The 288,358-nt window shown below is 39.2% G+C and overlaps 4 protein-coding genes and 2 long non-coding RNA genes across 16 annotated transcripts in view; 5 read left to right on the top strand and 1 right to left on the bottom strand.

Moving 5' to 3' along the window:
* The window catches only part of CTBP1 (C-terminal binding protein 1), a 219,911-nt gene extending 205,273 nt beyond the window's left edge, over window positions 1–14,638 (top strand). For 5 of the 6 annotated variants that reach the window (XM_048942487.1, XM_048942486.1, XM_048942492.1 and 2 more), the window contains 5 exons: window positions 311–525; window positions 4,246–4,376; window positions 6,515–6,642; window positions 9,037–9,154; window positions 13,166–14,638. In XM_048942487.1, the coding sequence (XP_048798444.1) occupies window positions 311–525; window positions 4,246–4,376; window positions 6,515–6,642; window positions 9,037–9,154; window positions 13,166–13,352 (779 nt within the window). In that variant the 3' untranslated portion in view covers window positions 13,353–14,638. The remainder of the gene's footprint in view (window positions 1–310; window positions 526–4,245; window positions 4,377–6,514; window positions 6,643–9,036; window positions 9,155–13,165) is intronic. The other variant, XM_048942488.1, reaches the window with a different exon arrangement.
* An 84,786-nt stretch (window positions 14,639–99,424) lies between these two features.
* Window positions 99,425–156,446, top strand: LOC125692128 (spondin-2-like). Of its 5 annotated transcripts, none has more exons than XM_048942249.1 (8): window positions 99,425–99,623; window positions 103,893–104,022; window positions 146,670–146,733; window positions 147,528–147,753; window positions 148,142–148,365; window positions 148,646–148,837; window positions 149,925–150,099; window positions 152,204–156,445. In XM_048942249.1, the coding sequence occupies exons 2-8, from the start codon at window positions 104,003–104,005 to the stop codon at window positions 152,380–152,382; spliced, it is 1,080 nt and encodes a 359-aa protein (XP_048798206.1). In that variant the 5' UTR covers window positions 99,425–99,623; window positions 103,893–104,002; the 3' UTR covers window positions 152,383–156,445. The 5 variants fall into 5 exon arrangements, with proteins under 5 accessions (XP_048798206.1, XP_048798205.1, XP_048798207.1 ...); XM_048942248.1 differs by lacking the exons at window positions 99,425–99,623; window positions 103,893–104,022 and adding exons at window positions 110,501–110,543; window positions 111,634–111,694 and having other exon boundaries at window positions 152,204–156,446; XM_048942250.1 differs by lacking the exons at window positions 99,425–99,623; window positions 103,893–104,022 and adding exons at window positions 134,588–134,672; window positions 135,418–135,497.
* A 27-nt stretch (window positions 156,447–156,473) lies between these two features.
* LOC125692129 (transmembrane emp24 domain-containing protein 11-like) lies at window positions 156,474–162,362 on the top strand. The gene is made up of 5 exons (XM_048942252.1): window positions 156,474–157,390; window positions 158,174–158,274; window positions 158,951–159,076; window positions 159,805–159,951; window positions 160,856–162,362. The coding sequence occupies exons 1-5, from the start codon at window positions 157,261–157,263 to the stop codon at window positions 161,003–161,005; spliced, it is 654 nt and encodes a 217-aa protein (XP_048798209.1). The 5' UTR covers window positions 156,474–157,260; the 3' UTR covers window positions 161,006–162,362.
* Window positions 162,363–162,954: 592 nt separating this feature from the next.
* Window positions 162,955–180,969, top strand: RNF212 (ring finger protein 212). Its single transcript, XM_048942253.1, has 12 exons — window positions 162,955–163,446; window positions 164,998–165,059; window positions 168,342–168,416; window positions 171,620–171,676; window positions 174,038–174,096; window positions 175,344–175,408; window positions 175,507–175,573; window positions 176,284–176,329; window positions 176,868–176,931; window positions 178,284–178,353; window positions 179,151–179,347; window positions 180,592–180,969. The coding sequence occupies exons 1-12, from the start codon at window positions 163,335–163,337 to the stop codon at window positions 180,627–180,629; spliced, it is 912 nt and encodes a 303-aa protein (XP_048798210.1). The 5' UTR covers window positions 162,955–163,334; the 3' UTR covers window positions 180,630–180,969.
* Window positions 180,970–205,417: 24,448 nt separating this feature from the next.
* On the top strand, window positions 205,418–222,962 carry LOC125692190 (uncharacterized). Its single transcript, XR_007376516.1, has 4 exons — window positions 205,418–205,513; window positions 219,758–219,842; window positions 220,834–220,983; window positions 221,973–222,962. It is a non-coding gene; the product is annotated as an uncharacterized LOC125692190 (long non-coding RNA).
* A 27,421-nt stretch (window positions 222,963–250,383) lies between these two features.
* LOC125692421 (uncharacterized) lies at window positions 250,384–277,000 on the bottom strand. 2 transcript variants are annotated; one of them, XR_007376649.1, is made up of 5 exons: window positions 276,953–277,000; window positions 264,154–264,213; window positions 259,801–259,864; window positions 257,667–257,776; window positions 250,384–250,799 (listed from the first exon to the last, which is right to left on the bottom strand). It is a non-coding gene; the product is annotated as an uncharacterized LOC125692421 (long non-coding RNA). The 2 variants fall into 2 exon arrangements; XR_007376650.1 differs by lacking the exon at window positions 276,953–277,000 and adding an exon at window positions 272,084–272,240.
* Window positions 277,001–288,358: the final 11,358 nt, after the last annotated feature.

Raw genomic sequence — 288,358 nt, forward strand, 5'->3', positions numbered from 1 at the left:
CAGGCCCAGCAGGCAAGCCCTTGTATGACAGATTATGGCAGATTACGTGGCATTTTCTGTCACTCCATGTCTCTGTCTGCAAAAGGTGCAAACCTGCTTTCTTTCAAGCAAGGCTATGTGAAACAACCCAGACATGATGTTACTCATCTAAACGAGGATTGCAAGTGGGAGGGGCGACTCTTCCTTTTTATCCTCTTCCTCTTGCTGTACAAAACGATAGCATCTGATACAAGTGCTGGCAGTGGAATGGAGGAGGTTACCTTACGCCAGCAGCTTCACATCTGTTCTCATCACATTTGTCTTGTTGCAGGGCGTGTTGGGCAAGCAGTAGCACTACGTGCCAAAGCCTTTGGCTTCAGTGTGATTTTTTATGACCCATACCTCTCAGATGGCATGGAGCGTGCTCTGGGACTGCAGCGGGTGAGCACTTTGCAGGACCTGCTGTTCCACAGTGACTGTGTTACCCTGCACTGCAACTTGAATGAACACAATCATCATCTTATTAACGACTTCACCATAAAGCAGGTAATCATCTCTGTGAGTGCCCTCTGCACAGGGGCTGTTGACTTACTCTGTTGTATATCTGTGTTATATAAAGGTGCAGATTCTCGTTCGAAAGGAATTTTTCACTTTTGCTGCTTTGAAATGAAATAGGTTTATAACTAATAGGAAAGTAGCTGATGCCTTACCTATCATTGCTTTTCTTGTCAGTTTTCTTCAGTAACATTGCACTTGTGGAAATAATGTGCTCTTCTCCATGTTGCTCAGATCTGATTAAGTTGTGCTTACGCACTTTTTCTGTGTCTTCTGGTAGCTGCCTCCTGTACCTACTTGCAGGTAGCAGTTCTGCCTTTCCTTCTTGTCCCTCGGGTTCTGATCTTCAGCATCACCGAGGGATTGTGACTAAATGCCGCCCCCCAGTGCTCAGCACTGAGGCTTGCAGGGTGCTTCTCAGGTGGATCACGTTGCCAGCATCGCATTCTTTGGGGAAATCACGCTTGTTTGAATAAAAACGAACCTCTCCCTGAAGTTTAGATAATATGAAAATCACTTTGGAATCTAGGCGTGTAATAATTAATTCAGCAGTAAGCTTTTTTATTAAACGTCTGGATTCTAACTCAGGCCTCAGTGTAGGTAACAGCAGGAAATAAAACACTGAGATTTGAGAATGTAGAAAGCATACAGGAAGACATTCTAACAATGTTGTAATCGATTCTGTATACTTATGTTTATTATACATGCATATATCTACGTATTGGTTACAGTGACAGTAGCACTCTTGCAGAAAAATTCCTGCTTGTTTTCTGAGAAATACTTTGTACCTGTTGCTCTTGAACTTCAGGCAAACCAAAACAATTACTCAACATGTTACACGTACATCTGATGATACAATGTACATCTTGATTTGAGAGCTGTGAGATTTTTGCAGATCCAACCCAGTGTAAAACCCAGGATTGGGGTTCAAAACTTTAGAAATTAATGAATTTCAGATTGGTAAGAGAACTGAGCTCACCCTGTTCTGGCCATTCTCTTTTGTTCTGTGCGCAGACACAACATTTTTATGTGGATAGATGTCCAGACATCTGAACCCAAACGAAACCACATTGAGTTCACTGGGGCTATGTGGAGACTTAGCAGTGGTCACTCATACAGTGGCCTCTGAAGCTTTGACCATTCTAACAATCTAGGAGATTTTAAGCAGAAGTGGATAAATGGGATGAGCTCTGGAGAGTGCCTTAATGAGAGAAGCAAATGAAAGAGTGAGTGATGCCATGTGGAATTAAATGCATGTAAGAAAACCAGAACTGGAAAGGATATTGTAGGTACTTACCTTGATATCTTTATTTAGGAACAAAGTGAAAGCATTACAAGTGTTATAAGGCAATTTTTGCTTTGGGTAAAAGTTTGGATGAGGTAGTCAGTAACAGCTGATGTGAATGTCACCCATATTTGAAAACTGGAAAACCTTAATATATCCAGTCATTACTTCGGTAGACCTCAGATCTTCTGAATGGCAAGAACAGAACAGCATTTTCAGTCTGCCAGTTGCTAGAGTTGCCCTAAAAAATCTCTAGAGCCCATTGCATGCCTTTTTTTTGTCCAATATTGCACATTCATGTAATAACCAGTTTTTAAACAATGTGGAGAAGTATGGTGAATCTTCGTGAAGTCCCACCCTGAATCTTGTTTAGAATCTGAAATTACATAATCCTAAAATGTCTTTGAAAATTTGGTGTCACTTCTCTTTCAGAGGCTTTTCCTTTTAATTAGTCAGCATTCTGCCTAGCCATCTCACTTGGCCTTCTAGTCCTAAATTAGCTCAGAGAAGTGTTTCATGCTGTGTTTTTGGGCCCATGGTAATCTCTTAGGAGAAACTGAGGTCATCTTCAGTTGTAGAGGTGTGAGGTGTTTCTGCAATTGTATGAATACACTTCTAAAGCAGCTGTGCAGGTTTAATGTGGGTGAACACTAACAGCTGTCAGCAGTTCTTGCTGTGGCTCTCTTTCAAGCTTCCACCCATTGCATGGGGTCATCTCCAGCTGCATCCACCCGTGTAGTTTATCATGAGTCGCAGAACTGTTCTCCATTGGAATGCATTTATGTGTCCATGTTCTGTTTGACTGGGGCTTGTCTTAGTGCTAGCTTGAAAGTTCTGCAAATAATCCTGAAGGTAAAAGAAATAAGGAAGTTTATTATGGACAGACAGAAGATTTTGGTAAGGTTTGCTGAAAGTTTTCAAGATACATCCTTGGAAGAAAAATGCACTAGGCTATACTTAAACATCAAGTTGTCTCTTACATTTGCAAGAACGCAGAAATAGGAAGTCTAAAGGCCCTCGTAAGCCCATATGACATGGTTGTGATTGCTGCTTGGGTGAGCCCTACTGTTTAATTTGCTTCTATTGCATAGTGGAGATGCAGCAAATGAATGTATCCCTTAGTTCCACAGTAAATGGACTTCAGTTTTGCTATATGGTCCAATAAATGTAAGCCCTTCAAATGGCCTGAGGCAGGAACAATTCAAGCTAGTGAGTTGGCCAGAAAAATGTTTTCTTTCTTACTGCTTTACTGCAAGCATGTACATGTAAATTGTTGAATATATCCAGTGATCTCTTGTAAAACAAACAAAAAAAACAACATAATAGTAGTAATTATTATTGTAGCTGACTTTCATCCAAACCTCCTTGTTGTTTGTGCATTTGGTGCTTTGAATCACTTTCTGAGGATGGATCCATTTCTGTAAGCATTAGTTTGTTGTGTAGGCTTCAAGTAGGTGATGTGGTGTCAAAATGTTGGGTTTTTCTTCTTATGGGGAGAGATGGAACCAGTTCAAAACGGGTTTTTTATCACTGATCTTCACCATGGTTCCTGCTCTTCACATGTTTCATGCTTTGAAACGCTTCTGAGATCAGAAGCTGTGTTGGAGATGACTGATAAAAGATGAAGTATTAGGGTGGCTGGAAGCAGGATGTAAGTTTTTTTCTTTTCTGTACCATCTCTCTTATTTAAACTTCCACTTTGTTTTCATGTTGTGGATACTGTGGTGTAAACACTTGTAGTTCTCCCCCCATAGTGTCATCTGCAATGCTAATCTGCACAATGCACAGCACAGCTTCTCTCCTAAGCACTCAGCATTCTCAACCAAATTCATTTTCATGCCTTTTAATTGAATAATATAAGAATTCTCTAGACTTTGTTTGAAAAAACGAGGAGGAGAAAGCTGAAGTAACAACAATAAATAAAACATAGGTCTACTGTGTTTTGGCAACTAAAGGGAAATGTGTTTGAAAATCCAAAAGCATTGATTTCTTTTCTGAAAAATTCATGCAGGCTTTTATTTGTGTGAAAGTTTAAAACCACAAAATATGAATTTGTTTAAGAATGTTCTGTAGTTTCTGTCTCATGCAATTTCACAGTGAAATAAAAAGGCATAAAATGATCTGTCAGTTTCATATGCACAGTTATATCTTTTGATCATGTTACTGCACAATATGTGAAAGAACACTTCTGTGAAAAGACACTACTTAAAAGAAACAAGATTATTAAATGCTGTGAAATAGCATTTTATGTTAGAAGCATCGCATTTTGTGGTACTTTCCAGTGGAAAGGGAAGACAAATGTTACAGGTTAAATCAGCTGAATAGCCTTTGTTGTAATGGATGCTTCTTTTGAGTAAAAAATAATGCCACAACGATTTTATTTCATTTATTTTTATTTCATCATTCTTGTTTTTAACTTTCCCTAGATGAGACAAGGGGCTTTCCTGGTCAACACAGCTCGAGGTGGGTTAGTAGACGAAAAAGCACTTGCACAGGCCCTGAAGGAAGGAAGGATACGAGGGGCAGCCTTAGATGTACATGAGTCAGAACCATTCAGGTGCTTTTCCTTTTCTTTTCTTTTTATTTTGTTCACTTTCTTATTTTTAAGTCGTAGTGCATGATACAATCAACAGCAATAAGTAAATGAGTTTTCCCTTCATTTGGTAGCTAAATACTCCTTAGTAAAGCAACATGAATCTGTGCAGCACTGGACTAATGCAAAAGTAGATGGAGCTTGTGTATGTGGTCGGAAGTGGGGGAAAAAAATGTCATCCAAGACTTTAATGCCTTTAGAAGAAGGAATTAAAAATCTAATGTGTTTATTCAGTACAAATGTCAGAGACTAGACTGAAGTTCTAGTGCTGGGCATGGCTTTGTGTCATGGCTTTGAGAGGAGTTTTCCTTCGTCACTGACTAAAAGCTGGAGGCAACTGACGTGGTCTGAACAAGCTTTCAGAAGGCAAAGGATTGAGCTTTGGTCTGAGAAACAACTGCTTTGACACTGCTCTGGTAGAAAAGGCAGACTTTCTGTCCAGATTCCCTCACAAGAAAGCCACAAACATGCCAGGTCACAAAAAATGAAAGATAAGGAAACTGTCTAAAGTTCAGATTTGAATTTCTTTTACCATTTCTCTTCAGCAGGAGAGAAGTAACTCTACTGCCATGAGCAGAGCTCTAGCATTAGCCTTACTTTTCTGAATGCCACCGAGCATCTCCAATGGTTTATGCCAAGATGTGCCACTCCCCAAGGTGGCATTGGTGTTGTGGTACCAGCACTGCTAATGAGAAACGAGCCCTGTTGTCCTGGAGTCTTGAGCCTGACTTCTGAATTATGAGAAGGCTGCAGTACCTTAGTGCTTGCATGTGACGAGCCTTTTCCACTTGCTCAGTCTGGGCAGGGAGAAATGTTAATTTTAACAGGAACCATCCACATAGGTTTTTGAACAGGAACAGATTCAGGACTTGAGGGCAGGTTGTGAAGAATGGAGAGAGGACAGTCTCTGTTGTATCAGCTTGCAGGAGACAACAGAAGTTTTAAAAATAGAGTGTTGGGGTCCTTAGAGGTAGAATTTTAGTATCTGCTGAGACACAGTGTGATATCACAAATACTTTTATTTATACCCTGCATTCATTTACTTCTAAATGTAGACATTACAATGCAGTAGTGCTGTGCAAAGCTAGAATCTAAACAGCTCAAGGGACTTCCAGCTGTATATATTCTTCCCAATTCAGATCTCGGATCTGCACAGGCAGACCTTTGCACCTATAGGAAGCCCCATTTACTGCATGGAGATGCCATCTGCAGAGATTCAGTTGCAGGATTACAGCCACAATTTCCTTTGGCTTCAATGCTGCATGTCTATCTGATCGCAGCGTGCAACCCTTTATTTGAGAGCTTTGCCAGATATTCTGATGTTTATTAAACTGCTGATGAAATCTATAATTTTATGAATTATTACCAACTCTGAAAGCACACTTTTGTCTTAAAATATGAGCTCTACCAGTGTTGCACTTGACTGAGGATTATTAAAACTGAAAATAGGTAGGAGGAGCAAGCTCCCACTGTTTTCAGTTTTCTTACTCTGTATTTCTGAAAGCACATTATATAGATTAATTGCTTTCCCTGAAAATCGATCCGTCAAGTAAATTTCCTTCTTTCTGTGTAGTATTTATGCAAAACATGAAAGAAGAAGTAGTTTAAAATAATAGAAAAAGTGAATTAGTTATCAAAAAGCTGGGGATGCTGATTGACAAGCCTGTGTCAATAATCAATTTGCAAATAACAGTTATTTTTTTAATGACTAAGTGCCAGACAGTGATTCTTGAGAGAGAAAGCTTTGTTAGCTAATGTAATAAAACTGTGATGGATGGGCAGAGTGGCATCCTGAATTAATCTGGGTCTTGCTTAATGCATCTCTGCATGAATACTGGAACGACAGTGGCTGTAGTTAACAATAAGTGCATTGAACGGAAGCTAATGTTGCTACTAGTGCTACTTTACTTAAGTTGTACTCTTTGAGTCTATGAGATGTTTTATGTAGTGATGGAGTTAAAAACAAACCAACAAGGAATATAAAAGCAATTATTTTCTATTGTAGAATTTAGTAGAATGTATATACAAATCCCTCTGGATTTCCCTATTCCCCCACCCCCAATTTGTTTTGTCATTTGATCTTGTTTTAAATCTTCATTTAGCTTTAGTCAGGGCCCCTTGAAGGATGCACCAAACCTGATCTGTACCCCACATGCAGCCTGGTATAGTGAACAAGCCTCAATTGAGATGCGGGAGGAAGCAGCGCGAGAGATCCGAAGGGCGATCACAGGTATTAACTCACCTTGTCATGTCCTTTACTGTGTATTTCTTTTTAATGGTCCTGAAGGATGCTGGAAAGAACCAAACTTAGTCTTTGCTTACTGCTTCTAATGTTTGGAACATAGAAACCAGTAAATACCAACTAAGCGTTCTCAGCATGAGCAGATTGTGTTGGATCATAATTACAATTACAAAGAGAAGGCAGGAAGTGAAAATGTAGTTTTTCATCTCTGTTGCTTGTAAGTACTAGCCACGTGATGGATTTGACTGCAAGTCGTCCTGATATTGCTGATATTGTATATCATAGCATCTTTTGAGTTGGAAGGGACCCTTAAAGGCCATCTGTCCAACTCCCCTGCAATGAACAGGAACACCTACAGCTCCATCAGGTGCTCAGAGCCCTGTCCAGCCTGATCTTGAATTACTCCAAGGATGGGGCTTCTACAACGTCTGTGGGCAACCTGGGCCAGTGCCTCATCACTTTTATTGTAAAAAACTTCTTCTTTATGTCCAATCTAATAATCTCCCCTCTTCTAGTCTGAAACCATTTTCCCTTGTCTATCACAACAAATCCTGCAAGAGAAGCCATCCCTTCCTTCTTACAGCCTTGCTTTAGATACTGCAAGTCTACTGTCATGTCTTCCTCACCTTCTCTTCTCCAGGCTGAAAAGCCTTGGCTCTCTCAGCCTGTGGTCTATCTGTGGATTCTGTTAGATGTCCCCAAAAATTTCCTTTATTCATTTTTCTTTGTATTTTCCAAAATCTGTCTAAATTTGTCTTAGCCTGGAATTTCAGTGTCTTTAAGCTGTAATACTCGGAGATAAAGCATGTAGAGTTTCATGCTGTTCCAAGCCATGCTTGTATTACAACTCATGTAAAAACAAAGCTTTCAGTATGTGTTAGTTGGTACTCCTTTTTAAATGTTTCTCTTTTTAAAGCATTCCACAGGAAGTCTGTTGTTTTTAAGGGCAAGGTCTCTTTGTTGAATAACTACCATGTAATTGTAAACTATTCACATTAAAAAAAAAAAAATAGTTATGTCCTGAATATGCACTGCTAATAAATAAAATGAGAAGAGTAAGCCATTTGGCTTGAGTTTGAATCCCTTGTAGCCTGAAATAAAAGGAAGGTTTTTCATGCTGGAAAATGATTCATTAAGCACTAATGTTCTCTCTTTAGTAGGACTTTGCTGTTTTCCCCTTGGCAATATAGGCTGAATGCTCTACAGACATGAAGGGCTGTCTGTGTCACCTTGAGAGTGGTTCATTGCCAACGCATTTCTCTGCTGTACAAAGAAGCGCTGGCAGTAGCCTGTCCTGTATCTTGTGCTTAGGGAGGATAGATGACTCAGTTTCATTGATATTTGGTGCAGAAAGGATTCTCTGGATGGTGATTAAAGGCACCTCTGAAACTCCTGACCCAAATCGCCCTGTACAGGCCTGTTTCTCTCTGAGAAGTAACCTAAAGAATCTGATCATGCCTTTGCTGGAATTAGTCTTTGTGCTTATAGTCCCGAAGGACTCAAATATTGCATTCATCAGGTTGTTGTATATCTGTTAGATACTTCCAAACAGCTTTGGGAAAGATTGCACAAACCAGCATACCATACCTGCTTGGGGAATGATCGATGTGTAAATAAATGTTAATGGACTAAGATATGAAAACTGAGCAGAAGTCAGCTACACGAAGATAGTTCTATGTTACACGTTGTGCAGTAACCCAGCTATATGTGCCTCAGAAGGCAGGCCTGTGTTTTATTAAAGGGTGTGATTGTGCTATCGGTGATCTAAATCACTGAGTTACAGTGAAGCTGTCATCACTTCGGTGTTTGAACATGGTTGGGTGCTAAAATCAAACAAAGGCCAAAGTTAGGCAGGTGAGAAAGACAATGAATTGCAGAGAAACAAATATAGGAAAAGTACAGGAAGTGTAGGATGAAGCTGAATATGTGAATGACATGGGGGAATACGATGGGGAAAAGGTGTCAAGGGAGAAGCTGTTTGGAAAATGCAGTAAATGATTGCACACATCATCTACCATCTGAAGATAAATGATAAATAAAAACCCATAACAGAGCACGTACCTTGTCTTACACTGAACTAAGACTGACTTTATTCAGGTTTTAGCTCATTGGGAAGTGTACATCTTGGGGATTATGGATTTATTGAGACTTTGTGTATAAGAGACTATTAAAGAAAAACAGATAAAAAAATTATGCAGTGCTTTTGTAATTAAGTCCCCACCCAAAAAAAGAGGAACAGCAAAGATCAAAAATGGAGCTCATAGTGTGGTTTTATGTATTTTATATACACAAAACTTTATGGCTCTGTTTTTAACATAGGTAAATTTCTAAATTACAGAAATATATTTTTAAATTTGCTTCTCTTCCCTTACTTTATCCTAGGTCGTATTCCAGACAGTCTGAAAAACTGTGTTAACAAAGATCATTTGACTGCAGCTACACATTGGGCCAGCATGGATCCCGGAGTTGTTCATCCAGAGCTTAATGGTGCTGCATACAGGTAAGTGTGCTGCAAGCATAAAAGAAATACTTGCTTAATGGAGAGGTAAAAAGAAGGGACCTTCCTATTAATAAATGAAGTGTTTCTGAATTAGGCTTCAGCTATGTCGTTTTTGTAGTTGTTGCATTCAGGAGAATGATAGTGTTTTGCTAGCTGCTAAAATCAGACATGCAGTGCTTAGGTATGTTTCCCTTTCTTATCTTTCTCTTATGTGTGCGTAGTTAATAATATCTGAACAATATACATGCTTTTGTATGTTCCACAGAAACAGTTTTGGTCCTCTCTAATAAGGTCAGTGGAAGTTGGTGTTCATTTGCTAAGGGTGATGCAGCAGTTTGTTACAGAAAGATTTTTGATAATAAAATATTGTTATGTGCTCCAGACAGAAGAGCATAAATAATTCAATAGTAAGTACAGTGGAATAGCCTGCAGGGTTTATGAAAACATGCTTAAAGCAGTGTTTTGTAAATTTTGTGATTTTTTTTATTAAGATATTCCTTACAGACATTTGGGAGATTCGATCAGTGCAATCTCAATCAACTCTGAAAAGCAGTTTTTAATAATAAATAGAAGGGCCATTTTTTTTTAACATTGAGTATTCCTCAGTTACTTTGGTTGCTTGATGGTCTTTCTCTGTCCCTTTACCCCTAGCAGCTGTCCCAGCAGCAGATTTTATCTAGTAGCAAGCTTCATGCAATTTTTATATATAAAAAAGTCTGTAATTTTATTTTATTCTTGTTATTTTCTAGTATGGTATTTACTTATAAGTAGGATAGAAGTGGCTGAGAAGGCTACAAACAGCTGCTGGAAGGCAGTGTCTTGAGGGATGGGACTTTCAATACTTCCATTACTTTTTTTCTAGTTCTTTCTCCTAATCTTTCTGCTCTCAGTCTTTGAACATCTTTCTTATTGTTGTCTGTCTTCAGGACTTTCTCTTACTTTTAAGGGGTGTAGGAATTCTTTTTGGATGATCCTGTCTGAGAACCCAGCTGTGCAATACTGAGAAGTGTGGTATAGCTCTTAAGTCTACAGAGTTCTAGCAGTTTCTTCAGGAAGTGATGGAGAGATAACAGAGAGAAAATCACTGTCCTCTGCCATAATCTCCTTACCAGTAGCTGTAAGCACATCAGAAGAAAAGAATAATTTTGGTGTGATCAACATGCACATCCGTCAGATCACATCAAGGTGTATAATTTTGGATAAAGTACCCCCATAGCTCTAAATATCTGAAGAAATCTGGTTTTATTTTTAGTTGGTTTTATTTGAAATGTGTTCAAGCATGCAGCATTTGGTTTCGTTGCTTTAAATTTGGATGACTTGGGGCACATCTGAATGCAGCTGAGGCTTAAGGGCAGGTGTTCCAGAGCTGGGGGTGGTAACTCCAGCTGTGTCATGGCACTTAAGCAGCAGGTTTTGTATCCAAATAAAACACAGTTGGTTGTTCTCTCCTAGGAATCAAAAGACCAGCAGAAGCAGGCTGTACAATTAGCAGTGGGTTTTAACTTAGGAGCGTTTGTGAAGATAATGATGTACAAGATCCTTGTGTATTTAATGTAAACAGGATAAGCACAGAACTAAATGCTTTTTTTAGACATTGCTTCAGTTGTTTTTTTTTTTCAATGAAGAAAATAATAAGTAAACTGTTACTTTGCAATTGCTTTTAAATGCAAAGTAGATCTCACTTGGAACATTTTGAACAAGATGAGTTGTACAGCAAATACCTAGAGGCTTCTATTTGAAGGGCTGATAAAGTAGGCTTTGAATGTGAATGAAAGCAATTGTTATTTTTTGCAGTGTAAAATAAGTGAAACTTGAAGTGCAAGCTTTGTGAAGAAGTTGGTTTTAGTAGTGGTATTTGGTGGTGCTTAATTCCTAGCTTTATTAAATACAGAATTAGAAAAAACTGTATTGAATGATCAGTTCACTCTTCTCTCTGCAATACAACGTTGTCATCACAGCTGAGTTCTGGAGTCTGTCACGGGCAGTGTAATGTAATAACAGTGTAATAACTGTATCATAGTCATGTAGTTGCATTAAAAGATAAGACCTGGGATAATAATTTGTATGTTAAAAAATGCAAATAGCTTTTTCAGTAAACTTAAACTAGGAAGGCTATTTAATTCTGAATATGTCACTTACTGGAGTTTTGATAAAGGATGAAGCTCTTAAAGTATCAGGTATTATCACTAACAAGGAACGTGGAGCATTCATCAGCAGAATATAATCTAGATCTTCTGAATACTGTCCCATTCTGGGGAAAACAAAGCGTTTTTCCTGTCAACACAAAAGGTTCAGCAAACAGGACCTGTCCCATGAGAAAAGTTGATGATATTTCTGAGAAGGATCTATTGATAATAGTTTTGGTGAAGCAGCATCATATGCACTGCTTTTATGTTACTACTGGGTACTTACTAAGCTACTAACTACTAAGCAGTAGTTGTGCAATTTATGGGCACGTTGACATATTTTTCAGCCTTCTAACATGTAGAAAATGAAAATATCTTCATCCTTAAGAGGCACTTGGATGAGAGTTAGCTGATGGTAAAACATTCAGGAGTTGTTTCACACTGAGGTATTTCACTACCCATTTTCAGTCTGTGTGTGTCATAAGATAGAATAGTGCACCTGGAGTAACGGGTAAGCTGTTTCAAAATGAAATTTGAATAAACAAAATAATAATTTAAATAACAGTCAGTATTCCTAGGAATTGAAGCAAATTTGACTAGTGAGATTCAAATGGAAATACTGAAACAAGCAACTAATTTAATTAGCAACAACTAATTAATTCTAAGGAAACTGTCTGGAGAAGGAAAGAGCATAGGAAGATTGGGAATATGTGTGCAAGTGGGAACAAATTTCTCTGGCCTGCAGGTGGTGCAGTCTTTCACACCCTGGTTATCCATCCCAGGTAACAGTCAGCGTTCCATCTGTAGCAGTTTTTCTTAGGATGACCAAGCGTGTGTACAGTGACCCCATCATTGTGCTGAGCTCCTCTGGCAAAGTATCTGTAAAGAGCTGTTCCTGCAATGTTTCAGTGTTGGGTTAAAAAGAAGGCAGTCAGCCTAAAGCTCTTGGCCTCTGTTGTAGCTGAATTTCGGACAAAAAGCATGGCAAGTTTGGTGCTAAAAAAAAAAAAGTCTGGTGTAATAGACATGAAATTGTCATCTTAAGAGTGTGAATGTGATAGCTCTTTTAGGGGACTGTTAGAAAGCTCTGATTGCAAGGTAAGTTTAAAGAAATAGTTTTTCACCTAAGTCTGGGATTGTTTGGTCTGGAGAAGAAGAGGCTCACAGGAGCTCTCAACAACTCCCTGAAAGGAGGTTGTGGCAAGGTGGGGGTTGTCCCAAATAAGAGCCATAGGTTAAGAGGAAATGGCCCCAGGTTGTACCAGAGGAGGTTCAGGTTGGATATTAGGAAGAATTTCTCAGGAAGAGTGGTGTGGCATTTGAACAGGCTGCCCAGGGAGGTGGTGGAGGCTCCATCCCTGCACGTGTTCCAGGAAAGGGTAGATGTAGCACTGAGGGACGTGGTTTAGTGGGCAATGTTGGCGGTAGGTGAATGGTTGGACTAGGTGATCATAGAAGTCTTTTCCAACCTTAATGATTCTATTATTCAAGCTGCAACAGTGAAATGTCAAAATTTGTGTATGAGAATGAGAAAAATGTCTCCAAAGATCACGCTGATAAGAATTCAGAGGACAGGTACGTTTGTGTGTGCAGGTCTAGCCTGAGTTGCTTCTTGCTGAGATATACTTTGTGAAGGATGCTTGCTATTAAAATCTGAAATTGTAAAGAAAAAAAAAACCCTAGCAAATCTTACTTCTCATTTGAGTAACATACAGCATGTTTTGACAGGATCCACATATGGCATCTTATCTTCAGCTTAACCAACTGTGTTTCTCACCGGTCTGAAAGTAAAATAAACATCTCTGTACCTTTTTGAGGAGGCAAGGTGGGCTTTGCTTTCCGCCATCACTTGGTTGTAACGTATGTTCTCATTTTCTCTTCTCAGCAGGTATCCCCCAGGTGTTGTAAGTGTGGCTCCGACTGGCATACCTACAGCAGTAGAAGGAATTGTCCCCAACCCTATGTCTTTATCACACGGCCTCCCTGCTGTAGCCCACCCGCCCCATGCTCCTTCTCCCGGCCAAACTGTCAAACCAGAAGCTGATAGAGACCACCCAAGCGACCAATTGTAGCCTATGAAAACAGCATTCCCAACATCGGAGATTTCAACTTCAGCGTATGGAAAAGAAAACAACAAAACAAACACAAAACCCTGGATTTTGATCAAGGCAAAACCATGAACTTAAAGGAGGAGACGATCATTGGTTTAGAAACTGGTCCAATATACAGTATAAAAGGAAAAGGTGGGAGACAAAAAGAAGATTTGGAAACATTTTTTCCTCCGTATAAATTGTAGTTTGTCCCTGTCCAGTGAACTGATTCACTGTTTCTGTGTCCTATGGGTTCTTTGTTAAGCAAGAGAAGTTAGTAGTTAATTATATCATGAATGTACTTGTCTGTGTACAGTTTTTAGAACATTAAAAAGGGTTTGTTTGCTTAGCTGTCAACAAGGAAAAACGTAAGGGAGGCATTCAGCAAACCAATTTTGAGATTAAAAATCCTTTCTTTTATATTTTAAAACATGCCCCAAAATGAGGCAGTTGGCAAACTTCTCAGGACAATGAATTTTTCCCATTTTTCTTTCTACGCCACACAGTGCATTGTTTTTTCTACCTGCTTGTCTTATTTTTTAGAATAATTAAGTAAACAACAGAAAAACCATTTCTCCTGATTTTGGCATGAATTCCCTTGTTTCAAAATGAAGACAACCTTGCAAAGAGATTTTGAGGAAAAAAAAAAAAAAAGGTTTTGTATAAACGAGCATTGTGCTTTTTGTCACCAGTTAAAGTATATATTATTGGTGGTATGAGAAAAAGGCACTAGACTACTGAAAAGTAGCAGCATTTCATTGCCTACATTGATTCCTTCCTGGTAATGTGGTAGGCTAGCAATATTTTGGTTAAAATCATGTTTGTGACTGTAACCATTTGTATGAATTATTTTAAAGAAATAAAAATCCCAGACAAATACCATATGTGTAAAAATTTTTATTTCTAGTAACTGTTTATTCAACTTTTATTAGGTTTCTTAGCTGTAATTTTTAAACAGATGCTGTCAAGTATTTCATTTCTAGCTTTACTTTGCTCTCTGTTGTTTGTAATACCGTCTTGGAAGCTTGAAAAATAAAAGAAAAAAAATTTCTTTCCATGCCATTTTTTCCCTTTACATTTCGTAAATGTCGATCTTCTTTCCTGTGTTTCTAATGGAGTTTGAAATTAAGATGGATTTTGATTTGTACGTCGGCATCATCAGCTACAATATGGTAACAGCGTTTGTGCCACCACTGTGGGCAGAGCAGAGCAGGTACAACAGCACCACGACAATAATAATAATAAACGTCTTTTGCCGAAGTCCAACATGAGAAGTGTGCATTGTTTTATTTATGTTGGGATGATGGAGGCGTGCGGCAGAACGGGATTGCATTTGTCGTGTGGAAGGAGTCTGTTTCACAGGCGGTGTTTTTCAGGCGGGTTTTCAGCTGGAAGCCTTCACCTCTTTGAGATGGCCTTCATCCCTGTGTGGTGTAAAGAGCAAATTGAGCTGCTGCGAGAGAAGTACTGACTGGAGAGACGTGAATCTGGAGACAAGCCTCCTAGGTTGTCTCTTGTTAGTTCATTAATCGGAGCATAGCTGCCCACTTACGGTTGCTGAGCTATTCTGAAGACAGTTCCTGTCCAAAACGGCCTCCAATTCTGTTAGGAAGATGTCAGCAGATTGCAAATCAAGAAAGGTGGATAATTAATTGTGGGTCTGTTTTCAAGGAACAGGTAAGTGAAATTTTGTCTCCGTGATGAGTGGAAGGAGGCTGCTAGTCAGCTGTGTGGCAAAAAAACAAACAAACAAACCAAAAAATCAAATGCAGTCTCCTGCAGTTGAAGTGCATTGTCGTATTTCATTGGTAATTCACATCTTAAGATGACTCTTTGCAGGACTGAAGAACCTTCTTGAACGAACGTAAACAAACATTTAACATCTGGTTGCCAAGGATTGCTGACTGTTTAATTTGTTAGCAAAGGAACCAGATTTCTGGAGGAAAACCAAGACAGTTGTTTTCTTCCTCCAGCATCAGTTTTGACAGAGCTTATATAAGTAAGCTTTGTTTCCAGTGAATCAATAAATGAAAAAAAGAACGGAAGACATCACTATTTACAGCATGTAGCTCTGAAGTGTTCTGCACAGTGTTGGGGTCATCATCTATGCTTGCTCAGGCAGAGCTTTTTTCAGGATTTGAGCCTGAAATACTGCAGTGATGGGTGTAATAGGGCTTTGCTGCTGTGGTGATGCATGTTCAATAGTTCTGTGCTAGTACTTGAGATATATTTGTCCGTCTTACTGCCGAAGGGTAATCCAGTTTCCTGCTTTTATTGGAGCAGAAGGGAAAAGTCATCCAGGCAGTACAAAAGACCAATGTGTACTGACTTCTGGGTTATCATCTGAGAAGCTTTAGAGCAAATTTGAAAGTGAAAAATAAAAATAACCAAGTAAATGACTAATTGGAAAAGTGTGCCACAATAAACAAAAAAGCCCCGTTCTCTCATACTAACATATCTTTTACAGCTGATTTTGCTAGGTTGTAGAAACATGATTTCCTCCATCTGGTAATGTATGTGCTGGAAAGAATTTGTGCACAAGTCAGTGGGAAAATAGCAACTGAATAGGCAATGGCAGAGGAGGGCAAGGGGAGATGGCCTGAGGTGGTACTGGAAGATAAAATGAAGGGTGGCAGGGGAGGTGATTGAAGGCACTCTGATTTTTTGTGTTGCCTAAATTAAGGATTGTGGCCAAGAGACGTGGAGAGGCTCTGGGGACTGCACAAGAGCTGGGTGCTGCCAGTAGTGGGAAGATGCCAGCTGTACACATGCAGTCAGAACAAAGACTTGTCAGGAGTTATAAGCATTTCCCATGCTGGGGCTGATGGCTGATTCATTGCTGCTGTGGGGCAGCTGTGGGGAGAAAAAAAAAAAAAAAAAAGAAAAAAAAAAAAGTGATTGCAGATACAACAGGTGAATTATTTTTTGTAGCGATTGAGCAAATCAGTGATGCTACACAGGACATAGAGCATTTGGTAGGCAGTTTTGCCCACGCACCTTCAAAGGGAGGAGCTCTGGCTGAAGTAGCAGATTCCAAATGGCTGAAGAGGTGGGGGCTTATCAGGTGAGAAGAAATTGGAGTAACTTGGCTTTTTGAAGATTAAAGCAGAGGCTCAGTAGGGAAAATGACTTGTATAAATAATGAGATGCTGAGGAGGAAGAAGAAATGCAAAAGAAACACTGATGTGGACAAGCATAAATGGAGATTGGGAAAAGATGTCTTATCAGCAGAGAGACTCTGGAAAAGGTTTCTAATAGTGTATCGGATGTAATCCTGAAATTCCATCCACTTGTTTTTGTTAGATTTCGTAACTTTTTTCCTAATCCATAATGTAAGAACGCTGTTCAAGGGTCATAACAGGTCTGCTACCATACTACGAGATAAGGAGAAAGTGCTCTGTTTTCTTATGCAGCTCTCCACCTCAAGCCAGTTAAGGCTGGCTCTCCAAATGAGTGAGATTGCTGTTACCCACTCACTTCTTGCCTCAGACCAAAGAATTTTCTTCCCCTGTTAATCTCAGTGGACCCTTGGATAAGGTCCTTTGTTCTCACTGAAGGAGAGGGCAGCACTGCTGGTGTTTCCTTTATTCACTCCAACTTTTCTACCTTTTGTGAGTTGGAGAGGAAAAAGCCAAAAATCAAACATACAGGCAAAAAGCAGGGAAGAAGCAGTCATTGGACTTAAGGGCGGAGAATGCTGGCAGAGAATACTGGATCATTTGTCTGTCTACTCTGTTAAGCCACTGAATGTCTTGTGATTCTTTGTTAAACCTGGTATCTTGTTTTGAATTAAGTAAACCTTTCGGAAAGATTTCTTGTCCCTTTAATTAAAATGTCAAGTGACTTTGTTATTTTTTTGCTGTTTCCTTTGATAGTTTGCTGAAATGCAAAATTACCCTGGCTGCAATTTTTAAGCCACTTTATTTAATTTGGCTTTCCCTGGCTCTGAATTCTAGTTATTGTTTCATGTTGAACATGAGGTCATGTGGGCTGACCTGTGTTGGTGAGCATGTTATATTTTAGCCAATCCTCCTTTATACTGAGGTCAGTGACACATCTTCCAGGAAGACCAAGCTGCATTATTCATCTGCTTACTTTTCCAGTTTCTGTCATTACCAGATACACCATATTGTACATCATTTCCTTTGTGGCCCTCTATTTTTGTCATTTAGAATGGCATAGTTCTTAGTTTTCTTCTGCAGATGGAATGGCAGGATTTTTCATCTCTGAGGCTGCTAGCTCTTCTTGCCTCTGTTGGCTTTCCAGTTTCCTTGGAAAATTTATTCCTGTGAAGTCATAAAGTGCTTGAAGAACTTAATTCATTGTCCTCTCAGTCTGCAAATTGTATTGGCTGCAGTAGAACTGAGCAGTGGTGGAAGCTCTAAGTTGTGCACGTGCCCAAGTGTTTGAGGCAGTCCTGCTCTCGCAGATAAGTCTTTCTTTTCTTATCATCTCACAGATCTGCTCTGTTTGTGTATCTGCCTCTTACAGAACACGGCCTGTTTGTGTTCTGGGAACACAAAATGTATTTGTGAAATTCTGTCCTGTTTTAGAAAAAGATGGCCTTTGGTCAATTGTACTTTTTCTCTTCTGCAAATTCCAGCTCAAATCAGACCAGTCATTTTTTAGCTCTGTTGTGCACTGACTGTCATGCACAGTTCCCAAACTCAATATTCTCTCCTTTCTATCTGCTTTTGAGCTTGAGATCTCTCAATTGGTATTTCTATATGTGTTTCCTCATCTGGAGTTTCCATTTGCTGTTAATTTATGTCTATTCAGATCCACTCTCAGCAGTTTGGGGTTTTTTTTGCCTTCACATTTCTGCTGAGAATTTTAATGGAGTGTTTTCTCAAAGTAGTATTGTTTGTTTTGGCAGAGGGAGTTGTGTTGTTTTATGCCAAGGCCACCTTAAACAGGCTGAAATGTGTCCTTGGGGTGACAAGAGGCGTTTGAGACATTTCTAAGATGATGTACATAACTCTCTCAGCATGACAATCAATTGAAGACATTTGTTATTTGCAGTCTTTGACTACGTCTTTCATGTGCTGCCTGAATCTGATAAGCTCCGCCAGTTGGGAGTAGTGACTCAGCTCAAGAAATAAAGTAAGAAAGTGTTTTTAAAAATGTGTCTAAATGAATACATCTATTTAACTGCAAAGGTTTAAAGTAATCTAAAGGAACAAGGTTATTAAATTGTCCCCAGAGCCCTTTTAATGTGTTAAATATGATGTATTGGAAGTAGACAATGACGATAATAAGATTTCTTCTTTGTATGTTCAGTGACACCTTACATTATTTGGGAAAATGGGATGGAGCTGTTCCTCCCTGGACAAACCCTGGGATTTAGGGCAGCAAATCAATATCCCAAAATAGATCTACAGAGGATGGACATCTGAGCTGCATGGTTCCAAATTCCTCCATCTCTTTTCAGGAAGTCCCACCAGGTGCCATTGGTTGAGTTGAGCTCAGGTGCCTCCCACACAGCTGCCAGCTTTGCAGCGTTTTCCCTTCTCCAGAAGGGAACAAGGAGCAGGGTTGGCTCTTAAGCACCCTTAAAAGCATCACAGGAAATCCTCGTTGCTATTGAGTAGAATTTTGGTTGAGCCCTGATTTAAAGGCTAGTCCTTGCTATATTTCATTGCTCTTAAAACACAAGAGGAAAAAAATAATCTACTTTTAGTATTTTCTGGTATTTTGCTATTATCAGTAGCTTTTGTATTAAAATCTTGATTTGTGTGGACTTCAAGGGATCTCCAAGTTCTTTTAAGAATGGGATTCAGTCAACTTGGTGTTTGATTTGTCATGTTTTATAGCTCTACTACATGTGAAATGAGTTCCTCGTGTTCTGAAGTTACAGTGATGCATTTATCTTTAAATGACAGCAAAACGTAATTAACTGCAAGGCCACGACTTTCCATTCCAAGCACGAAGTTGAAAGGCCTATCCTTCAAAATGGCTTGTTGAAATTGCAGATTTCCAAGAATTCATGTTCTGAACAACTTTATTTTTTTCTCTTCCTCTCACAGACCAGCTATTGCAATCACAGGATACAGCCTTTGTGCTGTGAGAAGTGCAGGTAAGAGATGAAAAAATCTCAACTATGAGTCAAAGCTTGTTTTCAGCCTTTGCAAATTCAAAGTATGAAGGCACTGTTCTGCATCATGTAACTAGTAGCTAGATCCGGTCCCATTTTCCAGAGGAAATAAAATCCTATGCCTGTTGAAAGACCAATATTCAATAGGGACCTCTTTCATTGCTTCAGACACCCTACTTGAATTTTCATGCACATCTGGGATCATAGAACCATAGAATGGCTTAGGTTGGAAAGGATCTTAAACCCCCTCCATTTCAACCCTGTCTGTGGTTTCCCCCCCTCAGGCTCCATCCAACCTGGCCTTGAGCATCCCCAGGGATGGGGCACCCACAGCTGGCTGGGCAGCAGTGCCAGGGCCTCATCACTCATGCTTTGTTTAAAGGTGTTTTGGTTTCTCATTACAATTTCAGGTTGGATATTAGGTAGAATTTCTTCTCAGAAGGAGTGATGAGACATTGGAACAGGTGCCCAGAGAGTCTGCCATCCCTAGAGATGTTTAAGGAAAGGGTAGAAGCAGTACTCAGGGGCATGGTTCAGTGGGCAGTATTGGTGGTAGGTGGCTGCTGGACTAGATATCTTAGAGGTCTTTTCCAACTCTAATGATTCTATGATCCAGGTTGTGAAAGTAACCATGAGCCACTCTGCTCTTGCACAGCCCTGCTGTTTCTATTAGGACATCTCTAAGTGACAGATTTATTTTCAAAATTCATTTTTAATAATGTTCATTCCAGAAGTCTGGACCTGCAGACATGCAGTGTCTGCTCAGTCTGGCGAGGAACAGCATGCCTGCTGCTGGCTGAATGCATCAGAGGACACAAACTGTGGTCTGACCCTTGCTTATATATATTGTTAAATATATTGGAATGCGTGAGAAGAATGCAGTGTAACACTGAGTGTGAGCTGCTGGAGGTGGGGGATGGCACCTGGGTTGGATTAACCTTTGGTTTAGGTGACATAAGTGGCCTAAGGTTGCACCTCACCAACCACTAACAGGAGCAAAACCAGAGTGCTGCTCCAATCTGCTCTAATTCCTGTCTCAGAAACCTTTTGCTGTTCTTTGTTTCATGCAGGACTACATCCTGGCTCTGTAGAACCGGGGTGATGTTCTACATGGACTTTCCTACTGAATTTTCTGCAAATTCAACACCTGCATGTTCTGTGTTTGTCTGTTCTGTACACTGCATTTTTACTGCCTTTCTTCCTCTCCCTCACAGGCCATAAAGCTGCTGGACATGCTGAGGGCATGGCCACAGGCCACGGGGGCACGCTGCTGGGTAGCAAAGTATCTGTCGTGTCTGCCTTGGCCTTTCCTAGCCTTCCTTCCTTGGCCTGTCCTGGCCTTCTCCAGCCATTGCTGGCTTTCCTACTCTGACTTCTCCGACTTTGCTTCCCCAGCCAGCTCCAAGTAAGCATGCCTCCTCTGCCCGTAGTACATGAGGACTACCAGCTCCAAGGCTGGCCAGTGATCTTATTCCTCATTATGACCTTACAATATTTAAAGGGAGATTATAAAGAGGAGTGAAACCAACTTTTTACATGGGTTGTTAGTGATAGGACAAGGGGAAATGGTTTTAAACTAAAGGAGGGGAGATTTAGATTAGGTGTCAGGGGGAAGTTTATTACTCGGATGGTTGCAAGGCTGTGGCACTGCTGCCCAGAGAGCTGTGGATGCCCCATCCCTGGAGGTGCTCAAGGCTGGGTTGGAGGGGCCCTGGGCAGCCTGGGCTGGTGGGGGGGCACCCAGCCCACAGCAGGGGATTGGGGCTGGGAGGGCCTTAAGTTCCCATCAAACCCAAACCATTCTGTGATTCTATGACCCTCGCTATACATATTGCGTGGGGTCAAACCCTGCTGGCGGCCCTTCAACAGCAGAATTTGCCATTGTATCTCAGAGCTGGAAGAGGATGAGAATTAAGCAGCCCAGTGAGGCAGGGTATAAAGGAGTGTCAGCTCCTCTGGTAATTGCAGCCCAGAATGCAGTTAATCTTTCTGAATTAGAGGGCTTAAAGACCTTGCACCTGTTCAGTAAAGAGGCTCTATAAATGCATTTTTGTCTTTATGAATATGTAAATAGATATTTGGAAGTAGTTCCTGCTCCAAATGTTTTCCAACGGAGGCAAGTTAGAAAGCAGCAGGGCAGCAGTGGCACACTCGGTACATTTCAAAGCCAATGCATGGGTTATGCTGTTTGTTTCTCTGACAGTCTGATTTTCGTGGGATAGGCCGTGGTGCTTTTGCCTACTGGAGATGTCTCAAATTGCAGTTTTCCTTCCTGAGCTGTTTTCCTTTTTTTTTTATATATATTTTTTATTTTATTTTATTTTATTTTATTTTATTTTATTTTATTTTATTTTATTTCTCAGTAGCTTTGAGGGGCCCTCAGAGGGAAGTTTCCAGTTCCCTCTCTTCCTCTCTATGGTGACAGCAGTACTCTTGGCTGGCTCTGCTCAGATACTTTTATGCATGTCCTGCCCTCCTTGCCCTATTTCAGAGGGCTGCAGCACCACTCCTATGAGGAAATGTTGAGGGAACTGGGATTGTTTATCTTGGAAAAGAGAAGGCTCCAGGGAGACTTCACTGTGGCCTTCCAGTACTTGAAGGGAGCTTATAAACAGGAGGGGGAACGGCTGTTTACGAGGGTGGATAGTGATAGGACAAGGGGGAATGGTTTTAAACTGAGACAGGGAGGTTTAAGTCAGATATTAGGAGGAAGTTTTTCACACAGAGGGTGGTGATGCACTGGAACAGGTTGCCCAAGGAGGCTGTGGATGCCCCATCCCTGGAGGCATCCAAGGCCAGGCTGGATGTGGCTCTGGGCAGCCTGGTCTGCTGGTTGGTGACCCTGCACATAGCAGGGGGTTGGAACTGGATGAGCATTGTGGTCCTTTTCAGCCCAGGCCATTCTATGATTCCTTAACAACACTACTTGTGGCCATGCAGCTCACTGCTTTGCTTACTGTGCCTATTTGGGTGGGTGTTGTACCTCTTTCTTAGAGCTGCTGGGACATGGAGCTTCCGTGGTGCCCATCCGTGTTGTTTCCCTCCCTCTCCATTGGCTTTCACCTGAAAGAGCAGAGAATTCGTTTTGCCATGTTTTAGAATGTGGTGGAGATTTCCCCGTCTAGAACAGTGAGAAACATAGGCAGAAGTGGAATTACTCTTCTTCTCCCTGTCTTTGGCAAAGCAATCATTACAATGTGTCTGCAGGCTAAAATTAGGTGTGTTTGCAATGGTTATTTGCCACACAGTAATACCAGCTCTAGGCAAAAGTGGTGAACACAGTGCAAATTTTTGATCAGCTTCTCATGAGTGGAGCACTGGTCTCCTGGAGGAAAGGCAGTGCATGATGCTGTGCCCAATGCTTGTTGTTTCAGGGTCACACCATTCATGCTCATGCTGCCCTGAGGTTTCACAAAATACCTGAAGTCTGGATTTTAATAGCTTTTGATTACGTGACTTCTTAATCTTGATGCTGATGTTCTAATATCTGTGTTGATCGTTCTGTTTTTACTTCTTGTGGCCTAGAGGAATTCTGGCTGTCTCAGCTGTGCGATGGATCTGGAAAAGGTGAGTTGTGAGTCTCCCATTGGCACAGTCTGGAAGCAAGAGACTTCATGGTAGGTAGGAGGCCAGCTGGAGGTCTGAAAAGTGCTGCTGGTCCCTACCCTGACAATAGGTAATTGTAGTATAACTCAGTGCATGAGAAGATAAAACAGATATCCCCAGGCCTTCTTTGTGCCATGACAGTTTTCAGCTGTAAAGCTGACTTCCTAGGATGTCCTTCAGTTTGCAGTACCTTGCTATGAGTCAAAAGCAGAAACAGAACCTACTGTCTAAAAAAGTTAAATATATAAAAATGGTACCAAAATCACAATAAATTGACAACAAATATTCTTCTTGGATAGGCATGGGAAGCATGTATAGCAATGCAATATAGCCTGGTGGTCCCATTTTACAGCAAGGGGAATGTATTTGTTATTTGTAACAGGTTGATCAATGATTAACAGACATTACAATTAATGGTTAATTGATTGTTTTAGACTTGGTTCACACATGGCTGGCAGCAATCAGTAACACTGCATTCAAACTGTAGTGTATTTATGGCAGTTATTAATCACACAGTAGTGTTTAAATGTTCCCATTTTATTAGGTGTAACTGAATTTTCAATAGCACGTCAGCAAATGTGAGCTCTGCCTTCACATTAGCAAAAGGAAAGAAATAACAAACCAGGGAATTTGGCCTCGCTTTCTTCAATGTCAGAAAACCATAAGCTGCATAAATTGGAGGCACTGCCAGATTATGAGAGCAATTTTAAGAAAAATGTGCCATTTATGGATGAAGCACACTTAAGGATTTTTATAATTACAAATATTTGTACTGTTAAGTGAATTGCATTAAATTATTTGTTGTTGTTGCTTTATTTCCCTGGAGGACTCTCATGTAGTGCAAGCTTTGTTATACTGATAAATGTGCCTGAAAGCTTTATAATGTAGTGATGCATTGTAATGATAAATAGATCTGGTTAAGTAGTAAAGATCAAATACACAATTAAGCATCTTGCTGAGCAAGGGAAAACAATAGTGAAATCAGTAAAGATGAATACAAACGGTTGTATTGAACCAAGCAAAAAATATTTTCTTGTGTCTACAAAATGAGGAAATCTGGCCGGATCCTTGCATAAACAGATTTATAAAGTGCTGAAATGTATAAATTATCTTTAAATGTTCAGCATCTATAGCCAAGGACAGGGCTTTCTCTGACCACACAGAGTAATAGAGATGTGCAGAAACAGGGGCAGAGCAGACCGGCGCAGCTCGGAGGAGGGCGCCATGGGCAGAACTCGCAGGTCTCACGCAGTGGTGAGGCAAACAAAAACCCGTTGCACTTGACAGAAATATTAGAGCTGAATATTGGCAGCACCTGCTTCCATTGTCCTGAATTTCCTTCCCTAGAACCTTTCCCAGCAGGGAGGCTGGTTCACAGTTGGCAAGGTCACAGAGGCTTCACGCGTCTCATTGCCATTTGTTTTTCCAAACATCAGGAGAAATTGTGACTCAAAAGGAGAATGCTGGAAGGGGGAAATATAGCATGAGGCACTGAGAAGGACTTTCATTTAGAGCTCAGCACAGAGTCAGTGTGATCTGCTTGCAGGTTATCCATGTCCTTTCCAACTCTGAAGGGTGTTTAAGTGGATTTCCTTTGCAGGGGTACCCATGGCCAAGTCAGCACAGGAGGAATTTCATAGCTCATTGTACAGATGCTATGGTGAAATAACTCCTGGAGGATTTGGAATTAGGCAGGACAGAGCAGCCAGAAGAAACAGCTAATTCTCCTGGATTGACTTAATGTGAGCTCTTACCCTTCACAGTGCTTTGCCCACCTGGAATAGCGTAAGTAGTTTACTTTCCTTTGCAGTATTTGGGTATTAGCAAGGCTCAGGGGAAAGACCAAATCCTGCTTCATGGATGCCAACAGCCAAACCCCTAAGTTGTGTGCACACTGGCCAACTGTTGTGTAAACCCCACCAGTGCTTACCGAGCCCTGCCATCCCACCAGCACCATCCTAGGAGACAAAACCTATCCACTCATGGCAGGCACTGCTGAAAACATGTTTGCCAAGGATGTACAATGCTATATGTCCCAGACAGCAAACCTGTTATTTCTCATTACCATGCATTGCTAACTATCCAAAGTTTTGCACAGCCTCCAAGTTGTTATTTAATGAGAAGCATTATTTAATGAGGAGCAGGGGAGTAGTAAATACACCCAACTTCTGGAGTTTAAGGGGAAAAGGAATGGCCAGAGCAGGCGGTGTGCTCCCTGCATCTGGCTTCTCGCACCTTCAGCTGCAGGTGTTCATCACAAAGAGCCCTGCAAGAGTTTGCAGGGATATGCACTACCAGGAGCTTTGTGTCACTCCACAGTAACACCTTGCTGCCACTCATGCATTCAACAGACTCATAGAATTGCTTGAGTTGGAATGGAGCCATAGAGGCCGTCCAGTCCAACTCCCCTGCAACGAACACTCTTTTCAGTGGTGAGTGGAGACAGGACAAGGGGAAACGGCCAGAAACTGGAGCATAGGAAGTTCCGCACAAACATGCGCAAGAACTTCTTTACAGTGAGGGTGACGGAGCACTGGAACAGGCTGCCCAGGGAGGTGGTGGAGTCTCCTTCTCTGGAGATGTTCAAGACCTGCCTGGATGCCGACCTGTGCTACCTGGTGTAGGGAACCTGCTTTGGCAGGGGGTTGGACTCGATGATCTCTGGAGGTCCCTTCCAACCCCTACAATTCTGTGATTCTGTGATTCTGTGATTCTGTGATTCTGTGAACAGGGGCACCTACATCTCCTCAGGTGCTCAGAGTCTTGTCCAGCCTGACCTTGAGTGTCTCCAGGGATGGGGTTCCATCTACAGACCTGGCTGTGGTCTTCAACGTGTTCCTGCAGTCCAGGATTGTGCTGTTTGGCATCAACTTGGAAGAGAGAGGTCCAGCCCTGTAGCTACCAGGTTTGGCTTAACCATGTCAAGCTTGTTCATCCCTCCACCACAAATGTAGTTTATTCCTCCTTGTGAAAAATGTTTCTGCCTAGGCTGGAGAGGACATGGGAGATGTCTGGAGTGATTGCAGAGTGGAGGGGATGACCCTGTTTGATGGAAAGTGGCCACCAAAGGATTTTGTGCCTGTCAGTTTGTGCCATTTCTTGGTCAGGGAATTTGCAGCCCAAAGGTTGTTTTGGATGCCTGCCTGCTCCCAGAAGCTCTGCATGCTCAGAACAATTTCAACTCTGTGTTAAGACAATAATTGTAATCAAATCTCACGCTCTGCTGCCTCAGCCAGTCCCCTCCATGGAGCAGATGGGAAGGGGGCTCAAGCCAGCAAGGGCTTTCCCTCCCACCCAAGCACACAACTGGCCCAATATGTGCTGAGAGTACTTCTTTGTCTTTCCTATTGGCTTCTCTCTGCTTCTTCCCAGGTGTCAGTGACAGGCTGCAGCTGGAAAATGTTGGGCAGGGGGTTGAAGTGTGGGCAGGGAGGAGATTTTTTTTTCTCTGCTGCCTTCTGCCTTCCGTTGGTCACACATCTATGCTGCAGAGAAAGTTTGGCTGAGAGCAGACACAGACATTTTTTGCTATCTGTCGATCTGCAGGATCAGATCTGAGCCCTGCTTGCGGGGTAAGTTGGTTACACTGGGTGATCCTACATCCTGTAGGACCCACATGAGGTGGGAGAAGAGCAGCTACCAAATTGCAAGCCTGTAATATGGCAGGTGTGGCTGTGAACGTGTGTGGAAGTTGCTGCTGGTTTTGATGGTGTTGACAGTGATGTGCTGGAGTCACTAATTGCCTCGTACAGCAATTAGTGCACAGGCACAGGGCAGACACTGCTCGTGAGTGCACCATTTTGGAAGGCCATCCCTGAGCACATGCATCGTTCCAGCAGTCTGGGGTTGAGGCAAGACCTGGTTTTGTTGGATGGTCCCTTGGTGCCTCCTTGTGTCATCTCCTTGCATCACCTCTATCAAGAAAGCAGAATGGCACCTACTGGACTCGTGCATCCCATTGAAACACTCTGTTGAAGGCAAGTCCCAGGGATTTGATGTTTTATTTTATTTTCAGCAATGGCTGATAATGCCTTGTTAGTATAGTAGTTCTATATTTTCTTCTATGTTTTCTTCCCATTTTGGCTTATTAGAACAGGAAATGACATTGTTCAGATTGAATATTAGGAAAAAAAATGTGGAAAAAGAAGTTGTAACGTAATGGAACAGATTGCCCAGGGAACAGAGTGCTCAGGAGGTGGAATCACTGTCCCGGGAGGTGGATTTGTGGAGATATGGTGCTGAGGGTCATGGTTAGGGCGCATGGAGGGGATGGGATGGGATTGGACTAGATGATCTTAGAGGTCTTTTTCAACTTTAATGATTCTATCATTCTGTGAAATGTATTCTGGATTAGCTGTCGAGTGTTTTAATTTTCACTTCTGTCTCATGCTGCATTCTTACTATCCTATCCCCCCACCACCCCTTTTTTTTTTTTTTTTTATAAGGCCACTGAGGTTGATTGTGGCTTTTACATTGCCTGCAGAATTTGTTTTCTGAATCTGATTGGAACTGGGTGACTGAGATTAATGAGATATTTGTTCTCTTTAAGGTGATGGCAATGTTTATTGCTAAAGTATAAGAGAAAACAAGCTATGTGCAGACTCTTTCCAGATTTAGGGACCTTCAGGATTGAAATCAGTCCCTCCAATATTACGATGTTGCCTTCAGTCTGGATCCTTTTCATATTCACATGACTGAGTGATTTGCCAAAGCACCTCAGGGGGGTGTTTGAGAAATCTGCTGTGCTTGCTGGAAGGGGGCAGGCAGCACCCACATGACTGCAGAGCACTGCACTTATCTGTGAATCAAAGGCCTTGGCTTGGCAGAGCATCTGCAGAGCTTGCAGGGCCCTCAGCTTTGAGCTCCCTTTGTACAGAACCAAGCCATGAAAATGAGCTCTTTACTCCCACTTCTTTTGATGTTGCTGGGCTATCCACCACCATGCCATCTCTGCTCTTAAATCCTCCTTTTTCTCTTCCATATCCTCCTCCTCCTTTTCCACAGACCCACAGACTTCCCCCACACATTTTGGGTGCTGGCATGATGGTGCAAGGAGAGGGCTGCTGCTGCTGCTGGAGCTGTTGGCTTCAAGGAGATCAGCAATTTCTTGTGCTTTTCTTAAAAGGCGTGCAGCAGTCTCACATCCTCTCTCACAGAAGCAGCTGTCTTGATGAATATTTGCCCAAATCATTACGCTATCTAGCAGTTAGCCTGCAAAAAGGCCCAGCACCATTTGTATGGTAATGGAAGGCTTTCTCAGAAATGTTTTGGAAGCAATCAGCTAAGCTAATAGGATTTTATGTAAACCAATCTCTTTCTTTAGATCGGGATTTTTTTTTCCTGGAGAGGAGGGTAAGGGCTTTTTTAATAAATGCAAATTGATATTCCAATGAAAATGGAAATGAGAGAAGTTCATTGCCAGGGTAAAAAGCTGCGACTTTGCTCCTGCAGTAGCCTGGCTCATGATGCTCTACACATCCCCCCACAGCCACAACACATTGCTCAGGTGCTGAGGCGATGAGCCTTCCTCCCTCTCGGCCCATGCAGACAGACATGGGCCAGGCTAGGCTACTCTTCAGCCACCAAAGCAGGGTTCTTCCAGTCCTGGACCTCTGCAGAGGGTCACAGCAGTTGGTCCCAGTGAAGATGAATGGCGTGGGTTCATTGATTACTCATTTCTATTGTGAATCAGCACCTCTGGTACAGTGTAACATGAATGTCCTGTGCCTCTCCAGCTGAGAAGGGGATGAGAAACACTCAGAAAGCTGACTAATGTTGTGCGTTCTGCTCTCCGCTTCTAAGATAAGTGCTCTGCTCTGGGAATTTGCTTAGTGCTGAAATCACCTGCTGCAAAAGGCTTCTGCTGCAAACCTTCAGCGCTTCCCCACTGAGCTGAGGCAACTTTCCTGGCCCTGGTCCCGATGGCCTCACTGCAAATGGGGCCTGGCCTGTGTGAGCATGGGCGGCTGCAGTCAGACTGCTAGCTGGGTTATTTTTCATATGGAAAGAATACAATAATCCAAATACAGTAATAAACATAATAATAAAACCCCTCCCACATGGTGGTGCTCCTGGAAGCACTCTGTGAAGAAGTGCAGGCCAGCGAGGGCTGGGCATCCCAAAGAGTTTTAGGGGAGAGGCTGTGAGGCTGATGCTGATTTGGGCAGCAGGGTTTGGAGCTTCTCTGCCTTCTGTAGCGTGGGGCAGCTACTGCTGGTGGCAGAGAGGTGCAATGTGTCCCTGAGGCCTCAGAGTGTTGCAGCCTGGCCAGGACAAGCACTAGGCCAGGAGTAGCCATGATGGGGTCATACATCCATAAAAGTTGTTGTATTGTTTGAACTTGTGAGCAGTGTAAATGTTTCTCTAACAAAAAATCTGCAGGAGGTTTGGCAGCAAATTCTTGTTTTCATTGTTTGCTGTTAAGTTGTACCAGCAAGGCTGCAAAGAGGAAAGGTAACCTTGTCAATGGAGCATGCAGTCCCTTGGAAAGTCCCTTCTGAATGTCGTGGATGGGAAATGGAGAGCTGAAGTGGTTTCCTACCAAGCTGAATGTGATTTTGTGCTATGCTGTGTTGTAAGGCAGCAGCCATGGAACATGGAAGATGTCTGCTTTCAAGAGGGCTGTGCTTTGGCACGACAGAGGTGGCTAGGGAGATCAAGCCATGGTCAGTTCTGTGTCACACCAGTGCTGATCTGGAGATACAGCGCTGACTGACAAGTGTCCTTATAATAGAACTCATGCCCTGCATGCTCTTTGCTGGATGCTCTGTGAATTAATAATGAATTGTGTCTGGAGTGGGGAACTGAGGTTCGTTTGGACTCCTGCTGCCCCTGGACTTCTCCAGGGGAGCATTTGTCTGTGGTGCACTGGCTTGGTTGTCAAAACTGGTTTGAGAAACACCTTCTTACTCCAGCACTATCTTGTGAGCTTTGATTTATGCCAAGACAGCTGTCAGTGGTGCCTTGTTGTAACTGTATTGCCGAAATGACTTGGGGTAAAAATTCCTTGAAACAGTAATTTTTTGGGGGTGTTATTTTTAGCATTAGGCCTTCCTGTACATTTAATGCTCAGGGTTTATTCTAACAGCACAGTCCAGATTTGGATCTAGGAGAGTCAAAACTAGCTTATTTAATATGCTAGTTACTCACATTATTCAAATGTGTTTTCAGATTTGAAACCACATTTAATTGTATGAACAGCACTGGAAGAAAGAATATGTTTTCACTGTATGATCTTTTTCTAACCTTCCGAATATGAAGGCTGTCCCGAAAGAGCAGGAGGAGAGCAGGGCAATTTGTTTTTCCCATTCCTAGTGAGATGCTTTCCATATACGTTTCTGCACTTCCAGGTAACACAAATAACACTCGATTATTAAACTGGATATTTAGACTGTTACATGGTTTAAATACTTAGTGTGTTTGTCTGGACAACAGTAAGTTTATATGAATAAAAATTCTAAGAAATCCTTCTTGAACCACGAAATCGAGTAACTTGTTTGCCCAATATCTCAATGCAGCCCTGGAGATATCATTAGAGAGGTCTTGGGAAGTTTGTTTAAACAATTTGGTCTCTGGCAGATCTATTATCACAATATTCAATAAAAATACTACTGAAGTTTCAAACTGCATCAGATTTTATATCTTCTTAGAGAGAAATTAAAATGAAAAGAGTATATCCAGAAACCAATCCTGTTACTGACAGGTAATGTTAAAAACAGCCTTAAAATTTAAGTTGATCAGAAGTAGTCAGTTGAAAATGTCTTTGATGGAAAATGCAGTTTCTGCAAAAAATAATACTCAACTTTGATTGGTAAAATTGAAACAAAACCTTTCACTGCAGTTTGGATCTGGCAGAGTGAAAAAAAATGAATATCTCTTAAAAATGAATCCAAAATCTTTCAGGAGAAAATTCCTCCAGTTTTGTCATTCTGTTGGCTTCTGTAAACTGTGGATCAGTGCCTCCACTAAATGGGATATGCCAGCAAGGTGGATGGACATCCATTTTCAAGAAGGAACATGAAAGACACATCTGGAAACTGCGAGTTTTGCAATGCTGAATGTCTTTAAAGGTAAACTTACTTCATTTCTTTCAGGTATGACATAGTTGGTATGCAGTAGATGCCTTGCCTGGTGTTTGTCACTCCTGGTGGTGTGTGTTGATGTGTTTTTGTCTCATGTATAGGTTGCACGATGCAGCTGAGGTGCTTCACATTCCTGGTTTTCTCTGCTGGCCATGTTCTTCATGTGGGCTGTGCAACAGATGCAGATGATAGAGAAGATGGAGGAATAACTTTAGGATATCCGTATGGGTGTCCTGCAGCCATTAAGCACAAGAAGAGATGACTTTCATCAAGAGAGGTAGCCAAACTAGTCAAGGAGATACTGTGTCACCCTGGTGATTCAAGGGGAAAAAGAATAATCTTGACTTTCTATAGAAGTTTAAATGAAAACTTAAAGGTGCCAGCCATTTCTACAGGGTGGAGAGGCTGCTCTTTAATGAAGGAATGACACAAATCCTTTTGCTAACCACAGCACAAGATTCTCTGTTTTGTTATCTTCATGGAATATATTGCAAAGCTTACGGTTGTAAAGTCTTTGAATCTAATTATGCCCTACCTATCTTTCTTCTACCAAAGTCTAAAGTTGCTTACAGCTCAACAGCTCTAGTTCCAAGCCACCAACTTCCTCCTACCATCAATGGAGATAAAAGCATGTCATCTCACAGCACTTTGTTCTATTCTTAGAGGGTACCTAACAAGTGTCCTATTTGACCAGACACCTTCATTACCAATGTTGGTTTCAGGTGAGGTGAAGCCATTCTGTTCCATGGCTGTCTTTTTACCTCAACTACAGCTAATCAGAAGAGGATCAAACAGATCTCTGAAAATGCCCACACAGAAATTACTCAGTAAACTGAAAGATTTTGTAACACTTTCTTGCCTTTTTCTCTCCTGAAGCAATGATTATCATCTCTTAATTGAGTTGTCACAGATTCCAAGGTGTGTTGGTAACAGCTTTACAGGTTGTCATTTGTGCACTAATCATGTCTCAATAACTTAAAATGTTTTGGAGTCCATCCACTTTGGCTTTTCTCTAGATTTTTCATGGCATCGAAAAATGCAGTTGGACATTTATCCTACTCATTGGAGTCCTCAATTTTATTTCCATCTGGAATCGCACACCAGTATTTGTGGGGCAGTTAACTTGGCTGAGGAAAGTGGTACGTAATTGGTCCTTTGAACTTAGTATCTACTTAATAGATAAGTTCCATTTGATCACACTTTCAAAATCTCTATTCTTTTAGGAACTCCACATTTTACTTAAACAGTTATTTACAATATTTATTATGCACATGGGTCTTATTCTGCCAGTCTCAAAGTGCTTCTCAAAAAGCAAGCAGATATAATTCAATAGCACAGTAGACAGTGACTTGATCCTGATGCCAGAAATCAGTGAATTATGTTGGACATCTGCCACATGGATGGTTGTTATCCAGTCTGCAAGGGTCACCACAAATGCCTTTCAGAATTCTGTGTTTCTTGCAGGATTGTCCAACTGGCTAGGAAGAGTAGATGTATTTAGGGCGATTTCAGACTGGTTGATAAGGATTGGGCTGGAAACTCCCCAGTGGGTCCTTATTTCCATTATGTCTCCCATGTGACTGGATCTGCTCAGAAGTTTTTAGGATGCTCCAGATGATGATGTTTCATGAATCAGCACCAGGAGAAAAAGCCCATCCTTGTCTGCTCTGCAGGCCACAAAGACCAGCAGGATATGAAACAACACTTCCACTATCTTTCCTCCAAGCCACTACATCAGAAATATTAATGAAGGTAAGCATTAAGTGCCAGTACACGTGTTGCTTTCCCACTAGTGCTTTATTCTTTTAATGTCTTTTATTTTACTGATATTGATAGCAGTGCTTCCAGGCAGTGGGACTGGGGATTTTTTTTAGTGTCTCTAATTGAACTAAGACTAATATGCAGATTGCTGGTAAAATAAGCTGCCTGTAAGTGGGTGAAACTGTGATGTATGCCTACTCTCAAGTGCTTTTATGGCCATTAACACCAGAGGCTATGAGTAATTACTATTTTAACCACAGGTCAGAACTCAGAACTCCTGGTGCTCAGGAGCTGTAGGCAGCAGGGGCAGATACTTCAGTCCAGACTGTCTCTTCATGTTGCTCAAATGTGTGTCTACTTAAAGAGCAGAAAAAGGCAAGGGCCTGATGCAAGTTGACTGTTCTACGTATCCTGTGGTGTCAAAACTGCACAGTTTTATCTCCTTCCTAAACCTAACTCTCAAAGTCTTATCTCCTCCCTAAAGGCACAGAGAACAGGGAACTTATGGGATATCTCTGCATTGGATCAATAGGTGTCTCAGGGGTACTGGGCTATAGAGGCAGAGAGTGTCTCTCACTGTCTGTGAGCTTAGATGCTGCTAAATTGTAGAAATGGACCCAAAGTGGCTGACAAACTAATAACTGCTGATCCTACAGCACCTTTGGGTGTCAGAATTGCTGCTCCCCAAATGACTGTAAATGACTTTCTGCAGGGTCATGTAGAATTGCCTATTGCTAAGTAGAAATGTGAATTCTGTTTTCTCAAGTCATCAGTATCACTGGAACCCCAGGACTGTTTGACCTCACTCAGTACACATAACACATTAGGCCATGATCTATATTAGGCCCCAGGGAATGGCAGGAGAGCACCGTATTGGCAGGTGCATTGTCACAGTCCATGAGAGCTAAGTCAAATTTGGGAGGCTTTATAGAAAATGTGTCTACTGTGGCTTTTTTTTTGCCTTTGATGCATTCATCCACCCCATCTGTTCTTTCCCTGAGGAAGAAACTTGCATGAATCATCTGATGACCATTTTTGCAAGAATCATTGGTGAGGCTGATACTCCAGTTTGCTGAGCAGTGCTGGTGCTGCAGGGATATATCATTTCAGAGTGCTGTCAGTGTATCATACGGCCACAGCTCTCTCTGCTGACAGGGAGTTATAGGAGTAATGAAGCACTATAACGTTTCCAAGCACTTCCAGACTGACTCAGAAACCATAAACACTAAAATCCACCCTTTGTGCTATTGACATGTAAAGTGCAATCACCCCTCCAGCTTAAAATGGAAGCCTACATTTCAGAGTGGTTACTCAAACAGGTCTTCAGAGGCAGAGTATATTGAGGAGTCAGAAGTAGAAGTGGTCTGAAGTTTTGTAAACTGTCCACAGAGGTCCCTTATGTGTGGAATTGTCCCTTCTGCAGCCTGCTGTGCTCAATGAGAGCAGCTCCAGCTGCCCAGCAGGTGTGTGGCAGCGGTGACCTGGTTTGGGAGTGACCTCTGCTGACCCCCTTGGTGTGCCAAGATAAAGATGGGCATATGTTCCAATGCACACTTGTGTACTGAAAGGTCATCTTCCAAGTGGGTCCTGGAGACAAGCTGTGCTCCTATGGTAAAAATGTCTTAAGATAACCCAGGAAAAGGGAAAACTGTTGCTTGAACACTTTTTTGCATGGATGTTGTTAAATAAAGGTGCTGAAATATCAGGGGTAGTTCTGTGGTGTTTCCCTTTTAGCTTAGTCATTAATATTCTCAGCTTTTATCATTTGCCCAGAGAAGTGGTGGAGTCACTGTCCCTGGAGGTGTTCCAGACCTGTGAAGATGTGGCACTGAGGGACATGGTTAGTGGCATGGTGGGGGTGGGTTGGTGGTTGGACTGGATGATCTTAGAGCTCTTTTCCAACCTTAATGATTCTGTGATTATTTGTCCCTGTTGAGGGACATGGTTTAGTAGGAGCTATTGGGAATAGGTGAACGGTTGGTCTGGGTGATCTTTTAGGTCTTTTCCAACCTTAGTGATTCTATGATTCTATGATTCTATTCTATGTGATTGTATAATAAGAATTTGGGTGCTAAGGATGGCAAATGAAGCATAGAGCTGCAGGTCCCATATTGATGATAGCCCAGGGTAAGCCAAGAGTTAAGTCTTGTGTTGTGCAGCCCAGCTTGAGGCAGTGTTGGGCTGTAGGCACCAAGATGCTGGTCCTGAGAGACTGTTAAAAAGTCCTGGGTGCTGTAGTAGAAGTGAGAATGTCTGTCTGTAGATCTCTCTGTGATGCTTTGCAGTTCAGTTTTTGGCAATTAGTTTTGGCTTTTTGTAGCACTTTTTAAGTTGAAGAGCGTGGGGACTGGGACTCCTAAAATCCAGATACAGAAAGATTCTGGATATGCTTTTCCTATTTAATTATCCAATTTTGTTAGTTTTCTCTAACAGTGAAAGCTGAATGCCTTACCAGGAGTTAACTGCCTAAATATCCATCAGATTGAGATCCAAGTCATCTGAAGAGGAAAACTTTCCTACCTGACTTATGTGTCATTGAAAGTGTTAACTTCTGTCTGTAGCAATAACATGTCCTATGGGCACTTGAAAATTCTACATGGAAGTGATCTTTTATTGTATCTGTCCCTATTTCCATGTAGCTGAGAGACACTGTATGATGCCTTACTGCAGCTAGGAAAAAGAATGCTGTATGATTACAAAGCCAGCTGAACAGTCTTTTCTGTTCACTCTTTGAAAGTGGGACCATCATTTCAGTGCTGACATTCACTCTCGCTTATCACATTTCCATCAATAAACCTCTCAGTCAATTTGTTATCTGCAGCACATAAAACACAGCTCTCTGCCTCACCTTTCCTGTGTGAGAAATCTGTGAGCGTGAGTGAACAAAAGCACTCTGCCAAGGCATCACTGAAAAGAATTTATGGGCTGCCTGCATATTCATTTAGTTACTCACACAACCTTAAACAAACATGTTTGTCTGTATCTGTTCTGCTTTTTGTGCTTGCAGAGTTGAGGCTCTGTACACACGTTTGCTGTGATGCATCAGTGTAGGGTGCAGAGCATCCTGTAGTTCTCTTCTATGGGAACAGTGCCTGCCCCAGTTCTAGGGGTTCAGGGTACATTGCTGGCCTCGGTGTACGTTTCCTACTACCCAATCTGGAGGAAAATTGCTCTGACAGTTAATTTTTCCCATGGTCATTTTTTCCTACTAGATCTAGTCATCCCAAAATAGTACTGTTTTCAAGCCTCTGCACTTGCATTACCTGTGTAGAGTCAATGGGGAGCAGGGGAAATCCACCTTCTTTGCCTCCCTCTCCCCTGGTAGAAGGAGGATGTGTGTGGGCTGGAAAATAGGACAGGGTAACTGTGTTGTCTCTTGTGCCTTGGTGGCTCCTTTTGGACTTTTCTGCTGCTTGCAATGCCAGAGGGGAAATGGAGGTCTGCTGTGGAGCAAGAAGAGGCACTGCTGGCCAATGCATCCTCTTGTCAGCCATCAGGCCTGTTGCAAAAAGTGTGAAGGATATTTCTGAGACGTGTGATTCTCTGTCAGTGGAACAACTGAGTATGTTATTCTTGTGGTATAAATTAAAGCTGCACTTTGTGGCTTTAACTTGTAGCAAAGCCAGGCAGAGAGGTTTAAGTGCTCAGATCAGTCATGTTGTAAAACCTCAGAACTGAGTCAAATGGCCACCTCGGCTTAAGCTCTGGAGGTTGAACAGGAGTGGTCATCATCTGTGGTCTGTCTTTGCTGGCCCCAGCATTTCATTCATGTGCTTTGAACACATCAATGCATGACAATCCCACCACCACCAGATAGCTCTAATGCTTGTTTGGCCCAAAGTGCAGTGCTGTGTTGAACTGAGACACAGCCAGGAAAAGCAGTGGGAAGCACATGCACGCTGACGTATTGAGTGTGCTTTTAAGTTTTAGGATTGTTTCCCTCTTGGCTTCCACGCTTCTAGCTGCAGTGAAGAACTGCAGTCTTGTTTTCTGGAAGTCCATTTGGCTTTCACATCTGCAGACTCATCTCTGGTCTCGAGTACTTGGTGCGAAGGTACTTGCAAGTGCTCCTGAATGCCTTGTGAGGGCAATGTGAATGGCCCTCTTCTGGTTGTTTTACAGATATGCGTTATGCTCTCAGAAGCACAAAGTAGAACAGGGAAAAGTCCAAGGAGTGGGAAGAGCTATGGATGGATGAGGTCCTTTGGAGGAGGCCATCTCCAGGGTTTGGGCTTCTTGGCTGAGGGTGAGGATCTCAACCCATTGAGACTCCACACAAAGCAAGAACACCAAACCAGTCTGAGGTACTGTACTGAGGTACATTTTCCCCAGAAAATAACTGATGTCATGCACCTTCTTGGCACGAGCTGTAGGGGTACCCTCAGGGCTGTGAGAAATCACCAGAAGGCCAGCCCATGGAGACAGCTCTGGGCCAAGATGCAGCCTCCTGCTCGAATTATTGCTAAATGCTTGTTGCCAAAAGCTTGGGAGTTAGGCCAAGAGTTACATCCTCTCCTTCCTTCTGCAAGTCATAAGACACCAGCCTTAGGATTGACCTTTGCTCTGATGAACACTCAGGCCCCAACATTTGGGTTTACCTGGCAGCAAGTCCCAGTGATGCAAGCAAAAACTGTGAGGGATGTGACATTTGTTTGGATTGCCTTGGTTTGTGTCATTTTTCTTCTCTATATTAAGTTATACACCCTAGTATTGTTCCTGCACTAGAACAGTCACACCCTGCTAGCATTTTTGTGGCCTGCAGATCTGTTTCCTTGATTCTTGCTCATATATGGTCATGAGACTGAGCAGCGACAGCTGGGGTTTGAGCAAAGCAAAGGAGTGATTTTCTGTATGCGCAGGAAGGTACCTTCAGAGGAGTTTCAATTTCACAAAGTGCTGACCTCCAAAGCACGTCTGAGATGAGGTCGGAATGGACTGCTCAAACCAGAGGTGTCCAAAATCACCAATCACTTGGAAAGCTGGCGCTGAGGCCATCAGCTATAAACCACCGCTCGCATAAATGCTGCAGATAATTATTACCTGCATAAAATATGATTTGTGAGTTTGCTTTAATCATTATGCAAATGAAAGCTAAGCCCTCACTTATGGTGTGATAGACTCGGTGTCATTTATCCCTCATAACAGAGCTGATCCATTAAAGTTTCCTGGCGTTTTGCAATTGGTAAAGCCTGATTTTGCCTCTGTGATGAAACAAGTCATGGAGTAAATGCAATGTTTCTTGGTGTGCGCGATAGTGCTGGTGCAGTGTTTGTGCTTTTGAAGTTCTTTTAATTGAAGAGAAGTGAAACTCAGCCCAGAGGAGCTGAGGGGAAGCATAATGGTGGCTACAGCTCCACAGGGGGAGCTCTGCTCATGACAGCGACCGGGCCCAAGGGAATGGCATGGAGCTGCGTCAGGGGACAGGTAGCTGGAGGTTAGGGAAAGGATCTGCACCAGAGAGTGGTGGTCATGGAACGGGCTGCCCAGGGCAATGAGCACAGTCCTGAGCTGCCAGAGATCAAGGAGTGTTTGGACAGCACTGTCAGACATATGGTCTGATTTTTAGATGGTCCTGTGTGCAGCCAGGAGTTGGACTCAATGATCTGTATGGTTCCCTTCCAATTTGAGACATTCTATGATTCTATCTGTTCTGTGATTCACAGTGCTGTTAACCTGCAGCACTGTGGAGGAGAGTACACCATCTGCAAACGAAAGTACCCCCAGGTACCATCTGCTGCCACTCTGTAAGCAGCAAGCTTAGTGTCCTCTGGGATTCTTCTTGCTGGTCGCTGCATGCACAGCGCTGGAGAAATCAGAAGGAACATCTGTCAGACACTCTGCTCTATGGATTACAGTATGCAAAGGAAGGATATGAGAAAGAAGGAGGCAGGCTCTTTAGCAGAGTCTGTTGCAACAGGACAAGGGGTAATGGTTTCAAACTAAAAGAGGTTTAGGTTGTATATAAAGATAAAAGCTTTTTTATGATAAGGGTATTGAGGCACTGGCACAGGTTGCCCAGAGAGGTGGTGGATGTCCCATCCCTGGAGACACTCAATGTCAAGCTGGAGGGGCTCTGAGCACCTGATGGAACTGTAGGTGTCTTTGCTTATTGCTGGGGGATTGGACCAGGTGGCCTTTACTGGTTCCTTCCAACTCTAACGGTTCTATGATTCGGTGTCACATCACTGAGCATACATCACACACCTGATGTGGATTTCTTAGAGAAAAGCTTGATTTCCCAGTGGGAAGGGTGGGGCCTTCAAGGCATACAGTGTGTGTGTGCTTCCATCACAGGGCAGATTTTCCCTTCCTGTCCATCCATTGCTCATCTCTTGGAACAGCATCCCATCCTTCTGAATACACACTTGGATGCCCACTCTGACCACATACATCTGAGAGCCCAAGAAGCGTAGGATCACCCAAGGGAGGTGCAGGTGCTGTAGTAGTATTCACTATTTGTAGTGGAAATTACCATTCCCAACCGCAAGTTGGTGCAGCTCTGCTCTGCCAGCATTTGCAACACTCCAGTCAATTCACTGGTGCTGTTTGTTTGAACGAGGAGCTCTTTTGTAGCTCTATCAAAGTCTCGCTGACATAGCCTGCAGCTATGAACAAATGTTGTGTGGCTGCAAGCTGGAGCATCGAAGAGGCAGGAAGCGTGTTCAATATTGATAAAGAGCAGAACAGGGGCTTGTTTAAATTGTGCACAGACAACTTTTCCATAATTACGGGAGCAACAGACACGGTCTCTTGCCTACAAATGAAATGACTAACAAAAGCAGGAGACGCAGATGATGTGTAGCATCATGAAGGGGATGGGAGATAGACTCCTGAGCACGGGCTCTGCGTGCCACTCATCCCCACATCCTGCTGGCAGCTCAGAAGTGGAAGTCTCGTGCAAAGTCCTCAGTCATTAAGCAGTAAATGCCTTGAGCACTAATTGTATGTGCCCCTGTATGGGGCCCTGCACAGCCCTGAGGGCTCTTGTTTGTGCTGGGATGATTCAGCCTGCAGTTGGTGCAGGTGGAGTAAGGCACCACATCAGCCTTTGTACATGTCCTGTGTTTCTTCCTGGGAAATGTGTGATGCTGTGAATTAGTACTTAATAAGCATTATGGGTAGTGAAAAATGGGGCCAGGGAACTGTTGGGACAGGTAGCTTGTTGCTTGCTGGGTGGCATTTACTTGGTGTATTTCTGTGTGCCCAAAGCACGCAGGTCTCTATCACAGCGTTAGGAATGTGCCTGCTTGCTATCGGGCTCCTCCAGATTCCACTTAGAAACAGGAAGCTGTTACTTTCTTCTTTCTAAGTTTTGGGTGCTTTTCACCAAGCAGAAACTTCAAAAAATTCTTGCACAACGTAAACGCTTCTTGCTACACCGGATCTCTTGAAGCTGTGATCCCACTGTACAGACCATATACAGACCATACAGGTACATTTCTTACCCTCAAGTTCCCCTAAAGTTGTGCGGTTTTGTTTCCATGTTCTTCTGGTCTCAGGGGATTTGAGCACATGGATCTGCTCAGAGGACGGGGCCAACCTTCTCTCCATGTAGATCTCATCTCTTAAAATGGGCACTCGCGCCCAGGTCTGTGCCAAGGTTGTAATTTAGCAGCTGGCATCTTTAAATGCTTGCAAGTGGGATCAATTTTTTTAAGATCATTTATGTTTAATTATTCTTTTCAGCAAACTCTCTCATGTTTTATTGCTAGCAAGTTTCTAAAGAACATTTTTAAGCTTGAACAAAAAAGCATGATGTCATCCAGCAAAAAAGAGCTTAGAACAATTGATCAGTAGACTTCTCCAATGCTTGGAGCTCTTCGACATGCTTAGGGTTGGATTAAGGGAATTATTTCAAGGAAGCATCAGTTTGTATTGCTTGACCCTGCCCTGAAAGAAAAGGGGTCTAGGCGGTAATGAGTTTGGCTCTGGCCAGAAGCTCAGGTTGCCACATGTCTCTGGGTATAAGGCATGAGTTGCTTTTCTCTTGTCCTGGAAGAAGTGCATTCGACAGGATTGCTGTTGTGTGTGGAGAAGGCAAACCACAGGCTTGCAGATATTGTTGGCACCCCTTTAATTTCTCATTTCGTAATTAACATCTAATTGTTGTTGCTCAATATGGTCACCTTTTCTGAACTCTCCATTTACCTGGTGTACGGAGAGAAAGACATTAAAGACCCAGCTGATTTCAACTGCCTGATAGAAGCCATTCCTTTCCATTTTTTGAGGTTTTTCAGGTTGGAGGTCTCTAGTCCCACCTCCTGCTCAAAACAAGGTCAGCTCCGAGATCAGAGCGTATGTGCTATGTTAAAGAATGTGTTTTTGTCACAAATGTTTTCTTTCATCCTGACACAAACCTGTTCGTTTTTTTCATGCCTCCCCATGCACTCCCATATACAGGAATGGAAAGATAGAGCAAGCTCCTTGTTTTCATTGTACCATCCCCATAGATCGTGCATTACGGCATTTTGCTTATGAATGACTGGATATCAATGGGCTCAGTTGCAACAGGCATGACTGTATCAGCCTCCATGCATTGAGACATGAAAAATGACGGATGCCAACCCCTCCTTCACCATTCAAAATGTGAAGGAAGATGATGCTGGTAATTAATAATAATGGGTGTTTGCTGTCTGAAGGAGGAAGTTTGTAATTCATTGCTGTTGCTGACATGATGCCTCTGTAAACCTCAAGCCATGATTTATCTCAGCCATTTAATATCTGTGTGAAGGGACAGAATGGCATATTCAGGATGAGCCATTATGATCTGTCGCTTCAGGAATACAGAGCATTTTATAACACTGCGTGAATGTTTTTTACTTCAAATGAAGGAAATTAATGACTAAGTTCTGCACAGAAATAATGTTGCATGCCTGATGTGGAACACTGAAGGACAGTGCTGCATGAAAGCTAAAATTGTCTTTCTGTTTCAGCATGGTATCTGTTTTCTCTTAATCACAGGAATGAAGGACTAGAGTTTCAGCCTTAACTGTTAATTTCCTGTCTATTGTCTATTCAAACAAGATCCTGCTGTATCTGTTATAATAAACACATTTAGAGACAGGGCTGAAACCCGGGCCTGTCCTCTACCCTTTTCCAAGGGCAGCTAAGACCTGCAATCTGGGCCACTCTTTCCACACAGTGCTCTGAAAGAAAGGGGGGAAATATATTTTAAAAAAATGAGGGCTGAAACACTGATGAAAGGGCAATAATACCGAGCTGAAAGGCCAGGGAGCAGGCTTTGGCATGTCAGGAATGGTTGGTGGAAATGCAGGTGGGAGAAAGGTACCCACCTGCAAAGAGGTTGTGGAAGGAAGCAATGAGCTAGCCCAGCCCTCTGCCTTTACCCCACATTAATAGCAGTAGCTAGTAGTAGAGAAAGAGAGGATTATTTAGGTCAAGTTCTTAAAATTAAACAGGAATAAATTGAGAGTGACACCTATTGTTTGTTTCTCATGAGAACTTCTGCCTTGTGGTTAGTAGATATTTTAGAAGACTTTATTTTAAAACAGCACTGGTTTTTGGTCTGTCACAGCTACCTTTACTCTCGTGAAGCATGGAAAGCTTCTGGGGGGGGACCATTACTTGTAAAAGAGCTAAGTGAATGTACACAGCTTGATGTGACTCCCTTCCACCCCTTTTATAAGCTTACAATTCTGGAAAAAGGAGCAGTGATCTTATAGGAATCCAAAACTAGTTATTGAATTGTTCATATGATCTTATTCAGTGCACTGTGGTGATTTCTGATGCTTCAAACTCCTGGATACCTTGTGATGCCGGTATTATTTTTATGCAAATTCCAGCCATTAGTTGGTTTTATCAGTAAGGTTCAAATTGAATCATGTCTCTCCTGCAAATTAATGCAGACTTGACAAGTGGAAGCCTCTTCAACCAAAGGCTGTTGGATGTGATTTTAGAATAAAAACATATATACACACTATCTCAAGCTTTAGAAGTTGCTATCTGAAAATATTAGCATGTATGGGGATATTTAGCGGATTGGCACATACAGAAGTGTGTTAAACTGCAAGCTTTGAAAGCTTTTAAGCTATACAGATAGAGTCCTACTTCTGCCATGAACTCGGGTTTAGAAGCACAGAATATTCCAATTTGGGATCATTGAGTCCAACTCCTAAAGAGAGCTGGCCCTAAAATGGGACTTGGCAGCTTCCAGCTGGAGGACAGCAGATGTTAGATCAGCTATTTACTTACTGTCACTAGATCTAATCAAACCACAAAAATTGTTTTCAAATAATGTTAAAGATCAGATTTAAACTCCTGAAAGCAAAAAAAAATCAGGAGAAGGCTGAAATTGTCTCTCTAATTCACCCCAGCGTGCCTTTGGGCTGTCTTTTGCACAAGAGGCATGTGTCATTGATTAAAGGCTACCCAGCTCAGAGGCCCACAGGGAGCAGCATGGCACTGTAGGCTGAATTCCCATGTCGTTGTGCTTTAGACACTGCTGTATATTATTTCATTTCCCAGCAGTTTTTTTTTTTTTAGGAATACTATTTTTTAAATTACTCCAGGATATTTTTTTAATTATTATTTCTAATTGCTATTCTCTGCAAAAAAAGTGATTGGCTTTAGTGAATGGAAGGTTTTCCAAGCAGAGAAATACCTGCAAATCTTAGTCATGCCATTCATTCCCCTGAAGCCATGATGACATTTGTTCAGTTACTAATGAAAGCTTACTTCTGGGCTGGCCCATAAGTAGGAGATGCTCTTATGGAAAGCAAAGGAAAACTGATTTTCTGTGCTATTATCCACTACAGTGTTGTGTGCAGCCAGGAGTTGGACTTCATGATTCTTATGGGTTCCTTCCAACTTGGAGTATTATATGATTCCGTGATTGAGAAGCAAAGGCCAGTATGCACCATCAAGAAGAACAGTTTTGACCTCTCACAAGAAATAGAACATCAGGAGAATCTAGGCATGAATCTGCCCTCCTCCAAAGTACAAAGAGATGTTTGGATCCATCTTTGCTGCCAAGGTGGCTGAGCCAGAGACTCTCAGAAGCCTGCTCTTCCTTTAAGGTGTGCCATCCTATTCCACTGTCCCCAATCTACCTCCCTGCCTTTTAACCAGACATTGAAGTCTCCCCATCAATATAAGCTCCTTCCTTGTGCTTTACACAGTGTTGTGTTGTTGAGGTGTTTAATAAAAAAAATGGAGCAGTACAGGAGAAGTTGGCTGCAAGTAAGAGCATTTTCTGTTTAAGCTGTTTTTTAGGGTTTTAACATAGCAAATGCTTTACAGCCTCTGGAAGATGGGGCCTTGAGCTATCTCAGATTAATTTAGGGTTTATACCCAAATCTCAGACGGTTGTCTAAACCAGAGGTGACTGAGGAAAGGGAGTCACCATCAGCTGTGGCAGGATTTGCTCGAGACAAGCGTTTGATGTTAGGCAGTAGGTCAGGGTCAGTGGATCCATCTGTACACACTGCCGGGGAGGAAGGGCAGATGCAGCACTGAGAAACAAGGTGATGGATCAATGGTTGAGCTTGATGATCTCAGTGGTCTTTTCCCACTTAATGGTTCTATGATTCTATGAAGGAGAGGAGTTTAATCCAGTTCTTCCCTTGATGTTCTCTCGTAGTTAGTGTGGGCAGCTCTGTCTGCAAGGGCTCGGGCCTGTTGCCTTCAATATCTGTTATTTACCATCCTCTTTGAGGATGAAATAACCACAGGCACATCCAGTCTGCTGGACCACCACACTCTGGTGCTTGAGATGCAACACAGAAATTTATGTTCCCCCAACGTGGACTTCCCAAGCTCATCTTGCCCCCTGCACTTTTTTCCGGGTTGCTGCTGCTTGGAAATAGGTTCCTGCATTTCTTTGGTCCAGCAGTGAAAAAAATTCTTGACTGCAAAATTGAATCTCACAATTTGGTCTGGAGGCCAGCAAGCCCTGTCTGGCTTCCAGCCACAGGATCTTTCAGAGGAAGGGGTTTTCTATTGAGGGTGTTCTTGCTGCCTCTCCAGATACTGAGAGAGATGCATTTCAAGAGTGGTCCCTGCTGATAATCACCCCAAAAGGGGAGGGAAAAAAACCTGCACTTTCCTTCAGAGGCTGCTCCCGAGCCCTGCAGAAGGCTGGAGGCTGAGATCAGCCATTGGATCCATGCCTAGAAATAACTGGCCATTGGAGTGCCTACAGTGTTTTGGGGCTCGTCTGTCCAGCCAAAAGGGCAGCTGTTGCCTGTATTTCCACAGGCCAGAGAGTGGAATGTCTAAATGGAGTTTTTTTTTCTCAGTGGATTTGTAGACATGTTGAAGAGAAAATCTAACAAATCCTGTCAGTGTGGTTATTTTCATTATTTTATGGATATCTGAAATGACCTTTTTTTTTTTTTTTTTTTTCTTTCAAGCATCACAAGGAAAAATCTTCAAATGGGGATTCATATACTGCAGGGATGAGTGAAGAGTTGCATTTTTGGAGCATGTCAGGTGCTGCAGTTGAATCTGAGGATGGACTAAACCAAGGTGGGTATCAGCTTGTTCATCGTGTCAAAGTCCTTGGTGGTTCCTTCCCAGTTCCTCCAAAACGCTTTTTCCACCAGCTGAAAGAAGTCTTGGTCTTCTCTCTGCATCATCAGGAGGAGAGATGACCATGTGCGTTCTCAGCCTGAGACAGCAGTGTGGTCTGGCAGCCAGGAGTGTAAAGTGCATTTTTGGGTGCATCAAATACAGCATGGCCAGCAGGTCAGAAGAGGTAATTCTTCCCCCATATTTAGTATTGATGCAGCCTCAGCTTGAATACTGCATGATCCTGATGATCTTTGAATGTCACTTCCGAATAACTATACCATTCCATTCTGTTCTATTCCTTTTCCATTCTGTTCTGTTTTGTTCCACTCCATTCCATTCAGTTCTCAACATGGTCAATGCCACAGGCAGAGAAGGATGAGGAAACAGCCAGAGGGTTGCTCTATTTCAATTTTACATCTGGATTTTGTCTTTCTAGGAATGAATGAGAAGCTGTTTAGCTGCTGAGCATACTGCAAGTCCCACTCCCTTGTGAAGATGCTGAATTTCTATCACTTTCCCTAATCAAGTGGTGGCAGGAGGTCCAGGAGGAGCAGGCTGATGCAAACAACTGCAAAAGAAGAGAGGTTTGTTTCAGTGCTGATTTCTATGATGAGTCTTTCTTATTTATGCTAAGCATGGGAGATGCTGTTCAAAAACTCTGTTGTGCAAATAACTATGTCTGAACGTTGGATAAATGCTTGGAAGTCAAAGACTTATTTGGACAGATTACCAGGTTTTATGCTTTGAAATTCTGCCTTTGGGGTTAAAGGGCCCATATGTATCTCTAAGCAAGTACTTAACATTTCTTTGTGGCTAATCCTCAACAGCACCTTAGAAAAGATCCAAATGTGCTCCTTTTCTGTGATGGCTTTATTGTATAATGAGTGTTAAGAAGTTCAAGGTGAAAAACTTCCTTTATCCACAGAAAAACTGAACCAGGTACCAAGAGTGTTGAAACAGGGCTGCCACTACTCAAGGAGAGGCATCTTGCTCTTTCTTTCTGTATTGGCTGCATTGTCAAGATCATTATTTTGATTTATGAAAGTAATCAGAGGAACAAAACTTTCTGTTTGAGAAAACATTGCTTACTGAATTGAGAGTCAGAAAAATTTCTTATTATTCTGGATAGAAATGAACTCCTGGGTTCTCTAAAACTATGGTTTGATTGAACCATGGCACATGCTGCTACAAACCTTTGTATTTTCTCATAGTTTTTCTCAAGAAACTGCTGTTTCTTCCTACTCATCAGCCACTGTTTGTTCCACTGTATATTCAACTTTACTACTATTCAAATGATGGGTGACTGTTACAATTACTGGATAATTTCTACAATTTAGAAAAATTGCTCCAGGACTTCCATTTCAGAAGGGAAAGGTGGGATTGATCAAGTTGAAAGCAATGGGATTCAGGAAGATTGATGTTAATAAGCTCAAATCTGGTAAATAAGATTTCCTATCTAAGGCAAAGGGAAATGTAAAATAAAGTTGTCAGTTCCTCAGAGTAAGCTGAGGGCACAATACAAGTTCTCCAACTGCAAGAATAAAAATTCAGTAGGTGCCAAGCTGGGTAAACTATGATATATTTTTTTGTAGCTTGAGCATCAGGGAAACACACAAGAAAAAAAGAAGGGATCAAATTTTAAAGAATAAATTTGGAAGAGCAGGCCAAGTATTCAGGGATAAAATCAGAAAGACTGAGGCACAAAATGAGACCTCAGAGATAAGCAGAAATAATTCTGTAAGAACTGCTAGTAGAATGAGGAAGATCAAAGAGTTTGGCCTGCTACTCAGTGGAGAATGAAATCAGTCTGCAGATGATTACAGTAAGCACAAAAAGTATTGGGGAAGGAGAAATACATATATATTTTTCCCAGTGCATCTTGGGAATTATAGTCCAGGCTGGTTAACAACAGTTTTGGGGGAAAAAACAATCAGAACAAAGGCTCTGGGCAGAGGTGAGAGCGACCTTTCAGAATCTGAAGGGGGGCTATGAGAAAGAAGGGGACAAGCTCTTTATCAGGGTCTGTTGTGATAGTACAGGGGGAAGCAGTTTCAACTTAAAAGAAGGGAGATTTAGATTGGATATAAGGAAGAAGTTTTTTACTATAAGGTTTGTGAGGCACTGGCTTAGGTTTCCCAAAGGGGTGGTGGATGCCTCATCTCTTGGAACATCCAAGGTCAGGCTGGATGGGGCTCTGAGCAACCTGATCCAGACGTAGGTGAGTCGGATTAGATGGCCTTTAAAGGTTCCTTCCAACTCTAAGGACTCTGATTCTATGAAGTACCGTACAGGATTCCTGTGTTGTCAATCCTGAAATCTGTTCTGTTTGGTGTTTCATTAATGACATAAGACATTCAGCTGGAAGTCGTATGGTAACTTTGCACAGATCTAGAGCTGAGAAGCACTGCAAGCATGTTGGAAAGAGGAGGTAAATTTGGTTGATGAATTGAAGAAATGTTTAAAAAATGAGGCTAAATTCATCAAGGAAAAAGCTCAAAGTACTGCTAGGCAGAACCACTTCAATATGTAAATAGGCTGGGAAAAAAAATGACTAGAAAGTAGTTCTCCAGAGGCATATTTTTGCTTTAAAAGGTTGAAAAATTAACTGTGATTAGGCAGTGGTGTGCTGTTGTGAGAAAGTCAAACATCCCACTGTCAGGTTCCATCAGGAATGTGCTCTGCTCAGCATGGGAATATGGTGTCCAGGTTTGATCAATGAGTTTTGAAGAGAGTTGTGGATGGGCAGGACAGAATTCATTGTTCTTTTCTAGTAATAGTTGTGGGCTTTTTTTTTTTAAGCCTATGAGCAAAAGTGGAAGGATATTTGATTATATAGTGGTGGAAAAGAAACAGTGAAGCGAGGCTTTCCGGTACATAAAAAGCCATTTCAAAAGAGTATTTGTGGTGGTTAGAAGAAACAATGATGTACTTGAATTAATGTAAGGGAAATTTAAACCAGGTGTTAGGAAACCTCTTGAAGGGTAAGGACAATAAAGCACTGGAATAGATTCATTGGAGAGGTTGTGAAGTTCCCATGACTGAAGGATCTTTAGGAATACACTGGACAAGTATCCCTCAGAAATGACATAAACCCATACTGCCTTCGAGTACAGGTGTCTTTCATTCCTGACAGGGTTACTGTTCAATGGCTCTGTGCAAATCTAGAGATGTAAGTGATTTACTGGGAGAAATTCTCCTGGCCGAGCCATTATCTGCTTCCTGAAAGGGGAGTGTTTAGCATAATTCAGCTGGTTTATTGCTTCTCACTTACATTCAATTAAATACTGGAGGTGAGTGGGAGGAGGGCACTTGTCAGACCCAGCTCCAGAAGGGCTTGGCTCCAGCTGATCAAGAATGCCATGATTTGGATGCACATTTTCAGTTAAGGCAACATGATGCTGTTAATCACTCTACCTCTCCCGCTTGCTACCCTCTTCTCTAAATATGTTGTCTTTCTTGTAGACAGCCTGGGGAGCTGTAAATCTCCGAAGAAATTCTCCATATGCTGATGATTTTCAGGGAACTCTGCCATACATAATTTCTGATAGAAATGTTTGAATAGGGAATTAATTTACTTTGGGTCCTTGATTATTCTGTCTTCCAGTAAGAAGAGTATTGGCATCAGGCTGAAAGTTAAACAAGACACCAGAATCCCCGTTCTTTCTCTCTGATCTTCACATTCACAATAGGACTCTTTGAGTTAGAAAGCAATGCAGATGGGATGTACCAAAAAATTTGTATTGAGCTGCTGAAGTAATCTCTTTATTCCAGGAGCTTCTAATGAGTAATGAGGCCATGTTTCATATAACTCCAGTTAACATGGCAACATATGAGTATGCATCCATCTACAAGCAGAGAGGCTTTAATAACACACAAGCAAATTGCCTCATGCATTTTTCTCTGTGAAACGGCAGCCTTCTCTTAGGAGACATAAAAGGCAAGAGTCCCATGAATTGCTGAAAGCTGTCATAAAGCAGGAGGGGGACGAATTAATCAAAATCACGGCACTTGAAAATATTTAGATTCATGGCGTTTTGGTCCAAAGCATATCATTAGATCATGAAAAATCACAGCCCTGGCCATCGACCCTCACCCAGTGCATCTTTTCTCCCCTGCTTCTGCTTGATTTCAGAGCAGTGTTTGTCTTCACTAGGGTGCAGAAGGAGGCAGAATTCAGCACATGACTGGGAAGCTTGTTCCAGCTGTTTGAGGATATGTGTTTATAATTATGACGTTTAGTTTGATTTGACTTGTCCTCAGATTCTGAGCATTGAATCTTGCTATGTTGCATTTTCCCAGACTGTACCAATGTTGCATGTTTACAGACTGTACCAATGCTGGAGCAACATAGGTTGCTATAGCAAATGATGAGCTTAAATTCTGTGTGTTTGCTTTTGGAATAAGGCTTAATTAAGGCAATGGAGCACCATCTGAGAACACAGCTTAACTGATGTTGGCCTTGAATGATACAACAGTCTGCTTACAGACACAGTTCCTTCCTGCATGGCAGTGCTTCGTTGGTGTAGTAATTTGCTGTGGGAATTGGGAAGCTCTCTAGATAGCAGATTTGTACCATATTCCTGTTCTTCCAGGAATAAAAAACCCAACATCTGTAGATGGTCCCTCTTTTAATATCGTTATTCTGTTCTATCTTTAGTAAATGTTTCTTTCTTGTCTCTTCTCTCTCTCTCCCCTTCTCTCCTTCTCTCTTTCTCCATCCTTCCTTCCTCCTCCCCTCCGCTCCTTCCCCTCCACTCCTTCCCCTCCTTGCCCTTGCCCTTGCCTTTGCCCTTCCCCTTTTCTCCCCTTCCACTTTTACAGAATTTTAAAAGGAATTTTGTGTCACAGCTCAATCTGTCAGGCCTGATCTTGCTTCAAACACTAGGTACCCAACTAAAATACAACCACAAATAGATGAACCATAAGTATTAGCCATATCTGAAGTTTAAACATTAAGCAGTTTATTCAAAATCAGAGGATAATAATATGGCCAACTATATTCAGCAAGTATTATTGCACTCTACAACCTCCCGAAGGGAGGTTGTGGCGAAAAGGGATTTGGCCTCTTCTCCCAGGCAATGAGCAGGACAAGGGGCAATGGCCGCAAGTTGTATCAGCGGAGGTTTAGGTTGGACATAAGGAAGAACTATTTCTCTCAGAGAGTGATCAGGCGCTGGAATGGCTGCACAGGGAGGTGGTGGAGTCGCCATCCCTGGCAGTGCTCAAGAGGCATCTGGATGACGTGCTGCATGATATGGTTTAGTGCTTGTGGTGGCAATGGTGATGAGGAGACGGTTGGACTAGATGTAGGTCATTTCCAACCTTGTGATTCTATGATTCTATGATTCTCTGACAGCGCCTTTAAAAACAAACCAACCTATGGGTTGCTGTCAAAGGCAGTACAGAATTTGTAAGTACACTAACAGTGATCACAGTGACCTCTTAACTCTGTTAGAAGATATTTAGATAAAATGTAAAGAGGCCGTAGTATTTAACTCTTCATTAAATGTATTAAAACATGTGACTTGTCTTTGCCCATCTGGAGACTGCAGTGTTAATGAGTTAGCTGCATGAACATAGTCTCTATAGAGTCACACGGATAATTTGGAGCAGTGTCTCAAACGAAGGATAAATACAGCTTTGTATAAAATGAGTTCTTGTTCCAGCAATAATTGCTTTGTGCTGTACAAGATGGTCCTGAATCTCCCTATCAGTCTTATTCCTAGAGCAGTAAGTGATACAGATTTCCATAAAGGGGCAATGCATCTACTAGTAGAGTCAATCACTTTGTAGAGATGTTGGCACAAGGAATCAAATTATTCTCATACTTAAAGATTTTTTAAAAATAATAAACAGTTAGTAGGAAAAGAATATGTACACAGTTTATACTGCACTCCCATACTTTAGAGTACCAGTAAAAAATGTTTCTTGAGTAAAATAGTCTGGTTATTTTTATGCTGTAGTCAATGATAACATTTCAGAAGAAATCTTTTCTTCTTATTGAAATGATCTATCTGTTATTGTGGTTTCTGTTCTCCATGCTCATAACAAACCTGTTTTTGTAAGTCTCAGTGTTCAAATATGCAAATCTAGATTCACCAAAGATGAATATAGAAAAAAAATAGAATCTCGCATATGCAGTGTGTCTTGACTTCCTTGTCAAAGGGGTGTAAGAAGTATTACAGCGCATGAAAAACCTGTTCTGTTTGTGGATAAGTAAGGAAAATATTAATATTTAACCTTTAAAATTATTATTAAGTAATTAATATTTTTAAATAGTAGCATGAATTAAGAAAGAAAATCTGACTGGTTAATCCGGTCAATCCATGAAGTACTCCATGCTTCAAAATTATTGGATGGGAATCCTATATAAGGGAGGTTTAATAAAATGGGATCTGACAGATCAGACAAAAGTAAATTCTTCCCACAACAGAGGGAAAAACTGAAGGCTTCCTATTCTATTCTTTATAATAACGACAAAAGTCAAATATATTCTGGATATGAGATCTGCTATGGAATCTTCTAAGGTAAGATCAGACACATTACCACCTCCCTGTCTAATGAGTGTTGTTTCATCCAGGTGAACCTCTGCTCTGTTCTAATTCTGGGCAATAGGGCCAAGAAGATTTTTTTCAACATGTTCCTTCGACAATCCTTTTAGTTATCACAAATTAGAAAAACTAAAGACAAAAATCTCTTGCCTACAACAGTTTGGGCTAGAAGAATCTGTTCTTTGAGATAAACATCACCAAATGCCATGAAAAAGTGGTGAGTACAAAATTCAGATGGTGACTAATTCTTTTTTAGGTTGGAGTCTCTCCAGAAGTATTGAAATCAAAGCTGGTTGCCAGTCAGCATGTGTTATGGCAAAATGCAGCTAAGAAATGAACAAGACAATGAATGCATTTAATGTGACAGCACCACTTGAGGCATTTTCAGCTCTCTGAAGAGAGTTAAGTCAAAATTGTATCAACCTTTTAAATCATAGGCAAATTTGCAAAACATTTCCATAACCTGCCAGAATAACCCTTTTGTTTCCAGCTAAAAAACACTCTTTATTAAGCCTAGACCACTTTCTGTCAAAAGTAACCATGACGCAAATGGTTTTATCTTGCATGTAACCAAGGCAAGAAAACATTAACCAGCTGGTCCCCATTCGGAAGCATCTGTAACCATCTGGAGTGAGCCTCAGACCACAGTGCAGCAGCTCAGTGTGGGACGAGGCATGACTCAGTTTGTGTCTGCCAGAATCAACATTCACTGACTGGAACGTGTTCAGACCCTCCTTTTAACAATGCTCCAAATGGTCTTTACCAGGCATTAATGTAACCTTATTTCCATGAGCCAAATGAAAGTTGTATGGTTCTGGCTGGCAAGGGGTGGTAATGGGTGGTCCTGTGGTGTAGGTGGTCTTGGCATGTGGATTTCAGTTCTCAAAAGCAGTGATCCTGGGATCCTTTCTGTACAATGGCTGTTCTCGTTAAGGTTGGGTGATTACTGACATTGTGGGTCAGAAATGAGAGAATTGCCTCTTTTGTACTTCTACTTCCCATTTCTGTGCTTTGGCAGCTTCATATTATCATCACTGATGTTTCAGAAAAGGTCTGTAGCTAACTACAAATGGTTTCTGTTATGTCTATATTCATGAGGGTGACAAAGGACTTTCCTGTGGCTTTACTATTCGGAAAAAATGTCTTGTTTCATTTGAATGCTGAGTTTTCCACTTAAGTAATTAATGTGTGAAACAGGCATTAGCAGATATGGCTAAGTTCACCCAAATATCCATCAAAAATATTAATCTGAAGTACTGTGTGAGATCTACCTGCTGTCTATTGTGAGCACATGAAGCCCTGGAGATGTTGTTCTAAGCCTCAGGTGCTTAATAGGCTTTCAGTGCACCTTAACACTTGTCCTGTTGGTTTTGGACCTGTAATTGAACTGTGAATAGCAAAGAGCTGAAGAAAGGTGCAATGTAGTTATCCTTAACATTTTATTTTCACATTACAATACTTTTAATGTTTCCAAAACTGGACTTTCAGCCATCTCTCTAAAATTTTTGGCATATACAATTGCAAAAAGAATAGGGGTGCTTGGGCCTTATCTATAACGTCAAACAAAATAAATTAGTAGTAAATCAGACCTGAAGAAAATAACTTTTGGTCCAAATGGTGAACCATCTACAGACTCATAGGAAAACTCAGTCCATCTGAATCCAATGGGACTACCTGTAAGAGTAACAGGTTATTAATATGATGGAAAGGGTGTCCTAACTAGCCTGACTTTGGAAAGCTTCTGCTTTCTTTGGAAATACAGGTGTTCATGTATGTTGCAGTCACTTTTCTCACTAAATGAAGAATCTCCATGTACCTTCTCTTAATTCTCTCCCTATTTAAGTGGAGAGAGTTGAAATTATATATTTCACAGTACACTGTCACATAGGATAGGAAAATGCAACTTTATTCAGGTACCCTTGTGCTCAGGGTTACTCCGAAGCAGCTGAATGAAGAACAAATTGTTATTTTAATCATTAAATATCCTGCTAAACTTCTGCCAGATTCAATTTTTTAAGACTTCCGTGTAAAGGACTGCATAAAAACAGCTATTTGAATGCTGTCTTCATTGAGCCACCAATTTTAAACAGGAAAATGACTACCCCTAAACTCTTTGTTTGTTTTTGGATTTCCAAGTTATCAACTTGAATTTTCTCTGGTTTTGCATTAGTTTTAAATAACATGATCCAATTTATCTGTTGTTTACAGGGGCTTTGTAAGCCAAATCACTGGACCTCTTAAAAAAATTACTGAAAACTTGCTGCAACCTATAATCATAGATGAATTCATATTATACCAGAGTAGGATTAATAATGCATGTAATTATAATATACAATTTTCTTTAGGCTTTTCTAATTATAAAAAAATTACAGATAACATCAACAGAGTGATTCCGAAATGCCTCTCATTTATTATGTAGCTCTCTTAATCAATGCTCTGCCACTGGAAATCAAGTCAGAATGTTATTATGGCCTCTCCTTCTGGATTTAATTACAGTAGTAACTCATGGCTCAAAGTCTGAGAAAACACACCATGCAGTTTATAGCTTTGAAGAACAGCTATTAATCCTGCCGTCTACCTCCCAGTGCAAGCCAATGAAAGCGCTTTAAAAATCTTTATGCCTGAAGATAAACACACACTTATAGTCAGGCTTAAGGTGGAGGTGCAGGGAGCCCAGGCACTGTGTGCACTCTGTACATGTGTTGCAGAACATTCTCTTTCGGGTGATGCTCTGCAGGTCTCTCCAGATCTCTGATCTGTTTGCCACCCGTCTTGAGTGGTTATCCTGCACTGTTAACGTTTGTAAAGATGCTGTCAGGGTGTCATCTCCTGTGTGTGGATAGTCTGGAGTCAGAACAGCATTTTTTTCCAGAGAGATAGGCTTGCTACATTTGTGCATCTGTGCCTCTTGTGTGCTTTTGGAATCATTTTCCGTCGTGAATCTCCAACCTGAAAATCAGCTACAAATGGGAATAATGCACTCTTCCAAGAACCTGAATTAGTATCAGAAATTGCTTTTAGTTTTGGCAGCAGCCAAGGAGGATGTCTCTCCCTCCAAAGTAGAAACATGCTCAGCCACATGCTATGGGCTGGGAGCCACAGCTGCCTGAGGTCCAGGTCAGGGTGAGGTGGAGAGTACAGGAGGGTGAACATGAAAGCTTGTTTTTCAGAAGAAACTCTTTTTAAGAAAACCTTGTCTTTCAACAGAAAGACAGTTAAAGTACCCAAGATTAATACCTGTCAGTGCCTATGCGTTTCAAAAATGATTGGTCTGTTGTAATAGGACAAGGGGAGATGATTTCAAACAGAGAGGGGAGATTTAGATTGGATATAAGGAAGAAGTTTCTTACAGTAAGGATGGTGAGGCACTGAAGAGGTTGCCTACAGATGTAGAAGCCCCATCCTTGGAGACACTCAAGGTCAGGCTGGACGGGGCTCTGAGTACCTCATGGAGCTGTAGGTGTCCCTGTTCACTGCAGGAGAGTTGGACTAGGTGGCCTTTAAATGTCCCTTCCAACTCAAACAATTCTATAACTTTATAACTTTCTACAACTAAAAGAAGTTTTCACTTGATCTCTCAAACTGCCATCTTAAGAACCATCTGTTTTTTTTATACTCTGTAATTTGTGGAAGAGAAAACTGAGACATAACTAGCTTGGTTATTTTATCGAGCACTTTATTTGAACTTGATCATCAGGGCTGCAAGGGCCTCAAAGTCATCTTCCAGCATTCTCAGCTGGTTGAAAGTACAATTGATGTCCATCAACTGGAGAACTGTAGGAAGGAACTGAGGAAGCATTTGTAGCTGACATCCCCACTGCAGTGTGATCAGTGTGATCTGCAAGGTTATCAGAACTGACCAAAGATATGTTTTGTACACTGTGTGGTTGTTTTTTTTTTAAACTTAAATATTATTTCATCAGAGAATGTTGATTATTTGAAGTGGAAAGTAAAGTACTGGCAGGAATGGCTAAGCTTTGCAGATTGGTCTGATTGAAAGACACTGACATTTCAAAAGTGATATTTTGAAACTGCCAAATGCCTTATGGAAAGAAAAAAGAAATAAAATGTTGATATTTTACTAATTTCTTTTTTTTTAAGCACTGTGACTGACCAGAATGATTTTTGTATATTTTCAGTTTGCTAGCCCTATCCAAGTTTCAACACTATTGGCAATAATAATGTGGTTTTTAAAAATAAAATAAAATTGAGAGTTGAGGACAGCAGTCCAACTCTGGTTTCCAGCTCATGCTCCAGTGGAACCTGGGACCCATCTCACCTCAATAGACCAGACAGAAGGGGCTGGAGGCACAGCAGGACTTTGTACAAGATATCTTATGTCAAACTTGAGAGGATGGGAGTAGGAACAGCATTTGGGCAGAGCTCAGGCTAAGCCTGCCATAGAAACATCCCCTTACTAACATCTTTTCTGACATCAGCCTTCCAAGAGTAAGATGTCTTGTCAAGCATCTGAAAAAGTTGTGCAAGCATTCACGACATTCCTAGGGAGATGTAAGAGTGGTGCCTGTGCTGCCCTTTTAAGATGTTTGTCTGTTTTGGCTTCAGGAGGGGGTTCTTGTAAGACATCACTGGTGTTACATGGAAGGAAATGCAATGGTGGGGCACCTGTGTGCTCTTTCCTCATGGCAAAAAGTCCAAGAAAGTATGGCTAAGTTGAAATGAATTGATGGTTGGACTAGATGATCTTAGTGGTTTCTTCCAATCTTAATGATTCTATGATTCTGTGAGTTTATGAAATACTGTGGGAAGCAGAATTTGATTATTTTTGAAATATTGTTATTGCTTAGACCTGCCTCAAAAACCCCTGTGCTCCCATCACCAACGACAAGATTATTCTATGTTTTATGAAAGAAATTATGTAGCCAACTGTGTTTCTAAATGTGCTTTCAAAGTCATCGCAGGAAATAATCACGACAGGAAATAATAGAATTCTATAACTGTCATATTTCCAGAAAAAGCTGTGGGAAGAACCTTCTGAGTTATGGATTGAATTCACTTTGATGTCTAACACTGAGGGTAGGAAAAAAACAAGAGTCTTCCAGCATTCAGCTCTACTGCTGTTGGGAACCACGTGCAGGATGGCAATGAGCCGTACTGTCAGCTTGGAGCAGAAGAATCCAGGCTGGAGGAGAGGGCTTCTGGCTCCAATAGTGTGACCACTGACACATGAGACTTTAATTTCAAGGGAGGAACTGGAGCAAAAAACATTGCCAAATCTGGTTCCATAATGGTCTGCTATTTTGCTTGCTATGCCTGGTGTCACAGTTCTCATCCTGGTTGAAACGACAGCTGATGCTCCTTAGTTGAGAGCAAGATAGGGAGGTGATGGAGCTGAAGTAAGAACAGAGAAAAGTGGAGATCCTTGATGTGTTGGTGAGGATATTTCCTCCCTTCCTCTTCCCTGACTGAGAAGAAACAGTAAAGGTTTTTTTTTTCTTTATTCTTTTCCCCAGTTATTATTATTTTAATGCAGTTCTGTAATCATGAATTGCAAAAACATCTTGACACGTGCACAAAGGCTTGCAGGTAGCATGTCCTCATGCTCCTCAAGGACTTCAGTGCTGGATCTCTGTACCAGGACATCCCAGAACTGCCTGATGAAATGACTCGCAGGCTGCGGGAGGTAATTTGCTCTGGGAGCTGGGAGAAGAGCAATCCGTACAGCATCCTTGGAGCAAAGCAACACAAAGAGAAACTATTGCAGAGATTAATTACTGCCCTGTAATCCTCCAGGCACGCATTGCTGCAGCACTGTGCCATGAGAGCCATAAGAATTCAGATGCTCTCTTATTCCCTTTGCCGTTCTCTGAAGTGAAGGGGAAGGTTGTTTTCTTTCAAAGATGATCACTTACCCTCTATTTACTGTGAAGGATGGGGACGGGGGACTGGGGCTCCCAAAGCTTTTCACAGTTGGTTTTGTTGCCTAATTATTCAGAGAAGAGCTCCTCCTGGCAGTGGGGCTGTGTCCTCTGCAGCCGAGCTGAGGGACTCCTGCCCTTGTAGAAGGTCTCTGGAAGCGATCTCTCTCGGTGGGATAACACTGCAGCCCTCAGGCCTGTTTCACTTGGTTTGTTTATTTATTTTTAATGGATTCACATGATGGAAGAAGCACATCTTCCGTATTGTCTTTTGAAGGCAGATAATTGTGTTGCTGTTGCATTCATAATCGGCTTGTCATGCCCAAATGAATTTACTTATATCTGTCTTTCCCCTAAAAAAACAGCCCTGCCGAGTTCTCCCAGTGGTTCCATCAGCCACAAAGCACTGTTGTTAAGCAAGTGCTGCTTTATGCTGTCTAAATAGACGTCGCTCTTCTCTTGTTCCTGCTGTCAGGCATATTGTTAAATTGCTATGAATCTGCAGTGAGTTGAAACTCGCCATTCCAAGGAGAAAGAAGTTATTAATTGTAATTAGGGTTATTGGATAGCAGCACTTTTGACTCTTGAGCTGATGACTTATCATCACAACATATCTTTTCATTGTTTTAAAATATTCCCATCATCCTTTATGTATAGTGATTAAAAAAAAAAGAAATTGTTTAAATAGCAGTCTGCTTAAAACAACAGAAACACACTGAGCTTCACAGGCTGCCTCCTCAAGTTATGAATGACTAAATGTAAGCTTTGTCATTGTGCAAGATCCCTCTCAGGCTGAAAAAGAGCCCCACTGTGATGGGCTGGGACAGAGATACACTGAAGTAACTGTTATCCTGCAACAGGTCTGACAGAACTTCAGAAAAGATTTTCAGTTGGAGTCAAAATCAGTGCGGAAAACTGTTTCCAATTTGTTTGCTTCCACCCTCCTGAAATCAAGATGATTTTCAAGGCCAGCTTGGGTGGGACCCTGGGCAACCTGATCCAGTGCTTCATCTAGTGGTTGGCAACCCTGCCACAGCAGGGGGTTGGAACTGAATGATCTGTGAGGTCCCTTCCAACCCAAGTAATTCTATAATTATATGATTCTCTGGAAAACTTTGTGGTACAGTTCAAAGCTCTTTTCTGACAGAGGAGAAGAGGCAAAACAACATAGAGAAAAGATGCTGGAGAACATTGCTTGCTGCACCCTATTGTAACCTTTCCCTCTTTCCTGCTTTTGCTTTGCAGGTTTCCAGTGGGACAACTTTTGTGACTGAGCAAAGAGAGGCATCATACTGCTGACAGACATCAGCTGCATTTAACTGATGACAAGATAAAGGTAGGAGCGGAGCTCAAGTGGGTCAAGGATAGAAGCTTATAAAGGTCGCATAGGAACCCAGGATGCTGAAAAAAATTTGGAAGGTATATTTTGAAATGGACAGTTTCAAAGGTAAGAAACAGTCTTTGATCTTCAAAAGTTTATAAATGAGAGAATACTGTCTGTTGGACTCATCACGTGTCCAAACAAATGGAGTTTTGAAGTATCAAAACCCTGAAGAAGAGAAACAAAAAGGGACATTATTCAGATGGCCAGCCCAAGTGACAGCATGGATGTCTCTGATAGTTTTAGTAGGCTTTGTACTATAGTTTTGTGCTATAATGTTACTGATGTAAAAAAAAACTTTTTGAATTTCTAGCTGAATTTATGAAAAGTGATGTTCAGGAAAAAAAAAAAGCAACAACAAAAAAATGAACCTGCAATAAGAAGGGCTTCAGACTGTGCGAGTTTCTGAAAGCGTCACAGCCTACAGTTTTTTGTAGGAGGAAGTAGTGAAAAACATTCTAAAATGCTTTTGTTGTGCTTTGTTTTTTTGTGTGTGTGGTTTTTTCGTGTTTTTTTGTGTGTTTTTTTTTTACTTTTTACTAAGTGCTCCAGGCCTGTATAAAATGTTTGATAAAGCAAGCTCATGAGTCCTTGTGATGGCAACTGTGGGCAAGCAAGACTTAAGAGTTCTTAGCTGGGCCCTGCCATGGCCAGCCATTGTGTGGGGAAGATCTTCAGGCAAACACTCAATATGTAAATCTGTGCTCAGCTCTGCAGTGATTCTTACCTACTTGGTTCCCAATAGAATGAAGCTAAAAGCTTAAAAACATCCCTGAATTACTGAGCTGGAAGGGGTATATACATGAGCAATAAATGTATATTTTTTCCAGAGATGTTTTTTGGCTCATCAAAACCAAATTTCTGAATTAATTTGTGTATTTGCTTATTTTAGTGAGCAGTACATGACTGGAGGATATATGTAGTCTGCGTGCCTCTCCTTGTCTTACCATCAATTACAGCATTAGTTACCCATGTTTTCTATTTCTAAATACATCTGGAGTTTTGTTTTTAATTATTCATTGAGACAGAGGCTTATTTTTTACCAGAGTTTCCAAGTGTGCTCTTAGAGCTATTGGAACCAACATGTGACAGCCAGAGGAAAAAGTGGAGTGGACAATGGACTTGGAGATGTCAAGGCAGCCATATACAGCGAGGAGGTAAGATTCAGTGTTTTCTTCTATTGTGCCATCTCAGGGCATCCTGCTGGAGTTTTGTAAGACAATTGCTTTTTGTAAATGGGTTGTGACAAGCAATTAGACACTGCTCCACACATCTTAAGAAAGGAAGAACAGAATAATTGAAAACAGGGCTGGGAGAGCTCTCAGGAGGTCACCCAGTCCATCTCTTCACTCAGACAGGATCGGCTTCACACTAACCACTCCTGACATATGTTTGCCTCACATGTTTTCAAAAACCCCCACAGACAAAGGTCCCACAACCTCCCTAGGAAATGCTTTCAGGTCTTATCTCTGCCTAACATTAGAAATGTCTTTCCTACTGCCTTGCTTGTGTCCCTCTTGCTGCTGGTGTGACACCACTGCCTCTTGTCAGGGTCCCAGAGGGTTGGTTATTTCCTTTATTCTGCAGCTACAATTCCATCTGTTTGGAGACTGCTATCAGGATTCCTCACAGCTTTCTCCTTCCTAGACTAAACAAATCCCATCCTTTTAATCTTTCCTTATAATATATGGGGTTTAAGCCTTTCCATCATTTTTGTTGTTTTCCTCTGGACTCAAACTAACTGGTCTGTGTCTTTCCTGAAAGCATTGGCCTAAATTAGGCTGACTCAATTTCTGTGGCTGTGTTCTCTTATCCTAATATTTGTTGTGCAAGAGGTGCATTATCCATGGCAGCAAAGAGTTTCAGAAGCCTACAATGAAAGCCTTTGTTTAATGTCCCATCTTGGATCTAATGTCTGAATGAATCTGTTTGGACTAGAGGAGTATCAATATCTTTGCCAATCTCTGGTAGCCTGAGGAGTGCTAAATTTTAAATATGGGAAAGAGGAGGTGAAAGGCAAATGTTAAAAATACATATTGGCTATAAATGCTTTCTACTCCTCTGTGCTGGCCTCCAACTGCCCATGTCGGCTGAAATATCTCAGGCAATGCAAATGTTTGTGCATGAGAGCAGGTCAGGAGAGCTGGCTATGATTAAGCTTCAGTTAACTGTGATGCAGAATTTGTGGCATGTTCTCTTGGGAGTTGGTCATAGGGATCTTCCCTGCCTGAAAGAAATCTGACATTTTTAACTTATATTATGCTACCTTAGTCTTGAAACCTTCATTGATGTCAGTGTAAAAGTGCATCTTAGGGATCAAGGTTATGGTGTTGGAAATGGGTTTCCCTTCCCAAAACAGATGAAGGGCTATATGACTTTACCAGTTACATATGTCTCATTAACACTTCCAAAGCCCTTTGGATTAGGTATGATCATGATCTGTCATGGAGGGAAAATATATCATATTATAATATAATAATATATATATATATGATATAATATATCATATATAAGCTGAGATATTGATTTTAGGAATTTAGGTTTGACTTTAGGAATTTGGTCCTTTATTAATTGGAGAAAAAAAAATAATGATCTTGCCAAGGAGAAATTAATATTATAATTCATCTAGGAAATCAGTAAGTGTTTTGTGTGTCAAAAAAGATAGATTTCCCAACTAGTCAGATTCAGAACTCCCACTGAGATAACCAAGGGGAAAACCCAGAGTTTCCTTGAGAAACTGGGAGGGAGAGGAAGGGATGGCTCCAGTATGATGTGACTCCCTTTGTGTCAGGGTTGTTGTTGGCTATCCTCTCCAACAGCAATGTTATCTGGGAGATAGGGCTCCCTTCAAAACAAACAATTATAATTGACTTCAGCAACATTCATACATTTTTTTCCCAGAGCTGGGAACTGGGTTGTCACTGCAGCTTGTGCTGGGTATCTGCAAAATAAAATGAAGGCAAATAGCTTTGTTTTGAATATGTGAGGTTAGAGTTATTGCTACCTCTCTTGGTTTGGGATTTCTGTATCTGACAGATTGCAGTCTTTTAAGAGAGTGGAGTTTTTTTGTTTTGTGCCATGTAGTGTAGTACCACATGAAGCAAGAGGAAGAAAAGGAGACTGGCTAATACTGGCATTGTTCTGGTGTTTTCTCAAGCAGCAGAGCAGCAAATAGTTTTCCTTGGCTTTCTGGAAAATATCTGACCTTGATACTTCATATTCAATTTATGTAAACAATTACAAAAGAATCTGAGCCAAATAGAAAAGGCTATTTCTTGAAAACCTGCAGGGAATGCACATGGGAATTTCCCACATGCTGTAGCAATCTTAAAAGTACCTCCATGTAACCCCACAATATTAATGATTAACTCCAGAACTGTGAGTTTTTCCATACCTCCAGTGAGCTTGATGGTATGTGTGTTCAGTTGTACACTGTATTGGTGAGGGGTAGTAAAATACATATATATATAATTTCCCACTTCAGTAACTTGCATTTAACAAACTGTCTGCTACATTTCCCCCTTGAAATCCAGGGATTTCTGTGAATTGCACAGTTGATAGATATCACAATAAGGGAAATATTTTGTGGCTAAGCTGTTTGCTAAGATACTCTTGCAAGAACGAGCTGGAAGCAGTTTTGTTCTTCTGAAATTACTCAAAGATACACATACTTTGCTCAGGGCACTCACCCACACAGAGCAGCACGGACTTTCACAGATAAGTTGAACATTGTCGATATCATGTTTATATGAAGTTCGTTATTGGTGTTAGCTTTGTGATTGGTTTCCCTTACATGTGCTGACGAAAACAGAAGCAGCCAGAATGCACTTTGAAAGGTGCTTTCCCAGAGCAAGCAGAGCTTCTTGTGCAGGGAGATTCTCATCACGGTTCATCTGTTCAGCTGTTGATGCTGTGGGCAGCACTTCTGAAAACGGTCTGTGGGTGCAAGCTGTCAAACGAAGATTTCAAAAGGTGCTGAATGCCAACCCCTTGCTTTTCTAAACCAAAAGCCTTTCCCATAGCAATTAGGAATATTCCACCTTTTTGGTCATTTTTCTGTATCTATTCCACTTTTGTTTAATTTAGCAGTACGGTCCATCAGTCGTTTCACTGTGATGCTTGGTGCAGTGTTAATACTTTTATTGTTAAAATTTCTGGAGCATGACTTTTTAATTAATTCAGATTGAGAGACTTGAGCAACACTATCATGGGTATCAAGTCAGGACTCATTTTCACAAGGCTACAAAGTGCCAGAAAGAAATTGTTTTGAAGTACCTTATGAACCAGCACACCTCCATTTTGGAGCATTTTTAATATCATTATATATAGAACCATTGAATCCTTAGAGTTGGAAGGAACATTTTAAGGTCATCTAGTCCAACTCCCCTGCAATGAACAGGGACATCACATCTAAATCAGGTTGCCCAGGTCTGATCCAGCCTCACCTTGAAAGTCTCCAGGGATGGGGCATCCACCACATCTCTGGGCAACCTGTTCCAGTGCCTCACCACTCTCACTGTAAAAGACATTTTCCTTATATCCAACCTAAATCTAACTTCTTTGAGCTTGAAAACATTTTCCCTTGTCCTGTCAGAACAGACCATGCTGAAGAGTCCATCCCCTTTTTTCCTGTAGCTCTCCTTTAGATAGTGAAAGGCTGCTACCAGATCACTTTGGAGTCTTCTCTTCTCCAGGATGAACAGCCCCAGCTCTCTCAGTCTGTCCTCACAGGAGAGGTTTTCCATCCTTTGGATCATTTTTGTGGCCCTCCTCTGGATGCACTCCAACAGGTCTATATCTCTCCTGTACTGAGGACTCTGCATCTACATGCAGTACTCCAGGTGAGGCCCCACCAGCCCAGAGTAGAGGGGCAGGATCACCTCCTTTGATGTGGTCGTGCATCTTCTGTTGCAGTCTGGGATACTCTTGGCTTTCTGGACTGTGAGGACACATTGTTAGCTCACGTCCAGCTTCCCACCCACCAGTAACCCCACGTCCTTTTCAGCAGAGCTGTACTCATTCCTTTCATCCCCAGCTTGTACTGATAGTGGATGTTGCCTTCACCCAAGTGCAAGACCTTACACTTGAATTTGTTGAACCTCATGAGGTTCTCCTTGGCCCACTGCTCAAGCCTGTCTAGGTCCCTCTGAATGGCATCTCATTCCTCCAGTGTGTTAACCACACCCCACCACAGAATCATTTGAGTTGGAATGGACTTTTAAAGTTCATCTTGTCCAACACCCTTAAAATGAACAGGGTCATTTACATCTATGCCATCAGTTATATATAGATAATTTAATCTTTTGGTAGATAGATAGACAAATATTCATTTGTTTATATAGTGACTAATATGGATTTTTTTTAGCTTGACATAAATCTCTTCTTACTAGGGGGATGATCCTAGCATCCCACTGACACAGTCACACACACCTGACTATCAGCCCACTTGAGCTGTTGATGCAGTGGACGCCAGGGACTTCTGACTGCAGTAAGAAAGGTTAAATATCTCCTCAAACTGGACTGGGGATGTAAGCAAGTGGAAGTAGAAGATGCTGAAGCAAAAATAAACAAATAAATAAATAAATAGAAATTAAGCTTTAACTGCACAAAAAAGCAGAACCTATTTTTCCTTTTATTGAATCTCCCTCCTTTGATGGGTTTCCTCCTTGAGAATCTGTAAAAATCAGTTGAATCTTTGAATTCTCTTCCAACCCAAGACCCCACCATGATTCTAACCCCACCACAGTAAGCACGGTTGCCAACCACTAAGTCAGGCACAGATCAGGCTGCCCAGGGCCCCATCCATCCTCGCCTTGAACACCTCCAGGAATGGGACATCCACAGCTTCTCTGGGCAGCCTGCACCAGGACCTCACTGCCCTCTGAGTGAAAAATTTCCACCTGATATCTAATCTAAATCTCCTCTCTATGCCTCTACTGTGGGTATAATTCCCTGTTCAGCGTCTGTGTTCATGCACTCAACTACATATATGTATGTGTATTAAGTTTTTCTGTGCCTAAAATGCAGAGGATGTGGCTTTGTTTTTACCCTGCTATGAAATTTATCTTTCTGTTGGGCTGTAGGGGCTCACATGTTCAGCTTGAAATGAGACTTGTTCTCAAGTTAGATATTGGCTATATTTTTTGTGGGGTTTGGTTTAGGCTTCAGACTGTGCTAGAGTACGTGTGGTTAGGACATCTTGCCTCTGTACACAGGAAGCAGATGATTATCTGGTCAGTACAGTACATCTCTCCCCATCTATCTGCTTGATTAATACAGGATATGACTCTGCCATGGCTTTTACCTTCAGATCTTAGCCCTTCAGTTGACTCATGCTTTTAGCACAAGAGAGCATAATTTTCCTTTCAGATATGATTTATTTCACTGTTGTTTGTTGTTGTTGTTTTGTTTTGTTTTTGTTTTGTTTTTTTCTTTAAAAAAAGAAACCCAAGTAAGCTTAGAAGTATCCAATCACTGGCATCTAACTCATGGGCTTTTCCTTATCCAGTGTATTCCATTTCCCAATACTTTTAACTTGACTAGAGCCACACATTGTCCTCATTTTTAAGCTATTTCCTGCTAGAAATGCACTAGAAAGTGTAAACATTTGCAAGTTCTCTTGAAAAAATTATTTACTTATATTTCTCACTGTACTGTGGAACTATGGCTTATTATTTTCCCATTAGACAGCACAGACCAATGTAAGAACTTCATCTTGCTGCCAGCTGATATGATAAAAGTGTATCATATGGAGCTTCTAGTAGGAAAGGCACACTTTTCTGGATAGTCTTATCACTTTTACCTTATTGTAGAATTTTCAGAGTGCTCAGACGTTAAAGAAACTAGCTGGAAATGAAAGATCAGGCTCCTTTCTCAGGTCTGGGCAGGCAAAGTCTTTACTTCTCACCACATTATTCAGGAGCTGTACACCTGCCAAAGCAATTGTTAGGCTTCAGGCCAACAGCATCCTGGCCTGCATCAGAAATTGTGTGGCCAGCCCCTTGTGTGAGCCACTGGTGAGACTGCACCTCAAATATTATGCTTAGTTTATTAGTAGGATTTTGTTAGATATTAGGATAAGTTCCCCACAGGGAGAGTGTTCAGTTTTTGGAACAATCTGACCAGGAAGCTGGTGGGGTCCCCATCCTTAGAGGCATTTAAGAGACGTATGGATGTGGCACAAGATATATGGTTTAGTGCTGTAACTCAGCAGCTCAGGTTAAAGGTTGGACATTGAGATCTTGAAGGTCTTTTCCAACACAGATGATTCTATGATTCCATCATTCTATGATCAGTTGGAATCTCCCAAGAAGGATTTCATGATAGGGTTATTTAAGACTCTTTGAAGTGAACTTTTTGAAGTGAGGGTGGCCTTGGCCCTTCTGGTGGTAGTGGGTGCAGGTGAGCCCAGCTTTGCTGTGTGCCACCAAACTGAAGGTGAAGTTTATATCTTGATAAAGAGATCACAAGCAGCAGAGCAACCAGTTTGATGGAAGGATAGGTCCTATCTTGCTATGCTCCAGGACTGGGCTTTATCTGGGGACTGGGGATGGGACAGGCTGCAGAGATTGCACTGTCCACTAAGATAGGAAGATGGTGCTTAGAGGAGATGCTCTGCTACCATCACTGAACTGGTTTTTTTTGATGCTGAGAAGAAACTGTCTGTGCCACAGTGCAATCTGCAAAAATATGCTGTATCACAGACGTTTTAACAGAATTAGGCAAAGGTATTGCAAACTGGGGTAAAGCACACATTAATCACAATATACAAGGAATCCAGCAGCTCTTGCTGAAGGACTCCTGAAGTGATCCACCCAGTTTATGATTTCAACAAAAGCATGCAGATAACACACTGGTATGCCCTATGACACTGGTATGCCCTACTAGGTGGGTGGAATATGAACTTGAAGAATGAGTGGTTCTCTGCCCATGCATGAAGCACGGGCTTGCTAGGACTTATTAAAGTGCTGTTTGTTTGCCTCCTTATGCTTTGCTTATGACAATAAATGAGACAGCTGTGACAGTGAATTTACCAAGAGCTATTACAGAGATTTCAGTTCTGACAACATTAGCCAGGGAGAAAACCTGAAATGATGCTGATATTAGTCATATCGGCATCTGTGACGATGTACAGCAACTACATTTGAAATTACAAGGGATATTGAGTAATCAGTATGAGTAAGATCAAATGGTCATGTAAGATTGAGAAACAACCAAATACAATGCCAAAACTTTGATAATTGCACAGACAGATCTATATGTGTATTAAAATTCTCGCATGCCCAGTGAAAGATGTCTTCCACATGGAACAGGCCTGGAAGGGCCATGCAATGCACATGATCTGTAGCTGTCAGAAGTGGCTTTGGCTTTTAAATAAGCCAGCTGGTGATCAGATGCTGGGACTTGCTATTTATTTTGCAGATCATACCTGTGGACATGTTTCCTTAGCAAAGCTGCCGATTGTGACAAATATGTATAACAAGTGCAGTCTTCTATTGATTCTCACATTCTATTTTCTGCTTTTGGTGGAAACAGATGGAATTCAATTTTCTCACAATTACTATTAGCCAAGAATAACAACACTTAAATCAGTGCGGGGGAGGCGGAAAGTTACAACTACAAAAACATGCAGCCTGAAAGGCTGGATACTGAAATGTGACTTGCAAATAACTATAACTGATGTGTTAACCAGGCCCTGCTTCAGAAACACAGTTCAACATTTTCTGAGCTCAAAGCAGTATGTCCTACTGATATTATACATGTGGCATCTGAAAAAAAAGAATGATCCAGATAGTTTTTGTGGGTTATCCTCATAGGATTGTTGATATTTAAGTGGAAAAGTCTTGGAACATTTTCCACTAAATAAACGAGGTCGGGTATGGGTGGATGCAGCTAATGTTTATGTAAGCATGTGCAATTGTATCATAGAATCGTAGAATCATTAGGCTTGGAAAGACCTCTAAGATCTCCTAGTCCAACCATCAGCCCATGCCTGTGACTACTGTAGACCTTTCACTGAATGTGACATCCACCCTTTTCCTGAAAATCTCCAGGGATGGTGACTCTACCACCTCCCTGGCAGCCTGTTCCAGCACCCGACCATTCTTTTGAAGAAAAAGATTTTCCTAACATCCAACCTGAACCTCCCCTGGTGCACCTTAAATTCATTACATCTTGTCCTTTCAAAATCTCCTACAAAATCTATGCTTTCCTTGCAAAACATTAAAGGGAATTCTTAAGAAATTAAAATATTAGTCCATAATTAGAAAAGAAGTCAACAGTTAGGCATGTAATAGAGCAATAATTTCCAGATTTTGAGGCCGTTATAGATCAGAATGCTGTAAATTTGGAGAGTATGTGTTGCGTGGCTAATATATGAGCACACTGAAAAGTCCTGCAGTGTGTGAAGATTAAGGGTAAATCAAGTACTTAAAGTTAGGAAGTCCCATAATTAAAGGTTTTCTTGAAATCTCAGTTTGATGCTGATTTTTTTTTTTTTGCTTCATGCTGAACTCTCTCAGATGATGTGATCACAGGTATTTCAGTTCCATGATTAATCGCAGCCTCTGGCTTTGTTTAGTAACTGTCCTTTTCACTGTTATAGTATCTTAACAATTCCTCCAGTCTACTCAATTTCTGTTCACAGTGGGCTTGTAAAAAGTCGTTATTAGATCTATCGTAAAGATACTGAATGGAGTCAGACAGTTCTGTGTCAAAAAGGCACCAAGATAAGATGATGATGATCCTCTATTTCAAAGCCTTTAGTATTTTATGGTGTTTTATGTGTTCATAGCAAAGATCCATGGGAATCGTACAGCTGCTGTCTGAAATAAGGCATGTGAAAAAATAGGATGACCTACCAGTGGTCATCTGTGAAAGGCTTGCCCCCAGATACATGTGAAACAGATGGCTAAATGCCCAATAAACCCTTTTTTTTTTCTTCTTTTTTTTTTTCTTTGCAGGGCAGTATCTCAGTATCTGCCAGAAAAATCACAGAATTGTAGGGGTTGGAAGGGACCTCCAGAGATCATTGAGTCCAACCCCCTGTCAAAGCAGGTTACCTACACCAGGTCGCACAGGTAGGCATCCAGGCAGGTCTTGAACATCTCCAGAGAAGGAGACTCCACCACCTCCCTGGGAGTCTGAGACTCCATTTCTGCTCCTTCAAACTAGGACAGGAGTTAGGTTTCCATAGTTTCAAAAGTTTTCAGAAAATTCTTGACTTGGAGAGTGGCCGGGCCATGGCACTGCTGCCCAGAGAGCTGTGTGTGTCCCATCTCTGGAGGTGCTCAAGGCTGGGTTGGATGGGGCCATGGGCAGCCTGAGCTGCTGGGGGGCACCTAGCCTGTGGCAGGGAGTTGGTCTGGATGGACTTCAAATTTCCTTTCAATCCAAACCATTCTGTGATTCTATGATTCTATGAAGTTGCATTTTTAAACCTTAATGAGTAGACTGAATCTGTGTAAGATGAAGTACCTGTTTTAGACATGTTTGAGTACATATTCTTAAAAACAGCAAACTGACTGTCCTATACCCAAACTAATGCCTCTGTTTCAAAACCCAGAAGCTCTGGAGCCGGCTGGAATATTTTATTTTATTATTTATTTTATTATTACTCTTTTTTTAATATGGCCAGAGCTATATTCTGTCTGTCTTCTCCTAAGAAACAGCAGAGCTGCTTTTGCTGGAAGCTTTCCTTCCCAGATATCATTGTTAAAAATATATAGGTGGTTATGAAGTGCTCATCAAATCATCCCTGTCCAAACAGTCACATCTTGACCACAACCTGAATGCAGAATAATTTAAAAGTGTAAATAATTTAAAAATGGAAATTGAAGGCTCCGAGGAGACCTCACTGTGGCCTTCCAGTATTTAAAAGGGGATTATAAAAAGGAGGGGAATCAGCTTTTTACTCGGGTAGACAGTGTTAGGACAAGGATTTTAAGCTCAAGGAGAGAATGTTTAGATTGGATATCAGGGGGAAGTTCTGCACAGAGAGAGTGGTGAGGTGCTGGCACAGCTGCCCAAGCAGGCTGTGGATGCTCCATCCATGGAGGTGTTCAAGACCAGGTTGGATTGGGCCCTGGGCAGCTTGGTGCCAGATCTGGAGGTTGGTGGCCCTGTCTGTGGCAGGGGGATTGGAACTTGATGATCCTTGAGATCCCTTCCAACCCAAGCCATTCTATGATTCTATGATCTATATTCCTTTGTACAACACTTATAATTTCTGAAGGCACTTGGTCAGAACAAACGATTCCTCTTTCAAACCAAAGAAAGCATGAAGAAGTTTACTGCAGAAGAGTGCAGGTAACTCCTGAGTGGACAGTCTGGGATATGGGGAAGCTGGGAAGTTCTGGGCAGGTGGCAGTTGTTGATAGACTGTGTTTTAAGCTGAGATTTCATCTTTGCTCTCCCAACTGTTTTCTATCATTTGACTGTTTTTCATGAAATCACTTTGAGGGTTTTCAATTTCTCACATTTAAAATCCAACCATGTATCATTATCTGATACATATTTAAATAACTTTCCAGTGCCCTTGTTTAATTCACTGAACTGAATATTCACAGAAGTCAAAAGATAAAGCACATTGGCATCAGGATATTTCCATCCCTCCCTGTTGTTTGCAACTTGTAGCTTCCAGCTCTAGCATCTTCAAAGAAACAAGTAAGGACAAACAGCTTGAACTGTCCTTATTGTGAAGGCATTTCTAGGCAAAGGTTTAGGATTTATGGATAAAAGGCCTGCAAAACTGAGATGCTGAAATAATCACAGACCTTACATACGAGACAGAGGCATAACTCTTTTACTGCTCTTGGCATTGGTTAAATCTACAGAGGAAATTGAAGATTTTTATGATTCTATTAAAATTACTGTTCAACACATCCAAAGGGGCGATAGTGAAACATAAAGGGCAGTGTCTCATACATTAATGTTAACCTGGCAATATCATTTATATTGAAATTTGACTTGACTTTCAAGCACCATTTGAAAGGTTATTGCATGTGAAACTCAATTAAGTAATACAGCTGAAGTTTGCCCTTTTATCATTTAAAATAAGAACTACATTTTTTCTTTCCTTAAGTCCCCACTCAAAAAATAATTAAAATTAATAATAATTTTAAAAAATAATAAAAAAACCATAGGATTATTCTTTGCTCCTGCTACTGGAATCTCCAGCTTGTCAGAGGGGAAGAAAAGCAAAAATACAGGTGAAAAAGCCATACCCTCAGGGCAGGGCTCTGGTGCCAGAGATGACTTCTGCTGGAGCGCACATTAATGAGGCTGTTTCACCCTTACTCTGCAGTACCTGAAATTAGATATTCCTCTTCGTCTCTGGTTTCTAAGTCTAGTGTTTCCATCCCTGTCTCTATTAATTTTGGGCTGATGACATCTTTTCTCATTCCATCCCAACCTTTACCTCTTCAGCTGCTCTAGTTATTTGAAGCATAATAACTTGTTTAGTTAAGTTTGCGATGTACGTATGAGCTGGATCAAGTAACCCTGCTTCAGTCATCTCTTTAACTTTTCCAGGAATGGATTAAAAACTAACATCCTTTTCCCCAAGGGTTTGCAGTTTGTCTCAGAGAGCCTACATAGCTTCAGTAAATAGCTTGGAAACTTCAGAATTTGCGTGAAAACATCCTTAAGTGAGTGGGACCCCAGGAAAAAAAAATCACCGTCATCCTCATCCTGAGATGACCCTGGAAAAGGCAACTTTTTAATATGGCAAGCTACTTCAACAGAATTGTCAGGCTTTTCTGAGAATCTCTCCACTGCACTCCTGCCAACTCTACCACTTTGGGCATTAATCTACCAGATTTCCAGGCAGCTGGAAAGTGCAGACAATTGGTCACTGTGCACGCAGAGTGGAGTCAGCCTGTGCGTGTGCACTGCAGCCAGGCGTGCCAGCTGCTGCAGACCTGTGAATGTTGGCACGCTGGTGCCTGCTGGTGCTGTGAGGGAGGCAGGATGAGGCCAGCAAACAGAAACTCAGGCTGGGTGGAGAAGACGGCGCCTTTAACACAATGCAAAGACGGGGTGGAGATAAAAATAGGAATTTATGGTCCCTGCAACCAGACTGATTAATGGAACAGGGAGGAGACGTCAGAAGTTGACTTCATGTAGAACAATTTTTATTAAACCAGGAATGGATTTTCCTATCTTGGGAGTTCAGCACAAGTGAAGGTTTGGAACTGGGGAAGGACTTTCCCTGAGGTTTATTTTTGCTACTTTGCAGTATTTTTCAAATAATGGATTGTGTTTTTGGGAGAAATGAAGGGGCATGGAAGGCAGCTGGGGATAGGCTGTAAGAATTAAGTAAAATTTTTGCCTTTTTGCCTTCCTCAATGTAGAATCATAGGATCACAGAATAATTTAGGTTGGAAGGATCCTTGAAGGCCACCCAGCTCCAACCCCCTGCTGTGGGCTGGGTTCACCCACCAGCTCAGACTTCCCAGAGCCCATCCAACACCACTTTGAGCACCTTCAGGAATGGGGCACCCACAGCAATCTGGGCAGCCTGTGCCAGTGCCTGAACACCTTCATAGTATAGACTTCTTTCCTAACATCTAACCTAAATTTCCCCTCTTCTGACTGAAAACCATTTCCCCTTGTCCTATCACTATCACACTGTGCAAAAAGTTGCTCCCCTTCCTTTTTATAAGCTTCCTTCAACTACTGGGAGGCTGCAATGAGGGCTCCAAAATACATTCCCTTCCATGGAAACAATAGTATTTGATACTAGGTGACATACTCTTTTTTTTTAAAAGAAGTTATAGATGGATCAAATAAGTTAAACTGTCCACTTAACTTCCCAACACAAATAACCATGTTTCCATTGTATATTTTTATAACTGCAAGCGTATATTAATCCATCTATCTCTATTCATCTCTTTTTTCTTCAAGCTGAACAGTCCTGTCTCTACTCCCACCAAATTCCTGCTTCCTGTGGTTATGAAAGTAAACAAGCTCAGAGTACATGAATGGAAGCAAATAATGTAAACAGGAATTCTCATGCTAATAGTACTGGTGTTTGCTATACTTAGAAGTGGAAGTCAAGGCAGCGCCTGGCAAAGCAAATCTCCTGCAACTGAGAGGGAAGCAGAAAAATAATCACCAGGCGGGTCACTGAGTCTGCAGAGGAAATTCGAGGTGCAGTTTCACAATATGTTGAGTCCACAACAATGTCAGTTCAAAAGTTCCCCCTCTGCCTGACCTTGGCCTTTTTGAGAAGGCTTGGGAAGAGGAAAGCGTGTTTTAAAAGCAGAATGTTTAATAATCTGATTTGTAGTTTTACCTCCACAGAAACATAAACTGATGCTATTGAAGAATTGATGGAAAGGGGAAATGAGGTTGGGCACAGAGAGATCTCCACAGTGGAGCTACATTGGCTGAGTTTGCTGCCAAAGCCTTATGAACAGAAAGTGAAAAAGGGGAGATAGGTAGTCCATTAGCATGTTCCTTGATTTCATTTATCATTCCACACGGTAGCTGGTAGAGTCTGAATTCCCAGACAGCCTCGTCTCTGGCTGGATGGACTAATTGCTTCCTGCTCAAACAGCTCCAGTGTCATCTCTGGATGCTCCATCCAAAGTGATGTTGTTAAGCAAGGGCCATCTGCCAAGCTCTACTTTGTCATGAGTTGCTTTGGAACCTGTGAATAGATGTAAGGATTCTCACATTAAGTTAGGAGAAGTAACCACAGTAACTGTATAGTTCAAGTTTTCCTTGTTAATAACAAATCTGAAGATTTTTGTTGTCTTTGTTTCTTACTTGGTGGTTTCATTATCCCGAATAAAGCCCAGCGTTGACAGCCACTTTCAGTGACCCATAGAGACACTTTGCAGGTGAGAATAATAACATTCAGCAACACTGACATCTTGTGGCCGAGGAGAAATGGATCAAGTGCCAGACCAACCACCAACATATCCTCTCATCTGTTGAGTGTTCCTAAAATATGGCGGTGCTTAAAGGTGTGAGTACCAGGAATCCGGAAACCTAGAGGTTAAAAGGAGGAAATGCATAAAGGTGATGTTTTATTAGTTGATTGAGCTGTCTGTGGGGATAATCTGGTTGCATGCTAATCCTTTTGGCTAATCTGCATGCGAATGATTCCCTCCAGAGGATAAGGATAGAGCGTGGGATGTTTGACGTGACAAGCTGGAGAAGCTGAGGCTCCCCATAGTCGGTCTTCTTTGTATTTTCTGCTTCCATTGGGAAACTGGGAGAGAAAATACCCCTGGAAAAGGCCCTAGGAAGAGCCTTTCTGACTACTTTTTCTTGCCCCCAGAAATAAGATCTGCAAAACCAGACTTTGAGACTCTGCCTTGCAGCCAGTGGTGGATTTTGAGAGAAGATGTGGCAGGGAGACTGTTGGTATGGAAAGATTTCTAGGAGCAAATCCTTGTTGATTGGAAATCTGCAGGCCTGTTCTGCATGTTAAAGTCACTGAAGCTTAAATATATCATGTACAAAATGGCCTTTGCACTTTAAGGGTGTGTAGGATGAAATCAATCCAGTGGGACTCCTATAGATGGTAGAGAAGGATTGAGAATTTCATTTGTGGTCTAAAGATAGATGTTTGTGATTCGGCAACATGTGATGGTCAGCCTTGGACTTTTCAGTTGCTAGCAGCTTCTTGGATTGGTTCCTTGTTTACACATGCTTTTGCTGCTAACGAACATCTGTATCCACTTTATCATCTGAACCCAGTAACAGTATGATTACTGCCCGTGAAATGAAATGTTGTGCAATTGTCTTTTGCAAATTTCTAGAGAACTGTCATCAGGCTTCCTCGAGGCTTCTTGAGGTGGGGTGGCAAGGAGAAATTGTGACCTAATTGCAGCCTTTCAGTACCTAAAGGGAGCCTATAAAAAGGGAGCCAACCTTTTAAAGGGTAAATAACAGCAGGACAGGGGGAAATGGTTTTAAGTTGAAGGAGGGAAGATTTAGGTTGGATGTCAGGGGGAAGTTCTTTACTATGAGAGTGGTGAGGTGCTGGAACAGCTGCCCAGAGAGGCTGTGGATGCTCCATCCCTGGAGGTGTTCACGGCCAGGTTGGATGGGACCCTGGGCTGCCTGGTCCAGTATTAAATGTGGAGGTTGGCGGCCCTGCCTGCAGCTGGGGGGTTGGAGATTCATGATCCTTGAGGTCCCTTCCAACCTTTCTGTGATTCTGTATGTTCTGCTCACAGTCTGTCCTTAAAATCAATACAGCTGGCTGATTTGGAACTCCTATTGTGTAAAATCCTTTTTGAAACCTATGGGAAGACATGTAGAGGTCCACACTAGCTGATGGTAGGAGTTTAGATGAAGAAAATATTGATAGCTGGCCTCTAACTTAAAAAATCCAAAGAAATCCCTGAAGTTGGTTCAGTCTTGTAGTCATATGTGGGAGATGAAAATTTCTCCTATTTCTAGAATGATTTTTTTTTCCTTTTTTTCTTCCTGCTCTTGTTTAGAATTGATTTTAGTAACTTAACCTGTTGAGAATGTGAAAACAAACAGTAATAAAAATGAATTCTGAAGTTTTTAGTGTGCTTTGGCACTTTTAAAATCAGTGCATTAAGTCACCTGAAAGCACTGACATGCACAAATGCTGTAATTTAATGTATTACATAAAGTTCTGATTTAAAATGGTTGCAATCATGTTTTAGAGAAAAATACCCTTTTATCTGCTCTGTTGACTTCAGTTAATAATACAAAAGATTATTTTTACTTGATAGGAGCAATGTGGAGTGAAATTCATTATTCAATATAATTTAAAAGTTGGTACTGTGGAGCTTGCAAGAAGCATTCATTCATACTGATGTTTTCCTCTAAAGCACATCTTGTTTTATTGTCTAACTATATTAAAATCTATCACACTGAATCACAGATGTTTGTTTCAAAGAGGAAAAAAATGCTCAATTCAGCAGAAACTAGCAGCAGAATGCTGAGTTAGCACCTTTCAAAATGCCAACCAACTTGGTGTGAATTTTGTTTATTTAGTTTCTGAAACGAATTATGCTGACTTCTGAAAGAGTAAATATCTCTGATCTGTTCCCCCTCGTTTCTTCAGCAGAACTTTCCTATGCGATTTTCCATATGCATTCTTTTCATTGATTTGTCACTGACAAAAGTGACAGATATGCCATTAGGTAGCATTTAGTGTTGTGTATAGTAGCATCTTTATTTTCTATTTTGACATTTGGAAATAACTTTTTTTTTTCACCTAAACCAGTAAAGGTATTGCCTTTCAGTCCATGCCTGAAGCAGAGCTTTTAGGATTCATTTTGTCATTTTGTGAGCTCAAATAGGGAACTGCACAAGCAACTGGTTTTCAGCTTATGGCCCTAATTTTGACATTATCATTGGAAAAAAGGGCATCAGAAAGGATCATGAATAAAAGAAGTGCTTCAGTCCTCTCATAAATCACATACAATGAAAGTGAATGGATGCATTGATTCTAAAACTGTAAGCCTGGAAAAACTGGGTTTCTGAAAACTGTAGTGTATCCTAAACAGTTAACCATATTCAACTGAAGCGTGGTGAAACAGCTGAAGGTGCAGACACAATATGTTTTTGATAAATCACAGGCATTTCTAAGGTAGACTATTGTTTTTCTCATCTCATCATCAGGGAAGGTGAAGTAGAGAGATCTCTTAGAGTTTCAAAAATATTCAGCTGTTAGCTCAACCATATGCTTGTCAACAAGTCGACAATATTTCTCCATTGCCCAACAGCCCTACATAATTCATCCCATGTTGGAGCAGTGCTGGTGACAAGACTGGATTGCTGTTAGCTTTGACCCCTGTTCATGTATTCGGCCTGCTAACATTTCTATCTCACACTCTATTTTTTTTATAACATATGGTCTTTCATCTGTAGGGCTAAAAAGCCAGATGTCCATAGCTCTTTTGGTCAATACAATCAGTTATGCTGCCAATCGTAAGCCCTTTAAATACTGCTACAGAAAATAACAGAGTTTGTTTTCATATTCCTAGTCTAAACCTATTTACCAGACTCATAATGATGCTGTAAAACAATATCTGTACATTGCCTAGTCATACACAAACTGCTGTATTTTATTTGTTAAGTAATGGACAAGCAATGAAGCAGCTGTTGAAACATTGCACTGGGTTTTTTTTCTGCAGCTGAATGACAGAATTTGCCAGGTCATTTAATCAATTTCATACTGATTTAAATTTGATAAAATCAATCATATTATCTCACAGATTTGGTAGCTGGAAAGACTTCATTATTCACACTCTAATGCTGTACTTCAGCCATTTTTGAATTAAAAATGGAAAGATCCTTTCAAATGTCTGCAACTTAGTAAATCAAAACCCAAAATCAAAACCAAAAATCAAAATCCTATTGAAATTATAATTCTGAAGCTCCAATTTATAAAATAAGGAATTTTACAGAGTAATTATTCAAAATATGGATCTGAATTTTCAGGTGTCCTCTTCTCAGAAGCGAGTAATCAATTGCTTGATGAGAAGGGAAAAATCTATACAATGTTTAGAGCTGTTAATTTTTTAATAAAACAGCTACTTTCTATATTATGCAGACAACTCATGCATAGAGAAATTAAAACTAGGGAAGTTTTATTCTCTATGTACAGTGTAAGCCAAAACCAATGTAGATTATATTTACAATGACATATAAAGACAGTCAATAGCTAGTCTTATTCATTTGACTTCGATAAAAGCCATCCTTGGTAGCCTTTCGTTAAGCAGAATTTCCTTTTTATACGGGGAATCTTCCCCAGTTTGAAAATTAGATTGCAAATACTAAAATGTGTGAAGGTGAAGACACGAGAGTCAGGTCCTGCTGACAAAAAGTGGTCATAGCATCAGGAAAGCACATGCGTGTCTGACATTTAAGCATGAGAGTGTAGTCCTAGGTACCCAGACTCTGCCTCTGGGCAGCAGAAGTCATGTTCAGATATTTCAGTTTCCTTTACAGTAGGATTTGGTGCCCCAGGATGACCCCAGCAAAAGCTGACAAGTAAAGCTGAGAGCTCCAAACAAACACTGAGAGAAAGGTAACATCTTGAGTCTTGCCTTTCCAGATGCCTTGCTTAGGGCTTCAGTGATGTCGACTTCGTCCACTCCAGGACCTGACAATAGGTTGTCAGACATTTTGGGATATTTCAGTCCTTTTGTGGTTGATACCTGCCCTATGATTTTACAAGATGCCCATCTCATGAATAGTCTTGGCTCTTCAGAAGTTAAACTGGCATTCAAAGATCAGAGCTTAACTCTTGGCTTCAAAACACTTTCATTCAGAATTTGTAGTTTAGTTTTCCTATTATTATACAAATACTTGAGGTCAAGAGAATTTGCCTATTAAGTGGAACATTGAAGTCCAATTCTTTCTTTATCTTCTGGCTTTCAAAGACCTACCTCCTACCTTCTTTGAGAGCAATTAACTCTAGTTGGCCTATGTGCTGCATGCAACTTCATGGTATCAATGTAATGGCATCCTTCAGGGAGCAGATGGGTGTGAGTTTCCAAGTCACAAATCAGGACTGGGTGTTTGTTTTGTTTTTGATTTGGTACTTGTCTTCAGTGTGGACTCCATACAGTCTGCATTGCCTCCTGCATGCTTCATGAAGTCCATATCAGGGCCACACTCCAGAACAGTGCCACACTTTATGAAGTGCAAATTGGCTGTGCAAACTTTATTAAGTACACAAATGTCTAATCACTCCCTCAAAGATACGCCAGGCTAATACTCAAAGGTGTTACTTTCCATAGTATCTAGCAGCTTAAAATAATATTATTTTCTAATTCCAACGTTTTACTGTGTCATTAGCCAAATAAAACTAGGAAAATGTCTGTGAGGTGAGAATACCTCAGTTGTTTGGCTCCCTTAGTGCCAATATTCAAACACATGGCTTGTTTTACCTCCAAATGTACAGAGTGGTCCTATTGTGAAGGATGGAACTGTACCTATGAAGAATTTAATGCTAATAGATTTTAGTATGTTGAAGCAGGAACTGAGGATATTTAAAAAGACACATTTTGTTGTCACTCGTCAAGTTAAGGGGTTGCTGACTCTTCAGATGTTTCAGTTGCAAGCTCAGTGCTGAGTTGCTTGGTATGCTTTCTTAAATCTTCTCAGGACTTAAATCTTAGGTGTGCTCAGTAGGAAACATTTCAGCAAGTTTAGAAGTCCTAAGTTGAGTTGCATATCACGGCAGAGATCCCTTTGTGGCTCCACACAGTCTGCTAGTGCCATTCCATATTATATTTTTGGTAGAGTTGTTATTACTTGTAAGTCTGGATGACATATGATGACCCTCTGAGTTTAACAAAAAAATATATTTATCTTTTTGTATACTTGTCAACTCCCTTTAGTTTGGGGTTATCATCCTTCATATCTGCTATGGCTGTCTGAAAGCATCCCTTTCAAGTTGGCAGAAACAGATAAGATCATTATTCATTACATGCTATTTTTTCCTTTTTTTTTCTTAATTATGTTTCCTCTGTCTTTCTTTTGAGGAGCTGTTGTATTCTAGGATTTTACCTATGAAGATGATAGACAAATACATATACATAGAATCACTCTTGGTGCACAACTGTGGAGTTTAAACTAAGGCACTACTGATTATATCAGACTTTTCTCGAAGGTCTGAGACAATGGATACAAGTTGAAATGGGAAATTCAGATTAGATACAAGGAGAAGACTTCTTGCCTTGATGTTAACTGCTCTGTACTTGGGATCCAATGGGGTTTTGGGAACACCATCTGTGGAGATGTGCAAAACTCAGCAGGTCTGTCTCTGTAGGCTGATTTCTCTGGATCTGCTCAGAACTGGTGGCTGGGCTAAAAGATGTCTAGATTTCTTTGAGCCTGCAAAATTGTGTGATTGTATAGGGAAAATTTTTTTATTAATTTCATATTTATGAAATACAGGGCTACAGTACATACTACACAAATATGTAGAAAATTGTTGTCTGTTTTAAAGAATTCATTCTTGCTGAGGTCCTACAGAAATTCAGTGATGGAACAAGAAATGTAATTATCTTGGTGTCATTCCTTTTGCTGTCTCTGTTCAGACCCTGGTGTATTCAGAGTGCATTTTTAGGTTAGGATGGAAGGACTGCAAAAATAGGATTAATGTTTTGGTTTGTTCACTTGAAAAAGATATTTTTGTCTATGGTATTTTGCAGTAGTGAAGGAAAAAGTCAGAGGAGTGTAATATCCAGATAGACACCCTATCACTGTTACACCAATCTTTTTTGCTGGAGATGCAAAAACAGTTCTGGGAAATGGGCTCCCAGTTAATTGTCTGTGCAGTCCCTAAATGGGTTTATTAAGGCAGTTCTAATGTTACAGGATGTAGGAATAAGTTTGTTTGCAAAAGATATTTGAACAAAGGAACTGCATCTCTATATTCTCCCAATGGGCTGCAAGTTAAAATATAGTGCAAATATTGAATAACTAATTTCCAAGGAGATTCACAGTGGTTTGCAAAAGAAGACCAATAAAAAACCACCCGTTTACATATATGATGCATTCTGCTTCTCTCCACCCCCCCCTGCACCCCACTTTAATAATTAGAAACATGGTTTCAGTGATACACTTTACAAAACCATTCTGGGGATTCATGAATTTAAAAGAAAAAAATAAACTAGATGTGAATAATTCATACTTAAATAGCTCTGGGCCAAGATATTGCTTCAGTATTTCCAAGTATGCAGGTTTTATTATTCTCTTAAAGTATGAATAAAAACAAGGTTGTTTTATCGCACTTGGACTAATCAATGATATGCCTAAAGCACAGTTGGCAGTAAATGATCCGTTTTAGCTTAAAACACTTTTTAAATCGATGTGTATTGTAAGGGAATCATAAAAATCTTCAAATTAAAGATGTTTGAGCCATAAAAACAAGTAATATATTTAAAGGTTTTTTAAGGCAGAAATGTTTCCAAGTAAATAGGAGATGGGCCAAGCAGTTCCCTCTGAATTACTGTTCATCAGGCTTTCACACTCTATTAGGGTAACCTTCATGAAATATTTCAACATTACACTTCATGATGTAATTTGAATGCATTAGATTTAATTTGCCAATAAACTGCAGGGAAAATATGGAATATGCTATCCCCAAAAGCTTATGAACTCTCTCTGTTTAGATTGGTTCACATTCACAAGGGTTTCCAGTGTGAAGTTTGCAGGCAAAAGTGACTCCTGTGACTACAAGGCTTTATTCAGGAGTGTGTTCATTGCTCTAGGAGGGAGAGCAGTGCTCTCCATGTGCAGCGCTCATGTCTGTGAGTCTGTATGCTGGGTTCAAGATGCTTTGTTCTCTGCAGGAATACAGTTCACTGGGAAACCAGTGAGTTGGGGCTGTCTCTGTGAGTTAGAGACTTCTTCACCAACCCTGGGCAAGTTCCACCATGGCTCTTATTCCAGCCATGTTTCAAAAAGGTGAGGCCAATCAATCACTGAGCTCACATGATGACATCTGAGGGACTGTAAAATTAGATTTGCAAGGCAGTGTCCTTTAGGATGAAGGTTTTTGATTTGTCCAGCTTGTGCACAAATGCTTAAGGTTGCTTCTAATCTCTGCTATCTGTCTTTGGTGCAGATCTAGTATGCGAGCCAGTTCATAGAATCATAGAATCATAGAATCTTTTCCAACCTTGGTGATTCTATGATTCTATGAACGACTCAGCAACGCCGAGCAGAGTGGCTATAAAGTTTTCTCTCTACTTACCACTCTCATTCATATTGCTGGCAACTTTGCTGTCTGCATTTCTAAGAGGCAATAGATGTTCCATACGTGCACACATCAGAAATGCCATGTTGAGGTTTGGAGAGGATCCACTTAAGACGAGACTTTGCTTCCAGTGTTTATACCCTTTGCCTCTGATTACAGTCAATGGGAGTGAATGGAAATACTGACAACAGGACGTGGCTTGTAGTGAAAAAATGTCATGTGATATCTCACAGCACCCATAATTATAATTTCCTTTTAAAAACTTAGCAAGTACATGAACTAAGTAAGAGACCTGAGTTCTTAGCATTTTATGCAAACTAACAGGCGAAAAATACCAGCTCAGCAAGAAAGTCTCACTCCACTCTGTGCAGGACCAGAAGGAATAGTGTTTTGTAGGATTTCCATACATTAATGGAAATAAAAGTACAGAAAGCCTCAGAACCTGGACTATTCTTGCTAGATATATTGCTCTGCTATAATAGAATAGTTCTGATTTGTTTACAAATCCAAGAGGTTTGCATCACCAGAATGAAACTAGAAATTTCACTTCCTGCTTAAACCAATTCCCATAACTTTGGAGGTCTTACAATCAAAATCTCTTGATCTCCCATCTGTAAATGGAGATAATGAAGATGCAGCAAAGCTTTTCGGCAGCTAGTTCTCTGTTTGTGTTTGAGATTCATTGATAGATTCCAAGTCACTGCACAGCAGGAGCCTAGCTTTGGTCCTGCAAAGTGTTCTGGAGTAAGCTCAACAAACCAGACCATGTCGACCATTCTCACAGCTTTCTGAAGACTCCATACTTTCCCAGCATCCTTGGAAATCTGGATTATGCTGTTTGTCTAAGGTCCTGGAGGAGCTGGAGGTATGATAGTTATCTGAAACACAAAGGAAATTAGAATTTGCTGCCTCAGCTAGAACAAACATCTGGAAAGTTGAGAATGGCTAAAGTGGAAGTGATGAGGTGAGACATGCAAACAGTTACCCAGTGTGCTGTTTCCTGGGATGGCTTTGTGTGCACCATCTCTCATTTCATGCTTAAGCAGCTGGAAGGAGAAATTTTATGATGTTTGTACATTTTTTTTCCCCACCAGCTAAAGGCAGAAAGAGTTCAGAAGTTTGAATGTTGTCTGCAGCATTTGAGGATGTTTTAATGGGACACAGAGAAAGGTTAGTTGTTATTAGGAAAAACTTATCTGAAAGAGTGGTGATGCATTGGAACAGGCTGTCCAGGGAAGTGTTGGAGTCACTATCCCTGAAGGAGTTCAAGAAAAGGGTATAGATGTGGCACTGAGGGACATGGGTTAGTGGGTATGGTGTGGATGGGTAGATGGTTGGACTTGATCATCTTTGAGGCCTTTTTCAGCCTTTATCAGTCTATTATTCTATGAAAACATGAAAAAAAAAGTAATCAAATAGTGTGTCTCCTGGCCAGTTTCACCTTGATATCTTTTCAGGTCTCTCCTATCACTTCCCTAGCACTAGCAGGAGAATTTCTGATCATACAATCATAGCATCATATCATGGAATCATTGAATGGCCTGGATTGAAAAGGACCACAATGATCATCCAGTTTCAACCCCCCTCCTATGTGCAGGGTCACCTATCACCAGACCAGGCTTCCCAGAGCCACATCCAGCCTGGCCTTGAATGCCTGCAGGGATGGGGCATCCTTAACCACCCTGATCTTTATGTCTGCAGTCCCCTCATGTAGAGGATGCTGTTGGATATGAGAAAGTCTGGTAGGAGCCTTGAAATACGCTGAATGTATGTTTAAAAAGAAATAGAGATGTGCAGTTCATGATCTGAGATTGCAGTAGAGAGCTTCTCTTATCCATTCTCTTTTTGCTCTGGCAGAAGAATCTTGGCACTATCTTGAAGGAGCGTATGTTATGTTTCCAGTGGAAGGAAACAATTCCAGTCCTTCTCAACTAATCCCTATGTCCACTACTGTGTTAATACTACAGGTCCTTAAAAAGAGACCCATTGAACTTTCTTTGGCTAAAATGTGGTCACTGAAAAAATAGGCAGGAAATTAGAAATTTTTGTTCCTTTGTGTTTCAGGAGAAGCTATCTCCTCACACTCGCTACTAGAAGCCCTGAAAAAAGTTTCAAATTCATAAATATCGTTTATTCTTACTGAAAATTTTGCAGAAATATTTGGCAGTAAAGAAAGAGCAGTTGTAGATTCTTTAGAGTAGAAAGTTTAAAATGGAAAGTCTGACACATTCTTAAGCTATAATAACACAAATGGGATCACTGTAATTTTCAGTTCTGATTATAGGTTATAAAATCTCTGCCAAATACCCATATATTCATGAGCCTGCGGAAAACAATCTGCAAAATGAAATATGGAGAACTGCTGAAGGAAAGTACAGGCAGCTGTAAATATAGGAGATATAATGGTAAAGCCAAACCTAAAATCAAGATACTGTTGATAACTAGTCAGAGAAATTTCACTCATACCCTATCAAATTGAATTTAATCACCAACAATTTCCATTATCTAAGAATATAGTGATTTATTTACGCACATCGTAAGACAAAAAGCTTTTCTAAGATGTGATTAATTTGGAGAACATATGAGAAGTACTAAATAGGAAAGAAATTATAGGGATGTTATATCCCTGCTGAATAACATAAACCATGGAAATTCAGACTCAAGGTTACATCAAGGAGAAGGAAACAAGTTCTAAAAACTGTATGTGTTCATTAGTTTTGGTCACAGTAAAATTAAGAATTTTGTCATTCGGAAAGGTTGCTTTTTTTTTTTTATGGTGCCGTTCAAAATACTAGGATTAAATACATAAAAAGGGTAACTAAGGAAATCTGGTTTCGCATATAATGTACTACAACTGTTAGAACTACTGTAAGCATATCTATGCCTTCATATTGGAGTCATTTCATGTTCCTTTCTAACCATGAGTTGTTGGTATTTGTAGGAGGTTAGTTGAGACAAGAAGAAAAAACATGGAGCTATTCCATGAGTAGGAACAGTGCAGCAAGTCATTGACACAATTTTCTGGTATCAGTAATAAATTGAGACAAAGAACCTCCAAACCTTAAAATGATAGCTGTGGGAATGTTGGCTTAGAAATGGGACTCATAGAATTTATAGACATTACAACTTTATTTAAGAAATGAAGCAATTCAGGATCTAATAGCTAAAGAACTATGCAGTTGAATTATTGCCTACTATCATTGGTCCTGAATGTTCCTTTCCAAGCTTTCCCACTCACCATTTCCACAATCACCATTTCTTCTTCCTATTTGACTGACAGTGACTGCTTATGGCTTGTGAATCCTCTTTGTAAAAATGGTGCACACTGAAATTCACAAGCAAAATCAGAGTTTTAATAACTGTAATTAATACAGTGCTTCAAGACCTGGTGGGGCTCTTCAGTTGAAAGTTTCAGAAACTTCCAAATAAATAGTGAAGTCAACCTTAAAATATTGTGTCTGATGGGTAAATGTAATCTTACCACTTTATGGGATTAAATAGATGTACCAAAAAAATAAACCACAGGATTCTGAATTTGGGCACCTGAAAGGTTATATTGGCATCTTACTAGGTGTGCTTTCTTCTTTTTTTTGGAAGTGGAATTAGGTTTGTGGCTCCACCACACTTCATTAAAAAAGTGTGCTGAATTTCACTGGAAGGTGAGGATGCCCACCGGCTGCTAGCATAGAAGTATCTTATTTAGCTTACAGAATGTGGGTGTTGCTGTTTAATATCAGATCTTCAAATAGTCTTGAAGGGTTTTAGCCCAAGGTCATGCAAATCCTTTGGGAAAGACCTCAAGCCTTTTGACTTTAGTTCTTCACTCTAAACTGCAGCCCTGTAATGCAATGGTCTCAGCAAATTGTATCTGTTTTGGAGCTGGAAGATCATGCACAGAGAAATTTTCTCCTGAGCAAAGCCACCAGAAAATGAAATGAGCACATAGACCTGGAGACTGACCTTTTTGGTTTCCACTGGCTGGCTTTGGGGCTGTGAGCTTCTTCACAGAAATGATGTAATTCCAGAAACACCTCAGCGTTTGCTTGACATTGTTTGTTTAGTGAGTCACTTTTTCAACAAATATGAAAATGGTGTTAGTTAAGGAGAAGCCCAGACCTCTTCATCTTCTTTCTATAACATTAGTTTCGGGGACCCACTATTATAACTTTTTATCTCACTCATTTTCAGTATGAATTTAAGCAGTAGTTCCATATCCTCAACCAGTCTGAAACACATTACCTATTTCTCCCTCTGCTGTGCTGTGCAACCAAGGCAATAGGTTTCTTATTATAAAACTGTGAAGCTGTGAAACATCATAGAATCAAAGAATCATAGAACTGTTTGAGTTGGAAGGCACTCTTGAAGGTCATCTTAGTTCTACTCCCGTGTAATGTCCTTTGCAAATCTCTGTGAGTACTATATGCCCAGGATCTCTCTTTTTGTAGCAAGGCAGGAGGAGAAGTGAAGCCTTCAAAGTGAGAACAGGGGATCTTGTGATTTCTGTGGGGCAGGAGATGCTCAAGACCCAAGGGTGTGGATGGTTCTTTGCGCTGAGATACTCTGCTGAGCTGCTGTTGTGGCTGGAGATGGTAGGGTTACTTTATATGTAACTGGAAGATCTGGACTCAGTGGTTGCGCTTGATATTTGGACTAGATGATCATAGTGGTCTTTCTAACCTTAATGATTCTGTGATTCTAAAGCTCAGGGTAAACTGCAACATTAAAGCAGAGTTCTTGCATTCCAGCTGCAAAATGTTATCTGCTGGCCGTGCAAGGAGAGTCTGCAGCTCTCAGAGAGCCGCAAACTCTGTGGTGTAGCAGGTGGGCACCATGTATCTTGCTTTGGTAGCAAAAGTAGTGGTGGGAAGCAAGAAATGCTTCAACTCCTTGTGCCAGCTTTTAGATCTGGGCAAGGCGTGAGGGGCCAGCCTGGAGGCAGACCAGTGAAAATGCTTCAGACAAAGTTCACCAAATGCCAGTTCTCTGCAACTGACCTGTTGTGCTATCTTCACTAGAGACCCAGAAGTAAGTACACTGTGACAAGTACTTCTGTAAAGGGATTTTTTGAGGTTGTTTTTCAGAAATGCCATTAGAAAAGTTTCTGTGTATTCTGAAAGGAATGCATTAAGGACTGTAAGTAAGATGATAACCCTATAGAATATACATAGTGGTTGGTTATTCTTGTCATGGCTGGGTTTTGTGTTTGGATGACAGAGACCAGGGGATTACCACCAGCACTTGGCATAGGTTGCCCAGAGAGGTAGTGTATGCTGCATCCCTGGGCACACTCAAGGTCACAGGGCTCTGAGCACCTGATGGAGCTGTAGGTGCCCCTGTTTGTTGCAGGAGAGTTGGACTAGGTGATCTTTAAGGGTCTCTTCCAATTCAAAAGATTCTATGATACTATAATTTTTAGAAATATTAAAAAAAAAAAATTTAGAAATTTTTTTTAAAAAGGGGGGAGAGAAGGATTGTCCTGAGTGCAAACATAACATAGAGGGAAAAAAGAGTGTTTTCATTTTGCAACAGGAGGAGGGAGAATGCTCGGAGAAAGATTTCTCAGACAGGCAAGGCAGGCTGAGCTTACTGAGTTAATTTTGGAGGATGCTGCTGAAAAGGAAGTGACCTTTTGCTGAAGTTTGTCCTCAGCCTGCACAGCTGGGTGCTGGGAGAAATCCTAAATGACAGGGAGGGGAGGAGACTGGTTTCTGTGTTCTCTATGGGACTTGTTTCCAACTTCATCGAGTATTTCACTGCTGATAACTGGATAACTCAGCATTGCTGTCATTCATACAGCAGCATCAACTGTTCCTTCTGCTGTTTTCTTCTTTATTCATAAATTTCTGGCTAAAATAAAACGTGCATTAAACTAACGTAAGCTCTCTAGACTCTCATTGCTCTTTGAAGTCATCGTGAACGTTGCCCAACTCAGCTCACTGTATGACATAGCCTTTATTTAGCTCCTGCCAAAATTAACTTTGTTTAATTTTCTCTAAGTCATAGCACTATATGAGTTTTCTGGGACTCTATTTCTTTACATTTCTTCCAAGGTCTGGGTCTGCACTGTGGTTCTCTAACAAGAAATAAAGACACAGATGTTAGATGAAAAGTTCTCAAGAGAAAAATGTAAGGACAGTGAATATCAAAAGATGAGAGAGCATTTCTGAGAGTAATTGGGCAACTGAGCTCAGGAATGATACAATCTTTAAAAAATGCACCTTCTGTTTTCAGTTATAAAGAAACAAAACCAGTAACCTTATTTTGAACTTCTTGTTTTGTTTTTATACTTAGAGGTGCTATGTTTAGGAGAGGAAAAGTGACTTTGTATTGCCTCCAGTAAGATGCCATGTAGTTCATACAGTACTTTCCCATTCATTCTTTATGTATTTTTAATATACTTTAGATTTTAGGTTGCTCATACAAATGATTGAAAGGAAATATTCCCAAGCAAATCTCAGCTGTGTGTCTGGTTCCTAGCATTTTAAAAAGAAAGATCTTCTGTCTTGTATATTTACATAAAGCCTGAATGCCAGATTTGGAAGAGTAATAAAAATATGCTTTTCTGGGATTTGTTCTTAGGGAAAGAGAATTCCCCATGACCAAAAATATCCCAGTAATAAGCATTTGCTTCGTACTGGCACCACTGTGACCTTAAATTATGAGCTTGCCCCCATTTGTAGCTAGTTTCCCCTCTTTAAATGTACAGTTAAGTCATTTATAAATATCATAACTAAATCTGGAAGTGTAATTTAGTGACTCTATTTGAGGATTAAGAAGAAGAATAACATTACTTAGAACCATGTGTAATCTTTTCTGCTTTGTTTAATTTAGTTTCTACGCTATGCTTGTCTTATCTCATAGTCATTCTTTACTTAGTTCTCTTGATATATTTGCAACACTATTGATAATACCATTAAAAAATCTAGCTATCTCCTTTGGGAAAAAAATGAAAGTACACAGTAAAAAGTGGGATTCATGTTACATTGTTGACATAGGATCGTTGTCCTTAGGAAGGAAAAAATGTTGCTAGATCATACTGTTCATTTTCCAACTAGAAAAGATTTAAACTGTATAAAGTAGGTATGAGATTTTACACTAGATCATACTAGCTGAATTTATTAAGCACTTGGACAACACTCAGGTTTCCTTAACCAAGAGTGCCAGAGAACTGAAATTCTCTGCTGAGTGTAGTCTGTATCATGGTGCCACCGATCTTAATTCAGTGAAGGTGTTATTCATCTGTTTTGTCTTCTGAAGGTGCTGTGATTGTCTGACGTTTGTTTACTGTGCCAGGAAGGGACTTAGTGATTCATTTATGTGTATTATTGTTCACTGCAAGACTCGGGAGCTTTATTCTTGCTGGGCTCACCTTGTGGATTGTTGTTTAACTCACACTTGACTATTTCCTCCAGATAGTATGGATGTTGAAGTAATTGTTAGCCCTATGTAGCTGCTTATGAAGTTTTTCTGACTGCTTTTCACATCAAATAGCCTTAATTTATGGTCTGATATTTTGTTTCTTTCAGTGAAATCCTATCCAGCTCTATAGGAATGTATTGAACTGTCAACAAACATAATTCTCTGTTATGTACTTGGAAGCAACATGGGACAGATCCTTGCCTGCTGCAAATACTCATAATTCCACTAATTTTTTTGGCACCATTTGAGTTTAGAGCAGCTGAAGACCCTTGTGAGCATCTGTAAACAATTTGCTAACACACACAGAGCTGTCCATTACAAGACTGTATCACTCCCTCACACTAGGCATAGATTGTTGAAGATACCTTCACCCTTCACTCAGTGTAGTATTGAGGCAGGTGCACAAGAGGAAGTCCCTGAAAGTTTGCCATAAACATAACAGAGCCAGGACATCTCATAAAACAGCAGCGTCCCATGTCATCAACAGCTAGCTTCGGAAAATCTGAGCGTTAGGTAGAATGAAGACTGGAAACCAGGCACAAGAGCTCAGCAGAGCTGCCACAGAGCTGCTCCCAGCATTCCTTACCTCCCAAACTGTTCTTTCAGTAGTCAAATCCAATGCCCAGAAACAAATAGCCACACACAAATAAATCATCTGACACAGCAGGAGCTAAGAAACAGAAATAGCTGTGTCTCAGTTACAAGAAGGATAGATCCTCAGCAGTGGCCCCCCAACCCAGAAGACAAATTGAATACAGAGACAAACTTGAAAAAAAAAAGTTTTGTTGAAAAAAAAAAAAAAAGATTGACCATCAAAAGTCGGCTTAAAGAAAAATGGGTGAAAAATATACACACACGTGTATGTATATATGTCTGTGTAACTTCAAAGTAGGAAGTGTGTGTGAAATAAGAAAAAAAAGAAAGGGAATTTCATGGGAAGTTTCAGCCCAATTTAAAGTCCAGTTTTTAGGGAGCCATTTTCCACAGTAGGATCAAACACAGATTTGTAATGTGTAATTCCATATTTCCTTGATGAAGAACAGCAGGAAGCCTTGTTTTGATGGGGAATGAATCCTGACTGATACTTGTTTTAAGTTGTCAGAAAACATAACCGCATACCTGTCCAGTCTTGTCCAAGATTGTTAAAAATTTTTAATGTTACTGACAAGGGAAGAAAAGTCATATAGAAGTGGGCAAAGTATCTTGTGCTCGAATCAAGACATGGGATTGCTGTATTCTTTCTGCTTTTGCAAAGCAATTTGATAGATACTGGGCACTGTGCAGTTGTCAACATGAAAAACTGCATATGATTTTGTACTCTCATGGCATGTAACAAATTGTGCTGGTAGAACTGGAAGGAGGACTGCTCTCTAATTAAGTATCAGGGTGAATTATTTGACGTTCTGCAGTAAAATTAGTTTTAATTAAATTTAAATTTGACAATAGAATTTAATTGTTTTACTGGCCACAGGACTGAATAGTACTTTATAAAGACATCTAATCAACAGCAGTTCTAATCCCAGAATTGGCATGTGAGAAGCATTTGTCGACATGTAATTAGGACCCAATCCAATCCTCACTGAAACAAAATTCCCATTGATTTTATTAAGAAGTACATTAAACTCTGGACACCGCAGTTCACAATATGTGCCATCTCTGCTTTTAGAATTTGGCACTAGACCAAATCCTATAATTTAGCTTGCTACAGACAGTGATCTTAGCCATATTATATGGTATGGCAGCTACAAAACAGCTGCCATCAGCTTCGAAGAATGGTAGTTTTATAAACTGGGAAATGAGTTTGTCATGGTAGATTGTTATATAGAAGTAGATGCGAGTCCAGGAAATGTTGCAGAAAGATAATTTTCAGTAAAAAGACCACTGAAATGGCCTGATAAGAGTATCAGTTTTAGTGACTAAACAGACACTCAGGAAACATTTCAAAGCTGCATACATGGCAATTTTAAAAAATATTCCTCATCCTCAAAGTAATCAATTTCATAGTAACCAATAGACATCAATTATTCACATCAGAGGAAGGGATATACTTCTTTTACAATCTTCATTTAATCCACATTTTAAAAACGACTGATTTTAATGACTGTACCCAGTGTGCAATGCAAGTGTCTATGAAGATAGCAATTGCATCTGGGAGCTCTTTGCAGGCCTTCTGTAGGATTGGCCATTCTTCCAAGCTCAGTGGTTAAGCCAGTATTTGTCATATGCTGATGTGTGGAAATAGGTATCTGCATGAAAAATGGCTTCGTTTTCTTCTAGACCACCTACAATTACATTCTAACTGCATATGTTAGACCAATCTACCAAAAAAGCACGAGAGAATACTCAGGAAGCTACAAATCTGTTAAGGTAATCTTTGGAGAAATTTGGCCTGTGAGATATAGAAAGGCATTGAACGATAAAAGAAATTGTCAAGCATAGTCAGTATGTGTTCATCAAGGGAAAGTCTTGCCTTAATGATTTTATCTCTTTCTGTGATAAGTTCACCCGTTTGCTGGATGAAGGGAAGGTGGTGGATGCAAAGTGTCTGGATTTCAGCAAGGCATTTGATACCATCCCTCACAGTATCCTTCTGGACAAGTTGTTCAACTGCGAGACAAACTGGTTCATGCTACACTGCACAGATGAACTGTCTCAACAGTAGAGCTCAAAGTGTTGTAGTACATGGACCTATGTGGGTGGATGATGGTCACCAGGGATCAATTCCGGGGCAAGCTTAGCGATGATACAAAACTGGGAGATGTTTCTTACTATGAAGGGAGAAGTGGCCTTGCAGAGGGACCTAGCTATGATGAAACACTGGGCAACCAGCAACGGCATGAAGTTCAACAGAACTGTGCTGGAGTCAGGTTTGGTGCAAGAAAAAACTTCTGTACAACTAAGGAGTTCAGACACTGGAACAGGCTTCTTGAAGAGATGTCTGATGCCCCACGTCTGTCAGCGGTCAAGAGGCATTTTGGACAATGCCCTCAATTCTGTGCTTTAACTTCTGGCTATCCCTGAAGAGGTCGAGCAGTTGAGCTCTATGGACTCTTGTGAGTCCCTTCCAAAGAACCATTCTTTTCTATCCTTCAGATAGCCAAGGCATTTTTGCAGTGCTTCAACATCTGTAGATGTACACAACTAAATGAGATTAATCTTGCTCTTCTAAAGGGACTTGACCTCTGATACTAAGCACTGCAAGAATATTATGTAAAATCATGTCTAATATTTTTTGTGCAGGGAAAGATTCTAATTTACTTTCTGTCCTAATGACCTGTTGTATGTCTGAGCTGCTAGTAAAGTCTCCCTTATGGTAATGAGGTGAATTTTCAAGGTTGTAAGAGAAAGTGCATTATTAATTCATCACTTGTAAAAAATTTTCCCTGTAAATAAGGATAATACTCACAATCCCTCTTGTCTCTTTAATTACTTATTTGTCAAAACCTCAATTCATTTAAATCACTTACCTGTTCCGATGAAGGAGTAATACATGTAAAATTATTTTTTTAGCCTTATCTTGGTGTATGCTGAATGATGACTAATGTGTTCTCATGTTTGTGCATCCAGAGAAGAGTAATGAAGCTGTGAAGGGTCTGGAGAGCAAATCTTATAGGAAGCGGCTGAAGGAACTGGGACTTTTAGTCTGGAGAAGAGGAGGCTCAGGGGAGAACTTACAGCTATCTATCTACAACTGCCTGAAAGGAGGTTGTGGTGAGGTGGGGGTTGGCCTCTTTTCCCAGGTAAGCATAATAGGATGAGAGGTAATGGTCTCAAGTTGAGCTGAGGGGTGTTCAGGTTGGATATTAGGAACAACTTCTCAAAAAGACTGGTAATGCATTGGCACAGGCTGCCCTGGGAGGTGGTGGTGTCACTGTCCCTGGAGGTGTTCAAGAAACGTGGAGATGTAGTATGTAGGGGCATGGTTCAGTGGGCAATAGGGGTGATGTTATTGGTGGATGGTTGGACCAGATGATCTTGGAGGTCTTTTCCAACCATAATCATTCTATGATGCCACGATTATAGTCATGGTGCAGGAAAAAAAGTGTTTATGCTGACTTCAAATAGAGTCTGAGAAAGTTTAGAGAAGGTATAGGTGTTTCTGTGCTGTCATTCTGTTACTTCTGTAATGAGGTATAGAGTCAGTCTGGGAACAATGGCATACCTGAGTATACACAAATGGAAAACTTTTCTCAAATTTGTTTTTTCCATGATGGTACTGGCAAATAAAAATACTGCACATTGGAAAAATAAGCAAGATTGATGGTCTTGAGCCATTTCAAATTTGTTTGGAAATAAAACCTTTTTGCTAAGGACAACCATGTCCCAGTCTCTTGCAAAATCCTGGAGTGAATAGATTTGTGATTACTGATTGCTTGTGAGAATTTTAATTGAATAATGGATTGTCACATTCAGGTACACTGGCTGAAGTGTTTCCTATGCATATTACGGTCAGGTTGCTTACAGCACATCTTGAAAATAATTGTGCTATTTGTGGGAAGAGTTAAGCTTTATATATCTACTGGTGGATTTGTCTGTGTAGGCTCTATGACTAAATGAACAAGTGTGCTCAAGTGAGTTAAAACGGTGTGTACTTCTGAGATTCATAAATGGAAGATTTTGGGCATGAAAATGGGCTTCAGCCACATTTGTCTCTCACTGTCACTGTGAATATGCTCCGTGGGTGATGCTGCATTGCTCACGAGGACTTATTTTGTCTCTCTAGGATTTGGGCTTTTCCTCTGGAGGTTGTGCAGACATCTGTAGAACGTGTGTCCTGTGCACGAGAAATAGGGTACAGCTAAATGAGCTTTGCAGAGGTTATGTGGTATTTTTAACAGACCTGCCTCCTGCCTGGTTGTCTGAGAAGAAAAATTTATGGGAACTTGAATATTAGTCACTTCTGATGCTGACTCTATGAATCAATTTGAAGTGGGATTGAAAGAGTAGTCACAAAGAAGGGAGCAGAAAGATGTAATTAATAGATTGTAAAGCTGAAAAGACTGTCTGATTCTGTGTAGCTCAGGTCACAGGTCTTCCCTGGATTAATTTTCACTTGAACTTCAGCATCTCTTTTTGAAAGCCATCCAATGCTGATTTATAAGTTCTTAGTCCTGGAAAATCTTGCAGGCATCTTCATGGTGTACCTGTGATTAAGCACCTTTGCTATTAAAAAAAAAACAAAAAGAAAAGAAAAAAAAAAAGAAAAAGAAGAACATCATTTTATTTTTGATCCTTGTCTCCAACATTTAATCTCTCTGCCTCAGTTTGCAAAATGTGGAAAATCTATGGAGAAATGGAGAATACTGTAAGGGTAAACACATTAAAAGACTGGGAATAGTCCATGTGTAGATGTAAAGGAGATCATGGTTTTACGTGAGATAGACATATATTGGCTGCTAGCTGTGCAAATAAAGGATTTCCATGTCACACTTCCACATGGGAATCTCTGAAGTCCAGAGCTTTTTTTTGAACCATTGTAACCCTCTGATCAACTTCAAAGAAAGAACATAACCACTGCCTGCTTATCTACATGGCTGATCTGGGGTTTGCTCCATGCCTCTCTGAAGTCAGAATTAATGCAGCCTTCAAAATGGGTTTGAATAATTCATTTATTGATTCTCTTTGATGAAGCTCTGTTTCTCCTACTGAGAAAAAAGGGCTGTAATATTTAATAGAGATTATTTTTTTTAATAACCCAACACTGTATTTTCCAACTGAAATTCCAGAACTGAATCTGAAAAAGAGGTGCATAAGACAACTAGATGCTAAAAGTTCTCAGAAGGGAAAAGTTTGGTGGGAAAAAAAAGGAATTATTTTAAACAGGAAGACATTAGTATGGAGGGGGTAAAGATCCAGCATGAATGGAGACTGGCAATTAAGATAATTTCTTGTTTTTTCCTCTTCAATTTTCATTCTGAAGGAAATGCTGCTTTTATAGCTTTTAGCTCAGCTGTTCTATTTATCTGGATTGTGCTGCAGTGACAAAAATAAGGAAAAGGATGTTTTGCTTTTTTCTTTTTTTGCCAACTCTTTTACTTGTTGTGAAAAAAATAGACTGATTATGAAGTGGAATGAATTATTGATTTTTGATTGCTCAGGACTATCAAAAAGTATGCATTTGTGCTATTTCTTGTTGTACATATACAACAATTGGGTACTGAGGGTTTTTTTCATGGAGAAGCTGTATGGTCTCACTACTTGTTCCTATGCTCTCACACACATCTGATCTTCTGCCCACTCTTTTTAGTCCCTGTTTCTTACTCATGAAAAGTCCTGTCTTTCTTTAATAGGAGCATTACCTGGGAGTGGACTTCGAAATGATAGCCTGTCTTTTTGTTCAACTCTGTTGGAGTCCACTTGATGATGGGTATTGCAAGATAATATTAATACTATGCCATCAAAATTTGTCAATCCAAAGAGAGCAGGTATGACTCACTGGAAAATATCCCCATTAGAAAGAGTCTTTCCCAACTGCTTATCTGAGTGTGTGGAAAGATAAATGCTATGGTTCAGACTTTCCCTCCAGAGAGAGATTGTTCTTCAGGAAAAGTCAAAACAGACACATGCTCAAGTAGGCTCAACAGATTTTACAAGATATGACATAAACGACAAAGAATTTCTAGCAGTGGTTCTCTGTAGATGGATTTATAAAAGATCGAGGGCTTGAGGATTAAACTCTCTGTTGGCTGGGGTGAGACAACCTGATTATCCAGTCCAGCTGGAAAAGAGACGAGTAGCAAAGCCCATTGCAAGAAAATTAATCTAGTTAAGTGCTGCAATGCTGTCTTCAGCTGGCAATGTCTGGGTGACACTGAACATAAACACTCATGGGTTGTGACTTGCATTGACATCCTAAGAGAACCACAGGAGACATGAAGAAAATGTTACTGTGTGTTATACTCATCTCTGCAAAAAATGAACAAATTGAGCAAAAAGTAAATTGGAGGAATGGTTTCGTATAGCAGGGAACTATGCACCTATAGGCTGTTAGGAAGATGCATCCAATAAGTGTAATGAAGACTAATGTTATCTTTAACCTAATTAAGTATTTTTTTATGTGAAAATACTTTGGCAGAAATTTTCCTTGCTAAAATTGTGTTCTGTAGTCCATACTCTGCTGTTTTTTATTTTGCATTTTTTCTGAAAGTCACGCAGCCAAACAGATCTTTGCTGGCATATTGAAGACTTGTGGAGAGAAGCAAGGAGCACGAAGGATAAGATGGGAAAAATTATCTAGTAAAAATAAATGGAGAAAAATTCTGTGTAATGGCATTTTAAAAAGATGCAGATGAAACTTGGCTTCAGATGACATACTTTATTTTTTTTAAGCAAAACTACCCTGAAAAATAAGATGATAATAATCTGTACTATTTTTTATTTGTCACCTGACAGAATGTCTGAAGTATAATTAGTTTATGGATACAGAACTAAAAGATGCTAAGGAGCAATGCACTTTCTTAAAAGTAATGTTGAACGTCATTTCTTGAATATTTTTGCATACTTCTTTCTGTCACGACATGGGGCAAAACTGACATAGGGCAATATCAGAAATGATAATGAAAATTCTTGCGTAATTTTTGTTCTGTGAGTAGTTCTGCTGGCTTCTGAGTGGCTGTCTGCAATGGTTGAAGGCAGAAAATCTGTTATCCTGCACCAACCCTTGCAGCCTTCTAAAACCATATGAAATTTGCAGGATCTGTCAAACAGGAGCTCTATGTGTAGTCCCTGAAGTTCTTCATTGCACTTTCTAGAGTGGAAAATGATAGGAGCTGTAATTCTGAGGATTGTCCATGGAGGCTGCTTAAGAGTAGTACCATCATGGTAATGCGTTTTGGATACATGAAGGAAGTGGTACTGCATGTTAAATTTATCACCACAGACACTGAACTACTATTTTCTCTGGCTTATTTCCATGATGACAGTAATAAAGGTAATGTGCATGGTCCTGCAAACCCTGCCTTAGTCTGTCCCTCTCTGTTCCAGGGGACAGGGCATTCCTTCATTCCTCTTGACATATTTGTATTTGCCATTGCCCCATAGGAGATGAGGAACTGCAGATGGATGGAAGGGCTGACCTGCTTTTGGGTAAGCTTATAAATTTTAAAATGATCAGAGCTGCTATTGTTTTGGGCAGCTTGGATAACTCTAAGTACCATCATACCATCAAGCCCCGTGTTTTCATTTGCAACTGCTGGAACTAGACTGTCCTAATGATGTAGAAAAGGGAAAAGGCCCCAGGCTAACTTTTGGTATAGCAACAGGGAATTGTAATGCACAGGATTTCCTGAATGTGCTTATCTGTGGAGAATGATGTGAAACAGCTATAATGAGTAATTTATCTTCTGAAAATGATTTACAGGCCTTAATTAGAATGGTTTGCTCTTACCTATTGCTCTTCACCAATATACCCCAAAGTGCCCAATGAAAAAACATTGGTAGTATTATCCCCATCTTGTACTGTATGATGTATGTACTACATACTGTAGGTATCAGGATCTGGGTCTTATATGGGCTGGAGTTCGTAATTTCTTTAGCTGGAGCACGGGACTGTATTGCTTCAGATAACTGAGTCCAGCATTATTTAACAAAGGCCAAAGGCACCTCACAAGCTGCTTTAAGTTTATGATCAAAATTTCCTGGTTTTCAACCCTTTGCTCATTCCATTCAACCATATTGGCTCTCTGAAGTGCTAGCGGTGCGGAAGGAAGAAGATGCTTTATGATCCTTGATGACTATAAAGTAGCAAATAAAGCTCTAGGGTGCTTTCAAGCTCACAGTGATCTCGTGGGGTGGAAAATTAATCATGCTGCAGCTACTGGAGAATATATTTTTTTTACATTAGCTGCCTGGGTCTTTTTCCAAACCAGAAGATGATAAAGCGCTTCCCACTACTGGATGAAGACAAAAGAAATTGTCATCAACACAAGCAGTAAAATAAGCTGAATAAGCTTGTTTGGACTCCTGGTTACTAATCTAATCCTTTTACAATCATATTTTTGGCACTAGAAATAAGAACTGTTTGCAAAACAAACTTTTATTTTTTTTTTTTTGTAACGTCCCAGTCATACTGTTGCAAATGTTGGATCTCATATCTTTGATCTGGTCTTTCAAACTTCAGTAACAGCCAATCTCTACTTACTACAGTAAGTATATTTTGTGTAAATCTATATAGTCAGTTAAACTTTTGGAAAGCACTTATAAATTTTTCCCTGCAGTCAATGTGCATTAGATACTGCTGAAATAAAGCACAGGCAGTGGTTTGAGGTTTCTTGAGACTCCCAATATTCCTGATGAAAAAAATCTTAGCTTTATTTTTTCCACTGCTATTTTGCAGACCAATTTTCTTACACCAGAGATCTTTCCTGAGACCTCTATTATACTGCAAGTATGGGGGTCCCTCTGGGGTACCAAACTGTCTATGTGCAAGATAATTCACAAATGCTCAAGATTTTATTTTCCTGCTGAAAGCTTGTTCTTATCTAGACAAGGTCATTTGGGATTTCCGGCATGGTTACAGACTCCTTGTAAGCTGATCATTCCCCTTTTCACAAGCTGCAGCAGCCTATGAGCACTGGGATTTCATATGCTCTGAGCAAGGTCAAGCTTAGCATTTTCCACCCCAGTGTCATTACATCACTGCAGCACAGATGAAAAATGGAAATCATGCTTTTACTATAGCAAAGCCAGCTCTCCAGTTTTGCACTGCTGCCACCCTTTCGTCATCATACTGCGCCTCAACCATCTTCTCATAACGTAGGTCAAAACCGAAGACTTTGGTTTTGGCAGTTAACTTCTTGACTTGCACTTGTCTTTAATATCACTGAAGGGTTGTCCTTTAGAAAAAGTGGAGCCCTGTTGCAAAACCATTTATATTTATCTGTTCCTTGAATTTCAGCAGTAGAAAGATGTTTCTATATTCATTAAAATGCTAGGAGTGATGCTGTATAGGAACCGATTTTCTCTTTCTCTTTTTTCTGTAATTTCAGTTTGTCAATCTCAAGAAGGTGCTGTGCATCAGCTGTGGCACCAGACCGCTTCCACCACAGGCTTCTACTAAGGGGAAAACTAGAACTTCAGAAGAACAACTTAAGGATGAGAGAAAACATGTTTTCACAAAATGGAGCACAGCAAAAAAAGCAAGGCTTGGAAAAACCTGTTGGTCATCATTAGGTTTTCAGCTCATCTAGTGCAAAGCTCTAGTATTTGGTAGACTGTGCTGTGAAACTGTGTGCTCAGGTAAGGAATGATTGTGAGAGTCTGCGCTATCCAAGTTACAGCAGTTCCTATGAAACACTTTGCCTTGCAGCCAAATGTTTCCTGACACAACTGACCACAATCCTTGTTAGACTACTATCCAACCACAAATTTAATTAAGGCTCAGTAAAAACCTCAGTAAGATGTAACAGTGGAATCATAAAAAAGTGGGTTTTTTTTAATAATAAATGTAAGGTTTAGTAATATATCTATGCAGAACAAGAACTTAGGATGAACACAGGGAAGTGGAATCACTATTCCTGGAGCTGTTCAAGAAACATGGGAATGTGACATTGACAGACATGATTAGTGGGCATGGTGGGGATTGGTTGACGGTTGGACCTGATGATCTTAGATATCTTTACAACCTTAATGATTCTACGATTCTATGACTTTCTTACAGACTTCTTTGTGAAAACTAGTAAAATGCTACATCTCTCTTAAATGCTACTTCAGGGATTATTTTCACTATATATTCAATCATAGAATCACCAAGGTTGGAAAAGACCTCCAAGATCATCTAATCTGACTGTCCATCTATCACCATTTCCCCTCACAACCATGTTCCCTATTACACAATCTGAATATTTATTGAACACCTCCAGGGCAGTCTGTCCAGTCAGGCTGTCCCTGAGCAGTCTGTCACAGCACCTGATCACTCTTTTGGAGTCCAACCTGAACCTGTCCTGGCACTATTGAGGCCATTCCTCTCATCCTATTGCTGTTACCTGTGAGCAGAGACCGAGTCCCACCTCACCACAAAGTCCTTTCAGGGAGTTGTAGGAAGCAGTAAGGTTTTCTCACGGCTCCAGTTCTTGAAGACTGAACAATTCCCGCCCCCTCAGCTGCTCTCTGTAAGATTTGTGCTCCAGACCCCTCCCAGCTTCATGGCTTTTCTCCAGACATGCTCCAGGGCATTGATGTCTTGTAGTTCAGTGGATTGAAAGAAAGAACAGAAGCCTTATTTGCTCCAGTACATGCTTACTTGGACATCATCTTTCACTGAAGTATCTAACTCACTAAGTATTCAAAACCAAATGGAGCAACTCTGGACTTCATCTACTTGAGAAAATGTGGTTGCTTACTTAGCAGATGTGTTGCAGCTTGGATTTGTGTTGGGGTGGGTGTCCAGCTGTGCACAGCCTTGAACAGTTTCCAGTTCTCCTTAGGAAGTTGTGCCCCACTTACTAGTGTTTCCACAGAAAAACAGATGTAATTGGGCAGCCATTAATGGGGAGGAAAGGAGCCCTAAGTAGTGCAAAACTTAGGGAGGACTTTGCCAAAACAGTACTCCGTCTGTTTGATGCAATGCAGGGTGCTGTGTGGAGGATGAAACCCTCAAGTGTCACCTGTGGTGTCTTCTGTTGCTAACTGTCTTCATGACTATTTATAAAACAAAAACAAAGAGAACCAACAAAAACAGGTCTCTATGTTTCTTTAATTTTCTAATCTGTGGTAGAAAATCTTATACATGTATAAAAAATATTCTTCACTAAGCATGGGTAAATTTATGGACTCTTGTGCAATACTCAGTCCCATTTTGGATGCAAATCAATGTTTTTTCTGCTGTCATTAAGTGAACTTTCTGAAGCATGAGGAGTACAAACGATCTCTAGGACTGAAGAGGTTCTTAGCAACATGAGGTTGGGTGGTTAAATATTACATAATTCTGTGGAAAATATTTTTTTTTCTTGAAAAGTCTTATATAAACTCTTATCATTTTGACCTCTACAGTCAACAGTTATAGCTGCTTTCCCTCCAGATATTTACTGCAAAATGCAGAGATACTGTGATCTGAAGCACAGGGCACAAGTGTGAACTGCTGTTGTTCTGGTCCCACCCCTGTGGTATTTGTCTGATTTAGGGAGATTTAAATTGGATAAATGGAAAAGTTTCTTACAGTCAGAGTGGTAAGGCACTGGCACAGGCTGCCTGGAGTGGAGGTGGATGACCCATCCCTGGAGATATTCTAGGTCAGGCTGGATGGGGCCTCTGAGCACCTGATGGAGCTGCAAGTGTCCCTGTTTAATGCAGGGGAGTTGGACTAGGTGGCCTTAAGAGTTGCTTTCTACTCAAACGATTCTATGATTCTCTTCCATTTACAAGCTACAGATGTTAAATAATGCTGAAGATAGGGCTGTGGTTAAATGTAGTTTGTCACTGAGGGCTCTGGAAAACTAAGAGGAAGGATGTGAGACACTGCAAGACGTCTTTTTAATTTTTGCTGTCTCCTGGTGAAGTAAAGTATAATGCCAGTAAATAGCAAGATTCTGCAGTAATTTGTCCTTCAGTGACACAGAACTCCTTTAAAGTTGCTCAACGTGCCATTTTATTTCTCATGCTCTTGTGATACTATATTGAATTGTTTCCTCCCCACTTACAATTAATGCAAGATGAATCTTTCTTCAACGGACATTTTAGGAATTGGGCACCCATTTCTCAGACATTTTCCATGCCAGCTGGCACCAAATTTACTTAGGCAGTTCTTGAAATCTCACCCATAGAATTTAATTGCTAACTGAAGAGTCCTCGCTGGAAAATATGATTAATTCAAATGTTACCAGCAATAAAAATTACTTTGTTATGCCTGTGATGTGCACTGTTGATTCATAACAATAATGGCACGTTGCACCTAGGTAGCACTTTTCGTCTGAACTGGAGGATCAGAGTCAGTATTTCCATTTTGTGAGTGTTTCATATAAATCTCTGCATTTGTCATTGACAAATGAAAGAGTTTCAGAAATGTTTTCCCTATCATTTGTCTTTTGGAACATAAACCAAACAAGAAAAGTTCATATTGTATCACAAGGAGTAGGAAAAAAACGAGTTTGCTGGCTGGGAGAACTTAGTAATGGCAGAGTGATGAAATAGCTGGGGGACACACTGGGCCCCACACTAAGTGCAATGGAAGGCATGCAGTCACTATGTGAACAGCAACACCCTCAGTTGTTCCTGGGGCACTGTATAGCACAGTCTGCCCCTCGCTTTGTCAATGCTATGGTAAATAGATACTATGGTTTTACACATGTACCCTCAGTGCATTCGCTCAAAATCAGCATGTAGCAGTGAATCACTGTGACATGATGTTCCTTTTTCAAGCACAGCGAGAGAGATATTTTCCAGATAGAGTTCAGCTTATTTTCTTTTATGTGTGATGGGAACCACACTTGGTATTTACAGACTTTTAAAAATTTCCTTGCAACCACAGCTATTCAGGTTTTCATTACATGTGAATTGAATGTGTCTCACAAACTCCTTTGTCAGCAAGACAGCAGGTAAAAGGCAAATAAGTGCAGGAGCAGCTTGCTGAGAGATGGTGTGAAGAACTTCCTATGCTCAATTTTCTCCTCTCTGAATAGGAAAAATATAGTTACAGAAGGTCACAAGTAGGATTTTTGTTCCAGGTTATTCTATATGTTAAATTTAACACAACAATCTGAAAACCTCTGCTTCAGGCATTACATAATCGGTTTCAACACATAATTTAATGTGCAGTGCAAACAGTACTGGTTGTGCTGGGAGGTATGCAGATGCACAGTCCAAAGAGACATAACATACAATCTGGGAGGGAGGCAGAGTAATTCACTTCATCACTGGGACTGTATAGAAAAGTGATTACAAACTCATGCCTTAAAGTGAAAAAAATTTCCCAACAGTTCTGGCAGATGTGGTTTGCTTCTCTTCTGCTCCAGGCTTCTAATGTAAAAAAGAAAAAGTTATGTCACAGAAGTAAAAGCTACAAGAAAACCACAAAATACAATAAAAAAATACATATAATTAATAACATATCAGTGAATGGCTGCTCTGTGGTTTCTGTAACGTGGACTCCATAGAAAAATGCAGTGTGTGGGTCCTTAGATGTAGCTTGAACTCTGGAGCCCATTTTCCTGACTCCAGCATTGTGTCCTCGGGGCAAAAGAGATTCTTCCCAAGGATGGTTTAAAAATATTAAACAGAGTTTTTCCATGAGATGATGTGCAAAAATATTCTTCAATAAAATGTGCGAAGAGCTCACGATGGCATGCTCTTACTGAAAAAAAAAAACAGCAATAACAGCCAAACACGGCTACGGAGAGAGCTGTGAAATGAAACTCTTCAAAGGCCCAGAAAAATAAAATCATTCAATGATTAATGGGTTATGTGAGCCTTAGCATCTCGCCGTGAACTTGTACTACATGTGAGATTTCAAAAGACTACTGCCATTCTTACACTGACTGTATAGTTTTAAATCTCTTTTCTTATCTTCTTCAGGTTGGATATTAGGAAAAAATTATTCTCCAAAAGAGTGGTAATGCATTGGATTAGGCTGCCCAGGGACGTGGTGGAGTCACCATCCCTGGAGCTGCTGAAGAACTGTGGAGATGTGGCAAGGAGTGAGCAGGTAAGAGTAACAATATCTTCAATCGCCACTTATCTGAATTTTATTTTCTGGGTGCACAATATAGGCTCTTTCAAAGCAGGCTCTGATGTAGCTGTAGCAATACATAAACATGCATGAAATGTATGAAGGAACACAAAAATAGGTAGGTGGTATGGATGTTGGAAGGCTTTGGTCATCGTCTTTGATGCTGCCCTTACACTTACTGTCCTACTGCCAAAAAGGCAGGTGCAGCCAAATATCTTTATTTGCTTAAATACACTGGAAAGGAAGGAACCCTCTCTGATTTTGGTTTTCTCTTGAGGTACTTTGATAATCAGCCCATGATTGGAAGACTGGGAGGGCAATGAAAATTGCCTGTTTTTTAACTGGAGGTGGAGAATAGTTTATTTTGAATAAGTTTCACTGTAATGAAGAAAGGTTCTGTGGGATGTGATGAGATGTCAAGCTACTGTTGAAGCGTCTGGATACAAGTCAGTGTGATGGGACCAGCAAACACATTTGTGCTGTCATTCTGGGAGATCATGTATTTAATGCTCTGCAAATATTGCCTTACCCTGTTTGACAGTAGACCCTGAAAAGATCCCAAGATCTTATTAACAAGCAAACAAACAAAGATAATTTAGCTTAAATTGAAAATAAAATATACAAAACAAAAACTAATATTCTTTTTTATTTGTCCTAGTATTCCTGGACACAAAAAGGGAGAATAATTGACATTCAGGCTGTATGTTACAAATCCACTTTTCTGATTTTAGTGGTGCCTGTGACAAGAAAGGAAATGCAGGAAAGGGAGCTGGCTCCAGAAAGGAGGTACAATTGCGTAGATACTTTCTACCTGGAAAGCACATTATTATATGGGTGGATACAGCTAAAACTTTTGGAATAAAATATGCAAACAACCTAGTTTTATTCCAAGCTTGCCCTTCTTTTGGAATATTTATATACTTCCTCTGATTTTTCTAGTGCTGTGATTCCCCAGTTGGTTGGTTGGTGTTTTTGTTTGGGTTTTTTTTTGGTGTGTCTATTTGTCTCCCTTCCACCCACGATTCATTGTTCTCCTCCATTAGTTAGAATTAGTTAGAATTAGTTAGACTTAGAATTAGTTCTGCATATCTCTCTTCTGAATATAGTGCTTTGTAAGACTGATTGAGAAGACCTCTCTTTCTTAGAACATTCTCTAATATTCTTAGTGTATGCTTCAAAATGCTGTGTGAATTGGAAGCTGTCTTTGCATTCCTTTGCCTCTACCACTAGAGCATGTGCTTCATGAATGTTGGCTGAGAACTATGGTTGTGGTTGCTCAGGCATATGTCACTCTGTTTTCTCTTTGTCTCAGTTAATTTTGCATCTTCCGGTACCTTTCTCTGCTCATCTAAAAGAGTCCTTTCCGGTTCAAAACAAGTGGTGTTGTGCAATTTGTTGAGAGTTGATTTTTGGCTGTTTGGAGGGGATGGGAATGGTTTCACAACATGGACTAGAACCAAACATGCATAACTTTTACCTTTCTGACCCACTTGCTCACATGCTTCCTGTTTCCTTTATTGCAAAAGTTAATTAGAAAAAAATAGGACAGGCTCTCTTAAAAATAAAACAAATGTTTCCAGTCCTGTTGTTTGTTGTATGTGAGAGGGGTATTTCATGCAGAGCTAGAGAATTGGAATGTCTTGTAAGAAGCCTGGTGTTTTGGGAAGAAAAAAATGGAGGAGAAAATGTGTATCTGCTTTGTACAGCAAACAGTTCACAAAGCGCTTTATTTGTGGATGCAGAAGCAAAGAAAACTTCATCTAGATCACGGTTATGGGTCTTCAGCGTGCTCCACACCAGCACACACTTCTGGTTTTCTGCAGTGTCCTTGAACTCTGTCAGTTCTGTCCTTCCTGCAACAAATTTTACCGAGCGCAGGAAGTCATCGGTGGTACTTGACATGGCTTTTATGGCTAAGCACACGCTTTTCTAGGGAGAGGAGAAGAGTGTTTTGAAGGCTTGAACTCTGTGACATTTTGCTCAACTTGTGCAATCTTTTGCTCAATATTTGATAATCTGCTGTTTTCATCAGCTGTCAGTTACAAGAATTTGCTATGGGATTTTCACAAATAAACAGCAGTAAGTGGGAGACATGAAAAAGGACTGTGTACAGCCCTTGAGTTTAAATTCCTTTAAATTTCCTTAAGATTTCCACCAGTAGACTTCTGTGTGCAGAGAAAGCCACAAGCAATACAATCAATCATTTGGTGAATGTGGTTTTCTGAAACAGCTGTGTATCTGGATAAGCTGCTTGATAAGTTACCAAAGACAGCTTATGGGTGGTGCTTGTGCTCTCTGCAATTGTGCGAAGTGCTGTTCAAACTGCCCTTGACTCCCAGCCAACAGATGGGAAAGTCATTAGCAATCAGATTTGAACAACAGTTGCTTTCTGTGTTTACAAAGTTCTGTACATGATCTGTATGTTGACAAGTTATAAACTGGGTGGAAAATGTCTGACATCTCCTCTCTGCAATTTCTGTAAAAAAAAAATGCAGCGATCAACACACAGCTGAGGGCTCCAGCAACCAGCAGAAAAAGGACTCGATGTGGTAAAAGGGCAGGACCATTAGGAACAACAGCAAGGCCAGTTTGCCACTAGACACAAAGTTCACCCCAAATCATGAGCATTTCTTGTGCTGTGGCTGAAGTCAATAACCTCAGTACAAGCAAGAGGAGTACTCCAGGTACATAAACCTGTCTTTAGGCAGGTCTAGTTTATGTGTCCATAGCACATAATCTAAGCTGTGCTCAGCCCTGGCAGAGCTGTTGGAGTAATAATTTCTCAAAAGTAAACTGCAGCAGAAAATCTCTAGAAAGCATTCTGCATAACCAGTACATAATTGACATCAAGTGTGGCATTATCCTCTTTTTGTTCTTATTAACTAGATTCCTCAAGACATAAACACATGATCAAGCTAATCCTAGTATTCAAGAGTTTATATTAGGGATGAAATTAGTTCATTATATTTAATTTATGGGTAAAGAATCTCCATTAGTTTGTAATTTTTCCCTGTGCTGTAATAACGCTCTGCTTTCCCAGCTACTGTCCAGGAGCAGTCTGGTTAGTGCAGAACCAACATTTTGTCAAGGCACCTGAGGGCTGGGTTGGTAGGAGTAAATCCATTCTGATAAGAATTATTTCACTAGTAGGCCTGACAGGTTATTTATTTATTTACTTATTGTAATCACAGTATTGCAAATATGTATTTTTTAATTGTTCTTTACTGAAAACCAAATCGGCAGGAGGGGAGATTTTTCAAAGGGTCAGATAGGCTCAGGTGGTCAACTCATAATTTTCAGCATGACTCAAATGGCTCTTCATTCCCTTACATTTCATTTTGCTACGTTGCAATAACCACAGATGTGACTGTCCCAGCCCTTTCCCCTGTCCTAGATCCCCTGAGGAGGACTATTTGTGAAATATACAGCAGAATGGATAGCTGACGGAGGTGAAGTTTGGGTACATGTGTTTCAGACATGTAATGCATGGAGATTTTAAAACTGAAGTGGTGATAATGATGCTACCTGGCTTTAAATTCCTGCTGAATTAAAGGATCAATTCAGCCATAAAGTGATCACAGACAGTATTGTAGAAAGTAGCAATGAGCTCGACGTTCCTTGTGATCGGTCAGTGGATGGACTAGATATTAATGGTCTTTTTCAACCTTGCTGATTTTATAATTCTATTCTATTATTCTATGAAATCAAAGGAGCTGGTAACAGAACAGTCAAACAACAACCAGTAACAGCTTTGGTATTATAAAAGGAAAGATGTATGTGTAAAATCATTTTCCACTTAAAAAAGTGAAATAAAACACTAGCAAATGATTGCTAGAAAATTTTATACTGATTCTTCTGCTGAGGTCAGTGTGTATTTACCTACTTGACAGATGTTGATGTTCTTGATTAGAAATAATCCATCTTTTCTCTCCCCATAAATATACATAGGCAAATATGCATGTACCTACCTACCTGCATGAAAGGGATTGAGAACATAGGCATTTAGTTATTGAATTGGCCTCCACGAAATGTGGAAATTTTCAAACACCTTCTGTATTTCAGAGCAGAAGCACATGGCCAACCTCATTTTCCATTCAATTGTGAGCCATCATTTACATCTGTGAAAAGTGAGTGAAAAATGCTACCAGCATGAATAAACCAATTTCTAATTTCTTCACATAAACATGACATTATAAAACATAAGGAAGCAGAAAAGCTGGTCCTTTGTGCTGGCAGGAGCAGGTTTCAATTCTGGTCCCTCATGAGCCAAGTCTTTCTTGCCATATTTCTCAGGTAATTAAGTCAGTTTATGGGAAACTGTGTTCGTTTTCCTGCCTGTCCCCTTTTCATAATGATTTTGCCCTGAAATTCTGAGGTGGAGAGGAATCAGCACTGCTATACCTCACTTACAAAACAGCAAACTGAGTCAAAGAAATGATGTGCCACTCAGATAGTGGAGATGAGAGTTAATTGAATTCAAAGTTGCTGTTGTCATGCCAGAGACAATCCTCTGACACAGACCCAAGCACTGTTTGCTAACCTACCATTAGCAGTCCAATGGCATCTGTACCTTCAGCACCTTTGTCTTAATGTGTCCTCTGTGTCCACAGCTGACACGTCAGTCCAGTTCTGTAAAAATGAACAGTTGGAGGGTTGGCTGAGGGAAAAAGTTTAAATCAAAGGTGTTTATTTATGTAATGAAAGAGCGTAATGTGGAAATACTTCCAAACTAAACCTCTCACTTCATGAATGTTTCTCACTAAAACTTTGGAGTTAACATTAATTTCTAATGCAATTTGAACTGTAGTCCTAACTCTGCATGTCTGAAATTATGAGAAGTTTCTGATTTACAGCCATCCCTAACTGTCAGGCATAAGACAGCATCTTACATTTATTCACTCATTTTATTTGAATTATTAACTTCTGTAAAATGCCGATCACGTTTTCTTATTCCACCTAGAATTCCTGATCTCTGTGTTGTTACGTGAAGGAGTTTGGTGTAAAAAATATAGGGAATTACCCGGATCTTAGCCCCATACAGTGCTGAATATTTCAGCCATTATCCAGCAAAGCACTTAAGCACATATTTACCTTTCAGCACCTCAGGAATCTCATTCCTATCAATGGGTTTCCTCAAGAATTTCAAGGGTCAGAACTCTCAGCGTCCTGCGAATGAGGAGATTTGGATGTGAGGAGTTAGAGCAGTGCCTGTGCAGTGTGAGGACCTGCTCCTCTCCTGATCTCTGAGATATCCTGATGTTTTGTGAGGAAGAGAGTGACAGCAAAGAAGTGTAAGCCTAAATAATCCACTCCTTTTGATTAGGGGTTGTGCAAGGGCTAACGAGGATTATTACTGCTCCTAGGAGACATAAAAAAGGCAACAAAGAGAAGCCTGTATTTGGATGGCATTGACTTGGAAATACAAAAGGAAAAACTGCAGCTCTGCTGAACAGGGTGGGGTAAAGAACTGAAAAGAATAAAAATACTCAACTTTTCTTGACATGAAATTCAACTATATTTTCCTCAGGAAAAACGAAATGCAATACTGGTAATTTATACAGACTGTTGAACAAATTGAAACCATATACAGAAAATTAAGTTACATTTTTATGGAAAAAACAGAATATGTTTAACAATCACTACCTAGAGCCAGCAGTCTTTCACTATATAACTTGCAGAGAGTTTTAATTAAGCTGAGGTCAGAATGTCTGTTTCCAGTTTTAATTGGTTAAATCAAGATTTTATTGGGTCTGAAAAAAAAATTGAAGCTTTTTTGTTCTTAGATTTATTTTTTAAGCTAATATGACTTAGAAATACAATAAAATATATCTCTAGATTCTTATTATATTTGTGAAAATATCATTAAATAAGGGGGAATAAAAGAAAAGATGAAACCACTTACTTGAGTAATACATGTGCTTGAATTTCAGTGTTTTGAAAGTTCTTTATTCTTAACCACTGGTTTTTAGCCTAATTTTATGTTGCATGGCAGCTCGGTTTCTATTACAAAGTGAAGGTTGAAGAGATGGGTGCAGGTTCTTCAACAATGTGTGGCCATGGTCATCTCCCATTGTAGGAACTGTGTTATATTCTGTAAGTTGTCTGATAATGGATATTTCTATTGCCTAATTTCAAATATTATCTCAATGATAGCCAGGGTGATGTAGATGAATGACATGGATTTTGCACTTTGTTTCTTCAAAGGAGTGATGTTTCTATAATTGTGCCTCTTTATTTAATAAGGAAAATGGGACTGAAACTGGAAGCTGACAATGTCCCATTCCTGTGATAGTCTTGTAGAGCAGGTTGAAGAATTACTCTCATTTTCTTCATTTTGCTCTTCCAATGCATCTTGTTCTGTTTAAAATTCTTTTGCAATAGAGTTTCTCAACCTGTGGAGAATGTAACTGATTCATAACTGTCTTGTACTGAAGATGCTCTTGTGAGAATTCATAGGATATGATTTGAAATGTCTTCGGATGGAGGAGAAAAACTGAGTATGTACCCTTTATATCCTGGTTGAAGAGATTAACCACATAGGGGCTATAAAGAGAGACAAACAGTGGAGTAGCAGTGGGCTTGTTTGCTCCTGTTAGACAAGAAGAGAAAATAATACCTCTGCTTTAAATTTGTTTATTTATTTATTTTAAGGAGAAATGACAGCAATAGCTATGCTCAGTAAATGATCCCTAAGATCACGATGAACCTTTCTGTAGGCAGGACTTTGGATGTGCTCTTACATAGTCCTTCTTGCTTCATTCTAGATGGTTCCCTCTCCAGAGAGCAGGCTGTTTTGAATCTCATTCTGAAATGGCTAATACTTCCCTGGCATAATTCTGAGAGTCTGGTCACCTAATACAGGGTTGTGAATGTGGCTTGGACAAAAAATTAGATTTATGATGCTTCATTATTGCAGCTCATAAATCATTTTGTGGCTGTAGCTCAAAAAGACTGTTTTTTTCCTTTATACCTGGTGATTCTCTGAGCTGGATGTTATTTAAGAGGATCAGCACAGGATGCCCTCTAAGAAACAATTGCAATCGAAGTGGCATTTGAGAGGAATGAAGATGCCTCATAGTATTTCATCTCCCATAATTAAGACACGCGTTTGCTCAGATTAGATCCAAGATATCTGGAATAACTAAATTCCTGCTCTCCGCAGATCTGAATTATCATCATAAGTTTGAGCCTTTGTACTGATGGCCCTATATTTTTTGTTAGCAATTATCTCCATTTAGATTAGGTAAAGATAGAGTATAACAATGACTGCATAATCAGAATACCAGTAGCTGAAAGCACACTGATTTGCAGTGATTGTTATAATCCTTTTCAGCGTTTGCCTGGAAAACTGTGAATGGAAAGTTCCATTATTTCTGCACTATTTATATTAAATGAAAAACTCATTTTTTTTTCCTTTTTTTATCTTTTCATCCCATTAGGCTCCTAAATACCCAAAAACATTTAATAGGACTAAAAGGTACATTAATATATTTAACTGTAGTTACTTGAGCTGATGTCCTTGAAGAATATGTGATTATTTTTACAATTATTTTTTTCTGATAATGTATTCCACCTCTTCTCCTACAGTGCCTGGCTATTTTTCCAGTCAATATCTAGTGCTCTGCACAGCATCCAGGAGAATTTGCAGGTGAGAATCCATATATCCTGAAATAAAACAGGATTTTTTTTTTTACCATATTAACTCTATTCCCACTTTACAAAAATAATGATCTTGCTCTTACTCAGTATAGATTGGCAACATAGCTATCATTATGTGTATGTGTACATCCTTGAAGGATTCATAATCATTTCCATTTGTTGATTGGATGGCATCCATTTGGTTAATCATCATTCAAGTGCAGGAAGACCATGTCGCATGTGAAAGCTGCATTTGAGATGGCAAAACTGCCAGAAACATCCAAGCATGTAACCTGACTATCCAGTTATACTAACAAATGATGATGGTTAGAGTTTGAGATGGTGGAAAAATGAAACGTAGTTCCACTGTTTAACTAGTAATACTTTCTAAAATGAACTACACTCCTATATTTCATTTTAATTTGTGTCCCAGTTCTTTCTCAGCTTTTGTGCTATTGAATGGTTGTGCTGTTGTGCCTCACCTGCATAGATAAACATTGGTACTACCATAAAGTGTATTTCATTTCTCCTCTGTCTGAAGCAAATCCTATCTGTAGGTTTATTTCACCATCTCTGTAACATGACCTAGTGTTCATCACATTTGAATTAAATGAAAATTGGTTTGACATTATCTGCCGATCATAGCTTGGCCCAAAAAAAAAACAAGCCAAGCCAAACCAAACCAAAACAAGAAAACCTTGTGGAAAAAACAGCAAACTGTTCACCCCATCAAGAAAATGGCAATGTTGATGGCTTTAAATATCATACACAGTCACTATTATGACTCTCATTGTCCACTCACTTAAAAGGAAGGCAATAGATAAACGTTTATTAAAACAGATATATTTATAGTCTTCCTGTTTGCATAAACAGTTTGAAGATTTGACCTCAGTATGGCCTAGAGGCTTTAATCCAGGAAATGAAATGTCTGTATGCATATATTTTTAGACTTCATCATTTTAAGCTGAACTGCAGGATGGTTTTACTCACTCATAATCTTTGAGTGCTTGAGGTTAGCAACACAGCCAGGGTTAGAAATATGATCGGGGATCAATGAGACATCAAAATAAAGAGAATATGGACGCAATAAGATTATATGAAGCAACATCTAAGAAGATGTTCATATTCATACTGATAGGAGAAGAGGTAATGGCTTTAAGTTGCACCAGAGGAGGCTCAGGTTGGATATTAGGAAGAAAGTCTTATCAAAAAGAGTGCCCATGCATTGGAACAGGCTGGCCAGGGAGGCAGTGGGGACAACATCCCTGGGGTTGTTCAAGAAATGTGCAAATGTGGGAATGAGAGACATGGTTAGTGGGCATGGTGAGGGTGAGTTGATGGTTGGAGTAGGTGATTTTGGAGGTCTTTTCCAGACTTGATGATTCTATGACTCTATGGTGTCTAGACTCTATAAACCAAGGTCAGAGAAGGCAACAGCAACAACTGTGAGGAAGTCTGCAGGCAATTAAGACAGCTGTTTTTTTAAAAAAAAATGGAATCAGAAAGTATGATTGGCAATTTTTGCTATGTCATGGGGTGCCTGCTTGTGACTGAGAGTGATCTTTTTAGACAGTGTTGCTGGTTAGATAATCTGAATTTAGTACTATTTTGGTCTTGTGAGTGAACACATGCATTTGAAATTGCAACATCATGGACATCCTGTTGCCATTAAGTGATATGCAGCATAATCAGCAGATTTGTATTCTGCAGAGATCTTTGTCTCAAGTACCTTCAAGTAAGATGTAAGAGGCAAAAATCACAAGCCTCCTTCTACAGGAGATATACACTGCTGTAGGAGATATAACCAAATAAATGAGCAATGAAAATAAGAAAAAGATCAATCAGATCTTCTCAGACATCATGTGAAGACAAAAGCCTGAACCCTCAAATGCAGTCAAGGAGGAACTCCCTGTGTTTATCAGGGTGAGAAATGGAGACTCCCATGATAGTGAAGGCTGGATGATGAGACTTCAGAAGAGTTCCTGCTCCACTTGCAGAACTGTAGCTACAGAATATGTTACTGCCCTTGTTTTAGGTGATGGATTGGGATCTCTGTCCAAGAAAACACCTGAATTTGCTAAGCCTGATTCTTCTCAGCACTGGTGAGACACTTCTGAAGTGCAGGGCCAGGTTTTCCAGTACCCCAGAGACATCTTAGAGTCCAGCAAATGTTAAGAAAGATTAGTAGGGACTGAAGTATCTGACACATGAGGAGAGGTTGAGAAAGCTGGTTTTGTTTGCCCTCAGGAAGAGCAAGCTTGAGAGGGTCTTATCAATGTGTATACATATCTGATGGGAGGATGTAAAGAAGACAGAACCACACTCCTCTGTGCTGCCGACTAGAAAAAAAAAAGACAATGGGACAAATGGAAATACATAAGAAAGAAATTCCTTTTTTTTCTAGTGAGAGTGGTTAAACAAGGGAAAATATTGCTCAGAAAGGCTGTAAAGTCTCCATTATTGGGACCAGACTGGTCATAGCCCAAAGCAACTTACTGTAGCTGACTGTGCTTTGGGATGGACAGTTAGAGTAGATAACCTCCAGAAGCCCCTTCCAACCTCAGCTATTCTACGAGTTCCAGATCTTGAAAATGACATCAGTGATAGCAGGATTTTGTTACTTTTTCTTTATGTTTGAGGTTGGATAATTTGGTATAGCACACAGGTCGTGGAAGTTCTTTATTATCTACATATGCAGATAAGAATTTTCTAGGGGAGATTCTTGATATTTTCTCTTGAAGAATGTGATAAAAGCAATTCCTCAGTGTCTGCTGGCCACTGTGTTGAAAGAAACTGTCAGGAAAATCGGGTATTGACAGATGGGAAATAGAAGGAGGAATGCTTCTGAGCCTCATGGATTAATGAGGAGTAATGATTCTGTTTTGTTTTTAATGTTCTCTCTGAATCAGAATTTGGGCCAGATATGTGGGATGAGGACAGAAGAGCAGCTTCAGAATGACCCATGTTACTGTGTCATGGAGAAGCCCTGGCTACCATTGCAAAGTATCTGCTTTCTTCCAGTACTATGAATTCTGTAGGATTTCAAAGATTTCAAAATCCTCAGTTTGGGTGGGATATTTTTCCGAGAAAGAAATTTTAACAGGACAATGTGATTAGAGGAATATTTAATTATTCTGGTTCCCAGCACTATGGCACCAGCTATGTCCTACCACAAGTTTATTTTTATTTTGTACACAATAGGCTACAGTTTAGTTCAAATACTTTATACCAACATTTGTCTTGGATCAACTGATGTATCTGAAGAACAGGGCAGCTTTATGAGGCAAACATGTTTTGTCAGTTTCCTGCTGCCTATACTGCTCTTCTTCTTTGCAGAGTATTTTATCATGAAATATGAAATTATGGTGCTTACTGATATTGACAAATATTGTAAGAAAGAATCTGGATGGACAAGTCACAGGGACATGGCAGCTGTAAGGAAGAAACTGCAACCATGTTAGGGGTCTAATTTATTGTTGATGATGTAGAGGTGGGAGAAAAATGCTCCAAATAAGTATTCCTATACTGTCTATAAGGCATGTTTCAAAATGCTTATACTAGAAACAAATCTATCCTTGATGAGCTCCAGATGATTCCACTGATGTTAATACAAAGAAAAAAACTAGCATCTTCCCTCCTCTGTCCCCTTCCCCTGCCAGAGGTAATCCAGAGATTCTTTCACTGTTAAAGCCATTATGACATATTTTGGAACTAGCAAAACTGAAAATGATTCATCTAGTCTTTCCTATGATGTTTAAAAATGTATTTTGCAGTAGCTCTAAGTACAAGGCGGTTAGAAAACTTTCAGCAATTTATATAAATAAATATTGTAGGAACAGCCTTTGAAGTGGGAGATCATGACTGAACACATCTGCTTAACAGAATTAACAGCACAAGGGTTTCAGACCTTTCTCTTCCGCTGTACCAAACAAAACTAAAAAGAAAGACAAGCTTTGCTTTAATGTTTTACTCATAAACTTTTCATAGTTTTGTATTTTTTCACTTGCATAGCAAAAGGAGTGTGTAGATAAACAAATGTATCATTTCTTTTAATAGCAAAAATATTCTGATTTTTACTTACTGATGTAGCATAAATATAATCCTTGATGGTAAGGCTTCAATTTATGTTTGGCTTTAAAAAGCCCCTACGAGATAGTGTTAAAGAAAAGATATTTGATTCTTTAATATCAGTCATGAAAAAAGCTTTCAAAGGTACTGCATTTTAAACAGCTCAGTATTAATATCCAAGAATCTGATTTTGCTTTGCAAAGACTTGTCTCTTGATCAAAAGAAGAGAGCACACGAATTAAGCAGCCCTTTCCATCTTGTAATACTAGGATTCTGTGATTCATTCTATTCTTAGTGGAGTTTGAAACATTTTTCCGTTATTATCCAGTCAGTAATGTTGAATAAACTTTCTTAAGCCTAATGGTCTCTCTCTATTTTTTGAGCAGATGAAAGGATAGAAAAGACAAAACCCAGAGCTCAGTAGAGTCTTTTTCTATTGGAGAAATGGGAGATCTATTTTATGGCAACTTTTCTCTTTTTCTACATAAATGTGTTTTTTCTTTGGACACTGTATAAATGCTAGACTATTATAGGATCTGCTATGTTCCTGCCTGCTAAGAAGCCTGTGATTAACTTTGCTCAGAGGAAGATATCTATTCCCAAATGGAAATGACCATCATGAAGCCTACAAGTTTTTGTGCAAGAAAATGGGTGAACTTCCTTTGTGTTGAAAGCAGAACAGTACATGAGTGATGTAGTAACCTGGCTTTAGGGAGTTCCACACTTAAAGAAATGAAAAGCCTAATACGTGTAAGATCAGGAATGAGTCAGTTTTACCAACAAGCAAAAAAAATTAAATATTTTAAATATGTTTATTATAAAAAATAGAACAGAGTTAAAAATGAAATTGCAAACACGTTCTAAGTAACCTTATTGCACAAAGGACAATGGCATCTCAGCTAGTTTGTGAAATTGGCTGCCTTCTGCAATTTATGTTGTATTTAACATGTGTTGGAGACTGCTAGAGCTACATTTTCCTTACTGGAATCACTGATGGTGACTGCTGTAGGCAATTCTGCAGACCAAAGTGGAATGATTGAAAATTGGAACAATTGAAGCAATTGCTCATTTTAAAATTCTTGTGCCGGAGTGCTGAAGATCACATCCTGGCTCCTGGTTCGAGCCTCTAACTGGAACCAGGTAAACATCAATTGGACATCTCTCAGGGGAAATGTCTCCTTTGACAACGTTCCTGCCTACTGAAAATGCATTCAATATGTTCATCCACTAACATTCTACATTTGGATTGAATGGAGGGATAAAAGGGGATGGTAAGCATTCAGAGTATCAGATTGGTTGTTAACCTCTTCAGAAAGTAATGGAGAAGAAGGTTTTGATGTAGAAGGTTATGGTAAACAGTGATTTTAAAGGATTTCAGTGTATCTACTTACAGTAGGAAGAGAAAAAAATTCTCTTGGACAAATATATTAGAAACATGTAGAAAATATTCAAGAGACTGAGCAAAAGTGGACCTGATGGTACTTGATGCAGCTTACCATATAATTGGCAGGTTGGTTGCAATTCATTTCAATGAATTTAGATTTTTTTAGCTGGGAACCTGTATCAGGCTTACTTTAAGCTGTACAAAGTTAACAAGTTAATGTTATTGGCTAGGAAACAGTAATCGAAGCACTGCAAAAGTGCTCAATTTAGGAAAAACATCAGCAAAGTAGGAAAAAGTGGTAAACAGAAACAAATTAGACTGAAAATAAATCTAAGAGAAATCCTAGAAAGTCTCAGATCTCAGTGAATGATAACCTTCTAGGTAAAATTGTGCTTCTACAAGTGTGAAAGCAAGGGGCAAGCTGGAGTGCAACCTGCACAGAGACAGTGAAGAAGTAAGACATGAAAATGATGGAAAACGTGAGAAGGGCACAATTTTTGGAAAAGTATCTAAAGAGCTTGGAATTGGAATTTTGTGGTCTATTGGAATTGGACCTGTGATCATGACTGTTTAATAACACACTCCTAGTGAGATTATGGAGGATGCTGTCTTTGCACCCGTATACAAGATGCCAAAAATGAATGTGTCAACTCTGAATATATCAAAAATACTTCTCTAGGATAGGATTGTACGTAAGAGATTACTTTCAGAATTGCGCAATAGTGAATACTGAAGGCCGGGTAAAAGACCAAATTGTGAATTAATATCAAACTTATGATTAATAGAAGCATAATGACATGGATAATAAATTCAGTGTACAAGTGTTTAAACCAAGAAAATCAAAAAGGGAAACAAGGCATAATTTTAATGTTGCACTTTTTATGGGAAACAATGTGGAGAAAGGAATAAAGAAAAATGGCCAATCTTTAGTAAAGCACAATACATGGGAAAATAACATTTTTATCCTTTACAACCATGTTATCTCAAGAAGAAAAAGCTAAGTAACAATCTCTATGAAAATCTCTAGCAAAGGAAGAGTAATCACAGTGTATCTTTAGAAGACTAAGAGTCTTTCAGAATAAACTTTTCCAGAATTCTATTTATTTCATTTCTGTGTTTGCAACCATGCTGTTAGAGCAATGATTGTATTCAGTTGCCATTGGTTTATGGAGCCAGATGCAATGAAATGCCAAGAACACCCATAAAAAGCAACATGAGAGTGGAGAAATGAGGCCAAGTGTTGTTCATCTATAATAAACTCATTTAGGAGCCAGTGGACAAATACTGACTCTTAGTAAGAAGCCCATGAACCAACAGACAGGGAAACCAAGGAAATGAAACACCTGGAGTGAAGCTGAAGGTAGACATAGATTCTAATATAGTCTGTAAAACAACAAGAACACAGAATGTTTCCATAATTAAAAAAGATGGAATCATATGCCTACAAAAGAGGGCTTAATGTTGATCCTTGAAATTTTCAATGCAGTCTTGAACTCACAAGAAATCTTACATGTAGTTTGAGAGTTTTCAATGCCATAAAGTTTTAATAGAGATTCACTGGTCTCTGCCTATGACTGAAGACATATTCTTCCATGAAGCTAGCATGAAAATGTTCATTTTTCAATATTATGTCTTTTGGCAGATTACTGAAAGATATAGCTGCAGCTGAGAAGTAACTCGGACTGTGGTGTAATAGCTCACCAGCACTAAGTCAGCAAAAGTGTAATATCTGAAAGCTTACAAAGAGGTGGATGAAACCCCTTGTAACTAACATACATCAAGTTCTAAGGGATTTAGAAAAGCTTCTATAGGTTATTGAGGAAATCAGTGGAAAAATGGTTGTGAATAGAATCTGGTAGTTTATGGGGATGGCCAGAAACTTTTGTGAATTTAGTTCAGACCTATGAATGAAGAAGATAATGCTCTCTGTATAGTATCATGGGCTCAAATCCCAGATAATTTGAAGAAAAAGAAATCATTACCATGATGTGATCCCTTATAAAATTACCGTGCTGCAGAATGATGGAAGTGCAAGTGTAATATTCAAAGGCAAATTAGGAGAAATATTCACCTAAAACTAGCAGACCAAAGCTGTTGCTAGTAGATACTTTAGTATGATCAGAAAATTCATATGGAATAATTTTACAATTTGTGCAAAACTCTTATGTAATTAGAAAAATACTTTTAAAAATGCCAATATTGTATATGAGTAGTTGTCATACATGCTTTTCAAACTTTCATACTGCACGGTTAGAAAAGAAGTTACTCAAGATTGCCACTTATGTTGGAAAAAGTGTGAGGTGGGACATGGACAGTGCAGTGCATCATGAAATCACGTTATCAATACTTGATAATGAATCTGAAAGACTGAAAACCACAGCCAGGGGGTCTGAGAAAGGACCAGGAAGAATTTTGAATATCACTAGGCTTCATGCAGGAGAAATATAAAAAGTATAATATATAAATAATAATATAAAAGTATAATATAAATAATATATATATATACTGCTTGGGCAACACTAAATACCTTGATGGTGTAAACTATGTCACTCCTACTGACAGTAGCACAGACATGAAACCCGTTAAAGGCAGTCAGATTGGGAGAACTGTGATGATTAAATATATGCAGTGTCAATAGGCATTGCATCTTCTACATTCCAGTAAACTCTAGTCCCAACAATGTATCAAACACTTGAAAAAAACAATACAGAGAATACAGTATTTAAAAGGAAATTAATTAATATGGAGCCTAGATATATCAAGTCTTAGTCTCAGTTTTAGTCTTAGCAGGACTCAGCTGGAGGTCAATCTTTATGTGACTGGATAGAGTTATGGTTCTAACACTGTTGTAAATGAAACATATCTAGATTTTAAATCATGAGACTTTTTAGGGTATTCATCAACATAAGATGATACAAACTCAGGTTTATCTTTCTAATTTTTTTTTCATTTCCATTTGCTGAAATAAATGCCATCATTCAACAGGAAAAACTGCTGATGGTTTGGTGGAAATTTCTTTTTTTTGCAGGGACTTGAGAAATTTTCCAGAACCTACTCCAGGCTATTCTATTGATATTTTGAATTCCTCAGAGGCTGTAAGAAGGGATTAACTGTTGGATGATATCCACATGAGAGACCATGAACACTACAACTTGAAGGCTTTGCAGCATAATAATCTGTGGAAATGTCATCTGAAAAGCTGAGATAATGTCTGAAATTTGCCAGTGGGCAACAGTACTGTATCTGGGGATGTGAAAAAGATAGGCTTGAGCCTGATTATAAGAATTCAAGATACATGGAATTGAATCTGAATAGAGAGACTTGTGGCTCTTTGGCTTATGTCTTACAGGAGATAAGCACTTAGTGACCTTCAGTCCCTCAGTGCTCTTCTGCCCAGACTTTTCATGATCTTGAATGTTTGTTTCTTGACCTTGAGACCTAGCTAAGAAAGGAGCTTTAGAAAAAGTTGAATTGGATCTGTTGTTATGATGATCTTTTCATGAATAATTTTTTGGCAAGCTTAGTGTAAATCTGGATGCTGTTCATGAGCTGTTAGTATTGCAAGGTACTGAGGAAAAATCATTGATTCTGTGAGAAGACCAAATGGCAATGTACTGTCAAAGGTATGTTCTTATCTGCAGAACAGATATTTTGATGAGCTGCATAGATGGATAGTTTGCAAGTCAAGACCTGCAGAATGGTATTATGGAAAATGCATTGAGTTTCTGTTCCCTTGTAGTTCTTCTGTCCGCTATACATAACTGCTCAGAAGAAACTAGCATGTGTAATATATCAGCTATGCTTTCTTCAATTTTAGGCACTAAGTCCTTGGAAAATATCAGTGTAGCTCTGTGAACTCTGTCAAACTAAGGCCAAATGGTTATTTCAGGAATTAGACATAGAGGGACATCAGGATGTACATAACGGCACAGTCTTGCCAATCTCTATTGTTCTTGAACTTATGTGTCTAAAATGCTACATAGTACACCTGCTGATGCCTTTTCAGAGAGTGATATGGAACAAATGAATTTTTTATTGTACATTTATGTGTTCTAAGATTGTGTTTAGTTTATTTTTGGAATTATGTAATATTGAGTCCCTTATGGTTTATATTCTGTAATAACTCCTAAGCTTTATTTCGGAAGAGCTATTAGTTCTTCAGAACAACTTCTAGTTGTTCTCTCACTTTTATTTGCACAGATGATCATCTTTCTGGCAAAAGAGTACTTTATTCATACCCTACTACTTATTGCAAGCAAAGATTTTATCTAATCCCAGTGCTGAAGTTTGTCTTTTCCAAGTTTATTTATGTATAAAGAAAGCTTTTTTCCTGTCAGAAAAATAGTCTCTTGAGAAGTGTTGGGTGCTCTGTCTCTCATACTCTGAAAGAATAATGCACCTTGAAAGTGAAAACTTTGGATCTTGTTTGGATCATTTTTCCTTTGATTAGAATTTAAGAAGGCTATTCATTAATGCTTCTTAAAAATAATACGAAGCAGAGTAAGACGTAGAATGTTTTCATTCTTTGTACTATGGCAAAAATATACCAGTTACGTACCAAATGACTCATGAGATTTGTAGTCATGGGCACTACTTAGCCTGCACACCCTGCTTAGGGGACTTGATAAATATCATTTCTGGGAGATTCAGGGTGTTGAAAAGTTAAAACAACTTTGGTTGAATACTATTTGTTCCAGGAGTTTTGTGTTTCTCAGAGAATCTTTCCATCAACTTGGAGCAGCCTGGGTCTGCTCGCAGATGTGGTAAGATTCTCCTCTTCCCCAAAGCCTTCAAGGCCACAGTCTCTGACTTTCTGCATCTCTCTACCTTCACTTAAAAATATTCTCCATTGTGGTCATTTTTCTCCAGGAAATCAGATAACTGCTTCTCCTTCCTGAGAGCTTTTTTTCAGTGTGTATGAACAGGTTATGACAATCAGATAGTCTCTCCTGATCAAGCACATCCTCCTTAGACTGCATAATATACTGTACATACAGCTAACTGTGGTCAAACACCAGTGAGAGGCATTGCTCACTCAGAGGCTGATAAAGTTCACGACACTACCATTGTGGCCACTCAGAAGTTGGTGGCCCATTTCTCAACCAATCTACATAGAAGGATTTGACTAATCACTGGTAACAAGACAGTAGATGTTCTATCTGATTCTGTTAAGCATGTCTCAAAGCAATCCTTCACTCTCCAGAGGCTTGCCTCTTTTGTCCATGCTGTGCACATTTTCAGACTGGCTGATGAATCAAAACATCAGGTCGTCTGTCCCACCGCTAGAGATGCAAGTCAAGTGTAGAGACTCAAATTCAGATCACTCAAATTCAGAGCAATTCATCAGAATCCCAGCACCTGAAATTCATTAAAGCACAGAAATGTCTAGGAAATATCAGTGGCGGGGTGGGTGTGGAAAAAAGGAAATGTAGCACTAAAAAAAACCCCCTAGATGTGCCTATTGATGTTGTGTGTGTACTTCTGTAACTTGAAAAAGGTACACGAGGAAGCACCTGTCTCATACTGACGGGATTTTCACGTTTCTTAATCAAAATTCATCCCCTTTACCAGTTTTTTCCTTCCAGTTATCTTATCCAGCTGGCATGGTTATGAAAATACTAAACTGCATACAGACAAGATGCTAAGAAGTGCTTCAGTTCATTTTCTGGCACTTGACTGAAACCCAACTTTTTAAACTGTTGTGTTGCTGGGATCACAGTGATGTTATTTTTGCCTGTGCAGAAGAGAAAAATCCATTGTAATTTTGTTTTTCTCTAGATGTATTTAAGAGTTAATTATTTATGCATGAACTTTGTATTCAGTATGACTGCAGCTCTTCTCCTGGGGAATGAGTGAAGCCTTCCAAATTATGTCTTCATTCAAAAGAATTTCCTTAAAATTTAAGCAAAAATCTTGATCTCCTGAAATTATTTTCCTGATATGCAGTATAAAAGCCAGAATACTCTGGTATATTTGATGTTGAATATCATTCCTGATAGTAATTTGTATTGTTTATGTCTTTGGCACAATCACTGAAGATGTATGTTTGAGGATTTGTATGCAGTTCATATTCTCTTTTTCTGTTAACTTCATTCTTCTATAAATGGCACTGTAAAATATTTTTGACTGATAGATGTTACAGAGAAACATCTGTCATTACACAAGAAGTGTGTAACATTTATGCCTGAAGACTTTACCAAGAACTGGACGGAAAATATATTTTCAGGACATTGGGTGAGACAGTGGGTGCTGATTCTCATTTCAGGTAACTGAGATATTACTCAGAAATCCTGCAGCAGAAGAAATTAATCCCTAATTAACAATTAAGGTTGTTAATGTCTCTCTCAGTAAAGGAAAGCTTTTTTAAGCTGAGTGTTTTGATATATAAAATGTGAAGTAGATTAATAATCCAAATGTAGCTTTGAAATTGTTTAGCACTGGGAAAGTAATATTTGACTAATGGAATGCCTTACTGGTCATGCATTCAAATGATTTCTATGGGAAAGTAGTTGGACTATTTTCTTTTTTTTTTTTTTTTTTTGAAAGTAAATCATATTTGCTATTCAAACAAAAAATCTCTGCTTTGGCTAGATCAAAATTTATCACTCTCTAAGACCTTTCTAAATATACGTGCACGCATATCATTAAATACATAAACAATCCATGTACTGTTCTGTAATACTGTGTCTCTGTGTTCTTTAGAGAAAAGAATAGAGCATTTACATTTACTTGTGAGCCCCGAAATAAATGAAGCCCTACTTTCCAATATCCAAAGTTAATAGCCCTGGCACACTTCTACTTCCATGGAGGCCAAACAAGAAGAGGGGATTTCCATTTCTTTCCTTCAGAAACTGTCTGTATTTGGATTCATTTCTAGATATCTTTGGAAGACAGGAATACATAGGAGGCTATGTTATAGGAGAGGAATACTTAATAAACAAACAGCTGGGATTTCACATTCTTTCACAACATCATGTTTTTAATACCAGGAAACAAAAGCCCATCTTTGCACCCCTCCCTGAAGCCACACTGCCAAGACATAAATCCAATAACATCTTTAGGGCTGCCAGAGAATTATAGTTTTCCTTTGGGAATTCTGCATTTTCTGAGATAGTGTCAGTGTGAAATAAGTCCTTCTTATCTGAGGATCTCAGTGTGCCTCGAAGACATTAATTGAAGGCAGGTGTATATCTGAAATAAGTCTAAATTCATTCTAAGTTAGCACAATTAAATATTTGACAGATTTTTTCTTTTTATAAAATGATATGAGATTTGTTTTACAAAATATATTTTTCATGAATCTTATTAACCAGTATTGATAATATTTTCATTGTTTTTAGAAGTAGTCTGATATTCTGATTATATCTCCTCAGATAGAGATCCTCTTTACAGAAATTGAAGTCTAATATAAGAAAGCACAGGATCCAAATGTATCATTGAAGATACTAAATTGAGTCTTAGCAAGCAGTGTTTGACAATCCTCCAAAACTATCCTCAATCTACTAAGAATTTCTTATGAGAGTTGAGAAACATATAAATTGCCATTATAATGCTTAGTGAGACTATTAAAGGACCCATCTTGAAACTGATAACATACAAAGACTGTTTATAGGTGTTGAAATTTTGGAGAATGTTAGAAAGCCACAACTAGGGTTTATTGTCTGTCATGCAACTTGAACTCTTCAGTTATTGTGAGATTACTTCTTGAAAATGTTACCTGAGTTTAGTGCTGAAGCATCTGCAGAAGCATATATATATATGTGTGTATTTAATTTAAAGTCACCCATATATGCATCACCATGCAGAAAGTCTGGGTGCAAGTGATTGGATTGGAAGAGCAAGATGTATCCTGGTTGAGTGAATTGGCTTTCAGGAGACTTCATATTACAACAAAATGGATTATTTAAAGCTAGTACTCAGATGTAGTACAAAGAAGATATATAGCATAATAATTTACCATTATCTTAGTAAAATAGTTTGTGCATAATAAGAACTAACTTGAAATTTTATTACTAGCAGTCTGAAATTGACTCTTTTTCTTCATTAATCAGGTTCAGGTGTTTGCATTTATTTGACCATTTCTGCTTAAAAATTAAAAGTCCGTAGCACATACAAAATTTTGCAAATTATTTCTTTTACATTTTATTTTATTTTTTACATTTTCTTTGATTTCTTTCACAAATTATTTCTTTGCTTATAGTAGCAAATGTCATCACTCATACTTTACACTTCAGTAATTGGTTGTATAGTTAACGAAAAGATAAAATGAATCTAGTAGTATTTATAAAACACAGTCTGTAGATGAGATAGGAAGTCTGAGGAATACCAGGCACGGATTCAAGTGTTGGTGCAGGCTTGAGAAGATGTGTATTTTGCAAGATTCATTGTAATCTGTGAAGGGCAAATTGTACAATGTTATCTTGCTCATTTCACTCTCTAATGCTTTGTCTAATTTTATACAATCCAGAAGCTGAGGCTCTCGGTACCAACTGAAACTACTACTATGTGAAACTTAGTGTTTTGTTTAAAAGCAGATATAGCCTTGTAGAATAAATTTTTGTTTCTTTCTTTGTTTCTTTTTTCTTTTTTCTTTTTTTTTTTTTAACTATTTCATTCTAGTAATATTCGTGTGTGAGCTAAACTAAGCAAAGCTCAGTTATTTTGGACACCAGAATATTTCGTTTATATCAAATAAAATAGATTTATTTAAGAGTAGAAGATTAGACTTCCCAGAACAGGTCTTCATCAGTGACACAGATCTATATTATCTCAATCAGAAATTGTTTTTGATTGTTTTTGATGTGGATATTTGCAGGCATTATACAGCTATGAAAAAATGTTTAAGTGATGCTGGGCAGGCTGTGCCAGTGCCACTCGTTTTGAGAATAAGGTTTTCTTCTTATCACATCTGAACCTCCTCTGGCACAACTTAGGCCTATTGCCTCTTGTCCTATTAAGATGCATTAATATTATTTGCTAGCCTGTCTATGTAGAATCGTGCTTGTTCTAGTCCCAGTTGATCTTACATCGTTTCACTAAGTAGTACACTTTAACAAGATGGAGAACATGAAATTGGCCAGGAGTGTGTGATAATAGTTCTCATTTTAGAGAATCCCTTAAATTCTCTCATATTATATTTAGCTTGGATTAGTCTAAATTTTTATAACCCATGTGTGCTTTTTGCCCCCCCTGCGACTCATTCCTTTTCCCTAAAGATACATAATGAACATAAAATTGATGTAATGTTGTCTGAAAACATTAGCAGCTTTATTGGGCTTTTGTATTAAAAAAAAAAAAAAAAAAAAAAACAAACAACAAACCAGCACATAACTTTTAAAATAAGTTTTTAACACGGAATGATACAACAATGAACTCCACCATGCATCGTTTGCTCATTCCGTATGCTCCTGAGTAATTACTTTCAAAAATCTCCCCATTGTTATTATGTGAAAGGGTAATTTTGTATGTTTGTAAACAGTTAAGAAAACTAAGAAATTCGTGATTAAGTCATATTAAGAGAGTTTTTGTCTTTTGTGCATGTGAATATCCCTTCTATTTAGGAATGCTGGGAAGTCTGAAAGACCATAAATCTTAGTGCAAATTTTTCTTGCTTTTCTTTTTTTTCCCCTCAAAAATGTTACATTAAAAAACTCATCTGAGTTCACTTCTCCTACTGAGTCCTCTAAGATGGTAAACTTTTCCTAAAGGTCCAATACCTTTCAGTCTACCCAATAAATTACAACTCCCTTGCAATGAGTTACTGTTATAATGAAGACTCGCTGGAAATGCAGTGTATTTTAATAGACAAATTAGTCTAACTTAAGCTCTAACCATCTGTTCCATTCTCATTTATGACTCTAAAAAGAACATATTTTAAAATTATATCATTTAAAAATAATGTAAATTATTGAGGCATGCAGTAAGGCTTCTACGTATTTGTTCATTCAGTGTAGCATACTTATGGTAATAGTGATGTTGCCTCCTTGCTCCAGGCATGTATGAAGGAGAAAATGGTTAATGCCTGATACAATAAATTTGCAGTTATTATGACGCATTAAGTATGTCAAAAAAGATATTTTACTCCTAGAGAGTTACAATGAATGTAAATCTCTGTACTGGAGCATCCTGATGGGATACCTGGAGGCAAAGCTTTAGCTAATTCTACAACTTGTAGGGGGTTAAGGATATCAGAGACATTAAATGCTGACAACTGTAGTTTTAATATGCTGGGGAAATGGAGCTATTCCATATCACTTTCTGTGTTTGTTAACATTTATGCCACCACCAGGGATCTCACTAGGATTTATAGGGAAAGGACATGCTGATAGCTATTTAGAGGGAAAACAGTATTTTTTTTTTCTCTCCTGCAGACTCGTTGCATAGCAAATTGTTGTACAGATTGACAAAGCAGCAAGGAAGTCAATAGAAAAAGATATGATGTTCTTAAAGACACAACTAAACAGCCAACAAAAACTGTTCTCCCTCTACTGCCTTTCGGCTTCATTTGTGCCCCCCATGTTTTAAAAGAATTGTATTAAATATTTATCTCATATCAAATCTCGTGAGATGACGTTGTTATGGCTGATTTTAACTTCAGAATAAGCATCAGCAGCCTGACAGTATTCCTCTCTGACTTCATATACCTGTGGTGCTTTATTGGGAAGTTACTTTTGCAAGTGGAAGAGGGCAGCTTTAGTTAATTACACTTTTTCCTCTGGCAAGATTGGATAAGCTTCTGATCGCAATAAAATATAAGACCAGATCCAAGTCTGACCAAATATTTAGATGAAATACAACATCAGTCTTATCAGTTTAGTATTTCAAAGTTTCACCTGAATAAGCTACAGGCAATGTAGAGTGTGAAGAGGTTGTTCCTTCTGTGTATTTTTGGGTAGGATGAGTTTCCTTTTGGAAGTATCGCTGTCTACGGAGACAGCCAGTTTGAGGCAGGCCAGATGCTATGCTGTGAGAGAGCTAAAGTTAGATAAGAGGAAGGCCAAAGTTAGCATTTATAGAGCACTCCATTTCATGTCTCCTTTTCAATCATTTGCAGAATGACATCAACGATTATAAAGGGAACATCTGCTGATGGCTTTAGGAGGTATTAAGTTTGGAATGACTAATTTAGCCGTATAATTAACAGAAATATGGTTTGTTTGGCAGAATAGGAAAAACACACTATAGAGATACTGATGATAATTGTGAAGACCAGTAATAGAAATGAAAATGTATCACTTCAGTTCATTACATGTCTGAGACTGTCATTCCAAAGTAAGTGCCTCTTAAAGCCAGATGCTCCCTCTGCAAATTTGATGTGTGTTTATAATGGGTGGACAAAGGAGATATTACATCTTTTGTTAGCACTAAGTACCAAGGTCAAATTGGGTAAATAAGCAATGATTTCAGAATTTTAATTATATAAGAAATGATTCCTATTTAATTCTTGCAGAAATTTTTCTGCCTCCTAAGGATTTTCTAGCAGGTAGCATTTTGAGATTAACCGTCTTTTTCATGTGTTCAGACATACACATTTTGAAGTATGCTTTATTTCTAACCTTGTAAATATTAGGAACGTAATTCAGATCTTCTCTGGTTTGGCTGAGGGTGCACTGCAAGCTTAATAGGAGGCATGTGGATGTTTTCACTGTAGCATAATGAAAATTCAACAGAGAGGTTTCCTCTAGAATACTAATCAGTGGAATTACAAGATATTTTAACATGGGACACAAAGTGGTTTTATTCTGAATAAAAATTTTTGACCTTTCATTATTGAAACTGCTAAAATTTTAATTTCCCAAATCTTCCGAATTTACTTTTCTAGTTGCTCATGTATTATTTAATGTATGATTTCACTCTATTCTGTTCCAATTTATAAACTAACCTTGTAACACTGAGCACATCCCAATACACAGTGATTAAGACTGTTTATTTGTGGTTCATTCTTTTCCATTTCCAACCCTGTATTTGTAGCATCTTGTTTTGTGAGGTTTTTAGCATTTATTTTCTTTCATCTGATTTAATTCGGAAAAAATGCTGAGAAAAGAAAGACAGAAACTTTCCTTCTCCTTACTTTTCAGAGTTCCCATACAGACATCTTCTTTTGCCAGTTATTTTCATTCTGCCCATCATCATTTTGTTCAGTCTTGCAGAACTGGCAGATTTCGGACTGCCTGGTTCTGTTTCACCAGACCCAGGCTGAATGGATCTGTGAGCAGATCTAAGGTGAGGATTTAAAAGTTTGTGGTACATGAATATTCTGATAGTATTCCACAGTATGAATATTGCTGGTATCTGGAGGGAGCGGCGTGGTTATAGGTGGGTGCATTTTCAAAAGAAGAAAAGGGCTGATTTCTAACTCACGGTGAGGTGAACTTCAGGTCATACTTCTGTGGGATGGCATCACCCAGGCTGTAAAGGAAGCTGGTCAGAAATGCATCCATAGGGAAAAAAAGGAAATTGGACATTTCCAAAAGTAGTGCAGCGTATTTTATTTTACTGTGTGGAATCTGGTACGTTAGAAACGGCTTAACTATGTAACTTCTGTGTACTTTTCTAACTATGGGTACTTCTCTCTAGCGAAAGTTCCTTACTAGAGGAGAAATCACATTACGTTTTCACCCCGTCTATATTTTCCACTTTCTATTTAGGAGGTGATAAGTTTGGGCCATGGTGGCTGTTACTGTTCCTTTCCATGCCCTTTGAGAGCTCAGACAATGAAATAAAGCCAAAGCTGCAGCTGCAGCAGAAAATATGCACTTTTTAAATGAGAAACATGTTGCTGATTTCCCCCTCCCTACAGTAAATCGGTGCATAAGATAAAGAACAACATATCGTGTAACAATTAGGCCACAATCTATTAACATCTCAGTTAGCAAAAGTTAAATACAAGTATAACAGTTAATTCTTTTTTTCAGCAACTATAGCACGTATACTGTTGGGTGTGATATTCTGCATTGCAAAGGGAAAGTGCTTTCTTCTGTTTTCTTTTTTTCTTTTTTTTTTCTTCTGTAGGTTAAATGTTTATTCTTCAGTTTTAGATGAATATTTTATATGTAGCAATTTTATACATGTGTCAAGCTTGTAAAATTTTGGTAGTTTTTCATGGAGTATGTTTCATATAAACACAGATTGAAATAGTGTACTGCCACGAAATTTGCTATTTTTTGTCACAACAGCTTCATGTGCTTCTTCAGTTTGATTAATTTGAACACTCATCTGTTGGAGGGGCAGTGATTTCTTGTGTGTGGAAAACCCACAATGCCCTATTTTGCTTTGACAGCTGTATTTATTTCAGTGAGCTAATTAATGGGAATCCCAGTTGCTAAGATGGTTTTCTGATGCACTGTTCCAAAGAAGCAGCTGACAACTACGCACTGTGATTTCAGGAGGAAGAAAGTGCTTCATTTCTTTTTTTCCTCCCTTGATCTTCAGGTACAGAATAGAAGGATTGTCCATTTGAGAGAACACTGAATACAGGCAAATCCTTCAGTTTCACTTTAAAATTCTTACTTTTTATCATTGAATCGTTTGAGTTGGAAGGGACCCTTACAGGCTATCTAGACCAATTCCACTACAACAAACAGACACCTACAGCTCCATCAGGTGCACAGAGCCTTGTCCAGCCTGACCTTGAGTGTCTCCAAGGATGGGGCACCCACCATCTCTCTGGGCAACCTGTGCCAGTGCCTCAATACCCTTATTGTAAAACACGTCTTATATCCAAATACAGTAGTAGTTTTATTTATTTATTCACGTATTTATTCATTTATTATTTTTACTAATTTTTTAAGAATTGTCTGCAATATGGATAAATGAATCATATTTATATTTTAAAATATATTTCAAGCTAAAATAATTATACTATTGTTTTAAGCTATCTGAGCTACTTCTCACAGTGGATTAAGCAATGTGATTGCAATGACTAATTTTCTTTCATAGTATCTTCAGTATTCTAACACATAGAAATCTTTGATTTAGTAGTTAAAGTTATAACAAGACATAACTGTGGATGAAAGCAGAAGTCAGAAATATTTAAACTAGCAATTAAATGTGACTTTCAAAAGCAGGATGAACTTGACCTTATTTTTTAGCATGTCCCTATGTTGAGGGCAATTAATAATTGACACTTCTTCTCATAGAAAGTGACAAATTGATCATCATTTGGAGTCTTGAAATCAAAATTAGATACCTTTGAAAAAAATCTTCTGTAGCCCAGTCTAAATGAAGACTGACAACATTAACTTCTGGTGAAAAGAAAAAATGATAATGTCCCAATATGAGATGGCAAGAAATTATTTGGTCTGTGTAACTAAGAAGCTGGATAATATATCTGCAGTGGATTCTTCTAACAGTCTCAACAGTCTGTTAATCTACAAATGTTCAAATAACACACAGTATGGGTACAAGCATTAGACGGAGCATTTTGAAATGAAGGGTGACATTAGAGAGGCAGTTTGATTTAGCAATTAGTGCATGGATTCACAAGTCAGAAATTCTACATTCTATTCCCATATCTGACATTGATTAGCAAGTCACATTAGGACTTATTATCAAAAGTCAGATATGCAGCTGATCATCTAATTAAGATCATCATACTATTAGCATAACTGCATTTGCAAATCATGCATGCAGAGCTTTAGCCTTTGTTTAACCTTGATCTGTGATATGAAAGCAATCTGTGTCACAGACTTATACAAACCTCTTATTCTATCATTTGAGCAGCTCACAGTTTTTAATATATTTATCCTCCTCAGACTCTGTCAAACTGGGTATTATTATTTATCCTCATTTTGAGAAATTGGAATGGCAGCACAGAAATATGATGCTCGGATTTCAAAAGATTAGACAGTCAAAGATACAGATAAGCAATTAATGAAATTTTCTTAAGTCCCAAAGAGGATCACATCCTTAACTCCTATGAGTATTTTTCATGATTTTTAAGTGCCTAAAACACTTCAGAATTGGGTTCTGCATCTTGTTAGGTCTAATTCCATTTGGAAACTGTGTTCGTACTAAATATATGGCATATTAGGGGGCTTCAGTGGCTAGTTTTAGTCTTATCCTGTAGAGTGAACCCTTGCTAAAGCTCACCTTCTGAATAATTTTATTCCCAAATCCAGTTCGTATGATGCTCCAACACCGGTCCATACAAATGAAAGTACAGTAAACGGGAATGAAATTTGCTTCAGGAAATTTGCTTCAGAAGATCAGAGTTGGGGTAAAATGTTGTTGCAGACTCACTCAGTGATTACTAGAATCAAAGCCACCTGAGAACTATTAAGTAATTGGATTCCTCTCTGCAAAGGTGGAGAATTTAGATGTCCTGACCTGAAAAGCTCGCTATTAGCAAACGAGTTTGGCCATCTAAAGATTGCTTTCTAGTTTGTAGCTAACTGAAAAGCTGGATAGAAGTAATTAAAACTAATTTGATAAGAGAGTTACTTAGTTTATGGAAGATTAGACAATTTAACAAGACAAAACACATAGCATCTGCCAAACTTTGCTATATTCTGGGATTATTTTAGTAAATATTTAGAACCTCTCTTTGCCAATTTTATGAGAGAAAGCAATAATTTTCCATCCACTGCACACTCATTTTCATGAATTTTCCACATGATGAGAAAATGAAAGAAGAAACGTCTTATTTTAAGGATTCAAAGCATATGGTAAAAGGATTTTTTGAAATTAAATTCACTTTCTTGTAATAAAAGAAAGATTAAAATTTTAAAGAATGAGAGTCTCAGCCAGGTAAATACTTCAAAGATCTCCTTGATTTACTTAATCCACTAACTGCTGGTTCATTATTTTAAATGAATTAACTTTTTTCACTCAAATGTTACAAGGATAAGTTACAAACATATGACAGGTGCTCTGTGAACTGGTATTTCTTACCTGAATGTTTCATTTTTTTACAAAATATGAAATGAACTTCTTTCATCACTGTACATGTAAATAGACACCAGCCCATGTGATGTGAAATCTGCAGATGTCCAGGATTTTCTAAGCTATTTATCTTTCCTCCCTTTTTTTTTGTAGTACTTCGGTCACGCTGACATACTGAAGTGATAAATACACATGAACGTTATTCAAGAATGCTGAAAATGAGGGAGGGTACACCAACTATTGCCTTAATAGCCTTTTCATGCCCTGAAATACTTCATCAGAGTGAAAAATAAAGGAAGTGAACAACAGGTACTGAAAACAACTAAATGAATAGAACAGAGTCACAAACTGGTACATCAAGAGGAAAAATCTGTATAGGTTTTAGACCAAAAAATTATATTTTATTTAATTTTATTCTAAGTTCTCAGTTATGAGGTATTTATTAGGTGTCTAGGGTTTTTTTTTTCTGGTTTCTTTCTTAGTAAAATGATGTCTTAATGCGCTTCCTTTCTCTCCCTTTGACTTTCAGGGAAAACTTAGAGTCCTGATGACTTGTATGAAATAATATTATAGAATAACAGAATCATAGAATGTCTAGGGTTGGAAGAGAACTTAAAGCTCATCCAGCCCCAACCCCTTGCCATGGGCTGGTTGCCTCCACCAGCTTAGGCTGCCTATGGCCCCATCCAACCTGGCCTTGAGCACCTCCAGGGATGGGGCACCTGTCAGTATGTCACCACCCTACCAAAAACCAACATTCGTCAACAGCTCATCTTTCCCTGGGCTTTCCTGCAGTAGAATCTTTCTAATGTTATTTTTATCTGTTTTATCTGCTTTGTTTTTATCTGCACAGATTGGAATTAATTTTGTGGGGGTTTTTTTCTTTCTTTTTTTTTTTTTTAATCTTAGGAGACACTCAGATGCTATGACAACAGTTATCAGGATTATAGGCTGGGTAGATAATTATTTGACAGTAACTAGAGGGGTGAGACAAAGAGGTGGACACATTTTAATTATGTTTGTAACATCTATCCATTTGTTCTTTTCTGTATTGCATAATTTGCAGGAGGGAAATGAGCTTTTTACATAGTCTGATAGTGATGGGACAAGGGGGAATGGTTTTATACTAAAAAATGGGACATTAAGATTGGATGTTGGGGAAAATTTTCACTGAGATGGTGGTGAAGCCTTGGTGTAGGCTGCTCAGAGAATTGTAGATGCCTCACCCCTGGAGGTGCTTAGGACCAGGTTAGATGGGGTCCTGGACTTGATGTGGTGCCTCTTTTAATAGTTGGTAACCCTGACAATTGCACAAGGGCTGGAACTAGATGAGGTCCCTTCCCACCCGAGCCATTATCTGATTCTATGATAATATGTTAATAGGTGTATTTTTGTATCACCATCATTCTAGACTATGGTATCATAATCTAATCTCTGGAACATGAGCATAAACCTGAACCTTTCTAGATCAGCTCCCATCAGAAACCAGGGCCTGAAGAGAGCAGGTGTGCCTAGTTCTCACCCAGGTCACACCCAAGGTAGGAAAATGGTGCATTGCTAAACTTGGAAGCAGAGAAAACCTTTGCAGAGAGCATGGAGTTCTTCCTATTTCTGCTTCTCATCTTCATGACGGATCACAAGGGGGGCTGTAAAGGTACATGCAAACTCTTTAGCAGGATCTGTTATGTTAGGATGGGGGGAAGTGATTTCAAAGTAAAAGCGGGGAGATTGAGACAGGATATAAGAAGTTTTTTACAATAAGGTTGATGAGGTACTGGCCCAGGTTGCCCAGAGAGATGGTGGATGCCCAATCCCTGGAGATGCTCCAAGTCAGGCTGGAGGGGCTCTGAGCACCTGATGGAGCTGTAAGTGTCCCTGTTCATTGCAGGGGAATTGGATTAGACGGCCTTTAAGGATCCCTTCCAACTCAAATGATTCTATGATTCTATGACAAAGCAGAGTGTTTTGTTCCTTGTTTAGCCTCTATTTTATGCTGTTTGGTTTTAGAAGGGTGTGACAGAACAGTATTGAGAAAGGCTGCCTCTGCTTTTTCTTGGCTGTGACAGTTTGTGTCAGGTGGACAGAGGGAGAGAGGGGAGACTGCAGTGCCTGCACGCAGACTGAAAGTCTCCTGAAAGAGCACATGGCCTGCTTGTAGCAGGGGAGCAGATCTACAGCCAAGCCTCAGAGGTCAAAGAGAGGATACATTCCTAGAGACCCAGAGGGAGACTGTGTGAAGGCTGCTGCGGCCCATGGAGGCAGTGCAAATTGATGACTCCAGAGCATCTGGAAGGAGGGACTCATTCTGAAAGGAAATAGAAAACAGGGGGAAATATTTGTTTTCAAAAACTTTATTTAGACTGCATCATCCAAAAGATCTACATCTGCTTGATTTTAAGGGGTTGCTGTGCTCGAAGGAAACACAGAGATCAGGATCACTTCAGTGTTTTGGGATACGTTCTCTCTGCAGATATAATTGGTGAGAACTACCTCGAGGCTCAGACCTCCTCAGAATCACACCATAACCTCATGAACGCAAATGTTTACATATAAGCTTTCTGGGATGAAGATCCTCTCTTCCTTATTTGGAAATGACTGTAGAAATTTTAGTAAAATATCCCCAGAGTAATTTATTTGGCCAGTCCTACTGGTAGCAAGAGAGAAATAGCTACTATAATGGACTAGAAAACATGGAAAAACAAGCTTGCTGATCAAACTCTTGAATTTGATCTAATTCATGTTGACAGCTCTGCTCTGGTTAGTACAAGGGATCTAAGAGCACACTCCAATAGTGTTTTCTCTTTCTCTCAATCTCTGCATGCTTTTCCATCTCGAGATGTTGAAATTGAACATTTGAGCTCTCCAGGAAAGCATCTATCATACAGTCCACACTGCAAACAAAGTGTATTTTCCATTCTGTTTATCACATCATTAATTTATAAAATCTGTGGTTCAACATTACATATTCATAGACTCATGAGACCACATACAGTGGGCCAAGTTCTCTGCTTGTCCTATATTCTGAGGCAATCCTGGTACAATCCAGCAAAACAAATGCATAAGCTACAGGACCAAATTATCAATAAAAAACACTGATCCCTGTGTAAACTGAACATAAAGCGTAACAACTAACCTTTCCCTTTTATCTTCTTTCCCTTTGTGTTTTGAGATAACTGACAGTGTTATGGAACATGAACTGAACTCCAGATGTTACAAAAGTTGTAATCTATAACCATCCTGTATGATATCTATTGAACAAAGTTGCATCATGCTTTACTTTGTCTGTGTTATATTACACTAGCTGGCTGAGATGCCAAGGGATTGGTGTAGGGAAAATAATAGTTGGTAAAAATTGTAATTCTTATTGCCTGGTTTATCATATTTGATAGCACATTTTTGAAGAATTCAACAAAGAAAGTGTGTAAATTATGTGATATTGTGAAATTACAGGATTTCTTTCATGATATTTTTGGGTTTGTTACATATAATATGTGCAGGCTTATCTTTGTAAATTACTATGCAGCTCAAAATAGATTTTACAAACTGTTGTCTTCAAAAGTACTAAAGTTATTCTATTTAACTGTGGTGGGAAAAAAGGCAGGTCAGGTAATGCTGTCACAAGATCTGCTCACCTGCAGGTGAAAAGATGCAACTGCATGCATTCATACCAGTTTTTAACTATTAGAGGAAAAAATACTGATATTGTTGCTGGGGATGATCCAAAATTTGGCAAACTGATGCATCTGTGAATCTCAATGTTGGCATCTCAGTGTCTCTGTTTTATACACAAGCTGTAAGAGAGTCTTATGTAAGAGTAAGTAGGGGCTGCTTACACAATCAAATTTGCCAAAAGTTACTTAGCCAAGAGAACTGTCAAAATCACTATTGAGATGAAGACATCTGTCTGTGAATTAGAACAGCACAGAAGGCAAATGCTGATGTAGTTTTGGAAACAGTGAACATGAGAAGTAGGAGATACAAATGCAAAAGAAATGTGTTATGCACAGTATTGGTAGAAACTACTTAAGACTTTTTTAAAGGAGAAGTCCAAGAGAAAGATTCAGGACTTCCAGATCCACACCTGGAAAAAGGTAAGTCTTTTCTTACATCATAATACAATGTGCTATAAACAAACAGCACCTGATGAAACAGTATCTTGGTAAATTTGAGGGCAGTACTAAATCAGTGGGGTGGGCTAGTAACAGATTTTTCCAGATAGACCTTCATAATCTTGATGAGAAATCCCAACCTAAAAAGTTCAAGAAGGAGTCCACATTTTTGCCCCTGGGCAAAATGATCCCATGCATCAGGTCAGGATGGGAACAAACTGGCTGAATAGCAGCACAGTGAAAGGAACCCAGGGATTACTGTGGACATCGAGATGAATGGGAGCAAAAAGCGTGTTCACATCATGAATAAAGCAAAATGCATACTGGGCTACAACAGGATTTGCAAGGCCAGCAGACTGAGGGAAGTTGTTACAGCCTCTACTAAACACTGGTGAGGTCACACAGCTTAGTGCCCTCAGTTGAGAGATTTCCAAATCAAGAAAGATGCTTAGAGGCTGAAGAGTCTCATGGAGGTCTATCAAGGCAACCAGACTGAAGTGCATAGCATATGAGGAGACCTGAGTGAGCTTAGCTGGTTTAGTGCAGAGGATTTTGAGGGCAATCTTAATAGCAGCCTACGCTGTCTTGAAGGATGTTTCCCATCAAAGACAGCAAAACTAAAATTCCAATTGTTCACAGCAGATTAGGTTGTAGGGATGACAGTTTCAGGCAGCACCTTGGAAAATTCAGATTGCTTGGAATGAAAAACTTTTTCATAAGGATTTTGATGCAACATTAGTGTTAGTTACCCAGGGAGGTGGTAGAAATCTCCATCCTTTGTGCTTTCCAAGACTCAGCCAAAGCTGGCCTTACCTAGTTGGGGTACAACCCAGCCTTGAATAAGATTGAAAAATAAACACCCTTCCAACTGGTGTTTCTATGATTCCATGAAACAAGTTGATGAACTCTTTTTGGTTAAATGATTAAATATTCAGTATTGTCCAAAAAATATTTAGGACTACATTTCTGTGACTACCACATAGGTTTGCTGAGTTAAAATAATCACTAAAGAACATGGTTCTGCCTTATATACACCCAAGATTAGTGTTCGTGTTGCTTTTCTGAGTATCCATTACAGAATATGAGACTCATTATTTAGCTGATTAGTCAACACTTACAGTTTAGACTTTAACTGGTCTGGCTTTTTCTATAATGTTATTTCTGGAGACAGCTAGAATTGTGTCAGGTAACTGTCATATAGGGTTATTAGTTTCCAAATAATAAACAGAAGGTGTGGACTGAGAAAGGGAAGAATGTAAATTATTACTAAAGTCTTCCCCCAGTTCTGTGCTTGTTTGTCCTTTAGTTTCATTAAACTGTATTTGCTTTAAAAACTGCATGGAGTTCATAATTACAAAGATGTGTTTAGAACAGTTCCTCAGTACTTGAAAATTTCAATATATTCAGTAAACTTTATGGTAACTTTGAAGAGCAGGTTAGGACAAGAAGTGAGGAATAATACACTTAATTGAACCTGCAAACACAATACAGGGTGGTTAATTTAGATATGATTTGGGTTTTCTATTTACAAAATAAATTATGATATACGTTTTACATATTTTAAAACAATAGGTCAGGTCCTGGTTATGTTCATATTTCTGTTGCATATTTCTGTTGTTGCTTATTCAGATTTATACCAGTGCTTTAGAATGAAAAAACTGTTCAAGCATTTCTAGCAATGCAGTGCTTTCTAGCATGATACTTGACAGTGATTGAGTTTTAAATGTTAAAGAAGTAAATGAATCGTATAGATTCCTGAAATATATACATTGATATCAGTTCATACTTAATTTGTAGCTAGTGCAGAATATAATAGAAAAAACTTAAATTTATCTTAAGCTCTTTGTTGAGACATATATAATTATTAATAACATAGGAGTCTGGAACAGCACTAGAAATGACAAGAAGTTAGATAACAATTTATTTAAAGAGCAGTTTTCTTCCATTTCAAAATAAAATCTTTCTGAAAACTGATTTCACTTTCTTCAATAATAGCATAAGTACTGATTCAGAAAAGAAAATTCTTACTGTCCATGTTTTCCTTACCTTTGTTGAAAACCCAAGTGAACAGAGCAGTTTATTTAGTTTATTTATGGACAAGGGCACGTTTGTTTCTGCGTACAAAAACAATAATCTCTTATGTATTACAGACTTGTTTGTCCTGATTTCTACTACTTTTATGACAATTTGTGCTCTTGAGTGTGCATGTCATCAAATCTATGTTTTTTTCAGCGGTCATAGCTGGCATTTTAGTTGAAAGTTTGTTTCCAAGCATTGGGTCATATTTATAAACAAGTTATGAAACAGATATTTGTATATGCAACAAAACTGTATGATATCCTCCCAATTTCATGTATTTTAAATGAGGATGCGTTTGATTACCTCAACAAATGGTAGCAGTGCTGTGAATTAAAAGTATCCATTTGGTAGGGGTTGATTTCATCACATGCTTATAAAACACTACAAAAATCTTTGTGATGTTGGTTGTTGTGTGGAGGATTACAAAAGGCTTGATTTTTCCTGTAACAAACTCAGTGGATATGCATTTAGCCCTCTGGAGTATTATTTGCATTCCATGCAGAGATCCTCCACAAGCAACTTTGTGAAATTTGCCATCACTGATGAATGTGCAGAGAGCTGTGTGGAGTTTTTTACTCCAAAGCAATATGGCTTTGTTAGCACTATGATGTTTCTGAACTAACAGATCTCCTCTTTCAGTCAGTTAATTAGCTTCGTGTTCACCATCTGCATTTAGCTTTTGTATCACCAGTTTCAGAGATTGGTTGGTGCTAAATTAAAGGCTTCTGCAATGTACTCCATCCATCAATTGGCATATGCAGGTCTTCTTACATCATCTTCCTTTACAAGACTCCATTTTGCTTCTGCATTCCCAGTATTGTGAGAGAAAAACCCAGATGGACAGAGAACAAGTAAGAATATTAGACAGTGACAGATTTTTGTTGTTACTTGAAGGACTGGATTAAGATTGAGGAGAAAAAAAAAAAAAAAAAAAAGAAAAGAAAAAAAGAAAGAAAAGCATTATAGCATCATAGAATACTTGAGATTATATGGGACCTCAAGATGTCTCTGATCCCACCTCTAACTCACGTTAGGGCCAATTTCTAGATCAGATCGTACTGCTCATGTTTATCCAGTCTCATTTCAAAGCCTTCAAGGAAGTATTGCAAAGAGTGGAACAAAGCCCCCAAACCGATATGCTAAATGAGTAGTCAAATTGAAAACTACTGTATTGTACTGACCATGAGGTTTTCTACACGGGATGTATACCCAACCCCAAAAATGAATAAAGAAATGAAGTCGTATATTAGTTAAGGCCTTTATTTTTTATTTTGCTTGTATGTAGTGCCTCAAAAATATTCTGTCTGGTGCTGTAATTAAGCTGTATTATGATAAATGTCTTCGGTTTTGTCTTCAAAGCATCTTTTGTTTGAAGAAGAGGTTTTCTTGCAAATATCAAAAGTAAATTTAAAAGCAAGTTTTCCCACAGGTGTCTGAGTCAGAACTACAAGGTTAGAATCTCCTAAATATTCAGCCTGTTGCAGAGTTCTGCTATGTCACGTATGCTGTACAGTCTAGTGAGCTAACACTGCTGGTGCAGGCACTCCACAGATTAGCACAGTTCTCTGAAAGCTGGCCCTCATCCCACAGCAAAAAAATCCTAGTCTGATGAGCAGATCAAAGAAGCTGTTTTTTTTTTCCCCCTATCTGTGGAGTTTTGGTGGATATAAGAATGGCACAAATTCCTGCTCCAACATCCTGTTGCAAGACCCTTTGGAAACCAAATGGGCAGTGGCAGGACAGGCCAGCTGTTTCAGGTATGCAGTGATCTGAATGGGTGAGGACTTGGATGACACATGAGTGTAGGATTGGTGAGACTGCTCCATACATATCCTGAGCATTAAACATAGGAATGAGGTCATCGATTTGTGATTTAGCTGATGAGTTAGGGGAGGGGATTTAAATTGTTTATTTCTGTATATGTTAATTGGTGCCAAGATAACTCTATTCCTACGAAGATAAGAAGCTATTGAAGTATTGTTTGGACAACCCTGATGATTAAACCATCAGAGTGCTCCAACTGTTAAACCCTTATGCGAGTCAAGAACTGCCAGCTATGGTCTATTATGTCTGAAGGATTATGGTGAAACAGGAGAAAAAGATTTCTGAAGGATGCTTATGCAGTGGAAGACAGCTTCTATGGTAGCATGATAAATGATAGATAAGTGGACCAAAAATGCTGGTAAAGGTGGCTTTGCACAAAAGTTGAACACCTTGGGAACTAGGCAGCTCAGCAAACTGCTTCACTAACCATGTAAATCAAACCTCGATAGCTACTGCCTTGGGGTCTCCCATCCCTTTCTGTGCTGAGAGCTGCTTCTCCTGCTGTGTTCCTTCCATCAGAACAGTGAGTCATATGAAGGAAGTTATTTGTCTGAATGCTGACTTAGAAGTATTTGTTATTAACTCAGTCAATTCTTCTGTGTTGTTCAGTGTGTAGCCACTGAATCGTTGTACTCATGTAAAGAAGGTGAAACTAAAAATCTGCAATGCAGAAAATGGAATGGATGAAGCATTTACTATTGCCACACAGTTTGGGTGAAACTACAACATGTGCAGGGGAAGAAGCCCCAAGGAAGCATGGTCTTTTGTCACTTTGATAGATGACCTTGATTTAGTCATTTACTACTGGCTTGCATACTAGATTTTTCAGTAGTAGAAGTAATTAGAAGTGGGTAAGACAAGAATGCTGGAAGTGTTTCTTATTGATATGTAATTGCAGTCAATATATCTGGGATTTTTCCTTATCTTGGTCTGAATTCTCAGTGAGCTCTGAATTAAACTTGCAAACAAACAAAAAACGCAACAGTGAACAAAGCCAAAACCCAACCAATGCAAAACACAATGTCCTTGCAATAGGAATATCTAGACTCAAAATAGAGAGAAAATTTGCAGTTCACTACTAGCAAGTTGAACCTTGGTTATAGTTATCAGTGAGAACATGTAAAAAAGGCCAGTTGAGTTTAGATTCAGTTTAGATTCAGAGACGTCTGAATCCGTTAATTACATGTAGATTATGTGTGAGCAAGGAGTCTGGTTGATGGAGAGCCTACCAATACACTTGATGGAGACCAGAGAGCTACTCATCAATCATTCATTTGGTCAAATGAGGTGTGTATTAAAGGGTGAGCTGGATAGTTCTCTAGATTCAACTGACTGTAATGAATAGACCTTGAATACATATAGTGGCATTTTACATATCTATTTCATATCGGCTTACCTAGTTTAGGTGCCTTATCCTGCAAACAAAATCATTATTGCAAAAGGTAAGTTGAGATTAAAGGCTGCCTTAACTGCTATTGACAGTATTGACAATGTTTATTCTCCTATATAAATGTGTTTTATAAAATCTTCCAATCAACACTGTAGTTTCTACACAGCAAAATATTCTGCTGCTTACCACTCTGGTACTGAGATCTTACAACTTAGAGGGTGTAGACTGTATGTAAACCTTTTGGCATTGTTGAGTGTCCATAATCATTTCTGTATCCATGGTAACTGCAGGAGAGAAAGTATGGGCGTATAATCCTTATTAAGTAGTACAATATTATGTTTCTCTTGGTAGACAAAGAGATGATAGCTATTCATAAGCATGTCAAATAACCAGCACATATCAAAATTGAACACATGCTAATTACCAGGAAAATAGAAATTGTTTTAGCATGATTTTAACGTGTGATAATAATTCAGGAATAGAGAAACAAAATTTTTGGAGCTTCTTTTCTGAATAAGGTTAGGCAAATTGACTGATATTAAAAGTAATGTTGTAATTAAGTAGGGATTTTTTTTTTCTCATTTTATGAACCATTTTAGGTAGCAAAATTCAGCCTATTTTAGAAGATTTTGAACGTCATTTAAAAAAACAAAACTAATTGGACACAACTTTTGTTTTATACTATCTGTCTTTCACCCATTGAATCTTGGGAAAGCCTGAAGAAACTGTAAGACCGTTTTCTTATTGTCAAGAAAGAGCAAAAGTTGCACATAGACACAAGCAAAATTAAACGCAAGGCAAATTTCAGCACTGATGTTTGAATAAGATAAACCTACTCCCTCAAGCATTCAGGGTCTATAGAGGTATGTGTATGAGTGGGAAATGGATGTAACTGAAAAACATGGACTTTAAGAACAAAGGCTATTTTGCTGTAAAAGAGAAAGAGAAACCGCCAATTCTGTACACGGGCAAAAATAGTTTCTACAAGTGGAAGTTTTTTCCCCAGTCATCTCTGTGTTTTCAGCTGCAAGCATAGATTCTGATCCCATAGCAATTTTTTTCTCCAACTGCTGGCCCACAGAAATTTGGCATCAGTGGCTTCCCAGCCATGAATGTCATTCATTGAGTAGAAATCTTTTTTTTTTCTTTTTCTTTTTTTTTTTTTCTGTTTTTAACTGGGGGAGGGGAGAGTTGGTTTCTTTTTTTTCTTTTTTTTTCTTTTTTTTCTTTTTTTTCTTTTTTTTTTTTTTTTTCATTTTCTCCAACTATGAGATACTGATTTTGGGGTTCTGATGTCCTTTACAGTGTCAGAAACTGATTACGTTTAGCAGATTCTATTTAAAGAAAAAAGATTGGAAGTCTTCAGGTTGATATTTTCTGACATAATTAGGTGTGTTTTTTCTCTGCTTTTCCATTCAGCTATGGAGGTGGCTGACATGGAGGTGGAAGACAACAGTGCTTATGTGTGTGTGTGAGATTATTAAATAACATTTTGATTTTCTATACTTTATCCAACAATTTCACTATGGAATTAAAAAAAAAAAAAAGTTTATAGGTTTTGAATGTTTTAATCCTCCCTAAGTACTTTATCATAGCTGAGCCCTTATTATGAATAGGGAATAGTTCACTGTAGGAGTGGTAAGGAACAAAATCTTCATTCTGGATCGGAATCTGACAGTGAACATGAGGACTATAATCCATTTTGTTTTCTGAGTGCCTTCAAAGTACTCTTCAATCTCTATAATTCCAACAAAAGAAAGGTAGGAAAGTACAAGATCTTGCATCAGCAGAGTTCCATTAATTACATATCTGATTTGAAGAATCTGATAAATTCAATAAATGGGAGTAACAGAGCTCTAGAAGAAGGAGCACAGATCTGGAAGGTATCTCAGATGCTCAGTTCAAGGCATTATGCATTACTATTGTAAGGGAGAACCAACTAACTTTTTGTTTTTGATACGTCTGCCTAATCGGTACTTAAAAACTTCATGATTTTTCCAAGTTAATGACTTCCAGTGATTCCGTTTCTTTCATCATTTAGAAAGCATTCCCTGTAATATCTGAGCCAAATTATGCAGCCTGCATGTATTGTTCTGTTCCTGGAGACATTCATAACTTGTAATCATAAAACTAGAATGATCTAGTTTGGTGATGTGACTTTTGACAGCAAGTTTTCCTCGAGAGGAAGAGATTAGTCAGATATATTAAACAGTTCTGTTGTGGATGCAGAGTTAGTTGCTTTGTTCTCATTTTAAGTGTTCTCCTGGAAGTACTGCAGTATGTTTCAATATGTGTGTTTAGCTGGTTCAGTAATTGTGATGATTGAAGATATTAATAACAAAACCATAGTGAAGTTTAAGGATAGTAATACCCTTAAGCCATTTTAGCAGTTCTCTGAGCAAGATTAATATTTATGGGATTTTTTTGTTGTTCCTCTAGAAGGTTGCAGGGGCTGGGGACATCACCCATTCTTGATCTGTATAAGTAGACTCAATTCCCTAAAGAATCTGTGGATCTGGAATTCTGTGCCCAGGAGGGTTAAAGCTTGATGTAATTTACTATTTACATTCTCTAACAAACACTCAAGTAAGTGATGTAGAAATATCCATAATGTTTCTTAGCAATATTGCTTAGATGACTACGGCTCCTGGAACAGAACTAAGCTATGGAAAGCATAGGTATTTTCACTGACATGAATGTAGAATAGAGGAAGGAGTCTTGGAAATAAAGGGCACACCCATATCTGAATGGCCTAACCTGCTCCAGAATTCCCATAATCTATTCAGACAGACATGAATTGTGGATAGTGGACGCTGAATCTAGCTATACTGAAACTTCCAGGGGACTGTGTTTTGCCAGGAGAATAATGATCAATGTGCATACAGTTCAGACATTCCAGTTTATCCATCTTGTGGTGTTTCTTACCAATTTACCATAAGGGGTGGGGGGCAGAAAGGAAGGAGAAGCAGCCATTTAATGTGCCAGAGAACTCAAACAACTTTGTTGGTAATCCCCTCCTGGTGGACGATAGAGTATCTGACTTGAACTGTACTCCCACGATGGCCTGGGATTTCCATCTGAAAAACAGCAGGGCTTTTTATTATATTGTTTTGGTTTTTTGTTTTTTGTTTTTTGTTTTTTTGTTTTTTTGTTTTTTTTTTTCCCTGTGCTGTACCATCTTATTAGATGTCTGTGAAAGTACTTAAGCAACATTCCTCACAATTTCAAAGGAAGACTCTATGCAAGACTTTCCTCATGGTTCATTGTAAACTTTTGAACTTAATTTCCTTTGCTGATCAGCAACAGTAGCATTTCTAACCGTGTAGGCATGGCACAAAGCTCTTATTTTTCCTATGGGTATTTTAAAAAGGTGCTAAGGAAAAGGATTTTAAATAAATATTTATCATTATTTCTTAATTAGGTCCCTGCTGGAAGCATAATTTTTCATAGGCAATTCAAATAATTGTAGTGAGTATGTGTAAGTATTACATATGTAAGTAGTGTTGCAGAGGACGTATGATTTAACTGTAATAATGAGATTTTTATTTGGGGATTTTTTACTCTGAAGACAGCTAAGAAAAATCTCAGTGCTTCCCAAAACCACTCTTTCCAAAGAAACCACAATGTTACAGAGCCCTTTCATCATCCAGCATACGGTACTGTACGACACAAAAATATACACTGTACTACTTTAAATTAATTCATATTTGCAGGAGACAGTCTGTGTGAGTATGTGCAATTATGAAATGCAACTTTTTTTTCCTCTTGACTTTTTTAGCTGCCTCACCCTTTTTATTTGAACACATACATATGGTGTGTGAGAGTGAGCAAGCTCTCTGTAAATGTTTGGAAGGAGCATCTGTCAGACAATAAAACTTGCAAGAAAACATGCTTCTCATTTAAAGTGTATTTGCTAGAGCTATTCCAGTGTTGGAATCAGTTCATTTGTATAGCTTAGAGGCATTAATAAGAACAGAGAACTGTAAAGTCACCAGAAAAATCCAAACTGTTAGTAGGAATCCAAGGTATTTTTTAAAAGCATTTCGTCTATTCGGCATCACAGTCTTCTGGTAGGAACCTGAACCAATTGACATAGAGGAAACCTCTGGCAGTCCGTCCAAAAAGATTGCAAGCAAGAAGATGACATGTTTTCTGCAAACCTGGAAAGTCTAAAGATTACAATAATTGTTGGACCAAAGGGACCCTCTTCAGGCATAAATAGCAAGACTCCTACTGTCTTCTCTTGCAGACCAACTCAGCTGCCAGCAAAAGCAGGTGCTCTCCCCTTACCAGTGCTCCAGAGGAAATATTTAGTGAGTATTCGCAGCTCTTTTTATCAATTAATGTACTGCTAGTGCTTTAGTTCTATTTGCATAGTTTTCTCAAAAGAAAAAAGCATTTAAATGTAAGGTTTTAAGGCTGTTAGTTTAAACAATTGCTGGAGTTCAACAGTCTGATGCAATTATCATATTAATTTAAAAACAAAATTTGCACAGCTTTTGACAGCGACTTTTAAAAAAAATATTGTTTTTTAACAACTCTGTAGCTTTAACAGTCGGAGGCAATCTCAGTGTATTTTTTATGTACCAGTTCCAAAGAAGTATACTTTATATATATTTTAAATGTATTTGATTTTAAATGTTACGCCATAAAATATTCTTTGTTGGACACAAATTTAAAATAAATCATGTCTTTTGGCAAAGTAACCTGCAATTTAATCTTTAGAAGAATAAATATACCACTAATGTTTTCCACAGAAACAGTTGCTACTCTAATTAATTCAAGATGTGTCTCTAATAAGATTTCAAAAGAAAATCAGAAACAGATTTTTTCTCAGAGGTAGAGCTATGAACAAGGTTAGGATATTTTTATTTTCATTAGGAACACTTGTCCTAGGTACAGTTATAGATTTGTAGCATATAGCCTGGAAATAACAAATCTGAAAATATTGGTATGTTTCTAGAAGCATAACAATTTTGGTGCTTGGCATATGAATTTTCTTTTTGTTAAAACTTCTGCTTTGTTACATTTTATTAGGTAACTCTTATTCCTTTCAGAGCTCAGAGTGACTAATGTGTCTGCATTTTTTTTTCTCTGCCTGTGGAAGGGAATGGAAAACCTGATGTTTGTCTACTGCTCCTGCAAAGTTATCTGGACGCTGCTTGTAACAATTCTAGGCTATGCCAGCAGCTTGCCTCTGGGTGATGACTCTATTTGCACAGCAGAGGAACTTGCAAAGTACAGTATAATCTTCACAGGGAAATGGAGTCAGACTGCCTTCCCCAAACAGTACCCGCTTTATAGGCCCCCAGCACAGTGGTCATCAATGCTAGGTAAGTGAAAAGTGCACACTTTTAAGATCAGATAAATCTCTTGATCACTGTGATCTTTTTTTTTTTTCTTTCTTTTTTCTTTTTTTTTTTCTCTGATAGTAGATTTTAATATAACTAACGTGAAAAGAAGGAAAATAGCTGAAGTTATTAAGAATAAATTGCAGAAATTGAAATATTCACAATGCTTTCAAAAATCTACAACTGTTTTCAATTGACTTCTGTTTTCAATTGGCTACAGCTGAAATAAACAGTGATAAGTCAAATGTTTTAGTGTTCACTCATGCTTAAACACAAATTTTTTAAACCTTAGAAATAAAAGAGAGCATCTGAAGAAATATGGTCAATCTAAACCAGACTTTTCTGTCATGCAATGTATTCACTCAAATAGGTGTTACTCATAGTTCTGACTACAGCATGTGGAAAAAAAATGAATACGCCAGCAACGGTGTACGTGATTTTGCTGAAAAGGGTGAGGCGTGGGTATTAATGAAAGAAATAGAAGAAGCTGGAGAGAAAATTCAGAGTGTCCATGGAATCTTCTCTGCTCCTGCCATTTCCAGTGGCACAGGACAAACCTCCACTGAATTACAAGTGCATTCAAGACATCCATTAGTAAGTAAATGTACATACTAATCTTTAAAGGTTTTTTGTGTTTTTTTTTTTAATGTCACCAGCACACAAAGATAAATATTTGAGTAGGAATATGACAGTGAAAAATGTTATTTAAAAAAAAAAAAAGCATGTCAAATTTCGGTGAGCTCTTAAGAGGTTCTGTAAAGCAGAAGTATATAAAAGCCCATTTATTTTGAAAGTTACAGTTCCAATAAGTAGTACTGGAGAATTTCAAAATAAGTAATGCCATAAGTAATGCTGGGTTGTTTCATTTCATTAGGTTTCATTTGTTGTACGAATTGTGCCAAGTCCCGACTGGTTTGTGGGTATTGACAGCCTAAACCTCTGTGAAGGGGACCACTGGATGGAAGAGATATCAGTAGATCTATATCCGTACGATGCTGGAACCGACAGTGGCTTCACATTTTCCTCCCCAAACTTTGCCACTATTCCACAGGACACAGTTACAGAGGTAGGTGTGCATAAATAAATTAGAACTCCATATCTCTGTATTTTGAGTCCCCCACTTCAAAGCTAACTGTCCTGTAACTACACAAGGCATTCTCTCATGAAATTGATTTCAGTATTTGAGAGTACTGATGCTCACTCTACCTGGATTTATTAATAGCTTTTGTTCATTTCCTGTATTATTCTAATGTATTGGGTAAATGCAGAAGCATCATGAAAACTGGCTTACATTTATTTATGTAGACTATCATAGAATCATTGAATGGCTTATGTTGAAGGGGACCTATTCCACTAATATAATAATTCCAAGACGGTTTTTAACAATTCTTAAAAAAAATAGGGAAATGAAAATATTCTCCAGAATTTTTTATGACTAAATTTGTATCCAAACAGGAAAAGTCTAAGTAGGAAATTATACATACTGATGTGGGGATGAGTTTTCCCTAGAACACATTGCTGACACCTGAGTCTGTTACCTTTGAGGGAAAGGAGCTGGTGGAAAGCAGAACACATCTCTGTTCCTACTGCAGCTTCTCTACTTTCAGTCTTTTTTTGCTCGCTCTTTGCTTTTGTCATTTTTGGGTGGTGGGAAACAGAGCATCTTAATTCAAAAGTTTTGAATAGTTCAAGCACTCTGTCGATATTTTTGTTAAGGTCAGTTCCTCTAGAGCCAAATGCTGTGCTAATGAGCAGTGAGACGAATAACAGAGAAGCTGGAAAACAATCCATCTGGCCTCCTATACACATATGACATCTGCTACAGCATACCTAATGCTATTATTTAATACTCTTGTATTCTGTCTTGTATTAACATCCATGGTATCTCAACAAACCATTCCAAACATTACCCTGTTTTCAGTACCTCCCATCCCAATCCTCCATCCAAAGGTTGGCACAATTCACTGTGCCCAATTCAGAAGTATTTTGTTCAAACCATTTGGGATTACCAGAAGTAGTTTTGTGAGCTGGAGCTTACAGAATCCTTTTTTTCTTAGTTGCCAAAAGCAATCAACATGATGCATAAACATGATTTTCCAGTTATTTGTTGCTAGAATGATGTGTTTCTTCAAGGTTCCCTTTTTGTTTCACAGATCACTTGTTCCTCTCCAAGTCACCCAGCAAACTCATTTTATTATCCCAAACTCAAAATTTTGCCACCTATTGCTCAAGTAACAATGGTGAAATTAAAGAAAAACCAGTTGGGTTTTCCCATACCTCATCTTAACCAGCCAGCTAAAAGCAATGAAATACTTGACACGTTCTCAGGTAAGTGATTGGCACTGAGATATTCTCAATTCAGTAATTTCTGTTCATTCAAAAAATGCGTGGCACTCTGGTAAGTGATGTGGATGAAATAGGTGATTAGGTAGTGTATTCTCCTATTTGCATTGCAATAGTTTCCACGCTCACACACGGGAAATAAAACAAGCCAATTGACATAACAGAGAATCTCTGAAAAAATAAGGCATGGATTTCATGCTTGAGCTACGGTTCAAAGGCTTGAGTTGTACCACAGTGAAGTTTGCTCAAGTCTTAGTATCACCATAGATCAGTGAATTTTATGACAAATACACAATATTGATCAGAATTAAAACTCCACAGGTTCTTTACAACTTATGAGTAAATACTCCATGCAAGTTCTTGCATGATGATGCAACAGAAGAAATAGTACATACTATATGCTGCCCTGGACATATTTGTGATAGTACCAGACATCTTGAAAATAAAAATATCACTCTCTCTTTTTTTCTTTCCTTAAAATACTAGCAAATAACCTTGTTTAGGTAGAGTGGCGTTGGAACATCTGACTCGAGGTAGTTTGGAGGATAATAAAAAGAAAATTTGTTCAGTGTGAAAGATAGCATTTGGTGTCTATGTAGTTATTCCCTTTATACTGTTCTGATAACTTTTTATAAAGTGTAACAGAAATGGTTATGAATAAGGCTGACATCCCAAATGCTATTTGAGAGACAGCTAGGGCTAAATCTCCAATGCATTTCTTATATAAATCATGTTCCAAGAAGAGCTTCTCCAGAATAAGTCTGAAGATTAACGCCTCTAGCTGTGTCCTGAAGACCCCTCATGACTGCTAAAATGAAGTTCATTTCCCACGCAGTTAACAATGCACGATTTATACTTGCGTAAGTGCATTTCTTTATGAAGTTTGAGTAAATGTTTTTCTATTAGTAAACAAGGCAATTTTGAAGTGAGTCTATGAATCTTATGTCTTTCCTGCAACATATGAAAGGAACATTCGTCCCTCTTTAGCATACAAACGTAATACAACTCATGCAAAGCACACTATTTCAGGAATCATTTTAAATCATGTATCTCCACTTTACAGCATATTAACCAGTAAATCAGTCTATTCAAAAATATATTCCAGAAGCAAGAGAACAGATTTAATTATCAGAGATCAAACCACGTTGCTCATTCCTGTTAGAAGCATGAGAATCGATTATTGTAACAGAAGCAGTGAGTTCCATTGTAAAACCAGAAATTTATACCAGAAGTCACATATTCAGTACAGCATTTAAAGCTGGTCTTGTGCACAGCTATTTTATGCTCAAATGCTGTAATACAAAGATTTGATGCAATTTCCTGTGACCAGCAGTGTTTTTTATTTAGCCTCTTAAGGAATAAACACCTTTTCATTTTATGGTGGATGTTTTCAATGGAAGTTTACATTATGCAAAGTGTATTTGAGTTTCTGATTTCTTTAATTGCAGTAAAACTACATTGAAAACACTTTTAGTATTAAAAAACTTCCAGTTACAGAATAACTTTTATTGGCAAAGGGAACTCTAGGATACATACCAAAAAAGATTTCCTGATTAAAAAATGAAACTTTCTTTGCTTCTGAAGCAAGAGTTAAATGAAGAGGAGTTAATTGGAATCTGATCTAACTACAGGAACAACATATCCCTCCAAAGAAACAGAAATGTACATAAATAAACCAGATAAAAGCTTTAATTCCAGTGTTTTTACTAGGCAATTGAATGACAAATAAATTATAAAATTGACACTGTGTTTTTGAATGCCATATTTTTTTTTTAATGTAATCACTTAAAACATAGTCTTTTGGGATAAAAATGCTACATTTTCAATGCAATAAAAAATCTGCTGCACTACTGCTGTGGTACCTCTGACAGTCTCTTGACTGCAGTAAAAATAATAGCAGTGTCCTTGAATTTAGGAGCTGAAAACAGACGTTTTTGTTTATAAGACAACATATGGATTTCATTAATATCACATGTATTTTTGTATAAGAAAGGATGCTACTTGATAATCATTCCTTAATGCTTTGCCAACTATGTATTTGCCTTCAGCAGAAAATTTTGCAGTTACCTTTTTATTGTGTATTTTCCAGAAACACCACTGGACTGTGAAGTTTCACAGTGGTCTTCCTGGGGTCTCTGCAGAGGTCCTTGCAGAAAAACAGGGACCAAGATCAGAACTCGTTTTGTAGTTCTTCACCCTGCTAATGACGGAACGCCTTGTCCAAGTCTGGAAGAAGAAGCAGGATGTGAACCAGATAATTGTGTCTGAAATAAAGAAAAGATAATAATTTAGATAATTTAAAAGTAAGATAAGTGTAACTAAACCTAAACCACATGTCATTCAGTCTTCCTTATAATTCAGGTATGCCACACTATTTTGCTGACAAGATATATTAGACTGGTTTTGAACATTGCTGTTTAGTATCAAGACTTTGGGGTGTTACATTCTTAAGGTTTAGTATGACAACAGTACTTCATCATTTACAGATCAGAAAACCCAAATAAATCTCTTATACACTCTAAGTTCTTGGAGTACCCTCTAGTGGCAGAAAAGAAGACATTTGGAAAGATTTTGCTTCGGATGTGAAAACCGTTCAATCAAAAAATCTTAACTAATAACATTCTTAAATACTGTAATTTGTTGATTTACAACTATTTATACCTAGAAATTAATTTTTTCTCTAAATTATGTATATTGTAATTTATTGGCTATTTTGTTGTCTTTCTAAACATGTTTTACTTGCCTTTCTTCAGAAACTACTTCTATAAATCAGAGTGACCAGATTTTTGCAGTGTGGCTAAGACAATAACATGATTGAGTAAACTCATCTTGAGACTTATGAATACATGAAAATGTCTTTTTTTTTCCCCCCTTCAAAAGTGAGAAGAATATCTACCACGAGGACACTCAGCCAACAAAATTACTAGAAAGAAACAGAAGTTTGGATAGCAGTAGAAAAACTCTGAACTTTAAAAGCTTAACTGAGATTTCAGACCTGATCGATGCTTAGTGTGTGCCCCTAATGAGGCAACTGTCTGAAAAATAGTTGTTAAGACACTAACACTGTTGGCTGTAATAGAAATTATATAATTCTCTCTGTGTATGCAGTAAATGTGTCCATGTTTCTTTAAATGTGTTTGTTGCTGTTTGTGTCATCCTAAACTTTGCAAGGAGAAAACTTAATGAGGTTCTAATATTGTCTAAGGCAGAGGTATACACATATCTAACAAAACACAGTATGTCAGAAACCACTCCAGATGGCAAGCTTTAATGCTCATCTAAATGTTTATTATAAAATTAAGATGATCTGTATCCCATAAAGAATTGTGACAACCAAGTAAGAAACGAATTTTGAAATAAGACTGTTCATAGGAGATATTTACAGTCAACTCACAAAACTTTTACAGCACATTGCAGTTCTACAAACACACTAAAGCTAAAGTACTGAATAGGAGACAGTGGGTTGCATAGGTTCATTTTGGAATATTTCAACTACAAGAGCACCCTGTATTCTTTGTGGAGCAGAAACATGTCAAAAATTCTCTGTATTTTTTTACAGGAGATAAATCTTACAAAGACCCAAGGGAATTTGAAACATTATCAGGCTAATCTAAGTTGGTCCTGAAATGCTGATGAATGCACAGTTGTTAGAGCTAAAAATAGGAGTTTCTACATCTTACATTCTTCAGGTTCCCATGGGCATGTTGTCAAAATTGTCACTATTTTTTTATTATACCTACCTATTTTCTTCATGGTCCCCTATGTCCATTCTCTAATAGAAAGAGTGTTAACAAAATATAATTTGTATATTTTGCCTCTAGTTACTTTCTCCTTTTCCAGTTTCTATCTTCTTCGTATATTAATTTTTCCTTATTTAATATTTTCTGTTAAACTTATTTACTGCATAGTTAAACAATTATCTCCATCTAAGAATACAGAAGCATATACTGAAATATGCTCTGAGGACAGAAACTGAATTCAAACTGACACATCAACTGCTTGTAGACTAAACTCCCACAAGGTTTTGCTGAAGTGCAAGGTAATCTTAGTAGCATTTCTCTAGAAGTTCTCTAAACACTGGAGTTTGGGTTCTTTGCATGTCCAGAAAAAAATACATAAGGCTGGCAGAAAATATCTGCATCTGTAGTTGTCTATGTGAATAGAGGATTTCAGCCTTGTAGGATATGATGCAATACTGGAGTAGTCCCAGCATTTACTCAAATTCCTGATGCCAAAAGTTTTTCTGGGAGAAGATAGAATAGAAAAGGAAGTAAATATATAATAAGACAACATATTTCAGTGTTAGAAATACCGGGGACGAGGACGTTTCTTCACAAGATTGGATACAGTGAGTTCTACTGAAGAATATTCTCATGATAGAACACATTTCTCATAATGTATTTTTATTAAACTGATTAGTGGGATATGTGATCCCTGTGTGGGATTGCTTCGTTACTTTTACTTTGAGCACAGCTTTAGATTTATCTTCACAGTTCTGAGACAATGAAGAAACGGAGAGAATCTCTTTCTTACTTTTCCCTTATGTGCAGTGTTACTGATGGCTGGCAGCCAAGATAATATGGTCCTAAACACATAAGATTAAGGGAAGGAAATAGGTAAATTAATTTCTGGGTTAAACTAATCTCAGAAAATGCTTAGGGAATAAACTTAAAATGGATTTCAAAGTACAGGTTTTTTTTAAGCAATAATGTTACATAGGAAAAATCATGTTTGCTGTCTGGGCAGGCATTCTTGCAGCAACGGAAGATATGGTTAAAGGTAAGTGTAGCAGCAAAAAAGTCACTGCTGACTTCAAGTGTGGTTCTACAAAACACATGGACACCAAATTCAGTACCCATAGTGCAATAGGGTACCTCACTACTGAGTACAGCTTGTCCACTACCCTAGGACATTTGGTTGTGAAAATATGGAAACTTTTTCTGTTTTCTGATGAGTAGCAATGCCATCTGAAGCTGTCTACATTTCTGAAGCTGTCTACATTTCTGCATGTTTGGTTGGTTTTTTTTTTTTTTTTTTTTTTTGTGGGATGTTGCTTTGCTTTTCTGCAGACATCCAGAGCCTTGGTGCTTACTGACTTAGGAAAAAGTACATTTCTAGATAAGTGAGGATAGATGAGGGACTACTGTGATTGGTGAACTGAAAAGATCTTCCACATACTGTAGTGTAAATGCTGGCTGTGTAAGCCTTAATGGACTATACATTTAGTTCTGCCAGATAGTCCAAAAGGACTGGGATGGCTCCTTGGGGAGTGTGTGTGTCCTCTGTTAAATATCAGTATGGGGATGGGTGGTCTTGGCTTCACTGCAAAACAGCTCCAGTGTTCTAGCCATGCTGCAGAAGTGAAGCACAATCACAGATACTAGTGAGTTCCTAACTTCTAGAACAGGAGGGAAGGTGTAGGCCAGCCTTTCTCATCACTATGAGGACTGTCCCCAGCATAGCAAAAAGGTATGAACAAAAGATATGACACTTGCTAATACTGAAAGATATCAGTGCTGGATACTTCCAATACCAGGTAATTAATTGGAGTACTATGGGAACATTAAACCTGATCCAACCTATAAAATAACTCAGACTATTCCATGACAATATCTAATGCACTCAGAAAATTTCACTCTTGAAATCAGCTGAATCCTGTTTAATAGGATATGATCTGTGAAAGAAATTTTGTCCATGATAATTTACAGGTACTCTAAATGACTGAAATAAAAAGCTCTTCATATAATGCACAGCACCTGGTTGCCTGGAGACTGATTTATCCTTGTTTGATTGAAGTCCATCAGCCCTACTATGATAGCATATGCTAGCCTGAAGTATGGAAGTGTCTGTCTTCAATGTGTTTAGATAGAGTAAAGGATCAAATGGTGTCCCCTTGTACGTCTTGCTTTTGTTCTGGCACTGGAACATTTTATTTTTTGGGGGGGATCTCAAGTCAATAAAAAGCTAAAAGGGTGCTTGCTTAAGTAGTTCACAATCTGAAGCCAAACATGTTCTTTTAGCAGGTGCAGAAAGGCATGAGAATTTATGCAGGTGCATGTCAGTCAAGAACTCCCTGTTCTGGAGAATCCGGTTATGCAATCAGATTCTAAACAATCTGTTCTTATTTGTTCTGAATCCATCAGAACAGAATTTCCATCAGAAATTTATTCTGATGGATAAATGCTAAAGTAGTAATGAAGTCCTAACTTCACTCTTGAGGCTGTTCAGGATCTGATGGCCATGAGATGTGATTTATATATCAGTAGAACAAGGAGTACAAGGATCTTCTGAATGGAAAACTGAATTCAAAATGGGGTCCTCCCAACTGAAAATTACCCCAAAGGTGGGTACTTTGTGCTGTGAAACACCCACATATTCTCTCACTTTGAGTAGTAACTGAGTTTGTCATCAGCCATATAGATTGTTTAGTTTGTAATGGTACAAAGGATATTAACAAAATTTTCAATAACTACTTGATTTACAATACAACTTTATTCAGAGAATTTATTATGCAGTATCCAAGAAAAAACAGTTAAGTAAATAATCTTATTTAGGTAAAGTGTTAATTCAATATTTTTTCCTTTTATACCATAATCATTATTGTTTCAAATTCATTTTTTGTTCAGGTCCTTCACTTTCTATTTCTTTCAGCCTTTTTATGTAGTCGCTATGATTTATGTACGGATATTGCAGTGATGATGATTTAGGTTGCAAATTACAAGATTCTGAAATAACAGAGTAGTGAAATTTTAAAGCACATTATCACTGGAGAGGAATCAGAAATGTAAGTTTACATTGAGCATTTTATGGAAAGAGATAGCCAATGCGGTTGCTAATAGAGAACCAGTCTCAAGTACTTGAGAGATGCTTCCAAGTTTCATACTACTGTATGTGTATAAAATAAAAGTTTAATCTAGTTCCTGGGAAATAATAAAGATTTTACAAGTTTTCTTGTTATCTCATTCTACAGAACACACTGCGGTTATTTATAAATGTGTAACCACCAGCTGCATTTTCTCATAGTTTTTTCTCTCTTTCAAACACACACACTGATAAGCAGTAAATGAGGAAAAACCACAGGGCTACATACTTCTGCAGTTATCTTCAAAAGCAGTGATACATAAACAACTGGGATACATAAAAATAATGAAAAGCCAATTAATCGGATTTCTTATGAGCTTTTGGATTTCTTTTTCACTTGCTTTGTATTTTCATAGTGGAGAAAGAGAAGAGAAATGTGTAATTGAAGATGTTCCCAGTGACACACTGGTAACTGGTAGGTACCTGTCTTTGCTATATGGTGATCTATGCAGTAATAGAATTAGTTTGTAATTTAACAGAAAAAGATGTGACTAATGAATATGGTAAAACTACAGTGATAAGAAAGAGGGCACGCTACAAGTCCCTACAAGAGTGACTAGCCACCATGTCCTCACATATTTGGCATGTAGATTACATAGAAAATGTTTTCCAGAGAGCTTAAGTGACCCAACATAGAAAAAAGTCTTCACGTTATGTTATGACCCATTCATACCAGAATTTTTTAATTAGCAGTGTTTTGGAAAAAAACAGTTCAAGATGTACTGAAGTTCTATTCAATCTGAGATATCACAAATGTAGTAAATGCACGTACAGCACGTGGTGTGTAAGATTGAAAGGTGGTAGTTAAAATGAATATATTAGTTTTTGCAAATAATGTGATAAATATGAAAGACAATTTTAAAAAATGTGATTTGAAGACAGTATACTTTCTCTTCTGGTGGTCTCAGTTTGTCCTCTGGATGCTGATCTTGCCAGAGCATTAGAAGTAATAAAAAAGTATCACTTGTTAATCAGTCTTTTGTCTAGTATTCTAAGATTTCCTAGTGTAGTAAAAATTCATTGCACTTCACGCTGCTATGAAATTCCTCCTGAGCAGTTTCATTTGTAAGTACATGAAATACATGTATTATTTTATTGCTAATCATTTGTCTTTATATTGTTGCTGGAAAAAGCAATAAGGATGTTTAATATTAAGCTATGTTTTATTTAACAGATTTTTATCTGTGTTTTTATTCAGGGAATTACAAAGTACAGAAGTGGGATATGCATAAACATGACTTTCTTGACTCTGCTCCTGGTTTAGGAATGTTTGTGACTGTTCTAACTCCTACCTCTGAGGTAAATATTCTTAATGAATGTTTCTGTGTGATTCGTGTATTGACTTCTGATACTGGCAGACAAAACTATCAAAAAATACGGATGTTTTGGGAATAAAGTGAATCCATAATCCATCAGCCAGCTCAGTATTTTGATGTTGAAATGCATAAGCACCTCGTGATTGTTTTCAGAATAAATAGAAATGGCATAGAATTGCAAAACTATGTCATAAAGACTAGTAAGCTACAACCGAGAAAACAGGCTAGATTATAAAATAATGGAAATTTACTAATGAAGCAAAGTGGTATTTGAGCAGCAGACAGGAAGGCTAATAATAAAACAAACTATAAAAGACCAGATTACTAGGCTGCATGAATCCATCATGCATAGCAACTGCTTCTGTTGCCATGAGCTCCTGAGCTTTTTCAACAAAGGGCAACTAACTCTATGCCTAAACAAAGTCTTAGTTTTCAAACTTGAAATGCTTGAGAGACCATTACGTTTTGTACCTTACAGATATTCATAGCATTTCAATGTTTACTGTGAAATTAAATTCTTTATTATTCTCTCAGATAAATTCAGTGTTTTCAGGAGGTTTAATTGAATAATTTTTACATTCATTTCAGAATGCTGCTGTTTGTTATTTTATTAATATCTATACTGTACATATCCAAAACATATTGTATCTAAATTACAGGTAATTTTGTCAAAACTTTATGGGCCAACAGCAACATTTTCATTTACATCCTATCTATCTGGGGAGCATGTTATCTGTTTGCAATCAAACTCCACAAGACTTGTGGCATTTGCAGGAAGTAAACTGGTAGGTGTACTTCTTAAATATTCTTCGTTGTAATAGTATTGGTTGTATACAAACTGCAGGGCTTATAAAATGGATGAGAAGTTTAATTTCTAGTAGAAAATTCAACATTTCCTCATTACTGGAGATGAAATATTTATAATTCAACATTTCCTTGTTATTGGAGATGAAATATTTATAATTATGAATATGAAAAGATGAAAAGACAATTCTGATATCTAATTTAAGATTAAAGAAGTGAGACTAATAACTATAAATTGATTTAATGTTTACACAGTGCTTTGAATGTGGAAGGATTTTGATCAATAACAACAACAGTTTGGATTCAGAAAGATCAATATGTCAGACCAACTAACACAAGCACTGTCACAAAACTACTTATTTAACGCTATTGCATGGCTTCACTATTTTAGCTTGAATTATTTCAGAAAACATTTTAAAACTAATTTGAGCAGAGAATAGAAAATATTTTCATAATGGTTAAAGCAGTACTAGTATAAAACAGTGCCCTAAATAATTAGGGAACATTTAAAATTTGCATAGTTAATTTTAAAATGAAATTTTAAAAGAAACACTTTACATAATCCATCTGATTCTTACTTTAGGAAGAATTTCCATAAGCATTTAGAACTATTTTTCTGTAATGAGCTTAAGGGGAAATTGTCTGCTGTTTTTAAGGAATTATGAAATCAAGAAGACACAGTAATGGGAATATTTTTTTTTGTTCTCAGCGTATCCATTTGGACATTAGAATTGGAGAACATTTCCTGGATGAAGCTGTTGTTCAAGCCAAAGACAAAGTGAATAAAGTTAATGCTGAAATAGAACATCTTCTTGAGCAAATTCATCACATATCCAAAGAACAAAACTATGAAAGAGTATGTGTGTTCCTTAATATAAATATTAAAGAATACTTTGTAATGGTTTATTAATTATTAAGTAATGTGAGCTTTATTATTTAATTGCAGTATTATGTTTTTCTAAGCCATAAAAAAAAAAAAAAACCAAAACATCCCACATTGCCTTACAAAATATTTGTAAACTGTAAAGAACAATATAAAAACTAATTAATCACTATGAATTCATGGTTATAACAGCAGGTGTTGTTTTAAAGAAGGAATTTCCAAACATAGTTTTCATGGCCAGAGCCAATGACAGCGGTGGAGCAGGTGGCAGGTACCATTGCGGATGATGTTGCCAGATGTTGTTTCCATGCTGGTCTTTGTGTGTAAACTTTACTGCAATGGCTAAGGAAACAACTGAATGTGATTTATATATTCTCATTTCATTACAAATAAGGCTCTCTTTCAAACAAGACTGCACCCATTATCTTCATTTTTCTACATGCGGGCAATCAGACTGTGTTTACAATTTATCAACTAGTTCCCTAACAAAACAAATTCGGCTGCAAATAGTTTCTTGACTGCAATGTGGAGTGACTGCAAACCTGAAGCCTTAAGCATGTATTTATGGGACATAAGTATATATCATTGTATCAAAACAACAATACGTATTTTAGCAACAAGGGAAACATTGCCTTTCTGCTTCAGAACAGGAGTGTGTTTGCTTCTTAGCTTTTATTTGTACATAGGACAACATATGAATAAGAAGAAATGTTCATTTTTCTCTATACAAAAAAAAAAAAAAAAAAAAAAAAAAAAAAACCAACCAAATGTGCTTACTGCTATGCAGAAGAGGGGTGTATGTCTAGTTAATAGGATAGTAGTATGTAACATGCAGAGTTGGTATGTAATAATTATGTTTTTTTCTTTTTTTCTTCAGGAACGTGAAGAAAAATTTCGGAAGACAAGTGAACAAACCAACAGAAATATATTGTGGTGGGCTGTTGTACAAACATTAATCCTTGTCTCCATTGGAATCTGGCAGATCAAATCTCTCAGAGATTTCTTTATAGCTAAGAAGCTTGTTTAAGTTTTACAAAGATGCAAAATTTCCTTGCTACCTAATGCCTAAAATCCAAAGAAACGCTGTTATCTTTGAGAAAATACACTGTATAAAACTCTCAAGCTTGACTCATCTTCTACTAGAGTTTTTACTCTAACTCTCTTTTCTCCATGTATATGTATCTGGCCTTCTCTTAAGTTTTAATCCTTGAATCTCACCTTCTATCAATTCCTTTTCCTCTACAGATATGAAGATAAATCTAGAAGAAAGACTAAATGTCTAAGGCAGCATTCAAGCTCAATTCAGGATTGTTAAATTTAAAAGAGAAATCTAAGATATTTCCAAATACTTCAAAATTCTCTACTTGTTTAGTAATATTGTTCTTTACTGTCTTGAACAGATCAGTGTTTCAGCTCTGATTGACTTAGTAGGAAGACAAACAATTATCTCTCTTGTGGTGAGAGCATCTTGAACTGAACACAATACCAACTTTTCCTCAGGTATAATTGTGATTATTTTTCTTTAAAGTATTGAAAGATTTACATGACAGTGGAACCTATTGTGATCAATTACCATGGAAGAGGGAGATCCGTACAAACTGCTTGGAATTGCTCTCCATTTTTGCTCCTAGATAAGCCCTATAAATTAGAATATAGAGTTGAGATCTGACCTTTCCCACAGTTTATGTTTAGCCTTTATGAAGAATGACAACATAGACTAAGTTACAGGTTTCTTGGCAAACACTGAAATTTTGCCTATATATTTTCTTTTAAGGTATACTTACACTAAATTCTGCGTTCTGATGCTGTATTGATGATTGTTTAATTTTGATTATTCAGTAACTGTAACATTACTGTCTAATGAACTTAGCAGTATTACTGTTTCACTTATTGCAGCTGGACTGAATATATCTGAATGCCTCGATTTAGATTACTTTCTGTACAACCACCTGAGTAACTACAATATCATGCAGTCATGAGTCAAAAGCTGTGGTTTAAAATTCAAATAATTAGCTTGACAAAGCAACATTAGCGTAAGAACAGGAGGAGATGGCATGATCCACCTCCCCACCTGGTTAACACATAAAGAGACAGTCTTTAAGAAGGCTTTCTGGAGAGCACTCTGAGAGAAGAGTGCTGCATTTTGTCCTCCTGCTCTTTTTTTTCAATTGCTTTTCTAGTCTAAAAGTTGCAAGCTGAAATACCTCTTGAGAAATTCTAAAGGCAGAGCCTTCTTTCTTTTACCTATATTCCTTCTCACCTTTTGTTTTCATTACCAAGGAATGACCTTGTCCTGTAAGTAGGTTTCCTTTCGCAGTATGAAAATGTATGTGAGAATCTCTGTAGTTACAAAGTAGAGATAAAAAACAGTGCTCTACAGACAAAATCAATTAAAATAAAATCTTATAATAAAATATGTCTTTATAAAAAAAAATGCCTTTATAAAATCTTATAAATCTACTCTCTGAGATGTGTCTTATATTTAAAATTTCCAATACCTCGGGAACTGTCACTTGAAATGACCAATATGTGAGCGCTATTAAATTCACTTCTACAGAGTACCCATTTACAGTATGCCTTGTAATAAAACATTTGGTTTTGGGAAAGAAGAAACATGAGTTACACCTATATGGTATGTGAATTTTAGGAAGAAATCTTAACAACAGGGTCAGGCTTTGGCTGATATTTAGTGTAAAGCTCCTAATACACCCCAATAATAAATATAAATAACCTCACTCAAAATGCAATTATGCTTTTAAACCAAGGGCAAGCACCATGTCAGAACTCACAGAAGAGATGATTAAACTCTTCAGTATTATGTTTAACCACAAACCAGCACTGAGACTTCACGTCTCAGTTAGAGAGTTCTTCATTCTTTCTTAGATTATTCTTTTTTTTTTTAATTTAATATCTTTGCTTCAGTGAAATGCTTTTGGTGTCCTTCAAGATTCCTAACTAGGTGTAGAAAGCAGAAGTTCAGTGGCAGTTCTCTGGGGGCAGCAGACTTCTTAAGGCTCCTATGCAGCCTCTGTGTGTGTCAGGAGGTCTCATGGCGAAGCGCCCACACAGAGCCCTGCTGAGGGTCTGTCTCCTGTGGAAGGAGGGAGGAAACACAGAGAGCACCCTCGGTGTGGGCACCCTCTCAGGTTTGGTGGCAAGCGGCTGCGAAGCCCCTGTTATTGTGGAGTGAGGGTTAAATCCTTCTTCTCCCCACTCTCCACAGAGGGTGGAGAAGGGGTGCAGCCAGCTCTCAGCTCGGGACAGATGGACGCGACAGAGGCAGGCCTGTAGGCCTCGCAGGGTGGGTGTCCACCTCACCCTCAGGCTCCCTGCAGCCTCTCCTGCCTTTCCACCCCATGGCCATCCGAGTATTTTGCAATTCCTGCTTCTGTGAGCCCCGCAAGGCCTCGCCACGGTTTATCTTCACCAGCTGTGGCCATGTCATCTGTGAGCTCTGCCTCCAAAAAGGTAATGGCTGCCACAGGCCAGGCTTTCTGCTCAGGCCAGGCTTTCTGCTCCAGCCAGGCACTGCTGGCAGGCACATCTTTACCTTCCCCAAAGGCATTTCTACTCCCTGTAGAAAAAAAGAAAGGCCTTTCCTTTTGTTGGCCTCCTGTTATTGATAAACCTTTTCAATTGCTGCCACTGATTAATTTGCAAAATCAACCTGTGAAGGCCTCCAGGTGAATCTGGCTGGAGGTATTTGACTTTGAGAACAAGCCTTAAGCACCTAAATAAAAATTGAGCCCAGATGCTTATGAGCCATGCCTGCACTATAAAAACAAAATAAGATAAGAATCTTCTCAATCTCATTTTGGAAAGGGCATGCTTCTTCATTAGTGAGAGAGCAGTTTGTAAAATAAAGGATTTGTAATTCCAAGATAGATTTTGCTACTAGTCTGAGGACGTTTTAAACCTCAGTATTGTCAGTGAAATGCTACAAAAATTTCAGGAGGGTTAGGGAGATTGTAGGTGGTGTTTTGAAGCTCTTATTTGCTACACTCAGTTTCTGAGACATATTCTGGGAATCCTGTGGCGTTGTCCCATGAGGATATCTGGGAAGGATGTAGGGGAATAGAAAAGCTCCTTTTCAAAAGAAAAAAATTAATATTTTTTCCCCTCTTGGTCATATGAGATGCCTTACTTTTATTAAGTGTAGCAGAAAAAAGCGGTACATCTTTGTTTCATAATTAAAAATAAGTCTTTCGCCTAAAAGACTTTGCATTATTGCTACAGAAGAGAGAGGATATAAATATAACATGCTGGCTGATAGAACATGCATCACAGGTTCTCTTTCTGTTATTCTAATTTGGCAAAAAAAGTCTCTGAGACACCATTTTTTTCTGAACTCAATGATAATGAAATGTTATCCTCTTTAAAGATGCTTAAGAACATTGATCTTTAGGACTCTTAGACAGGGAGCATCTAATAAAATCATCAAATTTATTGTAGTCATATGCATTTACTAGAGGTAGTTGCTAATACATTTACAAATAATCAAAGAGACATTTAAAAAGTAATAAAGTTTTAGAAAGGGATTTAAAAGGTGATTAATTTTTTCACAGAAAAGAAGAACAAGGAGAAATTATTAATTCTTTGAAGTTAAGGTTTCATATATTTTATCTATAGAGTAAGACTGAGCCTCAAACTAAAAAGTCATATATCTGGTTGGCTCTAATTCATTAGTGCACTTAAGCATGCACTTAATTAAACCAGGCAAGTAGTCCTATTTAAATCAAAGGAACTAAAAGTCACCTGCATTCACTGACACTAATGATATTCATAAAATCATTTACATGAATACTTATTTGCAGGATTAAGACGTGATGATATTCACATACAATTGTGTGTACTGGGTTGCAGACTCGAAGTCTTTATTCTTGTTTTTTTGAATTTCTTATATAACATTCACATTACTTCTCTAAGCTTGAAACACAGGTTTAGGCAACAAATTCTATCAAAACTATATACAATATCTATTCCATTTGATGTGTATTTTAAGTGTGTCTTTACTTACAGGCAAAAAAGATGAATGTTTGATCTGCAGAACTCCTTGTCGTACAGTATTCCTTTCAAAAGAGGTAAATGGAACTTTAGTACTATTATATTGCATTAATCTGTGGTTTGTTTAACAGCTAAATTATTTGCATTACAAAATACTTCCTTCTGTTTGCCAACTGTGACATGAATATTTATTGATGATAGCTTGGTAGCCTTGAATTTTTTTGCACTATTCTGCTTTTAGTTTTACAGATTTTCAAAGAAAAGTCTACATAGACTGACTATGTCCTCTAATTCTGTTAGACTGTAAATCACTCAGGCATTTTCAAGAAATGTGACTGGCTACTTTGTAACATCAGTAATCTGTCAAAATGTGAAAAATATTTGTACATCAGAGAAAGTGAACTGTAATGAATTCATTTGTGTCATGGACTCAAGAAAATTTGCATGCTGGCCCATTGATGTTTTCAAGTGTATTGGTCTTTTTCTCCTTATTTTCTCTTAAGCTTGTTTTCCTCATGACCCTGTGAATATTAAATGATATGGACTATTGAAAAGAGTTATTCACAAGGCAATTAATAGCTTTTAGTTCTCTTAAGAAATCATTAGAAATATTTAATTTTCTCATTTCTCCCATGGAACCAGAAGATGTTTCTCCAAGAACCATCTTCCACTTAGCTGATTTCATAACGGGGCTTTGAAAACATTCATATTTTCCTAGAGTGACATCTGGCTAAGGGACAAGAATGCCTTAGAAGTGTAGAAGAAAAGCACTCAAGGCATTCAATACAGTTAAAACAGCAGTCATATAAAGCTATAAGGCAATAATGCATGTGAACTAGAGGACATTTTGGGACTAACCATGAAGAGGTGACCTTGGTGAAAAGCATGATTTCTCTATCTGTGTTTAAAATTGTGCTAATACATACATAAATACTGAAACCTGAAGAGGACAATGCCACCAAAAAGTAAATCATTGCAGCAAAAGAGTCAAATGCCAATATAATTAGAAAGAATAACAAACACCACAATCAAATAAACCAGAAAAGAAATGCAGAGAACCTCCAAAAGGAGGCATTTTAATAAGCCTTCATTATCGGCTTGCTTAGATGTAAGTTTTATTATCAATTTCACTCATAGAATAATTTAGGTTGTTAGAGGACTCTGGAGGTCATCTTGTCCATCCTCTTCCTCAAAACAAAGCTAAATTCTGGGTTAGATCTGCGTTAAATTGCAGCATTTCAAATTGATAATTTAATTTAAATATACTGAAGGAATTTAAAAAATGCAAAGGGTGTTTCATTAGAACCTGCCATTGCTCTGGAGGACAGAAAGGCAAATTACCATATTCTTTAAAAAAAGGCATGAATGATGATTACTTAGCCTTGATTAAGAACAGATAAAATGATTGGGATGTTAATTAAAGATGCATAGAAAGAAGTCTTAAGGCTGTATAATTTAGGAATCTGGGTGGAAATACACCTGGAAACCTTTCTATGCTTGTGCTATGGCATTCTCAATGAGTAGGAAGTCTTGTAAATGTGTTAGAAGTCCTCACTAAATTGTATATTGCTATAATCAACATCCACACATTAAATATTCTTATCTTTGCATCAGTGCATGCCAGTCACCTTTCTGCTTCCCTCCTATGGTCCTCACTTGCTCTTTCCAAGAGGATCATTAAGCTTTCTGATAAAACAAAATCTCACTGTTCATGATTTCAGAATATCTTGTTAACATCTGCTATTCTTCCATCAACAAATAATATTTAAAATGTTTTCTACAGTCCTTCATTTTAAAGAGTTTATAAATCAGCAACAAAGTTTATTTTTATTTCTTTCGGGATCAGAGACTCAAACCAAAGTTGTTGCTCTGCCAGAACTCTAAATAAATTTCTAGTGCCATCCCCTATGAACACATCTTAAAGACTTCAAATATATTTTCACTGATACTTTGTCTTGCTTGTTTTTTATTTACTCTAATGCCTTAGATAGCTTAGATTGTACCATTGCTCTGTCAGCTTTTTTCTTTCTCATTCTGTCTGTTCACCAGGTGGAACTTTTTGAATGCTTTGGCTAATGTCAACCAAATTCAAAGGGCAGAGGATATTCAAATGCTATTTATTTCCTCCTGTCTTTGAAAATTGGTAGCTGGGGAAAACAAGGAGAAGCAGTTTAGTTCCCCTGATGAGAGAAATGCAAGTTCACCTTAATCAGTAGGTAGAAGTGCATTTGGCAGCCACATGCACAGTGTTGGAGTCTGTGCATGCTGTCCCTGCTCAGCTGGATTGCAGTACAGGACATGGCTGTAGCAGATATCAGAACGTGGGGAACAAAAGATAAAAATCTGCAGCAAATTGAGGTTATTAATTTAACTTCTCACGTAATGATTTTTCATACACATGAGACTCATTTCTACAGATTGTAAAAAAAAATAGAATACACACTGAAGGCAGATTTGGGAAACGAACCTGTTACCTACTCATGGTTATCTGACCAGTGTTACACTATTTCTGGAGTAGATAAAAATGTTGTCTCTCTGTATGTTTGTGCATTCCCACACGGAGGAAAGCTTCCTTCTTTTGTTATTTCAATGTAATATTTCCAATTTAAGTGATAGCACTTATCTAATTTCTTGATAGCTCAGAAGAAGTGTTGATCCATTCATAGATGGCCTATTTCTTATTTATTTAAGTAATCCATCTTTCTTTCATTTTTCAAATTTTCAAACTTTCGGAGAGTCTGCAGAACTTGAAGTATTAATTTGTATTTTGCTGGCAATGGTTTTAGTGCTCTTTTACTGGTTTTTGAAAGGTGACTCCTTACATAACAAATGTCTATTTTCTGCTTATATCTTGTCTTACCAGTAAATGTGTCGGGATTTTGTTTCCAATTTAAAAATAGATGTTTTCTTTATTTATTTAGACTAGATTTTTCATTTTGAAAAGCTATTTGCAGTTACGTTAGAAATCATGCAAGGTTCTCAGGTGAAGGAGCTGTGATCACTGATTACTGCCACTCTGTAATATTTTAGCCTAGCACTCTAACCAGTGTAATTGTTTTGGGGATATGTTTTGTTTGTAGTTTCTTATGTCCTCTGGAAATTTTTTACTGTCTTTGTTGCAATAAGTGTGTGAGCACTGCAGTTAGACAAAAGCACAAAGCCTTCCAGATATTTAATATAGATCGTAAACAAAACTGAGCTTGTTTTCAGTTTCTGTATTATCCTACTCCTGATCTGTCCATTTTTGATTTATCTACATTCTACATTATTCACTTTAAGGAGCACTTCACCAAATGTTTTGTATAATAGATCTTGCAAGAAGAAAGTACTAACCTTGCTATACTTTATTTTCCTGCTAGACAAGTCCTGAAATTCAGTCACTGTTCATGGGAATAGACACACTGTGCAAGAAATATTCAAAAGAAATAACACAGGTGAATCACCCTTCTTTTTAATTGTGTAAAATAATTAGAAACTTCTACTGCTTTTTTTGAAAGTAGGAAAAATACGTGAATGAATGCCTCACATTGTTAGACTGTTACTCTCCTTGTTTCTTTAATTTCACAGTTTTAAAGTTCTTAAGAAGGCATAAATTGCTTATCATGCCCTTTGCTTATGTTTTCAAAATCTCTCTGCAGACCACTTGTTCTGGTTATTTCAATAATGTAAAATCACTTTCAGTGCCATGAAATGAAAAATGAAATCTTCACCAGGCCCAGATAACGTACGTTCATTTTAGGAATCCACAGTTACATGGTCGAAACCTATGCTGGCAAAAGCTCTGAAATGGATGCTGCCTTGTTTTTTTTTACTTTTTTTTTTAACAAAGTAAGCAACTTTAAAAATTCCCTGGTCTCAAAACCTAGATTTATTAAAAATAAGAACAATAAAATTAAGAACAATATGATTACTAAAAAAATGAGAAAAGATCCCCATACTCTGATCTGACCTGTTTTAAAATCAGAAACAAGAAAAGATTTCAAGAAATACTTCCTCTCCACCTTCCATAAAATCCAGACTGGACCCCATCCTTCAGGCTTAATTTCTGCTCCATGAACATAAGTAACTTTCTGGGTTAACCAAATACATATCAGCTCCCACTGCCTTTTCACCTTCTCCATATCTTCAGCCTGGCTTTGAGATTTCTCCTTGTCTCTCACGGAACATTTCATTGGCAGCTTCAGCCACTCTAGTCGTGCTGTAAGTAATGCATCCTCCCTGCACTGACCAGCAACTTTCATTGTTTTGTGCCAGTACCTGTTTGATCTTGTAGTGAGCTTACAGATCCAGCAGAAAAATAATAAAGGGAAAAATAAGGGAAAATCAACTTTTCTCTTCATCTTAGAAATCTCCTAATTGACAATGGTGATTATAGATTTGTTGTACTTCACAAACCTTTCCGAAGTTGAGTAGGTCCTTTCTCACAGCAATCCTCTTCGTGACACAAGGTAAACAAGAAGCCTTCCTCTGTCGTGTCAGACATACAATGTAGAAAGACAAGTAGTTATTCTGTAAACTGAACAAATCCAGGGGTCTGCATTATCAATCACATCTGAATGCAAACTTCTGTAACGTGCCAAAGAAAAGAAATGAGGGACATGATCTTGAAAGTTTAAGGTTGTTATTTTGGTAGTTTGAGATAACCTACAGGAAATAAATGGCCATGTAAAATCTGGAAAAAAATCAAGAATCGGTCATAATTTCCACTGGCATCAAAGGCCGTAAAATAAGCTTGTTCTGTGTTAGAGCAAAGCATTTTATAATCTAGTAATTAATCACAGCAGCTTGTGCTTAGGATAGCATATGGGAACAAGGCTCCTACGTAGTGATTTGTCTTCAGAACAGGCTCCTACTCTCAAGCAGTTTATGGCACAAAGATTTCTCAAGGTAGAGATGGTACCATGGATTTCAAAAGCTTTTCTTCTTGAAATTGTCAAGTAGTTTTCTGAATATTTAGCATCTATCATATAATAGGATGTCTGCAAGTTGTACGCAATATGATGAGTATTTCCTTTTTTGCATGTTTTATCTTGCTATCTGGTTTCTTGCTATCATTTGATTTCTTGCATCCTGTGCAAGAGGAGAAGCAACAACTCCCAGGTACTCTGTGCTATTCATTAGTTTTAGCCTGCTAGCATATCCCATCTTCAGCTATCTCTTTGCCAGCAATGAAGACTTGTAATCTATTCAGTCATTCTTTGTATTGCTGCTATTTAAAATCTCTAATTTATCTGAGTTGTTTCCAGAGCTGCTATATCCTTTCTGAGATGGTAAGAAGATTCAGGGTACAGTATAATCATACACATTGACCCTGAAATGATGATGCTGCCTATTGTTTTTAACCAAAAATTAGGAGAGTGCTTTGAGGTGACCTGATAGCGGCCTTTCAATATCTAAAGAGGAGCTACAGGAAAGAAGGGGACAGATGTTTTAACAAGGTCTGTTGTGATAGAACAAGGGGAAATGATTTCAATCTTAAAGCAGGTATGTTTAGGTTAGATGTAAGGAAAAAGTCTTTTACAATACAGGTGGTGAGGCACTGGAACAGGTTGCCCAGGGATGTGGTGGATGCCCTGTCCCTGGAGACTTTTAAGGACCAGGGCCCTTACCAGGCCCTGGGCAATCTGATCTAGCTGTGAATATCCCTCCCTGTTCGTTGCAGAGAAATTGGACTAGGTGGCCTTTAAAGTTCCCTTCCAGCTCTAAAGGTTCTATGGTTCTATAATCTGACTGACTTTTTTTACTTGCCTACTTATTAGCTTTAAAGAATTAAAAATTCTTAATTAGAATTTTAATTAGAAATGTAGTATGTGAGGAATTCTGATTGTTCCCTTCTGAATATTTCTTTTATCAATTCTTCAGGAGATACTTCTCATCTCTTGTTAAGTATCCAGTGGGAACCTCCTAGAATCTTGCACTGTGAATCAAAAGTAACGATTTCAGTTACCTACTCCACTATGGGTTTATCTTCTCTGAGTATTCTTGGCTGTCTCTAGCCCTGCATATTTTCTATCTCTTAATATTCTTTCTCTTAATATGTCAGATTTTCTTTCTCTTAATATGTCAGAAGAAAGATTTATTAGTAAGCTTCTGCCTATTGTAATTTGTTCAGCAAGCTCTTGTCCTGCTTTGATTGCATCTCTTTATTATTAACGTGTCGTGCTTTATGATCCTCATCTGGACACAACATGAAGTGCTTACACATCACCTGATAGCATGGCTAACAATTATTTTTTAATTAACAAGATAGTTTTACAAGGCAAGTTATAGTTGCCAGTAAGACACATTACTTTTTATGTTACCATTAATTTTATGTATTTGCTTAGCACTAATGAATAAGAAACACTACAAGTAAATTGTCTTTCCAATTTCTTTACATTATTATTGAACAGTGTTAAAATACAAATTCAGTGAAATAAATCTGCCAACTCTGCCAATCTGTACTAAATTAATCTTTCTAAGACTTTCCATATCTGATTTTGGACACGGCATGGTTTTTTTGGAAGAATGTTTAAATAGTTATATGAAGGACATGTTAAGTATTTATCAAAATAGAGAAAAATATACATTCTTTGGTGAGGCTACATAAATGTAATTAGTAGAAGCTAGATATGATTGTGTCAAATTTTATTTTTAGATTTCAGAATTTCAAGAAAAAAATCGTAAACATTTGCTAGCATACCACAGAGAAAAGGTAAATCTAACTATGATTTTCTTATTTTTGTTTATTATGTTTGCCTTATTACTTTGTTCATGTTTTACAAGACGTATTCACTGTTTATTAGAATACTTAGGATCCTTTCTCCTAAAGGAGCATTGTCTCCTTTCTGTCCTTACTGGAGGACCAACACTCCATATGTGTCCTAAGTGTGAAATGACAGAGGAAAACTCAGATACATCATACAAGTGCTTTTTCCTGCCGTTCTCCTCTGCGTGGACTCCGGTTTCTAGGAAAAACTGAGTACTCACAAAAAGGATTCTCACGCTTGCCTATCTTGTTTGTGGTCTCCTTTCTTTCAGTACATCATCCTTGTCACATGCAACCAACTGCTCTCATGATCTAGATAAAAGTTTCTTTGTTGCTTTTTCTGCCAGTTTCAGACCCCAGAGTGCAGGTGTGTTATGTGTGGTATGGACACTTGGTGTTTATATTCCTGAAAATCTAACACCTGTATTCTTCTGGAACCCAGAAATACTGAAAACTGAATAGTTGTCTAACTTCTTTAAAGCATTTTGGTATTAAAATGATAAGTTCTAGAGAGTGGCAGGTACACTATTCTTCATATTTGTGCTGGTCACTCTCTTAATCAAACCTGGCTTAAATTAGGAAAAACAAATTAAGGAGGAGTGTTAAAAAACATGTTCCTACATCCACGTTTTGTCTTTAACATGTTTTGCAAAATTTCACATCTGTAAAAACATGCAACAACTCCCCAAACAGTATGGTCTTGTAAAGATAAAGGAGGAAATGTTTTAAAGGTATTTTAAAAATATTCTGAGAAGCATGATAAGTTAACAAGAAAAGTTATAATTTGTCTTCAAATGAAAATATAAATAGTGTGAAGTAGTGGAGAATTAAAGCCACACAGGAAATTGAGGATAAAATACATATGCAAGATTGAAGCTATTGAATAAATTTTAACATGCTCCATAAAAAGTAATGTATGATCATGTAATGAATAATCCTAAAAATGCACATAATAGGGAACTTATTTAATGTTCTTTGAACTCTACTAGCTGGTAATGTTCTTTAATGGAGATCTTTTAGTCATATCTCTAGCACAATTAGAAACACTCTTCACATAAACTTATTACAAACATACTTCCATGAACTGAATACATTTTGAATCAGGAATAAAAATATGGACATATGGTACTTGGTGTTTTGAAAATACTGTTATTGGTGTCTTCTTCTGGTAATCCTATATTAACTGCTCTGTAAGTTTCGTATCATGGGATCATAGAATAATCTAGGTTGGAGACAACCCATGCTTGAGCAACCACATATCCTTCTTGTAATGAGAGGCCAAAAACTGAACGCCATATTTGAGGCGCGTTCTCAACAGTGAACATACAAAGAGGCTGGCCTCAATGTTTCTGAAGCAACCTCTGCTTGGCCACCTTAGCACACTGCTGACTCATGTTCAGCTGTCAACCTACATTCCCAGGTCTTTTTCCTCTAGGCAGCTTTTCCAGGCATTCTTCCCCTAGCCTATACTGCTGTATGGGGCTGCAATTGAACACAGCCCATCAATGCAGCCTATCCAGTTCCTTCTGCAAAGACTTCCTACCCTCAAGCAGATCAAAACTCCTGTCCAAAATTAAAAGGTACACTCAGTCAATCCCCTCATATCAATTCCCCCAAGCCATGAGCAGCCAGGTTCTCCAGGAAAATACCCTAAGACAGTGTCAAATGTTTTACTGAAATGAGGTAAACAAAATTCATATATCCTTTCCTTCATCTAGTAAGCAGGTTGTCTTGTCATTGAAGGAGATCAGGTTAGTCAGACAGACCTGCCTTTTTTTTCAAACTCATTCTGGCTTCTGATCACTTCCATTTGCCCTGTGATCCGCTCCACCAACTGCCATGGGATTGAGGTCTAACAGGTCTGTAATTCTCTGGATCCCCCTCCCTGCCCCTCTTGTAGGTTGGAATCACATTTGTTAACCTCCACTCAACAGAGTCCTCCCTGGTTAGCTGGAACTGCTGTTAAATTATTGAAAGCACCTTAGTGAGTATATCAGATATAGGAAAGCGAAAGAAAAATAGAAGAAAACTATTTTAGATGACTTTTTTAGTGTTCATTTATCCAGTATTATGCTTCTTAAGAAAAGATGAAGTCTGTAGGTGCTAAACAGCAGTTCATGTTTTTAGGACTGTCTGGGTAATGTATCAGCTACAGACTTGCCCCCTGGTATCTAATAGCAGGAATGGCAGTGATAATCTAAGATTAAAACCAAAAAGCACAACCTTTCAACGCTTTGGAATGCTGGCAGTGTAAAAGTGAAATTGTACATCATACAAAGACAGCTTGTTTAAATTTTTATGTCACAGAGAGTAAAGCTGGAAGAATCTCTGAGGAAAGCAAGACAGCAACTGCATCAGATACAATGGTAAGAGGTTTAATGCAGCAGAAGTAAATGATTTTTGAAATCAGATTACAGTAGATTTAATTGATAAAACAATTTAAAATGCTTTTGTTGCCTTTTTCTCATATTGCAGAAATGGAATGAAAGTATTTTTTTCAAAAATAAATGAAAAGTGATTTCTGTCATCAGATCATCTTTTTTTTTTTCTTTTCTTTTTTTCCCCTCCCCGACCACATTATTCAAGCCTATAAGGAAGAAATTGTTTTATTTTTAAATTCAGATCAGTGCTTACACTAGAAGTCTTCAAAAACTTCTGGAAAAATACTTTGCCAGGCTTGGTCTTCTTTAGAGTCCTTTGTGTATATTAAAAATATTCTCCTCCCTATGGATTCCTCTTCATCAAAGGAATCCTTCTCCATCTTGTCACGTTTATGATTATCAGTGAATGAAGATCCTGAAATAGCCTCGATAGCACGGTTCATGAAGATGGCACTTTAATAGCAAAACACCATTGATCTTTAATCTTTATTACTTAACCTTTATATTGTTTTTTCATTTTTAATATAGACTTTCTTTTGAGTCTGATATGCAAATAATACCGACTTATGCTTTCTTGTGGTACTTGGTGTAATATAACTGAAGAAAAACACCATAAAGGAAGCTAGGTGGATTATCATAGTTTGTATATTTTTATCCACTGCCTTCTTTTACTTCTCTGCATCTCATGTAACTAGCACCTTGCTTATAACAACTATAGAGTTCTTCTGAATTCTCACAGAATACTATCAAGACAGCATGACCTAGGGGATCTCCCCATATGCTCAGCAGATCCTCCTTTGTGCAGTTATTGGCAGAAGTATCAGTTTTACGTAGCTGCTGACATTTCCTTTGAAATTCAGATTGTTTTAAAGTTGGGTAAATGTATACATGCAAATGAAGATTTTTGACACAATTGCAGATCATAAGTTATTATATTTTAACACGTTGTTCCATGAAATGGCCGTGTTGTTCCATACAATCTCATTTCATTAAACATCATAATGTTTTCTTAAATTTACCCTACTGAGCATGCAGTGACTAATGTAGACATTATGTAGAAAAGACGAACTTAATAGCTGCTCAGATATACTGCATATTTTGCTTCCTGGTAAGCAGTGTCATGTTAAAACCAGCTATTAATGTATAAAAAGTACATTGATATTGACCAGCTAGAAACATGAGGTAACCAAACCATCCTTCAGTTTATATCCATGTTTCTTTTTCTCTTTTAGTATGAAACCTCCTCAGCAAGCTACTCAACTGCCATTTGCCAGTACAAGCAGAAATCCACTTTCCAGTAAGAAGCACTGGTTTAAGATATTAACAGTGGAATGCATATGAGTGGACATAACAATATTCTCATATTAATTTTTTAAAATTCTTTAATAACTTTAGTGCCTTCAAGAAGACTGAATGGGTATTCCTCATATTCTCGTCAACCTAGTCATCCTACTTTTGAAACGTAGGTGCAAATCCTTAATTTTAAATGGAAATCTAAAGAATGACAATGTTGTAATATCTTATACCCCAAACAATGTCTTTTAGAGTTTAAAATGAGTATCTTTTTCTCATTTATTTGTTGTTTGTTTCTGCAAACTGTGGTGGTATAAAGGCACTGGGGATATCTATCCTAGAGTACATAATAGCTGGTTTTATAGATTGCCTTTGTACTCACTAGATGGCATGATGCACCTTATTCTGGAGATGTCTGTACAGACGATTGATTAATTGGTGAGCAACGAGAACTTCTCCATTTAACTGTAGGGGAATATATAAATGACTTGTACAGACAGCTATGTTTGCACTGTAGTTATTTAGATAGGATGAACTTCAGCAAGGCATTCAATGCCTATTTAATTTTAAATAAATTGAACATACAGCTCACTCAAGCTAAAAGATATCTGTATTTATTCATTAAAAAAAAATTCAAAATGCCCTTGTAGTGTTGACAAGTGACAACTAAGTGAGTATGATATAAAATAAATTTCTTGGCAGATATCTAAACCAACCTCAGTATCAGCTGATGGTGAGCTTTGGAACAGGTGCAGCATACTTATTATATATAACATGTTACATTTTTAGTTATTAGTAAATTTTACATAATTTTAGTCATTGTAAAGAGTGTGCTGTTTTTAATTTCAATGTCATACTTCTTTTCACATTTGTTGTAAGAATGGAGTCAATGGAGGTTGATCCTGTACCTTCACCAATGAGGAAAGTAAGTTTCTGTATATGTGTGTGTGTATTTATAAATATACATCTTCGGTTTCTCCAACCCCATTACCACTGTAGAAAAAAGATCACTACTTCCCTGACTTCTGTCCTCAGCACCCCAGCCTGCCTCCAGTTCAGACCAATTCATACTCACTTCAGCTAAGTAGAAGTTCCCCAAAACAGAATAAAAAAGAAATGAGCCTCAACACTGTTTTTCTAGAATTCTTTTCTTCACGTATCACAGAATAGCTGAGGTTGGAATGGGACTCTAGAGGTCCTCTTCTCCAAATTCCTGTTCAAGCAGGGCCGCCAGCTGTCCCAAACAATGTCCAGACAGCTTTTAAATTATTATAAACTTTGTCTCTCTAAAAACTGTAACTTAGCTCTGAGATTTTGCATTTTAGTGCCATGAACAAACTTGGAAGTGGAGAGTGCCAGAAATCTTCAGGTTTATAGTGCTCCAAACAGTAACACTCTTGCTTAAAATACATTAATAATGAATGCACTTATACACTGTAATTAATACTATATTTTTCTTTTAGCCTGAGACAATGACTGGTCCAGCAAGATTATCAGTTATAACTCCACCACAGGATGGACGCATGGGTAAGTGAGAAGAAAGTTGTTAACGGAACAAAATGTATCACTTTAAGGGAATTAATAAATTAAAATTGTTGCATTAGCACTTCACTGTCAAAATGTGAATTGTGTTGAGGTGTAAACAATTCATCATATCGAATTCAGCAGATGGGAAATGGTTAAAAATGGTGAACAGAATAGTTTTCCCACTACTTACCTTCTCTGTTCTGTTAATATATATATATATATATTTTGTGACATTTACTGATTTATTCACAACCGAGTCAACATGTCTAAAGAAAATACAGTAATGATGTGGTTGAACAAAACATACATACTTAAATTATATGTTGTTGGCCTTCCAGTGGCCTTCCTGATTATGCTAGTTTGTATATAGTTACCAGAAACTGACATTGTCCAAAATATTATGCTAAAAATCACTTGAGGGAAGGAAGGAAACTAAATTGAAGTTAGAGAAATATTTTGTAACAAAATTAAAGCTTATTTTGTAAACAGAATTAAATCTGAAGAATTTAGATGGAGGATTTCTTCTTGTTTGTTAGGCATGCTATTACTATATTTAAGTTGAAGACGTTTTACATGACTATGATTTCTTTCCTTGTCTGTTAAGATCTTGGGTGGCTCTCCTAGGTAAATAAGACATAAATGACAGCCAATTGAAAATAGTGTGATTTCTTTAGGCATTGTTTGTTTGTGAGGAGTTTCCTAGAATTTCTAATGCTCTGCAGGTCTCCACCATTTCAGTGTCCCTCCTCTTCTCAGTATTGCATTCAACACAGTTCTGCAATAGTTCATCCTCTGCAATTTTTGTTTAGCTTGGAGAAGAGAAGGCTCTGAGGAGACCTCATTGTGGCCTTCCAGTACTGAAGGGAGCATATAAACAGGAGCCTGGTCTGGTAGTTGGTGACCCTGCACACGGCAGGGGGGCTGGAACTCAATGATCATTGTGGTCCTTTCCAACCCAGGCCATTTTGTGATTCTATGATATGATTTATCTTACAACTGGCTTCAGCAGTTAGGATAATCCATCTCCAGCTACATGCAGAGTGTACTTCAGTAAATGTCTTTTTTGAGCTAAATCCCTGCAAATGCTTTTTTTTTTTTTTTTTTTTTTTTTTTTTTTTTTAATTTTTAGGGTTATTTTAATTCTTTCTGACACAATAACTTCATTTTATCAGCCATTCCCATATATTTAATTTTCTATTGTAATTTTGCAGTGATTCTCATTCTTGAATAAACTGATCATGAATTTGTCCCAAATAATGCAATTAAGGTATTAATAATATTTTCCAAAATGATCTCCTAATTAAAGAGGATAATTCATTTTGGCTCTGTTGTAAAAAATGTAATTCTTACAGGTAGTGTATCCTACAGAAGTTCTCAGTCATCTGGAATAACATCAAGTCAAACTACAGCAGTATCTACCAGGTAATTAAAAACCTTTCAATGATGTTAACAGTCTCTTGTGAGACACTGAAATTTATCTCTTGCCTAGCCTTTATAAATCTGTACATTGAAAGGCTATATTTTACATCTTAAGGAATGTTACTGTGTAACATTTGCATAGGCTACTAGCTGTCACCTATACAAAAGTTAATATCATTTGAAGATTATATTTTGAAAGTACTTTCTTCAAAAATGTGCAGAGATAATCTGAGTTCCTGTACCCGTGGACATCTGAAATCATGGTGCTTTTATACAAAGGGTAGTTAATTTCAACTAAGAATGTGGAATAAGCACTCTGCTTAATAACTCTTCTGAAAGTCAAGAATGTAAATGTAGTGTCTATGCAAGAGTTATTCTCTGATTAAACCAAACATCTTCATTGGGTGCGCCATGGGTCTTTTAATGTTTTTCATCTAAGTAGTGAAAATATCTTAATTTTTTAGAACTATCAGCATCAACAGAAGAGATATAAAATGGTTACAGAAGATAGTCTTGTAGTCTGCAATCAAGCTCAGTGTGCCTCCTTAGCATAAATTTTAAATATATGCAACAGAATATTTCTTTTCTATCTCAGACTCTTGGATTAGACCATTTGTTTTCTTCTGCTTTTTACTATACATAAAAATCATGTCTATCTAAAAATCTGATGAGGAATCTGTAGAACACAAGAATACTTTGTATTTCCTATTGAGATATTAACAATATCAATTAAAAAGGTTTTGAAATCTCTTGTTCTGTGACAGCAGTCTCAAATTTTATCCATTAATTTTCATTAATAGATCCACACCTATAGGACTACCACATAATGGATGTTCACTTATGTCACCATCCGGATCACAAAACAGTAGGAGGGGATCATGGTCTGCTTCTGATTTCAGAACTCCTCCATTGTATCAATTTACATTACCTTCACCACAGTCATCTGTAGCAAGACCTCCAATCACCATCTCTGGAATTCTACAAAGACAACATTTAGGCAAGTATCTAAGAAAATAACATTTAGCACTTTTTCCTGAAAGAAAGTTGGCACAATATATGCTTGTGAATGACTTATTTACTGCAAAAGAGTAAATAATAAATTATGATCCACATTTAGCCTTAATCTTCAGTGCAACAAAGTATCTTGCTTCACCCAGAATAATATTTTAAGAGGTTTAAATTTGATCATTTCCACATTGCTTTCTAGTAAAATACCAATTCTAAACAATTTGGCAAATCTAATCATGTAGTCTTGAGTAAAGAGCAGACAATAGAAAACCTTTAGTGACACAAGTGCAGTGAATCAGTAGCAGTCATAGCAAGACTGAAATCATCAGCAGGAGTTCCTTAATAGAGCAGAATATTTGAGCTGACATATGAGAATGATGGGGAAAAAAAACCTGTCTATAATGAAAGGAATGAATAGGAAACAGATTCTGTACAAAAAAACCCTGAAGTGCTGTAGAAAGTGAGTGACAGTGGATGTCTCTCTATATTCAGTGAAGAAAAAAAGGGAGCACAAAAGGAAATCACAGCATTTGTAAGGTGAGAAGTATTAGTGATCTGACCATTAGGAAAAAAAGGAAGATGCATTTAGTTTGGGAGGAAAGGCTTAGATGATACTTGTAGTCATATCTACAAGCTGTTTTTCCCATATTCTAAACTATACAATATTCATTTATCTAATTATTACTTGCTACCCAATCACAGTCAGAAGGTGACATAAGTGAAAACTAATTTACATGTTCTAAAAAATTCTCTCATACTCAAATTATGAGTGCTTAATGAACTTGAATATGTCATAACTGCTTTAAATCTGGAATATCTGCATGTGAAATAATGCATAAGCCTTGCAGGTTCTATTTAAAAAACAGAGTAGATATCTACATTATTAAAATAAGCAGCTATGTGGAACTGAAGTACTGATTTTCTTTGAGCTATATGTTTTATAAATTTTCAAGCTAATTTAGTTCATAGACAGAACAACAATATTTACTTTGAACTTTCATTTCTGCAGCTGAAATTGAAATAGGACACATTCTTCAACAAAAAGATAAATATTTTATGTAAATAAAAAGGAGCATATTTAGATTCATAAAATACTGTAAAAATCATAATCAAAATGTATCTTATATTTTAAACTTCTATTCATTTTTACTTTCCTTTTTCCCCAAATGATTTACACGAATAAATTCTTCTTTAGAACTTACTAAAATATTACTGTTTGTATTCCTATTCTAGGATCAGCTGGTTTTGGAGGACAAACAGCAGAAAGATAAGCAAAAATCCGTGATTTATTTTGTTCAGTAAGCATTTTGAAAAGCTGTGCACTGTTGTTGGATATCAAAGTGTTTGTAATTTCTATAAAATGTCAAAGTAGCATAAAACAACTATTATTCAGCATGAATAATGTATCTAAAACTTGCCAGTAAAATCTATAGTAACTTTAAGCAGGATTACAAAAGATTCTGGCTTTTTAAAGGAATTTTGGTTTAAAATATATTGTAAGAATTGTAAAAATAAATTGCTTTTGTTAATGAAGTGTTAAGACAAAAGAATGCTTTTATATTCAATGAGATCTTCTTCCAGTAAATGCAGTGAACTGCAGCAGAACTGATTTTAAATAGCTGTGCCTGTACAGATGAACCCCTGTCCAAAAACTGTTTTACTGTTAGACATTAAATCAAATAGACATTTGATTCCAAAATCCAAATTTGGGTTCTTATTCAAGAGATTACCTTTTGTTTGCACGGTAAGGAATATGGTTTGAGGGTAATCATAGCCTAGTAGGCTCTTCAGAACTTGTAAGACAGTATCTATACAACATTCCAAGAAGCTTATCATTTGATTTAGGTAGCAATGCTGTCTTCTCAAAAATGCAATAACATGGAGGAACTGGTTTGAAGAGATACATCATGCCAGAGGCTACCTTTCCTCTCATAGAATAGTGGATGAGTGCTCTGTCTGGAAGGTCCCAGACTGCCAACTCTCCCATTGAAATTCCCACCATTACTGTGTATGTCTGGATAAATTTTGCTGGACTGAATAACTTTTGTTTTATTTTTGCCTAACTTTAGCCCTATTTAAAAAATAGGAAAACTATAAGATATGTTTGAGACAAAGTCCAGTTAGAGAATGATACAACTTCTTTTGGGTTAAAATGTTTTGTTTGACCTAAAAGAAAGTCTAAAATAGTAAAGAGAGTACAAAGGTGTTCTTCATTTTTGCTGCCTGATTAACTGTTTACTACACACACTTCAAGCATGCGACTTGAAAGAGAATAAAATGGATTGAGAAATAATTGGTTTGTGAATATCTATGGACCAGGAGCTTCTTCACCAATATTCAGATTTACATTTCACTTATTTCAGTGTGAAGTTCTTAAATCGTAATTGCTTTAATTTTTTACCATGGGATAGTTTGTGTATTTTCTCCTCCTCAATGATCTTATACTTAAAATTTTCAGTGGGATTTCGAATCAAATTACCTTTCAAGCAATTTTCTGTTTGAAAGACTTAATTTTACAGTAGCATAGACATATAATGAGTGAAAGAGTAATCAAATTATCTAAGTTCTAACTCTTCTCTACTTGAAGATGAGCTAGAATAGCTTGAAAAAAATGAGGCCTGTAGAACACAGTCGCCAACTTCCATTATAAGCGTCCCTCAATGGCTTTCTATTTGTTTGTCTCACAAGAAGGTATTACTTATAATTTCTTTAATTTCTTCAATTTTCTATTGTATCCTATCTCACTGTGGAGTCATCTCGCAGGGTCACAGTCAAAAGCGTCTCTACACGTCAAGCAGAAATGCCTTTGAGTGACATTCAAGGCATCCCAGTTCATATGAAACAAGAAGTCCAAAACAAATTAAAAATATATAAATATAAGAATATACTAAAAAGAAAACCAAAAACACAACAGTTTCCTCCATCTGACAGTAAGCACAAAAGTTACTATATTCAGCTCCCAGGTATCCATCTTCACTGATATTTTCTTGCTTTGGAGATGAATTACGCTCGTTTATCCTAAAGAAAATTTGCAGTACACTAATGATACACCAGAGGGTGCTAACTTACCTCTAAACAGTTTTAGTTCTACCACTCATTCGGGTAAGTGGAGTTCTTATATTAGCTTTTACAATTTGGGATTTTTATAGAAAAGCAAAAGATGATACAAAGAAGTGCAATAAAGTGATGTTTGAGTTTGAAGATAAAATTTCAGAAAAGCATCTGAATATGAAACAAAAGAGGAGGATTGAATGTTAAAACAGTAATTCAGATAGAATATTTAAAAAACTTCAGAAAAAATAATAGAAGCAGAGATTAGTCATGCTTGTGGAGTTACAACGGTGGTCTGAAGGAAGAAATTAGTTAGACCTAATACTGGGAAATGGAGCAGAGTACTTTGGCACTGTGCTAGTTTCTGAGGATAGGGTCAATGCACCCTCACAGTGGTTACTCAACACTTCTGAGAGAAGACAGCATGGTGTATAGCTTTGAAAAACACAGAGACTGAGTGATCCATGAATTCTTTTCAGTCTTTCTGTCTGAAGCTTTCTGGCTTCAACTTATAGGATAGCACTGATTTTTCTTTTGCAGTTTTGTGGGAGAGAACACAGGAGTGTATATATTTCACCACAAGGGTGTTTTATGAGTGTATGAAGAAAAGATTTTATTACTAGTCAGAATCATATTATTCATGCAGTAAGGTCACCATGGATGCTTAAGCTGGCCTCTTGTTTGCGTTATCGTTGCCAGCTTCAACTTCATTTCACAGTCATCACTTATCTTTTTCACAAGGTGATAGTTATACCATATAAGGTAACATCATGTGTATTTATTGCTTAATAATACAAAAGAAGTCTGTAGTAGACAAAAGCTTAGTCTGTTAGACATAATATCTGATACTTGCCAAGTAGCATTTTCTACAATTGTGCCAATTAAAATGTGAAATTGCTGCTACTTGGTTTTGAAATCTCGTGTTCTGCCACTCTGCAGATCAGCTTAATCTGCCCCTAGGGTGCACGTTCTGCTGCTGATGGTCAGACGTGCAGTTGTGTCAAGATCTTCCTACCAATCTCTCCTATGAGGACAGAAACATCCTTCTTAAGAACGACACTTCTCATGTCAATTCTAAATTGAGCGCAGCACCAGCACCATCAACTGCTACAAAACTTTACAAGGGAAACTGCATAATTTGCAGAAGATTTTGCCGGTTGAAAATCTTCACGGAGAAGGTTAGTGATTTCCTGCTCAAAGCTCCTTTGGCAGGTGAATCCCATGGCCTCTGGTCAGATTTCCATCATTTATGTTTACAGCACTGATGCTTTGTCCCATGGAGAGATGCTGAAAGTTTGTTCCCGGACTCACAAGAAGATAGTAGTACTAGGGACTAGGATGTCTGTTGTCTGGAGGAGATAGAGAAGGAGCTTTCATGGGATGGTGAGGAGGAACATGGGTAGGAGTATTAAATGCTTTTCAGAGTTAGGAGTCAGCAAACAAGCAGTGTTATGAAGTTGTTTACTCTTAACCACCATCAGAATAGGAAAACTATTTCTGTTCCATAACTGAAAACAACATGGGAAAGGTCCTTCAGAGCTCTGCCCATAAAAAAAAAGCAACAGCCCACTGATCTGACTTATCCTAGACATATTTAGAACCTAACGAAGTCAGGAAGAGGGCTGCTCTATACCCAGTCCACCTTGAAATCTTCTAAAACGTATCCAGAAGTGCTGCCAAGGCCTGTATGCAAAAAATAAAAAATAAAATAAAAAAAAAAAAAAAAAAAAAAAAAAAAGTCAGCAAAAAGTCAACATTGCTGAAAGAATCCACTTTAATTTTGGCACTCTACCCCATGCAAGTGTTTTTTTGTTTTGTTTGTTTGTTGTTTTGCTAGCCAGCACAGAGCCTTTGGAAGAAAGGCATACAACACATTTCCTATCAGGTCAGCCTCCATAATAAGATCAAAGGCTATCTATCAGCATGCTAAGAATCTGGAGGAAACAAAATAAAAAGAGGAAAATGAAGATCAGTCCTGGTAGACATTCCTAAAGGCTTTTTTTTGGCTTTTACCTTAACCAAGCACATGTTACAGCCATGTTTGACATCCTTGCTCAGCACAGTGTTGAGCCAAACAGAAGCTGACTTTGGAGATGGTCTGACTACATCTGTGTCTTTATGAATTTGGCTGTGCAGAGTGCAGTGAAAAAGACATTTCAACCACCTCCAGCTCCTCTGAACTCAACTGATTTCAAATTGGCAGGAGGGCAGAGAACTGGTAATGACAGCAGGTGATGATAAACAAGGCTCTGTGGAATGACAGTAAGGAGCAGGTGGGCTGTTTGGGATTACCCAGTCCAGTCTCAGTTAGATTTTGACCTCAATCTGCAAACAAGACCTGGCCTGAGAGGGGATCAGTTCTGTACGTGTTTGCTGTTATGTTCACAGCTGTCTGTAACATGGGAGCTTTATGAATTGGTGATAAAAGCAGGAAAAACTAGCTGGGAGGTGGAAGGCAGGGTAAGGGGAGGAGAAAAAAAGCTGTTTGGAACACTGGGGAACTTTTTCAGGGCAAAGAGCCACCTTCCAGTCTCACTCAGCTTTTCTCCCTGCTCATGCACATTGTCCTTTCTGTTGTTGCCCATGTGACATTAGTGATGGACTGGTCCAGGCTTGTTTAAAGAAAGGAGAAACAGAGGCAGCCAAAGAGCTGGTTGAATGCCTCTTGTCAAGATTCTGCTCTTTCTATTCTTTGGTATCTTGTTTTTAGGAATAGATGCACATATCTGGATTTTCTTTCCTGTGCTGTTCACTGTGAACTCTGAAATGAGCATTTCTAGCTTTCTGTATTTGTATTTCCCCTTCTATTACTATGTCTTTAGTACATAAAAATGACTAGCATATCTTTTACAAATTCTACAGCTTCTCTACTTAAGGAATAAATAGTTTAAGGAATAAGTAACAATTGTGAAGCAGGGGAATTGCACATTTTCACAGCCATAGAGCACTTATTCCTAACAGCATTTCACAGCATACCAATAGTCTACACTGTGTGCTGGAATAAAAGCAACAAAGCCTTGTAATGCTACAGCACCATACATTAAATATTTACAGAAACCTAAAACAAGGAACTCCAGTTTGTGTGTGAACTACCAAGTTTGCAGACTGTTAGTGTTAGACTAAAAAGCTTCTAGCACAGCACACGGCAAATACATTAGTGCTATTTTCCAGAAAGCATCATTTTCATTTCAAGTTATAGGTCTTACTGACAGATGCAGTGGAAAGGCCCATTCTGCCAATTGTCTGCTTCCTTCATATCCTCTGATTTTGGTGCAAGTTTAAAGCAATGTGCTTTAATAGCCTCAGCCCACTATTTTGAAAACTTGCAATGTTATATATCTGTGTGGAAAGTCACATCTCAATGACATTTGGTTGGCACAGTGGGTTTTGAGAAAAAATGTATGAGAAACAGTGTGAGCCTGTATGCAGTAAACTCCCATTTTATTTGCTCATATATCACTTTGTCAGGGTTTTCAATAGTTCTTGTGGAAAATGTGTGAATGAAATGTAAAGCAGCTTTTACATACAGTAAGGGTTTTTTTTTAAACATAGTAGATATTCTCACAACCTATGGCACATACGATGTGCTGGGTAGTACAGCCTTGTCTCCCTGGCAAAAAAAAACACCCAAGTAAACTCTTTGTCAAATTACCATTTTGCAGGACATGTCCGAGGCTCAGTAACTGGTACCCAGCCATGGATGCAAGTGGACATGGGGGAACCGTACCTTTGCTTGCTCTTGCCAATATGATGCTGTGGTTATGGATTTAGAGGAAAGCTGCTGCACATTTCCAGTTCAGCTTCAATCTGGGAACTGTGCAAGCTGTAACCCAGCTGCAGCCACTCTTGCTTCACACTGTAATTCACTGCCAGCTAATAATAATGTGAAGACTCCTGGAGCCTTTTTGCACAGCAGATGAAACAGCAGACTTACAGAGTTCAGGAACAGGGAGCTTAGAGTCTTATGGATGGGCTGACAATGCAGTTCTTGGCATCTCTGTAGGAATGGGTAGATGGGACAAAAAGCCAAATCCATGTTGGGGCATGGAAATGTATTTGGAGACCTTGAGCATCAGTACCTTGCACTCCTCCTCCTCCTAAACCACACAGATTGAGTTTACTACAGCCTATTACTAATTACTGTAGCTTATCAGTGGTAAAATCTTCTAATCTTCTCTAAGCATTCTAGCTCTGTCATTCAGACCAAAGGGTGACTTCATAGGTATTTTTCATACATGTCAACATTTCAGCTTGCTAGAACTTGAGCACCCTTAGGACAATCTTTGTTCCAAACTATCATTCCTTTAAAACTCACCTCATTTAGTTACTACATATATTAGTGCTAAAGATGAAAGCTATAAAATAAACATCACGAATACGGATGCCCTGTGTATGAAGCACATACACATTGAAAAGCTTGCTGTCATTTGCAGTGGTTAAACCTTGCATAGTTTCCTCAAGAATCAATTGAGAAAGATATAAATAAAACAATCAGATCTCCAAAATGTGCTGCTGAGGTAACTGCAAATTTTCTCAATTGATTGTTAATATGGCAACAGGCTATTTGAGAGGGAAAAACAGAACTGGAGAGGAGAGAATAGATCTTGTAAGACTCAGCTGTGCCTGTCAGAACTGTTAAAAGAGTAATAGCTTTTGTTAGGCAATAAACTGGAATCCCTGCTGTGCTTCGTATAGTTTCCAAAATTTGTAAATGCAGCCTGTTTCCAAAAATTAATTTGCTTCTGCATAAAAAACCTGAAGTTTATGTGGAGTGCTTTAGAGCTTTCTCACAGTATGCTAATCGATGTCTTACTTTACCTGAATTACCATTCATCAGTATTAAACAGTTTGATTACTCCCTTTACGATGCCATATTACTGCATAGATCACTTTTAATGAGATACCAGTGTAAAAGCAATATGTATTCCCCAACTTTACATAGTGTTTAATCCACATTCTTTATAGCCCAAGGCAGTGAAAGTTGTGACTTCTCAGGGGATAGAAACTCTTACATTTTCCTTTTAAGCAGAAAGAAGCAGATCCTGCAATAGTGCATTAACATTTCCCAGCAATGCCACATCAATGGCCACAGGCCAGACTTTGCCATTGAGGGGCCCAGCACCCAGCAGTGACTTTGCTCCAGCAAACAAATGCAACCGAATGGGACAGGAGTGAGATGTGAGGCTGGCCATCTGCACAGTTTTATCCTTTGTGAAGCTTTTTGGGCAGGGGTGCCTGGAATATAACTACTTGCTGCCAGTAATTGTTTTTAAAATAGAGCAACCAATCTATTTCATACTGCACGAAAGGAGCAACTGCTGTGAAGTCAAATATGGGTGAAACACTGCTCGCTGTTCCTGTGCATATTGGGGTTTTGGTGGATTGAGAAAGGAGATAAATGCTTGAGTTTTGGAAGATAATTTCATAAACTCAAAAGCTTCCGGCTACCAGATTATAACTTGGAAATCAACAAAGAAGGGCAGCAGAGCTGTGAAGGGTCTGGAGCACAGGTCTTGTGGGGAGGGGCAGATGGAACTGGGACTGGTCAGTTTGGAGAAGAGGAGGCTCAGGGGAGACCTTATTGCTCTCTGCGAGTCCTTAAAAGGAAGCTGTAGCAAGGAGTGGGTCGGCCTCTTCTTCCAGGTAGCACTGATAGGATGAGAAGGAATGGCCTTAGTTTGAACAAAGGGAGATTCAGGTTGGATATTAAGAACCATTTCTTCTCAGAAGAGTGGTGATGCCCTGGAACAGGCTGCCCAGGGAGGTGGTGGAGTCGCTGTTGCTGGAGGTGTTCAAGAGCAGTGTACCTGTGGAGCTGAGGGACGTTGTTATGGGCACGGTGACAGGTGGGTGGACAGTTGGACTTGAGGATCTTTGGGGTCTATTCCAACTGTCATAATTCTATGATTCTGTGATTCTATATTTCAGGATTAGTAAGGATTACATCTGAATTCTTTTCTGTAAGTCTGATGTCATTATGTTGGCAATACAGAAAATATCTTTATAGTCTGGGGCTGTTTATTTAGCCTGAACATTAACAAAAAACAAAACAAAACAAAACATCAAAACATCACAATATATTTTAAGCTTATAGATTATTTAGAAAAGCAATATATATACATATATATACCAAATGTTAGTACCTCTGTACGTCCTTCCTTGGGGTCCCAGCTATGCCTAGTTATGCTTTTCTGTCATAAATATTTATGTTACATGTAACTCTGACATTTATAACAGAGTTCTCAGCAATTTTTCAGCAAACATTTAATGCAAATTGGTGTTATTTCACCACTGAGGGAAGCCCAGCAGATGCAACAATGTTTGAGCACCAGAGTGTGTGACTCAGCTGTATCAGGCACACATGAATCCAGTACACCTCAAGGTTTCCTTGCCATGGAGAACCTAGGACATATAATTAAATGTGAACTCTGTCTGAACTTTTCCTTCAGCTCAGTGCTAAGTTATGTAGCCTTCCTGGTGTCTAATGAGAGTGAAATAGCACTGCAGGACTAATTTAACTCCGACAAAAACAAACAAAGCCTGAGATGGCCATCTGATGGAGGCCAGCCTATTACTAATTCCTGTGCTCAAAGACACACTTGTTTTAAGCTGAAATAGCTCCTTTTTTTTCCCCCTTGCATTTAGTTTAAAAAAGAGCAGCAAAACTTTTATGGTGGTTACTTGCAAAATAGCGTGGGGAATCATAGAATCACAGTTTGGAAGTTTGGTCTGTAGGTGCCATTCTGGTACTTAGCACTGTCTTTCTGCAGAAGCGACTTTTAGTGAAAAGAATTAAGTTTCCAAGATAGCTGATTTCAAAATAAACATGAGATGTTTTTTGAAAAATAGCTGGGCTTTTCATATTTCCCAATTGTCAATGAAAAAGGAAGTTCACAATCCCATATTTTTCTATAATCTAGAACCTGATGGAGCTATAGGAATTCCTGTTCATAGAGGGGAGTTGGACTAGATGGCCTCTAAGGAACTCCTCCAATTCAAACAATTCAAGATTCTATGATTCTATATAACAGCTACCTGACTACTTTCCAGGGGTTAGTGGGGCAGGGCTTTCCTGAGACAGAATGTCACTTTTTTTGGTTGCATGGTTGCACATCCATACAAATATACATGAACATTCATATAAAGAGGCATTTGAATTCAAATATTTGTTTACAGGAGCAAGGAAGAGGGGTTTTTTTGTTGCTTCTACATCCATGAAAACACACTGAGGTCACATAACAACAACAGAGCAATCATAGAATCATAAAATGGTTTGGGTTTGAAGGGACTCCAAGGATCATCAAGCTCCAACCCGCCTGCCACATGCAGGGCCACCAACCTCCATCTCTAATACTAGACCAGGCTGCCTAGGGCCCCATCCAACCTGGCCTTGAACACATCAGTATACTTGAAAAATAAAAGAATGAACAGAAATGTATTATTAATAATGCAAATCGCATTTCAACACTATTTTTCATATCTAATCAGATGTTAAACTTCTCCCAGATCATTTGTTTCTGTGCAGCATAATGTCAGATCTCGGGTCTTGAAGCAAAGAAGGAATTTGCCTCATTTTCACTGCTGCTAATTTAATGCTCTGAAATTTCTGCTGTTCAGCACAGCAGAGTGCACCCTGTGTAACACTGGCTGAAGTCTCCCCAAAACATTGTAATAGCAAGGAGTACAGGTCTGCAGGCTGGTGCAAATCCCAATGCAGCTTGCAGCCCCTCCAATAAACCAGAGCAGTGCTTCCTTATGCCTGTGATAGAGACAGTGGGGTTGAATGGATGGGAAGCAGAAGGCACTCTAAATAATGAACTGCTGAGTAAGAGTCAGGTCAGGATTACTGTACGTAGGGTATGGCTATCAGCAAGTGGTAAAGTGAATGGTAATGGTCTCTGAAAAATGCATTCAATCAGGGAAATTGCCCCACCTGTGGCTCATTAACAGGATTAAGTCCTGATACAAAGTGACAGTCAGCATTATTTGTTTAGGCAAAAGCTGCTCTCTTTGTACTTTTTGGCATATCCAGCTGGCTTTGACAATACGGATCTGAGGCAGCTAGTGCAGCTTTAATGTTAAATTAGCCAGGACTAAGAGCTTGCCAATACAGAAACAGAAGAGCAGAAACAAAGTGCTCTTTTTTGCAAAGCTGGCACATGGGGCCAGATCCATTTCGGTAGCGCCCATGTGGTAGGTGCTCCACTGCAGGCATTAAATGTCACTTTTTTACCAGAGCCACACACTATGGTACAAGGCATGCTGTGCTCCTTGCAAACACCCTGGGCTTGTTGGGAATCTGTGCTCCATGCTCCATAGGAAAACCCACAGCACTGCCCTTTGTGTAGAGGATGCTCCGGTGGCAGAGAACAGAAAACTGTTCCAAAGTATAAACAAGAGATAAAGCCTCAAAGTCCTCAGCTGCTAAAAATTAGTGCTGCTACTGTGAACTGCTGCGGCTGCTGGAGTACAGTTTATTGGAAGAAAGCTGAAGCGTGGTCTGCAGCACGGTGCTGATTCACTGCATTCCAGCTCTGTGCTGGGGAGGAGCTCCTGAATGGGGATGGGTTTGGAGAACAGAAAGAAGACGTTGTTTAGAAGTTGTTACCTTGCTGGATCTGGGTAGGTTGCCCAGAGAGGCGGTGGATGCCCTGTCCCTGGAGACACTCAAGATATGCTGGATGTGGTTCTGAGCACTTGATGGAGCTATAGGGTATCCCTTTTCATTGCAGGGAAGTTGGACCAGATGAACTTTAATGGTCCCTTCCAACTCAAACAGTTCTATAATTCTGTCATTCTTGTTGGTTTAAAAAGAATTACGCCTTCAAAGTTACCTACTAAGCCACTGCTGATGGAGCAGACTCATCATGTAGGAGGGTTGTGGGGCACTGCCTCATGGTCATCCCCCAGCAGTGCTTGAGGTAACCCTGTGAACTGCAATTCTTTGTGTTGAGGGGAAATCAGCATTTATTTAACAACATGTAGACATTACACAGAATCACAGAATCACCCGGGTTGGAAGGGACCTCAAGGATCATGTAGTTCCAACCCCCCTGCCTAGCAGGGCCACCAAACATACACATTTATGCCTATAGTATGCCCTATATCAGAGCTGAGATATAGCTGGAGCTTCTGCTGAGAAGAGACCAAGAAGTGCTCCAGCTTCCTGCAGTTTATGCTCAATTCTTTATGTGTAGACAGATATCATGGAATGTAAGCAGACACTTCTCAGCAGTATACTTCTTTGGAGTGTGAAATCAACTTCTGGTTTTAAATCTTGCATTGAAGTACAAGGAAACCACAAGTGCTCATACTCATATTTTATCAGTGCATGTCCCAAAGTTTTATAAGTGTGGAAAAATATCTTGAGGGATGTAAGTCTTGCACAGAAAATAAGCCAGTTGGATTTATTTGGCTACTGCATGTTGGATAACTGTATAGAAACTAAACTGTAGCACAGTAACATAGAAACATCTTTTTTGCTTGCGTTTATTCCAAGCATTGTAAGTCCACAGAGATTTAGGATAGAGACACTGTGACCCACAAGGGTACTTAGCTCTCAGTTTGTAATGTATATTTGAACAAAAGCATTCACCTTTTTATTCAAAGTTCATTTGCATTCATTGCATATGTAGCTGAATTTTTCCAATTTTATTTTTTGGCCAAAAAAACATTGGGTCAAACTTATACCTGATGTAACAGTGCTCATTTCAGTAGAGTTACTCCAGCAGTGGTTAAGATCCATAGCTTATTTTTAGGCCAGATAATAATACCAGTAAAATAATACTTAACGACTGCAAGTTTGGCTCATATTAATAGATTAAATGTGGGTAGATGCAAACAGATGGCATTGGTTGCTTTGTCACTTCCTGGCAGAGCTGGCCTCATTAAAACAGCAGTTTTGCTGAAGCTTTGTGCCTGCAACTGAAGTTGCCAAAACTCTTAAATAGGCAGGATTTCAAAGTGATAGTTGGGATGGTTTCCAAATGTATCTGGCACAGCACAGCACTCCACATTAAACTTGTAAAGCTGTGTGTTTTTGAAAATAAAGGAGATCTTTCATTTACTTAGTGGTCATTTTTTTCATTTCAGATGTCATTTATTTTATTTGTAAGAATACTCGGTTCCCCATGAAGTAAACACTTGGAGGGATGTAAAAAAGAACTATTTAGTAAACAGTATGAAGATGGCTGTAATATCATGGATGTTTCCTCTCTGAGCTTTGTCAGAAACAGAACAGGGTAAAAATGTTCTCAAAAATGAAAATTCACAACTGAATGTGGACAAGAGGATGAAATGAATATTTGAAAGACTGAATGCAACTTTTGCTGCTGAGTGGTGACACAGTGATAACAATTACCAGCTTTTTTTCAAACTGCAGCTTGCTGTGTTTGAAGTGGGAGGTGGTGCTGCTGGCAGGAAGAACACAGTCTTCTGGTTGAAACCACAAGCATCTGCAAAAGCACATGTATTTAGTGCCTGAAGGAAGGGTGATGTTCATTGCTGCATGGGCACTTGTGCAAGAGGCTTTGATCACGGAGCTCCAGTGCAACCATGAGCAAATCATTGAATCTTTCTGTCTTGTTTTTTTTTGTTGTTGTTGTTTTTTTTCATCAAATTGGTTTTATTTATTATGGAGGAGATAGAGAAATTACAGTGGTAGAGGGTATAAAATTGGATGGAGATTATTGCTGTGGGATGCTAAGAAAACAAAGCTACCTGCTAGTAGCTGTAAAATAGGTAGGGTGACCAGCAATTGGACCAGAAGGGATGGCATGGAGCTGCGTCAGGGGAGGATCAGGTGGGAGCTGGGGAGAGGTTCTGCACCAAAGGGTGGTGGCTACAGCACTGAGTTGCCATGGTTCAAGGACTGTTTGAACAATGCTCTCAGACATAGGGTTTGGATTTTGGGTGGTCTGTGTGGAGTTAGACTCCATGAACCTTGTTGGTTACTTCCAATTCCAGATATTTTATGATTCCATGATTCTACTAGGGGTAGAGGAGAATAAAACTGTCTGATATTTGTGAGTGTAGACTGAAACTGCCAGATGTCATATTAGCAAAAATATGTAAAATATGTTAAAAAATAACAGGGGTTACTTTTTGCTGGTAATTGGCAGATTAATTTGGGTTTGATGGGAGGAGACACTGAATGAAAAAGATGAATCTTTTGATTGGAAAGTTGAGTGGAAAACTTATTTGACTTTTGAAGAACCCAACCTTTTATGGGTCTCAAATATGTAGCAAACATTTTCATTTCATGGGTTCCAAGAATACTACAACAGGCCATGTAGAAAATCCAAAGTTTGATATACAGTATCTGGCTTTAGGAAGGAGATTATGCTTGCACATGTGCTTGGTGTATTGTAGTTAATGACACATGAGAAACACAGCTTTAATGGGTTCACAGATTATTTATTACAGGAGCAGAACATCATAAATTTGATAACCAGATCCTACTAATTTGCCAAAATATGTAAGAAACACGTTGATGTAGTTGTGCTTGTACTGCATTCACTTTGGTAGATTAGTTTACTTTACATTTATGGGAAATTTCCAAAGACAGATGATGAAACAGTATGCCCTTCTGAGCATATATGTACAAGATATCAGTATTTTTGGGGAAAAAAGTATGAATTTACAATTATAAATTACTGTAAATTTGCAAATCTTCTCAAAGAAGAGTTTTGAACACTGTTGTTTCTTCTAATCTACAGAAAAATATTGCCTCAGCAATAAAAGTAGAAACTGACGCTACATCTACTGAGAATCTATTTCACTAATTTATGGGTGCTGGTCATGGAAATGTGAAGAATAGTTTCCAGTAAGTTCTGTCCCACTGTGCTGTTTGAACCATTTTTCTTCTGACTAACATTTAGCATGAAGTTGAGAGCGGCTCAGAATGAGGGAGCTTCTGCACAATTTGAGAAACATTCCTATATTTTAAGATACAGGGTTTCTAATCAGTCTAAGAAAGGTACCAACAGTATAATTGAAAGGTAGGTTGTTACTGAAATGACTCATTCCCACAGCACTTTGCTTTTATAACAGATACAAGATAACAGGTGGCAGAAACACCTTCAGTTTTAAACTGAAAGCAAGATTCCCCTTTAGTGTAATAAACTATCATTAGAGGTGATCATATGAGATCATTAATTTTGCTCTCTTTAAGAGGATCTGGTAGAAGAAGTTAAAGAATGAAGGAATTCAACCAAGCTGTGTAAAAGTTCTTGTTTCTGTGCACTGAGTGATTCTTTCATCCAATTCCCTCCTGCGTTGGCAATGGAAATTGCATGTTACTAGATTTGGACTTGGAATTTAAGGAATAGTTTTGGTGTCTTTAGGAAAGATCTCAGGCTCTTTTCAGGAGGGGTATTACTTTCACTCTCTCAGAACAATTTAACAGGCTTACCAGTTCTGTGCTGCATAAGGTTATGGCACTCAGGGCCTCTTCCCAAGAAGGAACCACATTTTATATAACAATATATAACACCATAACAGTTTGTTATTCATGAACTCCCAGCTCTTTTATTTATAACCAAATTTCATCAACAGGCATGATGGTGTCTCATTTTTATCACATGAAGTATTTCCAGTATTTCCCCTTAGATGATCCAGTGATTTCAGGTCTAGGTGTGACCAACAGGGTTTTGGTTCTACATTTCAAAGCTGTTTGGCAGATAGAGCTGTCCCAGCACCCAATGGCTTACTAAATCCTCATGATAGGAATTAGGCTGATGTGTGATTACCAGCTTAGGCTGCTTCCAGATTTAAAGCAGGAGATCATAGGATCACAGCATCATTAATGCTGAAAAAGAGCACTAAGATCCTCTGGTCCAACTATCAGCTCATCCCTATACCATGTGCTTCAATGTCACATCTCCATGTTTCTTGAACACCTCCAGGTATGCTGACTGCTAATCTAGTAGCTGGCTACTCTCCATGTACGTACATGTATGTACAAAGATATGCATGCGTGTTGAGATTTCTCAATGCCAGATTATGAAACAAATGTCAAGCTTAATCTATATGGAACTTGAATTGAGTTAGGAGAATTCATTCAAAAGAAGGATTTACATCTTCAAATAGGTACACACAACTGCAACTTAGATATAGACCAGAAAGAAGAGAAAGAGAAGCTAAAAAGCCATTTTCAGTGCTCCTTCTGGCCTGTGAAGGCTTCTCCATTTACCCAGTTCTTTCTTTGGTCTTTGACAGCAAATATTCCTTGATCTTGGTAGTGTTTTGTTAAGCTATTTTAGAAGTATAGTATTCCAGGAAAAAGATTGGTCCAATGACTGTAAGGCTTCCTTACACTCTTTTCTCAAAACCACGATGGTTCATTTGATACATGGTTGTGGTTACCAGCAGCTATTATACACTGGTTTTATTGACTGCACTTTGAAATGCTTGAGTTGAGATTAAGCCTCTGTGTTGTTCCTCCTTACTGACAGAGAACATACGTCTGTGCAAGTAAAATGAATATTCAAACTCTTTCCTATCTGATCGTGTCCCTCAAAAGATGTCTGTTTATGCTTAATAGGAAGTTCTATTTATTTATCTCTGTGATGGTCTGCCTGAAGCACAGGGTGGGAGCAGAAGGGACACCTGCCCATCAGCAGGCTTTGAGAGCTGTTAAAACAGTCACATAAAGGATGAGATGTGTCTCCACCTCCCTTTGACCAGACATAACCAAGCCAAACACACAAACAAAGCACCGTATTCTGTCTGAAATAAGAAGAGTTGCTAATGGGGAAACAGATCCTTTAGTGGGAAAAAGAGACATGGGATCAACAGTCAGCTGTATAAAAGCTTGTATCCATCACTATTCTGGTGTGATAGGTGCCAGGTAAAAGAGACAGGTGGGATATTTGTTGTTCAGAAATGCCATCCCCATGAGACTTGCTATTTCTGCTAAACAGGAAACTATCTGTCTCCCTATCTCCACTCCAGACCTTTTGTCTTGTAACTGTGTGTTCATCCAGAGACTTCCATCATTATTTTTACACTGTTGGCCTTTGAAGAAAAGTAGATGTTAAACAAAATCTTTGTCTTGGAGGTGTATAGTGATAAAATTTTTCCTCACCTCATCTTGAAAAGATGTGGCAGGTGAGTGGTGGCCAATGCAAGGAGCTCTAAATGAGCTTCCTCAACCAGTATAGCAACTGCCAGACACACTGGTCTAGCTCAGCTGCTTTGCACTGCTGTTCAAGTGATCCCATCCATGTATTTTTAAGCTAATATAGGTGCTTTGCATCACCATAGCATTCTAAAGCCAGTAGTGTACACCAATGAATAGGAAATCCACCTCTTGAGCACCCAGACACTTACTTTATTCAGAGAAATCCCTGCCTCCAGCAGTACTGGTTTTATGAGGATTCCTTCTGAGGTGGATTGACTTTCACAGGAAGTGAAACATTTTTTCCAGGTTCACTTCCATTAATTTCTATGCAAGGGAAAGGGCATCCAAAGCAACTTTGCAATAACATGAATATTAAGTCCTTATTCACACAAAGGTCCTTGTACAAATTTGGGGGCAGTCTGGAGAGCTAAAAATCGAAGTTATCTGTCTCTGAATTGCCAGGACTGTGTACAGGGCCTCAGTGTAAATGAAAATCAGGACATAGCTGGCAAAGTTGTGTTTCAAGATGTTCCTCCCAGAACCCTTTGCTCCACTGAAAGCACCAATAGAGGAGAATTTGGAAGAAAACCAAGGGGGCAAAGGAGTCAGAAGAAAAGAAATATTTTATGGATCAATATCCTGGTCAAAGGCAAATATTTTCTCCTGTCCTGTCTGGCACAGAGTTTTGGAAAGGATATTTTTAGACTAAGTTACATGAATTTTTGATTACCTTAAGAGATTTATTTTCTGCCAAAACAAAGGCATCATGTTTCTTTAACCATAATGTGGCACTTATTATGGGGAGGGCCAAATCTTGCACATAATCATTGAGGCCATATGCAAATAAAAGGCACCATATTTTGCGTAAGTTCCAATTTTAGCTATTCTTACAGAATTTCTCATAATAACTGTTTTATGAAAAGCTGTCTGGGGCTAGTTTGTTAAACCATAACCAGGATATTTCCCTTCAGCTCCTGTTAAGGAACTGCTTTCAAGGAATATTTTGAGATTTAAAAAGAAAAATACATAAAATAAAAATCTTCTTTGCCCATTTAGTTCGAACCCATCCTGTAATCAGAGTTCCTCATCTGGTTCCTCTGCTGCTGTTATTATAGAACCACAGATGCTAAGGAACGTTTGGGTCCCTCTGACCCAACTCCTGCTCCAGTGGAGACACCCACAGCACAGTGCTCAGAATCATGTCCAGGCAGTTTTTGGACATCTCCAAGGAGTGAATTTGTGGCCAAACACAGCAGTGATAGTGTCTATGGGGTGAAAAACACAGGACAGCCCTGTGTTCCAAGTGACCAAAGGCTACTGTTCACTGCTAAAACAAGACCTGCAAATCTCTGCACAGTCAATGCTTGTCTGTGCTCACCATTTTATCACTCCCTCTTCCCACTTCTTCCTCTTGTATCTCTAGTCCCAGCCTTCATCCAATTTCCCTTTTTGTCTTTTCTCTGGAAAAACAATTTGCCTGGCATGTTGAAAGACTTGTGAGAAGTATAACATCTCATGTGCTTGTGTGCGAGCAGGCCAAGCAGGGGCTGCTGCATTATAGCAATGTTTCTTGTGCGTAAATATTGTAAGAAGGATATACTGGGTCCGGAACACAAGTCTTATGAGGAGAGCCTGTAGGAACTGGGATTGATCAGTGCGGAGAAGAGGAGGCTCAGGGCAGACGTTATTGCTCTCTGCAGCGCCCTGAAAGGAGGTTGTAGTGATGTGGTGGTTGGCCTCTTCTCCCAGGTAGCATTGATAGGACAAATGGTAATGGCCTTCATTTGCACCAGCGGAGGTTCTGGTTGGATGTTAGGAAAAATTTCTTCTCAGGAAGAGTGGTGATGCATTGGAACAGGCTGCCCAGAGAGGTTGTGGAATCACTGTTGCTCACTGTGTTCAATGAGGCACTGAGGGATGTGGTTTAAGTGGGCATGGTGAGGATGAACTGATGGTTGGGCTAGATGATCTTAGTTATCTTTTCCAACTTTAATGACTCTGTGATTCTTTCTTCATAATCCAGTTTGTAATTTCTTTCAGATTCACCCGTTTCTCTTCTCTGTTCCTGTACCTAAATTTCCCACCAGCATCTCTATTTGATCTCTACCTCACTCAAGTCTGTATTAGTGATTCCTTTCAAAGCGTCCCCAGAGAAAAACTAATAATGGTCCAAAAGCACACCATGAAGTCATTCACTTCGCTGCAGCTTTCATGCACCCTGTGCCCTTTGTGTTCACCCCTTCACAGTGTGGGCTGCCCCACATAATTAGGGGAAGTGATTTGGTTTGGAGAAATGAGGCACTGACCTTGCTTTGCTTTCAGCCTTGCCATTAAGTTGCTAAATGACCTTGAATAACATTTTTAACCTCATCTGTACCAATCTGTCTCATCTTGTGACTTTTTTTAACAAAACATGTCAGCTCCTGGGATCTTGTTATGTGCTATTAAGGGCTTCTGGCCAAAGGATGTTATTTCCCCATCGGATGGTTCAGCTGGGACGTAGCCCCGTAACCACAGATATCTACACTGCCAGTATCCACAGCTGAAATGGTCACTTATGTTTCCTGGGTAGTCAGAGAGAATTTTTAGGCTGAGATTCACCTGAGCAAATGTAAACTTTACCTTTGGGATGAAAAAAATTGCCTCATCACAATGTTTGCCTGTTAGTCAATTGCATTTCTTCAATTGAAATATCCAAATAATTTTGAGTAGATAGCATTTTCCAGTAAATAAACTATTTATTTTTTTCATGCAGTTCTTTTTGGACATACTCCATACATTAAAAAGAGGTGACTTTCCTGTGCTTCAGTAGAATTTTGTTTGAAAATGAATTTTTGAACTTTTACTTTGTGAGGAATTTTTATAACTGTGCACAGAGAATGTGGACATGGATATAGAGGACAGTTAGCACTGCAGACTCACTTCTCACACAGATCCTGTGTTGGTCACACATAAGCACAAAGCACTGAACTCCAGAACATCTTGAGAATGGCATCAGTACCCAGATGCAGATATAACACCAAGAAATTGGTTTGTGAGAAATAAACTTCTATTTTAAATGAAAACATGGAATTCCCAAGAAATGGCATCTGATGAGGAGCTCACAAATAGAAATATTCTGTTTTTCCATGCAAAGGAAGGGGTTTTGAGAAGAATAGACCTTTTGCAAGGCAACTGGATGGAAAGGTCACTCTCCAAAAATGCAGAAATGGAAGAGCTGAATAACTGACTAGCACAAGCATTGCACCTATCACTGCTAATCAGCATCACCTCATACAGCTGAACTGGCATTAGAATATTGGAGTGTCTTTGAATAAGACTGAATAACAGAATGAACTTTTGAAAAAAATTCAAGGTTCTGCCAAAAGCTATTACATGCACACTACAAAGGGGTGTCTGTGAGCAACTGGGAGGGAAACAATAATTATAAACTGGAGCAATAGCTTTCATAGGATAATAAATGAATTGCAAATAGCACACATGTCAGACGCACTAAATATAAAACAGAAAACTGTTCCAAAACCGAAATAAAATGAGATTGTGACTGAAACAAATAGCTTCTTCATCCTTAGAAAAGGAGTTTCTTTCCTAAAATATATTAAAAATATACATATATCTTTGGAGTTGAAATGCCATTTAATGTGCCAAAGTAATAAAAAAAGTATAATAATAAAAAAGGTCCATGCTCATTTAGCTACTATAAAAATCCCAAGAACATAAAGAGATTGCGAGAGTCCTACCAGCCATGGGGCTACCTGGCCTGCAGTGCTCAGATGAGTAGACCTTCTTAGACCATCCCCAAGTTTGAGAGATGGGCATAACTAGGAGAATGGATTCAATCCTAGAGAACTAAGTCTCCAAGAAAGAAAATTTAGAGAACTCCTTCAGCTTATTAGTCACAGAGTTACTGAAAATGCCTGTGCCAGCAGTGTGAGGCTGGAGAAGTCATTGTGAAGAAAGGAAAATGGAGAAGGATGCAGATCGTGTGAAGGAGACAGAGGAGTTAGTACTTTCATGTGAGTTTCTTCCTTCCAGTGCTCCTCAGGAAGGGCAGGTAAGATGAGGAGGATTAATTATTTCAGCTTGAGTGAGTGAGTTTGATACTCCAGGGAAATATAGCAGTGGCTTGTAATTCTGAAAACTTGATGTTGCTCAGCCAAAACCATAGTTAGTTTGAAGCCAAGGAATCCACCCTGGTCAGCAGCTGGAGATCTAAAGAAGCAGAGGTACAACAGATCAACTGCAAAGAAAGTTTTATTGGTCCCCATGTTCCTCCAGCCCCATGTCACCATGTTGACATGTACATCATTGATAAGGAAAGAGGGAATTGCCTGTTTTTAATAACTCTGCTGAGACCACTGCAGTGCAACGATGTAATGTGAACACCTGGTATCTGAGGATAGAGTGGAGGCTAATAATCTCATTTTGAATGGGCTATCAGCCCAAATAACATTTTCATTTTTTATCAGGCTGGACAGGACTTTAATTAGACTTGGGAAATAGAATTTCATCTTCCAAAGAGCCCTTTGAGCCATCTTGATCAAGAAAAAATTAGCACTGCATCGTGGAATCATGGAAAACGAAGAGTCTTCTTTCTCACTTCTTTCTTTGAAGTACATGTCTAACACTTGAGTGAAAAGATGACTGTTTAGAGCTCTCTCTTTTGTGATGACAACAAGCAGGACTAATAAAAATAAAGGCCATCTGGGCAATCTGTTCTAGTGCATCACCATTCTTTCTGAGAAGAAATTTTTCCTCATCTACAACTTGATTAGAAAGGAGAAAACATTCCTTAGACATTTGTCTAAGCCTTTGTAGAGAAAGCTTAAAAATTCTGTGTCAGTGGCATAATTCTTTGCTAAACTAGAAGGATTTAACCATTATCTCAAATGTAACCAGGTTGCACTTACTGGGTTAGTGGACAAGATTATGCTGCAAGGGCAACGCATGTCATGGACTCCAGTAAGATTAGTGTCTGTTCGTTGCTTTCCCTTTGGACAAAGAGCATTTCTGACAGGGGTGAGTGAGTGAGGGGTGCCTGAGAAACGAAATTGGGAGGGTGAATTTTCAGTGAAGATCCATTTAGACAATTTGGTATCTATTACAGTCTAAAACCAGACAGCGTCTGCATGCAAATGTAGGGAGGTAGTGAAAGGGAGCCTCGTAGCGTGAAAGGCTCCTTTTTCTTCATTAGCATTTACAAAGTAAGAAAGTGGCATAAATTCAGCATCTGATGACTGGAAACACCCTGGACATGCTCTGCATGTCACAAAGCTCTCAGACCATCTCAGCACCATCTGCTGCTATCATGTTCAGGTGCTCTCCTCACCAAGCTGAGCTTAAGGATTCATTACAGTGATGGAAAGGGTCTGCAATCTCACATCAGTAGGATGCGGCTGTCTGCTGCTGCACACAAGGGAAACCTTTGTTCATTGATTTTTGGACCTAGAGCAGAATGGCTGTGTTTGGGGAGGTCATAAGGATGTTCTTTTTCATGGTGCCTATGGCTGGAAAACAAGGAAAACAGAAAGAGGGTGTAACTAAGAAAATCAAGAAATCATAGAATTGTTTGAGCTGGAAGAGACCCTTAAAGGCCATCTAGTTCAACTCCCCTGAATTGTGCAGGGACACACACAGCTAGATCAGGTTGTAGGTGGCTGAAAATGTAAAGGACAGAATACAGATTGCACTAAGAGGGGCTTATAGTTTTTGCTTCCAGATGATGCCAGGAAAGCCACAGAGCACTCCTAGAGTGCAGTAGTTACATTTATCAGAATAAAAGCGTCTCTTCGTGGCTCCAAGTACATTTTGTGTGTGGGTGCACCCAGAGAAGGGATGGGGATGTGAGAAGAAGGCAGCGGGTGGCCTGGCAGCAGGCAGTTAGCTGCTTCCAGATGGCACCAGCAGAGCATTTTGCTTTATCTGTCTGACGAAGAAAGAGGATCTGTCACTCAAGTCATTCAGACAAAGTTTCTTTTCACTCTCCTGGAAGTGTTTGACTGTTCCTGGAGGTTTTTTACTGTTACCCAAGAAATAAAGATTTTTATCAGTGGAATAACCAAAACTCCTTTATTTCAGCTCTGTTGAAACAGGAGGCCAGTGATGATGGGAGGAGTTGGCAGCCTGTACAGGATGACATGAAGAACAATTTACTGAGCCTTGTTATTGAGATAAGGACAAAGGGCCGGGCCAGCTCTGGGGCAGCATGCATGGCTCACACAAGGTGTGCAGCTCAGTAAGAGCTGGGATGGCAGAGGGGCAGTGGTGGGAGATGGTTCTGAAGTAGGGGTTGTAGAAAGAGCATCTAAAAAACAAAGGAGAGATGGCAGTGAGCATAAATGGTGGGGGCTCCTCGGTTATAAGACTCTGTGAAGGATGAAGAGATAGAAAATCTACAGTACAAAACCAAGTGCATGAAATTCATCAGGACATGTTATTGTTTAAAAAAAAAAAAAGCTGATATTTTTGGTGCAGTTATGAAGTAGGCAATCATTTGCTTGGAATTACACAGAAAAGAGGATTTAACTTCCCTGTTGAAATATTTCTCTTTGCTTGATATCAGTCAAGTGGTCAGGACAAGACTGTTTAGGAAGTGTTGCAATGTATGATTACATAAAGAAATTAGCAGGGATATCCAAATGTCTTTAGTGACCTAATATTAATTCCTTTTAGCCTAGCAGATGGAATTGGAATATGCTGGTAGCAAGCATTGCATACCATACCATAATCATAGAATCATAGACTTAAAGAATAAAAGAATCATAAAATAGGGTTGGAAAAGACCACTAAGGTCATGTAGTCTAACTACCAAATTATCATTAATTTCACATAAAATACAGAATTGCAAAAATATTTCCTTCAGGATAGTCGAGAAAAGTGCAACTCCAAAGGAGTGATCTGCAGATTCCTGCTATGAGAAGCATTGGGGAGTACAGAATGGAAGCCTATAGTGTAGTTCTGGAAATGAAAGGTAGGAACACAAAATAATTGCAGAACAAATTTCAGAGATGTCAGTAGCTTTACACCCATATGCCATGATTGCTCTCCATGGGGCAAGCACTAGGCCTTGTTGCACGAAGTCTGAGCATCTCCACCTCTAGAGACACAGCACTGGCCCAAGTTTAGCACCACTGAAGTAATTTGTACAGAAGCAAGTAATATAAATGAGAGCTCCAAAAAATATCCAGTCAGAAATATCCTCAGAAGTGTTAAACGGAGGGAGAAAGAAAAATCATTTACAGTAGTGAACTATTTTTAAAGATGATTTCATAGGCATCAAAATATTTTTCTGACCTCTTCCTGGCTGCACTTTAACAGTGGAAATGTATTCTTTGTGCCTGGCATTCTCTTTTGCTAGTTGCACTCACAATTACAGGGAAAGAAACTGTCTTTGTAGGCAGACCACCTCCCCTTCTCCCAGGCTTTGATTTTGTTCTCCAGAGCAACAGCTCTGAGTGGGCCTCCATCCTCACTCAAGCCATGAGATGGTTAGAAATGCTGGAGAAACACAGAAAACAAGAGAGTCCTCAGGCTCTGTGCAGACAAAACTCCTGGGTGGAATAACCAGAAGTATGTTGGAAAATGCAGATGCCTGCTGACCCCGTAACTTTTCAATACAGTAAATGGTTCTCCATTGACAGTCTCCACAGAGGCTGTCTGTTTGACAGTCTCTGTTGTTTGTACTATTTCCAACCATAACATCCCAAACAGGTAAGCTGTTGTACACAAACACTGAGATAAAACATTTTTTTCCGTGAGGAGGTATAGCGTGAAAAGACAAAAGGTGAAAGGAAGAAGGAAACAGGCTAAGCATAGGTGGATTAGACCATAGCAGGTGAAAAATCTCTTCAAGAATATGAGATTAATAAGAAAAAAATATCTATCAGTGAGGATTGTACTGGCCAAGTGTGTTCCAAGTGCTTTGCTTGCATTTCTGTTTCCAGTCTACACTGCATGAGCTTAAAGGATAAATGAAAAGGAAGAAAGCAGTGCAGATGAAAATTTTGGTTAAGGAATGAACTATCCCAAACTTTGAATCAATTCTGAATCCATACATTCCACCTTAATCCAAGGCTTTTTTTGGAAACATAAAAGGAGATCTTGAGAGATAACGTTGGGTGAGGTCTCAAAGTTCTTCATCAAACAGCCCATTCCTCTAAGTCAGAGTCAGTTGTTCTTTGGACACTTGAGGGACACAGCCTGAGGACACACTGCCTCAGCTGTTTAAGAAACCAATCCTGTGGAGCACATTTCACAAATGCTTGGAGAAGGTTGTTGTAGCACAAAGTCAGTCACCTCAGAAGGGTCTCCCCTGACAGCCAGACTGAAGTTCTCTCAGTGCTATTGAAGACAACAATTTTTATTCCTGTCATCAGTGGATATGAAAAGCCGTTTCTCCTTTTCTCCTCCGCAACTACTTTCTAAGTCTACATTGCTTCCTCTTAGTCTTCTTGTGTAAAAGACCAAACAAACCATATTTCTGCATTCTTTCCTTAGTAGCTGTGCTTTTCGCAGCTCAGACCATGCTTTCTGTTCTCTGGATAACCAGACTGGTTGTCCTAACTGGTCCAGTTAGTAGAGATGATTTAGGAAACAGGAGAACACAGACAAAATATCAATACACTTAGGATCAAAACAGATTAAATAGTAAGAAAAAAAGATGCATTAAATAAGTGTTTGCTTACTGATTAAAAACTCTCCCCATCTACCTTTACTCTCCCTCAGGATAACTACACACATCCACCCAGCCCAGTCATCCTTTCTCCTCTTATTTCAGCAGCTGTAGCATTTGTGACAGTTAGTTTAATTGCCTAAAATCAAAGCACCTGCTGGAGAAGTGGTTTGTTTTACAAAAATCAAGGCCTACTGAAACATTTTAAGGAAAGCATTTGTTTCATTTTGTGTGATACAGATCTTCCCTTGAGTCAAGGACAGAAGATAAAGGAGGAAAGTTTGACATTTTGACTTCAGTCTGGAATGCAGGTAAAGGCTTGAAATACAAACTCCTTAGTGAACAGATTTGATTAAGATATCATTTTAAACTGCTGTCTCTTTTTTCTTTATTTATTTGTAACTGTAAAAGAAAGACAAATAGTCTTATCTTTACTACTGGGGGAAAAATAGATATAAACTGGCAGTTCTTGCTGAGGAAGTCTGACCGACTTTGATGGCTCCAGTGAAAGCTTGTTGATTCGTTTGATCTTTTATTGACTAACTGTGGGTTTGGGAATGTTACAATCCATGTTTACATAATGTTGCTTAACTAAAAAGCCTCACCTCCGGTGAAAAGACACAGCTGGATTTAAAAGTAAGCCAGGCCAGGTTAAAAAGAAAAAGAAGTTATGCTGGTTATGATTTCTCAATGGGAATGCATGGGTTATATGGCCAGCATACAAAAAAATGTGTGTGCCACCAGGAAACAGCGCAAATAGGGATTGGTTGTACCCCTTGTAGTTTGAAGCCAACTGAGTGTTCATTATAGAGCCAAATAGCATTCTCTTTGAGGCTTATTTGTTAAAGGAAGAAGCTAATTCAAATAATGCTACCTAAGCCCTAAGCTAATCCTCCCCAGGAAAACTTGCTTTTACTTTTCCTTTGTCATCCCGCTGTCCCAGGCCCAGACTTTTCCATTCAGCTAAACTTTTCTAATGCTGATGCTGGGATTTAAAGAATTAGTGCTCAGGAAAGTAACCAGATAATCACCAGTAATTGTGTTATGGATACATGTATACAATTGTGGCTCTGGCCACCCTGAGTCACTGCTACATTCAACTACAAAGACCAAGACAGCACGGATGTTGTGCCAGATCAAAATAAAGAAATCATATTGCGTTATAGAATCTAATCAAGGTATTAATTGTAAACAGCTTATTAAATAATATGTATGCTATAAATACATGATGCAATAAATTGCATTAGTGTATGTTAATATTTAAAGCAGATGCTTTTGCTGCTTCAGGGAGGTTAGACTCCTGGCCTGTCCGAAGTATATTCTCTTAACCAACACTTTGCACCTGTAGCCACCTAGGAATAAGACTGACAGGAGTCGGAGATAGAACAAAAGGAAATGCTGTAATGGTAGAAAGAGCTACAGAGGGAGTCAGATCTCAAGGCTTGCGTCTGTAACTAACTGCAAAGAGATAACATTCTTAATTGAGAATTGCTATCTATCCAACTACAAACAGCTTTGCACAAAATAATTTGATGAGTATCTGCAGTAGTTTCCTACGCAGGTCCTCATGTCCAAACTTTATGCAGTTCTGGGCTGTATATTTAAATTAAGAGGTAGCCTGGTCTCTTGGACAGGATGTCCCCACCAGGCATGTATATTGAAACAATATCCAAAGGATATGGTTTGAGACCCCTATGTCACTGTGGGTTGTTCTAGAACAGAGGTTTTGGCTTTGTCTTTCACTAAAGGAATCTTGCTCAATAAGCCACTCCACAAACTGAGTAAACTCTGCAGTGAAGGGAATAACTGGAGAATTGCTTCAGAACTGCACACCACTTCAAACAAGAATCCTAATGTAATGTCATCAAAGTTTAAAGCAAGGGCCCCATCTACTCATCTTCAAAATACAGCATTGCCTAAAAATATAGTTGTGAGGGCTCTTGCCAAGGTCTACAAGTTCAAGTTGTTCACCTTCTTGAGCTGAATCATCTTGATACCACTCTACTTCAGCAGAAGGATAAGTGATGTTATCTTCTGGTTTTGATCCATAGCTGAAGGTTGTGGAGGTCAGTTCAAGCCATTACTTTTAATATCCCCTTCTGCACCGTTGTTCCTTCTTGGACAGCTGGTACCAGGGTGGAGCTTTGTGACTTTTAATTATTCACATCATTTTATTCCTGAGTGTGCAGACTTTTCTATTGAATCCAGCCTGGTTTGTTGAAGTAGCCAAGATAAAATATCTATGCATATATTTATTTAATGTTCATTTTAAATTGCAGCTACTGGTTAGGTTGAATTTTATTAAAATTGGTGAAATCTTACTTTTCAATGTCTTTGTGTTATTTTGAGTATTTTGAGGTTATAAACTGCTTGTTGCTGTACTTGCAAAAGCAGCAATTAAATTTTGTTTTGTTCACTGGAGGAAAAGTGAGATGTAACAGACCCTGTATAGCTCATCCATGATTCATCCTACAACCTTGTCATGGAAGCACTGACAAACTGCTTGTAGGCAGATAGAGCCAAGGAACCATTTTCTGATTGAGAAGTTTAATTTTGAACTTTCTGTATGATAAAGAGTGCAGTGCACTTGGACTGTGGAAATGGAATGGCTGAAGCATTCATTGAGCTCCCTATAGACACTGTCCTGTTTATTTTTTGGGAAAACCATCTGGGAGCTCATCAGACTGAGAAGCTCACAATTGCAATTTCAGCTCAAGCTGTAGGCTAATACAGGTCACTCCTTTCAGAGTGCTCTGCTTAAGTTCAACTATTCCACTCTTTTTATTCAGTCTCCAAGGAAACAGCTCCAAGCTGAGTTCCTTGTAAATTCTGCTGCAGAAGTGCTGTAATTCAGCTTCAGAGGCAGGTGCTGTAGAGCAATGTGCTTTTAGGGGTATGTGTGCACAGTTTGGTATTTCCCGTGTTCCCAAGACAGGAAAAAGCATATTCAGAGGGGAAAAGGGACAGGTGAGAGGGAAGAATCTGGGGAAGCTTTCTAACAAGCACTGGCTCTGTTTTCCATGGTGGGTTGAGTGTAAATGTTGCTCAGAGGCATTTTTGTCAAGATAGTTATTATTTTGTTGAGTAAGCACTTGGAGTAAACTCAATGGGAATACATTTGAAATCAGTGTGAGAGCTCTCACAGATCCCAGCAGACGTGCTGAAGAGCAAGCACAAGATAAACACTCAGCAGAACCTTGAGAAGTATTTAGCAGAGCTAATTACCAGATACAGACATTTTTAAAGAATGAACAGCAGTGTTTTTTTTGTTTTGTTTTTTTTTTTTTAAGGATTTCTGGACAAGTCAAACAGCTTTGTTAAGCAGAAAATTCCTCATCTTTATCAGAATTAATATAACCCCCTTAATGGAGACATAATGGTCTGAAAGATAATTCAGAGTTCCTTGGCTCTGCTCTGCCATTTCTATGTTTGGTCAAAAGCAGAGTATTTTGCTTACACTTACACTTACACTTACAGTGACTGAGGATTTCACTGCACATACACATTTGTGTGAATGTGCTACCATCTATGTATAACTTCAGAAAATGGCACTTCTTTTCATGAAATGGTCTCATTGCCTCAGAGAGAAAGACAGTTTCCAGATTACGTTTCATATTTCAGTCCACAGTAGACTTGGTTTTGATTGTGAAGGACCTCATGGGGGCATTTTTACCTCCAAAGCCTCTGGGCTCTCTTCTCTGGGCTGCAGCTTTTTATTCAGTCTCCAGAATAAGTGAAGAAGGAAGAGATGGGATTACTGCCCCTGTGTTGGAACTTCAACTGATGGATTGGGAGCAGGGGAACTAATTTCTACCTGCTGCTCTTGCTGGATTTCTGGCCTCACCCAGGATGTAATGCAGTCTCAGTAATTATAAAAAATGCATCAGAAAACACCATTTAAATTAAGTTCTGTTACAGCTTTGAAATAGAGCATTTCTTACAGTAATTCAGCTGCAGTATTTGCATTGAGTATATAAGGACCCAAATACTATGGTTTTTTTTTTCTTTCTTTAATTTTATTTATTTATTTCAATACTAGATTGACCCCCCCCCCCCCCCCCCCCCAAACACTTCCACTGATACCAGCAGATTCACTGGGATGAAAATCAGTTTTAAAGACCTCAACCAAAGGATGGTCAAATAGATGAGGAATTCAGCAAGGCCTAAGAGAGATATCATGGGATTTCCTGAGAATTTTAAGTGATATTTGCAGTGATCTGCTGCTAGAGGAGCACTAAATCACAGTTATTTGTCTATTGAGAATTTAAATGGTAATTTGTTACATGGCTGCCATAAGTACAATACTTCTTATGTTACAAAGCTTCATGACAGATCAAGGGAGTACATGCAATAGAACAATTCTTTACTGTATTCTACCATTCATCAAGTCTTATAAAGATGAAATTTTTATATGGGCTTGTTCTTACTTCATTCTGATTGATGTCTGTATTGATGTCTCAACTGTTGAGAATGCATCCTTCTACAGCAAATATCACAAGATGTAGTTTTCATCTCAAAATTGAGTATACGCTGCATTTAAAGGCTAACCCTGTTCACTTTTCTCAGCCTCAAAAGCTTTGGGAATTTTGCTCAAGGAGGAAGTGTAGGAGTTTTTTCTAGATCCCAGTGGCCAAGCCTCTATTGAATGAGAGGGCAGCAATGAGCATTGCAGAAGTCTGTGTTTATCTACGAAAACAGACATGTTTAGGTACAAAGAACAGAAATCTTCCATCTATGGGATGTTTCCACACTACTCTTGCTATGCCAATGACTCTTAAGCCTTTTCATACTTCTTTGGTGTCTTTCAAAGCATTTTTCATGCCTGCCTCCTAGTCCCATGGTTATGGCAGGATGTGGTTTCCTGTCTCTGCTCTTGCAGGTGCATTTTCACGGTGACATGGATTACAGTGTGTTGCTCGTCTGGTAGGGTTTGCTTAATTCTTTCACCACCTTCCTAACTCAAATTGTGCTGTAATGTTCTCTGGACTGAAAGCTGGAGGGAAGAGCATCGTTAAGGGGAAGCAGTGGAGACAGCAGCTTTTTACACAAGCAGATAATGATAGGACAAGAGGGAATGGCTTTAAACTTAAAGAGGGGAAATTTAGATTATGTGTAAGGAAGAAATTCTTTACTCAGAAGGTGGTGTGGCCCTGAAATGGATTGCCTGGAACAATTGTGGATGCCCTGTCTCTGGAGGTTCTCAAAGCCAGGTTGGATAGGTCATAGCACTCAAGGAACTCAAAGGACTGGGCAAAAAATATGGTATTTTATGATTAAGCAAAAAAGGAAAAAGATTATTTTTGAACTCCAGATCATGTGTAAAAATTCAGACATAACTTCTTTCCATTCTACTTTCCTTTCTTCTGCCTCATGTGTTCTGCTCTCCCCCAGCTTTACGAAAAACACGTGTCAGATATTTCTGAAGTAGGGAAAAGAAAAGCGCAGACCCAAGCTCTTGTTCACAGCCGTGCAGCTGCCAAAGTCAGCTGGAGGACTCTCAGCTCCCTCTCGTGGGTATAAGGGCCCTTAAGCGGTGCAGGCTGCTGTTTCTGAGACCAGATCTGATTTGTTGTGTGATGGAGCATCTTTAGCGTGATGGTGTCCGCTAAGCTTGAGAAGATACATGTGAGCATAATGTCTGAGCTTCTAAAACTACTCTCAAGCATAGGCTTAGTGTAGCATTGCTCTGACTGCTGCAGCCTTCGTGGGAGCCAGCTTTGAAGGTTTTGTGGTGATAAGAAATCACAGCCTTTGGGGGGCTTTTAGCCAGCTGCTCAGCAGGGTAGGTGGACATGTACTGTGCCTCCATCCATCATCAGAACAGGAGAACCTGGGGATGTTCAGCTGCTGATGTTACCCATACAGCTCTGAAGGTGGCACCCAATGTACCCTGAGCAAAGGGTCTGCGTACATTAAGCATCATTCTGGTGACTCTTTAGCAGGCTTTGCTGAGATAGGACAAGGGGAAATGGTTTCAAACTAACAGAGGGGAGATATAGACTGGATATCAAGAGAAAAGTTTTTAACAATAGGGGTGGTAAGGCACTGGAAGAAGTTGCTAAGAGATGCCTTGGAGTCTCCTCTAGAGATACGACCTGTCTGGGCACTTTCCTGAGCAACCTGCTGTAGGGATCCTGATTTAGCAGGGGGTTGGAATTGACGATATCCAGAGGCCCCTTCCAACCCCTACAATTCTGTGATTCCACAACTTCAGAGCACTTTTTTGTTGGGATGTGTAGAGCTAAGCAATGAGTTCAGGGATGAGGAGGTTGGAAAAATGCCTTACATCCTTACTGTGAAATACAAGAGAAAACTCAAGGTCTTACAGCTCAGAATCATTGAATCAAAGAGTCCAAAATGTCAAAGCTGCTAACATTAATAGTCCTAAAATAGAGATTCGTAGAGATTCTTACTGTAGGTCCTCTGGGATTCTTCTTCTTCTTCAAAAGATGAGGCAGTCAATGTGGGAGTTAGGCCTAACAAGGTGCCAAGGGCCTCCTGAGCAAGCGTTCTTAATTCAACACCTTTAGGGGAAATTAGGAGACATAGAAACTTGGAGAGGAGGAAGAGGAAATACATCTCTTGGGAATCTCTGTTATATACAATGGAGTTTCAGGGTCTGTAGCCCTAAATATGGACTTATACCCAAAGCCTGTGTTTGGATATGGTGCCAGCTCTTAAGCTGGGCACGGGATGTGCTGCAAATGCTAATTACATATTTTTACTGAAGAAAAACCTAGACATAATGTTTCTCTGACAGGTGATCAAAACATCTCAGCAACTATCAAACCCAGTTTCCTACTGTCAGAAGTAATGGTGTTATCTAGACTGGGAGCTATTAACATTATGTTAATGCACTGCCATTCATAGAGCCCAAGGGAGGATGTTTTTTTTTTTTTCCTTAAATTGCAATCTGTCAGGCGTGAATGAAGATCTTTATCGTCTGAAAGATAACAGCTGATGTCTTCCCTCCTGCTTTCAGACAGAGAAAGTAATACTCTACATAATGGAATAGGGGAGCTGTAGTAGCTCAGGCGAGAATGAAGAGAAGGGAGTAGATTGTGTTTCAGGTGTAAGTGTTGAGCTATTATGTTTCACAGAGTAATGATGTCCTACCCTGCAAGACAAAGTAGAAAGAGGCTTTTTATGCTGCCCTCAGGGGCACAGCGGGGCCGTGATCGCATTCCCATTGTGTGGGGAGAGCAGGGGATGCAGAAGCCACAATCTGTTTTCCCACTTCAACTTATCTAGCAGAGGGGGAAAAGGTAATACTCTGATAGTCAGGATGAGACTTTCTGAATGCAGCATTTGTTTTGGCTAGTAGAAGTAGCCCCAGTTAAGTAAAATGACAGAGTTTTCAAGATCCACAGGAAAGGGATGGGCAGGGCATGTCTCATCTTATTTAAGGCTTGTCTTTGAATTGCTAGAGCCTGTAGTGGCTATGGAGTGGCCATTGATAATTTCTATTTCTACATTCTGTGAAAATCATGCATTAAATCTCTGGGGATTCACTGCAAGAACAGCAGTCCATGTTTACGGTACTATTCTGAATTCTCCTTGTCTCCAGCCTGGGACACAGTGCTACATCATTGCCTTATCAATCATGGGGAAGCTGAAGGAAAAGTAAATTTGGATTGGTACAAGTCAGTACCAAGGGCTGTACTTTCATTAAGGTACAGTTATGAACATGGGTGGCTTTGGATTAGCTCAGATGTCTGTCACCACAAACGACTGGAGATCCTTAGGACTTTGGAGCCTTGCTGCTCTGCTTTCTCGGTAGGTTTTATTGCCTTTCCTGAGCTGCGTGACTAAAGACCACAAGTCAGCAACACTGCAGTGGGCACAGCAGTACAACAGTGTCAGAGAAGACTCATGTGATTCATCCTAGTTTCACACAGGTAGAAGAGAGAAGGGCAAACAGCCTGGGTTATCAGGGAGCTGTAGTATTTTGATGATGTTTTTCTGCCTTTTTGCCAGATGCCTAAATTACGATGAACATTACTTCAGAAACCCCACTTGCACATTTGCAATGCAAGGTCAAATTGCATCTACAGAACTACTGGTAGAATTTTTAGGTTTTTCCTTTCTCTAATTCCTGTATCGCTAATGAATTCTTCCACTAAATATATATCAAAGAAGTTGTGGTTCTCCTCACAGACTGAATTAAGAATGAGAATTTGTTCTGCTCTTCCTCATAATACAGTCAAAGGCTGAAGTCAAGTTAGTGAATTACTTCAAAATGGAAAGCTCTCTCTTTGCTCTGTGAAACACTTCACAATTACCTTTTGCTGTAATTTACATGTAAAATTACCTTTACGTGTAATTTGAGACTCTTGTTCACTCACCTACTCACTTCTATATAATGAAGCACAGTCCTTCTGAACAGGAACACAAAAATGTGTTCCACTAAAACTGAGAGAGTGAATGAGGCCAAGGTCATCACACAGGGGTGGGAACAGCTATATCCTGCTCTGCAGGTTTTGGCCTTGCCTCCCCCTTTAACAAAGAGCTCAGAGGAAAAAACTGCTTTGAATGCTGTATAAGACCTTAAATTAATGTAGCAAAAGCATACAGGCACAGATTTGTTTCAAACAGATATGGGAAACCCTGCTACAGCTTCTACGTGAGCTTTTGTTGATGCTATTCCAGGGGGTCACTTTCCATGCATGTATTTTCAGATTATCCAGTAAAAATGGGCTGCATCTAGGATGGTCTCTGCCAGGTGGGTGCTCTCAGACTACCATCTGGTGGTGCCTTCAACTTATTCACACATAAATAAATGAACAAACATAGTGAGGTTGATGACAGAGGGTGCCATGTGGTTCTGTTGTCTCTATTTTTCCTGCCTGCTGTATTGCTCTCACATGCACTATGATCTAAACGGTGATGAGTTTAAAAAAAAAACCCCAAACTATTTACATTTAAAAATCCATCACCTTGACACTTTGACAGATGGTTTAGGAGGCTGTCTTTTATACCATGCTTCTTAAAACTCATCAGATGCTGCTTCTTCTGTTTCAACCCTCTCCCCACCCCGTTCGCTATCATTAACATCATAGCTAAATTGCCAGATGTATAAATGCTATTTTCCATTAAGGTTGCCATGTTACCAAATAAGTACAAGTTAGAAAGAGGAACATGAATTTAATTCTGAATACCCGTGAGACAGATGTTTCTGTTACAAGGGATTAGCACTAAAGGCTTCTTTTCTCTTACTCAAAAAATAGTGGTGTTTCTAGCACTCTTCTGTAATTAAGTATCTGCTCTGTCTGTATATTCTTTGTGCTAAAAGTTTTACGCATTAGGGATTATGTCATTTTTCTGTTTTGGCGCATTAATAGAGCAAAAAAGATTGCATGCCAGAAACTGCCCATAAGTTCTTGAATAAATAAACAAAATTAATTTCTTAAGTAAATTCTGCTCAGTTGGAAAAGGGGCAGAAAAAGTCTTTTGGAACTAAACCCAGGTTTGGTTGGTTATGATGATCCCAGGTCCTCGTGGACAGAAGAGCCTGTGGAGCTATTCAGCTGACAGATGTTGGCATCTGTTCCTGGGGGCTGAATCACTCCCTCTGCTCCTTTGACTGTGCAGATGGCAGCTCTGTCTGGGCTGTGAAGTAAGCCTGAGCTCTTGATTCACACACAGATGCATACGTTACACACCTAACTGAGGTGTCTCGATCCAAGAGCTGAATTCCGCCCTGGTGGGATTATTTGGCTACTTCAGTCAAAGAGCTTTAGCAGAGCAGTAGGGTGCTGAGACAACCACGTAGGATTGGTGGAGTAGGAAAGGGACATCCTGGAGACCTGGGCCTTCTGGGGTGGCAGCTGGAGACCAGCTGGACAGCACAAGAGCATCTCAATTGATGCAAATGCCAATGTGCTGGCGATGGTGTGGAGTGCCAGGTGTCAACCGTCAGTGGGAAAAATTACCCTCTGGAGTTGACTGTCTCTGTATATTGCTGGAGTCTTGATGGCCAGCATAGATTAGACTGTCAGCTTTTAGCTGGTGAAAAGAATCTTACTTTATGAAAAATTGAAGTGTTAATGGCTCAAATGTGTAATCTATGTTTGCATTGTAGAGACTTAGCAACCCAGCCGAGATAGCTCCATTTTTTCTGAGGCTTTCACAAATAAAAGTGTTTTCTTTATCTAAACAAAGTCTGCCATATATATTATATATATATATATATTTTTTTTTTTTTTTAGATATTCCTCACATACTCAAGAGAAGTGAGGAACCACTGTAGTATTGATCCTATAGATTCAGAACTGAAGCAGAGAGGAGTGAGATGATATGCCTACAGTGGCATAGAAAAATCAGGGCAGGAGGAGCAAGGAGTTTGCCTGGCTTTCCTGTCCTTAATTCCATATCTTAATGTCAAAAATGCTTTTCTTTTCTTCAGGTAGCAGAATTCTTAAAACAAAATTTTGTTTTAGTGTCTGTTCTCTGCAAACCAGATTCAATTACACAAGTTAGTTCTGAAAATAGATGTCCAATAAGAGAACCTTTTCCTTATTATTAGCATTATATGTAACATGGAAAAAAAAATTGTGCATTTTGTTACATGAATTGGATGCATTTAGGTTTAGTGAAGAAGAGTTTGACCACACACATACACACACACACACACACAGTACATGTATAATGCATGTACAGTGCTAAGATAATTTATAGCAGGCAGAAGGAAGCAGTAACTAACCTCAAAAGACATGCCCTAAGAGTTTTTTGATGGAAATAAGTGCATGGCTTTATTCTGGCAGGATGCAGAGTGCAGAGTAACCACAGCTTTTTGATAAATCATGTACTTTGCACTTTGCAAGGGTTACCTTGAGAAACTATTGAATTAGTGTCTGTTTTTTTGCAGCAGATCATAAGAAGCTCTTCTGTAAGGTGCAATTTTGGGGGCTTTTTGTTTGAATGTATTTGAATTGCCTGTGATACTCCCAGACATAACAACATCCATCAGCTTAATCCTCTTCTCTGCTAGAGTCTGAGGAAGAACACTGAAAACCTGTGAGGTTATAAAGCTCTTTATCAAAAGACACAGAATTCCTATGACATTTAATAGATTTTTTTTGTACTTTGCCTATAAACTGGAATGTGAGTTGAGAAACATACCTTAGGAAGAAAAGAGTAATGATGGGAACACTACCTGGAAATTTTTGGTAGCCTGAAATTGACTATAACAAACCTCAAGCCTAAGATTGTGCAAACTCTGTTGTGAAACTTGAAGTTAACAAAAGTCAATGGCAGAAGACCATTCACTTTTGTCAGTCCTTTCCCCAGGATGCTCAAGGGAATAATTTGTCAGTACTATTTATGGTTCTGTCTATGATTTGATATCTGTGTTTCGTTATGCATGCGTGGGAAGCCCAAAGATCCCCTGTCCTTTCTTAGTGACAAATTACATTGCAAACACATTTTTGTTGTCCTCTTTGTCTCTCTTTCCTTCATTGCTTTTCTGTTTTTTCCTTTTCACTGCTATCATTCTAAAAATTGCAGAGAATTGCCTCATTTATCTTAAAAGGCAAATGTGCAGAGGAAGCTTTGCTCTAAGAAGTTATGATGTTCTTTAGAGCAAAAAACCCTAATGTGCCCTATTTTAAAGTACTGGCAGAGACTGCTTCGGATCTTTCAGTATACCCTGGCATGCAGCAGATGCTTAGCACTCATTTCCTCTTGTGAATCTAAGTATCAAACCCAGATGATGAAAGTTTAATCCTTTGGCACAGGTACTGTGCATTGCATCTTTCGACACAATTGAGCTCATTTTCTGCTGAGGAGAGGTAGTAAGAAAATGCCTTACACAGGTCTCCAGCACAGGTTCTTGGGTGGAGAACAGGAGAGGCTAAGGAAGGTGTAATTTCTGCAAATTAAGTTCCATCTCCAAGATACACATCTTGCAAGCCAAGATGTTGCTTACTGAAAGAAGCAGAGTGACTTAAACTATCTGCACAATTTCTTAAAACTTCACTTCCCTGATGGATAACAGATGGAGGAGAAAATTTATAAGGAAAAGATTAGAGCAACTCTGCTTATATACAGGAGTACTAATCACTCTGCCTCTGCCCTGGAGACCAGATTTAATCTGAGGATTTAGCTTAACGCAACTGTCTTGTTTCTACTGTCAGCTAAGAATGTCCATGAAAAGAGATACCTTGGAATGATGCAAACCTTAACATTGCTTGGGAATTAATGATCCAGCACTTAATCAATGATTACACTCACCATAACATGGTGAAATAATTGGACTTGGTAATCTGTGCACTAACGTTTGTTATCTCATAGTGTTTTAAGTCTATCTTTACTGATGACCTGGATGAGGACATTGAGTGCACCCACCCTCAGTGAGTTCGCAGACGACACTAAGCTGGGAGGAAGTGTTGATCTGCCTGGGGGTATGATGGCATTACAGAGAGATCTGGACAGGCAGGATTGCTGGGCTGAGGCCAAAGGGATGAAAATCAATGAGGCCGAGTGCTGGGTCCTGTAGTTCAGCCACAAATATCACAGGCAATGCTACAGGCTTGCAGAAAAGTGGCTGGAAAGCTGTGTGGAAAAAATGGACCTAGCATTGTTGGTCAATGCTCAGCTAAACATGAGCTATCAGTTTGCCCAAGTGGCCAAGATGGTTTTATTCAGCACCCTGAAACACTGGGGGAAAAAAAAAGTGAGACTGTACCACTGAGTATATTGGGAACAAGGCACAGAGTAATGGATCTGCTGCAGGAGAGGTGTTCTATAGCTTTATATCCTTCATAAAAAAAATCTGTGCATTGCTGTGTGAGGAGTAGTGTCTGTAAATCAAGGGTCTGTGATCATAAAATGGGTTAGGTTGGAAGAGTACTTAAAGATAGTTGAGCACCAACCCCTGCTGTGGGCTGGATACCACCCACCAGTTCAGACTGCCCAGGGCCCTATCTAACATGACCTTGAATGATGGGACACCCACAGCTTCTCTGAGCATCCTGTGCCAGGGCTTCACCAACTTGTCTGATTTTTCTAACGGTCTTTTCTGAGAGCTTCACTGGAACGTTGTGTCCCTGCACGCTGCAGGATGTGTAAGGCTCAGTGAAGCATCCTACCACTCGTACTCTCAACATAAGCTACTAGGTAGCAGATTTTCCACAGTCTGCTTTCTTTTTCTGTACCCCAGTTTTTTGTGCTATATTCTGGAGCGCTGGGTAAAAGAACAAGGACAGGTAATTAGGTCTATGATGAGAATTGATTTTTCAATTTGCTGCTTGAATTGGAAATTAAAAAGAAAAATTGTCCCAGTTTGACCTGACATGAAGGTGCATTAAATTTCTCATGGAAGAAGAACCCAGCAACATTCCTGCTGTACCCCTGCTTAAACAATGTTAGCTCCAGGTTAAGCAGAGGAATTATTTTCAGAATGGAATGTTTTGTTTTGCTTCTTGCTTCTGTTAACTTTTAAGGTGTATGGTAGCTGCAAACCTAAACACAGCTTCACAGCAGAAAGAAACACTGAAACTGTTTTAAGAAAAAATCTAGTTTTCGTGATGTTTTCTCCTGGACTCTTTCTTGCCACATGTCAGAGAGCTGACCTGAGTTTTACTACTTCACTGCGGGAGGGGGTTTATAGTGCAAATACAGGGAGAGGAATCTACTCTTTGAAAGAGGCTGTCTTGCACCAATTTCAGAGGCTTTGGTGGCTAATTCTGATGTTCCCCTGCTTAGACTGTTGGCTTCTGTGATGTCTGTTACTAAGTAATTAACTTTTCCTTTATGTCATATGGGAAGTTCATGGCACTTAGGCAGAGGGTACCTAAAATTAAAGCCAGATGCAGATTGATAACACCTGAGTCTGTTGACAAACACTGATTAAGCAAATGCTTGTTAAAACAGCACACTTCAACTTTGGACATTCTGTAATGGATAAACATGAGGTCCACTTTTGCTGATCAGGAAAACAAGTAAAGTTGAGGACATTGTTTTATAGATGAAGATAATAGTTGAATCATGGAATCATTGTTTGGAAAAGACCACTAAGTCCATTTAGTCCGACAATCAAAGCAACCGCTAACCATGTCCCTCAGTGCCACATCTTTATGGTTCTTGAACACCTTCAGGGATGGTGACTCCACCACCTCCCTGGGCATCCTGTTCCAATAACTCACCACCCTTTCTGAGCAGAAATGTTTCCAAGTATCCAACCTAAACATCTCCCTATGAAAAACTTAAGGCTATTACCTGTCAACAACACACACTGAATCACAAATTTTGAGAAACGTGAATTTTTTTTTTTTTTTTTTGCTTCCTATAGAAGAAAAAGAAGTTTGTTCTATCTCTGGTCATTCTGGTGAATAATAGCATATTCTCCATGTGAGTTTTTTGCTTAATTTATTGAAGACACAAAGATTTAATGGTCATGCAGGACTCTGTGAGGATGTGGTTGTTTCAGTCTTTTCCAGCTCACTTGACTCTAACTAAAGGAACAAAATCCTCTGTGAGGTGAAAATCAGAGTCTAGGTACAAGATGTAACATAGAAATGGGCTGCAACATGAGGATGCCCTTTCTCCTTCAACAGATTGAAAAGGATGCCATTCAGAGGGACGTGGACAAGCTTTAGATGTCGGCCCATGCCAACCTCATGAAGCTCAACAAGGCTAAGTGTAAGGTCCTGCATCTGGGCTGGGGCAATCTCAAACAGAAATGCAGTTGGGGCAGAGAATGGCTTGAGAGCAGCCATGATGAAAGTGCTGGAAATGTGCACTGGCAGCTTAGAAGGCCAGCTGTATCCTGGGTTACATCAAGAGAGACCAGCAGGTCAAACAAGGTGATTCTATTCCTCTACTCTGCTCTCATGAGACCCCACCTGGAGTATTGTGTCCAGTTCTGGGGTTCTCAATGTAAGGACACTGAGTTGTTGGAGTGGTCCAGAGAAGATCCACGAAGATGATCAGAGGGCTGGAGAACTTCCCCTACAGGGACAGTCTGAGAGAGCTGGGGCTCTTCATCGTGGAAAAGAGAAGGCTCCAAGAAGACCTTAAAGTGACCTTCCAGTACCTACAGGAAAGCTGGGGAACGATGTTTTTAGAAGGGCATGTAGCGACAGGATGAGTGAAAATGGTTTTAAACTGGAGGGGGTAGACTTAGATACCAGAAAGAAATTATTTGCTGTGAGGGTGGTGAGATCCTGGAACAGGTTGCTCAGAGAGGTTGTGGATGCTTCCTTCCTGGAAGCACTCAAGACCAAGTTGGATGGGGCTGTGAACAACCTGGTCTAGTGGGAGGTGTCCCTGCCTATAGCAAGGGGGTTGGAACTAGCTGATCTTAAAAGTCCCTTCCAACTGAAACCATTCTACAATTCTATGATGATTATGGGGAAAATCTCATGAAAAAGTGGCAGCGAGACTCTGCGTCTTATTAGATTCTTGAGATAACAACTCCAAGACCCAAACCTGTGGGGAAGCAGGTACTGCTTATTCTGTTGCTCATGAAACAAGTTAAGTAAGAATTGGAACAGATGAATATTTTCAGTCTATTTCCTGAGGTCTGGCAACAACTGAGAAAGGTATCTTTGTCTATCACTGGGTGTGCTACTCACTGGTGCCAACAAACCTTTAAACTTTATTTGTTTGCTTGTTTTCTTGACTTTTAAAGGACAGTTTCAGAACAAACTGGGATTTCTCTGAAAGCCAAAGGCCAAGAAAAAAGGATTAAATCACCATATTACAAAGCCATAGTATCTAGGTTGGAGGTCTTCATGGATTAAAAGGGGATGTATTTCCCCCCCTTGGAAGCAGGAAGCTTGTAAGTACACCCTTGAGACCTTTCTTTCTGGAAAAAAGATAAATTTAGTAACTAATTTATTAATAATAAATGCATATCCCACCACTAAGGATATCTCAAATATCTCTTTATCAAGTATGTTTCCACATCCAGTAAAGGCAACCTTTGAGGTTTTTCGTTTTTGGAAGAATGGAAACATATGTATAAATATCTGAATAAAATATTGCCTTTCTAGGCTCGGAGGAAAAAAAAAATCCCAACAAAACCCAAGTATGTTTTTGATAGATGTGTTTACACAGAGCCTGAACACTAGTAGTTTTGTAAGAGATATTTTCTTTTTCTGAACTTTTTCTGGCTTGGACATTTTCTCCTTTTTTGAAGTGTGTTTCTTTTAGACATCCTGGCCTCATAAAAGTGGCTTATTTAGAACAGACCTGGCCATCTGGGGCTGCTTTGCTATAGGCTAAGCTTAACTTATTAGGTATTGTTGTCCAAAGACAAACAAAGAAGCTACTAATGCATTTTTGGCCTGTTCATAGTATTTCCTATTCTGTAAGGGAAAAAAAAAATATATGTAGGAAATAAAAATGGAATGGGTTGTCTGCTATTTGCCTGCTTTGTGATGAGCTACATGAGGTGTATGGAGGTGTTCAGCTTAGTTTTCCAACTGAGGAGAAGAGGGAAAACGAAAGGAAGCATGTTCTCATGTGTCTGCCGAAAACTCACCCCAGAAGGCCTTGTCTAAATCTGAGGGGGAGATAACCACATGTGCTGTGGCACATTTGTCTTAAGAACTACTTCCCACCATCTGTAATAGCTTTTTGAAAGAGAGTGCTGAAACAGGGATGTCACTCATTAAAGCAACAAGACAAGTTCTTTTTGGTGCTACAACACTCAGAGGGCATGGAAAGTAACTGCCACCAGAGCTTAAAGGCAATTACCACAGTATTAGTGTAACTGCTGGGGAGCTGGGATTTTTAACAAGAAAAAGTCATTTCTCACTGTTACAGGTTGCTCTCAATCACGTCATGCTCTCTACAAGATTAAGCACAGAACTCTCAACCCACGTACCCAAGGAGCACAAGTGCGTTGTTTTTTTTTCTATTCCATTACGGACTGTGTGATCTTAGAGGTGCCAAAACCAATTACTTTCCACACTAGTGACAAGTGGGACATTGCAGAAGTGTAAGCGTATATGTATTTATAAGGCTTCCCTGGTTCGGGTACTGTGTAGACACTCAATTGTCAGAATCCATTTCAGACCAGCTCTGAGCTGTATTTCTGCCTGGATCTCATCCATACATTGGACGCAAAACTCCTTCATTTTTGCTAGGACCTCTGTTGCTTGCTGCTCTCCCACATTCCCCAGGAGTGTTTCCCAGCTGTTCAGAAACAAGGTACCACTTCCTGCTGAACTGACCTTGGTAAAAAATATCTTCTGAGAAAAAATGAGTTGCTCAGCTCCAATGAATGCCACAGTCTGAAACTTTATTGCATTTAGGAAGTGGCAGGATTTTGGAAGGAAAGTATCTTTTGTTGGTGTGTGGTTGCAGCTTAATGTGCTACGCCTGGAAATAAAACACTGAGGGATGATTTCTTTCCACTGTCTCATTGAGAAAGATGAGAATTTGAAAAAGCTAAAGACAATACAGAGATTAGGCTGCTGTTGTTTCAGCTCAGCAGCAGACGTTGAAGCTTTGGCTGGAAGCCCATTGACAGGACCAGATGTTTTAGTCTTGTGCTTCCTTTGCAATGGGAAATAATGAAAATCGAGCCGCATAAATGAAAGGGGATTTTTTGGAGTTGTTTTTGTGTTGTTGTGATTCATAAGAAAATCTATTTTCTGTGGGTCCAGAACAGCAGAGCAGGAGCTTGTAAAGAAGCTGTTAATGGAGTTTCACAAGGTGTCTTCACATCTTGTTTTCATTTCTCGGGTATCATCTTTAGTAGCTTTAGTATCTTGAAAGACCTCCAGGAAACAATTTTTCAAAGGCACGTGCTTTCTGGGAATGCATCTCCTAGAATCACAGAATCTTTAAGGCCACTAATGTCATCTAGTTCAGCCCCAATCCATCCTCACCATGCCCACTAACTCTGTACCTCAGTGCCACATTTCAACAGTTCTTGAACTGGGATGGTGACCACCTCCCTGGTGAGCCTGTTCCAATGCATTACCACTCACTTTGAAATGAAATTTTTTCTTAATATCCAACCATTTGCCATAATGTGTAGGTAACACACACACACACACACACAAAAACACAACCACAGAGATGATAGAGAAGGAGATAACATATTACTGCAACTTCGTTTTTAGCAGCAGTCAGGGGAATTTCCTTTAAAAAACATCATTGGAAACAAGATGCAATATATACATTGTTTTCTCATAAAGAACTTATTTCTCTCTTTTTTTCTTTCTTTTTTCTTTTAATAATCCATACGTACTTTTACATCTATTCCATTTGATGTTAAAAGACTTTTAAATACATCTTACTGCTTAGAAATTCAAATCTTTATAGATTGTAGTGTCAGAACAGAATAAAAAATTGCAGAGCTTCACTCCTATTAAACATGGTTGGAAATGTGTATCTACTTAACAAAGTTGAATTATATCCTAAAAATATGCCTCAGAATATCCAGAATACTAAAATCTCAAAATAGAGTCAATAAAATGTAACAGATTTGAAAGAGGGAAAATGTTGTAAATGAAAACCAGAAATGAGAGCCTACAGTAACAATATATGACTATCCACAAAGCCAAGGTCTGGCAAATGTTAACCCGTTTGCTGTAACAGGCTGCCACTTCTGATCCTAAGCTCAGTAGCTTAGATGAGTTATTGGAAGTTATGCTTCGATTAGGGTCTGTTTTATGGTAGGTATGGAATGGGATATTTAGCAATCCTTTAGCTCTGTTCCTGTAGAATTTCTGCTGACCTCAGTAGCTACAGAGTTCTGAACTGAAGTTTCTGAAAATCCCACCCAAAGGGCTCTGTGCCTGCATTTGCTTGGTCACAGCTAATATTTTCATAGAATGGCTTAGGTTGGAAGGGACCTTAAAGCTCATTGAGATCTAACCCCCCTGTTTTGGAATCAATAAAGGTTTGCAGATCCCTATACCAGGTGAGGCAGGGGTGTAGGTTCACATTAAATACAACATGGAGTAAGAAGAGAGTAGGCAAATTCCTCCATTAACCATGTTTATAAAAGAGTGTAAATGTACATAATTATTATGTTCCTTTTTGCATTTGCTTGCTTTCCTAAACTCTCATATATGCCTGGAATTTTCTTGTAAGAAATCCTGAAACTCTGTGAACTTCCATTAGGTCCAGTGAGAAATAATATGGCTGAAGGGGTTTTTGCTGCTGGAAACAATTTGAGGCCATCAACATATTAAAAATGAGTTAGTAGCAAATATCAGCGTAGAGGGTGGTAAAAAGCATTTTCCATTTCCTGGGACATTTGGGAAAAGATGAAAACTTGATAGAGAGACTGATTGACCAGCTTTGCTGTCGTGTGCTCCAAGATTAGAATCATAGAGCCATTATTGTTGGAAAAGACCACTACGACCATCTGGTTCAACCACGAACTCATCCCCACCAACCTATGTCCCTCAATGCCACATCTCCACAATCCTCGACTGTCAACAGGGACTGTGACTATAGCACTTCCCTGACTGGAAGTAGTTACTGCTCTTTCTCTGCTCTTTCGTACCTGACTTTACACACAGCCCAGCTGACAGTGTCTGAGGGACAATTCAGGTGATGGAACGCACTTCTCATGGCAATTTGTTTCCTCAGACTCCCCCATTCTTAGATAATTGTGCTGTGTTTCTTGTCTTGGCCTTTAATTTTCAACCCTTTTGTGCTACTTAAAAAAATCTTTTGATATCTGATACATACTGTCTTTAAAGTAGTGCAGATCTTTTGACACTGAAATCATATCTCCCCTTGATCTTTTTGAGGACTGCAGAAGAGTGAGTGCCTGACATGTCTCTATAAGGTGCATTTTCCTACCTCTCCACTGAGAGCTGTGTATCGCTGTGCTCTGAATTTTGTGAACATGATACTGAAAATGTGCCCAAAATGGGGCAGTATATCCCTTACAATTATATATTTCCACGCACACAGACGTATACAAGCACGAATTGAAAGACAATCGGCTAAGTCACAATATATCGTGAAGACATCATTGTACCTGTAAAAGCTTGCAAGTTAACTCTATCACAGAAGATGCTTTTTTTCTTCTGTCTAAATCTAATAGAGCTGGAAAAAAAAAAAAAAAGGCATTGAGCACTGTTCTTTGCTAAAGAAATTAATAAATGAAGATTGTCACATTTTTTTTTCCTCCAGCAGTTTAAGTACTTTTACAACTTCAATCTTTCCATTCTTCTTCTCCCCAGGCAGTTTATTTAAATGATACTTTGGCAGCTTGTGGTATAATCAAATGTTTTATTCGAATGGCTGAGGAACAGTCGGGAGAAAATGTGCCACTGTTAAATATTTTGTAGGCTGATATTTTCCTGAAGAGCTGGACACCTGCCTGCTGGAGACTTCTGTGATTACCAGGAGATGTGCAGGCAAACAGCAGTCAGATTGCTGAACAGGCATCATTTAAATAACAGAATTAAAATCTTCATTTTTTTCTCATCACATTTCAAAGAAATAAAGAAGGCTGTAAAACTGTCCTCATCACAGTAAGCTAACCCCATGTGTGGGAACATTATGCTTCTTCTTACATTCAATACTGGTTAGAACATTACTGAAAATTGCAAAGACATTTACATCCTGTCTGGCAAACAAACAAACAAACAAACCCAACAAGCTGCATTTTTCTTCTTAATGTAATTTGAGACTTTCAAAACACAGACAAATATAATGGAGACACTGACAAGCTTTTACTCACAGTGTCACTGAGGCAACGCTGATGATTAAACTACAACTACCAGCTATTAAGAATGCTGCTTCTCATAATTTCTTATGGCATGGTTGTTCTAGAATCTTGCACATGGGGACAGACTGACCCGTGTAAAATTTTCTCCTTCCTATGTGCTCATAATGACTTCTTTGCTCCACTTAAAGAGTGGTGTAAACTCAAAGATTTTTGCTGCTCCTTACTTTGAGGAGATGAGTGGAATATGCAACTTTAGCTCCACTTAAATCATTAATAAGGCAGATATTGGAATACTGTGCCTGTTTCTAGTATCCAAACTTTTGTTCAGATATTATCAGATGGGAGAGAGGTCAAGGGAAAAAGAGGAATTTATTGCATCAAAATTTACTACATGACCAAATGAAATAATTTATAACAAGGGATTTATGAAGCAAGTTCTTAGGTTATCAGAAGAAGACTGAATCAAAAAGTCAAGAGATGACTTAACTTCAGTCGATTTTCACTCAAAGAAAGCACTCAGATCAAAAGACTCTCTGTTCCTGTGGACATGGACATTCCTATGACGAAGTGGAAGCCAGACACACTTTTATGAAAACAATTAAACTTTGGGAGAATTTCCTATTAGAAGATGGATTCTCCACATCCTGTCATTCTTGGTAAGTGTCTTATGGCAGTGCTGGCTTGAATTCTGCAGCGTGCAAACACAAATAAGTGGACTCAGTCATGCACTGTATGGACACACCAATACATCCGATGTCCTGCACTTAGAATTCACAAACGAGAAGCCAACAGCAAGATGACTTTCTCTGTGTATATTCAATAGTTCTGATTCTTGAGGATGACTCCAACGTGATGAAAAAGAATCAAATATGGATTTATGCTCTTTTGGGAGGAACTACAGATGTCAGATTTATCACAAAGGACCATCATATTTTAATATAGCTACCAAATAAATAACACAAGCATTCTTCTGAAGCACAAGCCTGAAGCAAACACACCACTCCTCGATGCATGTACCAATCAACTTCAGTACAGAGCAAAGCCTCTACTAAGCATCTGTCAATTCTCTACTGAACAAAAACAATGCCTACACCAAGCAACATATCTTTGTTATAGAGGTAGGAATGTATGCAGTGGCTGGAGTGATAGAAGAAGGAAATCCACAAAGTTCTACTTATTCTGCAGAAGAACAGTAATTTCTTTCTGCCAGCAACAGAAAATCTTTGTAGTATGCATGTATACAAGGCAACTGGTTCCAACAAGAGCAGCTTGAGTGCCAGTGTTTACAGACAGATCACAGGGCTGCCTTTTATAAGTCTCTTAGAATACCAATGCAGCTCCTGAAAGACCTCTGTTATTTTGGCTATGAGATCTAACTAGAAAAATTGCCTTGGCAATGATTGAGATATTGATCTGAATTCTGCATATGAAGAGGGGAAAACTATAGCACAAAAGGAAAATACTGATGTAAGTGCCTGCACTTCACAACTGCCTATTCTAATTAAATTCATTGCACTTTGAGAAGTGTTGGACCAGTGTCACACAAGCAGTTTATCACATGTCTCCCTGTGACGTTTCTAGACTTCACAATTTGACACAAATGTAGAATGCTGTAAACTGTAAATTAGATCCTTATTCATTTCCCTCTCTATTGGGGAAAATAAAAGAAGAAAAAAAAACTGAAGCAGACTTGTAATATCTCTTTTTCCATGTCCCAGTCTGTGATCAAGGGAAGATTCAAGGCACACCACCAAGAGATTGCCATATGCAGATGCTAAATAGGATTCTCACATTAAACATACAAGAGAAGCCGTGGAGGATCACTGCCTTTGTGCTTTAAGGGTGGGAGCTGAGGCTGATAGGAAGGTAATAATAGCAAAAGGTTGTGAGCACTCTGGTGTGCAAACAAAAGGCAGAGCAAGGTGCCAGCAGTGGGGCCAGCAGGGCACATTGCTTTGGAGCTGAAGTGTTCCCTTGGCATCTTATCCTGTGGTCTAGAAGTAGCCTATATGTGCTTTGATACATGGCAGGTAAAGGAAAACACCCAGTTCATGGTGTCTAAAGCTTCAGCCATACTCAGATGTCTTGTCATTGTCATGCTGACACAGAAGCAGCACCACGCTCTCAAGGCTGACCAGCAGATACTGTGCACATCCATTTTCTCATGTCTATCAGTTTAGAAGTTGAGGTGAACGCTTTCAGAAATATATTACTACCAGTCTGATACGTGCTTCAGTCCACAGCAAAAAACACGCTGTGTGCTCTGTGAAAACGTGGGCATGTGTGTGTAACTTGGCTGAAAAAAAATCACTAAGGTGTTGATACAATTACCACTATAAACATTTGAAAGGTGTCAACATTAAGGTCTAGATTTTACCCACAGAGGCCAGCACAATGTTTCCATTGATTAGCTGCTCTGTAATATAAGCCTGCATATGGAAAACATATATTAAAAAGAGCCTTATGTATATCATGCCAGGATTTCACTTCCCCTGCTTTTGTTGTACCAATGTGAGCTGACTAAACCCACTGGAAATTTGCAGATATTTTTATTACAAGTTAAAATCAGGAGCTTATTGTAAAGAAGAAAAGTATTCTTTGCTGACTGAGGTTGAGAACAGCAGCATTATTTGGGTCTATAACTTGTAGATAACATTCTCTTTTGATTACCAGGTCAGCAAGTAGCTATAACATAAAGCTCATTCATGGTGTTATAATTCTTTATACTTGATGCTGAGCTGGAGGTTACACCCTGTGCAGCAAGCTGCTTGTATTACGCAGATGTGCTCCAAACTCTTCTCTAAAGAACTTTTACAATTATTTTATTTTTATTTTTTTTAAATTGTTCATATATTTAAGCTTGGTTTGTTCCAAAAAGCAGTGTACCTTTGTAACATGTATTTACCCCAAATTCACCAATCATGCTTATAGTATAGAGGTCAGAGCAGAGCTCAGGCCTTCTAAGCCTGTAATCTTGTGTTCCACAGTCATCGTCTGCTGCCTAACTCTATGATGCAAAAAGAGTTCTGTTAGTCCCAATAAATTAATGGAGCTAGCTCCACACCTGAAGTTAGCCATGTGCCATATCTAATGCCACGTATAATCAAAATGGGTCTTCATCTACACTGTTAATCACTTTCAGTCCTTGATGCTCACACACATCTTTAGGATTAATAAAAAGATTTTTCATGGCAGACATTTTACATATGCAAATTCTTCTGATCATTTTTTTATGTTAATTATGCATGGAATAAATCTTGGATGAAACAGTTCTCAAAATTAATACATTTCTAAAGAATGGTCAATGGCGCATATCAGAAGGAAGTCATTAGAATGTTTTAGTTCTATAACATTTCATGTGGACATCTAGAAACAGAACCCATAAACTTCTTTTGTAAAGCTGTTTGTTTTAGTTCCTCCCCTGTCCCCCCTACCCCCGCTTTGCATACTAATAGCATTTAAAGTTGCAAATGAACTAGTTTTAATCGAAATAAGTCAGTGAACTAAGATATCTATATTTGTGATAATTTGTCTTTCATGTAAAACCTTGAAATATTTGGGGCTTTGCTCTGACTTGGGCAGAAGCATGCCTAGGATTTTGAAGCTCCATCACAAAGTGGAAGCTCAGAGCTTCCATTTCCATGCAGCTTAATCCCAAATCAACTTCGTAAGGTCCAGAGAGAGGAACCAACACATTTTTCTGTTCTGTTTCCATTCGAATGGAGCCATAACTGAAGCTGTTCCAGCTCAAATCCAACCAAACTTCAGAATAAGAATTATAACTCAAGTCAAAAAATAAAAAGATTCAAACCAATTTTTGTTTCAAGTCCCCTTAAAAAAAAAAAAAAAGCCCCACACATTAAGAACACCATAATGATTCTAGTGCTATCAGCCAACAGTTATCTGCACCTAGTGTTATAAAACTGTTGTTTAAGCTCAACTAAGCCTTATTATGATGCTTGATGGGTGAACTAGATGATCTTAGTGGTCCCTTCCAGCCTTAATGACTCCATACTTCTATGATTCCAAGACCATTCAGCTTTTTTAATCTATCTACCACTAATGAAATATTGAGATTGCATCCTGAAGAGGAAAATACTAGAGACTGTTTTTCCTTCTTTTCATTTTGTTTTCTCTCACGGTAGCTAATATACCCATGTATTTTGCTCAACAGAAGTAGTGTTCTGATTTCATGTGCTCAGGAAATATTCTGTATAAGCATTTAATTAGGTTACTAATAACTAAAGGGTTGTTAATATTTACCCTGTAGATGACAGGCTTCCTTTGTTTCTGAGACCTTGATGTGAAAACTGTTTTGATCTCACTGAGTATAATGTCAGTGAGATTTTTTTTTTTAAATGGTATTGGCAAAGAGAGAAAACAAAGGTACCCTTTTATTTAGCCATGTCTCAGGGTGAATAACAGGGTTACACATAGTGAGTGATGGTCCTGGAAAACACTGAATGCTGCATGAATCACTCAAGAACCCATTGGCTGCGGTTGATGGTTGTGGGTTGATGCACATCTGAAGACCCTGAATCTGCCCAGATAATAGAATGGGCTGGGTTGGAAGGAATCCCAAGGAGCATTAAGTTTCATCCCCCCTGCCACAGACAGGGCCACCAACCTACAGATCTGGCACCAGACCAGGTTGCCCAGGGTCCCATCCAACCTAGTCTTGAACACCTCCAGAAATGGAACACCCACAACCTCTCTGGGCAACCTATTCCAGCACCTCACCACTCTGTCAGTAATTTAGCACACTGTTCACAGAATTGCAAGGAACTTCCAGAGATCAAATCTTCCCTGTTATTTCTCTATCAGCAAGGAAACCCTTCACTCAGCTAACTTCCCTGAGGCACTGCATGGATCCACACAACAGAAAAACCTCAGCTGGATCCCCGGCGGTGGTGGTATTTTAAGATACAAAAGACAAGCTTATTTTGTGTGAAGAGTATTCTTTCTGGTCACTTCATTACCCCTTGAAGAGGTTCATTACTCATAAAGAACAGAGCTCTTTGGGCATTTTGTACATGTTGTAGGAGAAAGAGCATCACTTTTGGGAACATCTTCAGCACCCAGCAAAGGTTCCCTCCAAAGCATGGAAGCTCTGGCACCATGGTTTTGGTATCCCCATAGCACCACAGACTGCCCTACCCACACCTCTGTGAAAGGCTGTTAACAGGTACTATGATCACAGTTTGTCCCAAAGACAGTAGAAGACCCTTCCTAATCATTAGAACAGCGAGAACAGTGTTCTAGTTGGATAAAAACTCATGAAAGTTGAAAAGAGCATAAGAAGAGCACAAACAACAGAGGATAATATGCATGACTTGTAAAGGACAATTTCTCCTGCACTTCTGTGCAGCATTAATATTACCAGATTGATCTGTATTACAACCAGCCACAGAGGTGAAGATATCTGATGGGTTTTGTCATGCAGAGATGATGTGGAAGATGACCGTGGAAGAGTGCAAATGCAAGAGCACTCACATTTTTGTGAGGACTTGAATGCAGCAGTTCCAGATTTTCTAGCTTCCTTTCTAAACCTACAGCAGGTACCTGAAAATGATGCCATTCTCTATGCAGTACACCTAGCATTCACTCAGCCTGCATCTGCCCTGAGCTCGTCAGTAGGCAACGAAGGTTTTATAAACAAAAACACTTTCATAACAGGTTATCCTTTCCAAATAGGAATGGCTAAATGCGTAGCTGAAACTAACTCAGATAGTGTTTTCTTCTCAGTTTAAACTTCACAGCTAAAGGTAGTATATTTTCATAATAAGCACAAGGACCAGGCATACTTGTTCCAAGGAGTGATAAATCTTGGCATTAAATATCATTCCTGGGGAGAAACCCAAGCCTTGCTGTACTCTAAAGAAGCATAAATAGCAGGAACACTGTAAAGTGGTGTAGGAGAAAATAGTTACTTTGCCTTGGGGGAGAGGGGAAGGCGGCCTCTTAAATCCCTTCCTACTCTATTCCTGTGGCTCATCCAGACCTGCCTGCAATGGGCTGTTGTGCTGCCTCACTATTAGTTTAAATTCTTACGTTCTGAACAGCCAGTGGGTCAGTAAAAGAAGCTCTTTGTGCCTTTGGTGGGAGAGAATGACACGAGGGTTGTTCTTGGAAGAGTCCCAGGGAAAACATGGGGTGAGGAGGGAGTGGAAAAAAAAAAAAAAAAAAAAAGAGGGGGGGAGAAAAAGAGTTTCTGTTTCACAAAGCCTGACCTTCAGCAGAACTGCCATTTCCTGAAACAGCACAAAGTGTTCTGAGCAACAGTGTTCATGGGCTGACAAGGTGGGAAAGAGCCAGATATTGGCACTGCCACAGAGCTGGCTCCTCCTCAGCCATCACAGCATCTCAAGGTCCCAGAAAAAAGTTGATGGCCAAGTTGACAAGTACCTGGTCCTTTCTTAAGGAAGAAGATCCATGCAGACTGAGTGGTATCACTTGTCTTGAGAGGGAAAGAGAAACCCTACACAATAACCACCACCCTTTACTTGAGAATCTGAATCAGCTCCATGACAGAAACATTTTGTAGTTGGTTGCTGAATAAAGCTTACCTTATCTCAGCACTGCATCTACTGATGAGGTGGAAGAATGAATGAACCCTTGAAGACTTGTTGGGATTATCCTTCTCCAGTAAGATTTTTGCTCTTTGATGCTTCTTGAGTTAATGTGCTGTTGAAGACAAGAAAATGGGTTAAATTGCTTGGAGTATATAGAACATCTGAGGTTATTCCAGTAAGAACTGCCAAGTCAGATGGGGACCATCTTTCTGGTAACAGCTCCAAGAGAGGAAAAGTCAGGGAGGGGCCTTATCAGTTCAGAATTGAATTATTCACAGTGCCTCAAAGATACAGTTACTTGGGTCAGTGATTACTCTTATGATAATGAAAACCTTGGGAAGAAAAGTTGGGAGTGAATGTCTACATGCTGCGTTCTGAAGCGTTCTTTCTTCTGTGTCTGTATCAACAATAGACAGGAGCAGATTATTATCACTAACAGTTTCCATAGAAAATTTCAACAGGTTCTGTAGTAAAGGGTGATGGCAGATAACCAGTTCTAAATTACTCTCAAAATAGCAATGGTCACAATCCAGTTAAAGAAAAAAAAAAAAAAAAAAAAAAAAAAAAAAATTGCTTACCTATCCCAAAGACCAGAGCCCTCTTAAACACTCCAAAAGGAAGAACCCCTAGGTAGAGGTCCTTCTTCTGTGGCAGTCAGCCCTTAAATGAAGCTTCCAGTTGCACAGGTGAATTGCTTTCACCTGTGCTCCCAGGGCTCCCAGCACCTGTCCCTTCACCAGGTGCTCAATCATTGCTTCAGGCCATGACTTAGCTTTTCCCATAGCAGCGTATTTCATGGTAGATAAAAACAAGACCTGAAATTTCATAGAAATTGAAAGATTCATTGCTGAAAGTGAACTTGGGTTACGGGTACAGAAAAAAATATTATCACTAGAAGGTCAATGGATTTGGCAACGGTATATTGAAGGGTGTAAGGTCTCGTCTTCTACAGACGTTGAACATAGTCGGAACAAGAAACGCAGTGGAATATTATCAAGAAGATCTCTTCTTTCTTCCTCTAAATGCTTCACAGAAATACGTTGGTTTTTGTTACATAAAATCGAGATAGTGTTTTGAATGGTTGGAAATGCTGAACTGTGAGGTCCTTCCAGAACATGTCTGTATTCCAGTTCCAGCTCTGACTCAGAATTCTTCTACTCTCCAACACACACCAACTGACTACAAAAAAAAAAAAAAAAAAAAAAAGAACACCAAGAAATTCTCAGATATTTGCAAGACAAAGCAAACAGAGAATAGTTCAGATGTCTTCCACATTCTGTGTTTTTTCTTTTAGTGTGAATCCTACATTTTTCCATGCCTAGAAATAATGGTGAACATCTGCTTGGCGAAGATATCTGTGACACTTGCAGAAGGGCGGGAAACATCTTGAGAGGCATCATAATCTACATCAATCATTTCTGTAGCGTTACTATGTTGTGCTTAGGCAGATAATGCCAAACTTCTCACCAAAATCCTCCAGAAATGGAATGGATACACCCAAAAGGTGGGAACCTTTGCCAGCTGCTGAGTCTTGGGCTACACCTTTTATATCCTCACTGCATTTGAAAGAGACTTGGGTGCACTCTTGTCTGACTGACTACCTTAGATTTCAGATGAGGTTAATGTGGATAACTAAGCAACCTAGCATGACGAAGTGCCATGGAGTTCACTTTCTTACAGCTGAGAGAAAGCCAAAATCAGCACAGACAGAGACTAGTAAATTGCCATTGGCACAGATAATTGTAAAGAGCATAAAGTATTGAGGTAACTGTAAATAACAGATGGAAATTTGCCTGATCCTTCTTCTGCTTCTCTCCTCAAATAAGAGAATTCCATCCTCATGTAAAAACTTCAGGAACTGTTTCTTGAGCAAAAAGATTGTGCATGCATGGGTCTTATGCCTCATAATTCTGTGAAATTTGGACAAAGGAAGCTAGATGGGAGAAAAACTTACTTTGCTGTTTGTTTTCCAAGACTGTTGAAATGTTAAAACTGTGTTAACCCAACAGTGCTGTCTTGCAATCAGTTTTGCCCTCTCTGAACTTTAGTCTGTCTGAATATTTCTGCAGTAAGCCATGCTTCAATTGAATGCCTTGACCAAAACTCTTACTGGATTGAGGAGTGTCTGGGAGAAAGACTAAGGAAGATGGTCTGTAGCACACATAAGGGCACTAAGATGGGACAGAGATTGGATATGTGGTGCAAATCTTACTTTCTTCTTGACTATATCACTCTTGCATGACAGGATTTATTGCAGGATGAGTTAGATAGGACAGATAAAGCATGGCCTCTTTTTCACTGTCAGCCAGGCTATTTTATGTCTTGATAGCTCTAGACTGGAGTTGACAAGTTTGGTAAGAAAACTAGATTTCAAAAAGCACTGAGTTTTTTTTTCTAAGAGATGCTCAGTCTAGTGTTTACTTAGAATTGTCTGTAAGGCTTTGACTCCTAAGTCAGAAGAAATCACCCAGACTTTCAACTCATAGGGAGAGATAGTAGTTCAAACACATGCTTATATCAAGGATTCTATGATTCTGTGATATTTATCAACTCCTATTAACTAACATTTCCCTGCTCTGTATGTCAGTTTTCCAAAAAATCCAAAGGGACCAGTGACTGTATTCTTAATTGATTTGTGAAGCTCCAGATTCACATTAGTAGGGTTTCCATTATCCACATTTGAGTTTCAGTACCTTTTAATTCTGACTTTGTAAGACCATGTGACAATACCTGGTCTCCCTGGGGGTACTCTGAGCTATGCTTTTGTCCCTATATCATGTACTACCTTTGCCTGAGCATTATATTTAATTGACATTTATATCAACTACATTTGAAAGCAAGCAGTTCAGCACCCTGCCTCGTGATTTAGGTACTGAACCAGCCCCATGGATGTTGACACCAATGATCCTCTACTATAGCATTGTAGGGAGAACCACTGCCAGGGGCGAGTGAAGCTGATCAGTCTTTGCCCTGACAGTAATTTCAGGCTATTTCCATCAGTTATCCCTGCTGACTGAGCAGCCAAATCATAAATCATGTTTTTGGTGTAGCTTTCATCTCCAAAATACATCATAAACATTAATCTTAACATCCTTGATAAGTACCAGTAAGTTCAATGGTCAAAATCTAATAACTTGCAGACATAGTATTATCCAAGACTGCAGTCTCCCACTGTTCAGATCTGAAAATAACCCAGCATGTAGACGATGATATTTATTGCATCAATGGTATCTTTTATGGTGGATCCTAACAAATGTCTTAAGACATGCATCAGTTTGGTGGCAGCACTCAGAATTCTATCTCGTGTCCAGTGTAAAACTAGATACTTGATTTTATGCAGTGCGATATGCAGTGACATTTCCATGACTAAAGGAAAGCCATAACAACAGAAGTCACTCTAAATGTAGCTGAATGCTGCTGTTCAGGTTGGTCATTCTATGAGACTGAAGTCTGATTTAAGGCAGATCAGATATATGCTCAGTAGCGAGGGAGATGCCAGACATTTCTCTGTAGCCAAAATAGATTTTGATGCAACATGGAGAAATCCACCACGAACAAAAGCTCACAAAATTGGGGTTTTAGCACTTGCTGGATTACAAAACACCAGCCAGCTGGATATTGTTCACATCAAACTAGCTTACTGCTCTGAGAACTGTGGTTCTTTGATCCCAGTCCTAGCAATACTGTTGCACCTCTGCTGTACAATGAGCTTGAGGTCAGTAAAACATTTTTCAGATGTGATGGAAGCGTTTAGGCTGGAATTTTTTAAATCAGGGGCACAATTCCGTGGGTAGAAATTGAACTCTATTTGTGACATTTCTCTCTTATTTCACTTTAAAGTATAAAACCGTGCAGGTTTTTACTTCCATTAAAAACAAATTGCCAGATTCAGCATTTTGTAACTTTGAAGTCCTTCTTTTGTTCTCTCCCAAAGGGCTTTAACTTTCAGACATGGTTATCCTTAAAAATACATCTACAGTGTTGGTTTTGAGACCTTCCAAAGGATATGGCATTGGTGAAATTCCGGATGGAATGATTTTCTCAAGGGCAACAGTAAGGAACAGCAAAATTTCTCCATTTTTTTCCACCCCCACATTTCCCTTTAGTTTCCAGTATATTTAATTGGCTGTCAGTTCTTTCTACCTTCTGTACTGAGTTTCATGCTGAACTCTTATATAAGCTTTTTTAAGTATTAATTTCTATTGAAAATATTTCCAGAGGATTCATTCATTCAGCAGCAATGTGAGACAGCAACATCTGTGGCTGCTCCTTTGTCAACACAACCATGTTGGAGCAATGTTCTTTAAATATGGAGAAAAAAAGCCAGACTCTTATGGATAAAAATGCAACTTGCAATAGATTCAAACAATCACGTCATCATGAGATCCTCATTCTAGATTCCAGCTCCTTCTACGTGTTTGAAGGACACAGGACCAAGAATGTAGATGGTAGCTGATCATCACTTTGCTTGCTCTACCCTCCATCTTCAGAGAAGAGCATAATCCATTATTCTGTTTTTCTCATAGGTTATCCTGGCCCAGCCCCAGTGTTCTTGCTTATGCTGGAAGTGTGAATATGGCTGTCAGGGAAATGGACAGCCAGAAGGTAACTGGAATATACATGCTTGAGAGCCAAGGTGTATCCTTCTAAAAGGCCTGGAATGTCTCTAGCACCACTGACAACACGACCATAAAACCAGTAAGAGGAGACAGGAACTACCATGCACCTCTACATTATTTCATAATGATTGGCTTCGAGCAAAGCCCTCCCTTGCAGAGACCTAAGTGCCCACTGGAAGAAACTTGGCAGGAAACCTAAGTGGAAAATTCTTATTAGCACCTTTCTTTCCATCTGAATTTTCCTGACAGCCCTTAAATCTTTGGGGGAAGCTGTAAAATTTGTAATGATCATTTCAATAGTAGCTAAAACTTTGCATATGCTGTTATCATATTCTATGTAGTACTTCTGAAAGAATGGTTTCTGGTCACACCAAGACGGGAAGAAGTATGTATGTGTGGATGTAATCTCCTTTTCCTTATAGATGAAATAAGGTTCCAGGGGCATGGCATTTTTAATTATTTTAAATTCTTCCAGGGAACATTTTAGAGGGCAATGACTTTGTTGACATTTCTAAGTTGTGAGATGTCTTTACTGTCTTACAGTGTATTAATATTTTTTTCTTTCAAAACTGAAGTATTTCATTGCCTGAAACTAACCTTCAACTCAAAAGTCATTCTCCTTTTTCTTGTTATCGTTCTCAATAAAGCTTCAGATTGTGGTTTGTACAAGGACCCTTTACAGCCTTCACAGAAGGTACAATATAATTATTACCAATATTTTTGTCTTACTTGGTCATCTGCAATCCATCTTGGCTGCATGTACAAGTTAGATTTTTGCATGTGCAAAGGTTTACCGAGTTGCCTAGTTTGCTCAAATCTCTATTCTAGAACAGGCTGCCAAGAAATGTGGTGGATTCACTGTGCCTGGAGGTGTTCAATAACTGTGTAGATGTGGCACTGAGAGACATAGCTAGTGGGTGGGCATGGTGGGGTGGATGGGATGGTGCTTGGATTAGATGATCTTGGGGTCTTTTCTGAACTTAATGATTCTGTGATTCTGTAATTCTGTTCTGCTGACAAACACCCTAAAGTGCCCTTGGTCTGCTTGAATTGATCTATCACGAATTTGTGCTGCCTGTAATTAAATTTTTGTGCTTAATTAAGGTTTTTAAATACAGAGCGGTGTAGAAAATGAGGAGAGTAAGATATCTGAATGTCAAGGAATATGTAAGGAACAAAAGTCAGATGGTGGAATACAGGTAAATAGAGGTGAGCATGCAAAAAAAGTACCTGGGAAAGACCACGGAAGAAATTCTTGAGAGTGCCCTGCTGAGAAGGACTTGGGGGTTCTGGTAGATGAAGAACTTAACACAAGCCAGAAGTGAGTGCTTGCAGCCTGGAAGGCCAACAGTATCCTAGTAGCCTTCCTTTCTGATATACTGATTTAGTTTGTAGATTAAGTGTGTGTATTTATTTGTTTTTTTTTTCCACAGAATCACAGAAACATGGGGGTTGAATCTGATCTCAAGAGATCACCGAGTCCAACCTGCCTGTATCTACAAAGCAGATATCCTACAGTAAGTCACACAGATAGGCGTCTGGGAGGATCTTGAATATCTCCATAGAAGACCTGTCTGGGCAACCTGTTGCAGTGCTCTGTCACCCTCACTGCAAAGAAGTTTTTCTGCATGTTAGTACAGAACTTCCTATGTACAAGTTTTAGGCCATTACTCTTGTCCTATTGCTACACGCCACTGAGAAGAGCCTGGCCTCATCCATTTGCCTCCAACCTCCCTTCAGATGTTTATAAACATTTATCAGATCCTGTCTCAGTCTTCTTTTCCCCAGGCTGAACAAATCCAAGTTACTCAGCCTTTCCTCATGCAGGAGATGCTCCAGGCCCTTAATCATTTTTGTGGCCCTGCACTGACCTCCTTCTAGGAGATCCCTGCCTTTTTTGTACTGGGGAGCCCAGAGTAGTCAAAACGTGGCCTCATCAGGGCAGAGTAGAGGAGGAGGATCAGCTCCCTCAGTTTGCTGGCCATGTGTCCATTTGAGTGTTTTTCTGTAAAACACCCTCTAAATTTGTCATTAGCACCCAGAATGTGCAAAAACACTCGGTTTTGTTCATTGCCCTGAAAAAAAAACTGAAAAAACCCTTCTCTTTAGGAGAGAAAGACTAGAAAGAGAATACTTAAGAAAAGTTTTCTTCAAGAAAATTGGCTTGTACGTGTTGCCAAAGTTAATAACGGGATTTTCAGCTGAGTCTCTTTGACAGCAAAAGTGAATGCAGTTATTGTTATGAAGAATTGCACTGGTGCAGCTGCAGTAGTTTAGAGAAATGATAGCGAGTCAATCTCAAGGAAGTCAATTTGAATGAAGTTAGGTGTTTATAGTGAAACACACTTGTCCTTATCATTCAGAATATTAACATCAGACAAGAAAATGACAAGTGCTGTAGATTGTTCTTATAAAAACCCTAAGGTTACAGATGTGTTGGTCTCACCGTCTCTAAGGCTCCTTCAGTACAAAAATTCTCCTAGTAACTCTACAAGGTAGTTGTGATAAAATTAAAAAACTGGCAGATCTAGCACTGTTTTTGAATGTGTCAGTTCTAGACAAAGTCTCATCAAGGTGAGATATACATTCAAAATTGTTGCATTACAAAATCACTGCTCATTCCAGACCTTTGACCATATAACTCTCCTGCCAATCTTTTCAGTGAGAGACAATGGAGAAAATGGCAATGCTAATTTTTTATTAGCATTCATTTTCATTTCAACCACCATTTTCTACCACCTAGAAGGAGCAACATTTCAGATAATGACAACATTCTTCATCAGATAGCAGGAAGTGGATGATGAGATAGAATCATAGAATCATTGAGAAATCATTGAGAATCATAGAATCATCTTGGAAAAGATCACTAAGATCATCTAGTCTAACCACCAACCCATCCCCACCATGCTCACTGACCACATACCTCAGTGCCACATTTTCATTGCTCTCGAACCACTCCAGGGATGGTGGCTCCACCATCTCTCTGGGTATCCAGTTCCAATGCCTCACCACCCTTTAAGTGAATTTTTCCAGTATACAACCTGAACCTTCCTTTTTGTCCAAAACTTTCTGATTCACAATCTTAGAAAGCATGAGGAAATTATTCTGATAAATTACCATCCTTAAATGCCTTATAGATAAACATTTCATGGTAAATACTTTACTGTTGCTTGACACAAGAGGGTTGTAAAATGACTGAGTAAAAAGATAGTAGGTAAATTCAGATGTTGTTTACATTTATTCACACCTTCTCAGAGTTCTAAGAGTTGCTAGGGACTTCCAAACCTTTGTCTTACAAGTGAAAAATACAGATATAGCAAAGTGGTGGATTTAACCTCCAAGTAAGCATATGTTAATTTCAATTCCTGAGAGTGAGCTGCATTAAACCTCTCTTGACAGCACTTAATAGGAATTTTGGACCTTGTACATTAATAAATTAGTACTACCTTTGTTATTTTAAGAGCAGTGGTTTTCCTTAGTTGAGAAAGCCTGGCTCCCTCACTTGATTTATGTGATGGTATGTTAAAAAAAAGGTAGTAATGATACATGTGTTATTCATGTACTTGGAAGTCTCAAAGGATTTTAAATATATCTTGACACGTATGCTCATAAATTGCATCTCAGGTAGATATTTTGGCAAACTGGATATGGAATTAATGTTCTTGAGACTTCCAAACACCATTGATCAAAAATTCTTTCAAAATTCTCCAGAACTCTGAATTGATTTCTTTTAAACTTGCCTGTGTGGTCAGTGCACCATCTATCAAATTGTCTTCAGCTTGGAGACATGGCTCATGTGCCCAGACTGCATTTCAGTGCAAATTCTTCCCATCATGAAGGCTTGATTTCATCAGTTTGAAATGGAACAGCATGAGTCTCTAATGAAGCAATATAAAGAGTGAAATGTGAGTGAATACAGAGCTAGTCATCCCAAATGTGCTTGTGTTTATGAGCTTCTCAGTGATGATCTCTTACACTTCGTCTAATGTGTGAAATGCAAAAGCCTCTGTAAATAGCGTGTTTACACCACACATTTTCTGCAGGATGCATTTGGAAGGATGCTCTTGTGAGAGTTTGGGAGACACAGAATCAAACCAAGCTCCAAACTGAGAGCAGAATTGCATTTTGTGCTCTTAACTCAGTCTTCTGAACATTTTTCTACTAATCTCCCATACCTGTCAATTGGGCACCAAAATTAAGTTTTCCTAACTGTCTGTGTAGTGCTGTGTAGTGTCTGTGTAGCAATTGTAGCCTTCAGGTAAGACTGTAATTCCAATAAATGTCGCTACATTCTGGTCCATACAGCTAGGCCAAATGGAGTCCAGGAAAGTGATCTTCCTTAGGAAAGACAGATTGCAATCACATATTTCTTTGTCAGAAAGCATTATTCTGGATGCAACAGTAACAAAATTGAGTCTGAACTCTTGCTTGCAGTTTAGCCCCTTTCAAGGCCAGCCCTGCCTCAGAGTATCTCCTTCACTTCTCTCCAGGTCTGCTGCAAGAGCCCTCCTTATGTCTTGCCTCTTTGGTGCTTTACATGGCTGGGTATTCCCAGCTCTTGCAGACCACAGTGCTACCAGACCTGGCTGTTCATCTCTGCACCACAGAACACTTCCACTCTAATTTAGAAATTTAATTATTTTTAATGCGTTTTATCTTCTATTTTTACTTTTTGTCCTTCTAATAGGCCATTCTAGCTCCCGCTGCTCTGGCCAAAACTCATTCTAGTGTTTTTTTTTTCTTCCCTAATCAATGTGCAGGAAGGGTCCATCTGTGTGTTTCATAGAATCATAAAACCTTTTGGTTTGGAAGAGGCCCTTAAAGGTCATGTAGTCCAACTCCCCTTCAATGAACAGAGAGAGATTTCTGTTTTTCCAAAAAAAACTTGTTGTCTGGTCTAGACTCTTGTTCATTCCCAGTGATAATTTCTTTCTAATGCAATAATTTTGGTCTCTGAAATTATACTCTTGAGTTCTGTCAAAGAAACCTGAAACAGTCCTATGACACCTTTTTGTGTGATCCTGCTGTGTTCAGAGCCATCTTCCAAACCTTCTTCAGCCTGGTCTTCCTCATAATTCTACTGACAGCAGGCAAAATACCTCTTCAAAAAGTTCTCTTTTTGGACATGTGGGAAACTTCTTACAAAATAAAAATACCTTCTTCATCAGAAATGAGCACTTTTTTTTCAGATTTCCCATGTAGAATGTTTTATAAGATCCATACTTCTGTGTTCTTTCCATGAGCCACATATGAGAATTTATGATGGGCCTGGGTTGATGCAGTAATGTTAAAAGTGTTCTGATATATTTTTCCATCTTTTTGAGTGTTCTTCTGCCCAGAAGAATGGAATATGCTGTTCCCAGTCGTTTTTGGATGGTTGATGCATGTAACCATATGAGCTGCTTTGAACCTTACTACTACATGATGGTGCAGAGGCAGGTGTGGGATTTTCAGAACCAAAAAATCTAATAAACCAGCAGAACACTCTAAATTCAATGTTTAAAAGGCTCAGGGGCATCTCCATCACCTGAGGGCACCTGTATTTCTGTACGTCTTTCAGGGGGCACACATGCTACTGCTTGTAGCACGAGGGCAGTGTTAATGTACAAACAGAAAGGGCATAGAGTAGATTTTGATTTACTGCAAGGTAAATGAATTTCCTGAGGACTGCTTATCACTTTACCTGAAGGGAGCTCCTGGCACTGCCAAAATCTGTATAACATTTTCTCCAATTTGTATGTAAAGTGGAGTAAGCCAAAAATTCTGCAGAAAATTGTATGTCAAGAATGTTTGCAGAGCTGACTCTTCCACAGAGCCACCGTTTTCTTTTTGTAAGAGATTTCTCTCTTCCACTGGGTTTCGTAACAAATATCTTTTCAACTGACTCATGCTTCTTTGTGCTCACTCTCCTGTTTGACAGCCCACTTGCTTTCTCATCTCAGTAGTGAAAACAGCAAGTTTTGTGCAAAGATTTCTAAAGGCTCCATGATATTATTTGGGCTTAAAGTTGCAAGGCTAAAGTGGCCAGTGCCTCCCAGGTGGAACAGGCTCTTTCCCAGAGTAAGGAAGTTGTCACTCTAAATTGCTGCAGCTCTTTTTCTGGTGTGTTCTCCCCTTGCATGGGGCATTTTCCACTCTTAAGACCAACGTGATACGACAGTTCATCATTCCTAAACATGAACAGGAATGCTGTAAAGTGCCCCAGGATAAGGTTTCCGTGCTTCGCACTGAGCCGGTCACTTCTGCTTGTTCAACTTGGCTTCTTCTGAAGTTTCATTTCCCTCTGTCCAGCTTCCTGGATAAAAGAGAAGACATTGAAGACACATGATGTTACGTCTTGCCAGCTGGAAATATATAATGGTGTTGGCCATGAAACAAAGAAATTTCATAACAATAACTTCTATCTGGTCTGTTTCCCAAATTTGTGGTTTTGCCAACTTTTCTCCTCTCTCCTCTCTAAAACAAACTGAGTTTCATTGTTTCCCTGTTAGCTCAGAAATGCCATGAGACAAGTTAGAGTCCTCTTGCTTCAGCCATAACAGGGGCAGAGCAGCCCGTCAGGGCTCACACACATCACCTTACAGCACTCCTGCTACGGTAGGCCTTCTCCTGCCTGTGGGGTAATGTTGATCACAGGAACTAATTCCCTTCCCTGAAGCATCCTGGGCCTTTCTGTGATTTAAGAGGTACAACTGAGTTCAGATGTGTGTGTTAGTCTTTCACGCCTCATAAGTCTTCTTCTGAGTTCAAATCCACATAAGCTGAGATGGCGCAAATGTGCTTGGGCTTTCTTCCTGTTACTTAAGGTCAGCTGCTCTCTTCCCATTCATACAGCTCAAAACCATGATCTGGCAAGCTCAGACTGGTGACAGATTTCAAACGGATCTTAACTGTCTAAACATACTGTCTTTAAAGTCAGTGTATTGTGTATGGCTTTCAAAGCAGAATACTCAGGGTGATTCTGTTTGAACTGGCACATAAAACCTCCAGCCAGTCTTTATGGGTATGAGACTGATTGAGATGTGTATGCTTTCATAAAATTTTTACTCTGAGCTGACATGTGACTTCTATTTGACGTTCACAAACGTCACAAATTTGGTATTGCCATGTAGAAGCTGGAGTAAAACGAATCACCAGTGCTGTGTGAAATTCTTTGATGTATAGAATCATAGAGTTGTTTGATTTGGAAGGAACCATTAAAGACCATCTAATCCAACTCCCCTTCAATGAACTGGGACACCTACAGCTCCAACAGGTGCTCAGATCCCACCCAGCCTGACCTTGAGTGTCTCCAGGGACAGCGCATCCACCACCTCTCTGGGCAACCTGTGCCGGCACCTCAATGCCTGTCTACTTTCATTGTTTATTTCTTTTTCTTTTATTTTTCCAGCTCCTTGAGTTCTTGCTCCAAATGAATTGTATTAGTAAGTTCCAGTTGAAAAAAAATCCCTGTTTTATGGGAAGATCTGTGATCCATCATATTTGGTTATTCACTATTTTATTGATCCATTATTGAGTGCAACCTGGAAATCCCAAAGAAGCTGAGAACCAGAATCAATGACAGAAAAAAAAAACCTGAACAGTGAACTTTTTTCACTTTTCCCCTAAACCTGTAATATTGGATATTGTTAAAATATTATGCTAGATTAATCTTTAGTTTGTCTTACTGCAGTTTTCATAAGTTCTTTTTTATACGCTAATCTGAATTGTATTTGCTTTAGCAGAGTTTTTCAGTCTGCTCAGACACGCTTCAGGCCGCCTCAGAAAATCTGTTCATATTTCTATCTTTTCTGGAAAACTACAGAAATTTGACTTTTTAGAGGGCTCCAGCAATTGTTTAGGTCTTGTTTTAATTATTTTTTGGCCATTGTTGAGTTATCTGAGCACCTCCATTAAGTGTTCCTGCTTGATTGCAGATATCAACTCAACGTTTCTCTTCTGGGAAACTTGATTCTTATGCTGATACTAGCATTTGCCTTCCACACAGCAGTGTTCTTGGTGCACAGGATTGTTTTCACTGGAAGGAGAAATTGGCGACAGATATTTCTTGAATGCAATCCTGCTTGTTTATGGAGAATGTTCACAGAGACCTGCACCAATGAACAAGGAGTCAGCATTCTTGCTCACAATGCCATGTTTCCTCAGTAATTCTACTCCTTCTCAGTGGTTTTTATCTCATAGGAGATGCTCTGACTGCTGTTTCCTACCTGCCATTCTTTGCTTCTGTCACTTGTACAGACATATAAACAGTAAGCAAGCCATGAGCAATGAATTCAGTTCCCAGCAAAACTAGCAAAGACAACTTAATTGATGGATCAGACACATAAATAAGTGTTATGAACAGTGTCTCATGTTGTTAAACTAAAGACCATTTTTCTGCTCTCCCATTTATCCTGATTAAAGGCTGCTACCAGTTCCATTGACTTCAAATAGGTTTGGAAATTCCTATGAAACAAAGACACTTTATTTTGTAGCTACAGATCTTCCAGCTTAATGATGAGAGATTTGGGCTCTGTCACAAGCCTTCATCCCTGCCTATTGGGTGGCTGATAATGTCTAATGCTTATTATATTCTATTTTCCCACTCTGAGGTACTGAGATAGCGATAATAAAATATTAGCTAGTCATAATCTATGGATATTTTTATTTACGAAGCATATTTGAAATCTTCATTGTAATCAAACTAGAAAAGCAAATCAAAATTTATTAATCTGAATGGTGACAAACAGATTTTGCAGGTTTCCAGTTGATAAACACTCACATTTTCTTTGAACTGCAAAAGACACACTTTAGTCATTGGAGATGACCTCCACTTCCTGAGCCCAGAAGTACTCCTTCATTTGGTCTGTGGGAAACCAACTCTATGATGTTGTTTAATCTGTAAGAACTGTACCAAAGAGTCACATCTGAAGGACTGAACTTTCTATGTCTTTCTTCCTCTGTAGTTAAAAGTTTCACTCTGTTCTGAATATGTAAGGTAACTATGTATGGGAGGAAGATGTAAAAATGGTGTAGCTAGACAATGAGCTAAGAGCAGTATCACTCAATCAGTGCATGACTGGAAGAGTTTAGAAATTGGAAGTTATCCCTTAGTGAAAACGTGCGTGTTTGTGAGGTGAAGACGAGAATAAAAAGAAACACATTTATGGCTGCTTTCCTAGTAGCGACAGAGATTGTACTTAAGTTACCACCCCTGGGCTGATCTGTGGATCTCGACAGCGTAATGCCAATCCTCTGAAATCAAAGATTTTGCAGAAAAGATGTAATGTAACTTCCACCTGGGTCAGTGCTTGCTCTTGTCACCCAGCCAAGTCCTTGATCCTGACCTGTCTGTCTGTTGGCACCAGCATGCACACTCCATGTATCCACGCACCTCTGAGGTCAGCCTGACCTGGGCTGTGGCTGTAATGGCGACTCCCATCTATCCCTGCCTGTTGGCCCCAAATAGATCCTTTGTCACTCTGGCAGATATTTTTTTGCTCTGACCTGGCAGAACCTTTTCTTAATTAATCTGTTCTTTTGACTCTTCTTCTCTACTCTTTTGGTCTAAATAGACTATTTTTTGCTCAGCCAGGGAAATTATGTGTTGACTCCAGCTCAGCAATACTTCTAGTTCCACACTTAATATTTTGCTTGAGGTTCTAAGCTTCTGACTCTCTCCTGTGAACATATCGGATCTCCTTCCATTTCTTTTTTCTTTCATAATTTGGGCTTTATATCGTTTCCCTTTGTCTGGGACGTTATGTTCCATCAAACCATAAACCCTTTCTTTGCTTTTACTGTCATCTTTTCTTCTTCAAGACCACAAGCACTCTCACCCGTCTATTTGGGAGATAGCTCTGAAACATCTTTCTTTCTCCTCCAGAATTTTCTTCAGAAGAAAACTGGCTCTGGTTTGACACTGACCTTTTCTCCAGGGCCAGCACACATGTTCAAGTTTCAATCATTTTCTTTCGTTTTCTTTCTGTGATGTTTCTTGTGGACCCAAAATACAGACAAGTTTTTTTTAATCTGTCTTCTCTAATTGATCTCAGATATAAATTATGCATCTTAAAGCTCACAAGTCATTAGTAATTGAAGGAAGTTTTGGCATGTAAAAAATGGTGTTTAAATGCTGAGAGGAATCTGGCAGAACATTACTGTTTTACCTTTCCAAGTGTTGCAAGATATTCTTGGCTTATTTCATATTATATAACCAAGCTTTTAAACATGGATTATCTTTAGAAAGAAAGTCAGTTATTATTGTCAAACTTCAGTGATATATTAGCTGAAGCTGATGATATGCATTTGCAAAAGGAATTGACCAGAAGTGAGAAGTAGCTTGCCTGGTTTGGGAATAACAGTGTTCTTAAAGATAAGTAAATTATATATGTGGTCTCACATTTATTGTTCTCTTGGAATGACTGTTTTGACTTCAGAATAAACAGCAACTTCGTTTACATTTTAACTGTCTGCTTTCCAAAGGACTAACTCTGCTTTTGAAGTATGGCAAAGGAATTGGCCAAAACTGGGGCCACAGTAAGATATTTTCAGTTGGAAGTTCTGTCATACAAGCAATTACTGATGGATGGAGTCACTGTAACTTATGTCTTTCCTAGGGCTCCGGAATTAGGAGAAGATCTATACAGGGAGTAAGGACAAAGGAGAAGACTTTTTATGGTTTGCTTTGCTCTTGTATTTGAAATAGATATTACCTCTGAACTTTGAGATATTAGGCTCCAAACCAAATAAATAAATGCATCTTGCATTAATCATTTAATGCTCCTTGTGGGGGTATTTGTGCACTATACACCAACTTAAAAAATTATTTTAAAATTGGGAATACTTAATTTCTTCTGTGACTTACCATTAGGTGTCTATGATTTATGGCAGGTGTAAGTTATAACCAACTTATTTTGTGAATATATAATGATTTGATCTTTTGTGAATGTTTAAAACGCAAGGCAAATGTAAGTCCTGCCAAAACTCCCATTTCTGGTGGTGAGAATTTGCTTTTTTTTACAACTAACAGCTTGCCAAGGAATGTGGTAGATTCTCTGTTGCTTATAGTCTTTAAATCAAAATGAATGTCTTTCCAAGAAAGATGCCATGTATCAACCACAACTTACTGGAATTGATTTAGGAATTGTTGGGCAGCCTCCTCTGGTCTGTGCTCTGCAGATGTCAGAGTAGGTGACTGCAAAATTTCCATATGATCTCAAAAGCTACAAATATACAGTTGACGTTTGAAATACTGGGGTCTTTAAAAAGTTTTGCTTTTTTATCAGGGAGGATTTGAGATCTTTGTTGTGCTGTTGGTCAGAGTCAGCTGGCTAGATGGTAAATCCCAGGTGAAACACGTAGATGTTACAACTTTTTTCTCACTTCTGCCTGGGAGCTATGGCACATTTTAGTGAATTCCTTGATTTTAATTACAGCTCAGTAGGAAGATGTTTTCCAATTGTATAAAAGCTCTCTTGATTTTTCAAAATGTCCTCATGCTTCTTGAAGCTGAAATCATAATCCTTTTCATGCCCACCTAATTTAAAAGCCATCTGGTAGAGCTCTGAGATTTTAGTACCTTTAGTCTTTATTCTGGGCTCAACTGAGCAAAAGATTGGTCTTTTGTCTTCTGAATGAGTTGGGATGGGAGCTACAAGACTGCTCCTCTCCATCAAAAGTTCATCTCGTTCTGAAAAGAAACTCTGCACACTGAATCTTTCCTGGGGGAAATGCTCAATGCTTTCTGGAGGAAATGTCACTTCTTTATTAATGATCTTGATTAAAGATGTCACATCTTTATTAATGATCTTGATGAGGGGATTGAGTGCACCCTTAGTAAGTTTGCAGACAATACCAAGTTGTGAGGGAGTGTTGATCTGCCTGAGGGGAGAAAGGCACTACAGAGGAACCTGCATAGGCTGGATCGATGGGCCGAGGTTAATTGTATGAGTTTTAGTAGGCCAAGTGTCAGGTCCTGCATTTTGGTTGCAATAACCCCAGGCAACCCTACAGTCTTGGGGAAGAGTGGCTGGAAAGCTGCCCGATGGAAAGGACCTTGGTGTACTGATGGACAGTCAGCTGAATACGAGCCAGCAGTGTGCCCAGGTGGCCAAGAAGGCCAATGGCATCCTGGCTTGGATCAGGAATGGAGTGGTGAGCAGGACGAGGGAAGTCATCCTGCTCTGTACTCGGCATTGGTGAGGTCTCACCTCAAGGTGCTCAGTTTTGGGCATCTCAGTACAGAAAGGACATGGACATGCTGGAGAAGGTCAAAAGAAGGGCAACAAGGCCTGTGAGGGGCTTGGAGAATGTGCCCTACGAGGAGAGACTGAAGGAGCTGGGGCTGTTTAGTCTGGGGAAGAGGAGGCTGAGGGGAGACCTTATGCCCTCTTCAAATACCTGAAAGGTGATTGCAGCGAGAGCGGGGCTGGTCTCTTGTCACTGATGACAAGTGACAGGAAGAGGGGAAATGGCCTGAAGTTGTACCAAGATAAGTTTAGGTTGGATATCAGGAAACACTTCTTTATGGAAAGGGTTGTTAAGCAGTGGAATAGGCTTCCCAGGGAGGTGGTTGAGTCACCATCCCTGGATGCGTATAAAAACCATTTGGATGTGGTGCTCAGGAACATGATTTAGCAGAGGGTTGTAAGAGTTAGGGTAGTATGGTTAGGTTGTGGTTGGACCCAATCATCTTTAAGGTCTTTTCCAACCTGAGCAATTCTACGATTCTATGATTCTGTTAATTTGGTATTTCTTGACAAAAACATTGTGTCCTGCCCCAAAATAATTTATTTTTACCAGAACTTTGTGAACAAGTCAATGCAAAACAAGCAATGATCACAAAAAGAGCTACACTCGGGTCACGCTGTGATGCTTTCAGAATCTCAACAGCTTTTTGGACCACCAAATGTAAAATCATAACAGCTGTGAAGGCAAGAAGAAAACAGTATAAGACAAATTGCTTCTTGCTTTGAAAGTGTTTATAAGTCTTTAATGAGCATGTTTACATATTTCTAAATCACAATTGTTCTGCCAGCATGAGCGCAGACATAGGAAGAACAAAAAGAATAAAACATTTTCTTCTCAAAATCTGGTTTATCAGATATAAGCAAATGCCTTTCCCAGTCTGTCTGAAGCTAGCAGTGCTAAATTTTCGCTCCACAGAAAGTATTTAGTGTAATATGTGTAAATATTATGTTAAAGATTTCACGTCCTGTTTTGAACAGTGGCAAAAGTTTCCTTTCAGCCTTTAGGTTTTCCACTAATTTCTTTCATATTGAATCAGAGAAGGCTAAAAAAACTACTGATCAGATCTTTACTGAGCTTTATTATAATGTAGTTTAAGTAAATGCAGACGGTTGGTTTTGCTTTTTTTTTCTTCTTTTTTTTCTTTTTTTTTACTTCATTTTTTTCCCCTCCATGTCTGAAATATTATACAAGGAGTGAAGTTCTTGTGGCATTAACACATGAGTCGCAAAATGGTCCAGAAAATAAATATTATAAAAAACATGTCATCCAAATCAAATACTGTACGAATAAAGGAAAGTAGAGAGTTTACAATTGTGGTTCAAGGTTTTACATGCAAGGTAGCTCAGAAGTTAGCCAAAAACATGTCAGATGGATGTAAAAAGAAAGGGAAATGTGTTAAGTATCTTCCACTGGGGAGATCTCAAGTCCACCTTCAGTTACAATCTTGGAGGTCAAGTTCCCAACCGGTTATCAATCGGGCAATGGAAACAGGCTCAGGTCCTGCTCTTGCTTCAACAACATTCACCTGGGAAAAAGGCAGAAGATCTGTTATAGCCTGAGAAAGCAGGAAGCTGGCCCAAGGACCTGCAAGCAAAATCTTGAGAAGTATACTGCATTAGTTGGAGCCTTTAGGTTTCCTTATATTTGGCAAAAAATGCTGCTACTGACTGTTGGCTCATGGTTCTTAACTTTCTAATTGCCCTAACTGCGAAATTGCACTGTGCAATCCCTCAACAATTATGAAAGTTAGCAACAGTTTGAAATGACAGAAACGACATGAATATAATTTCAGCATTGTCTGGAAAAGGCATGGAAGTCAATAAATACCAGAGTTCAGACTCTTACAGCTATATGAACTTTCCTGTGCTGTGCATCACCTCTATGATGGAATGATAGAATTGCAATAGTAGTGTGACTGTATGCTTGTGTAGAAAAAAGCCCTCAATACAACTTATGTGGTAGAAGAGGACAAACAAAACTACTCTGAAACTCATAAGTTTTACATGCATTTTGTTGCATGCAGCTGTAAAACCCCAGCACTGCACTGATGCATCCACACTCTCTTTGTACTCTGATTCAGAATGGCTGTGAGTAGTTACAGCTGGTGTGCCTCAATTTCCTGAGGAAACTATGATACATCATCTCCATGCAATGGCTGACAGCCTTCAGCTGTCTGTCACTCTTTGGAGGTGTGATGTGGGTTGGAGGGCTGTTTTCTCCTCTTATTTCCTGTGCACACTGTGATAACTGCATGTGACTTTAGTGAAGGGTGCAATCAATAAAAGCACTGGTTACGTAAAAATTCTTTGTGGAACAACTCCACCAAAATGCACAGTTCTAAGTATTCACTAAGTAGTGTAAACAGTTTTAATCCAGTAGTTTATACCAAAGAGCTAATGTTGGCTATTGGTACCTAACTGAAGGGTTTTCAGCTGTTTTCAGTATAACAGTGAAGTATTACCAAGACTGACACAGAGCAGTCTGAAGTTGGTAATCCAGGACAGCTTACATGAACAGATTGTTTTCAGGGTGTAGATCTGGTCAGCTGTCTGACATTTTAATATATATTAATGTTTTCAATAATTTGAATTATTTTAAATGGAATGTTTAAAAAGATAATAATAAATACTTCATTTGTGCAGCAAGCTGTAGCTGCTCTGCCATAGGTCTACTTTCCATAAGACTTTTCAGAAAACTGCACTGTTTTGACCTCTGTGACTGGCAACCAAGAGTAAAAGCTGTAGTTTAGGAGAGCAAACAGACACAAGTGGCACAGGCTGCCCAGAGAGCTGTGTGTGCCCCGTATCTGGAGGTGCTCAAGGCTGGGTTGGATGGGGCCCTGGGCAGCCTGAGCTGGTGAGGGGCAGTCAGCCACAGCAGCAACTGGATAATCTTTGAGGTCCCATCCAACTTAAGCCATTCTATGGTTCAATGGCCTTAAAGGAGCCATAGAAAGATACAGAACCAAGTGTCAGCTTTTGTGTTGTATTCCATTAAGGCCAAAAGAAAGGCTGAACATGGATTATTTAGATAGCTGACCAGCTTCACTGTGAAATAACATCATGAATGAACAGAAGCTAGTTTGTTTTCATTATGCTTTCATGTTAGGGCTCTTTAAGGGATTGTATAGGATCCTCTGCATCTAGCAAGCTTATTATGGGTCTATTTTTAAATAGATAGTTACATGTTATGGGTATTAAATAGGATGGCCACATCAGTGAATTCCATCTTAAATATTAGTGAAGCATTTATGCTTGTTGTGCTTCTAAAATCCAGAGCAAGACCCTTAATCTTAGTTACTTTATTGACAGTCTCTGCCAGTGAAACCAGTTCTGTAGAAGTTAGGATTAATTTACATCATGTCAAAGTTATCAAAACTGTGGAGAAGCATTTTTCATTTAACCATCTATGGAAAAATCAGTGCATTCCTCTTTCCATCTTCTGAGGAACCTACAAATTATTGGTTTAGGCATTTATAAAGATAGCTCAGTGTGTGGGATTTTCTAATGAGCCCTACCGAATTCTAGTTTGTGTTTCCTTTGGTGAAGTGAACATGCATATCCCCAGGTAGGCAAACTGCATAGACCCTGTTCAGCTTGAAGAATTTAGCAGTCCTGAAAGGCTTAAGCATTCCTAGAAAAGTTTGGATTCCCTTCCAAATTGTAATTACAGTTTTAAATAGTATAAGGGTTTCCGGGATGTACTGTATCCAGAAGAGTTCTTCTGTTTATCAGCTTAACACTTACTCTTTGAGCAATAAAGAGGGCAAACCCTAGGAAAAAAGAAAGGGAAAGGGAAAGGGAAAGGGAAAGGGAAAGGGAAAGGGAAAGGGAAAGGGAAAGGGAAAGGGAAAGGGAAAGGGAAAGGGAAAGGGAAAGGGAAAGGGAAAGGGAAAGGGAAAGGGAAAGGAAGGGAGGGAGAGAGGGAGGAAGGAAGGGAAGGAGGGAAGGAGGGAAGGAGGGAGGGAGGGAGGGAGGGAGGGAGGGAGGGAGGGAGGGAAGGAAGGAAGGAAGGAAGGAAGGAAGGAAGGAAGGAAGGAAGGAAGGAAGGAAGGAAGGAAGGAAGGAAGGAAGGAAGGAAGGAAGGAAGGAAGGAAGGAAGGAAGTTAAAGAATTTGCAGTTAATTGCAGTTAAAGAATTTCTGTATCAGCCAAAAAGATCTATTAAAAACTTGAGGAATTTCTGATGAATAAAATATTATACTGCAAATATTTGCTTTCCTTTAATCTGGCACTGTTCCTGCTCTGAATCTATTGACAATATGAATGGAAAGACATGTTATCTTTTCTATCTGTGTTTCAGGATTTTGGTCTAGTTTCTTTACAGAACATGTTACAGCAGCAGTGCCCTGAAGAACATCATTTGATACTTTGGTAGATGTGGAACAGTGCATCCGCTCTCTTTCTGTGAAGAATACATTTGTGGTGGACACGGATCTCAGCAATTACCAGACAAATCTGTGTGGTCCCAGCTTTCCTTATCTTTCACCTTAGTTTCATACACACTTCCGTGTCAGACAGCATTTTGTCAGACTGCCCCTCTGCTGCCATCTGTCACACAGCAACAAAATGTAACAGAATACCAGTGGAAAGGTTCAATCCCTACTGCCATTATCTGCCACTGACATAATGGGCCAATTGAATAAAATAGGAGGCATTACTTTTGGAGCAACCTTTGTACTTGACTCATCTCTCATTTCAGTTGCACTTTTACCACTCTGGGTTTCTCTTGCAGACTGTAGATTGCTCTGAGCTTGTCCCACCTTGGTAAGTATTGTGGTTAGCCTCAATACTACTGATGTGCACTATGCTTTTTCCTCTGGACAACAACATCCAGCTCATGAGAAGAGAGCTGTACAGTCCGAGTTCTCTCCTGTTCTACCACTGTCAAAACTTAACCTTAAAGGGCTCATAGATCATGTTGTTTGCGTGAAATGCATATGTCCCTTGAGAGGCTGCGTGCGTATCTCACAGCCACGCGAACCAGGAGTAATCTCTCTTCCTGGAAATTACTGTCTTTTACACTGCTGCAATAAACCAAGGGTTGGCTACTGTGTTCTCCCCAGTCATCATGTTAATTCCAGCACATACTTGTATGTTCTCTGCAGTAAAATTAGAGAAAAGAACATCTGGCAAACAATTGATGTTGTCCATTGGCACCGATTTCACACTCAGGATATTTAAAACAAATGTTCTGGTACCATTGAGATCTTGACATGTTTATGTTTAGCTCATCGGGTCAGCTGAAATTGCCTGTGTTCACAGCGATCTTTGATGAGGGATGCTTTGAGTTGCAGATTATTTGGATTATTCTCAGCATGGGGTACAACTCAAAGCTCCTTAGCAGCGTGACTCTCATAACAGTGACATAACCCAACAGCAGGTACCCTGACCTGCCAGCACGCACATCACTCCCAGGGAACTGGTGTAGCTAAACACAAAGTTTGTGTACTAGTGGAGAAACAGGAGTCACCCTCAACAAATCTGTGGGTTTTTTTTTAAGGGCTGAAAGAACTCTGTGGTATGTTGTGAGTTTCTGCTTCATTGTACCCAGATTTTGTTTGGAAATGGACCACATCTCCAGAGGTGATAACATTTCCTTTATTCTTATCCCCTTCTCAGCTGGAGATGGACACATGCAGTTTGGTTTGGCATCCTTTGTTCCAGCTCTGCATTTTAAAGTAGAGTGGAGATGTTACAGTGATGAGCTAGGCAATGGAGTCCCTAGAAGACTCTTAGCTTGTGCAAATGGGCATTTCTGCCCCGTCAAGTCAGTAGCAGATGCGTACAGGGAAATGTGAAAGAAAAATAAAAGGGATGAGGATGCCTTTGACTGAGAATTGATATTCTCCATAATACAAAGACAGGTGACTGCACAGAATCATAGAATGACATAATGGATTAGGTTGGAAGGGACCTTGAAGTTCATTCTCTCCCAGCCCTTTGCTGTGGGCTGTGTTGCTCCATACTAAATTAGGTTCACATGGCCCCATCCAACCTGGCCTCCAGCACTTCCAGGGATGCGGCATGCACAGCTCACCAGGCAGCCTGTGCCTCACCAACCTCTGAGAAAAGAATTTCTTCCTAACATCTAACATAATCTTCCCCCAATTCTTCACCAGGAATAAACACTTTCCTGTTACTGGACATATTTCACCCCCCATCTCTTTTTATTTCATCTTCAAGCACCAAACACTTCCAGCAGATCCAGGTGACCCAGGTAGGGTCACATCTTCCATCACAATAGTAGGGAGTACAGGTTAATTTCTGCCTTTGAACAAACTGTCATATGACATCTTTTTCATCCATTTCTGTCCTTATTCTAAATGTTCAGTTGGGCCTGGTTTTCTAGATGAGAGTGACAACACTTGAGGGTAGGTTTACCTTCTTCTTCTCCTTTTTTTTTTTTTTTTGACTTAACTGGAATAATTTCTCCATTCATGGAAGACCAAGACAGTTTTGGTAGGCTTGTGGATGCCACAACCCAAGGAAACAACACATTCAGCCAGCCAGGATCCCATCAGTGGATCCGTATTTCACCAAAACATGAAAATCTGATCAAATTCAAACACTTCAGAAAACATACTGATTTTGTCAGCACTTCGGTTTGAGAAAACAGAAGGGAGGAACACTTTAAGCTATGCTGAAATGTGCTGTTTTAAAGTGTGGGTATTTTGGATTTGTTTTCATTTCAGAGAAACTTTTCTTGGTCATTTTAACATTGAATTGTTTCTTCTAAATTTGAGTTATTTCTCTAAAAAAAAAAAGAACAACAAAATCAGATGACAGCTGGTCTTTTAAGTTGAATGCTGAAGCTTGTGGGTTTAAGCTTATTAAAAAAAAAAAAAAAAAGATATCTGGATCAGTAGCAATCAGAATGTGTTTCAGCAGAGATCTACACAGCATCAAAAGCTTAGGCAATTCCTCTCGTCTCCCATCATCTGGGAGAAAGTGGACCTGCAAAGGACTCAAATAACAAATTAGTATGGAATCATTACGAGTAATTTGATTTATGAAATTAGATATTTCTGAACAAACAATAGATGCTGCTTGAACCCCCTTCTTTCCCACAGCTGTCAAACATAGTTGTATTTGTGAGGCCTGGGATAAAATTCAGTTCAATTTGTTGACAAAATCTTTTTGGAATCAAAGGAAGCAAATGTAGTGTGGATCCTGAAAGCTGATGATGAGCACACAAAATCCAAAGCTGACTGTAAGTCATTGGCACGGTAGGTGAGGCTGCTTAAAGCTGAACAGACACAGTACATTGGATATTTCCAACTCATTTTTTGTTATACTTCAACAGATCATTTGTGTTTGTCAAAGAGATGCACTGAAATACTTTTTTATACTGGATCTTATGTCAGATTTTTAATTCTCACTGAATTCTTTTACATCATAATTTGAAAAATTGAAAACTTTTCTTCAGTTTAAATATTTTCATCTAAAAGTGCTGGACAAAACACAGCTTTTACAAAAATCTGTTTACATTAACAACATTTAGTGACTTCTGAGTAATCATTTCTAAGCGATGAGTTCTATGTACTGCTTCTGATCATTCTTTCAGACTGCATTCTTTCAGACTGCATTTAGGGAAAATAGGCACAGTCATATCAACAGCAATAAAAAGGACGTATCTAATTCCTCTTACACCATCACAGTAAAATCAGTCCTGAATAATAACATCACAGAGAGGTAATTGTACAATCCTATACAGCATGGCATGGGAGCAAAACACAGAAAAAGTTGATTGACTCTCAGAAATGTCTGGTTTCATTACCAAACACACACAAAAAAGTCATTGTTAGAGAAGTCCAAAAAGAAGCAGCCGGTTGTGTGTCAGCCCGTTAACTCTGTATTAATGAGCAATTAAAGTGTGTTCACATGGATAAAAGTAAAGGTGATTAGGAGTGAAAACTTGTCATGCTCCAGAAGGAATTTTGTTTTGGTTCCTAAAAGGAACTGGTTGCTTGCTTATGAACACACAGAGGATCAGAGAAAAATCAGATTCACTATGTATTTTAATTAATGAATCGAGTTTTTGTTTAACCAAATGAAAGAAAAGCTGTAATTTAATTGATTGCATGAAAGTTGGACAATCCAATCTCATCAAGACTAATTGCTTTCCAGTTAATGCTGGAAATGACCACCGCTTTGCAGGGCTGAGCTCAGTGGTTAATACAGCTGTTGCAAGGAGCTGCCATTTAGGGAGGACAGAATGGGGACAGGAGGCCACTGTTCATGAAATGAGCGTGGCAATCCTCTCAGTGTTTCTGCACTCAGTACAGAAAGAACAAGATGGATCTTATTACAAACGGAAATAACAGGATAACTCCAAAGAAACAAGGAAGCTCAGTGGAAAGAGATGAGATTTGGAGGTGGGGAATGGATACCTTTGGGAGTTCATACATCCACATGGGAGCAGCATGCAGGGCAACAGAGGGTGCCATTGTGCTCCTCCTGCAGGGTGGGTGAGGGTAGTTTTCCCCGTGAGCTCGAAGATCTAGCAGATAAAACACAATCAGATTGATTTATTTATAAATCTCCAAGAAGCTTCGTTTGCACAGCAGGCTTGGCAATACAAGCAGAAGGACAAGTGACCAAAGCACATTTTCCTTCCCAGCTTCATTTGCATTCCATCCATTAATTTCTTGATCTGTCAGTCTGCATGCTCCCAGCTAAGCCCTGTCTCTTCCCACTCCCCAGTGCTTTGGCACCGGAATATTTCCCTACAAATCTACTCTAGCTTGTGGTCCAGCAGATCAAAGTGCTCAGTTATTGGCAGCACTTGTTTATAGTAAAAAATGCCATAGCTTCATACCCAGATTTAGCACTTGCCTCTTAGTGCTGTAGAAAAGGGACATTTTTAGATACAAGATGCTCATTCCTAGCTCTCAAGTTGTCAGAATTTTAATTTGTAATGTTCTTATGAACAGAGAAGGCTATTTTTGGTCAGGATGAAGGCCTGTGATGGACCAAAGCTAATAAAACCCTTTACTTTATTACAAGGAATATAAAAAAAGTAGTCCTAATTAATTAAATATTTTTGAGCTCTCCTAAACTTTCCTAAAATAGCTATCTGTGTAAGGGAAGGGGCATAATCTGAATGCATGACGAGGAGGCACAGTTTTCACGGCACTCCTTTAGCTGCCTGCATTATTCATACCACTTGCTATGTGCCAAGCCCAAGGTCTGTCTGATAAAACCTCTTCCCCCCACTGCCATCTATGCCTTACCCAGATGTCATAGTCAAGCACTTGTAAACTCCATGCAGCATTCGCTTCACACAGCAGAAGACACTTGGTGAGTAAAATCACGGATGCCCTTTAAGTCACCGTAAAGCAGGCTGAGGTCTTAAAAGCTTAAGAGGAGAAGCTGAGCTGTACAAATGTTGGTGTAAAAGCTCTGTTGTACAAACAGGAGCTGCGTTCCAAAGATGCTGCCACCTTGGATTTCACTAAAAGCAACACCTCCCCCCTTGCTGAATTATGAGGCCTGTGAATCCTCAAGACAAATGACCTTTATTTTGAGTCTGTACTTCACAAGCCACCACATGTGGTGAAACACCCCACCAGGCTAAGGAAGAGCTTTCTGCAGATTCACGAGTTCTGCAGGCTCAGCATCCTTACTTCCTCCAGAGCACAGATAATGTGTTGTCACAACACAAATCTACGTATTTGAATTTCCATTTCTTGGTGGGACATTGACACAGGTTGCCCAGGGAGGTGGTGGAGTCAGCTGTACAAGAACTGCAGAGATGTGGCACTGAGGGATGTGGGCACGGAGAGGATGGGTTGATGTTAGGGGTAGATGATCCTAGAAGTCTTTTCCAGCCTTAATGATTCTACGAATTTTTGAATAAACGTTTGGGTTTCTGTCTGTGAAAGAAAGACAGTGCAGCCCTACATCCAATTACCTATCTGTGGAATAGGAACACCAGCAGCACTCTGGTGGAAGTGGAAAAGGATGTCATACTGGACGCTCTGAGGCTGTAACAAAAAGACTAGCTAATTTTCTAACTAACACTGCAGTTTTGTCTCTAGAGATTTTTCTGATCAGAGATATGTGCTTGGGGAACAAAGCTGTTCGCTATGCTAGTTGTTCCTGCTCTATATCATTACTGCCGTAATGGTGAAATGGTACAAATACCAATTTGTACCTATTTGTGCAGACCGATCTGGAAATATTGGTTCCCTTGAGTTTTGCTTTGAAGGTGAAGACGATCAGACTTGTAACATAAATGTCTCAGGGAGAAATAGCATTATACCATGCGAGAAAGTCCAAAATAAATGCAAGAAGGATCCCAGATTGTCAATGGCTTGGAAATAGGTTGAAAGTTTAGTTGCAGATAGCCAGAGAATTTTCCGGGCATCCCAGCTGGTTCCTCTGCTTCCTGGGAAGCTGCTTTTGTCCCCTCTGAGCCTCGTCTGCCTGCTACGTTATACAAGCTCTTAGTACATCCCACATCTCTCCACCACTCCGTGGGTTCCATACCCGAGGTTCCAAGCACTGTCTGCTCCCACCAACCTGAAGCTCCTGTAGGGAACTGATGATTTTGCCCTCCTTCTCAGTATCTCCTTGTCCAATCTTCCTGAAGGGAAAAAAATCATATAAAACAATACCATCTGCTACAGGATGTTGTATTAGCAGAGTGGGATTTTCAGTAGAGCTTAGCATGTGGCCTGAAGCACGTGGTGAAACTCCCTTCGTTACAGAGGGAGCAGACACAGCCTCATGCCAAAAATCACTAGGTATATACCTAAGGTGAACCTTAAACCCATAAACTCCTTCAGAACAGACTCTAATGGCTGGGACAAATGAAAAAGGAGTATTTAGCTTCAGTTCACAAGGAACACAGTAGTGGAGGGTATCCACACACACTGCCTGCTTTCTTAGCAACCTGCAATATGCTAGGCTAATAACCAAACTGTACAAATGACCATTGCCACAGCACCTTCAGGCTGGCAATGTGAAATCCACTGTAAAGGAATAACTATGCTTTTCCTCTTGATCTTGTACAAAATTTGCCCCATTGTAGGGAAACTGTGAATCTGTCTCCTGAAATTCGTAGGAGCTGTCATGAGCAGCCAGGTTTTCCTTTGGAACAAAGTAAATTCCCCCGTTCAGACCTTCAAAAGTTTGTGTCTAACGTTGCCAACCTCTCCCTTCCTTACCTGCCTTTGATGGTAAGCCAGGTATTGTTTGGATGACTTATATGCCCATTTCTTTTCTCTTTACCATTGAAATGCCACCAGCTATAACGGGACAGCTTTTTTTTTTTTTTTTTTAACCCAACCACACTGTTTGTGTCAAGACTGACAATTTCAGTCATTTCCCCTTCCATGAATTCTGTGGAATTTATGCTCATAGATGCTCCCTGCAAATATGGTGGTAACAGTAAGTCACCACAGTGCCTCTGAGCTAGCAGCAGGGACAACCGTGCAAGAATGAAGGGTGGCATCTGCTGGGATATTTATCAGATCTGGAGGCTGGTGGCCCTGCCTGCAGCAGAGGAGTTGGAGCTTGATGGTTCCTTCCAACCCACACTATTCTATGATTCTATGAATCTATGTGCATCTAAATGAGACTTGAGCACCTCCTGCTTTCCACCTGCAGCTAGGAATCAGTTAAGATATGAATTCCCAAAATTTATTCATTCTAAGTGTTTACACATTGTGGTCTTAGAATTTGCTACCTTTGTTTTTATGACAAGGTCAAACCTTTGAATTTCTATCGTATGCAAAATTCTGACATTTTGGTCTTTTCTATTCTCAGGCAGAACTGAAAGGAAATGAACAGAAATTCCAGTAAAAAAAAGTTAATGCCCATCACCCGAGCCATCTCCTTTTGAATATAACTGAATGGGTTTTGTCAAACTGTTTTTTTTCCCCCTCTTCCTATCGAAATGGAGCACATATATCTTTTAAAGTTGTCCTATTCTCATGGAATATTTCTTTCTTGGGCAAAACTGTTATTTTGACAAAACACACACACACACACACACACACACATACAAAAACAACAACAACAAAAAAACACCAACACAAAACACCACCACAACCACCCAACAATCTACAAGCATTTAGTCGAAAGTTAGATTGTAACTGTAGCGTTTTCCTGCCTGATTTTTGCCACATGTGTGAACTCAGAGACATGGAGACTCATTTTCCACTCTAAAAGTCTTTTTGACATAGCAACCATTTTGCCACAAAAATATCTTGCAGTAATAACATAAGGCCAAGCACTGATTTGAGACCTCAGCACCTCCTGACCTGGTAACAAAGGACTCTTTAGTGAGTCTTTCCTGACAGAAGGGTTTATGGGCTCGGAAACAGTTGACTATGGCCAAGATGATTGTATATTTTCACCTACAGAATTGTGCCTTCACTTGAAACTCTAACACTTAACACTATGATTAGTCTGCTGTGCCGTGTCCATCCTATGATCTAGAATGCCACAAAACCCCAAACAAAATGGTGTATTGCTTATTCTGTGAGAAATGCTATATATAATCAGAGACACTCTCCAGAAAGGGCTGCTATCAGTCTGTGCAAAAGTCCTCCCAGAAGTTCTCTAGCCCTTATAAGAATATCTGGGAGAGAAAAGTGGTCAGAAAAAAACCCAAAAAACTATGGCATGGGCTAATTTCACAGCACTACCCACCCTTAGAGTCTACTCGTACTAACACTAAAACAGAATCATATTAATTGACATGACAAACATGCTAAAGGACATGCAAACAGTCATCACTTATCTTTTTAGTGGCATGCTACACTTCTGCACACTCATCTGAAATGAGCCCAGCAGGATGCTGTTTTTGAGTGCACATATAACATAGTTAAGAGTTAATCTCATGATTCAAAAACTGCATCTTCATTCAACCTGCTGGCCTACATCAATGCTACATCACCTTCTGAGCTATGCGGGATGAATTGTTGGCCACTGCAGTACCAGGCTACAAGGTACAAACCGGTGCCCGAACATTGCTGCCTGGGGCAGAGGTTTATTACTTGTTCTGTGGCACCTGCCAGCATCTTACCACGAGCTTCCATTCTAAATTTATGAATAGGTACTTAGGCACAGCACACAGGCATTATACATGATCTTCAGCATAAAAAAGGATCATGCCCTTATCAGTTTTCTATAGTAATTTGCTAAATGTCACTGCCCTTACCCAGGTTTCATTCTGCAGAGCCCTAGCCCTGCCTGCTAAAGGCAGTCTGTCCTTCCCCTTGCACTCATGAGTGTTTGCTCTGTCATGAGATCGTCTGAATGCTGGATGTTTGATAGGCCAATTAGCTGCCTGAGTAAATATTTTTACTTGCTCTCATTGAATGCTAAAGCCAATGTTTCAACTGAAAATAGCTTGGGCTAAGTATCGCTTGTTTTAAATGAATTTTAGAGCAAATTCTCTTTGTGGACTCCTGGATTAGTGCTCCTATGCTTTTAAAAGTACACCATGCAATATCACAGAGAAATAACATTTTAACCACTTGAACTACTACACTTTAGACTCACCTGTTTTTGGAAGGCTATCCTAAATTTTTCATGGAAAAGGGAAAATACAACAATCCAAGAAATAGTGATACAGGTCTATTGCTGACAAATTTGAGTATATGTCTTAAGTGTCTGGTTATAGTTACTGTCTACTTTGCTGCAGCCCAAAGAGTCTTTATACAAAAAAGAATATTAATAAATTGTAGACTAGTTCTTATTCAAGAACATTTGGAAGATAAAAGAGTTTTGTAAATAACAAAGGTAAAATGCTACTTTGGATGATGAGCTACTTCTGACATTGCTTGATGTAATAACTTAACATGGATCTTTTTGAAATATGGCTCTTATTACCATTCATATAGAGGACACTTTTCTTGATTCAGCTGTGAAAAAAATCCAACTTACAGATAGCCCATATATTAGTACAACTTCTTTCACACATTACTACAGCATAATATATTTGGCTGCACTTGCTTCAAACAGGCCCATTTTACCCATATGGTCTGGCTTTATTATTTCTTGCTCCCATCTGTTTTAAGTTATCATTCTTGAGCTACAGTTTTCAAGAGATGCTCCCCAGCTACATGCACAAAGGCTGTTTCTGAAAGAAAATGTGAAGAACAGGTGACTTCTACACTGATTCACATCTGTGCAAGGTTCATTGAGGTCAGTGTAGCCTATTGATGTAGATTTTGGCTTGACAGTCTGTAAAACCCTGTTTTGCCTGCATGGTCTGTGCTACAAAACCCTAGAGGTCTGGTTTGGAAATCCTTGATTCCCACGAATACTCCTGCTGATGAGCAGTGTCTTAGAAGAAGTTGTCTTTCATTTTCACGTTCTCATTCAATTCTTTCCCCACCAGGTTTGTGAGTAATCACTACATCCTCCATGCTGGAGAACTAAAACAACATCCCTTGCCCAAAACTTCGCCATGCTTAGCAAATAGGTTTAAAAGTCAAAATCTAGATGAGATTTGCTTGTCTTCACTAATATTTTGTTGAGTCAGGATGGGCAGGGAAGCTTGGAGAGCAAAACCAGCCCCCAAGACCATCTCCTACCACCCAGCCCTACTCCATGCTCGCTGGGTGGTCAGACCTTCGAAGCCACTTCCTTGTTAGGAAGTCCATAATCTTCTCCTTTCTTGTTCTCTCCTGAAACTTGATGTTCCCAACATAGTGAAGCCATTTGACATTACTGATCCCTCCTAAACACCTGCTATCAAATGCATCAAATCTTTTCTTGTCAGCTTGCGTAATGCCCCAGGTCTTTGCAGCATCAAGCAAAACTGATACCACACAGCTGTTGTAGAGCCTTATTTTTTGTTTTGCAGACATGTCACTACCCCATACTTTTGCCCTTGAATTTATTTACATTGATCTTTACCTTCTACTGGTCAAGCTTAAAATGACATCAGACAAAATCCAGACAGAGTGGTCCAGAGCACTGGGAAAGGAAATAAAACAGAAAATTTGAATGCTGCCATGACTGCAACTCATGTCAAAGAGGAAGGGCAAAGCCATTATTTCTTTTCCTCAATAAACCCAAAGCCATTATTTAATCAAAAGCTTTGGTGCTTTTTTCTAGTGAAAATCTCAAAGTCTAGGGTTTTTTTTTTTCCCCCCCCTTTAAGGTGATCACTGATATTTGAGCTCACCGAAGAGGAGCCAAATGATCTGGCAATTCTTGTTAATGGATAAAAAAAAATTTTGTTAACAGATTATATTTATGAAACCCCTTAAAAAAGAAGAACAGAAGGCATCTTCTGAATCTTAGACAATTCAGTATGAAGAATGGATTTTCTTTTTCAAAAAGGGAAAAGTCGTATTACTGAGTTTGCTGGTTAAATTCTGCATCAAAATCTGTAAAGATACAACATAGAGAAAAAAATGAAAGTAAAAATCTCTGTATGTAATTGTTTTCATTTGTCCAAATGTCAGCTTCAGTAACAATCCTAACAACATCTTTTTGCTGTTTACAGAAGTCACATAGACAGTGTGAAAGAGAACAGACATCAGACTATGCCATTGATTTTTAAATTAACCTTTCCTAATTTGTTATGTCTTCTTTTAACACTTCCTTTGTTTATGTCAGCATAGAATAGAAAAATGTGTATTTCCATTGATTTTAACAGTGAATATGAAAAAAAATTCAAAATAAACAGAAAAATATCTTCCGAAAAAGGCTGTAGCTGTGTAGAATATATTTTCTTTATAGAGAAATCCCCAGAAGCGTTTATACAGTGTACAATCAGACTATGCCAGCCCAGGTAGAGCACTGCATATTCTGTAAAGATAAAAATGATGTTTCAAAACAGAGAAAACTTCCTGCCTTAAATTCCAAAATCCTAAGTAAATGAATACAATATGATCTAGACATAAAAACCATATATTAAGCATAAACCATAAGCATAAACCATTAAATAAATCTAGCCTACTCTTCAGTATGGAAAAGAACATTAATCATATGAACAGTATGTATTTTTTTTTAAACCAACATGTAATATAATTATCTTGTTATATTCTATTATCGTAGATAGAATTGCATTTCAATAAAGCATTATTGAAAATAACTATTGATATATAAAATAATAATTTTCACACAATTCATAAGTATTAGATAACTATATTTCTTATTATAGCATGCACTACAAATAATATTCAATATATTACAGGTAGGACTGTATTGTTCAGTTTACAATGCAACTTCTCTGGCAATTAACACTAATTTTTTTGTATGTCTTGATTTTTCTTCTTCATTACAAGTGATATAAACATAAAAATATCAAATATAAAAGACTGATTGTACCTGTAATTCTGTAACTGATGTCTCTAAACTCATATTCCATGTGGGTCCTGAAATTATTATTATTTTTTCTTTCAAAGGAAAATGTTAACACATGAGTGAGGCACAAATCAATTACTACATTCAGTAATTCAGCACATAAAAAAAAGTTCCAGCCAAGGTAGGTTTTTTTTTTTTTTTTAAAAAAATCACTACCCATTCCAAATATTGCCTTTTTATATTCTGTTATTTCATATCTAAGGAAATATGAAAATCAACATAAATAATTGGATCCTCAGCATGCCTTTAAAATGCCCATTTCAAAAGTGAGACACTTTAACTGCATAATGAAGAAGTGAAACCAAGATGAAAAGAGTTTCAGTCTGTTCCATAAAACTTTTCTGGAACAACAGAAGAGCTTTAAAATCAAATACTGAATTTTTATGGTCACTTTTACATTTTGGGTCCAGATTAATAGAGGAAGAACAGATTCCTAATGATTCTTGGAATAAAATCTCCCCATAATTTAGTTTTGGAACAGTTCTTGTGGCTTTTTTCCCCCTGCAGGAGAACAATTGTTGTCACCCAAACTCAAAGCTTTTCTTTCTTTCTCAAGTCTATAACAAAAAAATTGTCACCATCAGAATTTGCAAAAATGTGTTCAGATATTTGAATTGCAATTTAAAAAGCAAATGATCTCCGGTGATAATTTTAATTTTAGTGTGTCATATAATCCAAGCACACATCCCACTTACGTCCCACTTCAGTTGAATTATGCTTTGAACCCTATGGTAGCGCAGCACTGAGAAAGCATTTTACAAGCTTTAAGGCACGGGGTGGGCACTGTACAGAACCTGTCCTTTTATAGCAAGAATGACATCAGATAAAGGTGACTTTCAACCTTTTTTTTTTTTGCCAAGTTGTTGTATGAACATAAAAAGGCCAATTCACAGTCAGCCTATATTTGTCTGAGGTCACTATTTCTGGGTACTGAGGGGCCAAGTTCAGGGCAGCAAGGTTACCTGCATAAAGATAAAGCAGAGGTGGTTTCACTAGAAGTATTAACGACATGCAATGTGATCTTGTTTCTCTTAACTATGAGGGTTTGGATTTTATTTTAATTTTTTTAGCTTATTCATGTATTTATTTTTTTATGGGAGTATGTTGAGTTTTTTTTTCCCCTTAAATTCTAGCTCTTTGAATGTAATAAATATGAATGGCAGGTCCCCATCCCATCTAAAATGCAATGCAAGCTGCAAGTTTCCCTTTGCTTAGGAAAAGATCCTAGCATCTAATACAGCTGCAAACTAGCTCAGACTTGGTAGAAAAGGCTGCAGATAAAGGAGATGGATCTCATTCAAAAATGTGAGAAGATGCAAGGGACAGCAACACAATGAAAGTGACATAGAGGGTCACAAGAAAGTCACCGCAGTCTCTGACCTCCAAGTCAGTCTCTGACCTTGGAGGAAGATTAAGCTGAAATAATTGTTCCACCAGTAAGATGAAGATGTTGGACCTGAGAGCATGAATTTCCATGAGCCCCAGCATGTTCACACCTGGTTTTCCATCAGACAAACTTCAGTTTCTTGAAGATGTGAGTTTGGAAATACCACTGCTACCTGCTTTTGTGGCATTATGACATCTTTGGTTTCAAAAGCCAAACCCCACAAGCTGAGCAGTTGCTCATGGGGAACTTTCCAGGAGTTCTTGTCTCTGGACCCAAAGTGGCCAAGACCAAGTAACAATTAATTCTTGCTGAAATTCTCATCCATTATTTTGCCCTACTTGTAAAGAATGAGTTCAAGGACCTTGTGGTGTAATATAACTCTTAACAGACACTTTGAGTGGTCTGGGGAGTGACGTGCTTTGGAGAAGCTCGGAGAGCTAGATGCAGATTAATGGGATTATAAACTATGGCACCAAAATCTCAATTCTCAATCCAATATTGTTTTCTTCCATATGAATAACATCAGATGACCACAGAATAATAGAATGGTTGCACGGGAAGGGGCCTCAATGATCATCTAGTTCCAACTCTCCGCCACAGGCAGGGTTGCCGACCACTAAATCAAAATACCAAGTACCAAATCCAACCCAGCCTTGAATACCTCCATGGACTTCAGGCAGAAAACACTCAAAAAAGTAAAATCCAACTCTGCCATGTTTCAAATAGATAAGACTTTTTCTTGCCTCTACCTCAACTAGGAATATAACTCTTTTTATGTATGTACTCATGATTTCCAGAGGGAGCTCCCATGAAATCTCAGTCTGCAGGAGAGCATAGTGAATGGATTGCAAACAAAAATGGTAACAACTGGTCCTAAGCTGTGATGAAAATTTAATCTGAGAAAAAAAAAAATGGAACAAAAAAATTGTGCACAAAAAATGCCACCAGGATAAAGCAGCTTGGTGCACCAACACTCTCACCTAGACTATAGTTTAACTTGCTTTAGGAATGGAGATCTCCAGCTCAGTGTGTAAACTTTCCCCAAAGCCTGTAATCATCAGTAACCTTTCCCTATGCCAAAGATATCTGCAAGAACTGAATCTCAGTAATGCTCAAAAAAAAAAAAAAACACCAAACAAAAAAATCACATTAAAGCACAGCTGAGAGAGGGATAGAAATTGACTGCTGTCCTAGATGGAGAAGAAAACTCCGAGATCTGAATTGGCAGATTTAGTGGTGTTGCTCACAAATGCAAGAAACAACAGGGTTGGAAGGGGTTGCTGAAGGCAAGACAGAGCAATTACATTGCGAGTTTTGCCCTTCAGACCTTACCTAGGTGGACAGAATCATTAACAACAATTAACATCCCATTTCCAGGCACGGACTGTAAAACTACGAGGGTAATCACTGACTCAAAGCTGAAGTAACATTTAAAGTCTGTTTTACTGCATGTCCAAGTCAAACAAACCAGATCTGAGTTTCTGCAGATGCTCAGTGGTCTCATGTGCTGTTTCTGAGCAACAGGGAGGCTGTTATACAAACAATTTTCAACAGCTCCAGCAGGGCAAAACCGTGGTTTATTCAAACACTTTCTGAATGGTGACTAATTGCACGCTGCCTCCCTGCTTATTTATTATTTTGCATTAGGTGACCCTGTTACCAGTGCAGCTTTGCATAGAGAACATCAAAGGGAGAGTCAGAAGTTATCGAAGCGTTCTTATCTTTTGTAGCCAACACAGCTTCCCATCCGTTTTGCATTTTGTGGATTTTAACACATTAAACAACTCACTGTGGTTCAGAAAAGCTTTTCTGGAGCCTGCCTGGTTGGCGCACGCTCTGCTTCATGCCCTGCTCCCCTCAAATAGTTGAGTAACTTTGCACATCTGAATACCCCCATTGACCCAGAGGGAATATCAGAGTGGGTAAGCGTCTGCAAGACGCAGATCCAGCATACAAAGTGAGCTGAGGAGTAGAAGCCAAAAGGGGTCAGAGAGGAGGAAGGACATGATAAAAACACCGAGTAGTGAACAACACTGGGCCGTGAGATCAGGTGTTACTATTTAACTTCTCATAATAAAACAATAAGGAACTTCTTGAGGCACAAGTAAGATAACACACTGAAAAATGACAGAAGGAAATACTGATATTTAATCAAGGCTCATAATTCTCCTGTGCAGCTCTTGCTTATGTTGAAAAGTAATTCCTGCTGGAAAGGAATCAAGAAATACAACAAGGGAACTATTGTACCTCTTCCTAACTGTGCAAGAACGAGAGCTTCACTGGCTGATTATGCAAGGAAAAAGGTACAGCAACAATCATGGGAGAATTCCTCAGCACAGACTGAGGAACATGCTGCAAAAAAACGACTGACACTGATTTTAGACTTCAGGTAATATCTACCACAGCTTAAAAACAAAACAGTGCGAAGATGACGTGCTCTCCTCTTCAGTAAGGGGTGAGAAAAGAGGCAGCTGAGAAAAAGAGGTTTACTCTTTGGGATGGAAATTATTTTGAAGCAGAGAACTATGTGGTTATATATCTGCATAGCAATCCTGCACACCAGTACAAATACATATATATAATCCAGAAAAGGATGGCTAAAAAAAAAAAAATACTGTTTCTTGGGGGGAAATAGTACTGTTGGAGATGCACATACTTCAGAGTATCACTTCTCATTCAGAGTTCAAATGCAATTGCTTGGATTTGATACACAGCAAAATGAGCCCTTCCATTAATTCAGACCAGCATGAGGACGCAGGCACGACTTGGTCTTGGTTTTGGCATTGTGCCCTGATCTGAGTAAATGTGACTGACTGGTATTCTACAAAAATACAGTTTCCTGGATGTGGGGTGACTTGCATTAACTAGCTGACCCATTGCAATCCACTTGCCCTCATTACAGGGGATGAAATGCAAATGTTCTGAAGGAACAACTACCAGTAAACCAGCATGGCTCATGCATCCCAAAACACTGCACTCTTGAGTTAAAATTCAAAAATCCCAACTCCTTCCTTCACCCTCCCTCAACCTGAACAACTTTCATAATAGCAGCACTGAGGAGCTAATGAAACATGGGGCTTTGAGTGGAGTGTGAGGTTTTGATTTGAGCAGTATCTGAGCGCCTGTCAGCTGGAGCTGATGAGCGCCCAGATCTGCAGCTCTCGGCTTGAGCAGATGCAACAGGAGCAGCACAAGGGGAGAGCACAGAAAGCAGCAGCTGTGCAGCAGGGAAAAGTGCCTGTTCATCTGAACTGAAATGTACAGCTTCCTGAATTTGACCAACACCTGGAGAAGGAAGTTTGGGATATATGTGGGACAGCCCCACAGTGCTGGATGATGGCACTTCTATGAAAGGCTGCAAAACAGGACACAAAATGCTGTTTCAGGGTTACCTTTGTATTCTGTGTGCCTTAAGGAGCTCTGGTGCAGGAGACGCTGAACATCTTCTCACCGAGTCCTCAGGGTTCAGCACAGCACGGAAAATTCACATCCTTCTGCTTATTTCTCCCTGAATATCTGCACTACTCCCTCTTAGCTGCAATCCGTGCCAGTAGCCAGCTTAGGTAAGAAACTGCCGCTTTCTGCACATTAACACAGCTCCCCACAGCCCTCATCAGCACACACAAGTCACACCAAGCCTCGTGTTACCTCTTCATGTCTTTGTTCAGTGTGACTTGTTTTAAACACCACTACTGCGTTTCTGAAGGTTGCGCTGTCACTTCACTATTTAACACTGAGCTCAGGCATGTAATATTCTCTCACGTATTCCCACATTGTCTGAGATGGTTCAGAACCTTTCACTTAAGTTCTCCATTATTTTATCAATCCAGCATCTCAGACATCTCCAGGAGGCTGAAATTATACAATTAGGACGTCCATTGGTGATATTCTCCCCCCCCTCGATCTCTCCTGCTGCTCTCATAACTTCTTGCAGCTCGTTTTATTTTGTTTTTTTTTCTTTCCTTTTTCATCTGCTTTGCAGAGCTCAAATAATTTCCTTCTCCAAATGTTAGTGCACAGCTAACTTCATTAGCTGCCTTTTGGGTAATGAAATGCAAACTATGATCACTTATCGAGCCTAGTAATCAACGATAATTTGAATATAATGTGGCTTCAAAATTAATAGCCCTGAAACAAATAAGAATAATGGGCACTAAGGAAAATTACTGAAGTCAGAGCACAGCAGGCTTTCTTTAAACATGTCTTTAAAAATAAATTGCATATTAATAATTCTATTATTCAACAGGGGGCAAAAAAAAAAAAAAGCATATTTCCAAATTTATAGCACTCTGGAAAACCAGCATTATTTTTTAATACTATTTCTCACAGATCAGTTTAATGATGATACTGTAGGCTTTGTCTCACATTTAAGTAAAATGCTTATTTCATCCTGGAGACTGATGTTATTTTAACTTTAAGATTATCGTTGCTTACAAGGCTGTCATAGAGCAACATGAGCACTGGCAAATAGAAATACAGACCATCCCCCCTGTATGCTTAAAAATTAAGATTTTTTTTCTCCAGCACAAAAAAAAAACTTGTTTGTATTGACAAAGGAGCAAAGGACAGCGATCAGGGACACTAATGCTAACTGCTGCCTGAAGTCATAAACATCTGGTGGCTATTTTAATTGCATTGTGAACTAACCACAAAGTCTTCTACTAAAAGAATAGAAATATATCCCCTGTGCAATATCATATTTTAGGATTCCTCTCTTCTGAATCAATGTCAGACATGATTACAGGACAATGAAGTCTGTGTTTTCATCCTTGCATCTTCCTGAGAATGCTGTACAGGCTTACTGCAATTACACTGTTACACAAAGATTTGCATTCGCTCAGCAGAGAGTGCTTCAGGTTATTGTGAAAAGCACAGAGAGATAAACATCACGCTTGAAGCATGGTCATGTCTTTGCAAATGAAATAAACAGATTAGTACATATAGAAACATGGGATGTTAGAATGCACACATACAAAAGCACACAACTTAGTGCATCTACAAGTGTATATATACATGTATATTTACAGACACATAATCATACATATACATGCATATATGCATTTAGTAAGTAGCAATAGAACCTACCTACATTTGAATAAAAATTGTCGTTAATAAAATACTTGCATGAGTTGTACAGGGACCTTCTAAATGTCTCTGCTTCCTGGGAGACCAAATGACCTCTTTTTTACAGATACTAAGATCAAAGCTCTTGGTTTAGATACTCCAGCTGTCTCTCCCGTTGGCATCTGACATGCAACCCAGTCCATTTAAAATCAGGGGGCATGTAAACATTTTAACCCTTGGCAGCAGTATCTAACAAAGATGCTAGCAATAAATGGCCCGGGCCAAATCACATTTGGTGCCCTTCCTTTGAAGTCCATGCAGGCGCTGTACCCTATGGTTTTGACAAAGAGCCAAGTCCAAAAAAAGTATGTAGGCTCTTGAAGCTGGCTGGACATGGGCTTTGGGATGCAGGGTGGCTCCATGCAGCCAAGCTGCCGCCTCACAACTCGCTGCAGGCTTCTCTGCCTGACCTTGGAGGGTCTTTGCCCACAGCTAGGCCACACTCCACCAATTCAGCTTGAGAGGCAATTTTTGGCTTAAGCAGAAGGGCACCATGATCCCTTATCAAACACTTAGTGACGTGCACGTGGGTCACACGTACTGACTGAATTAGACACTGCATTTATTAAAATCATGTTTGTTTGTTTTAAAACGTTGCCACAGGAGGGTGCCATTTTTCTGTTTAAGCCCCCAGTTGGTCAAGTCCCTTGCTCAAAACTGTCACAGGTTCAAATCTCTCTTCAGAAGCACTAGAAAAGCAGGAGATGATGGATGTGTGCTTAGGAGAAGGGGTTTAGCATGCCTGTGTCCTTCCTTGCAAAGACAAGCCAGTTCCTTGAGGACAGGTGAGCAAACAACATCAAAATAAGACTATGAGTGAAGTACTTCTGGAGAGGACTTGGGCAGCCTGATCTTCTGGTTGGCAACCACAGCACAGACATTGGATCTAGATGATGTCTAAGGTCCCCTCTAATGCAAACTACTCTATGATTTCAGGATTCTATGAGCCTACAACTAAATGACTTCTAGTTCTCACTGGCAGGTTTGTTTCTGTTACACTGCTGGAAGAGAGATAGCAATAGAACTCCTGCACTCTTCCCCCATAGTGACTGAGTCTCTCACTCATCAATCCTTGAAGAAACAGTGCAAGCCCCATTCCATTGACTCCTGTATCTGGTGACCACAGTCTACAAAGGGGATGAGCTTCCTATCCAGATAAAGTATATCACATTGGTTTGTCTATGTTTTAAAGGCCATTCTTCCCACGCAGGGAGCCCAGGGAATTAATTTGAATTTCCAGTTTCACTTTGGGTTCAGATGCCTAAATACTTTGGCATCAAGGTACCCAAAGTGCCCCAGGGCACCTACACACAAACCAGCTCTGGTGGTTAGGCAGTGGAGGTGTGACACTTGTTATCAGAGGGGCAGAGCCAAACAAAAGGGCAGAAGCAGTCCTCACAGCAGCAACCCAGGAATTCTCCTTCTCCAACACGACTTAAGCTCACAAAGCAGTTTTGGTCATTGCACTACTTTCTCCTCTATGCTCACCCACAAACATTCAGAGGCTCCTCCAAGGTGGAAGCCACTTCACCCATGTGCATGGCTCCCCATAGCATGCTCTCTGCCATCCGGGCTGTAGTAAACAGCACTATTAAACTCACAGATACTCAAAGCTGTACTTAGAGATGCATTAGTAACTTTCAGCTCACATAATTATTTAAAGTGAATAGCTCTCACTATCAAATAAACCTTCTATTGGCATTGTAAGCACTGAAGAATGTATTTGCATCTAACATGTATTGCCAGTAATTGTGCAAGCATTTTATATCAATAAAGATCTCAGCAAATACAATCCGGAGAGGTCACGGAAAGGGGAAAATATAAAATAATGCTAATCTGAGGGTTTTTTCCCCCATTATCCTTTCTCATAGAATTTCAGCTATTATTGTGTCTTGCTAGATTTGCAGCTTTTAAATAAGTGCTAACTCAAAATTTACTGAGGCTTAATACTCATTTTAAAGTTACGCTTGTGCAAAAAGAGATAAAAACAATTTGTCTACCCCATTGTAGATTACAAACAAATGCATTTCAAGCATGATTTGCTTGTTAACTGACTGTAATTGTATCACTGCATTTATTTCCATTTCCATATGATGTTACCAAAAAAAAAAAAAAAAAAAAAAAAAAAAAATCAGCAGGGAGCGATTTCTAATAGAGCAAATGGAGGTAAAAGTGTTAAAACAAATCCTTTCCCAACTCTTTCTAGTTAATGCAGAGTTGTATACAAATGCTTTTAGTCAAGAAATTCAAGAAATCACCATAACTTTTGTGTGAGTGGTGCTACCTAACCAGAAAGACTGAAACCTGGATTCCAAGCGTACCAATCCTGCACTTCGCTATCAATTGCTGATATGGATCACTGGTCACAGCTCTAATTGACTGATTACACAAAAGCACTTTGCAAAAATCAAGACTAAGCTTCTGTAAAGTATGAGCTGCAGTTCCTAGCAACTGGTTCCAGCAGAGCTTCAAAGTTTGCATAAAGCCACCGAAATTGAATTTGCTGACTTAAAAGCAAAACTCGGGGGATTTGCTTTGGATATTTACAGACTCTGAAGGAATAATGAATAGAACTGGAACAGCCAGATGAAACAGTGATTGCCAGGGTATAAACTGAGCAGCAGTGTTTAAAAATATGTTTTGTGTCTGGCTTCAAGTGAAAAAAGGGATTTAGATCAGAATTGGTGTTAAGATTGGAAGATCAGATTTTGATTTGCCGATAGCAAAAGTCAGATGAATGTGGGGAAAAATAATAGCACAGAACAGCATGCTTCTGAAATATGATTTCATTGATAGGGCTGAGAGTTTGTTTTCCCTTCACCTATTTTCAAAACTAATCGAATTAACTGGTACTTCGTCTACCTACTTACACTGTAATCTCAAATCTAATTCTGTGAATGGCCTTGAGACATCTTTTCATCTGTTGCCTTGAAAACAGGAAGAAGAGCAGAGAAAGAGAAAGCATAACCAAAATACCAAGCAGTAATTAAAGACCTGCATACCAAACTGTTTCATTATCATGATTATTTAGAAATAAGCCGCCTCACTTTCAGCACGCACCATAATCTCAGGTGGCAAATGGTGCAATATCAGACCAGGAGTGTGGAATTTAGGTAATAAATTAGTCACATCAAGCATAATAAGATTTTGTGTTCTATTTCTGCAGCACCACATTATCCATTTTATGAAGTCTAGAGTATGTTTAAAGAGACCCTCACAGTTTTCACGGACATTTCAGCAGCTCAAGAACAGAAGCCATTATAACGTGCAACCTAATAAATTCTACAAAACCAGTGGGTTTTTCTTCTTCTCTATTTGAAATTCATAGAGGAGATAAATGAGTTAAAATAACAAGGAGGAAAATTACCTTCTTGTAAATCTTTGCTGACTTCTAGTTTATGGAAAAAGACAAATGTAATTTGGGACAGCAGATTTGTATTAAAATGTGACCCTTCACAACTGGAATATCCATAATGGGTGGCGGTTGAAAGATCTGTTTTATAACCCTGTCACTTCTTTAGCAGCCTCACATGCAATAATTTCTGCATTCAATTTCCTGTACATATGTACGACAGCTTTCCCAAGGGAACAGGGTTCCCCTGCAGCCCTCCTTTTCCCCCTCATCACTAGTCTTTTCTAGCTGTTGGAAGGGGGGGGGAAAAAAAAAAAAAAAAAAAAAAAAACACACAGAAAGGAAGAAAGACCCCATAAAAAGTGACACTTATTGTATTTATGAAGCAGTGAACAAGTTCATATTCTTTGCTATCAGTGAAATGGAAAAGGTCATGGCTGTGCCATAGCTCTGCCCTCTGAAGGGCTGCCTATCCTGGCAGTAGCTGGGTGGGAACATGAAATGCAGAATTCCTTTTTCCTCTTCCATATTTTCCACTTGGAGTAGAAGCCCAGGGAAAGGTTAATCCTGGCCTTGCAACTAGTGGAGGTAGTTCGGAACTGGCTATGACAAGAGGTGGTAAAGATGTCATCTAGCTTTAATATCATCGCAGTAGCCCATATTATAGCATACACTGCTTAACTGACAATTTATTATTTGGCATGGGAAATCATAAGGAAATCCTTTACTTAAAAATGGAAAGTGCTTTCAGCCTGTTTGATAGCTGACACTTCCTTGTCTATTGTTGTTGTATTTGCTGTATTCCAGCAGGAATGGCTGGAAGGAATTGGTAGTCCAGGTTATGTCCAGAGGACTGACCAGACAACTGATTAATCTCTTCTGGCTGTGTAATTCATTTACAGTCATAAAATTAAACCCACTATTGGACTACAAACAAATTTTAAGTACTGTTATCTCTGTTAACTAACGCTCCAGGCTTTTAGAGTTGGCTTTGGGTAGATAAGGAGCCTCAATGCTTTCAAGAAAACCATTTATGCCCAACACCAGATATTAGCATCAGCCTCACCAGCACTGGACTTTGAAGCATGTCTGTGTAGCACTTACAGACATGAGGTCATCTGTCTTGCAGTACATGACAATACTTCCACCTCACTACTGCCAGCACATTCCAGTTCATGAACATAGGTAGCATATGTATATTTAAACTCTGCACATCATGCATCTTCATATCTATATGTATGAAATCCAGAATGTTTACCAGCTATGAGTGTAAGTCTGGTTTTATAACTCTGAACTAAGACTAGATCTAGTTCATTTTTGTGGCAGACAGCATTCCTGTTTTTGGCATAATCGCTATAGGATTATAATGCAATGGAAAGTACAGCAGTAGGAGTAGGGTGGCACAATCCCAGGCTGCAGCAAATGAGAACAAGCCCAAATGCAGTAGCTATAGAAACAAAGGAAGAAAAACTACTTACCAATGGAAGATCTCTGGTAGGCAGGAGTCTCCAACAAGATAATCTCATCTCCACTACTAACTCTTAAAATAGGTCTGGGAAGGGCTGGATCCTGGCTCCACCCCTTACAGTCACTCAGGTTCATTGCATGCACCTGAGATCCCCTGGGCTGGCCCTGCCTTCCCACCAGGTGTTCAGTCACTGTTGCAGGCTGTGACAGCATTTTTGCTACAGTCATGTTCTCCTCATGCTGCTTAGCACAACTTTGCTATTTTGGCGGGTGCAGAAATTCTCCAGGAAACCTAAATGTTGCACTACAAGGGACTTGCAGGTGTATTTGGAACACAGATGGTGGGAATAGTTCCAGAAAATTTAAATAACTTTTTTCCCATTTTTCTTCATCTTTTTGTGATAGATGATCTTAGAAACAATTTGGTTAGGCACTGCTGCTTCCTGCACCCAAATATAATAAGAAAGGCAACAAAGCAGTCAAGATATTAAAGAATTTTTCCAATTCCTTTAAATGCATCAAGTGATGTGCCAAAATAAACTCCCATTGGATAATTTTTATTGACATGGTAGCATATATAGCCTAGAGAAGCTGCCACCTTTGATTTGTTTCATTCAGCAATGTCTGAGCATTAGCTCTCCAGTGATATCATCAACAAAAATTAGTGTGGCTTCCATGCCATTTATCTCCTGTTCCTCCTGACACATCCTCCATCCTGCTGTCACAACGAATATTTCTGCAGCTAGAGATCCTATGCAATGAGCACAACAGCCCAATGCAGGTACACCTACAGTGAGTGGGAGTGAGGAATCAGAGGAGTTGGATCAGGAAACAGAGCCAGATGATCCTTGTGGGTCCCTTCCGACTTGGAATAATCTATGATCCTATGAGTGCACATTCTAAAAAGAATGTCCTAAACTTTGTTTCCCCAGTTCCCTCTTGCTGTATGTGTACCTGTCTAATATTTGCCTTCATTAGTACTTTGTCTTGGAACTCAAGAATTAAGATCACCATCAAAACTGCAGATCTTGTATTTGACAATGAAAGCATGCAGATGTTATGGCCTCCTTCGAAATACCTGAAAGGTAGTTCTGTGCTTTGTTCCTCTGTGCAGTGCAGAGGAGGCACCAGACACATCATGTGATTAAAAGGACTCAGGACAGACAGAAGGACCCCATGTCACTCTCAGTGACATGACATGGCATCTGTCACCACCACCGAGTGTGAAAAAAAGCCATCTGGTTCTTTGAGGAGATTGCGAAAAGAGTGGATCAAAGTGATTTTAACCACATTGCTCTCCTGGTAGTACAGCAGCCTTTAAGAGCAAGATGATCCTTCTTTTTCTTTCTTTACACGGGACTTAGTTTGGTGCAGTACAATGATAGGGAGGCTCTAAAATGGCAAAAAAACATCTGCCTTCACCTCTGTCTGTAATGCTTGCAAGCAGTTATTCCATCTGTCATAGCTTGTTTTTCTTGTCAAGGACAGTGGTGACCATTCTGCTGTCTGAAAACTCACAGCAAAGAGTGCCAGGGGCAAGCTTGTGACCATACCAATTACAGCTATTCAGCCTTCATGCTAAAAAGTTACCTTTGCTAAGCTGGTGAGTTATGGCATAAATTCCCTGTACCCTCTGTCTCATCAGTCAGGTCTGCATCTCTGTGGTGGTTTCAATGCAGTCAGTGTTAACATTCCTTTTTGATGGGTTGAGCACTGAGATCTCCATCCAAACCCCCATGCTACTGACAACAGCCCAGAAGACAAAGCTGGGTGAGATGGACATTTTTTTTCCCATTTTATTCCTCTTCAAAATGTACTTAACTGAAAGCTGCAGTCAGATGGTCAGTGGGCATGTGGATCAACAGGACCTATCCAAAACAATTGGTAGGATGGATATAGGCAGCTGCTATGCTAACACAGCTGTCTCCTGTCTTGCCACCAAATCTGGAGCCACCAAACCACAATGCTGCTGTCATCATTCTTAACTGCATGAGGATTTAGCTGCTGTCTCCACAGTTTGCATAATCATTGGTTCATAGCATCATCAAATGGTTTTGGTTGGAAGGGACCTTTAAGATGAACCAGTTAAAAGCCCCCCTGCTATAGGCACGACACTTCTATCTAGACCCATCTAGCCTGTCCTTGAATGCTTAAAAGAGTTAAAAAGTATATATTTTTAATGCAGCTGTATGGATAGAAGATGTTAAAGAAGGGAGATTGTAACTGGCAACTTTATGTTACTGACTAGATAATTCTGTGCTGATGCGAGATTGGATGAGTGTTTGCCAGGTAGGCTACTGAACAAAACAGGGCTATCCTTCTAACATTTGAGAAATTATTTTGAAAACCTGAAGCCTGAGAACTACAAACATATTGAGAAGTCGAGGTCCTGTTTAGGACATCAGCAGGGATTAAAATGCCTGAGTAAGTGACAGGCACTAAGCACCGTTGTGCTTCTATGCCTAAAAAGTTATTGATACAAGGGATTGCCAGCAGACTTATTCTGGGAAATTAATTATTCAGTTATTCTGAATTGTTACATTTTGTTCTGGCTGTGGGTACACTGGCAAAATCAGAAGGGGCAGACTGCCCTTTCCACAATGAATTAAACACTAAAGTGCTTTGGAAAGCAACAGGGAGGGCTGAAGGGGGCTTTAGTAGAACTGGGTTTGCTTCACATTCGATCTCAAACTCTTTATGCTTCTGTATTTAAATTAACTTATTACTTTGAATCTCTATTGCCTATGTAAACAGTACAAAAATACTTTATTTCTCCGCAGTCTGCCCTGTCTGTAAGTTTTCTCTGTGTAAATATGATGTGTGGCAGTATTAACAGGACACCAATATAAGGTGGCAATTCTAATACTATTACAATAATAACTGTAGCCAAGTCACATAAAATCACTATATATTTGAAGTAGCAGTGACAGTTTCACTGGAATTAGGATAGAGAGAAATTTATCCAAGAGTCTTTAGCAGTGGTTTAAACATGAATGCCTTTTTATGTAAAGCGATAGTTGGAAGGATTAAGATTAGGAGGTTAATCTTTCCTAACGGCTAACTCATTGTTTTCTCACGATTCCAAAATTCTTTGGTCAGAGACATGGTCTGGACAGCTCACCATTAGCAATTTTGGAATGGAAAGTTAACCGCAAAGCAGTCAGAGTTGGATATCTTGCAAAACTCCCTCAAATACTGATTTTCTTCTGAGTCTTTCTACCAGAGGTGCCAGATACATTCCTATTGATGTCCAACAATTGTGTTTTCTGAAAAAGGAATCCCTGTGCATACACACAGACCTGTGCAGACACACATACGCACACACACACTCAAAAGTGACGATTTTCAATTCCTGCCAAACACGTACACTGAAAAATATATTGATTAAATAACATGTTTTCTTATGTTAATTAGTTAGAAATCTTCAATGACTTGATGTTTTCTGAAATAGGAAGATACCCACCAAATATGTGGGACAGAAAGAAATAGTTCTGCTCTACCTCCCCAGATGGGGTAAGACTCTCTGTCACAGAGCTGATGGAAAGGAAGAAGAGAGGGTGCCGTGAGTAATTTCTGACTTAAACCCCAATGTCTGGAATTTAAAATGAGATTTCTCGGCACCATGCTAACACATACCTGGTATAAATCCACTTCCAGCCTCCAATTGAAATTGCAGTCCTAAAAATCAGCTACATAACCAGCTAATGAAAGCTTTTGTTTCCAGCAGGCTTCTGCCTAGTCTGAACTCAACCTGTGACTCAGTGTTGTGTGTGCTGAGTGCTGTGCTGGACTATGTTCCTCTTGGATGGTTCCTCTTATGTTATGGTCTCACCATTTGGCATGGCCAAGGACAGAGGGAGTCTTCTCCTGTGGGTATTCCAGGAGAATTATTTCTAGGCAAATGTAAAAAAGCCTGGTGGTTTGTTTTCATAGAATAATAGGATCACAGAATGGCCAGGGTTGGAAGGGACATCAAGGATCATCAAACTTCAACACTCTGCTGCAGGCAGGGCCACCAACCTCCCCATTTCATACCAGACCAGGCTGCCCAGGGCCCCATCCAATCTGGCCTTGAACACCTCCAGGGACGGGGCATCCACAGCCTCTCTGGGCAGCTGTTCCAGCACCTCACTGCTCTCTATAAAGAACTTCCCCCTGACATCCAACCTAAATCTTCCCTCCCTCGACTTAAAACCGCTTCCCCTTGTCCTGCTGTGATCTACCCTTGTAAAGAGTTGACTCCCCTCCTGTTTGTAGGCTGCCTTTAGGTACTGGAAGGCTATAACTAAGACACCCCTCAGCCTTCTCTTCTCCAGGCTGAACAAGCCAGATCCCTCAGCTGTTTTCGTATCTTTTCAGTTATATCCTTCACATATCAAGAGCCTGACAGAGCATCTTGTGCTCAGAGGCAATCCAGAATACAGGACGTTGCTCATGCTTTCACATAATCATAGAATCATAGAATCATCGAGGCTCAGAAAGACCTACAAGATCATCCAGTCCAACCATCCACCTATCACCAATATTGCCCACTAAACTACATCCCTAAGTACCACATCTACGCATTTCTTGAACACCTCCAGAGGCAGTGACTCCACTGCCTCCCTGGGCAGTCTGTTATAGTGCCCAAGCAGCCATTAGGAGAAGGATTTTTTTCTAATATCCTAACAGTTTAAATCATATGGAGAATACACTTTCAGACAGGATTTACAAAATCCAGCTTTGTATTAGGCCAAATCTGCCAAGTGATACAAGCGTAGAAACAGAGCAAAGCCTTTGGAGAGCTACCGGAGTATAGTTGTGGAATGTCATTTTTCAGTCACACCCCGAATTCCTGTGTTCTTCTATCCTGTCAGAAGTGAAAGTCCTGTTACTTGGAAATTGTTAGCTATGCTTCCAGATTTTAAACAATTACTAAAGAGGGCTGTCTCAGGTTATTTATGGCACAGCTGCAATCAGAAAAATGGCCATAAATGTGCCATTGGTTTGGCGCCCTTTCATTAGCAGCTCTCTTCATTCTGTTTACGAATCAGACTGTTATCAACAGCACAACTCAAGTCAGGGAGCCAAGATATAGCTGGAGTCATTTTTGGCTCAGTAATCTTTAGCAGTACTCAACTTTCTGCAAGATAAAGTGTGTTCCATCTGGGCACTGATTTATATCAGTAGGATAAGAGCCTCCAGCACATAAATTCTTTCAAGGCCAACACTGCCTGCATTTATGTTTTCAGAGTACCTCACTGAAAGGGGCCTCAGAGACATTGAATATCAGATTAAATACTATTTTAAAATCAGTGTTTTCCTGAATCAATTATGCAATTTTGGCCAACCTCAGCACTACTGATAAAATAATAACAATATTAATAATAACAATAATAATAATAATAATTAGTAATTAATTCAGGACACCTCCAGATGAAGAAATGACAAACATTCAGTGTAAAGAGGAAAAAAAAAGGAGAGAAAAATAGTAAGTTCAAATTTGGTGGAAAGGATTTTGTGCCTTACAATTTTGGTTATTGTGAGTTTGGGACTGAATAACATAATTATTTTTTATAGTGCTATAAAACAAAAAACTCTTTTTAAGGAATCCAGTTCAAGCTGTCCCTTTTGGGTAGTCAAGTCCAAGCGTGCTCTGTGCAGGATATAATTAGTCTGTGGCACAAGCTAGTGAAATAAATGGATTTTTAATGACGCTCAAGGTGCTCAAAAGAAAAAGTAGCCAATAAAAAAAAAAAAAGTGAGAAAGAGGAAGTCAAATAAAATTATTTCTTGCAAATGACTTTTTGGCTTGTTTTCTCATTTTATCTCTGGATTTCTTTTCTTGCTCTCTCGTTCTTCTGTTTGTTCCAAGGACACAAACCTATTGCAGGCACAGACTTCTCTACTACCTGATGTCCTCCCCCCACCACAAGCAGCTACCATTTCTGACATTTCCTCACCAGAACAACCTTGGGAGCCCTTCCCCAGCCCATTGCCATGCCCTCTGGTCTGTTAAGGATGTTCCCAGGTGGAGCAGTGTTCACGCTAAATCTCAGCAGAGGTGGGGGCAGAGATCTCTGGTCAGCCCCGATTCACTCTGCAGAGAAGACATTCGATTTTCTGTCTTGCTTTTCTCTTGGAAGTGGAAAAACTTCTGGATCCTACTGCTTCTGGCTTTTTCTCTTCTGTAAAGAGCAAGTTCAGACCTGAACTTAAAGAGCCCTTTTTCTTAGAGTTGTCATTTTAAGATGAGCTTGTCTGGCTTTGAATGACTTTGGTTCTAACATGCGTACAGTTTTTAGCAAGCACAAATCTCATGCAAACCACACACATCCAGTGGATGTTTATATTCAAAGGCCAGCCTCCTTTCAAAATGTATAGAAAAAGGGAAATGAATCACAGAACACAGCTTCTATGAGCTGGACAGACTGCAAATGTCTCTCCATCTTGGATCAAAGACACTTTTGGCCCTCAGTTCTGGATCCATTGGAACTAATGGCAACCATCCCAGTGACTCCAGTGGCACTGGATTTTGCCCTGGGACAGTTATATTATCAAATGGAGCTAACAGTTCCTGGACAAGTTAGGAGAAGGGTCCCCTCCAGCCCACAGGGTCAGGAGGTCTGACTCTCACTTACTCAAATATGCAAAACAACACCATCAAAAGCTCATAAACAGCGGCTGAGGCTGGAGGTTAAAAGAAATGTCTGCATGCTTCAGAGACATCCAAAGGCAGTTGTGCAACTGCAAACACATTAAAGCATGAGTCAGTCTGGTGTTTGGAGAGAAAATACATCCCATGGTGGACAGATATAGCGGGTAGATGGACCACATGGCCTACTGCCATCTGAAACTGTTGCTATTTTATCCCCTTACAATGCATTATTTGCAAAACTATATTTTCTATCCAACTGTTGTGCCATGAGGTGCGGTATAACCTCTCTGCAAGTTGTGATTTTGCCCCAGATCTCATTATTTGTCCTGCTCTCAGTTTTCCATTTTCTTTTCCTATGACTCTGCTCCCATTTTTCTTAGAGCTGCCCTTTTTGATCTGCCTCCTTCTCCCTGCTCACACCTCCTAAATCCCAATGTTTGTTGTTACGCCCTTTCCACTTTTCTTCAGTCTGGATCCTTCTGTCCCATTAAACAGAGTATTTATTTACAGAGCTCTGTTTAAGTGTTGCATTCTTCTTTACTAGTCCTTCACTTCAGCTCTTTTTTGATACTGATGGTGCTTTTTTATTCATATTACTATTATTAACTGGTCTGGCATGTGTCCATACTGATAACATTTTCTTCCAGTTCAGTCACTTTACTCACCTACTCATTTCAATGAACAATTCCTTTGTCTTTCTAAGGAGCAATACTGATAGATGCTCTAATAATACACTGAAGAAATGTACAGGCTGGAGGAAGTTCAGTTGTTGAAGATGTTGTCAGTAGGAAAAGTAGTGGTCTGAAATTGCATCAGGGAGCATTCAGGTTGGATATTAGGAGAAATTTCTTCACAGTAAGAGTGACAGTGCATTGGAACAGGCTGTCCAGGGAGGTGGCGGAACTACCATAGCTGGAGGTGTTCAGAAAAGGGTAGTTTTTGTACTGAGTGACATGGTCTAGAGTGGTCGCAGGCATGGGCTGATGGTTGGACTAGACGGTATTACTGGTCTTTCCAACCTTAATGATTCTATGATCTTTTTATTTGGAAACAGCTTGAAAAGTGAAGGTGAATCAGTCCACTGATGCTATATTTAACTAGTCACCTCCCATTAACAGGTGAAGGTGGCATTCCATTACTTACCTAGCCACACAGCTGTAATCTTCACACAGCTTGTGACAGCATCTACAGCAATCAGCCTCAGTATATGGGAGAAGTACGATTTCAGCTCTAAAATTTTACATACTATTGTTATGAACTGTGAAACTACAGCAGCTTTCCATCTGGAAACAGCTGGGTTTATGTGGGGATGAATAAGCACTGTATTTTACATCTACGCTTGTCTTATCTACCATAAGGTAAGAATTTCTGGAAAATGGATCAGTCATTGCATTAACACACAAAAGTATGTTGCTATTCTCACAACAGCAGTGTTATAGACAGCCACAAAGTTGTCACGCATATCCCATGACCTATTTGCATGTAGATTCTCAGACCCACCTTGGCATTTCTCCTTGGAAAATCTGAGTTCTGCTAGGTGAATGAGCCATTGAGTTATTACAGTATTCCTTTTACAGAGCAAGATTGAATATGTCTTGGATGGCAATCAGCATGGAGAGAAAGGACAGACAAAACTCAAAGAGTGTAAAAATTCTCCTTAGCAAGCTATCATCCCCTTTCCTGCTCCCCTGAAGCAGTCATCCTGGTGGGGAGCTGGTTTTTCTCTCCTTGCAAAAACAGTTGGGAATGTGCAGTGCAAGGCTTGAGCAAAGCAGCTCCCAGCACAGGCAAGCTGCTTCTTACCTAAGAGCACAGCTGAACTCAGTGGAGACAGAAACGAAAAATGAAAGGTTAATATTTTGGTTCCAAAGTCCTTCTGGCAGACTAGAGATTATCTTTGGACGCGTCAAGAAAAGCTTTCAAGACAGAACCCAGAGCCAAGCATTTCTGAAGTGACTAGCAGTTTTGGGAAACTCTGCTGTGATGTGCCCAGCTTGAGAAAGAGGTATCTGAATGCTCACCTTGTGAGAAGCCCTTTTCAGGGCTGGGAGGAGGTAATTCAAATGCCACGTCCAGTAATTCTCTGCATATAAAATCATAGAATGTCTTTGGTTGAAGAGGATCTTAAATATCACCTAGTTCCAACTCCTGTGCCATGGGCAGGGTTGCCAACCACTAGATCAGCCTGCCCAGGATCCCATCCAACCTGGCCTTGAATGTCTCCAGGCATGGGGCATCCACAACTTCTCTGGGCAATTGAAAGCATAATATAAATACGAAAGCATTGAGTGAATCCTTCTCAAAGCTGCCTCACTTTCTTTCCAGTGAGACATCTCTGGTATAGGATTATCATTTCAACATGAACACTTTGACCACATCAGTATTTGAGACACTTTTTATGTTTCTGTTATTGAGATCTAATTGTTTTTAGTAAAAGCATTCACTGAGGAAAATCAATAAAAGGTTTGTCAGTTGTGTCATAGAATCATAGAATGATCACCACAACAATCATCCAGTTCCAACCCCCTGCTATGTGCAGGGTCACCAACCAGCAGACCAGGCTGCCCAGAGCCACATCCAGCCTGGCCTTGAATGCCTGCAGGGATGGGGCATCCACAGCCTCCTTGGGCAACCTGTTCCAGTGCATCACCACCCTCTGTGTGAAAAACTTCCTCCTAATATCTGACCTAAACCTCCCCTGTCTCAGTTTAAAACCATTCCCCCTTGTCCTATCACCATCCACCCTCATAAACAGCTGTTCCCCCTCCTGTTTATACGCTTCCTTAGAGTATTGGAAGGCCGCAATGAGGTCTCCTGAGACCTTTCTCTTTTCCAAAAGTGTCACTTATTTTGATTACACCAAGATCTCACGGTGAGATCTTAGATGTCCACCTGCTGCTTCAGAAAGACCCAGGAAATCACAGGCAGCTGAGAACACAGTCTACTTGAACTCAGACTCGTTGGTCAGATCTCAAAGTTGGTTCCACAAGGAAAAAGCTGATGAAATCAGTGGGGTAAAAACAGTGTAACTGGTGGAAAAGCCTATCTCAAAGAATCAGCCTTTTAAGGATACGTTTTGATTTCTCGTACAATAGCTTGTACCTGGCATATGTCTCAGATAAACGACTCTGCAGCTTAAACTTGTATTTAAATGTGAAAGAAGATCCTAGAAGTAGAGGGGACAAACAGACACAGCAAAATAAACATTGCTGTGCAGTTAAGTACATAACTTAGCTCTGAGTCCTACACTACTGTAAGGTCTGCAAGGCTGGTCTGCCTTTCCTCCAACTCTCCTGCACAGCCACAGAGTGAAAACGTGGCTAAAATGTAGGAGACTGAATCTAAGATTTGGAAACCACATTCTTCCTCTGTCTCATCCCTCCCTACCCCTCCTTTTCATACATGTCATACCCCTATACACTTTCTGATGAGCACGAATCTAAATGTTCCCATACTTTGGTCCTCAGGCAGAAGAAAGAGGAACAGCTGGTATGGGAATGCATATATCCAGGTATCAAAGCATTTCCAGGACTTGGAAGATTTGCTTATGCTTTCTGGCAGAAATTTAGACACCTTCTGTGTCAGGTGACCTGACCAGAGTGCAGAGCACCTCAGTCAAGCCTATGTGCTGAGCTCAGGCAACTTATCACCCAGCTGCATTCCCAAGGCCTTTTTGGAATTCAACCCCTTCATTTCTCTGAAATGCTGCTCTGAGTTCAGACTTTCAAAGAGACAGAGCTTGGGTTCAGATGGTGAAAAAACAGGGAATTATGGTGCACTGCTGCTCCTCCAGGCTGGTCCAGAACTGTCCACTGTGCAGATGTTCAAGACGCACATGCCAGACTCAGTGATCTACTTGGCATTCTGCAGATTAAATTTATCTCTTCTGTGGAAGAGCAGCCCTTAGAATAATAGAAACATTAATGTTGGAAATGACCTCTAAGATCATTTGGTCCAATTTTCAACCCGTCCCCCCCAAGTCCACTAAACCATGTTCCTCAGTGCAACATCTCTACATTTCTTGAACATCTCCAGGGATGGTGACTCCACTGCTCTCTTGGGCATCCAGCAGCTCATCAGCACAGGGACAGCTACATTTGTCAATTAAGAGGAAAGCTTTGATGATCGAGTTCTTGTAGATGGACCAGAGCAATAGCTACTCAGCTCTGCAGTAACACAAAGCTCCAGACTCCACATTGGCTGCAGCTCTCTTGTACTTTACTCTTGACACTCAGCATTCTCAGGCCTTTTTTCACCCCCAGACATTGGCAGCAGAGCAATGGAAAGCAGAACGTGTTTAGCATGTAGGAGTGTTTACTCTTGTAATGACACAATTTGCGATTTTCCATTGAAGCTTGAAAAACAAACCCTAAACATAATTTATTAGGAAAATAGTAGCTATGAGGTAAACTTATGTCAATGGATGCCAAGAGGTCAAATAGATGACACATGATATTTTGGTTGAATATTCTGTGTGTTCCTAGAAGCAGTGTGAAAACTGGCTCAGAAAGTATTTGCTGGAGTGTTACGGTGACTGGGGAATAGAGAGAGTCCAGAAAGTTCCAGAAAGCAAAGTCTTATTCTGTTTTGTTGCAACAGAGGCCTTTTCTTCAAGCATCAAACCCAAGCACTCCAGATGCCAGGGCTGCATGCCAGCAGCTGCACTGGCCACATTGCCAGCAGGAGTCAGGCAGTGCAAAGCAGGATGGTGCTGTGGACATCCCTACTCTGGTCTGGATGAAGAATAACTGTGACTTTCCCCATGCTGCTCTCGAGTCAA

This window comes from Lagopus muta, chromosome 4 (assembly GCF_023343835.1).
Source record: "Lagopus muta isolate bLagMut1 chromosome 4, bLagMut1 primary, whole genome shotgun sequence".
NCBI lineage: Eukaryota > Metazoa > Chordata > Aves > Galliformes > Phasianidae > Lagopus > Lagopus muta.

Excerpts from the sequence above, each read along its gene's own strand:
- RNF212 (XM_048942253.1), top strand. The coding sequence starts at position 163,335 with ATGGCCATCCGAGTATTTTGCAATTCCTGCTTCTGTGAGCCCCGCAAG. Across the intron at positions 171,677-174,037 it reads TAGCATACCACAGAGAAAAG|AGAGTAAAGCTGGAAGAATC; the intron begins GTAAATCTAACT and ends TTTATGTCACAG. Across the intron at positions 175,409-175,506 it reads AAGCAGAAATCCACTTTCCA|TGCCTTCAAGAAGACTGAAT; the intron begins GTAAGAAGCACT and ends TAATAACTTTAG.
- LOC125692128 (XM_048942247.1), top strand. The coding sequence starts at position 146,566 with ATGTTTTCTGCAAACCTGGAAAGTCTAAAGATTACAATAATTGTTGGA. Across the intron at positions 148,366-148,645 it reads TGCATTCAAGACATCCATTA|GTTTCATTTGTTGTACGAAT; the intron begins GTAAGTAAATGT and ends TCATTTCATTAG. Across the intron at positions 150,100-152,203 it reads AATACTTGACACGTTCTCAG|AAACACCACTGGACTGTGAA; the intron begins GTAAGTGATTGG and ends TGTATTTTCCAG.
- LOC125692129 (XM_048942252.1), top strand. The coding sequence starts at position 157,261 with ATGAAAAGCCAATTAATCGGATTTCTTATGAGCTTTTGGATTTCTTTT. Across the intron at positions 158,275-158,950 it reads TTCTAACTCCTACCTCTGAG|GTAATTTTGTCAAAACTTTA; the intron begins GTAAATATTCTT and ends TCTAAATTACAG. Across the intron at positions 159,077-159,804 it reads CATTTGCAGGAAGTAAACTG|CGTATCCATTTGGACATTAG; the intron begins GTAGGTGTACTT and ends TTTTGTTCTCAG.